At 38.5% G+C, this 288,358-nt stretch overlaps 2 protein-coding genes across 2 annotated transcripts in view; both read right to left on the bottom strand.

Annotated features, from left to right (window-relative positions):
• Nucleotides 1-46,126: 46,126 nt before the first annotated feature.
• LOC150081864 (substance-P receptor-like) lies at nt 46,127-178,297 on the bottom strand. The gene is made up of 5 exons (XM_090380349.1): nt 177,412-178,297; nt 118,988-119,088; nt 50,417-50,507; nt 46,911-46,980; nt 46,127-46,182 (listed from the first exon to the last, which is right to left on the bottom strand). Exons 1-5 carry the CDS (start codon nt 178,201-178,203, stop codon nt 46,127-46,129), a joined length of 1,110 nt encoding a protein of 369 aa, XP_090236475.1. The 5' UTR covers nt 178,204-178,297.
• A 36,970-nt stretch (nt 178,298-215,267) lies between these two features.
• Nucleotides 215,268-288,358, bottom strand: part of LOC150081865 (thioredoxin-related transmembrane protein 1-like) — a 117,176-nt gene continuing 44,085 nt past the window's right edge. The window contains exons 4-8 of the mRNA XM_090379773.1: nt 280,244-280,372; nt 269,070-269,115; nt 252,186-252,287; nt 240,422-240,532; nt 215,268-215,927 (exon numbers count right to left, since the gene is read on the bottom strand). Coding sequence (XP_090235899.1) covers nt 215,823-215,927; nt 240,422-240,532; nt 252,186-252,287; nt 269,070-269,115; nt 280,244-280,372 — 493 coding nt within the window. The 3' untranslated portion in view covers nt 215,268-215,822. The remainder of the gene's footprint in view (nt 215,928-240,421; nt 240,533-252,185; nt 252,288-269,069; nt 269,116-280,243; nt 280,373-288,358) is intronic.

Here is a 288,358-nt window from a genome sequence, read left to right on the forward strand (position 1 = left end):
ACAGAAAAGGCGAAGTCGTTGGAAGTCTCAAAAGAAGGGAGAACGCTACTAGTGATTGATCGCTGGCATCTGGTCGAGTAGCCAAATTTAAAATTCGTCAGTGTTTATATTTTGGAAAAGAAAATTAAATAGTTCAGTAAATATACTCGAAACTTTCGCTAAACGACTCATTTAAATTTAGTTTGGATTGAAAGTACATCAACGTTTTGCATAATATTGGATTTGCAATCACGTAGTCGAGGTTTAGTATTTCTTTCTAATTTGATAAAGATGCTGCACTTTAACTACAGGTTCTTTATCAATCGCAATTCACCAAGAAAGATTTCCAGTTTCAGAGACCACAGTTAAAGGCGTTGCTATTTAAAGAATATCTTGATTAGATAAATAAATCATTTACCGAGAAGAAAGCCGAGCTTTCTTTTATTGAATACACCAGTCAACGACAATCCATTAATTTATTATTGTGACGATGGATGTACCTTTTGCCAGGAGGGAATTCCAAGTCTAGGCGGGTTAATCATTCCAGACAAACTGTTTATCAAGATTAGTCAATTACCAACGTAACATCAGCAACTTTCACTGGGCAGTTTCCTTTTGAGGAATTGCTTTACAAGGCGCGTTTGATTTCACTTAAAACGTTTTACTGATTTTATCAGTGACTAACAAGCGAAAACAAACATCAAGCAAGTTTTATGACGATAACCTTTAAAAATGGACTCTTGCTTCTGAAACTCGAGAAACATTGTGTTGAATAAATTAATGATTTCTCCGATAACAACATAGTTATACAAGCTGACCTACATCGGCGTAAGTTAAAGATTAATAGTTTCGTGATGATTTAATTCAACAAAAAAATTTTGTAAAGTAAGATTATATTCAAAGACATTTGCCAATGCCTCTTATAAAATGTTGAGTTAGTACTGATTGTGCAGTTAAGATACCAACAAAGCCGCCATGCAGTGCTCAAAATATATATTTTTAAATTCGCTAGTTTGTAAAATTTTAAATAACAAAAATTGCTGCAATTCTGAAATGGAATTAGCCATTTTTTATTTGCTACTCCTCTGGTGAGGAAAAAAAAATTATATGAATTACATTAAAATTGAAAAATCCGCAGTAAGGAGGTAAGGGAGTGCAAGTTCCCCTCCCCTTGCCCACATGAGTGCTCCCATGCCCAGAGCTATCCCGGACTGACCAATATCTATGGCATTGGTAATCCAATGTGTACAGCAGAATGAAATGAGAGTTGGTTATAAAAGGTCAAAAATAAGGTTCCTATTTAATTTCCACCGTAAAGCCCCTTAACGATATGCTGTTTTTTTTTTTTTTATAATCTCACCCTCTTTCTTGTCATACCTCTTCTTATTTTGCCAAAAAAAAAAGCGAGGAATTTACAGGCATATTTATTTTTTATACATTTGTATTAAAATAAATTTTAATTGTGCATCCACCATAAAAGTCCATCATTCTATTTTCGACAACAAAAAAGCATTTTCTATCGAGGACAAAGAAAATTTTACACTACCCCTCTAATAATATCCTCTTTCACCAAAATCGATCATTTTTCTGTCGCTTTTTCCCATTTCTGGGACTGTAGCAAGTAATAAAACACAATGGACCCACGAAACTGGCGAGGTTTCCGCCAATTTTCTCTTAAAGCCTCCCATCTTTGTCACAAAGACTATTTTTGCTGTCAGTTGTTCAATAGGTCACTAGAAATAGATCTCTAAAAGTCTATACTCCATTAAATTCAGCAGAAGGCCAACTCAGATCCAGCCTAAACTGATCTATTTATTTTATGATATTTTCACATTTCACTTACTCAACCAACTCTGCTTGAACAATTTCTGAACACGAGGGAAAAAATAACGTTCGCTTGAATCATACGGAAAATATCATAATAAAAAATTGTGATTTGGGAATAAATTATTCTTTGGTATGGTAAGTCCTTGATATGGAAACGGATATTGAGGTTTAAAAAATGCATATATGGCAGGAAGAAATCTCGACGGGGGGGGGGGGGTTATAATACATTGTCAGTGCCTCACGAAAGAAGCAGAACCTGAAAAAAAAAAAAAAAAAAAAAATACGTGATTAGGCTGAATGTACGCTCTAAACAGAATGGCATGTATAGATTTTGGAGATATTCAGGGGACAAAAACCGAGGGCCGAAACATAGACCGACGGAGCTGGGACACGAAAGTCATTGCAAGCGGCTAGTATTAGAGAAATTATACGAGAACAAAAAACTTCCTGTGGGAAGGAGACGTAAACATGTGGAAAAATACCACTTGAACTGGAAGATATGGCCAGCAAATAAGAAAAAAAGGATTTGTTGAGAATTGTCACGATTGGCGGTAAATGAAGGTGGATGGAGTGGAAGAAAAGAGTGACGAAGAAAAATAAAAGGACTCAGAGTTGAGAGAAAGGGGTGAGTCGTGTAAAAGGAAAGTGAGTGAAAGAAGGCCTGAAGAAAGTGGGGAATCGATACGAAGAGAAAGAAACAAAATAAAGGGAGAAAAGTTGAAGAGATGAAAGACAACCGAGTTCCTCAGGAAGATAACTTTCTATGGAAAGGGATACTCAAGGAAGTTTCTTCAGTGAGTATTAAAAAAGCTGAACGTCCCGCTGTAACTGCGCTTATAGCGCAAGTAAGACGACACTAGTCTAAGTTCGAGTAGTGTGAAAGAGGAAGACAGTGGAGAGAGCCAGGCAGTAAATGGGACTCCCATTACTTCGATACTCGGGCTAGCTGTCATAGCCCAAGTATTGAAAGAGAAGCTGAAAGATGCCACAAGGACCCTGAGATTCGAGAAGGAGCCTTTGATGCAGAAGAAGCAAGGGATAACAGAAGTAAGCGCATTATTTAATTGTGATTTGTATAAGTTAAGATAGGAAAGGACTTTTAGCACGATAGAAAGGAATTTGTAATGTAAGAGAATTAATATGAAGCAAAACTTCGAGGATAGATTAGTACTAACTGAACATTAGAGACAGGGTCTTTTACGTTAGTAACGGGCTAGTGTTCCGTGTGCTAGAAGGGTAGGAAAGCGTTAAATAAAAAGGGCAAGGCTATAATAGAATAGATAAGCAGAAAGCAGTCAATTTCTGGTGTAAGAAGGATGGAAGAATGAACAGTGACGTAATATTAAGGAAATTACCTAGAGAAGCACTGGATATAATACCGTAAGGTTAATAATTTTAGTAATGTAGAGAATGAATAACATGCTATGAGTCTGTGGTTGTAACAAAGTTATAGCTAACTAAAGCTAGGTGGACTTTCCGCTAGGTGGCGGAGATGACAGCAGTGTAATATTTGTGCTCCGTCTATTTGTCTATTTTCACTTATTTGTGCTCCGTCTATTTGTCTAATTAATATTTGTGCTCCGTCTATTTGTCTATTTTCACTTACTATTAGTCATTTACTAGATATGATTAATACTGATAGAAAGCGTAGGACTCCCTCCATCTGAATATTCCAACAGAAGAAGAAATTAATGCTCAGGTAAAGTTTTATCAATGATTTTCTGCATGTTTATCACTTGCTATTTCATCTTCGTTCCCCTGCAAGTATCCCTCAAGGTCACACACCCTGCTGTGCTAAAGGATTAGGCACTACCGCCCAGAGCTAATGTCAGAAAGAGCTTTCCTACAACAGCCAACCCTCCCTGGAGGATTAAAGAATTCAGTTGACTATTACAGACTCAGTTTACCCTTCAGCATGGAAAAACAACCATCGGATTCAACGGAACTGACGTGCAGCGTTTGTAAGACCGCAAATAAATACACGATCAAATGTTCACGGTGCAGCATCATAATTGGAAGCTGCTGTTCTCAAGTGGATATAGTGCTTTTAAATCAGAAAAGACGCAAGAAGTTTCTTTGCATAAGTTGTAGGGGTCCACAAATGAAAATGATAGAACAGAACAACTGAATAAAACAACTGAAGCGCCACAATGTATCAGACACTGACTCAGAAAATGAAGACCCCTCCCCACAGCCCGCTAGCAACCACACGGTAACGGAGCGGAACGGGAAACTAAATTACTCCTTAGCTCAAATCTTAGGCTGTAACACATGCCCAGAAGAATGTGAACAGAAGAAAACAAGTGACGACCCCCAGGATATTAGTAACATTTTAGACCACACTATAGAAGCAGGCGGTATTGCATTTCAGAGAGAAGATAAAAACGAAGCGAAGCACAACCAATTAGCCCACGACACACGGAGGAAGGAGACTTACTAGAAGAACTCCTCCCCATTTTCAAAACTCTCCAGGACATGCAAAAGGAAAATCACGAATTAAGAGAACAAAACATGAAACTAATTGCCAGTCAGAAAGAAATGGATAGGAAACTAGACACCATCCTAACACAGCTACAACATATTAACAGACGACATAATCAGACAGCTGACCCTGCTACCTGTCCTAAAGAAGCAAAGAAAGAGCATGATACTCGTCTCAGAACTACCCTCCCAGGCGAAATAAACAGTAGTGCACGAAGCTGATCCCCGCAGAGAACAGATACGCCCTGAAATGGTGGAAAGTACTAAAAACTTCCCGAACAGAAGAAATCCAGACTGCAGAACAGAAAACAGAGCAGAGACAACTGTCGCTAGCACTGCGATACCCGTAAACCAATCCTGCATAGATAAGAATCACTTCTTCAATATAGAGCAATATGCACCGAAACAACCTACCTACACACAGATGGTTACTCTCCCATCAAAATCAGCTGACCAAAGTTCTACTAAAAGAGAACGCCACCCGCTGCTTACCAATCAGCAACATGATGCAACGCGACCAAACGGCGATCCTATGCATAAAATCCCTGTTTCCTCGCCGAGATTACCCACAGGATATCGTCCTTGCCTTGCCGAAAAGTACATCACTTCGGTTCAAACGAGAGGGAAAATATTTGTCGCGAATCAACCCCAATATTACTCCTGGTGTCATCAGAGAAATGTGTGTTGAGGGAATTGGTATCGATGTTGAGGTACGTCAAGTACGAACTAGACACCCTGCCTACTCCTCCTTCACTATCTCTTGCCCCATTAATTGGAAAGCCCAACTTCTGAACAGAAATATGGCCCAGTGGCACCCTCGTTAAAAGATACAGAGAACAATCGACAAGGCCCACTACTAGTGCAGTGAACACCCTAGCAAAACAACAGCAATCAACGAACACCTCGCCAGACTTCAAAGGGGATACAAAAGTCCCCCTTTTTTCTACAAAAGGTTCGCAGCATATCCAATAAAGTCCACACCTTGCAGAGTCTTCTAATAAATTCAGAACACTCATTTATCTGTCTAACAGAAACGTGGCTTCAAAATAATAAGCAGCTGAACGCTCTGGTAGACAATTTAGGCTACAAGTGCATCGGTAGAGGGAGAGAGAGATCAAAAGGGGCGGAGGAGTAATGATGATATATAAAACCGACTTCCAGATTGTGAAAGAACACAGCTCTAATTCTGATAACTTTGAAGCTGTTATCGCCACATTCTCTGGTGAGAAAAGCAAGGTACAGTTTGCCTCATCTACATGCCACCAGAACATACGAGAGAGATCAGAAACGAGTTCTTTACCTGGCTGGTATCAAACTTAGACGTAAATATTGACACAATCATTTTAGGAGATCTGAATATGCCGTTACCGAGGAATAAAGATGCAAAAGCAGAGCTAGACGCCACAGTAGAAGCACTCGGAATGAAACAATTAACAACACCCACGACAAGAGGATTACAGCGCCTGGATTTAATTTATTTTAACGCGCAAGATATTAAACTTAATAGACAACTCCTTACAGTTTTTCCCCCCACCACTCTGCGCTTTCAATGGAGGTTGCTCTTCGAAGACAGACTGACGATCAAAACTGCGGCACACATCAGGGTAATGAATCGAATTTGATATTTTCCACAAAATATATTAAATGCGAGGTCATCTTGCAATGCTTAGCGCGATACAACTTTCAAAGTCTACATAAGATGTCCACTGAAGAAGCCATAGACGAGATTTAGCGGTTACTCTTGAATATCGCCCGTCTAGGAGCAGCGAAAATATTAAAGATCTCAGACAGAGCGAACTCTTAGTTCACTCCAGAAGTTAAAGTTAGGTTTAAAAAGAAGCAAAAGCTATACCGAAAGTGGAAAAGAACTGGACACTCGACTGATCGGACAACGCATAAATGCGAAAGGACAAAGTTCATTCGACTGAAAAGACAAGCATACATTGAGGTTATTAAGGAAAAATTAAAAAAAGGAAAGAGAATAGTTAGCAGGAAAAACAACAAAAAAGAAATGACGGACCAGCTGTTTAGAGAGTGGACAGAAGTCACATTCGGAAAACCTTTGAATGAAAAGCAGAAAAATTGTGAGGAAAACATCCGCGAGATGCAGAAAATGATTGAAAAACTGATGGATCCCACTTGCACTAACCGAACTAGAGCTAGAAACATTACGTGAAATTAATATCAGCAGGAAAAACTTAAAGGAAGCTATTAACTCGCTCCCCAATAAAGCAACGATCGGGCCGGACCAATTCCCGCTATTCATGATAAAAATATGTAGTGCTTACATAATCGACCCGCTCCACCACCTCTTCCAACGAATACTAAGTGACGGGGTTATCCCGAAAACATGGAAGAGATATTACGTAAAACCAGTTCCAAAAATAAACAATCCTAAAACCAGTAAAGATTTCAGGCCCATCGCAATCGGATGCTCTCTGCAAAAAGTTTTTGAGAAAGCAATCCTCAACACCGTCAATCAGCACTGCTTTGGGGACAGGCCAAAATACTTACATTCTGTGTTTCCTCGAAGGTCCACTATTACAAATTTAATCAAGACTACTCCGAATACAGCTAGCCTTAAATAATAAACAACAGTTGGACATCGTTTTCCTGGATGTAGCAGCAGCCTTCGACAACGTCTCAATCCCAGCTATAACAGTAATCCTCAAGGAGTATTTCCTCATTTCAGGAAGCACTTTAAGCATTCTCACTAACACCCTTCAAGAAAGACGATTTGAAGTTTTTTGTAATCTCTAAAGAACAAGAAACTGCACCCCATCTATCAGAGGAAGCAAACAAGGCAATCAGGAAACTAGAAGAATATCTGCATTACATTGGCCTGAAACTTAATGAAAAGAAAACTGCCCAATTGACCTTCACCAACAAAAAGAAAAATGAAATTACGATTCTAGTGAATAATACCAGAGTCCAAAAATCCCCCGCACATGTTGACCTTGGCCTTAAGTGGGATGAAGGATTAAACTTCATACCTCACTTCGAACACATTAGGAAAAAGACATACGCAGCACTCTGGAGCACTAGACAAGAACTCACCGGTATCTCATGATTCAATACATCCTTAGAAGCCCTCATCTCATGATTCAATACATCCTTAAATGCGTTACACCGATTCCGTTGTACGCATTGACTATCTGGTCATCGGCTCCCGAGAACAACATCAAGGCCTTCTTACGAGTAGAATACTGGCTCCTGAGATGGCTAAACAAGATCGCTGGGAAACAGTTTACCATCTCAAGAGCGGTCTTGTCTGCCAATCTGGACATCACACCCTGGAAGTATATCATCACAACTAGAAACATCTTAACTCTGGCAAAGCTACTAACGGAGAGAACAGATGCGCCGAAAGTGGGAAACGTGATCACTCGCCCTCGGATGACACGACCGAGAATAAAGAGGGAAGAACCAAGTCTCAAGTGCCAACTGACTCAATTGGACTCTCTGGGCAGATTTTTCCCAGCAAATACTGTGAATTATTTTAATAATTTAAATATAGATGCAGAGAAACTATGTACAGACAAAATGTATAGGACAGAAATATTTGGTAATGTGTACCGGCAGGTACAAAAATAATAAGAAGACTAATTTAATAATTTATATAATAATATTTAGCATTTAACAACCATTCGCAATTAATCCATTAACACATACTCTGTCTTTTTTCATCTCCAAATATTGTAAATAAGTTCATGTAAATATGCTTGTAAATACTAATATAATGTAACCACACCCTCTAGCCACGTGCTGTCTATGGGTGTCTCGTAAGAGAAATAAACAGATAATAAAGGAGTCTCAGAGTGTTTCGAAAAAAGAAATTTGATAAAGATAACCCTCTGATCCCTGTAATCTTCCGTGAAATGTTATTTGGTTTTTAGGAGTATTAGCAACTAAGGCCATATTGCTCCGGTAATATACGGTGGTCACTCCCTGACCTTCAACATCCTCCGTATTTGGTGGCTCACGGGCTCGAACCCCGGTCTAATCAAGAAGCATGTGCTACGCACTGCTGCTCCTGCCCACCTGGCTACGGAGGCGCCTCCGTGAAATAGATTATAGCAGTCGGACACCAAAAGTGGGTCTTGCAGGAGTGAGGGTCCAGTCCTTCGTCTGGCACAACGTTGGGCTACCGTAAATGAATACTTGAATGAATTCCAACTGATGTTCCCACAAATCCATACCGTGTTGCGCACTTGTTATTCAAACAAAAGGTGGCCTTATTCGATATTAATGATGTAATGTTCCCATTTTTTTTTTTTGGCCAGTGTCTATATCTTGTGTCCAAGCCACTTACCTATGAGATTAGTGATGTTTTTGTTTTAATTTTTAGCACAAGAGATCTTTGAAATTTCCGCTGCTACTATTTCGAATTTTTATACTTTAAATAGCGTAAGTAAACGCTTGATCAAGTCCCGCATCGTCCCCAAGAAAATTCAGAGACTGTTGTTAGTTGGGTATTTTGAAAGACAGATTGATTTTTTGTCTTCGACATAACGGGCGTCTCAACGGATGCTGCACAGTGAGGCGAACTTCACATCGCAAACAAATCGGAGGTTCTTCTTTACTGAGTAAATATGCAAGTGTGCAATTTGTGTCCCAAATAGGCAGTCTGTAGGAATGAAGTCTTCATGTTTGTCTTTCCGGATGATTGATTTTCAGGGTTGGGTTGCTTGTTTATTTTTAATAATACATTACCCATTTGACATTTCTAGACATCTTCTTTCATTACTAGCCTTTTTGAATGACAATTATAATCGGATATATGGCCTGATGCTGACGTTAATTCTGACGTCTTGATCTATTATTTATCACTTTTTGCTGCTTGATCTATTATTTAAAATATCAGCATGTCCAGATATCCAACAGTTTCACTGTTAGTTTCTTTCACCTAAGATATGCTAACCAGGAATAGATTTGAGTTAGCTGTGGGTAGTTGCCAGTATATAAGACTTGGATTGCATAGATCGCACTTAGGGAGTCCGAAAAGAATGCTTTTCGTAAAGGTTTGCTGTACAATATATTCTAAAGCTATTCAAATTGCAGTCAGCTATGCAGCGTACACACTAGATTCGACTGGGCGCTCTTGGGAATAAGTGTCTAAACGAATTACTGCCGTGCCATGCCAACGAGCGTGTCCGATTTCGATCCATCAGTCTCCCCACCCACCACCGAGCCCAATTGAGTTAAATCATTAATTGATGATATTTCTGGCACAAGGGCTACTTAAGTAGTATTGAGTATCAACGAGATGGAAGTTATACGGCGACTGTACATTCGCCATGTACTTTTCTATAAGTAGAAGTATTGCAGTGTGTACACTGCGGAGAATTATTTCCTGTGAGAAGAAAAAGATAATCTAACTGTGACCGATTCGTGCTCTGGCTAAGATGACCTCTTCCTTTCTGTTTACACGGAAACTGTAACTGTGGTTCAGACTTTATTTGAAAGAGCTTGTTATGCGTTTGAACAGTCCATACTGGGAGCAATAAATTTCCTTACTTCTTGAAAACTTAACTTTATTTTCGATCTTATATTTCACAATTTTCTTTTCAGTTTTCCATCTGTCACATGTCCTTGAGTAAGCAGGATGGTTGCCTCTACAGTTATGTCAGGTCATTTCTGTAGCCGAACGATCACTGAGTGTGATCGGAGGACCCACAGTTAGGACAAACTGGGTCCTCTCTGCATGCAGTTTGAGAGTGGCCATAATTCTGGCATTTGTAACATCAAGGAATTAGGAATGTAGGGTCGAATGCCACAAAGAAGATAACCTGCTTTTATGGACGAAGGTAGGTTTGGGGTATTAAAAGTGAGGCTAATATTCCTTGTAGGTGTGAGTGTGTTGTCCTTTCTAGTCACGATTCTCTTCACTGCAATTACATTTTGCTCCTGAAGCTCTTGATTATCTCCTCCTCCGAGACATTCAATAGATTCCAGCTGGATATAAACACTAGATGTATTTAGGGTTGCATGAGGAGAAATATTTACTGGAATTCAAGAAAAGTTTAGTTTTAGTAGTTTCTCAGAATGTCTGCGGTTTATTGTTTCCATTAGAAGGCCCCCCTGATTGCAGTCTCTGGACTAATGTTAGTATTGACAGAATAAAAATTGTATATGAGAAATTGGCACAAATATTTCGTCTTACTTAAGCAAAGTAAAGTCTAATGCACCAATTTTGCTACTAATAATAGGAATAAACCAGGGTAGTTCCATTATATAATATAAGGATTGTTTATTGAACTAGCGGTCCCAGCCAGCTTTCCTGGCAACCCCGCAACCTATATAAAATGCCGTACAAATAATTTGTCTAATACATATAATATGATAATGTAATACATACTGCCACTAGTTTGCTAAAATCCCTGGCATGTGAAGCCGAACTAGGTATCTGTTACTTGCGTACAGATAATCCCGAAAAAGAACAGATCAGCTTGAACCACTACATCACGATATCTTGTAAATGACGTGTAGCTACATGAAGAAAAGAATGAATGAACCAGTTCACATCACTCTAGGATTCTCTCTCTCTCTGATGGTCGCAGCAAGATAACAAAGAAAATATTACACGGGAATCAGCGCATCAAAAGGAGATCCAAGAAAAACGCCAGTTGCAGTTAATGCACTGCATTAAAGTGAGATCCAAAAGAGAACTGTGCACTTTTTTTTAATGGAACTCAGCAGAAATTCCCGCTCTTCACGTTTTTCGTGGTGCCCTCAATAAGGCTGCGCTACCAGCTAATGCACACAGCGGAGACGGAGGGCTTACAAATTCGCTGACAATAAACTCAAAAGGAACGCTTGGTGTCATTTGGCTTTGACAAAGTTAATCTTTGGGGTGATCCGAAATATCAATTTTCGTGTCCTACAATAGTCGTCGCAACTTCAGTGGAAGCTCAATTAGCAGTATAATTAGGAGTTAATTGTACGTATTGAAGAACACTAAGCAGTTCTGTTCTTGTTCTACTCAATTGAAGCGCAGACAGAAACGACGTACTGTGAACAAAATGCATCGACGAATGCCACATCCCTAGACAGTTATCACAATTGTTTCAAATCCTTATATAAACACCGATGGTAGGAATGTCCTTTCTTTTCCACAGTGAGAACAAATTATTTATTTCATATAACAGAGTCCATTCATATGTCCATAATGCAGACATCTGTAGCACATGGTAGTAAAACTGTATGTCTTAAACTTACAACTTTGACAACATCAGAAAATCTATATAAAAGGCTCAAGCAGGTCCCTGATCCTGAAGTTTACATTCAATATCTCTGATCATGTGTGCCAACCCTTGAAAAACAAACACTGCATTCCTTAAAAATCCATACTCCATTAAATTCCGCCCATACAATTCCTTCAATAAATCTTGTTCTGATAAATCTGGATAGACGTTGAATAGAAGATCTACCCGATAGAATCGGGTAGATCTTCTATTCTACCCGATTCTATTCTTCTATTCTACCCGGCGGGTAGATCTACCCGCCGAAAGTCCCAAAAACTCTTCAGTTTAATAATTGATTCCAATAACTTCATATCTCTATTGGTACCAACCTCAATTATCTCCTGCGGAGATGGAGGAAACCCCTGGTGCCGTCTGACACTAAATACACCACCTCCATTATCTCCTGATTGTACTTGCATTCGTTTATTCTACAAACGTTTAATGTGCGCAGCGACGACCGAGCTTACTCCATTAAAATTTTCCTAATTTGGGCACCACAGATATTTTGTACTATTTTCAATTTTCGCTATCCTCGTAGACTGGACAACATCGTTGTGGTTTATTAATATTCTTAACGTTCAAAACCTGAATAGTTCTTACTCCAACCCAGGAGCTGTCATTATGATGCATCTTGAGATCATCATTTCCTAGGTTGACATGACTTATTCCCTTGCAAATGAGTACTTACACCCAACGGCATATCCACATAATCTACAGAAGTAGGTGGCACTCTAGATGGTCTTTCCTTCCTTCTGTGATGTCACCAATCCCTTCACTGATGCAACCGGCCCCGGGCGCCAAGCGATTGTGATCGAGCTTTTTCTGTGCTTAACGTGCGATAGTCAAAAAGTGATTTAGTTATTTTACGTTCCTGTCCTTAATAAATTTATTAAATTACAGCTCCTGTTACAGAAGTACTTGCACAGAGCAAGAAAGGAAAGCCACCTTTCTTTATTTCTCATTTTTTTTTTACTAACACACTACTTTACGCTTGGTCACACCAGGCATTGTTCCTGCGTTCCCGTGGCGTGGCTGGAAACCTTGGCAGAACAGTTCATCTACCTAGGACCAAAATTAGCAAATATGGATCACAATGTGTTTCTGCCTCTAGGGACGATAAGCTCTAGGCCAGAGATGGATACTAAACATGAGGTTTAAAACCAACTCCTCAGCGACAGAGTTTTCTGAATTTCTCATAATGCACTCTCTTACAGATCAGCCTCTCAGTGATGCGTACTTGTAATGAGCAATTTCTTCAAAATAAACTTTGAAATTGGATGCGTATTGTCTAGTAGCGCAGGGAAAAAAAAACCACCCTAATCCCAAGTCATTCATTTCGAACTGAAAGTGACGAAATTGTGAATACAATACAGAAATAGTTAATCGAAAAGAAAAGAAAAAAAGACGTTCTTTCTTATTTCCAAAGGGCACTGATTAAAAGTGATCAGAGAAAAGGAATGCAATCATTCAAGAGAAGGAATGCAATCATTCAAGAGAACCTTATCCGAGATAAAGTTTATAACAGTACTGCCAAAAACTGAAACAGAAATTCTTCGAATATCTTAGCTGGTTGCTGTTAAAGCAAACTAGAGAAACTTCCTTCAAGATTTTTAAGGTGTCTTCTGGCATGCACAATTCAGTAGTTTTTCTTTATTAATAGGATGGAAACAAAGATTAAAGGGAGTTGAGAGCGACACATGACATTTAACATACTGACGGTGGAGTATTTTAGATCGATTTGCTTATAAAAGTGCAGAACGATGATCTTGATTCGTCTTCATAATTAAGCCTTCATAATGAAGTCACATGACAGCAAAAACAGTAGAAATGAAAAATTGGAGTTAGTGGAAAAACATCAGGGATTCTTAAAACTTTTATTCGCCCTACATTAGGGACTATCCCTCCACTGAAGGAATTTTATACGTATTATTATCTTTCATTTTGGCATTATGCCATTTCATTATGGCATAAATTAAATTTTACAGAGCATATAGATTTATCTTTTATTTTTCTCCAAGACAGCTGTTGTCCAAGACACATTTTTCTCCAAGACATCAGCATTGTCGGTATTTAAAGGACCAAAAAGCCATCCTTAATAAAGACTTACATTACACAGAAATAAAACATTACGTAGAAATACAAAGGTGGCTTTTTAGCTACCATTGAAGTATTGTTGTTTTTGGGGCAAGGGCCGTTTAGGCCATCAGTTAAGTGGAAGTTACCCAACCATTGTAATAAGCTTAACTAGTAGTCAGCTTGATTTCCGTTTCAAAGAAAATGGAGTCACTGGTTAAAGAAGTAATGCAGAATTATAGAGCAGTCACAATAGCATGAATTTGTTAAGGGAAATCATGGCTGGCCAGCCTTGGGACATAAAAGTGGATCCTCGGGAGTCAGTTTGTTGGCGTGGGAGTTGAAGAGCGAGTCGTTAGTAGAGTTGGGCAGTTGTTATTGTGGTAGAAGGACCAGTGAGCCAAGCCTACGGAAGAAGTCGATTTCGGCGAAGACAACGCCCAGAGTCGTTCTGATTGACTGAGGAATCGTTTGCTGATTGGGCCAGTGGGACAACTTAAGCTGGTAAGTCGAAATGATACAAGTATGAAAGCATGATGAAATGGTTTCTTTCTAGTTCATATAACTTATATTTTAAATGTAAAACACCTGTTTGTCTATTGATTGCTTGAATATTTTTGGCAAACCTGAAGTGTCATATTATGCCTATATTAATGGAAAGAGTGAAGTGTGCAAGTTATTTCTTGTAATAAATCATGTTATGTTTTGTGTTATAAAAGGTTTCTCTTTTCTCTGCCAAAACCTCTCATTCAACCAGAGCACAATAGAGTTAGTGTTAAAATATGATTAAAAGTTTATTGCGGCGTCCAATAAATTATTTACATAATTGCTCGATGTTAATCACAACGTTAAAGTCCAAACTGTGGGATGGAGATGGGAAATGAACTTGTTTTGAGGGTATGAGACTTTGTCCTACAATGCCACTAGACGATAACAGAAGAGTGGAAGTTGACACCAGACAATACCACTAGGCGAACATGTTAAGTTAAAATAAGATAGCCAAAAAACGTTTTAACTACAGTAAGAACAAAAAGTATGAGTTACGCCTAGTCTAGCTATAGCCCCACGAACGCTAGAGGAGTGCGTGGTGGGTAACAAGTGCCAGTGACTCATGTAACTTTGTAAGAGAGAGATGAAAACTATAGATCTAGCATTTTGATAATGAATACAGAAAATAAGAATGTTTTACCATGAGCCATGCATTACACGTCGGGGAGGGTCTGTACAGGTGGGAAAGGGAATAAAGTTGTCTGATTGGTGTGACCAATACATGATTCTGCAGGAACAACTTCGTGCCTGGTTGGACGAAAATTAAATTTCCATAACTATGTTTAATTTCTTCTTGCTTATTATTTATTTTAACTATATTTGCATCCTTTAAATTATGGCGTTAATTTCTTATGACAGGCTTATAATCCGTAAATGGAACTTGTACAAGTAACCAACCATCAATGGTTAGATGTTTTGATTGTTCTATTATTTTTGGAATTGAATTTGTTGGGTTTTTACTTGTCTTAGGACAGGATGACCGACTGAAATTTTATTTTGTAATACGATCACACTACTGAAAGAATCGAAGAAGATTATGATCGGTTGTTTGAAAAGATTTGATGGTTTTTAAAGCTAGCTTAATTGCATTCATCTCTTCTGTTGTTGTGGGGGGGGGGAGGTTGATGTCGCATAAGCTTCTTTGGCTATAATGCACCTATTCAGTTATTATATGAATAACTGAGAAATTCTTGTAACGTCAGAAAAGACTGAAATCAGAAATGATTAAAGACTCCAATTTGCTTCAGAAAGTTCAAAAATTCAGGAATGTTTGCATTATTACCAATGGCATTCTCTAGAGTTATTGGTTTCCGAAGGTTAACCAATGATAACACAGTTGTATTTTTGTCTCTTTATAGTATGTGCATTCAATGAAAATGTTTCCCACTCGGATTTATAGAACTTAGGTAGACACTGTGGTGGATCATCTCCTGTGAGTAAATGAAGGCGAGTCAAATGATTATGACCTATTCTTGCTCTTGAAAGGACTTTTCTCTTCTTGATGTACTAACACGAATTACAAATTTTAGGATCCTGTTTAAATTGAAAAAGTTTGTTTGAGAGTGCCAGAGTACTGTTCATTCTGTTAGGCATGCATCACGAATGATTTGTGGATAGTCTGATGCTGGAATAGGGATATATTGGTTAAAATCTAAGGTAATTGGATTTTTTGCAGCTACATCGGCCAGTTCATTACCAGAAATTCCAGAATGTGTCGGAATTCAGTAGAAGGTGACCAGTTGATGGTGCTCTTCAATCGGCAGTAATAATCTAATTTCATTTAAAAGAGGGTAAACTTTATCTGAGTAGTGACATAATTCCATAATTGAGCTGAGGGAATGTGCAAATAAATTTTAATGAAGAGCCATAACAGATCTTTTCTAGGGCTAGTTTAATTGCATATAATTCTGCTGAGAAGATACTGAATTCAGGTGAAAGGGGTGCTGAAATAATGGTATTTGGAAATACCGCGGCTGCTCCAACGTTTGAGTTGGATTTAGAGCCATCCGAATAAATTGGAGAACAATCAATATAGCTGTGAGTGTGAACTGCATGAAGTTGTTTCACATGAGGCTTGTAGAATATGCTTTCCCCATTGGCAGAGGCAAGTGGTAGAAGAGCAGGAGTCCATGGTGGTTGAACGCAAATTACTACCTGTTGCACAGACCGAATGGAAACATTCCAAACCTGCATCATTTCAAGAAGGCAAAGACCAGCTGGTTTTACTAAGCTAGGTTTGTTTATGTAGAGGTTTTCTAGTGGCGTATTGAATAGGTATGACTGAATGGGACTTTGTATTTTGACAGTATACTTCATTAACAATGTTTTCTTAAGTAATGTTAGTGTCGGCTCATGAGCGTCAATGTAGAGGCTATGAACTGGCTATGTTCTGAATGCACCAAGTGCAATCCTCAAGGCACTGTGTTGAACTGGATTAAGCCAGAGAAGTGCACTTGCTTTGGCAGAATCATAGGCAGGAGCACCATAATCAAGACGGGATCTGATTAATGCCCTGAATAGCTGCACATGGGGTGCAGATTGCACCTCAGGGAGATGCGATCTGCACCCCATGTTAGGGAGGATAAAAAATTCTAAGTATATTCAACTTTTTTATACAGGAAGTAAATACATTTTAATATGGTCTAAGAATTTTAATTTGTTGTCAAGGATTAATCCTAGGTATCTGATGTTAGTAGTGACAGGGTTGGAGATATTGCAAATTAAGTTCAGGATCCGAATGAAGTTTTCATTGTCTACAAAAATCGATAGCAACTGTTTTCTGCTGAGAGAATCGATAGCCGTTGAGGCTGGTCATTGTTGTATCTTATTTAGTGATATCTGAAGCTGTCTTTCAATAGATCATGTTTTGGGAATGGCAGGAAACGGAAAGGTCATCCGCATAAAGGCGATTCTCAATTGTGTTTGGAAGCTGTTTAGTGATGGAATCTATTCTAAGAGCAAAAAGAATGGTACTCAATACTGATCCCTATGAAACACCTTCCCGAAGGAAAGTTGCAGAGAGTACATATTGGTATTGTACTTGGAACGATCTAGAATGTAGAAAACTCTGAACAAATTTGGGAAGGTTGCCCTGTAAACCGAGAGGTTAAAGATCACTAAGTATGTCATGCCACCATGTGGTGTCAAACGCCTTCTCTATATATATATATATATATATATATATATATATATATATATATATATATATATATATATATATATATATATATATATATATATATATAGAAACCATTACTAGATGTTCGTGTTTAACGAAGGCATTCCATATGGAAAATTCAGCCTTTACCATTAGATACAAGCATGACCTGTTTTTTGTTTTTTTTCGAAAGCCGTGTTGGCTATGGGGCAAAATCCTTGAAACAACTTTTGCAAGGATTTTGCTGAGGCAGCTTGAGAGATATCGGTCTATAGCTATGGGGGTTGGGCGGATCTTTTCCAGGCTTTAGGACACCAAAACAATAGAATGTCAAGAAGCTAGATGAGTATAATTATAAAAAATGAGCAGAAGGAGGCAAAGTTTTGTCATCAAGGTGTTGCGACGTGAAACAAAAGATCCCATATGGGCCGGCAGCACCATTGTGGGCTGTTTTAATGGCATTCAAAAGTTCAGAATATTGGAGGGGTTTGTTATACGGTTGAGTCAAAGTAGTTTGGAAGTTAATAGAATGCTGTTCTTTACTGTTTTTAATTCGCTGGAAAGATGTAGTATAAGGTGATGCTGCTGATATTTCAGCAAAGGTATTTCCCAAAGCATTTGCTATATCCAAGAGACTTGACAGATCTCGCCCATTCCAGAGGATTGGAGATGGTATGGTAGGAAACTTGCCAGATAGCTGTCTAATCTATTTTTTTTTTTTTTTTCAAATTATTTTGCTGTAAGGGTTTCTGTTGATGCTGGACGCAAAGAGAGTTCAGAATTGTTTCTTGGCTTGCCTTTGTATGAAACGTGCTTTTGCCCTTAATTTCTTATAATTTATCAGATTGTTTGTGGTTAGATTTTGCCGAAACAAATTTCAGGCTTTATTTTTTGCTTCTTTTGCTATTGTGCATTCCTCATTCCACCAATAATTATAATGCTTTTGGCCAGGGTGATTGGATAGTGGTATTGTATCTTTGGCCACATTTAGGAGATGTGACATGATGCAATCTGTCACATCATCAATAGGCAGGAGACGGATTTTTTCCCAAAGGATATTGATGACTGGAACTTTACCCAGTTTTTTCGGACAAATTTCCACTTCCTGCAGGGTTGAGCTAGAGGAGTCTGTGCTATTATGTTGCATACAACTGGGAAGTGACACTGCCCATAGGATCGTTAACAACATACCACTATGGTTTGGTTGGGACAGTACTGGAGAACAAATGGAGAGATCTATTGCTGAAGTTGTTCCATTTGGGAGCTGAATGTGAGTGTGAACCAGTATTGAGTAAGACGAGCTTTAGTGCCTCTAAAAAGCTTTCAAGGAGTCGACCCCGTCTATCTAATTTAGAAGCGCCCCATAAGAGGTTGGGCCTATCAAAGTCCTCTAATATACAGAGAGGTGGAGGTATCTGTATGAAGGTCTTCGAGATCTTTTAAAGAGCAAGTATGGTTTGGTTGTAAGTAGATTGAAACTAGTATTATTGCAATATAAAGAGTTATACGAACAGCAACAGCTTCTATTTCAGTTTGAATTGGAATATGTTTAGTCGGGATCTTTGAATTTATTAGGATTGCCACACATGGGCAGAATTAGCTATATTACGATCTGTTCGATAAACGCAATAGTTTTTTTATCAAAGGAGAAATTTGCAAGGTTAGGAAAGTTTCTTGAAGACAAAGGGCAACTGGAGAATATCGATTAATTAGATCATGGATGTCATATGTGTTGCAACAAAAGCCTCTGCAGTTCCATTGTAAAATACAAGGGCATTATTTGTGTTTAATTGATGGAGCTGTATCTGACTGCTTTTTGAAGGCGACTGGCTTATTACGTTCGTTTTTGTTCATCTTTTTTAGAGAAAAAGTGGTCGACCAGTGTCCATTTCTTCTTCAGCATAGCTTTCTAAAATAGGGTCTTCCTGTGTAGATGTGCCATTAGTGTCCATGGTTGTGCCCTGGATATTTTTCATTGCATTTGAGTTTGTAATATTATTATTATTATCTGTTTATTTCCATAAGGAAACCACCCCGGGACGGCAAAGTGCCAGGAGGGTGCTAAGTACATATCAGGGTACGAGATACTACGTGCAGTGGGTTACATATACTGAACACGTAGTCTCGTCCCGAAATATTATATACACATTTTATGTTTAATACATACAGTATTTACACATTTATGATTGTGTACAAACATTATACAGCTCATATATTTACAATTCATTAATAATTCCACATATAACTTACATATTAACATAACTGTTACAGAAGGTATATTTTTACAGTCAACAGATTATTATTGTTCTTAAAGCAGAAAGCTTCACTTTTATTCACAATTCTTTAGTACTTTGCGGCCGATTCATATTTCGGTAAGTCTGTACGAATCCTGGAAGATCTCTTTCCGGTATGTTGCATCCTCACACAGTTTTTCGGCATCTATCTGTAGTGAGTTAAATATTCTCGCTGCATTTGATGGGAAGAATCTTTGCAGGCTACTAAGATTGTTCAGGACTGAACGCAGTGGATTATTTAGTTCTCCGCAACGTCTAGCAGTGGCACGCGGTTTAACTAGAATATTATCCAGGACTGGAGCATCCACTCTGCCTGTGAGCATTTGTGCGAGAGTGTGTATGTTCCTGTTAATTGTCCGCTGCATCCAGGGTGTGATGTTAAGGTTTGAGTAGAGAATGGCCCTTGAGATAGTAAAAGGGTGGCCAGCAACTCTGTTAAGCCATCGCAAGAACCAGTACTCGATCCCAAGGACGGACTTATAATGTGAATCTGGAGCTGAAGACCAGATTTGCGAGGCATACATTGCAATTGGCAGGACACACATTAAAATGTACTTGGTCGCTAGCTGAGGATCCCTAATTCCTACCAGTTCCTGCCTAGTAGCCCATAAAGCGGCGAATATTTTTGTCTTCATATGGGCGAAGTGTTGAGCAAAGGTGAGTCTGTCATCCCACTTAAGACCCAGGTCCAGGTGAGAGTGCACTTTTTCCACACTAGACCCGTTCACAGAGATTGAGATGTCATTTTTATTCTGCTTGTAACTTATGGTCATTTGGGCAGACTTCTGTGCATTAATACGGAGCCCGATGCAATCCAGGTAGCTCTCAAATTCTCGGATTGTGCTATTTGCCATCTGGCAAATACCTTCTGCTGATTCATGGTCTTTGGAAGTGATGAAGAATTTTACATCGTCAGCATATGTTATAAAATTGTAGTACCGTGCAAGAAACGGCTCCAGGACGGCCGCGAAGAGAGTAGCCGAAAGAACTCCCCCTTGAGGCACTCCTTGCGAGATGGTAAAGCAAGATTGTAGCTTTTGGTGCTTAACAATAAGTTTCCTATGTTCTAGCAGGCTGGTTATTATAGTTAACAGATTTCCTCTTACATTAAAATAATTCTTCAAAATCGCAATGAGCGCTGGAATTGAGACGTTGTCGTAGGCTGCGGAGATATCCAAAAAAATAATATCAATTTGCTTTTTCTCATTTAGTGCTTTCTGCACGCGAAAAAGGATTTCGCGTGCAGAAAGGGTTTCGCGTGCAGAGTGCTACCACATCCCATATTCGCGTGCGAATATGGGATGTGGTAGCACTCTTTGGGGAAGGAGATGCTGCTGGTATTGTCACAGGAGTATTTGCCTGATCTAAGAGTTTGGGTTGTTGCTCAGAGAGGATATTTTAGTCCAATCAAAAAGTGATTTATTAATGGGAACTGTGACATCGGTTTGAGTGGAGACATACTTTTTTAGGCATAGGTTACATTTTTGTTTATAGGAGGAACAACTAGTTTTCTTGCTTCTTGGTAACTTAATTTGTTCTCAACCTTATATTTTTTACTATTTTTTCTCAGTTTTCCATTTTTCACGTGTCTTGGAATATGCAGGATGACCACCTTTGCAATTTGGACAGGTCATTTTTGTAGCCATACAGTCACTTTGTATGTGATCTGAGGACTCAGTTAGGGCAGACAGGAACTCTTCTGCATACAGTTTGTTAGTGGCCATACTTTTGGCATTCGTAACATCGTAAAGGGTTGGAAATGTAGAGGCGGATGCGGCAAAGTAAATCTGCTTTTACAGAGGAGGGTACGTTGGGTGTATTGAAGGTGAGAATAATATTTCTGGTTGGAATAAGTTGAGTATCATTTTTAGTCATCATACGTTTTGATTGAATTAGATTTTGTCCCTGCAGCTGTGATTATTTCCTCCTCTGTGACATTTAAAAAGGTCCCAACTGGATATGACACCCTTAGATGAATTTGGGGTTGCATGAGGAGATTTTTACTGGGATGCCGGCAAAGATTGTAAGCTGTAAAAGTTTCTCCGAATGCCTATGGTTCGTAGTTTCCACAAATAAGTCTCCTGATTGCAGTCTTTTAACCGTTTTAGTAGATCCTGCAATACCTTCCAGATGTTTTTGTATTACGAAGGGAGAATTTTCTCATAGGCTGGCCAGGGCTGCTCCATCTGATTAGTCTTTTGTCTCTTGATTGCCATTACCTAAGTCATGATTGGAGTCTGTCAATGTAGGTTTCAGGTCTTGAGCTCAAAGGCTCCAAGAGTGGATAATTATTTTTATCCACGATGGCTCCTTTTGGCCCTGGGGGTTTGTCTTTACCACCCAGGGTACCGGCCCCGCCACATTCATCTCTTATACAATATTTTACGTTCAATCCGAAGTAATACGACGAGTGTGGTGATGGTACAACTCTTACACCAATAGCCGACGCTGTTATGCAGCCATGAAAATTAATTTGATCGGAATGGAAATTAGTTGATATACGAGCTGCAGGTGTTGTCTGGTAGTCTCATTTACTAAGGAGTGTTTTCCCCATAGATGGAAGTAATTATCCCAAGGGAGAATATATATATCATGGATGATTAGGTGTTTCAAACTCGTTAAATACTTAATTGAAATGTATTCCAGTCTTGCATCCGTTCTTGAAATCTGATGATTTCAGTCTGTTCATTTTCGTGTGGTTTGCTTCTTTAACGGTTCTCTAACACTAGGGTTCAAGAGCGTGGGCCAAATGGGATGAGATGGGAAAATCCGTATTTTATCTGAATAATTGAGTGGATTTGGGTTTTATTTGGCGATTAGCAACTTAAGGTTAATGCTTTTTTTTTTTTTTTGATTTGGTAGTTGTTGGCGCATCGGCTTCTGTGGCCATATTGCACCTCCCAAGGTTTTTTTTTTTTTTTGCAGTACTTTGATCCAAGCCCAAGGCGAGAATCGAACCCGCGACCTTTGGGTTGCCGGGAAGGTACTTTACCCACTCGGCTAAGGCTAATGCACCAAAACCAGGACATATAAAAGATAACTTCAGTGACCTAACCAGTTAGGTCACTGTATAATGCTAAAAATACATAAAAACCAATATAAAAAAGGCTAATTTTAAATAAGTAAAATCGGCTTACACATGTTTGTTGTCGAATGAAATCCGCCTGAGTGTATAAGGCTCAAGTAAGATGAATAAAATCAGTAAAATACGAAACAGTCCCGACTATACCGTGGACACTCGGATAAAATATGTCGTATGGTTGAAACTGCGTCACAGTGCTCAAGCATAGAGGAGGCATCTGCCCTCGGCAGGAATAAATGCGTAAGATGAAGGATCCCGTGAAGAACACATTGCAAGAACAACTTCCTCTCTACAGTTCCTGCGCAGACTAGATTGCCAGTGTTTGATTACAGGCTTTGTCTACTACAGCTCGTTCGCGACCTGCCCACTAAGATTGTTGCCATTGGGAAAGTAATCTATAGAGAATTACTTGCCTGTAGTCCTCATAAGGGACTAACAGGTTACGGTTGTCTAACGTTGTTTGATAGCTAACAAAACGTTACACTTAAGACTGGTCCTTGAGAAACTCCCTCCTCTTTGCAAAATGGCAGAGCGAAAGTGGATCCTACACGGATTTCGAATGGCAGGTTTGAAGGAAATGTTTAATAAAAATGTCAATGTATCTCCTAACGACCAATGTCGTAAATACCTTTTGTAATTCTAAATATGCACCCAGTGCCATACACTTTTTCCATATCAAAGAAAACCGATACCTGGTGCCGTTTCAGGAAAGCATCATGAATAGATGTTTCCAGTCAGATTAATCACCTATCACTCATTTTGGATTTGCGGGTCGTTGATAACGGCGGTGATTTATTAAGGGCTCTTCCATCCAGGTTTATAGTTGACAGATTTAAGTTTGATGGAGTAGGGTTCCAGCTGTGAGCTGTTCAGGTTCTCAGTAGAAACATTCAAATCGGCTCGTGAACGTGCATACACTTCTCACAACTACATAAATGTGAGTGATAAGCTCCGGTCCTTTGAAAATAACTTGAATAAGATATTTGTACTATATAATAAAAACGTCCTCTAAACATAAGGCGAATCAATGAGTGGTCACAATTCTTCAGCTTTGTGTTCTTTACCCATCACTATTTTTATCTAGGCACAAAAAAAAAAAAAAAACATGGAAAACGATCTTTATTTTTGTGTATATCATCAGTTAGAAGACCCTATCATTGCAGCCTCCATCTGTATTTTATTTTTAAAATCTTTAAATCCACATAATCACGGGTCTGGTTTCTCCGTACAAGTTTTCTTTAAGTGGTTTTCTGACAACCAAAATTAAAACACAATCGACCTCAATGCGACAGCTGACAAGCATGAACTAGAACAGATTAAACAGCCATAATTCCCTCCTACGTTCTTGTTAGTGGTATTGGGTTTAACGACAGAAGGGCTACTGAGGCCAAATTGTGTATGTTCATGGTTTATTTGCATGTAACATATTGTTAGAGATGTTAAATTATAGGATCCTGTACAGGCCAATATATTTTAAATACATCAGAATATCTTCTTGCTTAATTTCCTATAAATTGGGATAAATCATGTGAGATGTTCAACGTGGAGAGTGATTGAAAAGTGTTTGACCAGATGGTTGTAAGGGACAATTAACCAGAAAATGATTAACCAGAACAGGATTTAGAGAAAACCCACTGAGGTGGGCTTTCTCTAAATAATAGATAGAGATGAATATGATAAGTGTCCAATTCTGAGTCTTGTCAATACCACTTCTTCTCATCTGTTTCGTCGGAAGCCAGAGAGCCACAGCTTTGGATCTTGTTTTATCTGGTAAAGTTTATTGTTGGTGTTACTTTTCGAGATCTGTATCCATTTATCGTAGCACGCTTTGCGTATGACAGTCTGTGTGAGGAACCTGAGGATGTTGTGAGAGAGCGGGTTGAGGATGTTTAGCGGCAAGGTCAACACTTTCATTTCCCGCAATGCCAGAATGGCCAGGGATCCAGCAAAAACTGATTGAGCACGCTGCAGAAGAATAGTTGGGAATGAATATTTCAAGATACGATGGGAAAGATGAAAAATTCTTCCTTATGGAAGAGACAGCACTGAGGGAGTCTAAATTATGGCAGGTGAGATGGAAGTCTGAATAATTTTACTAAGTGCTAACTTGATGGTATATAATTCAGCAGTAAAGACGCTGCAGGCTGATGCTAATGAGGCTGTAACAGTAAGTGAAGAAAAAACTGCAGCAGCACCATACTTGCACTAACTTCGGTTTCTTACAATCAGTACGCAATCTTTAATTTATAACCTATAAAAACCAGTTATCGACTTTAAGTAACGTGCTCAAGAATTGTTTTACACTGTAAATGTTTTCGTGATAGCAATTTTGAAAGCTTCTGGAATGAAAATTGTTATTCAATATATATTTTCAATATTTTACATATATACACACGAGTTTAAAACATATAGCAGTCACGCCGCACACTACAGAAATTTAACTTTTATTTTGGACGTCCGTGCGAATTACTGTCATGCCTTTGAATATATAAGACAAGGCTGAGTATTCTTTCATTATTTTGTGAGAGTGAAGCTGTCGACTGATAGGCTCTCTAATATCTTAATTCTTAACTTGCATTCAGTTGGTTATTTGAATCTCAAGAACCGTTTGAGATCCTCAAATAATGCTAACTGCTCTAGAATAAATTTTAATAGTTATATATAAAAAAGGAAGTGTCGATTGAAAATATAAAAAAAAACACTGAAAGTATAAAAAAGCTTATTGCTACCATTACTGTAGAGTACTGGTCTGCCTCCCCCTCCCTCCACACATAGCAGTTGAACTGATGTCATTCAGAGAGAGAGAGAGAGAGAGAGAGAGAGAGAGAGAGAGAGAGAGAGAGAAGACGTATAAAGTCCAAACCCTCTGCTTATTTTGCCTGAGCGAATTTCATGAAAATTGCTTTCACATGTGATTTCCAATATTCTTCTGCCTTGTCTGTCTGTCATTACGCAGACATCAAATATTGTGAAGCGGGAAGACAGCCACCGAAAAGATCCTTCGTGTCGTTTTGTCAACGATTTCGCTTTGTTTCGCTCTGAATAAACCTTCCCACGCAATTTTATACGTTGAGGTTTTAGGCTAGGGATGCTAAACTCGATAAATATTACTATCAATTGTCCCACCCTTTATACTATAGTAAAAATTTATTTCGTGAATCTTTTAGCAGTCTTAAGTTAATAATGGCTTTGCTGAACGTATCCAATGACCCAAAACGCAAGCTATCAGTTTATAGCGTTATTTAATCAAGGGTAAAGAAAACTATTGTGGCGTAGAATAAAATAGATGGCAAAATATTGCTTTTATTATCAGCACCAGTTCTATTAAGTTATTTTTTGGGTGTTGGATTGAATAATACATAAACCACTGGCGTTTATTGGTTGACCCTCCTGGCGCGCGTTAGTTCATCCTAGCCTGCTCCACTTGACAAAACGACGAGTCGTTCGTACCATGTCAACAATCCACAAATGTGACTGTTTCCTATCCTTACAGCATAAATTTAAGTACAAAGCACGCCAATGGAAGAAATGAAAAACGTCAGACACAGGGAAACGCATTTATAAAGCGCACACATTGAATTGCAAATTTGCAGCTAAATGAGACAGCTGTGCAGGTAAATGGAATTTTAAACAGATTCAATCGAGGCGCGATGGCTGATTTATTAATAATTTTTATTTCCATTTGAAATAACAGTAGAGCATTAGGCGCTTATAAAATGCTAATTGCCATGGCGAATGTGACAACAATAAGCATTTTGGTGCTCCACATCCGGTGAAAAATGTTTTGTTTAATCTTAGCTATTATTTATAGCATGGAAAAATGAAAATCCGTTAAGTGAAAGTTAAAGCTATTTGAATTTCTTAAATTACGTTATCGTAATTGAAAATGCATGATGGCAGGCCAGTAAGCATGTCCTTAATAATGACTAAGTAATTTTCTTCCATTTCAGGATGTAATATTCTATTTCACGACTGACATTCAGATTATAGATTTACGTTTGGTGGGGGGGGGATCATAATTTCGAGTTCATTAGCATTATTCAGCAGTATTAAATTTCATTATGAAAAGTGACAGCTCTCGAAGACAATTGCGTCCGAAGAAGAATATTTCAGTAAATTCGATCCCGCATTCGGCTAATCTTGTTGCAAAACCATCGTAGGCATCATCAAATGGCAGCGAAGTATTCTTTTCGCAGAAAAAAAAAAATATACTGTATATATAATTTAATGACGCGCAATTCAAAATATTTCTAGTCCGATGTGCAAATGCACAGAAGTAAACGAAAAGGAAGAAATTCGCATGCCAGTATCTTGTCTTGAATTAAGTTTAGAAGATGAAAGTTTGCTTTGAAGCAATGTTTATTCTCTTAATTAAAAAATAAGAAGCCCAATTCGTTTGTCTGTTTCACGTTAGAGTTTTTCTGCTCTCATGAGATGGGAGTTATTGGAGTGGCCACCGTGTCAGCCAACTAAATTAGCTGGTGAAATAAAAGGGGTTGTTTAGACAGTTTTGCCTTTCCCATATTCAAACGAAAGCATGCAGATCGATATAGTAAGCATCTCTTCACTGCATTTGGGGTCTGTTGCTAGTTAATACTCTTACGTTCGAAATAAAACGCAGTACGCTACGGGGCACAAGTCTCATCTCTGCGAAATACCACAGGAAAGGAATGTATGAGGTGGACTTTTTTTTTAGCACCGATGAATGGAAGCTGCATTATTATTATTTTCAAGTTTGAAAGTCTTACAAACATGAATCTTATATATTAATGAGGTCTCCTTCTCCCCCAAATGGACAGTAAATAGCTGTTCTTGACTATCCATGTTTTACTTATAATTTAGAATCCATTTTAATTATTCTCACATGTCATTGTCCTAATTAATGTTTATTTGCTGAGATATTTAACCAAGTTGAATGCCTAAAACTTCTACTTTGTCTTTATCGAAGTCCAAGTTACTTTAGGGTTGAAATAGGAGGATGGGATACAGCCTCAATTTCTAATAATTTCAATTCATAATATCAAGTCCTCATTGCAGAATGTTAAAGAAACAAATGCAACTGCAAAATTACACAGAATACGACTGGCAAAAGAGGAATTACCATAGAGTAAGAGTTTTATCCGTAATTTGCATGTTCTATGGCCTATAGCATAATGAAAAATTGGAGTAACCGTCATAGAAACTGTCATAATGATGGGAAAAAACATTTATATAACTGCTTAAAAGGTGGCATTCATTTAAGCAACTTATTATATTTGGTAAAGGAAAACTATGATAGGAAAAACAATCATAACCATCAAATAGTAAGAGCCGAGTATCGAAAAGCATACTTATAAGAGAAAAAAAAAATGAATGCCTCAGTTTAAAAGAGAAATAAAGACTACAAAGAGAGCAATACGCGATGCGCAGACAAAATACGTGGTACCCAATAAAACTGAAGACTTCCAAAATGTAAAATTGCACAATCGCAAAGAATAATACAACCGCCAAGTCGGAATTGTTTCAAAACAAAGGCTGTCGAGACCAAAAAGGTTCTAAGATACATTTAACATCAATATATTAAAGAAAGATAATTATTGAAGTAGAAATTTTCATATAACAGACTATGGAATCTATCTGGAGATAACCAAAATTAAATTTCCATTGAGAAATCTAGTCCATATGGTAGAGAAGTTCAACCGTAATAATTTTATCAGCGTAGAGATTCGCTCGCCTCCCAATGTGCACACCAGTGTCTGCTTACGTTATCCCAGGACTACAGCTAACCATTTGAGGGCTTACAGGTTCAAACAAAACTTGAAAATTTCACACAGTGGATTGAATTCACAAATTGAAGTGAATTAGGCTTAAAACCTACGATTAATCGCAGTTGCTCAATTGACGAAAGTTTGGCATACCAACGGAGAAAATCAAACCAGGTTAAAATTTCACGGTCTACAGAATACTTAAGCTCATCCTAAGAACCCAAAACAATTGCAATTACAGCGGAAAGCATTGGCATCTACCAATAATTTAGCACCAAAAGCTCTCCTGTTAATTAACGCTTAATCCTTAATGACAACTTACTGTTTTGAAGAGATCAACTGAGGATTTCCCCATCTGGAAATGTAATTTCAATAGTCGCATTAAGGATTAACTGTGGCATTTAATGAATTTGATCAGGCTACTGTAATAGCCACTAATGAATAACTTGCCATTAATTTAATATACAAACGAATGCGAACTTCATAGTAGATGGACAGCGTTCTCCAAACTGTGGTATGAGAGCGCTCGTTATTGGAAAATGGATCGTATTTTAATACTGATATTGAGTTCGATGTCAAACAATGATCCTATACGATCTGAATACAGAAAGAAAATAACGAAATAAGCAAGACTAATTAATATGGGAAACATTTAAACGTTGACCAAGCCAATTGACAGGTCTAAAATAATTAGGAATTAATGTTGAAAATTAAATAAATAGAATTAACATTAAGTTAATTGTGATCAAATAACGAACCAAAAACCCTACCCCTTATTTTAATTTGGTTTAACTTGAATTGTTGGACTTATTTGTATCAAATCTGTTTAGTATGATTTGTTTTATGTTATTTTCGCATTTCATGTAGACTCGTCGATTGGCTAGGTCAATTCTGTTCAAATTTATATTCTGTTCACGTTTCCTTATTTAAAACTTCTTCCAGAGGGCGATGGCTAGAGCATAATTTACGATTTTAAATTAAGTTAAGTTATTTCCTTGCTTCGTTCAGATCGTATTGGATTATCCGTTGGCTAAATAGTGACTGAATTATGATCCTTCAGAGTACAGAGCTTGTGATCGCCCCAGGACGAGTGGCTCGTGCAAGTTCCTTGTCTTCATTTAATTCTATTTTTAATGCTTTAGCATTATGTGTAAAGCGCCTGTTTGTCTTCATCATGTTCGGTCTATCCTCATAACTTAACATACTGAATGGATTTCATGAAATATTATTGTCGGGTGTTTCAGACAGGTTTGTCAAGCAATTTCAAATTTCATTAAAATCCGACCAACACAAATCGGAAGTTTCTTTTAGTTCTCTCTCTCTCTCATCAGTTAACTAAATGCATTAATCGTTACTAGCTTATTGTATTAATCAGATGAGAAATGTTAAAACACATTTCAATATTTATTAAAATAGAAGTTATTTTTGAATATATTGTTTAAGAATATATTTATTTTGAATATTTGCGTTTCGTTGGTATTCAAATAAGAGTCAATCTTTCCGATTTAACCGTAATTGTGGAGTTGTGCAGTGTACAAGTATTTTTAATAACAAAATTTATAAATATTAAAATAACAAGATGCCTTAATTGAGATTGCCATAAAAGAAATACAAATTCGTTCCATCTATTTACAAGAAATAACAGACGTATATACAAGTAGGCATTATTTTCCACATTAATTGCCTGGTTAATGAATAATAGCGAAGTTCTACAGTTACACGAATGATATTCACCAGGCAGCACCTATCGCAACACAATGGAGGTCTACGATGAAATCCGTCTCCTACAATGGAAACAAGGTAAGATCGCCCACCTGAGTGAGCAATGAGCATGTGGGTTGTCATGAAGAATCATTCATTCCCTAATACAGCACCGTAGTCTTCTTTCTCTGCAGATAAACTAGATATGAATTAAACTGGACTGAAAGTAGAATATGGCGTATCTTCGGAGTATATTATTTAGCCAATGCATCCATCCACAAAATAGCTGCTTGTCACGTGATGTTAACTATTGATATTGCATGATATCAGCGCTAGATTACAATGTAATGCACTATTAGCGTGCACAAACATTCTTTACTGAAATAAGGTTAATGATTCTGTATCGTACTAATTCTGCAAGAATCCGACAAAAGCAAACGATATTTAAGCAATATGGGCATTAAATATACGAGTAATATCACATTGTGCAAGTAAACCACTGGCTTTTGCCGCACTGGCCGGAAAAAAAAAAAAAAAAAAAAGGAGTAGATAAAAAAACAAATCATTTGCTTCCCTCACACATAACTATCCAGTGGAGGTTTCAATTTTCTCCCATTAAAGACCTATTTATTATGATGCAAACATAAATCAAATTGTAAGAAAGCATCATATCACTGCAAACTCCACTCCTCACACGTTACCTTTGAGCGGAGTGGGGGTGGCAATGATATAGTAAACCCGAGTTCCATTTTCGAAAATTAGCATTCCCTTTATTTGCTCAAGAAAGTTCGGTGGAGTGGATACAATGGATCGATGACAACAAAATGGACAATCTCCCAAAGGTCGGAATGAAATATATATAAATAAATATATATAAATAAAAAAAGGTAAAACTCCAGAACACGGTGCCCCTTTGAAAATCACGTCCAGAAGACGGGGAGAGCAGTGACGTACGGTTCGTAACTCCGCCCACTCACTGCGTTCCCCCTCTTCTCGACAACTCCACGTGGCGAATGTCACGCGACATAACAGTATGGCGGAGCTGAAAAACAAAATTAACGGCAATTTTTTCGGAGAAGCAACCCAAATAGTTATACCTTAAAATAACACACTAATTTCTTTTTCAAAACGAAAAAAAAATAAATAATGAGACGCAGTAAACGACCAATTTTCGGCAAATAACTCCCGAAAGCCGCGTAAAAACCTAACCTAAAAACATAACCATTTTTCACTACATACAAATGAAAGTCAATTAAAAACGTAACTCCCATTCTATTTTTCTTTTTCGTCCAACGACTGGTTTTAATCTTGAATCCTTCCCGAAGTCGCGTGAAAACCTAACCTTTTTTTTGCTAAACAGAAACGAAAGTCAATTAACACGTGCAACGAACAATAAAAATTGTTCCCGTTCCTCATCAGTGGAACGGGATACGAGACGACCACGAGGCAATTATTAGCAAATCAGCAGCTAAGCACCGTACACAATAGAAACCAGCATTCAAAAGAAAGAATACGCAAATTTCGCATTTAGCGCTCTAGTGACGTCCGCGTGAAACGAAGAGGGGATGCAGTCAGTAGGCGGGGTCACAACCTGTCAATCACTGCTTTCCCCCTTTCTGACAGCCAATTACAAGGGGACACCGTATATTGGAGCAAGGCCAAAAAAAAAAAAAAAAAAAAAACGCGAGCACAATTCAAATCTAAAACGTAAAATCAGCAGAGCCAATTCTCACCTATCTCTGTATAACTAAGGACACACAACTTACACATGCTTGGTGCTTGAAGAAGTAGTTTCTCACTCATAAATTAAAAATTAGTGAAGTAGCAAAACTTTAAAGCTAATATGACCTTAATGTGCATTAAGTAACTACACCATGTTAACCTCAAATAACTTTGAGACCAATGTCAGCATCTATTTCCAGCAGTAACCAAGTTCTGGAATCCAGTCAATAGGCTTGCTATCATCTAGAGAAAAATGTTAATTTCTGGATCCAAATACCATTCAATAATTCAGTATAATTACGTATAATCCAATCTTAGGTAGCGGCTATAGAAGCCGTTAATACAAACATATTTAACGTTTTCCTACTGGTGTAGAACCATTGTGGTATCGCAATTAATATCATGCATTTAGTTGTTCTAACACGGAAGAAGAACAAGAAATATTCCTAGCGTAATAAAATTATGCAATTTTAAAAATTGACTTACCAGGCGACAAGCAAAAAATCCTAGACAACCTTCAGCAACTGCTCACGCAACCACAGGACAAAACGACAAATTGCACTAAATGTAACACAGGCAAAACTAAGAACTGTCAGAACTCGAAAAGGCTTCACACAATAATTAAATTTATATTCTTTCCAAAACTTCCTCGCTAAAACGTTAATTAAATACGGTCAGCGAAAAATCGTCCTGGACGTTCAAATACTTCGATACATCAAACAGCATAATAACTGACATCTGGGAAAAGCCACGAGTAAAACGCGTACGCAAAGACAACCTTAGCTATAAAATAGTTTGAGAAATACTGAACAACTAAAAGGAGGTGGGGAGGGAAGTCGAAAGTGAAAGCTAGTAATTAGAGGATTTTGATTTTATTGGCGCATTAGCAACTAACGCTATAGTAATTAAAGGAATGCATATTGAAAAACACAGGGAAAAATGAATTATAGTTAAAATAATGTCAATTGACAAACAATTTATTCGGGTGACAGATTATTGATAATCTGTTATGGCAGCGTGCGATCTTTTATACAATCAGGACTACTTCTGATGTAGATAATCCACCCCGGCATACAGAATATGAAGATATTCTGTATGCCGGGGTGGAAGGAATTGCCTTGATGATTCTGCAATGTGGTCTATTATGCTTAGTTCACATAACAGCCCTTGGATTCGAATACCAAAAGGTCTGTCTGTAGTGATGGCAATTGTTGTTATTGTATTTGAGATTGAATTTTTTTTCTTTGGCGCAAGGGCTCCTTGGGCCATGTTGTGCTTGTTCATGATTTACTTATCACTGATTTCACATGTTATTATGCAGAGACTATTATACAAATTTATACGTCTCAAAGAGTTAAACAGTTCTTCGAATTTGCATCATAAAGTTAATGGATCCTGAAATTTGGATTGGGAACTAAAGCTGGATTTTTGAATGGCTAAATGTTAGGGATATTAAAAGAGATTATCACGCCCACAACTGTGGCTCTTTTTTTATCTGCAGCAGTTTATTATTGATTTCAGTTTGCCCGATTTGGACCACTGTTTCCTATATATTGTTTTAATAATGGATGGATTTGTAGTCAGTATAAGACACTTTCAGTTGACAAGAAGAATCTGTATCGAGATGTTTATCAGTGTCATCCGCACGTTCATTCCCACGGATGCCGACATGACCAGGGATCCAGCAGAAGGTAACCTGGTTGGCTGTTTGATAGTGACCGAATCGCTTTAAGAATGGGATGAAAGGGGGAAAAGTAGATTGGATGACAGTGATTGCACTTTAGAGTCTGTATATATCAGGGATTGCTTGATATGGTGGTTGTTTATGTTATGTAGAGCTAATTCTATTGCAAACAATTCTGCGGTATAGATGCTGCATTCAGTAGGAAGATACACGCTACTGAGAAGGTGGAAAAAATGCTGCAGCAACTACAACTGAATCTGTTTTGGTGACATCGGTATAGATATGTACTTTCTCTGAGTTTTCCAGGGATTGTGCTTTATGTGGTTGCTAAAAGTTGGTGTTTGATAGAAATGATTTTCCCCATCTTATAAAGAAATTATCGCAAAGAGATGAGGACTAAATCCAAGGAATTTCAGGAGTAGCAACATCTTGGAAGATAATCTGGAAGTTAATATCCGAACTGTTCATGGGTTCTTGCAATTGCAGCCCTGTGGGGCGGTTTTCATTAGGTTTATTGTGGTATGATATGGTATGGTATATTGAGGGAAAAACAGATACTGTCAGCTGGGGTGGGATGAAATACTTTACACAATAAAGATTACACAATAAAGATTATTGTGTATTCTTTATTATGTAACTAAATTTAATATACCTTTAAAATTTTTAAAGGAATATTAAATGTAAGCAATCTTTATAGTTACACAATAAAGATTTTCTTTTGAGAAGTTCAGTGTTCATTTGCCTCAATATACAGGCTGTGGACCGAAGATGTTCTGAATACTCCCGCAGCTATCCTAAGGGACTAGGCTGGATGGTATTCAGATGCAATAGAGAACTTTCCCTCGCTGAGTCGTAGACGGGTGATCCATAATTCAAGCGAGATCTTATTAAAGTTCTATACATATGTAGGAGGGAGTTTCTATCGGCACCCCAGCACATAGCGGAGACAACTTTTAGGATGTTCAGTTTTTAAGGCAAGTCGTCCGAAGATAAGCAGTATGAGCAGCAAAATTAAGTTTATTGTCTAAATATAACCCCAATAGACGGAAATTGTTGGTAATAGGAATCAGGCTGTGTTTTAAATATATTTCTGGATCCGGATGTGGTTTTCGATTTGTACAGAAATGAGTTGCGATGGATTTCTTTTCTACTAGGGAACAACCATTACCTATAGCCCATGATTCTATTTTAGCTATGGAAATTTGAAGCTGCCTCTCAATGGTGCTCATAGATTGGGATTGACAAGAGATAATGAGGACGTCAGCAAACATATACGATTCTACTGTATTTGTTACAACAAGTGTCATGTTTGTAATTCTTATTGCAAATAATGTTTCACTGAGTATGGAACCTTGCGGTCCACCCTCCTCTTGTTCAAATAATTTGGATAAATTGTTATTATACATCTAACCTGAAACATTCTGTGGCGTAGAATGTTATCTATAAATTGGCGTAACGTACCTCTCAAGTCGAAAGAATGAAGTTCTTGAAGTACATTATATCGCCAGGTGATATCGAAGGCTTTCTCAATATGAAGATTAATCACGACCAGATGTTGTCCCCTTATGAAGGCATTGCGGATGTTTGCACCTGCTTTTATCAACACATCTAACGTGGACTGATTCTTTTGAAACCCGTACTGATTATCAAGTACTTTTGATTATCAAGATTCTTTTGAAACCCGTACGTTTATCAAGTTGCTAGTTTCCGTTAGACGCCTATGGACCATTTTTCCATGACTTTGCCTAAACAGCTGGTCAGTGAAATCGGTCTTTAGTTATGTAGACAGGTGAGATCCTCTCCTGGCTTCGGGAAGGCTGGTACATTTGAGTAATGCCAGGAGTTTGGGTAAGTATGTTCTAAAAATATTCGATTGAAATATTTTAACTGTGTTCTTTTTGCTCCTTGTAATATTTACTTGTAGAGGATCTGCAATCTCATTATGGATTTAAAATAAACTTTGTGGATTTTCTAAAAAGGGTAGTATAGGCTACTTTTTGAAATTTTAAAGGAATATTAAATTTAAGAATATTATATATTTCATTTAAGGCAGAAGAATACTCTTACCTGGGGTTTTCTTCAGGGACGGCTGCATCCAGGAGAGGTGTAATTCAGAAGGTGTTGAATTTGCAATTATATGGAAGGAGGACGACGGAAAAAGCCAGCTTTTAAGTTTTGGACAAAAGCTGGCTTTTTCCTTCGTAACTTTCTTCTTTCCTTCGTAGCTTTTTCCTTATCAAATGTATTTGGCCTTTATCAACAGGGACATTCTTTCTTACAGTCGAATTCTCTTTAAATGCTTAACAAACGAACTTAAAACAATTAAAAAAAAACACAATCTACAGTATCTTTCAGAAAACGGGAGATAATATCAACTTCTGGATTTCGGCTTGGTTAATTTGCGAAGTTTAGTTGCAGCTGGAAGCGCCATTTTATCGGATTAAATTTGTTTGCCGTAGTAATTGTCATCCCTATTAGTTTTACGCTGAATCAGTCTCCAGTTGTGTAATCAGATATGCGCTTGATGTCTCAAAGGAATCCGACTTCTAAAGAAATTACATCACCTTCTCTGTACCAGAGCACGAAACTGAATAGGAGAAAGCGGACAACTCTGATCGGTTCCTTGATTTTGTTAATGGTTATTTTTGTTTCAGTACATTGGTGAAACAGCAACTGAACCCTAATGAAATTATGACAGTCTTATTGGTATTGGTATCGATGTTTTAGAACACAAGGATAACTGAGGCAAACATTTTTCTGTTATGAGCAAAGTACATAAGTATATATTTAACATTAAGTGGCGATGAGCAATGCGTGCATAAAGGTGGTTGTTGTTGTTATTTGGTTTTTAGGAGCATTAGCAACTAGAGCCATATTGCTCCGGGGATATGCGGTGGTCATTCCCTCACCTTTCCGCATCCTCCGTATTTGGTGGTAACGGGCTCGAACCCCCGTCTAATCAAGAAGCGTGTGCTACTCACTGCTGTTCCTGCCCACCTCGCTACGGAGGCGCCGGTCGAAAAGCGTTGTCAGCTTCAGGAAGGAAATTCGTTTTGCAATTTTTTTTCGTTAAATTCTTTTAATTAATTCTCTTATTTTTAATTGCGTTAAATTGATTTTTAATTATTTTTTAAATTATTTGTTACTCTAATGTAAGTTTTTCCATTTTTTCGTTTTATTTTTTGGAGAGTATCATACGGAAGTGTTCTACGTACTATATTGAGATAAACTTCTCTTATTATTTTACGTATATTGATATTAACGTAAAATGTATTGAGCATTACAGCTCTGGTTCATACTATATAAATAATATATATATGGCACTTTTTTTTTTGGCTACCTGATCTGCTCTCTCATTACCTGTGATACCAGAATGTTCTGGGGGTCCAGCAAAATACCACTAAATGATTTTTACATCGTAAATAGTTTAAATAGGAAAAGGTTTGTTTTATGATGAAATTTGATATCGAAATTTATTGTCCAGTGCAGAGACTGCACTCATGGCTACTTTTATTGAGTACAGTTCTGCCGAATAACTGCTACAGTCAACTGGTAGTGATATGGTAACTGTAAAAGAAGAAAAGACAGCCGGGCACTAACGGCAGAGTCTGTTTTCGAACCATCTCTATATATATTAGGCATATTTGAGCATTGTGAGGGCATGGCCTTTATGTAGTTCTTTACTACTTTAATTTTCCAGGGATTTCGTTCTCCATTGCTGAAAATAGGTATCACAGTGAGGGAGATTTGCAAACCAGGGTGAATCAAGTTAATCGGTCTCTTGAAGTATATTGTCAAATTGAAAGTTACCGGCATGCAATAAATATTTTAGTCGAATACCAGTTGATCTATTTTCAGCCAGTTTGCTGTTGTAGAACGCAGTCCATTCAGGGTTGAGCGTCATTGCGAAGTACCCTCATCACGTACGGGTGTCCACATTGAGGGGATATATCACATTCAGGAATCTTCTATAATTTTCTATACCACTTTCAGGAGTCTTCTTACACGTTTCTAGAATTTTATTGATATTCAACAAATTTCTTAAATATTATTTAAGTTTTTTTTTTTTTTTTTTTATACATAACATAAAATATTTTAATAAAAACCGGTAAACAAGTTGGTCCTATTTTAATATAAGCATTTATTAAAATAGGACCAAGTTGCCCACAAAATTAAGAATGAAATGTGATTCGAAATTTTTAGGTGGGATTTGGTTTGGTTTATAGTTTATTGGCGTATCAGAAACAGGGGCTATAATGTGCCAACAGCGGTAAAAGAACGAAAAACAGTGATAATTACGAAAAAGGCAAAAAGAAGGTAAAATATTTGAGTGACCAGTGAATTTGGTCACGATGTCAAGATATTATAAACTATATAAAAGTAGAAAAAGCACCATAAAAGAATAAACGATATACTGTATATCGTTTAAACGATATATATGACACGGTTGACCCTTGCAGGCGAACTCACTAGCCGATTGATCCCGAAGCAGTCCCAAGACCACCCACCTCGAAGCGGGCTCAATTTTCAGCTACCATAAATTATACTCCTATATAATAATATGGACTATCGAGGGATTGCTACTACTATTAACTCCCATCTGCGCATTAACCTACATAGACATCCAAAATGGCTGAATTTCTATGGGATAAATAACAATCTTACAAAATTTGAACCACTGAAGATACCCGAAAGCTTAAGATATCTATGTATTCTGCACCAGGTAAGCTGCAATCCCATGTCGAACTTCTTAACGGAAGCCGAAATTTTAAAATTCCCTTTGGTTAACATCTACAGAATCGATCCTGGAAGTGGAGTTCAGTAGGTGGAGCTTCAATACCAGTGATTCGTGGGAATAAATATTTACAAAGATTTGATGAAAGGCATTTTATCGCCAAGTAAATTTCACAATTTCGTGGCGACAAAATGGAAAGCCGATGATTATTATTAATTCAGGTATAAACTTCCCCGAAAATCTTGCGCTTTATGCTAATGAACCGTACATCTTGGAGGATGCAGCCATATGGCAGTGATGCATTAAATGGGGAAGCGTCAGCTGTTATCTTAATGAAAGTTGTTCTTCGATAGGAAAACAGTTTGTCACGAGGTGCACATAAATAAATCTAATATAACCGTACAAAGTTCACCTTTCAGACAACATTTTGTAAAGATCAGTTTTAATGATCTTCGCTTTGTGTTGAAGAAATATAGATTGTATCTAAATATAAACAAGTGTTCGTTTCACAGGCTTAGGTTTAAGGTTTTATTGGAGCATTTTATTGGGGCTGTTCAAGAAAACATATTTATAAAATGTTTATAATAAGTTCCGGTGACATTTTATAGAGGTTACTGGGTCAAAAGATTACATGAAGGTAAAAGGGGCTAACACTTGGATTGGTTTGAAGTTTACTGGCGCAAAAGCGGCTGAGGCTATAATGCCCCACAACCACGCCATAAAAATTCAAAAGAATTAAAGAGAAAAAAAAAAGTTTTTAACCTTTCAGAAAGATTAAATTCAAAAATATGTCAGTACACATAAAATGAGATAAAAGGCAATAAACATCAACTAAAACTAAATGTTCAACACTACATATATTTATTAATATTAAGAACTGTTAAAAACATCTGACACGTGGTCATCATCTGATAAAATCTGACTGAGTGTATAGGGCTCAGTCAGATGGCTAAAAGCGTCATAACACGCGCTTTCTGCACTGTTAAAATAAGCATAGTCAAGTAAAATGTGTTGTTTAGTTAAAATGGTGCCACAATACTTGCATTTAGAAGGATCATCTGCCCTCAGCAGAAAAAAAATATGTACGATTAATGTGTCCTATGCAGGCAAAGACAACCTCCTCCCTACGATTCCTGAGCACGGTTAAATTTCAGCAATCATTAGTGTAAATTGCTGATTTGGCTGCGGTGTCAGCTAAGTTATTTCCTCTAATCCAATGTGGCTAGGAATCCAGCAGCAGCAGATGTCATGTTCACGCTCCGAGGGAAAGAATGGATCATCTGTTGAACTCGAGACAGGACTGGATGAGAGTATACGTGTTTGGATGGAATATTGCTTCTAACAAGAACTGTCCCTCTATGGCCTGGCGAGTCAATACTCCTATCTCTTTGAAGATAGCTAGCTTAATTTTTAATGGTAAGATACTTGTGGATTTAAAATTAGTTTCCTATAGGCATATGCTTGCTGGTGCACATCGGTTGATAACATCATGTAAATTTTCTTTTTTATTAACAAAGCCTCTACAGTTCCATTGAAGGATTCTTTCCGTTATGGGAATTTGTTGGTTGTTTTTGTTTCTGATTACGTTTTAGTTGTAGCTTGCTTGTATCAATCTACCTTCGCTTTGTCTTTCTTAGACATGTATAATATCTTCTGTACAGCGGCTCCGGAACATTAGTTCAACTCTGCCATTGTGCTCTGTGAAGATACAAGACTGTAGAATGGCCAGAAACGTGTGTAGCGTTGTGTTTGTGTGTTGTTTAATTGCTTCTGGCCACTTTGCCACCGGGAAGGCCAGGATCTCCTGGAGAGCCTGCCCGATGCCCATCTACACCACCATGTATGTACCTAGTCCCATGGAGGTTGATCATTGCAATCTTTGTCTGCCCTAGGAAAGGTGAAGTCCCGCACCCACTGGAGGTAGTGCTATACTAGTGGGTGCCAGCAAAATCCCGTACCCACAGCTGCCCAAGCTGAGGGTACCAGCAAATAAAAAATAAATAATAATAATAATAAAATAAATAAATAATAAATAAAGAAGAAGGGATGCGTCATGTCCATCACATCTGTCACATGAAGCTCTAAAATTCAGTCATCCGATTCATTCTGTTTATCAACAACGCCATGGATAGGCTTCAGCCTATGGAATGGTTGAACATATGGTATCTAGATCTTAGGTATAGCTTAGCTTAATTTACGACTCCTTGAAATATCAAGAGACATACGGTATCTTAAATGGAAATATCCATCAATATCCACTCCGGTGGTTGAAAGCAGTGGGCGTAGTTTCTTGGTTTCTGTTGTTTTAGTTTTGCTGTTAGAGGTACATTGGCTGGAATGGTAATTGGGGTATTACTAGCTTATTCAATTTTTTGTTGCAAGGGACATTCTTTGAATGTGAAGAGCACGGAACGTGCCCAATTGGCAAAAGATGTATTTGGAACTGTAACAACCATGTGAATACCTGATGACTGAAAATTCCGAGCAACTGTGGCATATGTATGATTTGGCACCGTTTTGATTATTTGTCTTCTCACCTCTGATTATGTAACTTTGTTCTCCACTTTATATTTCTGTATTTTTTCCCTTGCCTACTTTCCATAGTTCACATATTTTGAAGAACGCCAGGTTATTACCCTGATAATTTGGACAATGAGGAGTGGCAGCAGTGCAATCAGATTGCACTGCTGCTACTCCTCATTGTGTAGTGCAATCAGATTGATTGTGCTCCTTTGGTCCACAGTTAGGACATACTGGCTCACCTCGACATGCAGTTTGGGAGTGTCCGTATTACTGACAATTGTAACACCTGATGGAGTTCAGATGGCAATGGAGATAGTCCGCTTTGACATACATTGTGCTGCCACTTTATTAGGTACACCCCTGCTGTGCACATGGTTTGTCCCATGTGCACAGCAGGGGTGTGCAAGTTACTTGACCAGAGTTGTGGATATAAATGCAGAAGAACAATCTTTCTAGTATCAGTTAAGCGTATAAACCGTAGCAAAAATGGGGAAAAGGAGTGATCTAACGGACTTCGGACGTGGCATGGTAGTAGGTGCAAGAATTGCTGGCCAAAGCATCTCTGAAACGGCAGTTCTCCTGAACTTTTCACGCACCACAGTTTCAAGGGTTTTCCAGAATGGTGCAACGAACAGAAAACATCCTCTCAAAGGCACTCCTGTGGAAGAACATCGCTTGTTGATGAGAGAGGTCACAGGAGGATGGCTAAAATTGTGCAAGCAAACAGACGGGCCACAATTTCGCACATCACGTCAGAATACAACCTTAGTGCGCAGAACAAAATATCGCAACGGACCACTAGTAGCACTTTGTCGCGAATGGGCTTCAACAGCCGACGGCCACATCGCGTACCTTTGTTAATAATAATAATCCTGCGGGCACGGCAACACCAGCACTGGAATATCTAAGATTGAAAAGCAGTTGCTTGATCTGACGAGTCGAAGTTCCTGGTGCATCATGTTGATGGAAGGCTCAGAATTTGGCGAAAACAACATGAATCCATGGACCCGTCATGTCTAACGACTACTGTGCAAGGTGGTAGGGGCAGTGTTACGGTGTGGGAAATGTTTTCTTGGCACACGTTAGGTCCATTGATACCCATAGATTTATGTCTGAATGCCACATCGTATTTTTATTATTTTTTTTTTATTTTTGTGTTTTTGTATGGGCGGCTCCTAGAACAGAAGTTCATCTCCGCCTCGTTGCTCTGTTCAGTTTTTATAGACTCTGTAAGGGTAAGGCCGGTGTGTGTCTTAATGCCACATCGTACCTAAACTTCGTTGCTGACCAAATGCATCCGTTCATGTTGACAATTTATCCTCAGTCAGATGGTTACTTCCAGCAGGATAATACGCCGGTGCACAAAGCCCGAATCATTATGGAATGGTTCCAGGAACATGACAATGACTTTTCTTTGCTGCAGTGGCCCGCTGAGTCAGCAGATCTCAATCCTATTGAACATCTTTGGGATGAGCTGGAAAGGGCTGTTCGCTGCAGGCCTACACCTCCGTTGAACCTCAAGGAACTGCGTGACACTCATGTCTGCATGGTACTCCATTCCTGAACGTTTTTAGCATCTAGTTCAATCCATGCCTGGACGAATTCAGGCTGTTTTGAAGGCTAAAGGAGGCCAAAACGCTACTAGGTAGGTGTACCTAATAAAGTGGCAGCACAGTGCATGTTGGTAGAATGGGAGAGCTAAAAGTGAGAATTATGCTCCTAGTCAGAACAAGAATAGCATGTTTCCGAATCATGATTCTCCTTCCTTAGATGATTCTAAGGAAGGAGAATCATGATTTGGAATTCGTTCAATCTATGAGGAGTTTAAAGTGGCATGGGGAGTAATGTTTATTAGATGTACGCCAAAAGTAGTCAACTTTAATAGTTTTGCAGAATGTTTGGATTTCATTGTCTCTACCAGAATATCCCCAGTCTTGAGCTCGATGACTCTAAAGGTGGAAACTCAGTGTTATCCATCTTTGCTCCTCGCAGCCTTGGGAGAGTGAATTTCTTCTCCAGGTTACTAGCCCTGTCAAGGGGAGTTCAAGGGGGAAAAAGCTGGTTTTCCTTACTAAAACCTACTTATAGTTTGTAAGACTACGTTTTCTGTTAATTAAATGGAACGTAAGAAAACTTTTACAACTGAACAAAACTACATTCTTTCAGGAAACGCTCTGGAAATCACTCGGAGATCGCTTGATCACTATAACACTTGGTATTCGGCTCCCTGGAAAGCGGCGCATATTGGAATAGTGTCTGGTTTCCAACAAGGATGACAACTCCATGGGCAGGTTCATCGCCAGTTCTGTCCTTAAGTATGATAGTAATATTATGAAGTGATGGGTTTTTATTTACCTTCGAATGTGTCTCCTTCAAGCAAAAGTAAACTGGCTCGTGCTTTTGTAGGATGGAATTGATGTCATCATTATTTTGCCTGAATCCACGACAATTCCACTGCAGAAATTTAGCCATTATTTTGGCTTTGTCCATCCCTCAGGCTTTCAAAGTGCTGAGGGTTTACTTTTCTCAGTTTTGAATTTATCTGTTTTGGGGAAGTACGGACGCTGCCCTGCGTCCATTTCTTTTTCCGCAAACAGTTCCAAGGCTATGTCATCTGATACCTCATTCTCCTCCACATCCATAATTTCACGGGAACTAGGGAATACTTCAGTCGTCGTCTTCTTTTCTCCAGAAATTTCTTTTGTTACTGTGTAGCCTTACGAGGTACGGATATAGGAGTGGCAGCTAACTGATCTTTCTGTGCAGGTTTTCTTGAATTTAATAGGTAGTATGCGTTGGGAGTGAATGACTGTCGGTGGGATGGTCATTTCGGTTTGAGTTCTAATGATACATCTCACTGCTACCTTCAGAGCGTAGGTAGGTTTGTATTTATAGGTTTCACCGCTTTTATTGCCTCCTGATATATGTTCAGCTCTGCCTTAAGTCTTTGGATTTCTTTTTCTTTTTTCCACTTGCCATGCTCATGAATAAGCAGGGTGTTTGCATTGGCCGTTAATGCAGGTGGGTTTTGTAGCTGAACATGATGTAATTTCGTGGTCCTTTGCAACATATCGAGCACATGCAAGGGCCACAAACAAGCCATTTGCGAGTGTCCATATTTCAGGCACTTAAAACACCTTAAAGGATTTGGGATATATGGACGCATTGGACAGTTGATATAGCCAGCTTTGATTTCATTAAGAGACGTTGCTAAATTGAACGTTAGGAAGTTGTGTTTAGTGGGAAAAACTTTCCCACCTCTAAGCATGAATATTCGTTTCGCAGCTGTCACTCTTTTTTTTATTCTTTTTCTTTAATTCAAAACAGATTTAATCTTCCTACACATTCGTGAGATACCATTCAGCAATGACACCACAAGATCAGTTAACTGTATTTGAGGGGGTGACTGTGATAGGCATTCCTCCGTCGATGTGACTCGGAGGACCTGTTTTGAATGTCTGTCCCTTCTAGTCTCTACAAATACGTCGCCTGAGCGAGCTGTTTGACAGATTTAGAAGAGCATGGCAACCCTTTCGCATAAAAAAGGTGACATTTTTCGTAAAAACTTCTCACTAGTGTAGCGGATTATCAGAAATTGAGGTGTTGGATCTAATAGTTCCTCAGCTCTTTGTCTCTTTGCCAAAGTGGCACTATTGGGTAAACGTCCAAGTTTGCAGATAGGGACCGGTTGGCTTTCCCAGAAGAAATTATTCTATGAGGATTCATGGAGATTTTGTTTGGTTCAGTTCCCGAGCTCTCCACTCACCATGGAGCACAAATTGGACGCCCACTAGCCAGAAAGCAATAAATGCACTCGGCTGTGGCTGTTGTTACTTGCAGGCGAATCCACTAGCAGATTGATCATGGCCGAGCCATCCAGGACCATCCGACTTGTCGAAGCAGGAGGAGCCAAAGTGATGTGTTGAAGCTGGCCCCCTCAACCACCAGGATCCGCCTTTTCGAATTTCCACGGATCGCAGAGCACGGCGAACACGCGGATTCTAATGGTCTCAGCCTGACGTTGAATCCCAGTGATGCTAATTTGGAAGACAAGACCAGTGGCACCATTGGGAGATCCCCTTGCCACGTACTGGTGCCCACGTCGAGGGGCTGGTTATACCTGGATTATAAATATATGCATGTTTCAGTTATAGGCTTTATGTGATGTCATTTATTTGTAATCCTTCGATTCCATGAATTTTACAGTTGGGAATGCATCTTATGTATTATTTGCTGTATAGGGAACTGACAGGCCACGATTATTCGCCGGAATTGCTGATTTGACTGCAATATCAGGAAAAAATTTACACTAATTCCAAACGTGACCAGAGATCCAAAAGAAGCGAAGTAAAATTTACGTTCAGAGAGGATATATTATGCGCTCATACCGAGACCGGAATGTATGAGAACTGTATTTCAACTCTAATAAAAGCTGTAATTCGCACTAATAATCTGCATTTATGCAGATTATTAGTGCAGATTATTCTAACTTGAAGCCCTGCGCTGAATATATGTAGCATTCAGGAAGAATCGTCTCAAATACAACATCCAATATTATAAAGCTAATTTTCGAAAATGAAATACTGCTTTTGTTTTTGCATTTTTATTACTGTGAAAAAAAAACAAGTTTTTCAATATACAGTGATGTAACTTCAGGGATAATTACAGGGTTATTTCATAAACATAAATTTGAAAACAGCATTAGTTAAGTTCTTATTTCTGTCACCACATTATTAGAATTTTATCCGATAACACAGTTTGGTTTTGTCTTATAATATTTTAAAGTTAATTATGAATACTGTCGTTTTTCGTTGATTTCAATTTAATTACAAAGTTCACGAAAAGGAATTTTTGAAAATAAAATGCACACGTATAGATGTGAATTCGTACATCCACTCTTTAAGCATTTTACAGGTACTTGTTTTAAATAGAATTGAAAATCTTAATTATATATGCCAAAGTAAATATCTCCATAACAAGGATTTTGATATTAAATCAGAATTTCAATAAAAATGATACAAAATGAATGTCAAAAAATTTCGATGACATCATTCAACTTTCCTTAACATCTACCTGAATAAACCAAGTTTAAGAGTTCGAAAACATTATTTACAGCGAAGAGGCTACTCGATAAAATACATACTGTATACTTTGAGAGAAATATTGAGACGAAACTCAGTACAATAAGCCTTAAATCTTCCTCCAGAGGCTATAAAAAAATTTACCAACTGATTTAAAACAAGCTCAGAAACCTAAATAAAACTTTTTAATATCTTAAATATTTTGCTAAATTTATTTTTAACAGAAAGACATAAGGAATAAAAAATTATCTCAAATTGACAGCACTACCACGAGTTGCTTCAGTATTGTACTACAAATAAACAACACTCTCAACATCAGAAGATCCCCTCAGGCTGATGATTCTGCTTTACAGATAAATAAGATCGTGCGTGGGATGGTTGTTATCTGTAGCGCATTATCTAGGCAACCCACATTTATAACATCGCAATTTGAGAGATAAAGAAATTATAATTTAAGGGACTTTAATTCTTTTCTAAAAAAATTACATTTTAAGAAAAAACAGGCACATACCTCCGAAATATAATACAAAAATCGTCGCGGTATTTATACAGTAAAAAAATATTATTAACATAAATTATAACATCACGTGCGTGTCATAAATATCGTGTAGAAATAAATAGTTTCCGAAATATTTATAAGGATGAAAAATGTTCGTCAGGTACAGTAGAGATGAACTAGTGTAACGAAAAGAAATAAGTAATATCCAGAACCAAACCATCCACAACATGACTCACACAATGGATAACATGCAGATTAATAAATAATTTAGTTTCTAAGCAGGATATTTTGTTTTCCTCGACTTAAATGAATATTTCGATGATGTTTACGACATAAAACAGCCACTAGGTAGGCTGAATCAACAATGAGAGTAGATGTTCAGAATTTTTTAAAATATGTATTCAAAAAATAAAAGGAACTCGAATCTTTGTACTACATCAGTGAACAACGTTGATCCAATATATTCACGGCACCAAATCCACAAGTCTTGTTGACATCTGACTATCCGATTTCCTCTGATCGGAATCTTGATTACCTTTCTGGTTTCGCCTTTTCTTATTACAGCACCGACGGAAGCGAATCTTGAACTCAGTGTTGAATCTTTCCTGAAAATAATTAATGAATAAATAAACAATAAAATATTATTTTTTTCCGGTGAGGATTAAAAAAAATTAATGATCTAAGATGAATATGCGAAAATTAAATAGATCGGACAGATTTGCTTCAGATTTGAACACATTTATTCTTCAGACACTTCCATAAGATCTCATTCCTGGATGAGTTCAGTGTCTTGTCAGGAGGGGGGGGATAACATTGATCGTCATTACCCCATAGATGTAGCTCGGATTAGCTGTTCTGAATGTTTGTCACTTCTGGTCTCTACAAGAATGTCACCTGAGCGAAGCCGTTTGATAGAATTAGGAAAGCCTGTCGAACCTTTCAAACCCTTCTGGATAAAGATGGGTGACATTTTTCCTAAGTGCTTCTCACTAGTAGAGTGAATTATCAGATAACGAGGTGTTGGACCTGATATAACTTTTGTTTTCTGTCTTTTATCAGATGTGACATTATCTGGGTCGGTGTTTACATTTGCAGATAGGGATCGGTTTGGGGCCCCCAGAAGAAATTACCTTATCAGCGTTCATGCAGATTTTGGTTTTCAGAGTCCGGGCTCCCCACCCACCACGAAGCTCAAAGGGTACGCCCATTACCGGAAGCAATAAATGCGCTAGGGAGTGGGATGCCAAGGCTACTCAGACACTATCCTCGCAATGCCGCCAGCCTGAATCTTGTCCATGAGGGTAGGGGAATGGTATTGACACGGTTGACCTTTGCAGGAGAACCCACTAGCTGATTGATGCTGGCTGAGCCTTCCAGGATCAGCCATGTTATCGAAGCAGGGTCAAAGTGGTATGTTGAAGATGGACGCCTCAACCACTAGGATCCTCCTTTACGATCGTTATTGTTATTGGGTTTTAGGAACATCGCAACTAAGCTATGTTACTGCGTATATATTGTCTGTAAATTGCGTGTGTTCTGAGGTCGATTTTCTGGTTTTTTTGGACAACAAACCCGAGTTTCCTGGAGAAAAAAACCATGCTGTCCTCACCTGAGACCAACTCACTCATCCACGTTGTAAAAAGACGCATAAAAATTCCTCCCGTCATTGACGGGATTCGAACCTAGGTCTTTTCCACCCGGTGTAGGGAGGACACCATCCTACCAAATGTGCTACTCACGAGGACATCCTCCCTTCCGAATTTCCCCGGATCGAAGGGCAGGGAAAACACTCCCGATTCCTATGATGATACCCTGGAACCTAAGCTGTGGGAGTTGGATCCCAGTGATGCTAATCTGGAGTACCAGTAATATCAGTGGGAGGTCCCCTCACCATGTATAGTGCTCTATAGTAGAGGGGTTAAATAACAGCGTGTGTGCGGTGCGGCATAGATTTCATAAGGTGTTTTACTTTGTTCCAATTGCAACCATTCTGCTAGTAAAATATCTCGTAGCTGCGACAAAGTTGAAGGAATATGACTTCGTTGCCGAATAGTTCTCTCCAGCATCTCGCACTCATTCTCAATAGGATTGGAACCAGGTGAATGTGAGAGCAAGGGAAAACAGCGAAAATCCGTGTCTTGTTCTCCGAACCATTCTTGCAAGATTCTGGCACGATGCGCTGTCATATTGTTGTCATCGCCTTCGGAACAAAAGTATAATATTTCGAAATGCAGAATACAAAATTCAGGTGCTCCCTGGGTTGCATTCGACGTTCCACCGGTATCAACGTTTTTGATACCGGTGGACAAACTGAAAACCGGATACCGGTTTTCAGTTTGTCGTTTTTCAGTGTCATCCCAGGAAATGCCGTGTCCATTCAGATCTCCCAGTATATAGAAGGCGGACGGTATTTGAATTACTGTACCTTCTAAATCTTGTAGTAATTTTCGATTTGCTGGTACCTATTTTGTTAAATGAGGTATAATGATAATTGTTAACTATTATTAGGTATTTAGCGGCTATGCGTACTGCAACTGCTTCAATGGTTGTGTTAATCGGGACAATATAAGGTCACGAGAAATAATTAGTATTTCAACACCACCATGAGTATTTGCCTTCTGTTACTCTATCTTATACGGTATTCAGTATAGTTCTTTATTGAGATGGTCTTTAGGTGTGAGATAGGTCTCCTGTAAGCAAAGACACACAGGCTCTGCTGTGCAATGAGATCATACATATCATTGATGTTAGAATGGAATCGCCTGCAGTTCCGTTGGATTATGGTTTACATTATGTGATTTCGGAGAAGTTTCAGACTGTTTCTTCCAAGTTCTTAAAATTTTCGATCTTAGGTTTTCCTTTTTGGGGAAATATGGTTTACTTGTATCGACCTCTTCATTCTCAACAATATCTATTGCTAATTCGTTTTCTTAGCTTGTCGCTTGTCTTCGTTTGTTCGGTGTTGGTTTTTAGTTTACCATGTTAGATTTTCTTGATGAGTTTGTTTTTACAGTACACAGAAATGTCTTTGTTACAGTTTGGACATTTCGGCTGGGTAGTTCTGATTGGTATGTTCCTGAGATCTACATTTTGAGCGGACGGTAACTCCACGGCATGCCATATGTTACTGACCATATTTTTGCCATTTCAAGCAATGGAGAGGATTTGGAATGAATGGTCTCGTGTTGCAATTTAAATATCCTCCCTTGGCCGATGTAGGTGGTTTGGAAGTGGTAAAAACCAGAATGGGATTTCCGGTTGGAGTAACTGTTCCACCTCTGGTTACCATAATTCTCACAGCTATGACACCTTGTTCTTCTAACTTATTTCTAATTTCTTCTTCGAAGACGTTGATAAGGACCAATTGAGAAATTACTCACTTTGATGATTTGGATTCCAGTAAGTGTGTCTTAAGTACAGTATTATGAGGAGACACCATTACTGATATCTCTACAAATGCTGAAATTTAAGCAGTAAAGCGAGTGTTCATATTTGATATCTCCATCAGAATGTCTCTTGATTTAAGCCTTTTGACATTTTTGGTGTTCAGCCACACTTTCTAGACATTTCTGGATGACTATGGAGACCAGTTTCCTAATAGCTGCTCTGTCGTAGACCGAATGAATATTAATGTAGGTGCGTGAAGTGTCACTTATTTTTGTCTTTTGATAACAAAGGTATCATTGACCTGATTTTTCCGATCCAATGGGGCCAGATCTTTGGGATCGATGGTTGTGGTTTGGACTACTCATTTTAGTCTTTGGAAGTAGTTTTTCCTCACAGATTCCGCGCCCCGCCACGGGGAGGCATGAGCGATGCTACCTAGTGTCCAAGTTACTAATCTTGAAGTAGATTAGTAGTTAGGAAATTAGTGTTAAAATGAGAAAAAAGTGTCTTTAATAAGAGCAATACAATATATATATTTATGATTTAACTAATATAATTTAACGTTGTTTCTATTCCAAAAAGAAATTTAATGTTTATAAGAAATTAATCACACTCATTTATACACAATGTAAAATATGTACAAAGAATACTTACATTGTACATGGCGTAGATGAAAGGGTTGTAACAAGAGTTGCTCATAGCCAGCCAATGGCAGCAAAACCAAATGACGTTAATGTACTTATATCTGTAAACATAAAATTAGGAAAACCTTATCGTCCACAATGACTTTTATTTATATACGAAACTTAACATGTACCATGCATCAAATAACACTAAATCTTAAAGACTGCCTGATTTCATATTCTGTTAATGTGATGTTTATGATTTCATCATTTTCTATTATGGTCATGTTTATAGCTTTAATTAAACGCTGAAAAAATATAAATAACTCTAAACATTTCCTCTTTAAGTCATTTAAACTTTCACAATGAAGTAACTTTAGAATGAGTAAGCAGAGGAAGAAGCAATTACAAAGAAAATCTCAAATCATATTCCCAATAGCTAATCCAATTGAACTAGCTGCTATGACTCAGTACGTTGAGGAAACGGTGTTAGAAAGAATAAAACAAAATCTAAGCATTTCGACAAGGAGAGTTGTTCTGCAAGAGCGCATACTGAGTCATGGCAGTGTATAGCAAATTTTACATTGCCAATTACTGTACTCCTACCATATCCAGCGTGTACAAGGTGTCAGCAATACAGACCACCCTCCCTGAGTGAACTTCTGTCAGTGGATGCAAAAACAGTGTTTCCTGAACCCCCGATTTTTAAACATTTTGTTCACTGACGAAACTGGGTTTACTCGTGATGGTATTTTTAATTTTCATAACTGTCACGTTTGGTCCGACGAAAATCCTAATACAATTCACGAGTCACGACATCAGCAACGTTTCCCGTTGAATGTCTGGGCAGGACTACTAGGAGACCATCTAATTGGACCACACATTCTGCCAAACAGGAGAGCTGTACCTTCAGTTCCTGAAGAATCTTCTTCCAGACCTCCTTGATGATGATAATGTTCAACTTCAGTAAAGGCAGAACATGTGGTTTATGCATGATGTTGCACCGGCACATTTTTCTCGAGTTGTGACTCAGTATCTAACTAGAAGGTATGGTAAACGGTGGATAGGTAGAGGTGGGCCCGTAATGTGGCCTCCCAGATTACCAGACTTAAATCCCATGGATTTTTGTATACGGGGTCTGGTAAAAGCTTAGTGTACACTTCTGACATTAACACAGTTGAGGAATTGCAGCGTCAGGTTGAAGGAGCCTTTCAGCAAATCAGAAATGACCCAGGAATGCCTGAGAAGATTCGCAACTCAATACAGAGAAGACTACAAAGCTGCGTAAGGATGCAAGGACAGCATTTTGAACAGCTTTTGTAACATCTGTAAAATCCTGTGGTGTTGAAACCAAAAATTAAAAATGCATTAACTTATGTTTATAAAACCATCCTTAGCCAAAGATTCACAGCTTTTTGCTAAACAAGTGTTCCCATAGTCAGTGGCGGGTCTTAACAGAAAATGTGCATTTTCTCGAAAACGGTTCATTTGCGGTGTGATGTTCACTGGGACTTTTTTGCTTATTTCAGTTTGCAGTTTTCACCTTTAAATTACTGACCATCATCTTTGAAAAACCATGTATAATATCAATTATTTTTATATTATACCTTTATGTTCTTTACTTATGTAAAGGACAAAGCAAAGAGCTCTTTACTTATGTAAACTCTAGAAGGAAGGAGATGAATCAGATTGGTCCACTTGATATCGATGGTTCAACTGTTGGTGACCTGCTCAGGTAGCTAACAAACTTAATGAGTATTTTGCATCTACGTTCACACCTGAGGAGTTATTCAGGGATGGGAATACCAGAGGTGTATTAAACTATGGTAGTAAGTTTATCAGTTATTAAAAGTGTTTTTTTAATAACTGATAGGAAAGTGGAGGAAAAATTGTTGAAGATAAACATAAGAAAGGCACCTTGGGTGGATGGGATCTATCCAGTTATATAAAGGAGACTGCAAAGGAAGTAAACAAACCCTTAGCCATAATTATGAGAGATTCCTTGGACTCGTGGGAGGTAGCCATGGACTTGAGATGTGCAAATGTGACCCAAATTCACAAATGAGGATCAAAAGGTGACAAGTAATTACACACCTGTTAGTTTAACTTCTGTTCCAGGAAAATTAATGGCACTGGTTAAAAAAGCACTGCAGGATCATCTAGACAAGTCTTCAGTTATAGCTCAGACACAGCATGGGTTTGTTGAGTGGAAGCCTTGTCTGACTAATTTGATTGGATACTACGATGTTGTCACAGAGGAACTGGATGGGAAAAATAATTTTGATATCATATACTTGAATATTAGGAAAGCTTTTGATACTGTTGCACATGGAAGACTACTGTACAAATTGTAGCATTATGGCAGTAAGGGCAAAAGGCTGCTATGGATAAAGGGATGGTTGAGTGGAAGACAGAGAGTAGTAATTAATGGACACTGCTCTTCGTGGACTAATGTTATTAGTTGGGTGCCCCAGGCTTCAGTGTTGGGTCCATTGTTGTTTTCTGTATGTATTACATTTGGTACGTCAAGAAGGTACGTCAGGCTTAATGTCTAAGTTTGCAGACGATACGAAGGTTGGCAGGGTTGTTAATGACAATACGCTACTGCAAGAGGATCTAGAGACGTTGAGCAGATGGGCTCAGAGGTGGCAACTGAAGTCTAACATTGACAAATGTAAAACTACTGCATATGGGTACCAGTTACCCCAGAATAACATATCAACTGTGTGGTACTACACTCAAGGTGGTAGAGAATGAAAAGGATCTGGGGGTATTTGTGCAGTCAGATATGCAGTTTTCTGAACAGTGCCGACACTCTGAAAGAGTAGCTCATGGTGTCTTGTCAATGATATAGAGGATTTTTTCTAGCAGAGGTAAGGTGATTATCCCCTTATCTAAGACAATATTTAAAAAAAAAATATTGTATATATCTGTTTAATATAATAATTAGTGGGTGTAAGTGACGATAATTTGTGGAAGTTCTCAACTAGTAATTCATTTGTTGAAACCCACTGGTATTGCACTACATCTGGTGGGTGCGGGACTTGTGCATTCGGCACAAATATATAACGTAAACCCGGGCCTAGAGAAGGGCACCGGGCAACAGCTGTCTTATATTGGCGGTGGTAAAATACCTCGCACATGTTTTTAGGCTAGATTTGTTGAGGTTTTACGCCACAACAGTTGAACTGGGTGGAGATGGGCTTTTGCCTAGAGGCCACCTTTGACTGGGATACACGTACGAAGTGCAACAGGAGGTATAATATAATGTCTTATATAGGTGTAACGAGAATGTTAATGTATATATATATAATAATCATTGTGTGTGTACAAATAAATGGAAATGTATAAGACAATGGTCAGGCTACACCTTGAGTACTGTATACAGGTCTGGAGGCCTCATTTTAAGGATGTAGATGTGGAACGAGTACAGAGGAGGGCAACAAGATTAGTGAATGGAATGAAGGATTGCTCTTACGAAGAAAGGCTTAAGTTTTGCAGATTACAGTGTCTGGAGACTAGGCACCTGCGAGGTGATCTGATTGAGGTGTGTACAAGGCTTTGAATGGTTTGAGCAAGCTCAATACTGATGGGATTCTGCCTGAGGGGAGATACATTCAAATGAGGAAAGACAGTTGTAGAATAAATGTGCGGAAGTTTGCCTTTAGCCAGTGTGTGGTTGATTGCTGGAACAAACTTCCATCTGTCGTTGCAGAAGTTGAGAGTTTAAATAAATTCAAGACAGAACTAGACAAACATTTGGAGCGAATGGTGGTTGAAATGGGAAGGGTTTTTTTTTTCCTCTACTAATGCTTTGATTGAAATTATATACTTTAAACGTAAACGATTCAAATACATCAATCATGAGGGTATTTTCTTTCTACCCCATAGTTTTCTTAACGTGCCATATTTAAGAATACAGTCGCTTGGTTCAAAACCTTAACGAAAGTAAATGTATATTGTACAAGTTATTAAAATAGAAAGGTGCCATTTTTTCTGAGAAAAGCCGTTATGCTTATAGTAGCAGAAAATGAAAACAAAGGGAATATTTAAAAACTGACTCCTATTCGAAGTCGTAATACTGTTTTCCATACGGCGTTTTGTTGCGAGACCTTATTCAAATTCTGGTTCATTACTAAAAGTTTTATACCTTCAATCCTTCTTTATTTTACAAAGGCATCTCCATTTAAACGGAAAGTTTTTATAGTGACAGGCTCACTGCTGAAAAGAAGAATTACGTGAATTTCGTAGAAGGTCCTAGGATTTTGCTTAACGAGCTCTTATATGCCTGTGTGCGCATTCTTCTACCAGCAATTTCAGGGAGTCATTGTGATTACTCGCCCTCAATAACACAACGCAGCATCGGAGAATTCAATAGCAAAATAATGTCATTTCGTTTCACTAGGTCCGTTAATAAAAATATGGCGCAAATCCTCTATATATAAAAATTAGATTCTTTGCCAGCAGCGTTGTGCACTCGATATATTTCTCTTCTCTCACGCAACGTGAAGCATTTTGACACACAAGTGTCTTAAATTTTTCTGCCTCGTTTCTCAGCAACAGGCCACCATAAATCAAATGTGACAACAAAACTCACTTTCTGGAAAAGAAATTTTATTTCTTGAAAATACAGTCCAAAACTTCAGCATCGATTATGTTGTGTGTAAGCTGCTTCCACCTTTTATTTTCCAAACTATACGAAACTCTATCGGTTCAATACTTTAAGATTATAAACCATTACTACAAGGGTTTAGTCAGGTGGTATTAATGATTTTTTTTGGAAGTATTCGATAGTTTAAACAAGCGCACAGCAAGTTCACATTGCTCACGGCTACTTTGAATAAATCAACTCCACGCAGTCTTTTCAGAATGACCTTTTGTAAATATCAGATTAAAGGATTAATTTCCGAAACGCCCATTCCTTCAAGAAGAAATTCAAATAACAAAAACACGGTTTCAATAACTATGAATTCACCATTAACCACAAAACTGCATATTCTGATAATTATTCCGAATACACACTTAAATTTGGTACTTCCACCAAAATAAATGTCCTCTATTAAAAATTACTCCTATTTTCTTTAATATAAGATTTATTCATAATGTATGGGGCTCAGAAATTGTACATACATTACATTGTTAAAATTAACCAGACAACCATAAGATTTCAGAAAAAATGAACCATATATGTATCATTAATAAAGTTTAAATATGTTATTATTATATTTCTCAGTTGATAAGACACCCTTGGGACAGTCATTGAGAAGGGTGCAGGTTACATTCTAACGTGTGAAGCAGAGCCCATGAACAAAAGATAAAGTCCATGAGAGATTCATCCTGAAAGTTGAATACAAAATTTTGCCATATGTGTAATTATGAATTTATAATAGAATATTTCAAATGTTGATATCTTATGTTGACATTCGGAATAATAAGAAGATATGATTAAAAGGAATCAAAAACTAAATGCAGTTTTGAGCTGAGTGGCTGTGTACTAAAGTTGCACGAGACGATAACAGTCGGCAAAGACCTGAAACCTGTAGGCGTTGCCGTTACAGAGTTTTACCTGTTCAGTTTTTAGTTGATCGATGAGTTCTATCGTGTTTCCTTAGTTAAAAAAAGCGACTTAGGCTGTCGAGGTTTTTTTACGCTGATTTGAAGACGATGTCTTGTTTCAGTGTTGCTGGGGACTTCTCGATGCATTCCTGGTGACTGCTCCTGAAATAAACTATCAATGCTGGGAGCGTCTAATCTTCCTGTTAGAAGTTGGGCTAATGTTAAAATGTTTCTTGTGTTAATTGTCTGTTCCAGGGAGGAATACTGAGATTGGAAAGAAGGATGGCTCTAGAGATAGTAAATGGGTGATTCTTTCGAGATCCTGTTCCTGGTAGATGACTTTCATCAACCGGTGAAATACCACCACTTTGCTTATTGGAGGCTTGAAGTGGTGAAACCCATGTTTAGTCTCTAGAGTAAAGTTTCCGGCATCCCTCCCATACTTCTCCTTCAACTCATGCACGGTACTAAGTACTACAGGTTTTGATACCCTTCGTGTTTGGGGTTTTCATAAAAAAAAAAAAAAAAAGCCATCTCAAGAGCCAGTATTCAATACTGAGAAAAGCTTTCAAGTTGTTCTGTGGGGCAGAGGACCAAATCTATGAAGCATACAGTGGGATGGGAAGTTTACATTTTAAGGTATATTTTTAACAAGGTCTGGGTTTCTAATGCTGATTAACTTCTGTTTGGCAGCCCAGAGCACCGCATATGTTTTTGCTTTGATCTAATCAAAGTGTTCGGAGAACGTTAGTCCCTCATCCCATTTTCGGACAAGGTCTACGTGCGATTTAACCTTTCGAAATTCGCGTCCTCTTACCAGAATAGAGATATCGATCCTGCTCTTTTTCTTTGTAATTATCATCTGAGCAGATTTGCTTGGGTTTAAATGCAGTCCAATACAGTTGAGGTAATACTCCAGTTCATTTTTTTTATGTTATTGGCCTGTTGATTTGTTTGCTTAACTTGATGTAGATCTTTAGATTTGACGAAGAATTCCAAGTCATCAGCATATGTAATAAAGTTATCTTTATGGGATGCAAAAAATGGTTCCAGAACTGCAGCAAATAAAAGTGAGGAGAGATTATGAGGCGTCTTTTCTTCTGAATATTACAGAAAATCTTCAGGAGATTATCTTGTATTTTAAAGTAGCAAGATAGAATTTGTTCCAGAGCCATTATCGAGATAACGTCAAAAGCACGGATATATCAAGGAAGTTAATATCGAAGTGTTCCTTATTATTAAGAGCTTTCTGTATCCCGAAAAGGGTGTCAAGGAGATTTGTGACAGTTGATCTTCCAGATAAGATGGACTGCAGGTGCAGAGGACGATGCCCGAAGCAGCGTTGAGTGAGGACTGTGAGAAGGGTCTTCTCGAAAATCTTCAAGAGGGTTCAACTTATGGTTATGGCGTATTTTGGCGTATTTGGCGTCTTTGGCGTATTTTGGTTTCTTTATTTTGGGAATGGGCCTGACTATGTAGCTGTTCCATATACAGGAAAGAGTACCCTTTTGAATTATTTCATTTAAGGTGTGATGCAACACTTCAATAATGTGACGGCTGATAATTTTTGCCATGAAAAGAGGGAAATTATTAGGACCAACAGTTGTTTCATTAGGAAGTTCATTTATGACTTTCATGAGGTTTTCTTTGCTAACTGTGGTGATCACTAGAGGTGTCTTTCTTACTAAGTTTGAGATGGGTTCTTCTTTTACCGTGATTCGGTGGAAGTCAGCTATTCTCTCCCTGTTTTCTTCGGTTGCTAATTGGCTGGGTGAAGGAGGTTGTCCAAATGTCTTCTTGGACCATTCACTAAAGACCGAGTCATGAGACCCTTTTTTCTCTTGTCAACGACGATCCTTTTTCCCCTGTTTGAGCTTTGAAACTACGTAATATGCTTGTCTTTTCAGGTTTATGAAGTGAGCACTCTTTTTTGTACTGAATGTGGCATTAGCCTGTCTTCAGCCACTTACTGTAACGTCTTTGCTTTTTACGAAAGGCATATTTTACCTGTGGATTAAACCAGTTTTTGGATTTCCCAGTTATCCTCATGACCCTCTACGCTCCTTCATAGGCAATTTTAATGAGCTTTAGGGCAAGTAGCCCGAGAGCCTCTTCTGCCGGCTTCCTATAGACCGGCTTAATTCTTGTCATTTATATTCTCGAAGTTCTTTGAGGATAATGTTTGGTTTGATAAACATTTATATCGAAATTTTATTTATATAAAATTTCTATGCGGCCTAAATATTGTTTCCATATAGCATATTTATATAAAATAAACTCAAAATTAACATAACATTAACATTATCAAAGTTAATGAAGTTACAAGTTGTAGGAAATTTGGAAACAAATTTCAAGTCCTATTTAGAGTCTGTGCATTCCTGATTTCAAGATAATTGCTGTTTTTGCCTTTTTCTGGCAAAGATTCTTGTATTACAGATGCATAGGCTTGCATATCTGCTTAGTTATATGTTCATCCGTCGCGTGGAGTTTTAAAATTCCATCATGGATTGGACTATGTCATCATCATCATCAATCTGGACATGAGAGGGATATCCATTCTAGTGTGTTCTATAAACTTTTCAAGTGGGACGATGAAGAATAAACGAGTTTACCCGTGTTTGGAGCTTGCAAAGAGTAGGCAAATAATCATTATTTAGTGGATTATCTAGAACTCACCGCTCCGTATTAGCATATATGATAGGAGACCAGACTAAAAGTCTATTGCAGTTATGGATCCTGTAGGAAATTGGATATAAGTAGGCTCACCAGAGTTCAGCAAGGCAAGCTGATAGATATCAAGCAAAGTTTCTATTAGCTTACCTCTCCTGTCGATTGTCAGTGATCCCCACAGCTGATGACGAGCACTGAAATCCCCGACTAAGCAGAGCGGAGATGGCAGTTGATCTATTAGATTTTCAAGGCCATCTGAGTAAAAAGAGAAATTGGGAGGGAGATATAGAGAAGCTATTGTAAGAGCGATACCAGTTATAATGCCTATTGCCACTACTTCAAAAGGAGTCTGAAAAGAAACATGTCCGGCTGGCACGTTGTTTCTAACAAGAACCGTTGTCTTCCACTTGTTGGATATTCAATACTTCTAACTCAGGTAAAGATAGTATAATTTTTAATGGTATGACACACCAATTTAAATAAGATTCCTGAAGATTATGCCTACTGCAGAATATCGATGGATAAAATCATGTAAACCGCTCTTTGTGTTCCGAAAGCCTCGAAAATTCCATTGATGAAACCTTTCCGTTATGTGATTTTACTGGCTGTTTCTTAGTTGTAGATCACGTGTATCAATCTATTTTTTTTGTTTTCTTTCTTAGGAAAACGAGGCCTGTTACGTCCATCTCATCGGTCGCGTGGAGTTTTAAAATTCCATCATCTGGATCACGCTTTTCATCTATATCCATTCCGGTGGAGAGTGATGGTTGTAGTTCGATGGTTTGTCTTTTTTTTCTTTTTTGTTTTATTGTTGGAGGAACATTGAGGGGAACAGTGATTGTGGAATTACTGGCTGGCCAGTTGTTTGTTGTGAAGGGCACTGTTTGGAAGCAGAGCTCGAGGAACGTGCCCAATTAGCAATTTGCAGGAACCGCTGCATTTGTATGAATGCCTACTGATAGAAAATCTTAAGCAATTATGACATACGTACGTTTTGACTCTGTTTTGATTATTCGTCTTCTCGCCTCTTAGTATATGATTTTGTTCTCTACTTTTTTTCCCATATTTCTGTGAACGCTGGGTGGTTACCTTTAAAATTTGGGCAATTAGAAGTGCTAAGAGTGCAATCATATTGGTTATGCTCCTCTGAGCCATAATTAGGACATATTGCCTCACATCTAAACGAAGTTTACGAGTGACCATATTTTTAGCCCTTGTAACACCTGATCGGGTTTGGAATATACAGTCGGACACAGCAGTCGAGATAGCCTGCTTTGGCAGGTGTTGGAAAGTTGAGATCTAAACGTTAGGATTATGCTCCCTGTCGGGACAAGGCTACCGTCTTTTCGAGTCATGATTCTCCTTGCATGGATGACTCTGTCACGTAGCTCTTGGGCAATTTCCTCCTGTGATACAGTTAATTAGTCCCACTCTTTGAGCAGTTTAGGGTGGCATGGGAAGTACTTTTATTGCGTGTCTGTCAAAGGTTAATATTCTGCATAGCTTAAGTTATGCAGAATATTGAGATTGGACCAGACTGGAATCGAAGATCGCCTTACTGATTTCGGTGAACCTGCTGCAGATTCAATGATCTTTTGCAGAAAGAAATAAGATAATTTACTCCGAGGCTCGTCTGACAGAGGGAGCAAAATGAAGAATACTGATATCTCCCCTTGAGGAGCTGTTTTCCACTGCTTTTCTTGAAAAAAGTCATATTTTGTGTCATTTGTCAGGTTTTGAAATCGATGGCTCTAAAGGTTGTAATAAATTATCTTTGTTGGTTGTTTGTTTGGATTTTATTATCTTTGTTCCTTTCAGCTCTAGGGGAGTGGATTTCTTCCAGATGTTCGGCCCCCGCTAGAGTAATCAAGCAATATAAAAGTCATTGTGTTAATTTAAAACAAGAAGAAAGGTGGTTTTTCTTTCTGAAATTTACAATTCGGCAGAGGCAATTCACTAGAACGTAAACACAACTTTTAAAACTGAAGAAGTTCGGCAGTTTTGGGAAAATGCTCTATAAAAATGTTCAGGGAATCGCTTCATCAGTATAACGATTTGCCCCTGCGGCCTACTTTTTCAATAAACTATAGCAGGGCCATGGTTTATGGAAGCGCAAAGTAATAAAATAAAATAAAATTATGAGAAAATAAGATATTTCTGGTGAGGATTGTTTTTATGATGTTTAGTGACACAAGGGCTACTGAGGATTCATTGAGTCTGTCACTGTTTGTAATATATTATAGCTATTTAATTATATTGATGTGTATAGGCCAATACGCTTCAAGTATATTAAGAGTTCTTCTATGTTGACTTGATTCTGGTGAGGGAACTTCAATGCAGTGGCCAGGAAATTCCGTGCGTTAGCGGATTTTCAATTTTATATTCAGTTAGTTAATTAATATTGGTGCTGATTTTTGTTTTTCTGTTTTGCACAGATATCACACATTTTCAAAGCAACTTCAATGAATATCAGTCAAGGATATTATTAGTAGGTATATTAATTTAAATGCGAGATTTGTTGCAAATTATGCTTCCGTTGTTTGGTCATTTATTAGCTTCTTCTATTATACTTGTATATAGCACTGAATAATCCTCAAAGCACCTAATCTCAAGGCTTGTGTCCGTCATGTCTCTTGAAGAAATGTCACGCTGTTGAATCTGTGTCATTGATCTCAGCTGTTTAGAGAATTGCTTTGAAGTTATGATCACATCCGAAAGAAATGGTCATTTGTTAGACTTGAGGAATTGATAAGATCAGTTTTGTGCAATCACTTACAGTATTTCCGCAATTTTACTCAAAGTAACAGTTTAAATTTTTCTGAAACAATATTTTTCATATCTCAAAGCAGAAAATTATTAGTTTATCATCATTTTTTTTAAAATTTTCCCTTATCTAGCATTCCAACGTAAATAATATACTTGACTAGATGGCCATACTTTATACGCAGAGATAATACGCGATGATTTACTGAAAAAACTATACGATTAATGTAAATGAAGTCATTCGTTATACGGTTATCCCAGTCTGCCATAAATCCTTCGACCCCATCTTTCATTTCATTTATTATTATTAGCCAGCTGTTCCATAGCCTGATCTTAGTTTTGACGATGGCTATAAAGTTCCACTGGGCTGGAACTTTTAAAATTAACAACTGCATCTTCACTTTTTATTACACCAAGTTCTTGCTATACAGGTTATCTATTAGATCATTACAAATGAAAATATGTGGGCGCCAGTGCACATCCCGATTCCTAAATACAAATTAAAAACAACAAATAATAGAAACAAAATTTACGATTATACTTCGGATAAAGAAATGTCAGTAAAACTTTCGATTTATGTTAGTTAATTAAGAGAATAAGCACCTGTTGGGCATTAAATTGCAGCGAGAGTTTGCGTTTTTGACGGTTCTCACCTCTTAATCCGCCCGTTTCGAATACATGGAATTTAAGTGTAAGTTAAAAAAAGTTTAAAACGCCTCAAGGAAAAAGGAGTGCACTTCTCTTTACTTAGGTTGTCATGCATAATTAAAACTGATGTGAACTGAATAACAAGTCTTAACTAAAGACTTCCGTAAAATGTCATCAGTTGGTCATTTCAAGAAAGGAAGGTTGCGTTGTTTTTATATATGGAACTTAATTCCCAGAATGCACAGCCAAACACGTGTTGGAAATTTTAATGTTAGCCGGCGCCATATTGACGAAAGGTTGGTTGGTAATTTTTGATATAATAGGCAACCTGGAATGCAAATTCCGAGTATCCAAGAGAAATCGATCTACCACCCTACAGAACCACACATTATGAAAATCATTTATGCCTATAAAAACACGGGTTGTTAAGGCATCACTTTAATCCCGTTTTTTAGCTTGCTCAGTGGGATAGACACATCTCCAGTACTCAGGATGGCAAGTCATCGTCGTTTAGATGATTCTTTGTGATGGCCGCCGTTGGACGACTTGAAGTCGGGCAGATCGCAGGTGGCACACTGGCTTAATGTGTCACGCAGTGTCGTTTTCGTAATATGGAAGCAGTTACAGAAGACAGAAATCATTACAAGAAGAAGGGCTGGCCAAGGTCACCCGACGGCTACGTCAACCAGAACACACCGTTTTCTGGCTCTAAAATCAAGGTGGAACCCTACGATGTCTTGTCGTCAACTGTCTCATGAGGTTGCTGCGGCCACAGGTGAAAACATTTCCAACTGGACTGTTAAGATGGCTCAATTCATGTGGACTCTACGCAAGGAAGCCAGTAGTTTCAATCCCATTAACCCCAAACCACCGCAGAGCTCGTCAAAACTGGTGCCATGAACATGTGACCTGAGCCCTGACAAATGGGTTACGGTTCTGTTCTCTGATGAGCCGTTTTAGTCTACTAACAGATTCCAGACAGATTCTTACTAACAATTCCTACAAACAGATTTCAGGAGACAACAAGGAATGCGGTACCATCCTTCCAACATCCGAGAAAGAGACACTTATAGTGGAGACGGTGTTCTGGTGTCTGGTGGAATAATGATCAACACCGAAAACCGATCCTCGAATCCTATGTACGACTTTTTACGGGTGCAGTAGGCCCAGATTTTCTTTTCATGCACGAGAACGCTACTGCATACAGAGCTGAACTGGTGGAAGAATATCTTGAAACTGATGATATTCAACTAATGCCGTGGGCAACACGATCACAGACTTGAATCCGATCGGACATGGGTGAGAGGATTTGTGTGTTGCACTGAACGCCTACAGCCAACTGCCTGATCACTTGGTGAGCTATAGTCTGTGCAGGAGGAATAATGGAATTTGTTGCCAGAGAATCTATGACTCCCTTATATGGAGCAGGGTTCATCGCTGTTAGGCCTGTTTAGCCGTTGGAGGGGATCATACACCGTACTGATGTTATGTGACCATATTTTCTAGCATCGTGTATCGATTTCTGTAATGTGGTAATTTTTTGATAATTCTTATACAGCCACTATACATGTCCCTTATACCTGTCCGAAGTTTCTCTTTGTCTCCTCGTTTCATCGATATTCTGTTGTACTCAATCATAACAAATTTTGTCCTGGTTCATGGCAATTTGCTTGAATTACATCACGTTTTTCTGCGTGTTCTGTTAATTTTGTCAGGCAGTGCAGTTTGCGACTTCAATTTAGTTTTGTTAAGGTTATTGCTGAATCTATTCTGGGGTTATGGTTGTGTAACTGTGCATGTTGACTGAGTTTTGTTGTAGAATACTACATCGAAGGCAATTCTATGATAAAAACTATTTGTAGTTTTTTGGTTGACCCAAATTGTCCTGCCTATATAACATGTGCTACAGTCGTATTGATTATTGTTGTTGGGTTTTAGGAGCATCGGCAACTAACGCCATGTTGCTCTGCGTATATTGTCTGTAAATTGTGTGTTCTGAGCTCGATTTTCTGTTTGCTGGACGAAAAATTCGTGTTTCCGGGAGGAAAAAACTAAACTACCCTCTGCTGAGACCGACAGTCGTATTGACATTTGATAAGATATATTGTTTATATCCTGAATATTATATGTTTCTTTATACTTGTTAAATAATTTACCTGGTCTACTGTATGAAGAAAAGATTAGAATTACTGTAAGTCAGTACCAGAAAGTATGTCACGAAGCCTATGTATGGGATTTTGACTTTGATGCATCGTTTATCATTATTATTTAACTGTTTCGAAGTAAGAGATTTATTTATTCTAGTTTTTCTTCTAAAATGGTATTATGTATTAAGTGAATTAGATACTTCTTCTTTTTGGTAAAGTCATTAATTAAATACTGTAATTCTATTTCTAAATCTTCTAGTGCGTAGTATTTTATGGCATTATAAATCGATTTGTACAATAATGATATTTTCACACTGTAGGGGTGATGTGAATAAAAATATATAAATTTACCTGTGTGTTTAAATGATTGGCATTTTGAGTCTCATTTTTTTGTAATTTTCAAACAACTTGTCAACTTGACACCACGGCAAATGTCTCTGTCAGCTCTGAACAGCTGCTAGGCTGAACACAGAATAGCTGATCAGAGCTACCATAGACAGAGATACATATACCGTGGTGGTCCCCGACCTCCATTAGAAGATGGCACACAGAGAAGAAGAATAAGTCAACAATGTGTTTATCATTTTCGCTCTTAATATTATGAAGAAACCATTCACTTAGAGGCAAATGGACTAATAGGTATTTCGCTCAGCATCACTCATTTTTTCTTTCGGTACTTGTTAACCCAAGGTTTTCTTGGGTTAACAAGAACCGAACGATTGGGGATCCAGTGCTTTAATAAATTGTTCGACCAGTCCCAGCTTAATATGAAATAGTGGAAGCAAGACTGTTCGTATTCTCCGGGCTGCATCTCAATTCTGGTAGATCGTTTTATTCTCCTGTACTGCTTATTGCCTTCTCGTGTCTAGTCCTGCATTCCAGAGGCAAAGAAAGCAATATAACTTAGTGAAGTCACCTTGAAAACTAAGAAAGAATCCCAGCATCTTTAATTCTCTTCATACATTCCGTTTACACTGGCCATACTTGATCTTCTGTAATACATGCTTCACGTTTCCGTAATATTCTAGGTATAGCAAAAGGCATACGCTTACGAACCACCACGACATCCCTCTAATGTTGACCCACAATTAACACAGCAAAAGTGAGATGTACACAACTTATTATCATCCCTAATCATTCAAAAATAGCATTTTATGCCCTGCAAAAAAAAACACCAAAGATGCCATGTTTCATTTGCTTCTGATCTATATAAATTATCCAATAGCAGAACAGGTCTGGTGATAATTTAAGCCATCACCAGACTAGTTATCAATAGCCAATAAAAAATTAAACAGTCTAGCTAATACAGTAAATAAAAAAATACCAGAATAAACAATCACCCCGGAAAGCACAGCTGCACAATGTTCTGCGAATAGTACTGGCCTAAGTGCTGCCTGAAATGATGAAGAATCCCCATTGCCAGTGCACCAACTTAATGGCCGAATACAGACACCCACTAAGAAAAAATAAATAACCAAAACAAAAAACAAACTTCATGGGATCCAACAGCAATGATCATCACTCCATCAACGAGACATCGCCCTTATGGAATTTCCTACACATTCCCATAGAAACTATCGTAGTCTGATAAATCGGCAAAACGATCATGGGTGCTCCTATACGGGCAGTAAAAGCAGATACATTTAAGATGTGGTTTTTTTTCTTTGTTTTTATTTATTTCATTAAGTAGTTTGAATTCATTTTTGAAGGGGGAGGCAGAACATGATATGCAGACAGTTACTGGCTCTACAGCATTATCTTTTTCAGTTTGCAACAATTCTTTTACTGTACAATAGTTATACGTCATCATATCATTGTAGCACGTTTAATTTAATTTTTTTCTATATTAATTAACTATTTAGAGCAAATTCATGGTCACGCGTAATCAATGGGCAGCGATGTTGTTGTCTTTCAGGATTGATTTAAAGCTGGATGTCCTTGTTTGTAATCTTATGATCATGATCTGAGAAGCTCAAAGGTCTCGTAAGACAAAATTATAAACTACTTCATTAATCGCAAGCAGTGGCCATAATTTTCCTAGACTATTGTCATTATTGGCTTCTCTGAACACAGATTCACAACCGAATACAGATCAAAGGACTTTTATAACCGAACAGAGATTATCAGGTAAAGTTTTCGACTTAACAAGTCAGTTAGCTTAAATTGGAATCTTTCTCACTAAACGTAAACAACCACAACGTAACAAATTCAGAAAGTTCTCTAAATTATCTTTTCGGGAGTGAGCGCAGCTCTAAACATCTTTCAAAAGGTAATGTCGTTGACGAGTAATATATTCTTACAAGAGATACCAAAATGTCGATAAAAATCCAGGAAGCTATTCCTTGGCAGCAGCTGACTAGTCGTTAACAACGTTGAAATGCCAACCTTTAAGCAATCGCTGCACCCAAGAAAAAGGAAAATATCTCATGGTGTGAGATCCAATAAGTATGGTAGATGCGGCAACGTTGTTATTCCAAGTTTATTTTGGTACTCTTTAACCGAAATGGACTTCTGTGCAGGGTCATTTTGTGCTCCCATTTCTCTAACAGTCTCTCGACGAAGAATTTCAATGTATGACTCTTACTAAGCGTGTTACAATTTGCATACTACATTGAGAAGTGACCTTTATAACTACGTTCCACGGCATCGCAGAATGGTCCAAGATCCGATGATAAATGGTGTATGATGACAACACATATGCAAAGTAGTTATTTTACTTTATCCGGGTGCATACCTCATAGTAAAGCAACACAACTACTTTGCTTTTGTGTTGTTATTATGTCCTCCGTAACAGTACAGAGGTTTCGCAACTTATCACTCGTTTGGAGTGGTCTGGGTTCGATTCCTCGTTAACGAATATAGGAATTTCTAAAGTCTTCCTCAATCGTGGCTGTGATTATACAATCTCAAGCAAAGGGACTACAAATTTTCCTTCGAGTTATGTCGGTTTTTCGGCCCTGAAACATGAAGCTCATCCTATGCACACTTCTAAGGATAAGTCACGCCTGGGAACCTTTAACATAATATTTAATGTTTTTTAACCTGCGTCCTGCCAAGGACAGGTCCAGCATACTTAACCACTTCTCCAAATTTTCCCTATCCTCAGCCCTCTCCATAAGTATCATGCCCTCTCAATTCATCTATCTTTTTGCAATCTGTGTCTCTCTCTCTGATCCTCTTCCCTTCAATCACATCTTTCATTACCTCTTCACCTCACGTGTCCAATATAATTTCTCCTCCCTCTTCAAATTATTTCAGTGAAACCGTTTTTCGCTCGAAATTCTTAAAACCTCATGATTTCTCAGTTTATCAGCCTATCTTATCTTTTCCTTCCTTCTCCACAGCCACATCTCAAACTTTCACTCTTCAAGGTAATAAATTTCGCTTGTCGGATTCTGGAAGCAAAAACAAACCACCTTTGAAGTGTCAGCGTTTTTTTCCTAGAAGTTACATGCATCCATGGTCTACAATTCCTCTCCCGAAGTCAGCTAACTTCGGATGAAAGGGCCTAGCTATTGATGAAAAAAAAGTCTATGATAATATTAAACTTGAATATCCTTTCACAGATTAAATTTCTTTAATCGTTACACTTTGATTAACGTGCAAATGCTATATCATAATTTATATAACGAGCTACTAAACAAAAATAATTACTTTAAAGTATCAAGAAGAAACACGGCGAGAATCTGATTAATATGATTTTCTTATAATTTTCTTCGAAATTTCAGAATTTAAAGAAACTTTCTTCAAAAAGATAATTCATTCTTGAATAATAAGAAAGTTTATAGTCTTCCTATTCTCTACAACACCGTCACCTCCTCTTTTTATAACATGTTATGGAAGAAGTAAAGGATTGACAAACGCAAGAGTTTCTTATCAATGCAGACATAATTATTATTGTATGATAAATAGAGCAGCGTCAGCACCGAAAGAGTATCATTTACCTCCTCCATTCTGCCAATAAGATGAGACACGTTGCAGGCTTACTTGTAGTTGTCTCCTTCGCATACTTCTTTCTGCTACTGTTTCATCTCAGATGTGAAAATCTAAACACTTTTGAGATGAATAGAAGTAATCCAACACGGACTGCCAGTGCTGGAGTATACTCTTTATCTGACAACTTGTTCGTAACCTGCAAATGCCAAGATTGTTGTCACTGGGAGAGTAATGTATTGCGAATTACTTTTCTGTCGTCTTACTGGCAGGCTAGGGTTGATCTGAGGTTGTGGCGACATAGCTGCAGACACTTCAGTATCCTTAATCCCAATGTGGCTTGTAATCCTGCAGAAATGGATGTCAAAATACCGCTCAGAAAGAGAGAGAGAAGCTTCCTGGACCAGGATCAGGTATGGATGAGGATTATATCTCATATACTATAAAGCCCGTAGTATACTTAGAGAATTAGTATACCACGCACCTTTGGTAATTGTGGATTTTAATGTGGTCTAAGGCTAATTCTATAGCATACAACTCAACTGTGTATATAGTAGTAGTAGTGGTACATGATGCAAGAAAGCAAGTGTATGAGCTTATGCAGCATCAGCCAAAAAAAAAAAAAAAAAAAAAATCGCACCATTCCCTCCAAATGCCTGTCCAGTTCCTCCTTAAATTTATTTAACCTATCAACTTCCACAACGACAGATGGAAGTTTGTTCCAGCAATTAACCACCCGCTGGCTAAAGGCAAATTTCCGCACATCTATTCTACATCTGTCCTTTCTTAATTTGAACTTATGTCCCCGTAGGTTGGTAATCTGAACAAGTGGAAGGATCCCATCAGAATTCAGCGTGCTCAACCCATTCAAGGCCTTATAGACCTCAATCAGATCACCGCGCAGGTGCCTAGTCTCCAGCCACTGCAATTTGCAGAACTTAAGCCTCTCTTGGCAAGAGAATCCCTTCATTCCCCTCACCAATCGTGTTGCTCTTCTCTGTACACGCTCAAGCAAATCTACATCCTTCCTAAAATGAGGCCTCCAGACCTGTACGCAGTACTCAAGGCGTGGCCTGACCATTGCCTTATACAGAGGGACAATCACCTCCTTTTCCCTGCTAGCAAAATTCCTATATATCATTGACAAAACCCCATGACCCGCCCTAGCAGCCTGTCTGCACTGCTCAGAAAACTTCATATCTGACTGCACAATTACTCCCAGGTCTTTTTCATTTTCTACCACCTTAAGTGTAGTACCACACAGTTGGTACGTTTCTCTGGGGTTACTTCTACCCATATGCAGTACTTTGCATTTGTCAAGGTTGAACTTCAGTTGCCACTTCTTAGCCCATCTGCCCAAATTATCTAGATCCTGTTGCAGTAGCACACTGACATTACAGTCATTAACAACCCTGCCAACCTTTGTGTCATCTGCAAACTTCGCCATTAAGCCTGATATACCTTCATCAATATCATTGATAAATACATAAAACAACAGTGGACCCAACACCGAACCCTGTGGGACTCCACTAATAACATTAGTCCACGAAGAGCAGCACCCATTGATTACCACCCTCTGTCTTCTCCCACTTAACCATCCTTTTATCCATTGTAGCAACTTACCCTTAATACCATTCTGCTCCAATTTGTACAGTAGTCTTCCATGCGCAACAGTGTCAAAAGCTTTCCTGAAATCCAAGTATATGATATCAAAATTATTTATTGCATCCAGTTGCTTTGTGACCACATCATAATAACCAATCAAATTTGTCAGACAAGACTTTCCCTTAACAAACCCATGCTGTGTTTGAATTATTGCTGCAGTCTTGTCTAGATGATCCTGCAATGCATCTTTAACCAGCGACTCCATTATTTTACCCGGAACAGAAGTTAAACTAACTGGTCTGTAATTACTCGTGTCACCCTTCGATCCACCTTTGTGAATTGGGGACACATTTGCACATCTCCAGTCCGTGGGAACCTCCCCTGAGTCCAAGGATGCTCTCATAATTATGGCTAAAGGTTTGCTTAGTTGCTTTGCCGCCTCCTTTAAAATAACTGGATAGATCCCATCCACCCCAGGTGCCTTTCTTATGTTTAACTTCAACAATTTCTCCTCCACTTTGCTCTCAGTTATTACAAAATCATTAAGCACACTGCTGCAATTTGATAACCTTCTTCCATTTTCAAATTGTAATATTTCCTCACGTGTGAATGTAGATGCAAAATACTCATTCAGTTTGTTTGCTATCTGAGCAGGATCATCAACAGTCGAACCATCGATGTCAAGTGGACCAATCATATTCACCCCTTCCTTTATTAGAGTTTATATAAGTAAAGAAATCCTTGCTGTTTTTCTTAGCATCTTTTGCCAAAGATTTCTCGTAATCCGCCTGCATTTGAGGGGAATCCTCAAATGCATATGCTGCATTTGAGGGGAATCCTCCCAGATATAGCGTTATCTGGGAAGATGACAGCAGCTCCGACAGATGACTGATTTTGAACTATCAATAAAGACAGGCGAGAAGTCAGAGTAATCGGCTCGGTGAGCAGCATATAGTTGTTGGTAGAAAGAAGATAGCGTGATGGTCTTACCACAATTTTTAATGTAGTGGTCGCATGATTGTATGCAAGCATTCCATCATACGACTTGCAGGGTGGAAGTAATTGTGTTGGTGACTGGGCAGCATTGCCTACCATGATATTGAGCTCTCTGAACATCTCTTATACACGGATACCAAATGGACAGTTGGTAGTCTTCGACGCATAAACTCTAATAGGGGATGTTTTAAATGATCCAGTATCAATGCGGATGGTAGACTGGGTTTAGACATCGAAGTATTTTGTTTCTAGCCGATGCATACACTTAGGACTATAATACAAAGTATAATCTTGATAGGACCAGCGCACTATAGGGACGGAGTATAGTGCAACTCTCTTTGTCTCCTTGATGTTGCTAGTATTTTTAAATACATAATAATTGCCTTGTACGAATTTAGTCACTTTTTGGGCTTGATGGATCTGTCAGTTGGCTTCCGAGTTCACGAGGAGCTAGTTTTGTCAGCCTTGGATTTATCTTTCTTGGGGAAGTATGGATGCTGTCCAGTGTCCATTTCTTCCTCCTCAAAGAGTTCTAAGTCTGAGTCGTTATGTACCCCCTTTACCTCTAAATACTTTTATTCTTGGGTGTCAATTTTTTTGACTTTTCTATAATGTTTTGTTACCAGGACATTAGGGGGGTAAGGTTGGTGTGTATTGGAGTAAATAACCCTATTGGCAGAATTGTCTATTAGGTTTGAGTTCAGATGGAACATCTCCCTGCTACCTTCTAAGCATAGGATTCTTTAATGTTGTTTGCAGGTTCCACTGCTTCCTCGCCTCCTGGTATGAGACGTTCAGTTCTTCCTTAAGTGTCTCGCCTCTGGCATGCTCATCAGTATGCAGCGTGCACTCCTTGGCAGTTAATGCAGGTGGCTTTTGCAGTTGAACATTATTTTATTTTGTGGTTCTTTGTACCACGGCGGGCCATTGACTGTCCATATTTCGGGCACTAAAGCCGCCTTAAATGATTTGGAAAATATAGACGTACTGTACAGTTGAGGTAGCCAGCGTATATCGGATTAGGAGACGTTAATGAATTAAAAGTAAGGATTAAGATTCTAGCGGATACTATATTCTCATCCCCACCTACATGTGGACATATGTTGTGTCTTACGTAAAGCGGCCCTTAAATGTTAGTTCAACTCCGCCATGGTTCTCTGTGATGATATACAAAGAATCGTGTATCCATTAAAGATAGTGTAATACCAGTGGATGGTAGTAGTTCCCGTACCCAGGAAGACCAAATACTTAGTTTTTGTATCTGTTGCTCCTTGCTTTTTGTTTTGAACAGATCTCCTACTCAGGCAATTTGAGCAGATTCCATTCCGAGATTACACTTTCGGATAAATTGAGTAAATTTTGGGGTAACTAATCGGCGGATACTAATTCCACCAATATATGTGGATCGCAGCAGTCGTTTTAAGTGTTTGTCACTTATGGTCTCTGCAAAGATATTACACAGGGAAAGTCATTTCACCAATTTAAGTGAACCAGCCAACCCTTCTAATAAAACGGACGATATTTTCCCCCAGTGGGCTACTCACTATTAAAGTGACATATTAGGTACCAAGATGTTGGACGTGATATTTCTTCAGTTCACTGTCTCTTTGCCGAACTGAAATTATCTAGTTCATTGACGGAATTTTCTGATGGAGACTGCATTGGTCCCCAGAAGAAGAATTTAGACTATTAGGATTCATAGAGTTTCATTTCCTGGGCTCCTCAACCACTACGGAGCCGAAGAGAACGCCCACCAACCAGTAAGCAAAAAATTCGCTCGGGAATGGGATTTCAGGTCTACCCAAGTAAAATACCTGCACCGTGACCAGCCTGAATCCTGTTCCTCAGACCATAATTGTTGGCCGTGGCATTGATATAGATCCTTGGCAGGCAGTCCCTTGACCACCTGTCTGGTCGAACCAGGGGCGAAGTGTTGTGCTGGGCCCCTCAACCACGAATATTGTCTTCATCAATTCAACTCTGCTTTTTGGGCAGCGTTTTCCCACATGCACTCGACAATCCATTTCATCCCAGAGGTCCTCCATTGGATTGAGGTCCGTGTTCTGAACTGAGCATATTTATAGTTGTGTCTGGCTTACAGTGCTTGGGTAGGACGTGACCAACTACTATCAAAGGAGCTGTATACGAGTATTAATAGTAGGGCAGCGTACTCGCCGATGCACACAGACAGTTCTAAAACTGACCAGCATGCCAGAAGGCTTACGAGATGTTCAATTATGACGTCCTCCGCAAGCATGACGCGATAATTGGTCACGTCCTTCTTGCGTAGGACATGACTAATTATCAATGTAAGGGGAGGATATCTTGTAAATGTAACCTTACATGATGTAAAATGGTAAATATATAGCATCAAGTGAAGAATTATTATTACGCTATTTTTATAATTAGTGTACCAAATTAATTCATTTAATTTATGGGCCCTGCTTTAATGCCTTTAATGCTGTGATGATACATTTGCAACATTAACCAACCCTGTATTGTAATCATGTAGTCGCAATATCTTTTCTTTCTCTCTCTCTCTCTCTACGCAGTGATAGGAGATAAATTTATTTTTCTAAGTATAACCGAAGCAGATACCACAGTTGAAGGATCAACGGTGGTAACTGCTTTTAAAGATAAGAAAAATCAAAAAACGTTTGGTTCCTTTTCACACCGTTTGCTTGTTAGTCAAGTAGCATCTTCTTCAACAGATTCTTTTCATCCAGGAAAACAACCAACCATAGAATAAGCACGTTTTACAGACACAGTGCTGTAACACTTCAAGTTTCTTTAGTACTTATTCTGAACAGCCCGAATCTCAAAAAACGTTGACTACAGATTTTTCTATGTACAACGTTTTCCTCCTCTTTCATAACCTTGTTATCGGACGAGTTAACACGTTTATTTGGACGTTTTACCTGAGCTTCACGTACTTTTTTTTTCATTTGGAGAGATGGTGCCTAGGGCTGTCAGCCATGTGCTTTACAATTCTATGAGGATTTTAGCACTTACAGGTGATTCGACACTTTCCTTCCATTCACTTGTGGGTAGAGCAGGTTTATGCTTCTTAAAAACGAGATTTCCTTCAAAAAAACATAAAACTTCCACTGCCAATCAAAATCGTTATTGGGAAATAACCATTCTGATTGGGGCGATTTTTTTTTAGACTACGTCTGCCGAATTTGTTTGGCGCATTATCTGCTTCTCAAAAGTTGGCATGTAACCATTAGGAATAAACTTCAGGGAACTTATTTGACTTTCTTATTTCATGGTTTCAAGCTTTTTCGATATGCATGACAGCATGATTCAATCTCAATTATAACTTGAATAAATCTGCAAAAATCACAGAGATGATGTAATTGTTTTTGCTAATGGTTTGCTGACTCTTTCAGAAAACCATTGCAAAAAAAGCTTATAGTTATCAGTGTATTCTAACGGTAAACTTCATACAATCTGTTGTTGGTATGCTTGCTATTTTCAAGATGAAAAAACCAGCGTTTCAGGGTGCCAGGGCAGAGGAAATGTGCACCCAGTTCTCGAGGCTGATTAATTCGGCCAAATTGTGAAGCTAATCGATAAAAAAGTCTTCCCATCTGAATGGAATTCGAAGGTGGAATTGAAATCACTGTGCATGACATTGCGAAATATGTTTTGCATAACAATTCCCTTAATCTCCACTAATTTGGCAATTTCTTCCGCAGTTTTAACGAGTGTTCCCATGGTTTTTCTCAATATTATGTTTAATAAACTTTTTGCGAACAAATGTTCGCATTTAAATGACATACAAAAGCATTAAATTAATTTCGAAGTATCTTGTAATCGGTATGGAAGCAATAATGAAAACCTTTTATCTACTTTTGAGTAATTGGTGATGTGTTTGTTTATAAGGAAGAGAACTACAGAAATGAAAAGTTGTTAAATGGACCTTTTGTTGTATAATTGATAATGCCGCGAAGTTCCCACAAACCTTAATAGCCGCTTCATTTCAACAACAATAATTATTCATCGAACAATATACTCCTCCTTATTTTAAACATGTCGTAATTCATCATCTCGTTGAATTTTACAATGAGTTTTACAGCTTTGTTATAATCGGTGTTCTGCATCTTCCTAGTTCATCAATCATTTAGGTTATCCTTTGCCCGCTTGCATCTTGCTGCGGTAAACAGAACCGATTTTTTTTCTCTCTTTTTTTTTTTTTTTAATTCTACGCTCGCTTCGATGCTTTCTCACATGAAACGTGCATTAAGATGCTCTCCTGGCTACACTTAGCAAACTTTCCACAGTGCACGCTTGCCTTATTTTGATTAGGATTGTTCGTTGCCTCTTCCTGTACAAAGTCGATTGCGCTACACGTTCTACATCAAATGATATAATAATTTGCTTCTCTTTAAATTCTGATGGTTTTCTAATACCCATTACTCAACAGTCATCTTTGGTAAATGAGTTTTATCGTTATTTTTAATTGCGCTTTGTTCCGAACTTTAAGTCAGTTTTCGTTAATAATTTGACCATGTTTTAATAGATTTCCATTTGGCTACAAAAATAGTAACACTGACTACTGAACCTCGGCGAACTCCTTTCTCTTGGAAAAAAAGAAAAAAACAACGATGAACAACCCAAATCTAAAACAAATCTGTAAGAATCCTTTTGGTAAAAAAATTCCTAATAAAAATTGGAAGATGATCTGAAGACCATATAGACCAAGGTCTTTAAAAACACCATATCAACAAATTATGTCATAAGCTTTTTTTCATGTCAAAGAAAATTGACACCATCTACTCACCTTTATGAACCAATCATGAATCGATGTTTCTAATCGGATCATATGATCCAAAGTGAACTGGTTTCTGCGGAAGCCATACTGTGTCTTGTTGAAATACTCATTTGCTTCAAGGAAACATATAAGTCGAACACTGACCGTTTTAACTTACATAAGAACCTGGTAAGAGCAATAGGGCGATAATTTGAAGAATTTTGAGGTCTTTCCCTTTTTGGAGGGAAAGCAAATACTATTCCCCTAATCCAGAATTCGGGAAACTGATCCTCCCAATAATTTGAGTTATAGATAAAACAACAGCTCTAGAGAAGGTAATGGACAGCGTTTTACCATCTCATATTGTAAATCGTCTAGTCGTGCAGCACTCGGCTTTGATGTAACAAGTGCGGTGGTTGTTATAAGGCTCAGCTCTAATTGAAAAAAAAATTTAGTATCTGTTTTTCCAACTTGCTTCGTGAGAGCTAGGTCTAAATGGTAGAGTGCTGTAAATAATAGTTTTGTCTGCAACTGAATACCCATTGTACTCTAATACAGAGAAGAGAAGTGATATATATTTATCCCTCGTTTTCCGAATTTAATGGAGTTCGTTACCTGTGCCAAACAGCACGCTTTTTAGCTCTGATAGTACATAAATCGCACTTTGGCACGAGCACGTTTAAAGGCTATAAGATATTCAGTGGGGAAGTAGCGTTGAAATTTTCACCATGCCTGATTTTATGTCAGCCTTGCTTCTTTACACTTTTCCTTCCACCACGGCTTTGGAGGGGGTTTAAATCGTGAGGATGTGTTTTATCATTGCCATTGCAGTGATAATACACTCTGTGAATTAATTTCGTCATCAATTGATTCTTGTTCGATTTCAGCGGGATAAAATTCAGAAGTTGTGTAAATGTACTCTAATCTTCACGGCAAATTTGTTAGCCAACCATTGTGGATATTACAAGAAAGTGATTAGTACATGAGTATTCTGTTTCACCTCCCAGAAAAGCAGATGAAGTAGGGGAGGGAACAGATGAAGAGTTCCATGAAGAGAACGTGCTGGTAATTATTTAGAAATAGGTGTTGATTCCCACATACAGGGTGATTCACTACCAGTGCGACAAACTTGAAGGAGGTGTAGGGGACCACAAAGACGAATGGGAATCACATATCATTGCAGGATCCGAAATGCCTTCGTCATGCGGTAGAGGACGTTGAACGGGAGGTCGCGTGAACAGCGATCCCGCTGGAAGTCAGCATTTGCGAACCGGTTCCCGAGGCAGTAGGATGGACGAGTATTGAAACGTTGAACTGGCCGACATGCACCTCGCGTATTTATTTATTTATTTATTAAATCTGTTTATTGCCCTGCCAAAGAGCCACCCCCTGGACAGCTAGAAGCTAGGGGGGGTGATATTACACACGGAGGTTAAGACAGGGACATGTGCCTGGCGGTTACATGGGGCCCATGTATGCTTAACCCGACAGGTACAGAACTTAGTGTTTATTATTTTACATAATTAAAAGAATTAAAGGATATTATTTTCTCTAAATTGCTATAAATTACATAAGCATGAGGGAAATATACAAAATATAAAGAAATGAGGCAGTCCTTCACCGGTTGTTACACGTGGTATCTCTTCAATTCTTCAATCTTGAACGTAATAGTGCAGCCAGGCGTCTTTGGAGTAGTAGATTCTAAGTAAGAGAGGACCAGTGATGGCTTCACCTATCTTTAACGGGATGCATTGTGGTGGCATTTTCCTTCTGGTGGCGTCTCATAAGTGTATGTTTGCATATGTGTCCTTTAGCTTCTGACGTCTATATGAATGCTGTTCGCAGAATCTATCCAGGTCGATGGCTAGATTGTTCATCAAATCTACCGTGTTTCCTGGGAACATGCGTCTCAATCCTTTCAGGTTGTTCAAGCTGATTGTGAGTGGGAGCCTTGGGTCCATTGGATTCCTTCCGGCAATGCGTGGAGTTTTTATTAAATCAGTGATGTCAGGGGTGTCGAGTCGTCTTGTGATTAGTCTGGCAAGTGTAAGAAGATTTGCTGCCACAATCTGTTGTTTCCATGCGGTGACTTCCAGATTTATGTAGAACTGAGCCCTAGAAATGGTGTATTGGTTGCCAGTCCACCAGTATGGAGCTGCGGACTGTAACGGGCGCGCCGCTCTGCGCTTGTACCAGGAACGTTCCCGCACAGGCGTGCTCCTCATCATACAATTTTCGCACGTGTGCACAGAAGGTTACGTGAGACTAGTTGTTTCACGAGAGGTACCACGAATCGAGAGTGAACGAGGAGGACGCCAGACAATGAGGAGAATGTCCTACGTCTTGCAGAAGGCAATCCGAGTACGAGTACTCGAGCGATAGGCCAACGATTGGGTATTTCCCAATCCACTGTATGGAGGATTCATGCCATCTGTAATGCGTCCAATCATTGGAGCCTGCGGATTATCCACTCCGGAGGACTTTTGCCACTTGGTTTCTTCAACAAAAACGGTTCGCAAATGCTGACTTCCAGCGGGATCGCTGTTCACACGACCTCCCGTTCAACGTCCTCTACCGCATGACGAAGGCATTTCGGACCCTGCAATGCTATGTGATTCCGATTCGTCTTTGTGCCCCCTACACCTACTGCAAGTTTGTTGCACTGGTAGTGAATCACCCTGTATAAAGTATGACCATAAATGTTGAGCAAGCATACGTTCAACACTACGACCTCGTTCATTAATTTGTGTATTCAACAGCGTATTAGGTCCATTAAAGTCTCCGACAAGTAGGAATGGGAAAGAAAATTGCAAAATAAGTTGTTCAAGATTTGTCTGGGTGATGTTTGTCCCTGGAGGCAAATATATTGAACAGATTGCAAGGAAAAATCCCATTGCTATATGAATTGCTAGCACTTCTCTACTTAGAGTTCAACTGAACACATGTGAAAGAATATGGTTGCCCACAAGGATTGGAACTCCTCAATGGGCCATGCAGAGGCAAAGAACCAGGCAATTCCCCTTCCTTTCCTTCTGGATGGTAGCAAAGACCTTCATAATAGGGTCATCTATTGCCTTAAAATGTTTCCGCCAGACAGAAACAAACATAGGGACTCATGTTTATACAAAAGCTTCTTAAGAACTTCCATATTTTCTAGGAATCTACAATTCCATTGAAGGAATTATCAATTATTGCTTGGATTTAATGCATCGGTTAGTTAGCTTCCGAAGTAATGCGAGTTTTGAATTACCCGCTTTCATCGTGAACGAATCACAGCGCATGCATGGCAAGCACGCAGGATCCTAGCGATGGCGATCTAGAACCTGCACTGCTCGATAAAATTAACAGAACAAAATGTTTTTCATGAATATTTTATTATCAACAATGTCGTTGAAGTCAAATACTTTATATAATATGCATCCTGGCATGAAAATTTCGAGTATCCAACAGAAACCGATCTACCACCTTACAGAGCCGAACATAATGCAAGTTAATCATGCCTATAAAAACACGGGTTGCAACCCGTGTTTTTACAGCCGTTTAATGGCTTACTTTCACAGCCGTTTAATGGCTTGCTCAGTGGGATGGCCATATCTTCGGTACTCAAGATGACAAGTCATCACCGTTTAGATGATTCTTTGAGATGGCGGACCGTTGGACTACTTGAAGCCAAGCAGTTCGCAAGCGGAGGTCGCACGTTGGCCCATGTGTCACGCAGTGCCGTCTCATCACTATGGAAGCAGTTTCAGCAGACAGGAACCATTACAAGAACAGCTGGCCAAGGTCGACCGAGGGCTACATCAACCAGAACACACCGCTATCTGGCTCTAACAGCAAGACAGAACCCTACGATGTCCTGTCATCAACTGTCTCTTGAGGTGCTGCGTCCACAGGTTAAAATATTTCCAACCAGACTGTTAAGAAGGCTCGATTCAATTGGATTCTACGCAAGAAAGCCAGTGGTCTGTATCTCAATAATCCCAAAACACCACAAATCTCGTCGAAAGTGGTACAGTGAACATGACTTGTAACCCTCACAAAAGAGGTACCGTTCTGTTCGCTGATGAGTCGTGTTTCGGCCTACAAAGTTTCTAGATGTTATTTCATCTGGAGACAACGAGGAATACGGTATCATCACTCCAACATCAGAGAAAGAAACACATACGATGGAGGCAGTGCTCTCGTGTGGGGCAGAATAATGATCAACTGCCGCACCCCTCCATGTTTTTGACATAGGTACCGCAACTGAGCAGAGGTAACGAGAACAGATCCTTGAACTCTATGTGGAATTTTTTTAGGGGTGCGGTTGGCCCAGATTTTCTTTTCTGCACATTGAGCTCAAGTAATCGAGAAATATCTTGAAACCGAAGACATCAACGACTACCATGGCCGGCATAATCATCAGCCTTGAATCTATCGAACATGTGGAACATGCCCTTGGGCGTCGCATTGTACGCCTACAGCTCACCAAGTAACCGAAGGTTCGCGCTAGTGGAAGAATGGAATTTGTTGCTAGCTACACAATCTTCAAGACATCCTTATATCACGCATGGTTCACCGCTGTCAGGCGTTTAAGCTGTTGGAGGGATCATACTCCGTACTGATATCATGTGACCATATTTTCGAGCATCATGTATCGACTTCTGTAATGTGACCTTATTGGTAATTCTTATACAACCCCTATATATGTCGCATATACCTACCCGAAGTTTCTCGCTGTTACCAATTTCTTTGTTATTCTATGGTACAACACCATACCAAATTTTGTCTTGCTTCATCTCAAGCTGCACGTGTTACCCCACGTTTTCTACGTGTTCTGTTAACTTTTTTTTGAATAGTATATAACCTGAACAGCGAGAGACAGGCGGAGTTCTCGGCAATAGCATCGAAAGTCCAGTTTCCTTACTAGGGATTACTTTGGACTGCTTTATACTGTTTGACGCTTATTCTGTTTCCGAGTGTCCTCCTCACTTTCTTGACTTTGTCGTATGCCATTAGTGAGGTTGTTCAGAGGCAGGTGCAGGCACTGGGTCTGGTCATGCTAATCTGTAGAGCCAGCACCGCCACTGAAAGACCCCCTCACCTCGTATAGGTGTCCACGTCAAGGGGAATTTACAGGGTTAAATATATTTTAATTGAAGTTGTATATTGTTTGCCTAGTCTTAAGGTAGAATTCTGTTCTTCTTTTATAATGTAATCAAAATGATTTAGTTTGTTGATACTTCCAAAGAGACTAAAAATCAACACTAGTACAGTTCTCTGCCACTCAGAATTTTATTACGTAAAATTTAACATTTTTCATAGGGTAGTGACCGTTAAAAACAGCCCATAGTAAACCTTCAAGGAATATGGAAATTGATATCTGCAGTGATGATTAACTTTCTATTAGAATTTTACTTAAAGAGTAGTTCATAAGGTAGTCCATTATCCTGAACTTTTTCATAACATTTAATATTCAAGGCTGTGTAATTCTATATTATTTTCTCCAGCCAACAAATAATGAGTTCGTTAGAAAACATGTTCGATTAAACCGTATTTGAGATGTTCCATGTCATGTTTTTAATTCCTGTGGCAAATACTGTTGCATTGAGGATGGATCCCTGGGATATTCTCTCCTCTCGTTCAAATAGTTTCGACAAATTGTTCGGATAACTAACTTGATACTTTTTGTTGTAGGAAGGTTTGTATAAATTGGAGTAACTGACCTTTCAAAAACCAAAAGAATAAAGTTATAGAAGGACACCCATATCAACAGGTGATATCGAACGTTTTCTCAATATCGATAAAATCAATAAGGAAACAAATCATGGTGTTGCCTCCTTATTGATTTTGTCGTATCCTCATTAAAGCATTGCGGAGTTTACTTCAGCTTTGATCACACATCTAATGTGGACAGATTATTTCGAAATCTGTGCTAATTGTTGTTTAATAAGTTTTTAGTTTCCAGGAATCACATTAGCAACCTAAGAACCATTATCTAACAGTTTGCCGAAATAACTATTCAGTGAAATCGGCTTGTATTTATGTGAAAAAGTGCGATTGTTCCCTGGCTTCAGGAAGGCTGGGACAATTCAATGATTCCAGCAGTTCGTAAGTATTTAATAAATATATTCGATTGTGGAATTTTAACGATGAACTGTCATTATGTAGTAGACTCCATAGTGTTGATGGTCCAGATGGAGTCTAATATATAATGGATTGAGAGATTTCCACATTGAGAGATTCTAAAAGTTCTGTTCATGTGAATGTCGGATTCTGTCGATAAATTGGGAAATGATTCTGCTAAAGCCTTCGTTATTTCTGTCGGTGAAAACAATTCCTGCCTCTTCCAGTTTAGTATTAAATGTAAAAACTACATATATTTGGCATTAGGTGTTTGAGTTTCCCTCCGGATGAGTCTAGTGTCAGTGTCGTTGTCAATAGTTGAAGCAAAACTGATCCAGGAATCTTTACTTTCTCCCTATTTGTTGGAACTTGGCTTTGATCCTTTTAAAGTTAATGAGATTACCAATTGTAGGAATATTTTTAACAAATTCCGTACACCTAATAATCTCAACGGTATTACATGAATATTCGGTTTTGAAGACCTGTTTGAAATATTCCAATCAATGATGCAGCCTTTTGATCAATAGATTGGGTTGTTTCCAATGTCCGGCGTTTTATTGGTCTTTCAGTTCTGAAAAGATCTTCTAAATTAACAGCAAGAGCAAAGTTGCTAAAAGTGACCCCCGATCCGGCCTGTTTAGCCATCAAATTTCGCAGCACAGCCCTGTTACATTTCCCCTTTTCCAGTTTTATAAGCAAAGCTGCAAATGGTGCTGTCACTATTCCTGAAATTCGAAGTCCTACTGGCTAAATTAGTTGAACTGCTAAAATATTTGTAGTTTTAAATCTTCTAAAAATTGGTAAACTTCATGACTACTGTGCATACTTAAATATTTGTAAAATCGATTCAGTTTTTGTTTATTTTTTGAGAGAGAGAGAGCAAGAAAGAAAGAAGTTTATTCAGCTAAATATCAGAGAAATATAAGATGCAATAAATTTCCTATCGAGTAAATCAATAAAGCAATGCAGTAAAAAGTATTGTATATTGCTATCATTTTAGGAATACGTTCCATAAACAGTCGAGGTTGTGAATATTGATTTCAGTAGCGTTACTTGGAGCTATTTCAGATTATTAAAACAGAGAGCAGACATCGACCAAACTAAAACGAGCTTTATGGTTCTTACGATCGAGAAATCTCTAAAATGTATTATTTTATGTTCGTGACGATACACTACCTTGAAAAGCGAGAAACTGAACTGGATGAAATATTTTGAAAGTAATTGAGAGAATAACCACTTCTAAAAGCATTGGAAGTGTTTCTTTTTCCAGCTTGGGACTACGGCAAACACTTTCTAAATTGATGCTGTAGTTAAGCGAAAACTTACATTAACCGATAGTTTAGTATTTAGATTCCATTAGAGGTTTCCTTACTTGAGAAGCTCTGAAGGCTACGGTACCAAATCTTACCAGCAGAGGATCAATTTCAAGAAGGTAAACAGAATTTTTCACAGAGCTGTCAATCAAGATTTATTTACACGGGGGCAGGTAAGTGAGCCGTGGTGGCTAACGTAGAAAGATCAAGCTGTCAATTTACTAGTAACGAATGAAGTATAAACTACATAAAGTGCAAATAGCTAACTCCAAGTTGGACGAGTCTGTTGGCTTCGAATCTTAGTGGCACCCATAGACCATACTGCGCCTATTAGAGTAATTGGTGCTACACATGACGTAAGGGAAGCACAGAGAAGCGCTTATGCAGTTGATGTACGGGACTCAACCCACTTTAAGACATTAGGTCTGGCAGAGTTATAAAGGTCAGATGGATAATCTAGCCGTGATGTTACTACAGTATGATAAGTGAAGAAGAGAATTGCACTTAGCACCCAGCGATATGGCAGTTAAATACTCTCAGGGTGTTTAAATTTTTCTACTGGTTTATGCAGTCAAGGAAGGTTAATTACTGTCCAGGATGATGCAACGAAATAGGACACAGGAAAAAACAAGGTTTTTGTTTTATGAGAACCCCAAGCAAAATACCTATTAAAACCTATATTACTTAGTACCTAGTATGGGTCGAAAGTTGAGAAGTGGAAAGAAAATACTTGTTGAATTTCGGTAGATTGGAATTTTAAGGAAATACGTGTGAAGGGAGGTTGTTTCAGAAAACGGAAGTTGAATGAATAAACGAGGAAGAAGAAAAGTTGGTTCTGGGAGTTTGAAGTTGGACAGTAAAAGGATTTTGAGTAGTTGCAACACGTGTTCGAATTGCTCTGGAAGAGAGACCGGAAATTATAGAATGGCCAAATCAGAAGAACAGTGCCCATGGAAGTATCTACAGAAAAGGCATGCAGCAGAAACAGAACGCCTATGAGACAGAGTGGAGAGACTCTTTTATAGATGATTTATTAATTAACCTAAATATTCTCTTTTGGATGGAATCTTGAAGCTTGAGAGAGGTTTTGAGGGGCACCGCCCCATATGTGAGAACAATATTCCATGGTATGCCAGATTTGCGATTTGTACGGAATGAACAGCTGTTTGAAAGAGAATTAACGCCGAGACCGAAAGAGAAAATCCAGTTTTTTTAAATACAAAGGAAGCAATATTTGTAATGGGCTTATGCCAAAGAAGATTAGCAGTCAGCGTAATGCCCAAAAGGTCTTGCCTAGAAATCAGTGTCATCTAAGATAAGCATACGAGCAGAAGAATCCTTTCCATGAGATATAAGACAGGACTGAGATTCAGAAAGATTGAAGTCAACTAAGTTATCTTTGCCGTGCTGAAGATTTACCCAGAGATCAGCATTTAATAGTAGCGAATATTGCAGTTTAAGCTGCTTGTGCGAGGCACGGTTTCTCAAACTGGAAGATGGAATGGAAAGTACTACCATCGTCAAAATTACGGATAGGATTTCTGGTCAATGAAATAGTGGCAGTGTTTTGTGGCAGGCGCCACAGGTGGTTTCCCACATCTGCGCCATGGTACTTTGTGAAGAAATACAGAATTTCTGTAAAAGCCAGAAAAAATGTAATGTCTAGTTTGTGTTAGGGTAGCGTTATGTTCTGTTGTTATGTCACTGGCTTCTTGGCCGCAGGACACCGCGTTGCCCGCCACCACCACTGAGAGGGAAGCCAGGCTGCCCATAATATTCTCATAATAGTGTGTTCGAGTCTAACCAGGGATTTCCCCCATCTCCGCATTGTTTTCATTGTGGGTGTGACAGTTCACTGTAAAGGCGGAATTTGCTGGTTCCAGTTACTGTCGAGTCCCTTGCTCAATTCCTCACTTGAGCTGGTATTTCTTCCTGATCCCGTTTGTCTGTTTCCCTTGCACTCAACGTGCTAGTCCACAGGTTCGCCACTTAGGGGCTGTGTCTGCGCACATCATCTTCGCAGGTTGTTGTTTTGCCTACAATGGTGCAGTGCGCCTGTAGCTGTCAGTACAGGTCTGCTTCGTGCCGTCCAGTTCTTGCCATTTGTTAAGTATGCTCAGTTGTTATTCCTGGTTGTCATGTGTAGTGTTCAGTTGCGCACCATTCTCATAATCGAGTAGAGTGTATTTACGTCAAACGGCACCAGGGGTTTCCCCACATCTCCGCGTGCTATACATTGTGGGTAAGTGTAAAGTGTAAAGTGTATTGATGTCTAACGGCACCAGGGATTTCTCCCATCTCCGCGTTGCTTTCATTGTCACTTCAGCTGTACTATAAAGCCGTCTTCCTTCCGATCGTGACATATGCTGCAGGTGCTTGGTTCCACAGAGCTAGATTGGTTAATATGATATGCAAATTGGGCTCTATACAACGGACAATGCTTCTGGCTACCCATAGGGTATGCAGGACAGTATCCACTGCTGCTATACAGGTCTTAGCTGGGACCCTTCCACTGGACTTGTATGTAACCTTCCGTGGCCTGACCTTTAGAATCAACAAGAAAATTCCAACCAAGATCTTAGACATTGAGCTAAACCTGAACACTGACCCTAAGGCAGAGAAAAGACGCTGTTATAATGAGATGATAAATATCTGGCAGACAAGATGGGACACTTCCACCAAGGGAGCAGCTACAAGGAGGTTCCTGCCAGATGTGACTTTCCCCTCCTCTAAGTCGGCACAGAAGTGGCTCTCTCTAACTCTTGAGACATCATTCCTAGTCACTGGGCATGGCTCATTGAACGAGAAGCTCTTCCAACTAGGCCTAATACCCATAGACGTTTGCTACTGCGGGGCCAAGGAGAATTGGTTCCACCTTCTCTACGAGTGCGCTCTCTATGAGGACCTGAGGCAAGACCTAGCAAATACCATCCCTCTCACTGAAAACCAACTGGACATTCTGTTACAGACACCACAGAACCTTGCTGCCTTCCAGAACTTCTCAATGCAAGTATTCACGCGCAGGAAAGCCTCCTACAGAATAACGCAGGCTACGAATGGGGATCCCCAGACAGCAGCTTAAAACTTTTATTTTTAATTTATTTTATTTATTTATTTATTTTATTTTATTATTATTTATTTATTTATTTTTTTTTTTTTTCGTCTCCCCACTCTCCACTAGTGTAGCTTCTCTCTCTCTCACTTTTTTTTTTTTTTTTTTTTTAATTACACCACGGGATTTTTTTTTTTTTTTTTTTTATTATTATTAATTACACCACGGGATTTTTTTTTTTTTTTTTTTATTTTATTTTATTTTTTTTATTTATTAATTACATCACGGGATCTTTTTTTTTTTCTTTTTTTTTTTTTTTTTTTTTTTTTTTTTTTGTTTCACTTCCTCTGGAATGGGCCCCCAGAGGAACCTGGTCCACCTTTTGACAACATCAGGTGAATCAGAGTTTCTTTTGAGACGGTACGTGTTTTATTGGGACTGGCCCACCTTCCCGTGGTGTGGACGAGTACCCAGAATCATCTGTCCAGGTGACTGATGCTTCTGGGTAGCCAAGAGGCCAGAACAGAACAACAGAACACACACATAATACACACAAACCTACGTCATTCACATTCTGGCCCATTTGTAGTGATACTGTACTTCACAGAGATACCAGGCGGAGTTGAACAGACGTTCTAGGAGCCGCCCTTTACAAAACACATGTCCACATGTCCACATGTCATTGTAGGTGTACCAGTTCACTGGGAAGGCCAGAGATTTAAAAGTGTGTGGATTTTGTATATGTGTAATGTTGTGTATCGTTGTTCATCTGGCCGTTTAGCCGCTGGACCCCTACTGAGGCCCAACGTTGTCCACACTTGGCCTCGTGGAGGCAGACCAGGTACACAGAATGAAATTTTACTCTGGCAGGCCCTGCCACCTAGTTTCCTGAGATTTCAGTGGCTAAGGCCAAAAAAAAAAAAAAAAAAAAAAACTCGGTAGGGGTGAACGCTGGAATTAGAAAAGCCAATTGAGGTGTATGCGATTTAATTTGGACGAAGTTAAGTTTTTGCAGTTTGTGTGGGGTTATACGCTGGCGTATTAGGCAGAGTAGGGGGGGAGACTGAAGGCTGGGGGGAAAAGACAGAAGTATGGGGACGATAGAGAAGACGACCCCAGGATTTTCAGTGAGGCAGGCCCAAGCCCCACCAGGAGAAGAATCAGGGTTGGCAGAGGTGGGAGGAGACAAGACTGTCTCCTCCTCCCCACCAGGGGAAAGGGAGTAAAGGTACCAGGCAAGGGAGCCCGGTACTGATCGCCACAGGCATTGACAGTTGTGAGCACGTGCGGGTCCAAACGATCTGAACCGGATCTTCTTTGGTGTTCTTTTTTAATGTGGGCGTCAGATCCCAGTCGCAGGGTCATACATGAATCAAGTCCTGTGTCAGGTTGTATCTGGTTCAGACGTAGGTCTTCCTGGTTGTCAGTTCTCTCGTGAACAAGGCTAAATGATGGTCATGTTCGTGGGTTATTTGGTACAGTTTTCTTGTGTATTCCGGTTTTCTCTAGTCCTGGTTTTGGGATTCATCATCAGCTTCTGGGTGCTGTGCATGGTGGTTTGCTATAAGTGCTCGCCTTCTAGCAAAGAGTTTCTGTGCAAAAATGGTAAGGGCTTTGTATTCTTGTTCCGAGTCGAGAAGATGCTGTTCCATGTTCTGCGGGAAGTAGGTGATAGCAGTGGTGAGCCTGCATCGCAGGTCCTCATACTGGTCGCAGTCATACATGAGATGTTGCCATGTCTCCTCGTGGCCAGAGAGGCAACGGGGATCCTCAGTGATTCGGAAGCTAGATAGTTTTGCATTAAATGGCCCGTGCCCCGTGAGCAGAAAGGTGACGTGGAGTCCTGGTTGAAACCAACTCGGGAGTTTTGGAAAGACTCTGTTAACGCTAGGGAGGAACTTCTTGGTGATTTCACCTTTAGTGGATTCTGTCCACCGATCCTGCCATTCCTGTCGGAGGTGGTCGAGAAGTCTGGTTTTTTCAAGTTTCCTGTTGTTGGCGAGATCCAACGTGAAGTTCAGGATAGTGCATGGTATTTCTTTTGCCATATTATATGTCAGGGCGCATCTGATGATTTCCAAGTCCAGCGGGAGGACTCCGACCAGAATCTGGAGTGCGTGCGTGCTGACTGTGGAGACAGCTCGTGTGATTGTCAGAATTATTGACCGCTGGATGCTGTCCAAGGTTCTTCTATTTACCACTGTGGTTACCTTTTTGCACCAAACTGGTGAAGCATATGTGATGACCGGGATGAAGGTAGATTTGTAGTAGAGGGACAGGGTCCGCTTGTTTAGCCTCCAGTCCCTCCTGGTCACTCTTGCAACCAATGCAGAATATTTCCGTATCTTTTGTTTAATGTACTTTAGATGGGGCTGAAAAGACAGATTTTTGTCAATGTTGATTCCGAGATATTTGATTTCTGTAGCAAGTTTAATTGTGGTGCCTTGGATTTTCACTTGCGGTGGTCTGGCAAGGTCGAGTCTGCCCTTCAGGAGTACCGAGCAGGTCTTACTTGGAGAAATCCGCAGGCAATGGATTGTAGCCCAGTTTTGCAAAATTCCTATCGCGTGGTTGGCTTTTTCTTCGATCTGCGCTCGTGAGTTAGCAGCAACAGTTATTATCAAATCATCGGCGAAAGCCTGGGCGCCGACTTCGCCAATATCAAGGGCCAGGAATTCATCTAAAATCATATTCCATAACAGGGGTCCTAGGACAGAGCCCTGCGGGCACCCCCCTGTGGATTTGTCTAGTTAGCTTCCTATACGGTGCATGTACTTCGATCGTTCTCTGTGTTAGGTAACTCCTGATTGTGTTATACAGGTTTAGGGGCACTCCAGCCCGCCTAAGTCACTGTGGATGTGAAAGAGAACACTGTCAATGCCAGAGGTTTAAAAGTGTATGGATTTTGTATTTGTGTACCGTCACTCATCTGATCATTTAGCCGCTGGGCCCCCTAATGGAACCCAACGTTGCCCCACTCCGCCCCGTGGATGCAGACCAGGTACACCGCCATTATAGTTATTTACTCTGACATAGTAGTAGTAGTGTTAGGGTCGGGCGCCACCTGTGGTTTCCCACATCTGCGCCATATGTACACTGTGAAGAAATACAGAACACTGTAAATGCCAGAAAAAGTGTTGTGTGTTGAATGTGTGGTTTTGTGTTGGGTTCTGTTGTATGTCCTGGCATTTGGCCGCAGGGCCCCTGATGGAACCCCACGTTGCCCGCACACACCACTAGGAGGTAGCCAGGCTGCCCATAGTTCTCTGGCTAGTCTCCGTCAGGGTCGCCTCAGCTTCCTGAGCGGAGACCAAGTTAAAAAAAAAAAAAAAAAAAAAAAATTAATTAAAAGAAAAAATAATAATAAATAATTAATTAATTAAAAAAAAAAAAAAAAAAAAACAGCCATTAGATAGAGTGAGGTAGTACAGGGTGTACAGAAGAGGGGGAATGAAAGTAAGAGTAAGGGGATATAGGCGAAGGCATCCCCAACCAGTCAATGTACACTCAGTCAATCAGGTGAAGGCGAAGAAAGGGGAAGGAATGGGGTCGAAAGTGACTGTACAATTGAGCACAGATAGAATCACCATTTGGCGCCTCTGTCATCGATATCGGGTGGTGTCCAATCCAGGGGTTTAATTCGATCCAATGGTAGCTTTCAAACTTCAATCATCAGATAGTTGTCCGTTTGATGGTGTGGCGGTCAAGTTCATGACTGTCTAGTCTGGATGAAAGTCCATCATGGTCTCAAACCGCCTGTTGTCTTCCTTGGGACTGCTATGGCGCAGGTACAGGAACTGTAGAAAAGGATTTCCTTCGGCTGAAGAGCTCTTGTGCGAAACGCGTAAAAGCTGTATATTCCTCCCTACTATCAAGCAGGTGTGTTTCTTGGTCTTTGGGTATGTAGGTCAAGGTAGTGATGAAGGTGCAGCGAAGATCCTCATACAGGGGGCAGTCATACCTAAGGTGCGACCAACTCTCAGTCCCACCACAGGTGCAAGTGGGATCATCGATGATTCCCAGGGCCGTCAGTTTGCCTTTTAATGATCCATGGCCAGTTAACAGGTATGTAGCATAAAGACCAGGTGAAAACCAGGGGGGAAGCCTGGGGAACACCCTATTAATGTAAGGGAAGAACTTTCTAGTGATTTCGCCTTTGTTGGAAGTAGTCCATCTCGCTTGCCACGCCTGCTGCAGATGCGTGAGGAGACGCTTCTTTTCTGCTGTTCTGTCGTTTGCGGGGTCTGTTGTGAATTCGAGGATGGTCTTGGAATTTGTTTTGGAGAGGTGGAAGAGTAGTCCACAGCGGACCACCTCCAGGTCCAGTGGCATGGCGCCTGCCAGGATTTGCAGAGCATGGGTACTGACAGTGCAGCAGGCACGGGTAGTAGCAAGCAGGATGTTCCTTTGCAGAGAGTCGAGGATTCTTCTACCACTAGCAGTGATTGCTTTCGGGTACCAGATGCCTGCTGCGTACGTTATAATCGGGGTAAATATCACTTTATAGAATAAGGACAGAGTGTGCCTATTGAGTCCCCAGTCCCGTCTGGAGACCCTGGCGACAAGGGCGGTGTAATTACGTATCTTTCTTCTTAGGTATTTAAGATGTGGCTGGAAATTCAGTTTGCTGTCAAGTATAACTCCTAGATACTTGAGATGAGTGGAGAATTTTATGGTCCTGTTGTCGATTTTTATCTGTGGCGGTCTGGCTTCATTGAGACTTCCTTTGAGAAGAATAGAATCTGTTTTGGCGGCAGAGATGGTGAGGTTATGGTGTTTAGCCCAGTCCTGTAGCTTCTGTAGTGCATTATTCGCCAAAATCTCCAGTCGGGCCCTAGAATCGCCGGTAACGGTGATAATAAGATCATCTGCATAGGCTTGAGAGGTGACCTCTCCCAGGTCCATGCCAAGGAATTCATCAAGCACAAGATTCCACAAGAACGGTCCCAAAACCGAGCCCTGTGGGCATCCTCTGTAGACCTGTCTGGTGATTTTCATATATGGAGCATTGACAGTGATTGATCTGTTGGAAAGGTAGCTTTTGATGGAGTTATATAGGTTTACTGGAAGCTTTGATTGACGCAGTCTGCCTAGGACGCTCGGCCACCAAAGTGAGTCGAACGCCCCAGCAAAGTCGACAGCGATGACCAGAAAGTATTTCTTTTGGGTAATTCCTACTGCTTCAAGGAGATTGTGGAGTGCATCTACAGTGGAGTGCCCCGTTTTGAATCCAAATTGTCTGTGAGAAGCCATGTTTGCATTGTTGTAGTGTTTGAGAAGTCTGTAGTAGAGTAGCCTTTCATAGAGTTTACTAAGTACCGACAGGAGAGCGATGGGACGGTAGGAGTTTGGGAGTTCAGGTGGTTTCGTCGGGTTCTTCAGGATCAGTTTTACGTTGGCCGACTTCCAATCTGTTGGGTAGTGACCATCACGTAGACAGGTATTGAATAGATGAAGTATTAATTCGGGGACACACTCCACTGTTTTCTTTATAATCTCAGGCTCCAGCAGGTCCGATCCTGGACATTTCCTATCTTTGATCAGGACCGCAGCAGTTTGTAGTTCTCCTAAGTCAAAGGGAGATTCCTGCTCTTCAGTGTGGTAAGTCTCATTCTCTGCACAGAGGGATTTTTGTTCCTGAGTGATTGGATTTGTTGCTGGTTGTAGGATGGCGTCCAAAATGTTTGTTATGGATTGCTGCCAGGTGGTTGCTTCCGTACCTTGTAATGACTTGGTTGAAGTGGTGACCTCTCCCCTGGGTAGTTTGTTTGTGGTGATCTTGTACACCACTCCCCAGGGGTCGGTATTGCCAGTGGTGGTGACCAGGTCCTGCCACCTAATTTCCTGAGATTTTAATGGCAAGGATCTAAAAAAATAATAAAAATAAAAAAAACGCTATAGATGGGGACAGCCAAAACAAAGGGAGTACTAGTTGGGCGATTTGACGTTATTAAGTTTTTGGGTGTAGGGCTCAAGCAATTTGGAGTTGATTCAGGCGCTAGTTGTAGGTTAGAGAAGGGAGACTGAAGACTGGTGGGGAAAAGATAGAGATGCGGGGTCCATAGAGAAGATGACCCCAAGTCAGTGGACCAGGCCCATGCACCACCAGAGTGAAAAAGAGGGATGGAGAGGGGGAGGACGCCAGGAGTAATCTCCCCCTCCTGCCGAGGAGTGGAAGCAAAGGACCACACTAGGAAGGCCTAATGGCAGCAGCTGAGCTGTGCTGGTGGGTTTTGTCACTTCTGGGACGAAGGAGGGAAGTTTTTTTTCCTCCTGAGAGGACTGTCATATCCAGGAAGTTTCTTACTTTGATCATCAATGGGTGGTGTTTGGGTGTCTAACACGTCTAGCAGTGAAGACAGACTGCGCAAACTTGGTAAAGGTGGCATAGCGCTGGTCGACAATTATAATCAGGTGCTCACAATGCCGAGGATTATCTTGGATTTTATTTGCAAACCTTAGCCGGAACTCGTTATATTCATGGCAATCAAACATTACGTGATCTCACGTTTCTTCAGCCCTGCAGTGACACAGTGGATCATCTTCAATGCCTAGGGATGTTAGCTTCGCTTTAAAGGGTCCGTGGCCTATCAATAGAAATGTAGTATTTCTTTGGACTGATGTGAGGTTCACAGAGGGAATGAACTTTTTATTTATTAATCCTTTGTTGGTGGTGTCCCATGTCTCTTGCCAGGTCCTGTACATAATTTCAGAGATTCTCTTCCTTTCCTGTTTTGGGGTTGTTATCAAGGTTAAGAGTGATGCCTTCTGTTTCCGTGGGAATACCCTTCTTCAACCGTTGATACAGTCCTCTTCTTATTATCTCTAAGTGTAGGGGTATACATCCAGCTAGCACCTGTACGGCACGCCTTTGTTACAGCAAGGAGCATTGAACGCTGTATGAAGTCTAGTTTACGGCGATTTCGGTCGAGGGAGGCCCCAGTACACCATACAGAGGCCCCACAGCAAGCTATTGGGACAAATATGGTATTATAGATGAGGGCCAGAGCCCGGCGCTTAAGGCACGGCTTATACGGATGATCATGGCCGAGTATTTTTTTTTATTTTCTTTGACATATATTTCAAGTGAGGATGGAAATTTCGCTTCATATCTAAGACGATTCCTAAATACTTGATTTCTGGGTATAATCTTATGGAGGTATTGTCAATTTTGATAACCGGTGGTCTTCGTAGTTCAAGCGTTCCCTTGAGCAATATAGATTTTGTTTTCTCTCCCGAGATCTTTAATCGGCGAATGGCTGCCCAATCCTGGAGCTTAGTTAGTGCGCAATTTGTGCGCTTCTCTAGATCAGCTCTTGTGTCACCATACACCACCAAAACCAAATTGTTAGCAAACGCAAGGGGTTGAGTCATCCCCAAGTCCATCCCAAGGAACTTGTCCAGGACGATGGACCAAAAGAAAGACCCCAGGACCGAGCACTGGGGACAGCCTCGGGAGACCTGCGGTGTCTCAGGTACTCCTTGACACAGCTATAAAGGTTGAGTGGTGCTCTGGCTTGTCGGACTCTTCTGAGAATACTTGGCCACCAAAGCCGATCAAATGCTCCAGCAAAGTCAACTGTGATGGCTAGCGCATACTTGGCTTAAGTGCTTGAAGCAGTAGATATTAATTTAAGAATAGCATCTTCAGTGCTGCAACCAGCTTTGAAACAATACTGAAGTGGAGAAATGAGGTTTTCTTTAGAGTAGCATTTTGACAACCTGCTGAGTACAAGCCTTTCCAGAAGTTTGCCGAGGACTGGCAAGAGAGCAATTTGCCTGTAAGATTTTGAGTAAGATTTTCATCGTTGTGAAAACGATGTTTTCACAACGATGAGCAGATGGAAAGCAGTAAGAAGAAAATGACAGTTGGATACCCTTTTTGAGAAAATTACAATGTGAACTACGTTCAGGAATTAAAGTTTTCAAAGTCAACAACTGGCAATATTCTACAGAAATGGAGTCTGGAGATAACACTGAGCCCAAACGTGACCGAGAAAACATAAAATAGACTTACAGGAGCCGTCTTAAGACGGCTGGTTATCTCATCACCTCATCATACGAAAGAAAAAACTTAATTTGCAGCTGAGGTTTTTCTTCCAGCTACCACTGGCCACGAGCCAACTTGAAAGTGTTTCCATGACACGTAGAGAGCTGCATGCCATTTGTTTTTAAGGAAGAGCTGCAGCACATAAGATTTTGAAAACAAAATTAAATACACACCATTGACTGACATGTGTAATGCACCAGTCTGGGCTACAGATCAATGGAAATCGATACTATGGAGTTGAGTCATGCTACATGTTTCTTCCAGTCCGATGGATGTGCTTTGGCATGGAAGAGGTGTAGAGAACGCTTACTAGCTGTGTGCCGACCGGGCTAGCCAGGTTGGTAAAGTGCCTGCCCGGCAACCCAAAGGTCGCGGGTTCGAATCTTGCCTCGGGCTTGGATCAGAGTACTGCAAAAACCTTGGGAGGTGCATTATGGCCACAGAAGCCGATGCGCCAACAACTACCAAAAAAAAAAAAAAAACTAGCTGTGTTTTGTTCCACCTGGAATGTTTGGAGGAGATGCCATGGTGTCGCGATGCTTCTGGTGAAATACAATAGGTCCACTGGTCACAGTTTTTGGAAAGGCACTCAGGTCCCTTGGCACTTATAAATTTTCCTTCTATAATTGTCCACCACCGCCATTGTAATATATTACAATGTAGTTTAATTTGAATTTAATTCAAATGTGAATTTAATTATATTGTAATTAACATAAAAATGACAAGGACAATAAAGAGTTAATTAGCTGTAGTAGTCATACTATAACGGTGATTCCATCTCATGACACTCAAGTTATATATGCATAATAGCTTAAATAAAACAAAATTTGAAACAAACTAATTAACGATATGAAGTAAAACGAAATAAAGCAGATTTAAAAGAACTGATTCGTGCTATCGAACCAATTACACATTACATAAGGCTGTGATATAGTAAAATATAGCATGAGTAAGGCTGTGTATGCGTATTACAAAGAAGATTCCCCCAATAAAAGTCTTCGTCTCTCTCTCTCTCTCTCTCTCTCTCTAATGCACACATACCTTATCTAATTCTCCATATTTTCCTGCTGGAACACACGGTGTGTTCGTGTGTCATTCGCATAGACAGTCGCCATGAATGATGTACCTGATCAGCCACTATGAACAGAGTTTTTGCATTTAGAGTGCGGTATATGAATATGAGGACCCCCAAGAGATTCGGAATAAAATACGAAAACACTATCGCCACTCGACTGTTTCTGTTGGACCAGATTATCGGAATGATTGAAAAAGACAACTTTTTATTTTCCAGTCGTCATTGATCCAATGAAGGTCGATGCTGAAAAGGGTTCGATTGATCGCGTGCTTGGAAACATCGCTGGTCGTCCTCTCGTTAAAGTTCGCAGTCAGTCGTCGCTCCGCTATCTGCTAGCACCAGAAATGAGTCGTAGTTGTCCGCTATTGAGCAGGAGGCTGCTGCTGCCCTGTCCACTATCCTTCCACTCTTGGAAGAATACATTAACCACACAACTCTACGAGCAGTCCTCAAGATTCGCAGCTTCCAGAATACTGTCACCCATGTTGATCAAGTATTTTTGTATTTATCGGAGGGAGCTGTAATCTTTGGACCCCTTTTCTTGGAAAAATGGTAGAAATAACCGCATCGAAACATGAACCACTATTAGATTATTCTGACATCGGTTTTCAAATATTAAAATTAAAGGATGGAATTCAGACTTTAAATATCGAAGAGTGTTAAAAAGCGTAAAATCTGTCTGCCAAAAGAATTCACTAAACTCAATTTTTTTTCCAAAATTCGATCTGTTCTGGTCTGCAGAAAGTTCTTAATGCAAACAAGTTAACCAATTTAACATACAGCTAAGAATAAGTAATTTTACTGTCGATTCACTTCGATTTAGAGTTATCACCGACAGAAGTAGATCAACTACAGAACTAAAACTCGTACTCCATTGTTAATATTATGTCAAATAAATGTTTGCCACTAATTACTGTCTTGTGTCATTTCTGCTTCTTGTGCCTCTGCTACTACTTTCCCGTGGAGTTTCTGGTTATGGGTTCCTATGCAATTCGCATTCCTTTAGATGTTACATACCTCCCCTAAACGTTTGTACCAATATTTTTGGGACACCCTGTATATGAACGAGTTATCTATAAGACATTAATCACTTTATAAGCATATGGGTTTTCTTTTACTGCATGGGTAAAAAAAACTTGAAAAGAGAAAAGGCAAATTCTGCCACAACAATTGGAAATTCATCATGTCCCTTGAGAAATTAAACGTGTTAAATTTATGCATACCCTTTAGGAGTTTATTATACAAGCAAAAAACAAGTTAACTATAACAGCATAAGCTAGATACAAACATGCAATGTAAACGAAATTGTTTCTTTCGCATCAACTTGCAAAAGAAAAAATATATATATATTTTCTGTGTAAGCGCAGTAAATGTCATGTTTGTAAATAAATTCTTCTTTACACAGGGCGTTGAAGCGTGGAAGTGAGTGAAGAAGGCGAACGTTGAGAGAATCAAGCACCATGCAGTCATTGAGAGAGGCACCTTCATTTAAATGGCCTTAGTGATAGTTATGTAAACAAGATCGCGTAATAGTCCTTGAGTGATTTCAGTTAAGTCTGAAAAGGGCGCTGCATATTGGAGCTTGTTATTAATATTTTCATGCTGTGCAATTGCTATGATAGCGGAGACTCATTCAAATCGAGAGAGGGCAGACATACATCTCATGTATGGATTTGCTAGGTGTAATGCAGCCGACGCAAGACTTCTGTATGCAGAAAAACGTCCCAAATTGTCACGTGCCAAATGAAAAGACCTTTGTTATGAAGCCTTGTGGAAACTGGTTCATTCAAGAAACGGGTTTCAGATGGTGGTAGACCCATCAGCAAATCCGACAGAACCTGTATCTTTGGGGTGGGTGAGGAGGTCTATGATGAGGGGCGTTTTATTGTATTTAGGTCCTAATCCATCCTTGAAGTGAATCCCACATCTTATGATAAACTCTGTAGCCAATGTGTTGGCCTCAGGAAAGAGATTTCGATGTTTTCCCTTTTTTTAATCCAGCATAAAACAATTGTAAGATGTAGAACTTACAAATTAAAATATAAATATTTGTTTTGCTAAAATAAATCCAGGAAGGGCGATGGAAAGGATGTATTAAGTTAAAAAGACAGTAAGTTTTAAGATTAGATATTTAGTAAATAAGGTTAAAGTTTGAAGAAACACTGGATTTGGGGATGGGAAAGTTATAGCGTATATGTTAAATAGCGGCTAAATGGAAACAAGTAATTTCGAGTAAATATAGAGAGCAAACAGAGACAGCTGTCAGCACTAGGGAAGGGAGTGCCATTTGCGAACAGGCGTGAAAGGGTTGCTGAGGGCAAGAACAATAGGACCGTGAATTTGGATTACGAAGGAGTCTCTTTTGATCTAAGCCACGGTTAGGAAATAAACAGGAAATGGGTGGACGTCCAGTGTTTGTATCAAAAGAAAACGGTGTCACGGTGGCTCATATTTTGGAAAGTTGGCTATATTTAGCAGAGAAGGTGTGAACACGAAAATGAATGTTTTGGAGGTGACTGACAAACATGAAGAGGTCATACTTCTATGTGAAAAAAAAAAATAACATTTCTAGAGAAGGGTTGATTTGTGCGCTAGGGAGACAGCTGTGGTGGTATATTTTAGCAAATAGGAAAGAATTAAAAATTAAATAGTATGGGGATTGGTTGGAGTCCTTGGGGACGGCGTTTCAAACTTGAGGGAAAGATAAAAGTTCGGAGGAAGTAATTGAGCGAGTGTGCTGACTCTGTATTCTGTGGTCTGAGGGAAGAAAGTCATGAGTTTGAGGGTTAAAGTGGAAGTAAATATTTTGGTGGTCAGAGTTCACATCTCGTGGTAGCAAGATGAAGAAGAAAAAGAAAAAAAAACGCGAGAGAAAGAAAGCCTAGTACATAATCGGGAGGCAGTGGTAAAGTTTAAGATTAAGGTAAACGTGCAAAAAGGGAAAGAAAGCCTGGTGGAAGTAGCGGCCATTCCAGAACGTAAGTCTTTTCCTGTTTTTTTATCGAATCCTGAACTGAAGGACTCCTAACTTAGCTCTGTAAGGAATTGAGTGATAGTCCTTCAAAAAAAAAAAAAAAAAAAACATTCCTGTTGTATTAAGCAAGTTAGTTGCGAAGGTTGAGGCAATTTGTTATGAATGTTAATGATTATGAAATAATGTAATGGTGGTACAGGTGTAATAAAAAGAAAGTAATATTATAAAGGAAATTATATTTATAGGGGTAGTACTATAAGGACGTTTTAACCTATATCATTAATTTAGGCCAGGTGCCAACACAAGATAACATACCAGATGAGGTTTAAAGATAAAGAAATTTTATTAATAGAGAAACCTCAAGAGTAAACAGGGATGACAAAGATGATAACTGGAGAGTAACTAAGGTAGAATTCGAGTGATTTGTAGTGAACATTGAGGTAAGAGGATATCAGTTGCAGTTCACTTCATGTGTTAAAGGCTAGAAACAAATACACAAAAAGAGTAAAATAAGAGTTGAAATGGGTTTTACTGATTGGTACTGTAAAAGAATGATTGAGTAATCATCGAGGATTCATATTTGGTAAGATACAATTGATGTTAATAATTTGTAAATTGAGAATAGTTGATGAGAGAGAGGGGGGGGGTAGTGTGGTTTGGTTTAAATATATGTAAATTGATATTCATGTATGTTATTAATTGTTTCTTAATGTGAATGCCGTATATAATGTTCATTAAAGGTTTGTAAATTTATTGAAAAAAATTGTCTTTAATGTTCTGCTAACACCCACTTTACACACTCTAGAATCCAGAATTTTCTGTGAATTGCAGTCAGATTTGCGTTCTTGTGGACTGTTTGAGAAACCTCAGTAGGGTGGAAGTCAAAACAAAATAGTAACAAAAACATAAGACAAGTAATAACATTTTTTAATTTATTTCCCTCCCCCCTTGCCCACACAGGCAACTACAGTATAGATTACATGCAGTTTGAAGCAAAATATACAATCTCATAACTACAATTGCTGTGGTGTAAAACAAGCAACTGACAAAATCCAATAATGTGAAAATTTCTATTAATATTTCGGTAGAAAGCAATTAAAGCTTATTCTCAGGCTACTTTGTAGATGGAAACCATTAGAAGTGATTCTATTAGAATCGATAACCGTCATCGTACTTTAGATTGTCACTTTGGTCGGTTTTGAGTGTGGATTGCATGGTTTCGTCTCCTACAAATTTCGGTCTTACCTCAGCAAAAAATGAGACAATCTACCAAAGGATGTGCTTCATTTACAGTCCCGATGCAATGATAATTCATGGACTCAAATGAGTGCTTTTAAATTTGCGTTGGACAAATACAGAAACGACCAGACGATTCTGTAAATTCCACCTTAAAAAAATAGTTGCTAACATTTTCAAGCTACCTAAAAGGATAAATTTCTTCCAATCAAACGTCACTAACTGCAAGAAAAAGTTTTTGGACTTAACGGTAAAAGCTTTCAAAACTCAACATTTGAAGCTGCATCAAGATTTTCGAAATACATCAAGGTATGAACCCATCTTTCTCGCCCTCAGCATTCCTTTCAATTCCCCCTGCGGGTTCTTTATTAGTTTTTTGCCACGTTCGCATATATGTACCTAATGTCTTCACCATGTATGTCCGTCTGCAAGTAACAACTCGACTCCTAGTGGACGGATTTTCATGAAATTTTATATTTTTTGTAATTAGTTCTTTTAGAAAATTTGTTGAGCTATAGTGGTGTCCTCAGTCATTGGGAGCAATAGGCATCAGAAGTTTTACATTTAAGAGTGTTGTGGGGTTTAATATCGGCCGAAAGTGTATGAGTAGGGTCGAGTTTTGAACTCCAGGACGAGGTAGATATTCTAAGCTTTAGGAAAGATTCTTGTTACCAGAACTCTGTTGAAGATGGACCTGAATGGTTTGAGGATGAAAGAACACTTTGTTGGTCCACCTCTTGTAGTCACTGGAAGCGAATTTATTGTGCTGCTATTAGTTGCTGCGTAGAGATGGTAATAAATGCAGGATGTCTTGTTGTGATTTGTGGTCAGGTCGCAGAGGAGGGTTTGGCTGTCCTGCAGTCGTTTTGAATCTATTGATAAAAATGTCACACTAGGGTCACCCGGAACATTATTCAAATACCCAAGTGTATTATGTTCGTAAATTGTGTATATCCTTGGTCGATTTGCCTGTTTTGCCGGAAAAGACCTAAGTTTGAGTTTCGGGGGGAAGACTTTGCTATCTACGCCTGAGACCGACTAACTCAGCCACGGGGTGAAAAAAGCCCATAAATGTTCCTCGTGCGATTGACAGGATTCGAACCCAGGCCTTTTCCACCGGTGTGAGAAGGCCGGTGACAATGCCACTGTTCTACCTGCGCAGACGAATCTAGTGATATAATCTTGCCATTGGGTTGGATCCAACTAACTAAGGAAGCTATGGGCTCTAAAGTTGTATTGGATTTTTCCATATTGAAGTTAGGCACAAGGTGTGTGTAATTGCTCTTGATTTGTCCCTCTTAAATTGTGTTCGTACTGTTGAGCAACACTTACGATTGGAGCCGTGTTACTTTTCCAAATCTGGTACAGCTGTTGCTTTAATAGAATAGCCATGTGTACTTCTGGATGTGAGACTCGTGCATGTGATTTCGCTTGTGAAGAGATCCCACCTAAAAATTCGGAATCACGTTTCGTTTTTCTTAATTTTTCAAGGCTTTTATTAAAATAGGACCAATTTGTTTACCAAGTTTTATTAAAATATTTTTTATTATGTATAAAATTCAAAAAATAACTTAAACAACATTTAAAAAAATGTTCAGGATATTCCAAAAGGGTGCAGAAAACTTTGAAATGTTGTAGAACATTGTAGACAAATCCAGAGCATTCTAGAAAGTCGGAGTACTATTTCAGTATTATAAAAGATTGTGATGACTGTGGAGAGTTTTAGAATAATATAAATTCTGAAGTAAGAGCCGTAACATAAAATCGAGCATCCGTTGTTCATAAAGAGCGTTCGGTGTAAGTTTTGAGTGTTTCATGATAAAGATAGCAAGAAATGAGGAACTAATAAGTGTTGAAAAAAAAATGTGCTATTACACTGGTGTTCAAATAAAGCGCATCATCCCTTAAAATTGTAATTGTCGTCCGAATAACGTAAGTATATGGCAATATTTCTTACGGATTGCATCAGATAAGATTGATACGCGTAGATGATGACGTAACATTGCATCAGCTGTTACTTTCAGCTATATAAGCACGCTCTGCAAGAGTTGAAGTCATTTCTTGACTGTGTCAGGATGGCGAGTTACGTGCAGTTGACGCCACGGAGAAAGTGCTATTGTTGCTTTACGTGAGGAAAGAAAGGATGTTCTCCCCATCATATTGCTTACAGAGTGTCTTGTAATCAGTCGACAGTGAGTAGATTTCTTTCGAAACTTAAGAATACTGGTTCTGCTCATTGGCAAAAAGAAACCGGACGAAAACGAGTCTCTACGCCAAAACAGGACGGCGTTTTGAAGCGCTTATGCTTTAAAAACCGTAAAGCTTCTTCGTCTGAGCTTAAAAGAGAATGGGAAGAACATACAGGAGCAGTAGCAAGTGCAATAACAGTCAGAAGACGCTTCTTCAAAAATGGACTTGTAGCCTGCCGTCCTAAAAAGAAGCCCCTCCTCACACAAAAAGGCCCGATTAATTTGGTGTAAGAAGCATGACAAATGGACCCCCGAGCAGTGGAAATCAGTTATTTTCTCGGATGAGAAGAAATTCAACCTGAATGTCTCTGATGGGAGACAAACGATTCATGGTGAAGAATACCATCCAGAATATATGGTGTCTACAGTGAAATTTCCTACCAGCCAAATGATACGGGGGTGCATTTCGTAATACCTGCAGTTTATAAAAGGTTCCGTGAATGCCAATAGATACCTGGCTATATAGGAAGGCAAATTGCTGCCAACCATTAGAGACCATTTCAACCTGCCAAGTAGCTGCATCTTTCAGGACGACTCTGCTCTTTGTCATCAGGAGGCGAAAAGTGTAAATAGGCACTTCTGTAGTTACTTTAGCTTTGGTTGTTTACAACCAAATGTTTACAAATGTAAACACATTACTGTTGAATCTCTATTACAACTCTTAGCTGGCCAGGAAAGTTACCAACTCTTAGCTGGCCAGGTTCAACGCATTACTGTTGACCCTCTATTACAACTCTTAGCTGGCCAGAACGGTCCATTACAACTCTTAGCTGTCCAGGAAACAGCCTGGACCTGAGCCCTAAAGAGAACTATTGGCATCGTGTGGAATCTGCAGTTGCCAGAAACAGACCAAAGACCCTTCGTGAATTTCATAATTCGTGAATTTCATAATTCGTGTTTGGAACCACGAACTATCATTTGATTATCTTCAGAAATTGATCTTGTCAATGCCTCGACGGTGTGTTGCTGTCATCAGAGCCGGAGGCGATTCAACTAAATTAATTTTGTTTTCCATTTAAAATGAACTTAAGCAAATTGAGGGCTTCTGATAACATTTCTGCCATAATTGTCGTGTTTACCAAAACTGTTGTATAAAGGTTGCAAATGCTCATTGTGGTGTAAGGACCCAGCCTTACAATAAATTTAATAAAGTTTTGTTAAATATTGGAAGAATTAATTGTGGCGTATATAGTTAGTTTCAGTCAAGTATCATTTGTTAAGAAACACTGAAATTCGAAGGTTAGTCCAAACACACCCAGTTAGTTAAATCTCGGTTGTAAAGGAATTCCTTAAGCGAGTCAGTAAGAGCAATCATAATGGACCGAAACAAATCCCACTTAAGACAGGAGCATATACACTATAGAAAGGGCGCTGAGTGCGGAAGTGGCCCTATTAATAAATTTCACGGTTCGACCTCTAGCAGGTGTGGGCGACGTAGTAATGGGGGTGAGGTCACAAAGAAAGCCTGAAACTCTCTTAGCTGACCGGAACTTACGTTTAATTTCTAGAAATTACCAGTAATTTCCAGATTATCGGAAGTTCGGTCACACTAGGAAAAGGAAAACACGCCCACGGTAAGGAAGGGAGACGAATAGGATCACGAAGGAAAGGATGGGGAAATCAACGATTGGCCAGGAAGAAAGCGGTGGGAATTTTGAGAGAAAGGAGAGAAGGAAAGAAAAAATTGATACTGGGTTCTTTATTCGGAGAGGAGTTCTTGTGGTGAAGAGAGTGAGAAGAGGAGTCGTGATCTAAGTTGGGCGGTGGAAGCAGTCCTGGGGAGATGGAAGCTGTAGTGGGAGAATTTATTATAAGAAATTACTTTGTGAAAGTCTAGAGTCAGAAGTATCGTTCCCTTGAAGAAGTTAATGCAATCTATGGAGGAAGAATGGTGAAACGCCTTAGAGGCAAAATTTCTCGATTGAGCAGTTGAGTGACTAGTCGACCCGGAAGGTATCCCAGTCCTCGGACGCAACGCAGATGGAGGAAGAAAGGAGATAAGATCCGGTATTATCTTCAGCCGTGCAGTACCCGGTAGAGAAACCCAGGATAGATTACTGTGTTCCCCGGATGATCAACCTTTCGCTTTCCAGTCCTCACCCCAAGCTGATAGGAAGAGAGACCGAGCAGGGAGGAATACCAGACCATTGCGTAAGTGCTAGAATAAGTACTGAGAATATAATTTGTAAAGAGAGGAACTAAGTTAATAATGAAAAGGACTCTAGGAGGACGCTAAAAATTTTAAGAGAGAATGTCAAAGTACTAACTAGATATATATATATATTTGAACGAGTGTAATACTTAAGGAGTGATAATTCAATTTAGTATAGAGATCAGAGTAATGCAATTTAAGAGTAAGTTAACCTGTAGTAGGAAGTAAAAATTTTGTCCTTGAATTATTGTGAATGTTAAATTGCTGTGAGTATGACTTATTTGGGGTAGAAAATGATTAAACAGGTAAACAATTGAATGAGCATCTAGCCCTAATTATGAAATAGTGGATTAATTGAAAGGAAAGGTAACTAAGTAAATTGGTTGGGTATTGTTGACTGTTGACATGTTTGCAAGGAAGGATTCTTGAATGAATATATATGTATTTTCTAATAAGTTGGGAAACGAGCATTTGTGAAATTATAATTTTGTCTGTTCATTGGCTGATGGTGGTTTATGGACTTACATGGACTGTTAAGGAGCAAAGAGACAGATTGTGCGTTGTGAGAGGTAATAAATGCCCGGACCTACTGAAATCTTTGTAGAGCAACATGAAGAGACACAATGATATATATATATATATATATATGTAGATATATATAAGTATTAGGATTTAGTAGTTCTTTTGATAACAAGGTTGACTGTAAATTACAAGATATATACACATTTAAAAATTAGTAAAATAACAAGTGTCAAACTAAATACTGTATTCTGTTAAAGGTTATTGTAATTTTCTTATATATGATATGACAATAAAAAAAAAAAATTTGTATATTCTACATTCTTGTGTGTGTGTCTGTCATTTCTAAACTCAGCCAGTCCAGTGGAAGAATACCTTAAAATATTTGGGGTCCCCGTGAGTCTGGGAATTTTCTGAAATCAATCAAGTCAGGTGTTAAAGTGGGAGGGGTTAAAATAAGGGGATATAAAAAAAAAAAAAAAAAAATTATAACATAATATAATATAATTGTAGGCCCCTTTCAGAATAGGATTTTCAGAAAAATAAAATAACACAAACCCCCCCCCCCCCACAGTGGAATATTTTGAGAGCTCCTGCAAAATATTACTTAGCCTTGCCTTAACTATTAATAATTATCTTTCCTTTATATTTCTATTTGTGATGCTAGTCATTAATGTAACATACCATCGCGAAAAAGAGGTAGAAATGTGAAATTCATAGATGATGCACTTTCTTTGAACACCAGTGTATAACCCTGTATAAAGAAAGTCATTCCATGAGAAGTATTCGCAAAACACCAAGTGGTTCATTTAATGGAGTACAAACTATCGTTCGACCTTTAAGGAGACTGGTAGTTTAAAGGACAAACCATGATCTGGATGACCGCGCGTAACAACGAAACCACAAGGTAGGACAATAACAGTGATTTCTAAATGCAAGACGATTTATTACATCTAAAATCCGAGTTTAGTTCGATAGGAATACAGAAACTCCCATGTCTATATCCACTGTAAAACTTCGTCTTAAACAAGCAGCACGTCATGGTTCGGTATTGGTCCGAAAACCTCTATTAAAACCGGGGAATTGAAAGAAACGGTTGGCTTGGGCTAATAGCCATCAACATCGGAGAGTTGAAGGGTGTAGAAACGTACTGTGGAAGGATGTGAGAGGACCAACTGAAGAAAACAAAATGGTGACACATTGTTCAGTGATATAGTTAAGCACGGTGGTGGTTCCATCATGATCTGAGGTTATTTGATTTTCTGGAGTGGATAACTTCATCAGAATTGAAGGAATTCTAAGATTTTTGGCTCTAAAATCATTCTTGAACATAATGCAATATCCTCTGGACTCTGTGGAATAAATTTTGTATCACAACAATACAATGACCAGAAGCATAGTCTAAGGTGTGCAGGAACTTTCTATCAAATGAACAACAGTAGAGGGGTATTGCAAATCATGGTGTGGCCATCCCAATCACCTGACTTAAATCCAAGATATCATTTATAAGACCATTTAGACGGTCAAGTCAGTAAAGTCTACCGATCTTCACTAAACTTATGGGAAACCTTGCAGATCGCTTGGAATAAATGTTAGTCAAGACAATATTATAAAATTAATCACCAGAATTCCACGTCAGTGTAAGGCAGTTATAAAATCTCGTGGAGAATATTTTGATGAAAAATCAGTATAGTTATTAATATTGATCATTTTTTACTCTTTGTGAGTGTGTAGTGATCCGTCCATATAAGAACTCTGTAGTAAGAAAATAACAAATGTTAGTTAACTTCCTTTCAGTTAGAAGCTCATATTTTTTTTGTTTAATTTAATGTTATGGTGTATCTTGCGGGATATTATATTTTTTTAAATAAAGAGTTTGTAAATTTTGAAATAAATCTAAAGCCTAGTTATGCGATACAACTTTTAATGGTCTGTTAAAGAGTATCTCGAAAGAAAAATCAGATAATACTATACTAAAATTTGATCATCTGCTGTTTACAAACAAAATAGGAAGTCCACAAGCCCCGACTTCGAGGATTTGCTTCTTCAGTATGTCAAAAGGCAAAAGAGATGCCAAAGCCCAGCGAATTAGTCAACTGAGAGCATCTCTGAATATATGACTCTTCCATAGATAGCTCTAAATAGGGCAGTATAAAATGCAGGTCTTAAACTACAACTCTGTACTGGAAAAGAACAGCTTCCACAGACTGAGTGAATAAATCACGTTGTTGACCACATCATAAAGGAGTTTGTTACGTTCAATTTTTGGCTAACTACCAAAGACCACGGTAAGCATATTGCAAAAGCAATCTGTACGAAAACAAAACGTCCTCACAAGGCTCTAATCGATCCATTAAGAAGTGCTGCTAAGAGCGATCACATGATGTTTATAGTCAACTAGATGTAAACTAATTTGCAAACAACTGTTGTCCTGAAAAGTGCTTAGCCATACATCTCAGAGAACCTGAAAATAAAAAAGGCAAGGAGAGAAAAAGACGCGAGAAATTTCATATATTTAAATGCTAAGAAAGTTTTCAAACTACCATAAATTAATTAGACGTTAATTAAATACTAAAAGAAGTTTCGGGCATTTTCTTTTGGTTGCAATTTTAATAGAAAGCATACAGATAAGATATAATTTATGATTATCTCACGTGACATATCTGTAAGCTATACTGAGTGTGAGAGAGAGAGAATGAATCTAAATAAAACCTAATTTCCTTTATGTTATTGCCAGAGTTGCCTAATTAATATCAGTTATCACCTAAATTCGCCACTGGGCTCTGTCGGTTGTTTATTTTTCTCTTTTCGAGACGTAAAATATTAGCTTATTGTCCAAGATGATTCACATATAATTATCTATAAGGATTTCTCCTACTGGTAAATATCATTTTACCAACTTTGTTTTGGTTGAGATAGCCGACCAGATTTGTAATGCACTAGGAACATTCATTCAGTCATTTTTGTTCGATGGTGTTAATTATCTAATTGAGGAAACCCAGATCATTTCATGGACGCTTAGAGATTGAAACGTGCGCCCTTAAAAGCTTCACATTAAGAAACCTTTCTAAACTAGAAACATTAAATATCAGCATTAGGTTGACGAAGTTTAGTGAAATTTCTATTAAATGTAAAAGGTTAATAAAGAATAATAATATTTTCCGAAAACTAGAAAGACTAGTGGAAAACCGAATCATTTCAGTGATGTTAAGCATCCATTCTCGTTAACATTTTCTAGACACGCAATTTTGTAACTTTAAGAATCAGTTTCTACTTAATAGTGTGAATAGCTGTAAAGCTTAATAGACGGTACTCACCTTTGATCGAACTGCTTATTTACATGAAGTCTTATGTGAGTAAGATTCCAGACCGGGGAGAGGTTGGTAGGTAGTTAGCATTAGCATTAGCATTAGTAGAGGCATACGATGCAAGAAAGCAAGCTTATTCAGCATCAGCCCAAAAAAAAAAAAAAACCCTCTCCCATTTCACCCCTCCGTTCGTTCAAAATACCTGTCCAGTTGAGCTTTAAATTTGTTTAGGCTATCAACTTCAACAACAAGTGATGGAAGTCGGTTCCACCAACCAACCACCCGCTGGCCAAAGGCAAATTTCCGCACATCTATCCGACATCCGTCCTTCCTCAATATGAATTTATGCCCTCTGAGGTGATTATTCTGAGAAAGATGAAGAATCCCATTGGCATTGAGCATGCTCAAACCATTCAAGGCCTTATACACCTCTATCAGATCACCTCGCCGGTGCCTAGTCTCCAGACTCTGTAATTTGCAAAACTTAAGCCTTTCTTCGTAAGAGCAACCCTTTGTTCCATTTACTAATCTTGTTGCCCTTCTCTGTACCCGTTCCAGCAGCTCTACATCCTTCTTGAAATGAGGCCTCCAGACCTGTATACAGTACTCAAGATGTGGCCTAACCATTGCCTTATACAAGGGAATAATCACCTCCTTATCCCTGCTAGAAAAATTCCTGTATATCATTGACAAGACACCATGAGCTACTCTTGCAGCTCGTCTGCACTGCTCAGAGAACTTCATATCTCCCTGCACAATTACCCCCAGGTCCTTTTCATTCTCCACCACTGTCAGTGTGGTACCGCAGAGTTGATACGTTGCTCTGGGGTTACTGTTTCCCATATGCAGTACTTTACATTTGTCAAATGTTAAACTTCATTTGCCACCTCTCAGCCCATCTGTTCAACCTTTCCAGATCCTGTTGCAGCAGCATAGCGTCAGTAGTGTCCTTGACGACCCTGCCAACCTTTGTATCATCTGCAAACTTGGACATTAAACTTGATATCCCATCATCAATATCATTCATAAACACCGAAAACAACAACGGACCCAACACTGAACCTTGAGGAACTCCACTAATAACATTAGTCCACGTTGAGCAGTGTCCATTGATTACCACTCTCTGTCTTCTGCCACTCAACCATCCCCTTATCCATAGCAGCAATTTGCCTCCAATACCACACTGCTCCAATTTGTGCAGCAGTCTTCCATGTGCAACAGTATCAAAAGCCTTTCTAAGATCCAAATATATAATATCAAAGTTATTCCCTGCATCCAGTTCTTTTGTGACTACATCATAGTATCCAATCAAATTGGTCAGGCAAGACCTGCCCTTAACAAAACCATGCTGCGTCTGAGCTATAACTGAATTCTTGTCTAGATGATCCTGCAGTGCTTCTTTAACCAGTGCCTCCATTAATTTACCTGGAACAGAAGTTAAACTAACAGGTCTATAATTACTTGTGTCAGCCTTTGATCCTCCTTTGTGAATTGGGGTTACATTTGCACATCTCCAGTCTATGGGTACCTCCCCTGAGTCCAAAGAAGCTCTCATAATTATGGCTAGGGGTTTGCATACTTCCTTTGCTGCCTCCTTTAATATAACTGGATAGATCCCATCCACCCCAGGTGCCTTTTTTATGTTTATCCTCAACAATCTCTCCTCCACTTTCCTCTCAGTTATTACAAAATCATCCAGCTCACTGCCAATGTTTACTTTACCTACATCATTCTCCTTCCTGAATAACTCCTCATGCGTGAATGTAGATGCAAAATACTCGTTTAGATTGTTAGCCACCTGAGCAGGATCCTCAACTGTTGAACCATCAATATCCAGTGGACCAATCTGATTCATCCCTTTCCTTCTCGAGTTCAAGTATGTAAAGAACTCTTTTCTGTTTTTCTTTGCATCCTTTGCCAAGGATTTTTCGTAGTCTGCCTTTGCCTGCCTAATCTCCTTTGTGACTTGGTTACAGACCAACTTATATCTATCATAGGCTTCCATGTCACCCATTAATTTATATGTATCCCATGCATTTTTCTTCTCTGCCACATGTCTCATTAGTTCATCTGACAACCATTTAGGCCTAAACCTTGAACAATATTTCTTAGTTGGTATGTAAAGCCTGGTAGCCTCCAAGATTAGTTCCTTGAATGCTTCCCATTTTGAGTTTGCTGTTGGTAACATCATCAGTTGGTCCCACTGTATAGAATTTAAATACTGTCTCAGACCATCATAGTCGCCTTTACGAAAACAAAAACCCTTCCCTTTACCTCTGATGGTAGTTACCTCCTTGAGTAAATCCCACTTCAACACACTGTGATCACTGCCACCTAGTGGTTAATTTATCTGCAGGTTCTTAATGCATGAAGAGTCACTACTGATAATCAGATCAAGAGTATTGCTCCCTCTTGTTGCCTCACGAACATGCTGGTGTAGAAAACAATCATCCAATAAATCCACAAAAGCCTTGCTAGTGTGCGAGTGACCAACCCACAAATTCCAGTCAATATCTGGGAAATTAAAATCCCCCATTATAAGACTCTCTGATTTACTGGCCCACTCTATTTCCCTGTACAATATCTTATTATACTCATCAGAGTCATTAGGCCTATAGCACACTCCTACTCTCAATTTTGATTTCCCTATGCTTATGTCACACCAAACTGATTCGGCACTGCCCTGTCCATCGATGTCGACTGGCTTCACTTCCTTGGACTTTATGTGTTTCTTAATTAATAGCATAACCCCTCCTCCCCTCCTGTCCTGTCTATCCTTTCTATACACATTGTATTCCCCAAATTCCAGTTCCGCATTACTTATATCTGTGTGACACCACGTCTCTGATATCCCAACAATATCTGCCTTTGATGTTTTGAGCAATACCTCAAATTCATCAAATTTATTTACCAAACTCCTAGCATTGGTGTACACGCAGGTATACATGCACGTGTTTCTATTCTTAGCTACCCTAACACAACCCATGTGTTTACTTGTAACGCAATGACTACCAGCAGTCTCTGAAATATCCTGCATCTTGTTTTTCAGACTTCTGCTCATTTCAATAGAAGCAGTGCAAGAATCACTTCCACCTCTGCCAGTGGCTACTGTTAATCTATTAGTCCTTGTATCCCCCCCAACTAGCAGTTTTCCGACCCACCTAACACTGCCTCGACAGCATCAGCAAAAATTCTTGCACCCTTTCTATTTAAGTGTATCCCATCCCTGTAGAAGCAATCTCTCCTGTTAACAAGTACAGTCCAGGCTGAAAAAAATTCTACCCCTTGAGCCTTGCACAATCCCTCCAGGGCCGAATTGATCGACAAGGCTCTCATCATATACTCCCTCCTATCGTGTCTGGGCAGAATTGCAGACACTTTCAAGTTCAACCCTAATTCACGGCTTTTTTTCAGCAGTGACCTGTACTTGCTAAGTAATTCCGCCGGTCTCCTACTCTTAATATCATTCGTGCCAACGTGTACAACTATATCACCTTTTGTGCCCTTAAAAGATGATATCCGCTCTACAATGTCATCAACCTTTGCCCCTGGCAGACATACCCTGGTCCAATTCCACCTATCCTTTTTACAAAGCATGTTCCCCGTTTCCCTGACAATAGAGTCACCAACAACTACTAGTTCCTGTGGGACCAGCGCATTCTGCCTAGGGGGCTGCTTCTGTGTTGCCTGATGACCAAGTGCAAGCTCTGGCGTTGATGTGGGCAGCTGAGAGCTTGATGGGCCCCTCAATTTATTTCCTTCGAGGGCATCCACCCTGTCCTTCAAGCTCTCATAAAGGCCCATAACAACGCTGAGTTGTCGCCTGATTTCCTTGCACTCCTTACATCGTGCACACACAAAGACATCCCCCTTGGCAGTATCATGTCCCGTACCCAACTGCTCCGCAAACATCAAGCAAACAGTGCATTTTAATAGACTGTGATTCAGAGGGCAACTGGCCCCCTCAGTTCTCCCCTGAACCACAGCACTCCCATTAGCTTGAGCCTTTTGCTTTGCTGCTCTGGTTAGAGTCATGATTCCAATGTAATTCAATAAAATTTAAAACAAAAATTAAATCCTTAAGTTATATTATATATATATATATATATATATATATATATATGGATATATATATTGTTTTTTTTTTTTTTTTTTTTTTTTTTCGGTATCTAGTGTTCCCTTTATACAACTTCCGTATCACGTGTACCACTATAGTTATGTATTAATTATTTGTTACGATTAAGTCGTTATATATATTTATAGAGTTAAAAATACAATTTAATTGACAATAAAGTTTATCAATATTAATAGATTTACTGAATAATTGACAATATTATATTATGCACTATACTACACTAAGCTTATGCTATCGTGTAAAAATGGCGGGAATTCACGAACGAGTATCAAGTATGTATTAATTATTTGTTACGTTTGTACTCTAAGTCGTTATATATATATAGTTAAAAGAACAATTTAATTGCCAATGAAGTTCGACAAGATTAATAGATTTACTGATTAATTTTCACGTAACTATGGCGGCTGTCTATGAACGGTAAACTCGTGTATTTGATACCCTTTCCGATACTAAGTAATACCTACAAATCTCTATCTAAGTTACTTTAACTTTAAGTACCGTAAATAGGAATATAAAGCTACTCTAGAAATAAGGTAATATGTCAATTTAAACTAATAAAGCAGAATATAAATCAGAAAAAACTTCTCTGTTCCAGTAGCGGCAGAAAGGCACGTCCGCACAGGAAACTCTCGTGCTCAAACTGATTTAGGACGACACCATTCTATGACAAGTGCTTCATGTTGGAAGATTTTGTAACTAGATCTTAATTTAATAAGCGTAACGGCCGAATCGAATAGGGGGTTGTGATTGTGAGAATGTACATGTTGTGTAAGTTCGGTGCTGGTTTGATTAGTTCTGAAGCTGTTTTAATGGTAATAAGCACGTGTATTGGAAGTTTTGGTGTAACCGTATTTTGTGGTAGTGCTCCTGGTGTAGCATACGTTACAACCGGGTTGGCATTTAATTAAATATATTATGTTATTGATGTCGCTTATTTAAACTTCATTTCCACCCCAACTTCATGTAAATAAGCAGTTCGATCAAAGGTGAGTACCGTCTATTAAAGCTTTACAGCTATTCACATTATTAATAGAATAGAATCTTTAATTGCAGCATGATATACATACAATTAGTCCTGTCACGGCACCACCATGCCGTGACAGAACCATCGGTTTGTACTAGCCGGTTATGGTTTGCTAGAAGCTGTGCTGAAAACCGGAGATAAGGAGGAGGAATGCGCCAAGAGCAGTGGTCCCAGAAGTTCAGTTCTGTAATTTTACCGGTGGCCATCTTGATGGTGAGCAGCAGCCTTCTTTCTCCGATGTAGGATCGAAGCCTGCGTAGTTGAAGGGCTTCTGCTAACTGCGTTTGATCTGAGAGCTGGGGGAAGGTGGAGTTTGCTGTTGGCCCACTTTAGAAGCCAGACTTCGGCAGAGAATATTCTTTTAAATGTTGGATTCGGCAGCCGAGGCCCGTATCTCTGAAGCATACAGTATTGTCGGGTAAAGGATTGATACGGTGTATCTTTTTACCAGTTGTGGGTCAGTGGTGTGGAGCAGCTGTTGTTTGGCGCCCAGAGTAGTGAATTCAGCCTCGACTGTATGAGATTTACGTGATCGTTGAAAGATAGTTTGGAGTCGAAAACGACGCCCAGATCTTTCTGTGTTTGAACACTTGGAACGGAGGAGCCGTTAAGCACAGGCTCCATCGTTGTTGGTCTGCCTTTTAGTGAATAAATTAATTGTGCCGATTTTAGGGGGTTGAAAGTATTGAGGCAGTCAGCCATGTCCTGCAATTTGCTAGTGATTTGCTGAGTGGTTTCGGCTGCCGAGTTAGATGGCGATATCCTAGTAAGGAGCTTGACATCGTCAGCATATGTGATCATTTGCACTTGATCACAAACGGCACCATGATTACCGAGGCGATTATACCACGGTGCAGGAGGATCCTAATAACAAAACTACGCTTCAACTACCAAAATCAAGAACACCTCACCCTACAGAATGAAGAAACTTACCGAGCTCTGACTCAATTTGCAATGGACTTATTTATCAGGCAGAAAGCGCTACCACCACCTTAGTATCCGAATCAATAGGTCATAACAACCATGACTGCCAATTGTTGCTACGCATCATTGAGCCATGGATGCTAACGCCTTGGACCAACTTGCACAAGACTTGACCAGCAGTGCAATAAAACACAGGGTCCGCACATACCTTGGCAAATTCCTCATCATTGATTTCTGGACAAACTTCTCTCGACCAGATGTGACACATCTCATCAAGAAGAGGCCTAGCATCGATCCCTCGACTTGACCATCAATCTTGGACTCCCGGTTTTGACCACCCCCACTGTTCGTTCTGATGGACTACTGGACCAGCCTTCAGACTGGATGCGACACAGACTCACCAAATGGAGTCCTAATGACGGCACCTGAACTAGACCTTACTGAACATGACCCATCCACCATAGCAGCACTCGCACTGCTGGATTTCCAGCAAGTTGTCGGCTCCAACTGACTGGCTGTGCTAGCTGTACCTACCCTGAACTTGCGGAGTATCTCTCTCTCTCTCTCTCTCTTTTTTTTTTTTTTTTTTTCGGCTTCTTTCTTCTGTTTCCTGCCATCCGTTCTTTTACTCCCCTCCCCCTATTTTTCTCTTACAGAATGTTTTTTTTTTTTTTTTTTTTTTTGTGGGGTGGTGGTTTTCGTCCACCCGCCACCCGACTCCTCTCTCTGGTGAGGCACTGGGCATGCCACACTGTCATCAGGGGCCATCTTCCCTGTTGGCCCCATTCTTCTGTTTCCTACCCTCCAGTCTTCTGCCTTCCTCCCTTACTTTTCTCTTGCACAACTTTTTTTTTTTTATTTAGTGTATATATATATATATATATATATATATTTCCAAGTATAACAAAGCAAATATTAAATGTTATAATAAATATAAATATTATAATAAATATTAAGTAGTAACATAACCAATTAATGCCATCTAGGACGATTAAACATTACATCGGTCTGTATGAATATGAGTTAAGTTAATAATGGTAAGAGTTTTTTTAAAAGTAAAATATGATAAACTAGCTTATCAGGTAAACCTTAAACCATGGCGGGTACCCAACGTGACCTGGAAAAAATCAATCTATGCCATGACATAAGCAATAAATATATATAAAAATACCATTAAAATGTTAGTTATGGCAATAAGATACATTGCAAGGGACTTTTTCGAGGGCTAACCCTTACAATGTATCAACCATAATTAACGAGCTATCCGTTTCTGTAGTCATCGTCCAGCATAACTATGTCCGAATATACGTAAAATAGTATTAAGTTAGAGCCAAATGTATAAATTTTGTAGTAGTTAGAGCCAAAAGTATAAAAATTTGTAGTAAGTTAGAGCCAAATAGTAGTAATAAAATTTGTTAATTAATCCCAAATTTAGCAGTTAACTGGCAAGATGACTGTTAGCCCGACGGATAGCCAAAATATTAAATTAAATTAAAATTATAGAAAGAGCTATAATTATTGTTAGGCATATGTGCGTAGTTGATAGTAAATGCTGCCACGGTAGTCTCATCAAATTAATAAAAATAATAACAGTGTGAGCTATAGCTAACAAAGGCGAACGGAACAAAGGTATAAGAATAGATATAGTACCTCAATCCCCCTCGAATACTCTAATAGTTCATGAGGTATGAAAAAATAGGGATAAGAAAGTGAAAGTTAAACAGCAAAGAAAAAGCAAAATAATTAACATAGGATGTACCTTATAGTAAGGTATCCTGGTTAGAATGATTTAAGCTTAAAATTAGAATGCTTACCACCGTATGGCCAAGGTACTAGAAAACCACATGTATTGGCGCGTGTAGCATATATAACTACCGATCGCAGCCCCCCCCCCCTAGGAAATGTAATAGTTAAGTTAAGTGATAAAATAAGTATAATTACATACAGCGCCCTCTGCTGTTATTTAATATACTGTATAGTATTGCACATAGAAAAGCCGTCAAATAAGTATATCTCGAAGTAATAATAGAAGTTTACAGAATAAGTTCCTACCCATGGAGCAAATATAGGTACAAGTTTTTAATGCGAGTAAGCTATATGTAACTTACTCCATGGGCAGTGCCTACTATTTACATAATTACATATCCAACGAAATTTATCTAAGCCAAAGAAACACCTACGTAAATTTTACAACGGCTATGTTATATTAGCGCCTGTTTAGGACTTTATCTATAATACTCTGTGCGTTAAGATTATAGTTCCCCTTGTTGTTTGCTATCAATATAGCTCTATTATATAGCTCTAGACACATATATCTAGTAATTATGTGGTGTGGGAAGTAATTTTCTAAAAGCTTGGATCTGAATTCAATGAGTGTATCTATAATATAATCTGTCTGGTTACATATGTGTATTCTTCTGATGCTTTGCGCGATTAGGGTATTGCGATGTATCCTTTTTGAGATATTCGAGTTCCAGTTAGTGAGGTCAATAGTATTAAAATGAAAATTTTTGCGTTTATCATACAGTTTAGTGTGTACAGTATTGTTATCTATCCTTATATCCAAGTCAAGGAAGGTAGCAGATTTGGAATTATTAGTGTTGGTGCGTTCTAATGTTAATTCAGGCGGATAATATTTGATTGCTTCCGTATGGAAGTCAGGCATATTAAAAACTATCAAATCGTCAATATATCTGTATAGAACCATATTTTGTTTAAAATTATATTCGAAGTGGTGTAGGTATAAATTTGCCACAATGCATGAGCTACATGCACCCATCGGTATCCCTGTATGTTGCCTATAAAGGTTACTGCCATTAAATATATATTTAATACTTATTCTGTAAACTTCTATTATTACTTCGAGATATACTTATTTGACGGCTTTTCTATGTGTAATACTATACAGTATATTAAATAACAGCAGAGGGCGCTGTATGTAATTATACTTATTTTATCACTTAACTTAACTATTACATTTCCTAGGGGGGGCTGCGATCGGTAGTTATATATGCTACACGCGCCAATACATGTGGTTTTCTAGTACCTTGGCCATACGGTGGTAAGCATTCTAATTTTAAGCTTAAATCATTCTAACCAGGATACCTTACTATAAGGTACATCCTATGTTAATTATTTTGCTTTTTCTTTGCTGTTTAACTTTCACTTTCTTATCCCTATTTTTTCATACCTCATGAACTATTAGAGTATTCGAGGGGGATTGAGGTACTATATCTATTCTTATACCTTTGTTCCGTTCGCCTTTGTTAGCTATAGCTCACACTGTTATTATTTTTATTAATTTGATGAGACTACCGTGGCAGCATTTACTATCAACTACGCACATATGCCTAACAATAATTATAGCTCTTTCTATAATTTTAATTTAATTTAATATTTTGGCTATCCGTCGGGCTAACAGTCATCTTGCCAGTTAACTGCTAAATTTGGGATTAATTAACAAATTTTATTACTACTATTTGGCTCTAACTTACTACAAATTTTTATACTTTTGGCTCTAACTACTACAAAATTTATACATTTGGCTCTAACTTAATACTATTTTACGTATATTCGGACATAGTTATGCTGGACGATGACTACAGAAACGGATAGCTCGTTAATTATGGTTGATACATTGTAAGGGTTAGCCCTCGAAATAGTCCCTTGCAATGTATCTTATTGCCATAACTAACATTTTAATGGTATTTTTATATATATTTATTGCTTATGTCATGGCATAGATTGATTTTTTCCAGGTCACGTTGGGTACCCGCCATGGTTTATGGTTTACCTGATAAGCTAGTTTATCATATTTTACTTTTAAAAAAACTCTTACCATTATTAACTTAAGTCATATATATATATATATATATATATATATATATATATATATATATATATATATATATATATGTGCGTGTGTGTGTATATACATATATTTATATATACACACACACACGCATTCCCCACAGGTCTAAATCTAAAAACATCAAAATTACTGCCCGACCTATTTGGCCTTAGAACAAGTTATCAGCGAACAACCCTACGCTCTGTTAAAATTACAACCGTTGCTCAGGAAACAGCGATCATCTCATTCTCAAATCTGGTCCTAGCCACTGAAATCCCAGGAAAGTAGGTGGCAGAACCCGCCAGAGTACTCTAGCTACAGTGGTACACCCGGTCAGCCTCCCCGTGGCATGGTGTGGTAACGTCGGGTCCCACTAGGGGCTCGGCGGCTAATAGACCGGAGGAACAAAGGGCACAACACAATATACAGCACATGACCCCCACACACTTCAAATCTCTGGCCCCGATACAATGTACACCCGCGGAGATGGGAGAAATCCCAGGAGCCGTTAGACACTAACATACCTTATATACCACGGTGCATTAAGAAGTTCTATAAGTCATCGAAGAATCAGTTTCTAATAACAACTTAACCATGCAAATATGCTCTTTATTCTTTAACTAGAAGAATCATATACGATATAACAGCAACCCAACATTTTGTTAGTTAATGAATAGTAATCTTCATGGATAATGAAGATATAGTTTTAGTAGTGGAAAATTATGCAAGAAAGAAAGTTTTATACATCATCAGCAAAAATCAATAATTTGAAGTAAATGGACATAATTTGTCCAATTACTCTAATAATCTGACTAAACCATCCTTCCTTAAATCTATTCAAAAATACTTAAAAAATAACCAGACGAATTTGTTCAAAGAATCGTTCTCTCTGGCTGCAAGCAAAGTTTTGCACATCTATCCTCCAACTATCCTTCATCAATTTACCTCTCCTTGTGTGGATTGTTCGAGAAGGAGTGACGATGCCATTAGCATATATTTTACTCAATCTATTTAAAGCCTCAAGCATTTCAATCAGGTCTCCTTGTACGTGCCCTAATTTACAAAACTGAGATTACCTACACTTCCCAATGACCATATCACTCGACATTGGTTAAAGTGCCAAGCATTCCATGAAATATTAAAGTGAAGCGTATTAAAATATTCCCATAATTGTTGATTGAGAAAGAGTCAATAAACGGTTTCCTGAAATACACAAACTTATGCCCGCATAATGACGTATTTCTCAATTTGTGAGAATTTAATCATGACGAAATAGTTACAACCACAGTCGACAGAAAACCTATGCCATTATTTTATATGAATATGAGAAAATAGCTTCAATTACTCCGATGTAACTTTAAAGTAATAAAAAGGAAGAAAGCAGATAAAAAATATTCACTAGTTTTAGCACAAGCAGCAAATATTTTAATCTTAAAAAAACGGTATAAAATAACAAGTTAAAATAACCGAAATGTAGTCCATAAAATTTGATTTTGATTTAAATTTGATTATTTGTAGGATTTAAATACACCTAATTACAATATTTTATAATTTTCACTTACTTGTTAATCCTGGGATCGATTTCACTGAGAACATTATATGCCTGGAATGGTAACCAACAGATAGCAAATATGGCTATTACGAACAAAAGCATTTTTATCACCTGTAAAGAAAAAGATAAAAAATATTAACCCATCACATTAAACAAATTTTGGGTAAACGAGCAATAGAGAGCTCATTCTTCATATTAAACATAAAGTATCATCTCTTTAGCGCATGGCCTAATTTGTGGTAAGAAAATTGTTCTTTTGGGTTTAATAATGCGTCTGAATTACATATTTTCTTCGCGGACGGTATACATCAAAATATATAAAATCTCATTGACACACCACAATAAATAATTACTTATAGTGGTGCTGTTAGAGGTTTTATGGCGCAACGGCAAACTAAAGGCCATCATGTGACAAAAATGCTAGAAAGTAACAAGTCAATAACATTTAAGGTCAATACTTGCATTATGTAGGATTTAGCATCAAATGCTCTCGTAGCATTGAATCTTTTTTTTGGGAAATAAAAACAGCACTGATAAGATTTTTCTTATAAATTCCTATCAAAATAGAAGTCATTTGGACTGTCTACCTTGACAGCAATGTGGTTTTCCAATGTGGTATTATAGAAAGGACAATCAACTCTGACAAGTTGGACTGTGAGTTGAGTATGTCAATTCAGACAGAGGGGTGGATCTGAGGCAAAAAGAAGATAAAAGTTAATAAAGCGAGGACCTATTCTTAGTCTTAAAAGCGTGACTGCTTCTTTTCAGTTTCAACGAACCTAGATGGCCAAAGCTGGAGATTCTATTTAATCTGGTGGAGTCTGTTGCCTTCTTGTATTTCCCAGTGGTTTGCCAGTGATTTTTATTTCGACTTTTTTTTACATTGTTTTTGAAGTCAGTGAAAGGAATTTTAAAAGAGGCATCAATCGGTTCCAAAGTGAATTTGGCTGCATGGTCAGCACTTTCATTGCAAGTATGCCAACATGGATAAGCATCCAACAAAATTATGCTACGATCAAAATACATCATGTGTATGTGGCATATGGTTGGTGTGTTAACAGCCTTGTTTATCTTAGTTGTTTTATTAGAGGGTACACTTTCCAAAGTGACCGAGCCCAGTCTGACACATCCATTTGGGGTACCAGTGGTTTTTCTCCCTTGTACAACAGTGGTCACTGGTGTTGACTTTTGTATTACTTAAGCGAAAGTGGATTGGCTGTTATTTTGAACCTGTACTGTTTTTTTCGGGTTCTGGTGTAATGTTCTGTTTGGCTTTGAGTCAATTTTTTTTCATTTTTTCAAAGGAGACAATCTCAGAAGTAGGCAGCGTGTGAACCACTGCAATTGGAGCATTTATAGCCCGCTTTACAGTCCGCGTGAATGTGCTCATGCGAATGCAATCAGCATAATTGGTTAACTTGTGAAAACGTTTTGGAAATGACAAAACGTTTAGTATTTGAAACAACATGTTGGGTTAAGACTGTACAGTTTCATTTGCCAGTTGAGTTACCCTGATTTGATGGATAAGGGAGGTTTGGGCTCTCAAATGTAAGGATTATGTCTAGGTTAGAACTAGCGCATTGTCTCGTTCAATATTATGCGCTTTGCATGGACAATTCACTGGTCCTTTAATCCATTTGTCGACTCTTCTTCTGGGATGCTTATGAGATCCCACTCAACTTCACACCTCTTGGGCGTTTAGAGTAGAATGAGGGGAAACTAATTTATAATCCTCCAACATACGTGATTTTTTGGAGCTGATTGATGTTCATCTGAGATATCAACGAGCGAGTCACCAGATCTTAGATGCTTGGCTGCTTTTAGCCATGTTAGGATCCCTTGATCCTGTAAATTTTTGGGGAGATCATTTTTCTCCTTTTAGTCGTGGAATGATGACTTTTCTTCCAGATTTCTGTTCGTCCTGGAGCAGCGCCACAAGAGTAAGTAAGCAGCTGAGTTAGTTTTTAGCTAGTGCTATTTACAAGAAACAGAAAGGTCAAATTCCCTTCTGGAACTCAGTCCACTTCTCATAGCGAAAAAGAACCATGCTACGTGGCTAAATAGAGAAAACTATATTAAAAAAAAACAAAAAAGAATCACGAACTATAGAGATCGTTTTGAATCTCTTGGTCACAGTAATAATCGTTTTTCATCCTGGGTTTTTCGTGGTGTATCAATGAGATTATATATTTTCAATAAGATTATTATGCTTATTTATGCATCCTTTGCTCGCATGAGTACACCCATATACAATTTTTTCATAACGTCTAGAACATACTTATAGGATCGATTCAGGACCTGAAAACAGTGAGGAAAAGTCAGTTAATGTTCTTCCAACCAGCACATGACAATAAACATAATATCCAGTGCTTCAGTTACAATATACATACTGTATATGGACAGCCAATGAGATAAGTATGAAAAATAAATAAATAAAATAATCGCCGGATTCCTATTGGTCCAATTTCAATGAAATTTGGAAAGGCTCTAAATATTTTTCTAAAAGGCGCCAATATAAAATTTTAGGAAGATCTATCCACTGAGAGTCGAATTGTTAGGTTGAGATGGGGGACTGACATGGTGAAGACAATAAGCGCATTATGCACATATGCTAACGCGCCTAAAACTTTATTATAAACATATATTCGATTCTGAATAATAATAAGATTCTTTATTAACATAAATTTTATACAATAATGATTCCGTACACAGAAATCCAGAGGAATCTTACAATTTGTTGTTTATACAAGTGATTTTGTTTTATATATAAAAAAAAAAAAAAAAAAAAAAAAAATATATATATATATATATGTATATATTATAATAATAATAATAATACAAAATTTGTAACTATATAATAATTAATAGATCAAAGCAAAGATGATAATCAGAATGTAAAATGAATGATGTAGTAATTACAGCGAAAACGGACTACCAGTTGAGCAGAACATGAAATGACATCGGCTAACTAAGATCGGCACTTACACAAATGTCCTTTACAAACAGCAAGATGCCATCGCGATATGCCTTGTCTATAGTCCACAGGTCGATGTCGATGTTGAGCGAGTTGAGTGTCCAGAGTCACATTAGGGAAGTGTCTCCTGAAATTCTGTAACCGCTGGAGCCTTGAGCACAGGGAGGGAGTACTACGGAGATGTCTGCCTGGCAAACGCCAACCAACCGTGTTCCAGATGTTGATGTGATCTTGCTTAGCTGAGCACAGATGAAGGAATGACTTTAATTTTAGCACATGGGGACTATGTGGCGTATATTGCAGGTTGCAACAGAGAGTAGATTTAGATGTTGTGTAGTTAGAGAGAGAGAGATAATCTTTAATGCCCTTCACGGCCAAAAAGCCAGGGGTTTACATTTGTACAACTTCCCGAAACTTCCGGGAAAATAGAACAATTAATTTACAAAAACAGGTAATTTTACAAAAGAAAACATATTTTATACAAAGGAGAGAACTCCTTACGAGAGTTAGGTCTGATTGAGCTGACTTAACATCGAGATAAGAGCACCAGCTCAATCAGACAGGAACAGATGCAAGGTACACATGTCAATGCAGATTAGTCCTACTAGACATAATTTTTTTCCTGTAAGTCCGGTCAATAGCGAATTTGTTCAGGTCGGCGTCAAGTGCCTGGGTTTGCTTGAACATCTGCTGAGGGAGGAACCTGTCCGAGAGATGGAGTCGCGCTGAATGCGAGTAGAGCTCGGGATTGGCCCTAAGGGCAGCAGGGGGGATCCTCCAGCCACAGGTATCCCAGAATGAAGGTGTTGCGATTATGCCTGTTATCATCTTGACTGTTGCTAGGAGGCGTTGGTCTTCGACTAAGGTGGGAAGCCGTGGAATCCCGAGAGAGTTGGCAAGCTGCGTGGTGTGAATCAGAGCTGGAAGGTTGTGCTTCCTGTTGGCCCACTTTAGGAGCCAGAATTCTGTGGCAAAGAGTGGTTTCTTTATTGATGGTGCCGCTGACGCCCAAATTTCAGCAGCATAGAGTAAAGGTGGAAAGATGATTGCTCTTATGTACCTCACGGTTGTCTTTTTATCTCTGATATGAAGGAGATGCTGTTTTGCTATCCACCGGAGTCTTGAAGCACGTGTGAGGAGCATGTCTATGTGGGCGTTGAATCGAAGTTTGGAGTCGAATACAACGCCCAGATCACGATGGCTGGATGCAATTGGGATGAGGATGTTGCCGACCGAAGGCTGGAGAGAAGAAGGAGTTTGCTTCAATGAATACACCATGAATTCGGACTTAGCAGGATTGATCTTGAGCCCGAACTGGCAGAGGTAAGATGTGACTGCAGTGAGAGTGTTGTTAATTTCCGTTTTTACCAGATCAAGGTCTTGACCAGGGATGATGGGAGTCAGTATCTTGATATCATCTGCATAGCTCAGTAGACATCGAGAATGTGCAACCAGTGGGAAGATAATAGATGAGAACAGAAGGCCGGAAAGGACCCCTCCTTGTGGGACTCCTGCGGTGACGGATCTAGTAAGGGTGCGATCTCCTGTATGAAGCTTTATAACTCTGTTATTCAGAAGAGAGGAGAGAAAGCATAATATGTTCCCTGTGATCTGGAAGTGGCATTCCAGGAGAGTGAGTAGTTGGTTTACTTGGACGGCATCAAATGCAGCCTCAATGTCTAAGTAAGTCACAGCTAGTTCGTGCCTTTTCTCGAATGCTGACAAGATAGTATTCGTTGTGGCTAGCAGATTTGTGATCGTTGATCTGTTTGGAAGGGAGTAGTGAATTTGGGCTGGATTACTGGGCATGATCTGCTTGGTGAGGATCGGGAGTAAGGTCTTCTCCAGGAGCTTCAGCAGGCTGGAGGAGTTGGAGATGGGTCGGAAATGTTTAGGTTTCGATGGCGACTGAACTTTGGCTAAAGGTTTGATAAGATAGTTTTCCCATTGCTGTGGGAAAATCTGGTTCGAGAGTAACTGGTTGAAAATAATTAAAAGTGGCTGAATAATGTACGGACTTAGGCATTTGAGCATGAATTGGGGAACTCCATCATCACCAGCGGTTGACGAGGCAGGTAGAGAATTGATGGCGACGATCAGCTGTTGTTTTGTGATCTGAATGGTGCTCAACACTTCTTGCTGGGTGGGCTCTGTTAGTAGAGCCAGATCTGAGTTTGGCATAGGATTACGATTAAATCTTGTGACGAAATCGAGCCACAATTCAGGATCAAATTGCAGAGGAAAATGAAGGTTCACTTTCTTGTATGGACTTTTTCCTTTAGCCAGATCTCGGTTAACATATAATTTGATTGCCTCAGATTTCATGCGATTAAATTGAGCCCGTGCCCTAGAATAAACGATGCGATCATTGACATTTTGCGACTGTTTCCATGTGCGATGGAGCTGTTGCTTCAGCTGGAAACTCATTTTGAGTTCTGAATTCCACCAAAGTCTTGTATATGGACTGATTGTGATTTTTTTAGAGGCGGCATATTTGGCAACCGTGTTGATCCAGTTTGTGAGAATGTTCACAGCTATTTCTGGGTCACAAGTCTCTAAGGCCACCCAGGGAATGAGAGAGGCGGCTCTGATGCACTTATCTACGTCAAGTAAGTTGGGGCTAGTGATGTCAACCTTTTTTGTTGTCCTTCTGGTTTCTAATTTGGGGGCAGGCAGATATGCAGTCACATGTATTGGGACATGATCAGAGTCGAATGACGTTTCTGCAATGTAATCAAGGGTGCAAGGGATAGAGGCTAGAACTAGATCTAAGAGGTTATTCCCCCTGGTTGGAGCTTCATTAATAAGTTGTAGATCAGCACATCTCAAGTGTGCCAGAAGATCCTTTTTCATATTAGATAGCTGAGGAGGTAAATTGAAATCACCACAAACTACGTGAGAGGCTGTGGGATGCAGCTGATTGATTATCCAGTTGGAAACTTCAAGGATGATTTGCGGGGAAGGCGTTGGAGGTATGTACACCACACAGAGGTCAAACGTCACGAAGTTGTATCTTAACGTAACGAGGATTGCTTCATAGTTAGGGGAGTTACTGGATTTATTATCCAATAGCTTGAAAGTGGATTTCTTGTAAAATATTGCGACGCCTCCACCCTTGCGTGCAATCCGAGATGTGAATACGACCCCATAATCAGCTGGGGCAGCTGCTGCTAGGAATTCTTCATCGTCATTGAGCCAGGTTTCGGTGATGGCGAGCAGGTCAAAATATCCGGGGAGCAGAATTTGCTCCATAGTGTCAAGCTTGTTCCTAAGACTACGCACATTCTGATAAAATATGGTGCACGCAGGTACTGTAGGTACTTTGATACGGACAGGTGGTCTCTGACATCGCACGACTCGATTCAGCGGGGTGTGTCTAGGACTGATGAGCACAGGGATCGGCATATTGGTGTTCCGTGTCTGTGGTTCTAGTTGCGGTAACGAGATCTGGGATTGCTATGAATCAGGGTACCATTGGTGGGAGTCCTTTCCATTACTTCTATATCGCTGCCCTTTATGCCCGAGATATGGCATAACAAGAGCTCCAGCAGGCCAGATTTCAGGATTGAAGAGTGCTTCAAAATCTGCATCAGCCACATCGATCTTAAAGGAGGCGTAGGTGGGATATTTTGTGGATAGCTTGGTGACTCTACCATTCATTTTGAAAGCAGCAAGAAGGTGTTCCACATCATCAGCTGTGGTAGCAGGGGAGAGCCTACTAATGAAGACATTACAGATCCGCTTGCTCATCATTCCAGTGTTCGCAATTTGCATCTTGCTGAAGTGCAAATTGGTTCCAATAACCTTAAGATTGGGGCTCAGTTCCTTAACAGTTGGATTACGGGTCAGTGTTTGTTCTTTTGTTCGTTGGCTTGCAATCATTGCATACGTTGTAGTGTCTCTATGGGTCTTTACATTAGATGCAATCGTAGTCCCTGCATAATGGTTACCTCTCACGTTGTTTGAAGCGGATCTACAATTGCGATGTACTTCAGCAGCCAAAGCATTATCCGGTTTTGAGCGCGAGGACCCCATATGTGAGTTTTGTGATCGCGAATAGGTGCGATTTGGCAGATTCTGCTCCTGATGAATTCTTTGGGTCTTCTGTGAGGCAGTATTTCCTGAGTATCCGTTGGCATCTGCTGTGATTTCAATATATACTGGTCTAGTGCTACGTTCAGGGCACACAACTTCAGACTCACATGTTGTAAGAATGGGGGCTGGAGAGGGGTCAAGTGGTAATAAAGATGGGGTGGTTTGGGTAGGAGCTCTCGGTTTCGCGTGAAAGTGTTCGTCCGGAGGCTGCTGCTCATGATGGTTAGTTTGAACAGCAAGATCACAAACCGATTGCTTCAGGTCCTCAAAATTTTTCCGCAACACCTCCAATGTTTTGTGTATGCATTCATTGTGTTCTCGTAGTCGCTTGTTTTCTAGCAGTAGGTCTGCGAGGATATTATGAATTGGCGACAGCTTTATACATAGAGTTGTCTCAATATTTGTGAGGAGCGAGACCAGGAGTGGACTGTGTTCGAGTGATGTTTGATTAATTATTGCGGAGATCTCTGTTGATAGGGTGTTATCCTGTTGGGAGCTACTAGATTTTTGCATGATGAGATCTGAATGGTCATTTTGTTCTTCCTGTAATGAGTCGGGTGTCAATTCCACATGTGCATCTGGCGATGTCAATTTTTCCGTGTCTACCTCAGGTTCGGGTTGGGTCCTGTGCTCAGGTGAATCCGAAATTTGGTTAACGTCGTTAAAAGTTTCACCAGTTGTTCCGAGTGAATGCATATAATTTTCTCCCTTACAGGGGGGACACTGCCAAACTTTCCGTCGCTGCTTTCCGAGCCTCTTTAGGTCCAACGCGAGACATTCGCTTCCGTATGTCTTGAGACAGGAAGTACATTTTATAGCTACGTCCGGAACAATTCCACAAATTACACAGCTTTCATTATTTGGGTGATCTTGCTTTAAAGGCATTTTCAGATTTTAGGCGCAGATAAAAGGATTACGAGTAGTGGGCTGGAAAAGAGTTTACAATTGTGTTTAGTAGTTGCCTTAACTACGTATCGTATTCCAAGTGATACGTTTACCGATCAGATACAAAATAAGTCAAAAATTTGTCTTTCTGGTGCAACCACAAGTTGGCCCACTTCAGCACTCAGAATTCGAGGCCCATAGTTTCCTGAGGCTGGTGGGTGGTGCCGCCGACCAAACCTCCACGGCATAGGAGAGCACACTACAGAAGTAAGTTGTGAGGTACTTCTTGATTATTTTCTTATTGTGCGTTTTGCACAGATCAATTTTCATTCCCCAGAACGCTCTCAGGGCTTTGGAATACTGTGCTTGGATTTGTTTTTTATATGTGAGGTTGGCATCAAGGATTACCCCTAGGAATTTGACGCTGTCTGTGGGAGTCAGGACCTTTCCTGCCAATTCCGGAAGTAGAGAAGATGCAGTATCAGTAGAAGTCATTCGACTTGGCGTAAAGATGAGATAGTTTGACTTCTCTGGATTGACTGACAGGCCAAAACATTTAGCATACTTATAGAATGCATTTAGGTAGCTGCTTACAGATTCAGAGGCGGTTTGTCTTTCTTGTGCATCACCAACATGGCGTTTGCATGGCAAGTAGCAAACAATATCATCAGCATACGATAGGAAGGATGGAATTTGATCCATTAGTGGAACGAATATTGCTGCAAATAACAAGGCTGAGAGACAACCACCTTGTGGGATCCCGATTTCGACGCTTTTAGTGACTGTAATGCCATCACCTTTGAAGTGAAGCATTCTCCTAGATAGCAAATTATTAAGGATCTCGAGCATATTTCCGGATATCCCGTAGAATCTTTCAAGTAAGGCAAGAAGGGGTGTTATCTGGACTGAGTCGAAAGCAGCTTTCATGTCCAGAAAAATGGTGTGAAGATCTTCGTTGTCATTCCAGGCCTGAAGTATTTTCTGTGATAATGACTATAGGCAGGTTACCGTAGATCTATTAGGCATGGCATAATGGGTGTGTTCTGGCCTATGCGCAAAGATTGCGAGTGCTACATCATTATAGATGCACTTCTCGAGGCATTTCAGGAAGGGAGAGGCAATTGATATTGGCCTGAAATCAGCCGGTCTTTTCGCATGAGGCTTTTTCGGAACTGCCACGACTCTGTATGATAACCAGCTTGAAGGTACCTGTGCAAATTTGAGAACTTTGTTGTAGAGTTGAGTGAGCTCTTTGCTGATGAAATAAGAAGCAATTTTTAGACTAAAAAGAGGTATTGCGTCAATTCCTATGGTGGACTTGTCAGGTAGAGAATTTATTATTTTTATTAGTTGTTCTTCGGAAATTTCTGTATTACTAGTAGGTGAAGAAATGTTAAACGCTTCGTTCCAAGGATATGCTTCGGACACACGGTGATCTCGCTTAATACGGAACACATGCTCACACCATTTCTGGACATCAAAAGATAGAGGGGTGCAAGTATGACTAGTGGACCACACACGTTTTCCCCTGGATAGCCGGCCATTCATGAAATTGTCAATAGAAAATTGTTTCCTCTTCTGGAAATCCATCCTTGCTTTGGAAAATTTGGTGTATGACTCTTGTGAAGGTGGTTAAGTAGCTACGGCTGTTTGAATCGAAAAACTGATTATGGAGTTTAATGGTAAAAATAAAAAATAATTAAAGATATAATACAAGAACAAACAAAATTATGTCTGCTTATTCTTATCCATTTAAAACTCCACAACCGAGAACAATAACAGAGAACCAGGCGTTAAGGGCTATGATAGAAGTCAGTTGAAAGTGCCACCGTCCGTACTCTCAAGATACCGAAGATTCAGAATATCACAGTCCGTAGTTGTCAATTACCACTAAAGTCAAAGATCAGCAAGGCACGCAACAGAGGTAATAGATATCAAAATAGTAATTAAATGTATTAAAATAATTTCCATGAGTGCAAGAAAACGATCCATAAATGTCTACGCTTGGCTTTTAAATCTAATGGTAAGTTGCATACATAGATTCTGAAATTTTCGAATTTTCCAATGGGTCTCAGCATTATGATAGAATAACAGTCGCACTACCGAAACTTGCAATAGAGGGCATTGGTTGTAGAGATTTTATTTTCGTACAATAAACCATAAGCGTAATTTTAGAAGATTTGAAAAGATTATTTTAAAATGGGTTTCATTTCATGGAACGAGAGAGATGGTCCAGGAAGGTCACTATAAGAAGGGGGCAGTCATAAATTGTGTATCCTATCCTCTTTTCCACCCGAGGAACACATGCCAACCCCATATTTGAAAAATGTACATGCAAAGAACGGGTATCTGTCAGTGGGTTAGAGGTAAAAATACTGAGGAAGAAACATTTGTTTTCTAGCACTATGGAGAAAGCATCAGGAGAAAATATGTTTTGTTGCTAGATCTTTAGGTTAACTGTCCCATTTTGTTCGTCATATGATAGAAGCTGGTGTAAAAGGATAAATGTGATATCAGTTACTGATTTAAAATAAAGCAAATTTCGATAATATTTCCAAGAATAGGATGATTATTTGATCTACGAAAGTGCCAGAACTTAACACCACTTCACCTGTCATCAATTAACTGCAATTCGCAAGAAGATAAATCGAATCTGTTTCCATTTTACATTCTCAATTCGTGGTGCAAATTGCACCGTAATGCACAATTAGTCTCGTTTAGGAGTTTTAACGAGGTTCTACAGTCATTCAATCTTATAATTGTCGGCGAACTGTTTGCTCGCTGAAAACTTCACGGGTTGGATTCTGTATCCTCCATAACTCCCACTGGAGCTGGACCTTTATTTAGAAATTTGATTTCTTATTAACATTAACTGATTTTAATGGAAGAGAATTGTGTCGTAATTATAGCCATATAACTTAAGATTGCGTGGTTTTTCAATGGTATCGTTAAAAACCAGTAATAACCCATTTTGTGATAACATCGCCATCCTTCAATGAAATTAATAAAATTGGAAATTTAAATTTTCTGAGGAGGCTATTAATCTAAAAGATTCGTCCATGTTTCTGTCTGAAACCAAAAAGCTGTTTCCATTTGTGGATTTCAATTTGTGCGGTTCACTTGGAATACAATGTACCGTTCATTGCTAACTACTAAGCAATATGTCGGCCTGTAATAAAATGGTTGGAATGAAGGTGCAACCTGCTCTTGCTAAGGTGGCCGTACCTAATATAAATGGGAATTTCTATTTCATTTAAAACAGCAATTTTGCACGAAAATTATGATGTGCTCCAGTCACGCAGTTGGCGTGTGAAAAATTGCATTACTGAAGCGAACATCTTTATATGAATTTCGAAATGATTCTAAAGAAAGAATTGTGATCGTTTCTTATCAAAAAGCTTCGTACTATTTAATTATAGTTTAATTAGAGCGAAATGCGTGCATATGACATAAATTGATCTCAAATTTTTAAAGATAGGGAGAAAAAAAGAGGAAAATCAAGACACGTGAAAGTTTGTATGTAAAAAAAAGAAAAGAAAACGGGCTTTATTTTTTTCTCTTTTTTGTCCATCACGCAAATGGTCCTACTACCAGATTGGTTGGGTGGTTACTCTGTCCGGTTACTATTTTTGGTCGAGAAACTATCCTACAGGTGTTCAGGATCGCGGCTTTTTAGTGTTCATCTAAGTGTTGTCTGCGAGGCCTATTGCTGCCAGGTTCTAATAAAGGCTCTTTTGAACCATACCGTGGTTGACACGGAGATCGGGGTGGTCATTACTTGTTCCATATGCCTCATTTATTTGATTTCCTATCTTAAGTCCGTGCACATTCAGAGGGGAAGGAGTTCGGCCATTATGGATAAATTCGCTGCTCCAAAGGTTTCCCAAGAACTTCAAGTGGCTTCTGGTCGGGGTTCTGTTGCCTTCCTTCTCCTCTTGTCCGATTTCCCTGTAGAGGGCTCTATGGTTTCATTAAATTTATGTTATTATTATTTATTTTTTAACCCCTGTACAGTGTTTGCCCTAGGAGGGTTAACGTATTCTTTGTTGCTAGTTTCATTAAATCTCCATAAGCGTCCGTTTTATACTTAATCAATTTGGTCCCATTTTTATTCCCTACAATCGTTTCTATGCATCAACTGTATTAGCATTTTATTAACATTCTCATTATTCACTTAATTGCTGCACATCTCAAGTTTCGTAATTACGAGCCCTAAAAAACCGGTAAGTTAATTAATCTGACTAACATGTTTTTTTGCGGGTTAAAAACAGGTTAAAAAAGTATTGTGATTTATAATTCTGAATATAATCCCGAATATTTAATTTAATAATGGAAAGGGAGGGCGTTCAAACATGATCAGGTCTTCTGAATGGTACATATTTTCGTGTTTCCTTAAAACCGACTTTTCTGCATCTACCAATTAATGCTAACCCACTTTAGTGCGAAATAAGACTGTGTCTAATTGTGTTTATAGTTGTTATTTGCGAGTCAAAGCAACTAAGTCAGTGGGGCGGACTTAGTTGTACGTAGCAATAGTAGTGGCAAATGATGCAAGAAGGCAAGCTTATATACCATCAGCTTTTATAGTGTAAATTGCTTGTATTCTATAGTCGGTGGTCTGTTCATACTAGATAAAGAACCTGATTTTCCAGGAAAATCATGCCGCCTCCCCGAACGAGACTGAATAACTCCTCCACAAGTTGATCATGTCTCGGGGAAATTAAACAAACATCGCACGATTATTAAGTTCTATTCAAAAAAGGTGGAAACAGTGACCTGAAATCCAATGGTTTCGAACGTTGCAGTAGACAGAACCTTGCCTGTCATGGTCTTCAGTGTTTCAACAGCATAAATCATTCCAGAGAGGCCATGATCGTGTGGAAAATAATATGCATAAAGCAAGGCAGTAGTTTAATCAATGCTGTGTGTTAGTGAAGTTCAACGTAAGAATCATAAGAATAACTAGAATAGAAACAAGAGTACTGACATCATAATCCATAAAAACATTGAGTAAATTCAGCGTACATTGGTCCAAAAAGCTGTTGCTAGAACAAAAAAAAACAAGGCGATTTCGCATTTCATTAGTTGTAAATGAAAGATTTCAGGAGCGAAGAAATGACTTTTCGAATTACATATTAACTACCTATGAGAGAAGAGCCGACTGCTTAATTCTCGAAAGGGAAGCTCCAGAAACGTAGACTTTTGCTATGATTTCTGAAAAGAAAATTGGGGGAAAAATACTGAAACAAGTCGTAAGGGTGAAGTAACCAGGCATTTCTTTTCTCCAAAAACGATTTCCATTCAGGAAATCGTTTTACACCTGGTTGAGCAGCAGAAAGATCACTTAGGCGACAAATTAGGATTGAACAATGAGACTAAAAGTGCAGTCCCTAAGTAGTGTTGCAATAGGCTGAAATATTTCTGCGAAACTCGAAAAAATAAAGTTTCTATAGAGCTGGAACAATATTCTAAAGAGAGAAATTACCATTAAAAGACTAATTTTTGAAAATCCACGAAAACCTAATTTCATTTTCTTGTATTTAGTGTAAGATTAATTTATCCATGAACGAACATGTGCATCAAAATTTAAAAAAAATTAAATAAAGCTGAGAATCAGGAAAAGAATATCGTTTTATGATCCAGTGCCAATAAATGTCTAAGGTCAGATACATGTAGCCTTTTAAAATGCTACATGCATCTGGATTTTAATCCAGGACTGTGAAGAAAACTGAAGATGCATTTTTAGCGACTGCCAATATCCACCATTTTCTATGCGCAAAGAATTGTTCAAGCGATACAGACTATTGTAAAAATCATTCTAATTCTTGTAAACGTAGAAGTTAAATATGTGTTGCCCAAACTCAAACATCAAGAGATTGTGCTATAATGCTGCTTCCTTTCTAGCAACGAAAATGGGATTTCTATCCTCTTCACTGGACAGAGAATTTTGCCAATGCATAAACAAGCATCCATTTATAAATATTTGTCTTTGTAAAATATTTTAAGGCGTGCAAGCTAAAAATACGCAAGCATTCTTGATGAATGATTCAAAGATATCAAAAATTCACGAAGCAGTAGAAATTTTGCTTGCATATTTTGTCGTTTGCTTAAGATTACTCAAGAAAGTTCCAGTATTACTTTATCTCAATTAACCACACTTTACGTAATTGACATCTGGACGATAACTGCATATTAAAAATTAACTTTGCTCAATTATGTATCACGCTTAAAGTTCGTACTTAATTTTTCGTCTTTGTTTTTATTCTTTGTATTCGTATTTTTACTGTCCCTCTTTATTCTTCCTTCTTATTTTCTTCTTATATTTTCTTCAACACACAATTTAACGTAATAATTTTCATACTTATGAACAGTAAAATTACAATAAAAGTAAAAACTACATCAAATGAAGTGTTCCTGTTTTGTCTAAAAGATATTCCCAGTACGGTTACGAATATCACAGTCTGCATTCCTCAAAATTATTTTTCTTTTAGGTTCACAATGAGATGACATCAACCTAATGGTAGAAAAATATGTGGAGGAAACACGTGAAGCGGTAATGTGAAGGAAAAAGAATTAACGAATATCTCCAAGATAGTACCTTCTTTTTTCTTACTATGGTATCTCTGGAGTACAAGAGGTATTCTGTCTTAAGTACCATGTCTATAAACAATCTACTTAATCGACGACTTTCTCCACCAGGCCAATTAACTAAACTGAGTGCTCTTTTCCAATACTCGAAGGAACATTGTACCCAAAGTGCTTTTCGCCAAACATGTTCTCTGGACTTCCTAAATAGGCAGGACTGAAATAAGTAGAAGCGTTTTCTCAACGAGAAAGAAAGTTGAAATACAGAACCTCACGCTCTGAATAAAATCGATGTCCATCTATCCAGGAGAGGGTAATTAACGAAAAATACTTCATTTTAAAATATAGCTTCGCTTCGTTGGTTATTTCCATTAAGAACTGACTCAAATTACTAACACGAGTATTCCACGATAAAACTAATTTATTCAAAATCGAAAGATTAATGTCATTACAACGAACAGCATACGAATTGGGATTAAAATATTCGAGGGACTGAATTTGCGACTTAATTTCTGATTTTGTAATAATGGAGAGCAAAGTGGAGGAGAAATTGTTGAAGTTAAATATAAAAAAGGCACCTGGGGCAGATGGATAAATGGTCTGTAGGCCGTGTATGGAGTAAGTATTGTACGGCTTTTTGGGTAGACATGTGGGGGTGCTTTGTCTGCGTCTTCATTTCAATTTATTCCTACGTGTCCTGGAATCCAGTATAACTGCATCTCGTTTCAAGTTGCACTGTGCAGGTCGTAACTGCTGTGGTGGAAGCGCCTGTTAGCATTTTTGCAACGATCAAGAATTCTGGGGGATATTCCACTCGTAAGCATCTCTTGCTTTGCTCTCCTCCCATATTGGGTGATCCACCCTAATACTAGCTACGTGTCTTTGGAGTACTTTGCAGTAACAGCCATGGAGTACTTCCCCGTGTAACGTCACAAAATACATACTGTATTGCTGTTGTTGTTCTCGCTTCAGGACACCAGAGCAGCTATGCAAATTTAAGAAATAAAGCAAGAAAACCTTTATCTTACATTTGGTCATACAACCAAATGACCAACTACAGGTAATTGAAGAGGTCATTTATATTTTCTTTATTTCCAAGTAGTTGAGATAAAGTTAGCAGAGATGGTAAGATTGATTGAAAAGATACTTCGATTGGATTGAAGATAAGAGCGTCCTATTAGGAAATGTCGTAAAGTAACCCTAGTCCAAGCATAAGGGCAGCTCTCCTCTTACTAATAAGTATCTGTATATATAATGAAACTGTGTACATTTCTAAACTTTGCTAGTACTACCGCCTCCTCCCGCCGATTTTGGCCGAAAACTGGAGTCCCATATGTACTGAATCGTCACTGTATTAGATACGCCCACCCTTTTCATGAAATAGATTGTACCTTCATTAACAGAATCATGGGTTCTTCCGTGCAGGATAAAGCATGTAGGTATCTGCGAAGGGATGCTGTATATGTGCAATTCAGTGCGAGAATTCTCAAGATGAAAGATTTAAATGACTTTGAACGTGGCATGATATTTTGCTCCAGAAGCGTCAATATATTATCTTGGAAGCTGCGACACTGCTGGAGTTTTCATGTATGACTTTTATAAAGATTGATCCAATAACCAAATAACATCCAGTCAATTGCTATTCTGCGGTCCGAAATAGCGCATTGGTAGGACAGGCTAATAAAACTTGTGCAGGATAACAGAAAGCCGGCAGTCAGTCAAATAACAATCAATACAAGAATAGTTAACCAAAGAGGAATTTCAGAACGCACAACTGACCGCAACTTCCTACGGATTAAGTAACGCAGTTGACGACAGAACCGGGTTCCACTCCTATCAACAAAACACAAGAACACCAACGATATACAGTGGGACATTGAAAAAAACTTTTCCTACTCCTTAGCAGCCAGAGTTACTGATCTTTCGCGTTGATAGAAGAGCATAGTGAAATTAGCATGAAAAAAAAAATGAAAATTATAATAAAAAACTGCATGAGACCATGGACCCATCCTGCTAGGCATCGATCAAGGTTGGTGGTGGAGATGTAATGGTGTGGGGAGTGTTTTATTGGTGCATATTGAGCCCCCTTGATCATCGTAAGGAGCAAGATTTTGATGCTACTGGTCGTTTGAATAATTATTCAACCAGGCGCATCCCTACATTACTGCAATGTATCCATCTGTGAATGGATTCTTCCAGCAGTATAATGCGAAATGTCACAGAGCTGGAATTATACAGAACTAGTTCTAGGACTATGCAAGTGAATTCAGCATATTGCAGTGCCTTTTGAGTCATAGGATCTCAATCCAATTGAGCATTATGTGATGAAGTGGAACGTCTTCTTCAGCGAAGAGATCCACAACCACCTAATTCACAAGAATTGTGGAAAGCACTTGAATCACCATGGACCAGCATCCCTGTGGCACTCTTTATTCGAATCGGCTATAACGATTAAAGTGGAACCTACTCGCTGCTAGATGAGTATCTAATAAAATGCCCATTCAGTGTATTTATATCAAGTGTTATTCTGCTTATTTTATTACATGCTGTACTGTTGCAGGTTCTCTCAAACATACTATAATAATATACGAGTTTATTTACTTTATCATTTACAAAATTAAACCAATTATTGAACAAATGTACATTAGAGGATTAGCTCTGTTTACAATATATGTAAATTTCCTCTAATGTATAAAAAAAATGTTTGCTGCAAACATTAAGTAGTCGTTAAGAAAGAAACCAGATACAATACATCTTCAGCATCAAATAAAATGTCGGAAAAGGGAAAGATGCAGAAAAATGATGCAGCAAGATAGGAACATTGTTAGAGAGTCAGAAGTAATCAAAGTGAAATCCTGTGAGATCAGAAAATCCTCGTGAGAATAAGGACAACGGTGATTCAGAACAATACAAAATGAGCAGAAGTCTGAAAAACAAGATGCAGGATATTTCAGAGACTGCTGGTAGTCATTGCGTTACAAGTAAACACATGGGTTGTGTTAGGGTAGCTAAGAATAGAAACAGGTGCATGTATACCTGCGTGTACACCAATGCTAGGAGTTTGGTAAATAAATTTGATGAATTTGAGGTATTGCTCAAAACATCAGAGGCAGATATTGTTGGGATATCAGAGACGTGGTGTCACACAGATATAAGGGATGCGGAACTGCAATTTGGGGAATACAATGTATATAGAAAGGATAGACAGGACAGGAGGGGAGGAGGGGTTATGCTATTAATTAAGAAACACATAAGGTCAAAGGAAGTGAAGCCAGTTGACATCGATGGACAGGGCAGTGTCGAGTCAGTTTGGTGTGACATAAGCATAGGGAAATCAAAATTGAGAGTAGGAGTGTGCTATAGGCCTAATGACTCTGATGAGTATAATAATATATTGTACAGGGAAATAGAATGGGCCAGTAAATCAGAGAGTCTTATAATGGGGGATTTTAATTTCCCAGATATTGACTGGAATTTGTGGGTTGGTCACTCGCACACTAGCAAGGCTTTTGTGGATTTATTGGATGATTGTTTTCTACATCAGCATGTTCGTGAGGCAACAAGAGGGAGCAATACTCTTGATCTGATTATCAGTAGTGATTCTTCATGCATTAAGAACCTGCAGATAAATGAACCACTAGGTGGCAGTGATCACAGTGTGTTGAAGTGGGATTTACTCAAGGAGGTAACTACCATCAGAGGTAAAGGGAAGGGTTTTTGTTTTCGTAAAGGCGACTATGATGGTCTGAGACAGTATTTAAATTCTATACAGTGGGATCAACTGATGATGTTACCAACAGCAAACTCAAAATGGGAAGCATTCAAGGAACTAATCTTGGTGGCTACCAGGCTTTACATACCAACTAAGAAATATTGTTCAAGGTTTAGGCCTAAACGGTTGTCAGATGGACTAGTGAGACATGTGGCAGAGAAGAAAAATGCATGGGATACATACAAATTAATGGGTGACATGGAAGCCTATGATAGATATAAGTTGGTCTGTAACCAAGTCACAAAGGAGATTAGGCAGGCAAAGGCAGACTACGAAAATTCCTTGGCAAAGGATGCAAAGAAAAACAGAAAGGAGTTCTTTACATACTTGAACTCGAGAAGAAAAGGGATGAATCAGATTGGTCCACTGGATATTGATGGTTCAACAGTTGAGGATCCTGCTCAGGTGGCTAACAATCTAAACGAGTATTTTGCATCTACATTCACGCATGAGGAGTTATTCAGGAAGGAGAATGATGTAGGTAAAGTAAACATTGGCAGTGAGCTGGATGATTTTGTAATAACTGAGAGGAAAGTGGAGGAGAGATTGTTGAGGATAAACATAAAAAAGGCACCTGGGGTGGATGGGATCTATCCAGTTATATTAAAGGAGGCAGCAAAGGAAGTATGCAAACCCCTAGCCATAATTATGAGAGCTTCTTTGGACTCAGGGGAGGTACCCATAGACTGGAGATGTACAAATGTAACCCCAATTCACAAAGGAGGATCAAAGGCTGACACAAGTAATTATAGACCTGCTAGTTTAACTTCTGTTCCAGGTAAATTAATGGAGGCACTGGTTAAAGAAGCACTGCAGGATCATCTAGTCAAGAATTCAGTTATAGCTCAGACGCAGCATGGTTTTGTTAAGGGCAGGTCTTGCCTGACCAATTTGATTGGATACTATGATGTAGTCACAAAAGAACTGGATGCAGGGAATAACTTTGATATTATATATTTGGATCTTAGAAAGGCTTTTGATACTGTTGAACATGGAAGACTGCTGCACAAATTGGAGCAGTGTGGCATTGGAGGCAAATTGCTGCTATGGATAAGGGGATGGTTGAGTGGCAGAAGACAGAGAGTGGTAATCAATGGACACTGCTCAACGTGGACTAATGTTATTAGTGGAGTTCCTCAAGGTTCAGTGTTGAGTCCATTGTTGTTTTCGGTGTTTATGAATGATATTGATGATGGGATATCAAGTTTAATGTCTAAGTTTGCAGATGATACAAAGGTTGGCAGGGTCGTTAAGGACACTACTGACGCTATGCTGCTGCAACAGGATCTGGAAAGGTTGAACAGATGGGCTGAGAGGTGGCAAATGAAGTTTAACATTGACAAATGTAAAGTACTACATATGGGTAACAGTAACCCCAGAGCAATGTATCAACTCTGCGGTACTACACTGACAGTGGTGGAGAATGAAAAGGACCTGGGGGTAATTGTGCAGGCAGATATGAAGTTCTCTGAGCAGTGCAGACGAGCTGCAAGAGTAGCTCATGGTGTCTTGTCAATGATATACAGGAATTTTTCTAGCAGGGATAAGGAGGTGATTATTCCCTTGTATAAGGCAATGGTTAGGCCACATCTTGAGTACTGTATACAGGTCTGGAGGCCTCATTTCAAGAAGGATGTAGAGCTGCTGGAACGGGTACAGAGAAGGGAAACAAGATTAGTAAATGGAACAAAGGGTTGCTCTTACGAAGAAAGGCTTAAGTTTTGCAAATTACAGAGTCTGGAGACTAGGCACCGGCGAGGTGATCTGATAGAGGTGTATAAGGCTTTGAATGGTTTGAGCATGCTCAATGCCAATGGGATTCTTCATCTTTCTCAGAATAATCACCTCAGAGGGCATAAATTCAAATTGAGGAAGGACGGATGTCGAATAGATGTGCGGAAATTTGCCTTTGGCCAGCGTGTGGTTGGTTGGTGGAACCGACTTCCATCACTTGTTGTTGAAGTTGATAGCCTAAACAAATTTAAAGCTCAACTGGACAGGTATTTCGAACGAACGGAGGGGTGAAATGGGAGAGGGTTTTTTTTTTTTTTTTTTTTTGGCTGATGCTGAATAAGCTTGCTTTCTTGCATCATATGCCTCTACTAATGCTAATGCTAATACGAAACGTATTAGTAAAAGAAAAGGATCGAGGAAATTGCTATTTAATAGGACTGGTTATTCAGAGATTTGTTCTCGTGCAGAAGGTTCTTTTAATAGCAGCTCGGGTCTTTCTTAAACATAATCGGATTCTTATCTAGCTATTTTCACCAATCACAACAGCTGATTGCGATTTTTGGTTGCATTGTTTTGAAGAAAAGCTCCGAGACAACTAAATCCCAATAAAGTGTTTTAAGAAGATCAGAAAGTTTTCTAATCGGTTTGAAGGTAAGTTACTATAACGCCAGTGATTATAAAATTTCCACCTGTGCTTTATACTGCGCATTTTCATGTCCGAAACTAATGCGAGGTGACAGGAAGGTCGAGGGTTGCTAAGAAGTTCTTCGTCCATCCCGAGTTGTGCTTCGTAGTACAGCTCGGATATTCTGTACATGCTCAATACGTTGTGTTCAATAAATTGTAAAGGAAAACCTTGACGAAATTTTCTCAGCAATCGTAATTCAACTGTAAATCCTCCTGGAATACAATACAATGCAATGCAGTTAAGCATTTGGTTAAATAGCACTGAACTTTCTGATTAAAAGAATGATCACTACAAAATCGTACATATAACTAAAACTTAGTGGGTTTATGTTATAGTTATTTGTCTATTCGGTCCTGATAGCCTTGCATCTTAAGATTCAAAAGATATACGACCCATAATAATTGCCACCACATATACATTGACATATCTACTTTTAATCCCCTCCCCCTTTTTTTTTTGTCCGGTGCAGCAAAAACCTATTGTTTCCGCTTGCACTATACGACTAATATCAATTAATTAACTTCTAAACCTTTAACTTATTTTAGCTATTAACTTAACAAGCTTGAAACCTATGACTGAATACAATGCTCACAGAACAGTGGAGGTTAAATGGATGCAATTTTTTGGATATTCTGTGAGCCGTTCAAGGACTCTGTTAAAGTCCTACTAAAAATACTGCATGATTACTCTCTGATCAGGTCTCCCTTAACACAATTGAAGCTCGTCTAAGCTGTTGTTATTTGGTTTTTAGGAGCATTAGCAACTAAAGCCATATTGCTCCAGGGATATGCGGTGGTCAATCCCTGACCTTTCCACATCCTCCGTATTTGGCTCATCTAAGTAATGTGGAAGCACAAATAACTCAAGATAATGAGTTCCAACCTACAATCTCAGCCGAGGGGTTCCTTAGGATGGATTTTCTTCTGTTTTTTCCATATTCACTGCTGCTATCAATCCCTTTCTGTAAAATGCGAATTTTCTTTCGATCCTAAGGTCGTTCATTTGAGCTTCTTTTTCGTGTTAATGGCAACACGCTTAATGCGAACAAGAAGTATTTCCTAGACCTAGGCTCATATTTCAGCAGTGTTGTTGAAATATGAGGCTAGGTCTTCAAGTGGTCTAAGGTGGCATCCTTAGACAACATTACTTGGACCTTGCTTAACGATAACAAGAAGCTTAAGTGTTCTTCAGTATGAAAATACTGGAACTAAAGACTACTGTCGCCCTAAATGGGCATTTAATTCAGATAGTACTACGACACAATGAGCTAAGAATTCTCCTTCACTTTGAAGGTATAAACAAGAAAAATCCTAGGTCCTTGTGTCAAGAGCTAGCTGGGACACAGTTTGAACAACGTAAAGCACTCAGTAGTGAGAATGTCTCAAGTCGCCTTATATGTCTATCGTCTAGGCCTTTGCTCCATCCATTCATCTTACATGATTTCTGTCTGTAGAATATTAGATTCTCAGGTCACAGTTAACTTGTAGACAGGTTTCCCATCTCGAGAAGTATTCTACATAGCTACAGACTGAATTCTCTGGCAACTAACTATAATCAAATTGAACATGTCTGTCCAGCCTGTCAAAGCTTTTCACAGAAATTCGAAGTCAGAAATTCGAAGTCAAGATTCCACAACCCTACTACCAGAAGATCTCATCGTCATGATCAAACCACATTGCAACCCAAGAACAAAATATACGAGTCGTGCCTTAATCGAATGCTCCCTTTCAACGCTGTTGGACTGTTCCTCATCCTGGACATACTGTGGCCGGTTTTGTTGAGAAAAGGCCTAGTTTGAGATGGTGTATTGACCGAATACACTTCCGCCTGGCACCTACCAGGTTGACATTACGCACAAAAGTGCTACCTATTCAGCAAGATATGTGTATGTTATTTTGTTAATTATAATTACAGTAAAACCTCTATTCTACGGATTCCAATTTAATGGACTTTGGGTTAACGCAGAAATAATAAATTGAGTGGCACCAGAGTGCATTATGGGTATGTTAAACACGAGACTGTTTAACATTTACGTTCTCTGAGAAAAGCAATGGATAATACACTTGAGGAACTGCATTTACTAAAATCGCAATACATAAAGAAAGCCTAATAAAAATCACTGGTGAAACTGCACTAATGATGATTCAGCCCTACTGAATGATCAATGCAGCATAATGAGCTACCAGAGATTTTCTTTATCTGAGACTGATGCAATGCATAATAATAAGTCAACGCAAATACTGATGATGGTCCTTTACATTACGCGGAGAAAATTGTCTTTTTCAATGAAACGATTTGGGCTTCATTGCTGTCACAGGGTAAGCTCCCACCTGTAATCAGAACGGTACCGCATATCCTGCGCCTACCCTGTTGAAATATTGAAATCCGTTCTAATGATCATTCAACCTGGTATGCAACAATTAATTTCCTTGCTCCTGTATTTGAAAGTAGATTAACCATCTTCGAAATACTTGGACAGCAAACTCTTGGATGGTTTTGAAATCCGACTCAAATTCCTACCAAAAGTTGTTCACAACCAGGATTCAACGCATGTAGATTCGTTGACCATGCTATTAATTCCTTCCTAAGATTGGAGTACTCGTAAGAGTCATATAATATATGTACTATGCGATTAGGTAGTTTCATTGGATCTTATAGGGAAGATTCACGTGGTAAAAGAGTGATTATTTCGAAAGAAAACATTCCTGAAAATTAATCACACAACGTCATTTCCTAATTATATTAAACTGAAGAATAGATATTTACTTTTCACTTCTATTAATCGCAGAAAAAAGAAACTGAATTGATTTAAGATAAAACGAAAATCGAAAGCATCTGTAATTCAACGCGTACATTAAATTATCTGCTGTAAATGTTATTTGTAAAAGATTAGCCGCCCCGAAGCGAATTAATTTTTAATATCTTTCGGGAATTAATATGCAGTCAGACTCCCATTCCATCAAAAAATTGCACAAAAGATTTCATTTAAATTCAGCTTTTAGTCCGCCATCAAATGGAACTACAATCAACTCTTATTTCTTAAACAGACAAATGGCCTGAAATCTCGTCAGTTAATGAAAACTGTTAGCTTTCAAAGAGTTCTTTCTCAAGGTTTTCACAAGAATCTTTTATAAAGAATTCGGTAATTGCACTGTGGTTTTATGGCACGTATATAGCATTCAATAAAAATATCCATTTTCCGTTAAAAAAAAAACAGCAGGTTGAAAAATACTATTTTATAATATCCTCACGAAAAGGGATGAGTTTTTTTTTTTTCTTTTTAAGTAGCACATTAATTTTGTTGGACAGTAAATAGAAGCAGTTTAATTTGGTGAACTTCAATGCAGTTCATTAAGGTAACTGAAGCTGTCTGCCAAGTGAGGTAATCTTGATAGCCACAATTTGTCAGTTAAAAGAGAAAAAGTGCATCCGTGATTTTTATATCTAAGAAAAAATACCCTTCACGATGTAATTTAAAAAAGTGTTCCCTACTTTCTCTCTTTCTTTTGTTAAATGATTAGCATTAGTAGAGGTATACGATGCAAGAAAGCAAGCTTATGCAGCATCAGCCAAAAAAAAAAAAAAATCCCTCCCTTTTCACCCCTCAATTCGTTCTAAATGCCTATCCAGCTCAGCCTTAAATTTAGTTAGACTATTAGCTTCCACAACAAAATATATGGAAGCCTGTTCCACCAATCAACTACGCGCTGGCTAAAGGCAAATTTCCCCACATCTATTCTACAACTATCTTTCCTCAATTTGAAACTGTACCCCCTCAGGTTCTTAGTCTGAGCAAGAGGAAGAGTCCCATCAGCATTGAGCTTGCTCAACCCATTCAAGGCCTTATACACCTCAATCAGATCACCTCGCAGGTGCCTACTGTCCAAGCGCTGCAATTTGCAGAACTTAAGCCTTCCTTGGTAAGAGCAACCCTTTGTTCCCCTCACCAATCTAGTTGTCCTTCTTTGTACTCGTTCTAGCAACTCTACATCCTGCATAAAATGAGGCCTCCAGACCTGTATACAGTACTCTAGGAGTGGCTTAACCAATGCCTTGTATAACGAGATAATCACCTGTCCCTACTAGTGAAATTCCTATATACCATTGACAAGACTCCATGACCTGCCCTGGCAGCCCGTCTGCACTGCTCAGTGAACTTCATATTTGACTGCACAATTACCCCAAGATTTTTTCACTTTCTACTTCCCTGAGTGTAGTACCACAGAGTTTGTACATTTCTCTTCGGTTATCGCTACCCATATGCAGTACTTTGCATTTGTCAATGTTAAACTTCAGTTGCCACCCCTCAGTCCATTTTCCAAACTTATCTAGATCCAGTTGGAGTAGCATACTGTCGTTAACAACCCTGCAACATTTGTATCATCTGCAAACTTGGACATTAAATCCGATATACCTTAATCAATATCATTGATAAATATATAAAATAACCATGGGTCCAACACCGAACCCTGGGGAACTCCACTAATAACATTTGTCCACGAAGAGCAGTGTCCACTGATTACCACTCTGTCCTCTCCCACTCAACCATCCCTTTATCCATTGTAGCAACTTACTCTTAATGCCATTCTGCTCCAATTTGTACAGCAGTCTTTCATATGCAACAGTATCAAAAGCTTTTCTGAAATCCGAGTATATGATATCAAAATTAATTTTGGCATTCAGTTCCTTTGTGACGACATCATAGTAACCAATAAAATTGGTCAGACAAGACCTCCCTTTGACAAATCCATGCTGTCTTAACTATTACTACAGTCTTGTCTAGATGATCATGCAATGCATCTTTAACCAGTGATTCCATTATTTTCCCCGGAACACAAGTTAAACTAACAGGTATGCAGTTACTTATGTCACCTTTCGAATCCCCTTTGTGAACTGGTGATACATTTGCACACCTCCAGTCCATGGGGACCTACTCTTAGTCCAAGAAAGCTCTGATAATTATAGCTAAAGGTTTGCTTACTTCCTTTAATATAACTGGATAGATCCCATCCACTCCAGGTGCTTTCCTTTAACGTCAACAATTTCTCCTCCGTTATGCTCACAGTTATTACAAAATCACTTAGCTCCCTATTAGCGTTTGATAAACTTCTAGCACTCCCATCATTGAATAACTCCTCATGTGTGAATGTAAATGCAAAATACTCATTCAGTTTATCAGCTACCTGAGCATGATCATCAATAGTCAATCCATCTATGTTAAGTGGTCAAATCTGATTCATCCCTTCTAGAGGTTACATAAGTAAAGAACTCTTTGCTGTTTTTCTTTGCATTCTTTGCCAAAGATTTCTCATAATCTGGCTTCGTCTGCCTAACCTCCTTTGTGACTTGATTACAGACTAGTTTATACCTGCCATAGGCTTCTGTGTCACCTGACACTTTATATGCATCCCATACATTTTTCTTCCCTACCACGAGACTCATTAATTCATCTGACATCCATTTAGACCTAAACCTTGAACAGTATTTCTTAGTCGGAATGAAAAGCCTAATAGCCTCCAAAATTAAGTCCCTGAAGGCTTCTCATTTAGAATTCAACGTTGGTAACATCATCAGTTGATCCCACTGTACAGAATTTAAAAACTGTCTGAGACCACTGTAGTCACCTTTATAAAAGCAAACGCCCTTCCCTTTAGCCTTGATGGTAGGTAATCTTTAAATAATTCCCACTTCAGTACATTGTGATTACTGTCACCCAGTGGTTTTTTTATCTGCAAATTCTTAATGCATGAATAATCACTGCTGATAATCAGATCAAGAGTATTACTCCCTCTGGTTGCCTCTCGCACATGTTGCTGTAGAATACAGTCATCCAATAAATCCACAAAAGTCTTGCTAGTGCGCAAGTGACCAACCCACAAGTTCCAGTCAATATCAGGAAAGTTAAAATCCCCCATTATAAGGCATTCTGATTTACTCGCCCACTATCTCTCTGCACAACTGCTCATTATACTCATCAGATTCATTAGGCCTATAACACACGTCTACTGTCATTTTTACTTTCCCAGTGCTCATTTCACACCAAACAGACTCAACACTGCATTGTCCACCAACATCAGTTGGATGAACTTCCTTAGATGTTATATGTTTCTTAACTAACAGCATAACCCCTCCTCCCTTCCTGTCTTGTCTATCCTTTCCATACACATTGTACTCCCCTGATTCCAATTCTGCACTGCTTATATCTGTGCGACACCACGTCTCTGATATCCCAACAATATCTGCCTTTGATCTTGACTAGCACTTCAAGCTCATCAAATCTATTAAATATACTCCTAGCATTGTTGTACATGAAAGTATACATGCATCTGTTCCTACTCTTGGTGACCCTAACAGCCCACGTATTTACTTATTCCACTGACTCCCAACAGTCCTGGAAATCTCCATCACCTTGCTTTCCAGGCTGCTGTTCATTCTAATCGAAGCAGTGCAAGAATCACTTTTTCCTCTGCCTGCGGCCACTGTTAACCTTTTAGTCTGTGTATCCTCCCAAGCTAGTAGTTTTCCGACCCAGCTAACGCTGCCTCGATAGCATCAGCAAATATTCTTGCACCCTTTCTATTTAAGTGTACCCCATCCCTGTAGAAACAGTCTCTCCTGTCAACAAGCACAGACCAAGTTGAGAAAAATACTACCCCTTGAGCCTTGTATAATCTCTCATAACAGCCAGGCTAATAGCAAAGTTACCGTGCAGTGTTATAGCACTTAACAATAATTACGAAAGTCAATAACTGAGAGTGAATTCAAATTATTTTCACTGCACCCCTGCTTATCACCCTTATCCGATTTGTGTATTATTCCTCTAGAATCGTATGTTCCAGAGGCATTTTGGATTTTTGGGGTCTGAAAAATCCAGGTTACCTGACAAAGGAGAATCCTGCATCCTCCATCTTAAATGGACGAAATGTTGAAGAGGACTACGGAAATTCCATCAGTTATCTACGGGAACCGAATTAGGCCACTCCAAACGAGTGGCAGATGCGATATATTGTGAGGCCAAAAATTATATCAATATGCTCGCTCGCTTCGCCTGCAAAGACTGGGGTCTTAAGGACCTGCCCTCCACCTGTTATTCAGCTGTTTTTGTACCGTTCGTATAACATACGGCGCTGCCGTATGGTTTCATGTTTTGTCCATTATTAGCACTAGGAACCTTATTCTGCAGATACAACACTTGGTGTTATTAAAAATGACTCGGGTTTGTAGAACATCAACAGCAGCACTACAAGTATTAACAGGCTGTATCCCCCTTGACCACCAAGCAGCCTTCACAAGGCTTTCCCAATGCTATCAGAAAAAACAAAGAAACTGAATTCGTGTGGATAAAAACTATTGTCGATGCAGATCCGAAACAAGACCTCCAGCTTACTTGGCAGGAACTTGTTTCCTTCTGGAAAATCCGTTGGGATGATTCCATCAAAGGCAGTACTACCATGATATTTCTACCTAGTGTCTCCTACCTCAACAAAGAAATACTTGGCTGGTTCTTCCGACAGTACATGGGTCTTTCAAAAGAGACTTCAGGACTATGGGCTTGTAAACGACGCCCATTGTGAATTTGGAGAACTGGAGCACTGGCACCATGTAATGTACTTGTGTAACGTCTACCTGGACCTACGTAATCAACTGTTACTGGATCTAAATTTAACCACACTTAGTCCAGAAAGAGGAACCAGTTAAAATCAAAAGAAGCGTTTTTAGCTTTTAGCAGGTATGCCTCAGCTGTCTTCAAAAGGCATTGGTATCATCTCTCCATCCACGTCTGATCCCACAACATATGCGTCCAAACCAGACGTTCCTGAAACCGCTATGATCTCTCCTCGTACCTCCTCTTCCCTCATCACCGGCCACTATCACAACTAAATTAACACCCAACTGGACATCTTCCTCGTAGGAATGACACTGAACTGATAGCAATCAAATTCGCACACTTCCCATTGCACTTACCCAACTTTGAAGACCTCGCTTGTTCTACAAGCTGTCTTCCTTTCCCTGGCCTTCGGTGGGCTCCCAGAGCAGGGGTGACTCCTACTTCTCCCTTCCCACCTCTTCTTTCCGCTGGAGGATGCCTTCTTTCCTCATTCCCCTCCTTTTGCCTAATTTGACTCCACCACTTGAACTATATTCCCCACTCCCTTACCCCCCCCCTTTTTTTTTATTTGGTCTCTGTCCAGAAAGCTCAGGCGACCCTGGCGGAGATCAGCCAGAATATGAGGGCAGCCTAGCTCACCTCCCAGTGATGGTGGTGAGCAACGTAGGGTCCCACTAGAGGACCTACGGCCAAGTAGCCAGAGACACAATATTGCATAAACCATACACTACACTTTTTTTCTGACTTTCCCAGAGTATCAACGAGCACTAGAAACGGCACGGCAAAGGACCACTAATGGATAAGAACTTAATTGATGTCACACTAACCACCAATGACTTACGGACATGCGTCTGGGATTGGGTCAGAATACCGGACTGGACGATAAGTGACCATCGGGTCATCTATTTTCACATTGGGACCAGGCGCCTGCCGACAACTACTAAGGAAAGAGTGACAGAATTAGTAAGGTTTTCCCTAAGAACAGTCGACTGGGGTGCCTTCGACTTCTCCTTCAATAGAGACTTTCCAACACATGACCCTGTCCAATATGAAGAAGCAACACCAGAATAATACAGTGAAGTAATACAAACAGCAATTACCAGAGCCTCGTATAGAGCAACAAGGAAGGAAGTCCCATGCAACAGACCTCATGCATGGTGGAACACGGAACTTATGACACTAAGGAGGGAAGTCCGCCGCGCACGAAAGCAGTATCAGAAGCGACGAACCTGGCCAGCAGCAGACATCGAAAGGCCACAAAGGGAATACTTGAATAAGAAGAATACATACACCAAGGCAACAGCAACTAGAAAGCGAAAAACCTGGGCTACATTCGTAGCCCAGGTTTCTAATTACTACAATTAGAAATTGCTACTAGAATTCTAAATTGTAGTTAGAAGATAAACACGGATCTATTGCAAATGCATAAACTTCATAAGTGTTGAAATACGTTTAAAGTTTCCAATCGACTCGCCAAGTACACCGACTTAAAAGACCAATCAGTGATTAAATGCACAACCTGAATCACCTATCCTCATGAAGTACTCAGACTTTAAATACTACTCAGGGAAGCACCTACCCTCGAATACTGCGCCTTGAAATAGCACTCGCTGAAGAAATGTGGGAAAACTAGGGATGTTTATCTGGCCTATTTGTTCTACTCCTCTTGAATCATTAGTGATTATCTAGCAGCTGCCAAAGCTCGTGCCTGCAGTATCAGGAACCGCATTACACAGCTGTCGTCCACTGCACAAGGAACCGCCTTGCTGTTATCTAATGATCGACAAATGAAACAGCTCACCTCAGGACATCATGTTATAGGAACGGGTCACATCTTGGAATTACAATTTCAGTATGATTTAGCCGAAGGATCAACTCATTAAGCAAGAATCATTCAAGAAAATGTTATAGGAGCTTTCACGGCATGGTTGAAATTGTTTTTAATACGATGTTGCATAGCTCACCTTTTAAGGAAGAAATAGTCACCTCTGCTACTGAAGCAGATATTGGTTTTCACCTCCATAAAGGATACAATAGAAGATGAGTTTTACACGAGTGTCACCTGTAGTCAAATCACCTTTTCCGATTTGATTGCCTCAGCTGACAGAAATATTCAAAATTATCAGTTTGAGTCACGAAAAAACTTCAATTTGCTACATCCGTTTCACTCAAGAAAATTTGATGTACCATTGAGGTACTCAGCTAATTTTATCAGTATTGTTCTTGCTCCATTTGCAGCAGAACTCGTCGTCTCTTGAAAACTTGTACAGCAAAAATTTGGAAAGCACCAAAGTCTGCCCTTGTTTTCAGTAGAAGGGCCTCACATCCAGAAGTCAGTGTTTGCACGGTGGGTGCTCCATCAATCAGTTCCTCTTATAGATCCTGGTATTCGGAGCACCTAAACAGAAGATGTACCCAGTCTTCTCTTCCTCCACAAGAACACGATGAACGTGCTGAAATATCTAAATCATTTAATTTTCCAAAGAAAGAACGAACGTTGAATATAGATTTGGTTGAAACCAACTTGGCATACCCTTCCCAAACGTTTTGATGCTTGGAAGAAACGTTTTGGTTATTAAACCCTTGGTGCAGTTATTCCATCTATTTTGCCACCGATTAATAAGAAGAGTCAACAATTGTTTCCTCTCCTCATTATAACCCTGATCACATCGAATTTCAATTGATATCCGTTCGTATGGCTGTCTATCCCACAGATAGAAGCACATTGATTTTAATACTAAGATCAGATCCAGCGGTAGCCGTCCTATTATCACCTGTAAGGCCTCATTTGGCAGAGTCCTACAAGCCATACTAAGTTGTAACAACATTGTCCATTGAATTGAAAATATTCGCCTAACATTTGCCTTTTGCAACGCACAATCTGGCCAGACATGTGCGCCATAGCTCGTAATTGGCAAGAAGATACGGTCATAAAATAGATTCAATACCTTATCTTTTATCCCCCACTCCTTTCTAGTTACACCGCCAATCATACCAACAAATTTACGAACCTTCTCAGCGATGTAGTTTATGTGTGAGACAAAGCGTAACTGTCTGTCAATCTGAACTCCTAGAAATTTGATAGTTTTAACACACTGTAGACTCATTCGATCTATCCAGCATTGTGGATTTCTCGTAATAAACAGATATCCCTTTAACAACACAGTTTTGTTCTTTTCTGTTGAGATCACAAGTCTGTGCAATTTACACCAGGCACTCAGCTCCGAAAAAATGAAGTGTGATCGTTCCTCTAATTGGAGCCTCCAGTCACCGTCCACCAGCAAAACTAAGTCATCAGCATATGCGATCATAACAACGTTGTTATAGTCGAGTTTTAACCAATCGTTTACAACTAAATTCCACATTAATGGACCAAGGACTGACCCTTGTGGGTAGCCTACTTGACGATGTTACAGCAAATGTGAGACGCAACATTTGGTTTTAACATGACGGGGCGCCTGCCCATTATGGAAGGTGTGCTGGTGACCATTTGAACAGGCGTTTTGGGCGTCGATGGATTAGCCGTGGTGGACCCGTTGCCCGGCTCCCACGCTCACCTGATTTATCGAGCCTTGATTTCTTTTTGTGGAGCCCTCAAATCTATCGTGTATGAAACGCTTGTGGAGCCGGAAATGGATCTCGTGGTAAGACTCGTCTGCGCTGCTGCTACTGTCAAAGAAACTCCAGGTGTATTCGACCATGTCCGCCAATCCATGCTGCGTCGGTGTCATGCATGCATCGCGTCTCATGGTGGAACCTTCGAGCATCTGTTGTAACATCATGAAATGCATCCATCTCGTACTCCATTGTTAATATTATGTCAAATAAATGTTTGCCACTAATTACTGTTTTGTGTCATTTCTGCTTCTTGTGCCTCTGCTACTACTTTCCCGTGATGTTTCCGGTTATGGGTTCCTCTGCGATTCACATTCCTTTAGATGTTATCTACCTCCCCTAAACGTTTGTACCAATATTTTTGAGCCACGCTGTATAATTACCCAATATAATACAAAAAATATCTCTTCAAGTAGAATTTTACTTCCTCTCTCCGATCCAACCAGTCATCTTCTCTTTCCAAGCCTTTAAAAATAACTAATTTAATGTTTAAAAATGAACACAAACTTATCTATCATAGTTGACTAGAGTAGCGCCCTCCACAACCCTGGGATTCTTGGCACACTAAACTTTAGCCCAACCTGTTGAATGCGCGAACAACCTCTAATCTTGTTAATGTTATCATCCCCATCCGCCTCCACCAGGGAACTGCAATCCCTGATATTCCTAATATTCTTCATTCTCACTTCCTTTAACAATGGTCTTATTTCTTTTAGGACTCCTCTTTTCACTTGTTCACTAGTTTTAAAAACTCTTCATTTGCAGCTTTGGCCAGGACATCCTTTGGACCCTTCTTCACTTCCTTAAGTTGCTCTTGCACTGCACTAGCATATGTAACTACATCTCGAGATTTTTCTTCCAACCTTTGCTTTAATGACAGATTTTCCATATACACGTCAACAGCCTTAGTTTCTAACATATTCCACAAATCCAGGATTGTCCACATCGTGGCAGTTGGAACCTTGCTCTGTATATTGAATAAATATACCTTCAGTCTACTTTCAAATTTCCTTTAGATGTTCAAATTCTTGGTACTTTGATCTTTCTTTGCTATGGTCAGTTCTTTTCCTTTTAATTTCTTCTCTGCAGTTGTTGGTGAGTTCATACATTTACTAAAAACTCTATTAGAATAAAAATTGTATAGAGATAAAAATCATCACACAAAAGAAATAAAACTAGCCATGGAAGCCATTAAAGTACAGGCCTTATTCTTTATCAACCTTTTAAATTTAACTTTTAAATGTGGAGGGAGTGTGGTGGTGGTACGGAGTCTGAAGAACAACGTAGAGAAGGTTACGATGTCAGCAAATAGCAATTAAGTAAATTAATTCACTGAAATTTCTATCTAAAAGGTCTCCAGCAACTTATCACTTATTTTTAAAGCTTAAATGTAATTAGCTAACTGAAAGAGAGAATTTGCATATATTGATCACGAAACCTAAATTGTATAAATTAAACGTTTTTGCACCGCATTTATATTTAAGTTCACGATTCTGGATCGTTTGTTTAATTTTGTTCTTACATTTATTCACATCGCATAAGGGGCATCTGTTGGTCCTTAACAGTCAATTATTGAAATGCGTTATTTGGATTCATAAAAGAATTCCCTCCTAAAGAGTTTAATTATGGGTGTTTTATTTTATCATTTCTTATCGTAATTATTGTATAATTCTTTTCTTTGTGATGGTCATATTTTCAATGGAAATCTTACATGTCAGTTCCTTCATAAATGTCTAGAGTTCATATTCAATCTGTCTGGCTAGGCCAGACAGATTGAGTATGACATCAAAATAAGTTCATCTGCTATGCAGACGATTTGAAGCCTTTCACCTCCATCAATCTTGATGATAATCCAGAAGGAATTATCATTAATCGAAAATTACAACACCAACTGTCTAATATTTCAGTTTTCCTTGTTTCTAAATTCAGCATTCTTTCCACTCTAGAACAGTACCATGTAAATTCATCTGGCCATCGAAGGCACCTCAAAGTTACTGGTCGTGTAAATCTTGGCGTAATATTTCACAAGAAACCTAAGTTTTCACTTCCACCTGCAGGTCCTTCTCCATATGTGCTCTCTTCGGTGACCTGCAAATCAATTGTCTTGCATATCAAAGAGCTTCCGGCAACAATGCGATGCACTTCCCACATCATCCATCCAGCACTGATCTGTGGGGCTGAAATCTATGGTTGTTAGCGTGGGTGGACCTCAGCCACGCTAATAATCCTCAAGTCTCTAAGGGTCTGATGAGTATTCGATGCTGAATACGTTCTTTGCAAGTATGAATCGCTTCCATCACTAGGACTACAAGGGAATCGCCTTCTAAAGTACGGCAATATTCAGAAGAAAATCTTTTCTCTCCGGCAACTGACACTGTTTAAACGCTGACCAGAGTTATCTGCATACTCGAGTACTTCTGACTACCGAAAATGTACTACCTACTTCTCAGAAATCTTCCGTTGCCGAAGCCCATCTCATCTCTTTAACAGCTGTTTCATCTACTATCTTCCCGCTAGTGGCACGGATTCAATGATAGGTCCCTTTCTACACATACTTGAGAACTGTGCAGTGTCATGACGACGATTACAAGAACAAGGTCTTGCTTTAAGATTCTTTGGTATCGCCATTGTAATATAATCTTTTCTTTTGTATTCAGTTATATTATCGGATATGATATTCTTTAATTTCTCAATTGTAATTATTGAGAGACAATTGAGAAATTAGAGAATGTCATATCAGATAATTCCACCTATCGGTTGGAAAATATAAGTACGTTTGACAACTTGGTAGAACAGTACAAAAACACTAACTGAATATAGAAGAAAAGATTATATTACAATTGTGAAACTAAAGAATCTTAAAGCAAGAACTAATAATGTACCTACCCTGTTTGGACAAGTTAAGTTGCACAAAACAGAGGGTATACGATTAGACCGATTGTCTCCTACAAAAATTCGGCTTTTGCTTCTCTAGAGTCTTATTTATAAAACCTTTACGTCTTACATTAAAATTCAGTACAAAAAATTCCGATTCACTTTTCAATATATTAAAAGAAAAAAGTGAGATAATGATGATAAATTGTTTTCCCTTGATGTGGTCTCATTATATACTAATTTAGATGTTAAACATTCGCTCGATACGTTGTGGGATTTGATTAACAGTAATTCCATAATGTTAAATAAAACCAAGTTACCTATAATGGAAATATTTCATTTAATCAAATTTCTTATGGAGGCTAGTTATTTTGATTTCCAATCAGACATATATAGACAAATTTTTCGTCTTCCGATGGGACCTAGCCTGAGTGGTTTAGTCGGTGAAATTCATCTCAACAATATAGAGCAATTATGCTTAAATCCGTATATTCCCAGATTAACAATTTTATGGTAAGTATTTGGATGATATCCTTGTTATTTCACATGAAGATACTGTAAATAATCTTATGGATTCCTTTAATAATATACATACGAGACTTAAGTTTATTTTGGAAAAGGAAAAACCAGAAGAGAATTCTATAAATTTTCTCAATTTTGCATTCATCATCAGCCATTTTCAATCCGCTGCAGGATAAAGGCCTCTCCAGCAACTTTCCAGTTCCTTCTGTTTTGTGCAATGGCCATCAATTTACTACCCACAAACTCATGAATTTCATCTATCCATCTCAGCCGTTTTCTTCTAGCTCCTCTTTCCCATTCAGTTATTTCTTAGTCCATCTGTCATCATGTCTTCGAGTTGTGTCCTGCCAAAGATCATTTTAGTTCTTTAGTTTTGATAAGAATGTCCTTTACTTGAGTTTGCTGTCTAATCCATGTTTCTCTTCTTATCTAACAGTCTGATTCCCAATACAATTCGTTCCATCCTTCGCCGTGTACTTCAATTTAGCATTAACAAGGGTCAACGAGGACATACTTTTTAAAATTTACCATAAACCAACAAACACAGGAAAATGTTTGCATTATTCGAGTTATCATTTTTAACTAATTTTATAATACGTACAGATATAGTTCTACACAGGAATATCTGAAGGACGAGCTTAGGGAACTGTCAACAAGATTTTTAAACAGGGGATATACACTAGGCATAATTAGAAGCACTCAACGACAGGCGAAACAAATATCAGAATCGGTTCTACTTAGTAAGAACACCACACACAAATATTTTATTAAATTTCCATTTGTATAACAGTGGTATGAACAGTTTATTAACATTTTTAAAAACACAGAATTTAAAATAGTTGCACACCGATAAATAAACTCCAGACAATATTGAGAGCGAGGAAGACAACCTCAGTCTCTACCATGGAACGAACCAATATAGTCTATAACATTGCTTGCGGGGAATGCAACTCCTTTTTCATTGTTTCTACCCAAAATTATATACGTACTTGATATCGCCTCCCAACCCCTTTCATCCTGACTCTTCGTTACAGTTTTATTCGATTTCCTGTGTGATTTATTCAGTGCCTCACTGTTTTTCGTTGAAAGAACATAAACAGCCACTTGAGCTTCAGTAAGTGAAAATGTCACGTTTTATTAAATGAAACGATGTCCAGATCCTCAAGCTTGGATATGGCATCTCACAAGAATTGGCACTTGTTCCTCTTATGTGTAATTTGTTTACAATAAACGATTTATCATAAAATTTCTAACTAATCAATCATCTTATCTCGCCTGTGCAGACAGTTTAAAGTTCTGCAGGATGATAAGAAGCGTGAACTACACAGGACTGAAGCTCTCTCAAAATATTTAGAAATTCAGTAGCTAAAACCAATTTTATATTAAACATATAAAATTGGTTATCTGTAACTTTTACTGACTGTAGAACGAGAATTATACATCACAGTAGCATACGTGTTCATAACAAACTATTAGGATGCTTGGTGTGAACTTTCAAACTTATTTCAGAGAAAACTAAGGTAGCTGAAGCAGCACCTTCCTGAGATAAAGCTTTCACAAACTGTTTCATTAAACCCAGTTTTATGTGCAAGAAGGACAGTTTTGTGGGTCTATCAGAATACTATAATATCGAATAGTATTCTGAAAATGTATCTACAATTAATATTTCTTTGAAGAAAAATTAATTTCGTTTCCTTAGTTCAAGATGAAGTTAATTTTCAAATGGAAACTTACTGATCTTTGAACTTGGCGATTTCGCAATGGTATTAATGAGTCTAACGGATATTCTTTCTGAAATTAAATCAACAGTTCCAACTCATGACATGCTAGATTCCTCCTCTTCTCATAGAAATGCCATTATGTTCCCTTCGTCGACTTTGCATAAGGCTCGTGTCACGCTATCTTTGTAATTCAAACAAGTGCGTGAAGCATAGAAGACAACTTTAACAATCTGCCTACGTTTGCATACAATTATCAGATGAAACTGTACAATTCAGCTTCCTTTTCCGTATAACGGAGGTTCAGCAACGAATGACATGTGCGCCACGCCTTTCAAATTTTCTTGAATAAATTTTCGGTTTATAATCCAGGACGACAACGTAAGATCGGAGGAGTTCGCAAGATAAACAGAACAGAAGCTCATTCTACCATATGTAATAGTTACGTGGCTTGAACCACGGTAGCTCAAAGCGCGTGTACCGTTGTACCCTCGCACTTGACCACTCGGTTACGAATGCCTCAGTAAATTACAGATCTCAAAATGAAATCAAAGTCCCTTATCAGTTTTAAAAATAATGCGATATCGTACAAGGTGTCCTTAAAATGCCTTTATTATTCGAAAAGTCCATAACCTTTAAAGATGCATATTTGCATTCAAAATTACATATAACTGTGAATATGCATTCACAGTTGCATTTTCCCAATTACAAATAGAAAGTTTTATCTACGCCAATACACTTGAAGGTATGCACCTCTTGTACCTTTGAGGATTTCAAATCTGTGTTCGATCCCTAGCCACACATTACTCAGCATTTCAGGTGAATTCTTGTATTTAAAATCGAGCAGCATTCTACCGTGATGGTTTTTGTAATTATCGTTTGATGGTTAGGAAGGATCTTAGGGATCCTTCCTAACCATCAAACGATAATTACATTGAGCCTGATTTGCAGAAGCAAATTGCGCTTTCTCTTGAACAGTAGCCATTTTGTTCGTGTAACTGGCTATTTATGAAGAAATGAAAAACATTCGTATTATATTAAAAGTTATGGACTTTTCTAATAATAAAGATTTTTTGGACATCCTGTGCTTCATTGAATTGAAAATAACAGCACGTACAAACTATCTTTAAGTAATATGATGTCAAATGTATCTTAGGATGTGCCGATCAGTGTATGATCACAGTGTTTAAAGCAATTTTACAGTGAACAGTAATTGTTGCTTTAGTGGAATATGGCATATCAGAAGCAAGGTACTATTAGTTTGTAGGGTAGCTTTTTGTCACGGCTGTGAAGGCTATACGGATAGCTTTAGTGGGTACCTTATATAGACGTTAGTTCAACAACGCCGTGAACCACTGTGATGTTACACAACTCTGTAAAGGGGGAAGAATGAATATAATGCTATGCTTGTATAGTTTGTTTTGTTATTTTTGGCCACTGTGCTACCAGAAAGATTGCTTTCCAATATACCATCTACACCAGTCGCTGTAGATGACTACCAGACAAGATTCACAAGCGAATCTTGTCTGGTAGTCATCTACAGCGACTTCTTGTTTGGGAGGTTTTTCCAGAAACCAACTAGTCACGTCTCCTGAAGGCAAATTATAGTCGTGTGTAATGATGCTGGGGAGGTCACATACAGAAGCACAACATTTTAGCTGTCTGAAAACACAAAGTTGAATCGGGTTGCTTTTATAATTTCGTTCGAGGAGTAAAAAAGTACCACGAGCAGTGGTAACCGAGGGATCGTGTCCAATAATCATTCTATCAGAGGACATTAGAGTTAACCCAAACCAAATTGAGTTCCATGCGATGTTCTAGGTCTTTTGCGGATGAAAAGTATCAAGCAGTATAGCCAATAATGGTTGAATTACAACAAAAATTGGATATTCGTTATCAATGCGCTGTAGTACTTGTAGTGAAGTACTGAAAATTTTGGAATGTTTCATTGTTGTTCAAAAGCTATGTTCATCTTCAGGAATAAGAGCACCTAAACGAGAAACTGTAAGACAATCAATCATGACCACCAGATGGAAGTACTGAAGGAAGTTTTTTTTGTGAAAAGATTCGCTTTCCTTTTTGAGAACGGATATTTATGTATTGGGCTACTGACGTACTTGGCAGTTTTAAATAAGCACCAATGAGCTGAAAAATCAACGTGTGTCCTATGAAAAAGCTGCCTCTGATAGTTACGATGAAAGTTTTGCTTATTGTGGAAAAATTTCGATAGAATTCAGGAATAGGATAGAATGAGGTTATGCCATCGTTTGAGGAGAGAAATAGCACTACATGGCAAACTAGTGAGTCAGAAAAAAAAATCCAAGATGGAAAGGAATCTGGGGACAGATAGGCCAGTGAGGACATGAAGAATTTTACGAGATCTTTGTTTATGAAAAGTAATAATAAAACTGTCTTGCCCTGAAAGTTGGGAGTTTTTCAGCTTTGTAAGAAGGTACTGTGAATAAAACTTTTGCCAATTGAACCTGGACGTGACTTAAACCGGACGCTACTCTACCGATTGTGACTACTATTATCCCTAACTAGGACTTAGTATCTTGAAGTATTTCCCTGGACTGACTTTCTTACCGGAATTGACCTTCTACTTCCATCTACATGGACTAACCCTGGAACATCTAAGGTAGGATCCCCATGCTAACCCAGCCGCATGCTAGGTAGGATTTCACCTGACGACACTAACCTGGATATCCCCTGGGTAGGATGCTGCTAACTCAGTCCTCTGATTGGGTCGGATCCAATGGTTTAAGATTACTCCAATGCCAACAGACAACCACACCCAGCACCTTCGCTGGGTGGCTTTTCTTCCCTCTTCCTGGATATACCCCTCCTCTTTTTTGCCTAGCGGCAATGTCCCAACGATAACTAGGGGGATGCCTTCTTCCTTTCACTCTTACTTCCCCCTCTTTTTTTTTTTTTTTAACTTGGCTTTCGTCCAAGAACCTCAGGCGACCTGGCGGAGACTAGCCAGAGAATAATGGGCAGACTGGCTTACCTCCTAGAGGTGTGTATGAGTAACGTTGGGGTCCCACCCGGGGACCTAGAGCCAAAACACAACAGAACCCAAATTAATACTTTTTTTTTCTGGCTTTTACAGAATAATGTATACTTCACAAGAGTACTTATGATGCAGTTGTGGGAAACCACAAGTGGCGCCCCTCTCCAAATATTTATGTGTATATATATATATGAATGTGACTTCCAAATCCATCTTCCAAACCAAATTATCATCTCTTCAGATAATGATGTTACTCTAAAGCTTGCAGAACACTTTCCACTGCTGCTCTTCAGGTTCTGACTGGACACATTAATTTGGACCTTACAACTGCTTCTGTTCATAAAGATATTAAGGTTTAACCTGCAGACTGGAACTTAGAATCCGCACTGATTACCTCGAAATTACACTTGAGTTAAATGCTGAGAGGAAGACTGAAGTGGCTACAGGTCCGTAAATTATAAACTTTTTCACTTTGAGTTTGTTACTACGGATCTGTGTACATGCAATGGTATCGAAGATTGGGAGCATATAATTTATCACTGTCCCTTAAACGAAGAACTCCTTCTCCGCTGATTTCTAGTTTTGGATACATCTCCCCTGGGGATGGACAAAGATTCGTAATTGATAAAGATGCCTTTAAAATGCTTCAAAATGTTGCGTCTTTCTTCTTCACAAGAAAAAATCCTCTACATAAATACCAACAAAACAAATAAATGTAGTGGTAATACTACTACTAACAGGCGCCTCCGTAGCCGGGTGGGCAGGAGCAGCAGTGCGTAGCACACTCTTCTTGATTAGACCGGGGTTCGAGCCCGTGACCACCAAATACGGAGGATGCGGAAAGGTCAGGGAACGACCACCGCATATCCCGGAGCAATATAGCCTTGGTTGCTAATGCTCCTAAAACCCAAATAACAACAACTACTACTAACTAAAGAAGCATATCTTCTAAATACAAGTCTTCTACGAATCACTCAGCAATGTGGAATGATTTTCACGTAAATTAATCAGAACAGCTCAAAAGACAAATGGCACCGAATTTCCTGATGCAAGTATACCTGATTACCTGATGCGATCTCCTGAACTTGTCTATCTCAGATTTCACCGATAGTGCATTTGCCTACAAACTGGACTTGGCTGAGTGGGACCTGTGCTCGATAGCGACATTAATTCTAACTACACCCTCTTCCTATCTCTCTATTTATTTTGTTTGCTGTCTTTTAGGGCACACCTCTGGCGTTTTAGAGAGTTCTGTATTCATCACATTTCACCAAGGCTAAGTTCAACTGACGTTTGGTGCCGTCCTACACAAGATAACTATGCATGTCTATACATGTGAACGTGGTTTGTAAGGAAAGATTGAAAGTTTTGAGCAAGTTGAAAAGTCCCGAGTGAAAACGAACTTGAGTATTAACAAAGATTCCTCGAGCCTGGCAGCCCTCTTTGGTAAGTGGAGAAGTGGCTTCATATAAGTTGAGAATTAGCAGTGGGCTAGACAAACCAGTGACGATGTTAATGAAGTTGGATCGCTATCATAAATGAGGTGTCAAATGGCTTCGCGATGTCATCTGATCTCCATGAGATATGTTCGTCATATTAAATTGACGCGGGCAGATCTAAACAACGAGAGGAGTAGCATAAATATGATTCGGATAATGAGGTTAGCATGGTAAGCCATGAAGGGCTAGCAAGCAGCAACGCCTCGTCGATTCTCGTGACATGTGGCACGAAAATGGAAATTAAAGCTAGCAGCAAGACTGCCAAAGTCACTTTCAGATGCGAGCCACATCTCAGCAAGAAAATTATAGTTAGCATTTCTAAGTTGATCCAGGATAATAGGAACCTTCTTGAACATTTATACTTCGTTCTACCTCTGTCCATGGAACTCCATTTAATTTGTTATATATGCTGCTTTAGGCCTAGAAAGATGACGGAATTGTCCAACTATTCCTGAAACAGACTCCATATCAAATTAAAATAATTTCATCTTGTAGTATTAGTACCATTATAGTGGCAGACACATTTCTCTTGAACTGTTGAGAGTAACCTCGATTAAACTATTCTATTTACTTATTTAATGTAATCGTAGTTTAACTGCCATCAAATTGAATATCAAAATATAAATTACACTTTAAAGACTTTGCCTATAGTCCACTGCGTTATTTTTCGTGTAAAGCGACTGGGAATTATTTGCTTCCATTTTAATAATCCTTTGTACTATCATTCTTTTTTCTTTTACAAGGATATTCATCTGTCGATGCCTGAGTTACAATTGGGATTGGCTTGTTATTTTTTATCTTAATTTAATTCGAAAAACCAAGTCCAAGGAACTGAAAAAAAAAATCTGTATTATGGTGAATTTAATCACCATAATATAATGACCTAACATTTTCTTCACTATCTGGAATTGCTTCAATGAATTTCTGGGAATAAACTTTCTCTTATTCAACTTTCCCACTCCACAGCTAACTTTTATACTTGTCACGTTTCATCTCTAGGTGCAAGTCATTAAGAATTCCACAATTTACTTCTTGTAGTCAGTTATCCCAACATTAAGGATGCAGGGACTAATGCCAGTTTAGAATATAACAAAAGTTAAATATATCTCAAAAGAAAGATCTTCTACAGCACATTACTTTTCAAATTACAACGTTACCGCATAATAATAAAATGGATGATGACAAAGCGGAATGCTTTAATGGTCACCACGCGATATTTGGTTATTACTTGTGTGGATATTTTCAAGTACTATGCAATATTCATGTCCTCCTTTCATTAATCTCACTGAAAGCAGTGGGGGATCGCTAGTTTCTCTTCATTGTGTAGTCAACATAAAGCAGTTAATAACGACTTTTGCAGAGGAAATCCTTATTTGTGCATCAAAAAAGATTATCTGTTTCTTTTTTTTGAAAATATATTCGTTAATTACGAATATATTTTAAAAGACGCAGTTCTGTTTGACTTGTTACTCAAGTGTGCAACCAAAAGGATTATTTGCATCTAAAACCAATTACCAGGACTGATGCATTTTTCATCAAACTCAATTTACTCTTAGCTGCGTACATAACTAATAGCCCCTGGCCGTGATGGGACAATTGTAACTTCACTTAAATCTATGTACATTGTATTCATTTAGTTGCAATAAAGATTCTCTCTCTCTCTAATTTTTTTTTCAACTCATATATATTAATGTTTTTTAATCTACGTACGCCTGAAACTTTTAATCTAAATTTAATTCATATAGCAGATACATTAAAGTTGTTAACTTGAGCAACTCCCTTGAAAAGGTGTATCAATATTGACAAGAATGTAATCTATAAATTAATCAATAATAATTAAAGATAAATCTATAATTTATCTTTGATAAATGATCATGCTCTCTCCACCTTAACACTAATTTTATGAGGAAACGTTCCGCGTTTCCCTTCCTCAATTCGAACTGAATTTTTTGATTATCGTGCAAATACGTTGTAGTAATTCACTTCTTGACAATGTCATTTTGTCAATCGCTATTGTGCCATCCTTGGCAAGTTAATGGGCTCCATACATCGCCGGTCTGCCACTATTGTGGATTCGATTCTCGTCGACGGCTGAAGGAAGCACTGACGTACTCTTTTAGTCGAGGCTGTAGTTAGCTGATCACAAGCAGAAAGACTAGTTATTTTCAGCAGATAAAAATCGATGCCAATGAAGCGCTTCCATAGACATAATATACATTGACCACCGAGCGCGTCACTTCGGGTCTCATGGGAGAAGAACTCAATCTCCCAATCCTATTATTCCAAGCTAACACAAGATGGATATGCGATTATTAATCGCTGTTCTTTGTAATATTAAAAAAATTATCTATTTTGCAACCATTCTTCCTCAATTTGAATTTATGTCCTCTCGTGTGCAGTCTCGAACTTTTCAAACAAATTCCTTCTTAGTACTAATGGCAAGAGGTTTAGCAACGAGAGAGAGAATTTTGCTAACTTTGTTTAGCTACCAAACTTTCATATTCAAAAGATTGAGGTAGAAGTAGCATGGGAGGAGGGGTTCCCCGAAAGTATGCGTTCCGTAGGGTTCCTCAGAACCCTAATGAATGCGTCCGCATCGATGCTAAATTAATATCGAAATGTATTGTAGACGGGTGAGCAATGGACGGCGTTGATTAACTCTAATACCTAACCGTCGTTGTTTGGTCCCAACAACCTACTCACCTTGCTTAGATTAGGGCAAGGCTCACATAGCATATGCTTTTTCTACACGCAGAATATAGTGCATTTTTTGTAAACTCAGAGCACCAAAATTCCTGCTAACAGTTTTAAATGAAACTGCCCGTAACAGATTCCTTTCTTCAGTAAGCATATTACCAGTGCAAAATAATAATAATAATAATAAATAAATAACCGGTCTGTAATGTCTGTATTTTTTAGTACATTTGTATATGAGGCCAAGTCGTCTAATCGAATGGGCATCATAAATAACAAATATCAGCTTAAACAAACATTAAAAAGTTCCACTACAGCAATAATCAAATCATCTTAATTCCATGTCTTTTGGGGGGGGGGAAGAATAAGAAAAGTGAGGGAAAAGTAAGAAGATATCAAGAAAATGAAATAAAAATAACCGTTCATTTCATACGTTGCTGGTAAAGCTCGTGAGTGGTTCGCCGAACACGAAAATGACTTCCAGGTGCTACCTCAGCAGCCAAATATGAATCCCACAGAAAATCTCTGGGATTACTTCGATCGACAGATCGGGAGTTTTCATCGGTCACCACGGACTATCGCAGCTATACGGACGACTGCCACAACGCACCTCCTGCAACGATCAGAGGCCTTATGGAGTCCATGCTTCAACGTGCGGCGACAGTTATAGCAGGAAGAGGAGGACATACCCACTCTTAGGTAGATCACAATATTTTCTGTGAACAGCGTATGCTTTCACCTAAGAAACACAGTATTTATTTTTATTTAAATACTGAACTTTATGCAAAGAAATTCTGCACGTAAACGGAGCAGTTGAATGATTTAAATTCCTACTAAAATATCCAGCCGTATCGTACATACTGAAATTGGTTATACGTGAAGATGATGCACGTTTTCTAAAAATGTTATTTGCATGATTGATCTAATGTTCTTAAGCGAAAAATTTAGTGAAGCTACGTATAAATATGGCGAGATTCCTTCATTGTACGAAGCAGATGATGATTTTTACAAGGTTTGTTTAACAAATCACAGCATCGGATTGAACTGCAAGTTGTATATAAAACTTTACAAGAGAATGAATTCATCACATCTAAGATACGAATAAAAGTGTCTTGTTGAGTGCATTAGCTTGAATTTCTTATCTTTTAAGGGAGTACGAAAATTCTTCATTTCTTTTTCTGTTTAGATCTGCTACTGATATGACCTACTTAGCAATGAGATGGATGACATAAGAAATGTAGTTCGTTTTCCTGTCTTCAGAGAAGAATGATAACAAATCTCCGTATGACCGGATTCTTTAAGTAAGATGATACAGAGATGCATTCTGGATCAATAAGAAAAGAAAATGGGCATTACTTTACCTTCATAACGTCCTCTGTAAAAATAGCATCACGGGTTACAGTTTAAAACCATGTTTAACAAACTTAGCTACATTTCTGAGCTTCGAGATCTCTCATGTTAAACAGTCTCCATATTGCTATTAAAAATGTATCTATCATAAGAATATTTAAATAAACTAATTAACTACAATATTGGGCAGCTCCATATTGAAGCCTTCCGATAATCATTCATTATGAACCCGAATGATAGTGTCTGACTGGATCAAATTAGGAATACTGAAATAGAAACTCTAAAAACTCAGCCAATAAAACCGTTCTATAAGAAGACTTTTAAACAGTGTAATTGTCTTAAAGAATTATGACCTTGGTATTAAGTACTCGAATAGCACAATTATATGGCTCTACCTTTAGAAGATTTCTCTTTCATTTTCTGGAGAACTGGCAGAGAAAAATAACATTCTTATACCGAAATTGATACTTTTCTTTAAATACACAAGAGTACAATAAAGACCAAAAGGAAACCTTTGTTGCTATAAAGAAGTGTATGTTCAATTAAAGAGAACTGAAAGAGTGATCATCGCAGATGTAAAGACACAGTCGAGAATCAATAGACAGGCTTTAGACAATATTGTTTTATCGTCTACCATGAACTTAATGCATCCTCGCCCAAGGGCACAAAATACTGTATCGCAAATGATTGCATAACAATCTTCTTCAAAATAAATTTCTTTCGTTATTGGGTAAATAAAGGTTAGTTCGGAATTTAGTTAATTTATTATTTTGATCATATGACGCAAATCCATATGCTTTTATGCTCTTTCACATGTTTATGTAAAAGTGTATTACAGGATAATTTGAATGCTATAAGAGATGATAAACCCAGAATAATTCACGTGGGAAGCTTTCCTCCTCTCTCCACCTAAGCTAGATTAATTACAACCTCGAATGAAGAAGGCTTCAAGAATTTCTCGTTTCCGCCATCCTGGACCTCGTTATAATCAATGAACGCGAATATTTTCCAGTACAAAAAGAAATATTAAGTACGATAAAAGTAAGAAATATGATCAGCACCACTCGATCAGATATGTGGCCTCATTCATCCTATGAAGTAGTACCACACATGCTATCAAGGATCAATCGCGTTTTCCTCTTTTGTAAGAACAGTATCCGACATCACATTCTCTCTGGGCTCAAAACCCTCCCGATATTTTGCAATATCCTTTCGAGGAGTAGCAGTAACACTGGCTATACTTTTCTCATCTTAACGTTACTGTGATATCACGGAATTCCGTCCTGAACAGGCTTACTTCTCTCCTAACAGTTTCAGCACAGCCTTTTCAGAAACCCCTCAAAAGCTGTACAAAAACGGATAAAATTGCAGAAAAGTGTTTTCTTTTATCTCCCAGTAAGTTTGCTCATTTTTGTTGTGATTTATTGCGAATTGTTCACTGTCATTTTAATGCATGCGCTGTTGACCAGTATAATGTTATGCATGTTTTGTTACAATAAAATAACGTTTCGTATTGGTCAAAGCCAAAAATGCCATGGAGCATTAATGTAATTTGTCTGTCAGTGCAGTGTGACTCGGTTTGTGTGTTTAGCTGTAAGAAGAACCTCAGTTTCAGGGTAAATGTCCATCACCGAAGAGATCATCTACGCACTGAAAAAGCTTATTAAATAAATGTGTCTCTCTTCATCGATCTTCATAAGATTCGAACTAGGTCTTTTACAAATGATGAGCTCTCCTAGTGATCATAACCAAATATTGCTACATATTAGGGTTTGTCATAAAGGCTGCATGTAATCTTGAGATAAAGTAGACGGGCATTGGCAAGTACACTGGGAGATGAAGACGTACTTTTCCACGAAATGTCTAGCTCACTAATTGCTGCGTTGGCTTATCTTCTATAATAAACCTCTTGCAATTAAGCAGTTGTAAATTACACTGATCAGTGGCCGCGGAGAGTATAAAGAGAAATCTATTATTTTTTTATCATGTGAAAATTTGCAATGAAATATTTCTCAAAGGGACGAGCTCATTTGTGACTATGGAGTGAAATTCTTGGGCTCAAAGAGACTAATAGAATCTGGTAAACGGACTGAATGGCATTAAAGCTGTATTTTGTATTCAATTTTAATAGGAAATATGCATAAATACGCTTCTAGGTATATAGATGAATATTAACTTTTGTTTATAATTTAGTTAATACATTTAAACCCATTTACGGACATTATTTAGGAGAATCAAGCTTTAAATCATTTTAATCCTACTCTCTCTCTCTCCGATAGAGATTCATCCTTAAATTATACAAAAAGTTAAACAGCATTTCACGATGTACTTACGGTTTCACTGAGAAAGAAATCTCTTAACTAATGAGACTAACCAAGTTAAAAAGTAAGAGATCAGAACCGTGATTTTTATGAATAAAAAAAAAAATTATTTTGGTTTGTTTTTTAGTTTCGATGTTCTCATGGTTTTAAAGTCTGGAATAGCATAAGACAGGTTGAACCTTATTTGTGTTACCGTTTTAAGACAGAGAAGAAAAAAAGCAATTATAAATGTAATGTAATGCAGAAAAATGGAAGGAATTGGCGAATAAAGATAAGTATCCAAAACATGTTCTGTAGATTCCAAATTTCTAACTTATTTTCTGTTACATATACCTCTGTGCCACATGTCTGCAGAACATCCGTTGTAAACAGGACTAATGGCTGTAAATTAAGACTAAAATAAAAACATAACTAATTACTAGACATCTGATCCACGTGCGCAAGAAAAATTGGATATAGAAATGTGCAGATTGCTGTTGGACTGGGATTACCCTATGTTGCGTTCTCTCATTGTCAGTTTAAGGTAGCTTTACTGTATGACTTTGACGTATTACAGTGAAGTGGCATTTCCAGGGTAATAAAAGCTGTTGGGCAACATTATCTGTGTTATGAATGTCAGTCTCTGTAATATATTGACTAGTACAACTCGACTTTCATTTCGCAGTCATCCGCAACTGCTGGTCAGTACCCGAACCGACTAATCTAATAGTTCAAGCTAATGTTAGAAATGTAGCGCACGTTACCCATTATTCCAGTAATGAGGGCGCTAATCGTACATCATGGAATCGACCCTGTTCAGTGATCCTCATAAGACTGCCTCATCACGTGACAATATCATACAACATACCTTACTGCTATCTATAGTATATAATATAGAACGCACTACGAAGAACCACGAGGTCCTGCGCCAATAACACATTAATAAGGGGCAGTTAGCACAATAATTAAATCTCTTAGCTATGCAGTTCCGCCGAACAGAATGGCTAAAAATTTGCGACTTGTAGAACCTGTCCCAAACTTTCAGACTGCTTTAATAGATACGAAGGAATGACCTTTAACATTGAAAGAATAGGGTTGATGGATTGCCTCCAAGACGCAATAAATTAGAATTACTGTTATTAAGACCATAATAGTAAGGGGATATTTTTTCTCTTCCTATTGCGGTAAATCCCACTTTTAACCAAAGAATGTGACACCGGATAAAATTATTCTATACGCTTCGAAATAACTTTTCACTAATAAGTCACCTATATGGGGTATACGCCACAGACACGCCGTACGAATAATATTTTTGAATTAAGCTATTACAGCGTATTAGCTATTGTTTCCGTGTCTCATTTACTGTGGGAATTTTAGTGCTTCAATTTGAATTTGTTATAGATCGATTGCAAAAACTGTTTAGTTTTGGCTAGTAAATGTTTATAAGGTAGGTTTTAGACTAATGAATAAGGTAGTTTCTTTAATGCAATGATTACCATAAGATTTAAGCGTAAGCCAGCTAACAGTAAATCTTTACTAATGCTCTACCCCATCAACTTCGGTTATAATTTTACCCCTACCAGATTCTTCATCGAAGAATTTTATTTGTTCCCCTAAATGCTTGAATTCCCCTGTCCCGAAAACTCCAGTTTTTTCCCCCCAAGAACTTTTTCTAAAGTCTTGAACGGCGACATTGGGTCAGAGGAGTTTATTAGAGAATCAAAATACATCACGACATCAATAAAAAAGGAACGTTGCTACTAGACAAGAATAATGCAATTGTTGGGAAAAAAGATGTAATAGATGCAAATGAAACAGAAATTAAACAAAAAAATAAACGGGAATTAAAGAATGCTGCCGTTAGTTAATTCTTATAAAGATAATGCAGGTTTATCAGAAGAAACCGATAGCAACAACTGTCAAGAGTTCAGACAATGATTTTGCTAATAAAAATGGAATTAGACGTATCGAATGTGGAATTGGCTACATGAAGTTGAGGGTAGTGTACGCAATTTTTGTGGAAGGCAAAGCATTATAAATAAAATCATTTTAAAACAAACATGACTAACGCGTCATCGCCACCTTAAAGCCGTGGCAGCCGTCCCACGTTGATGGAGAAACACCCAAACACACGTTTGTTTTCTTTTAATTTTTGACTTTTAAGAAAATGATGAATAAGCATCATTTTCTTAAAAGATATATTCTTAACACGTGCAGCATCTCTACCACATGTAGCCGAATTCCGTGAATGGATTAAGATTCCCGTGGGAAATGTTTTAGTGGTATAGTCCATGAATGCAAGACGTTCGCTACATATTCTGCTAATACAACTAATTCCACAGAATTAGTAAAAGAGTGCAGTACAAACTTCATAGAGTAAGACAGTTCTTTCAGCTGAAATATTCATTATCACTTTATTTCATCAACTGTTATAGAATTAACCATTTCCATCCAGTTAGTTGTTCAAAATGGAATAAGTTAACAGCAGAATTGAGATAACACAAAAAGTGTGTACTTAAATTATAAAAATACTAATTGAGATTGCGTAAATAAATATATAAAATTAAATTGCGCTGAAAAAATTATTTAAAAATTAAAGAAATTATTGAAAAAATTGTTTAATGGAATGACTGCATTTTAAGTTTATCTTTTATCGATGTATTTAATTAAATCACTATTAAAATTATATTCTGTAAAGTACCCTTTAGCTCTCTAATAGTCACAAGTCATAACATATCACTTCTTAGTCACATATCTTAAATATTTCAGCTAGTATTGTTAATAATTGAGAAGGATTAGTTGATGATAAATTGGAATGACACCCACTTGGTTTGATTTTGTGAATTTCTCTGGGAAACATCTTTCCCCTTGATATTTCATTCCTTTGACAATAGTGCCTTTGTTTTGTAGTGGGCAAGACAATTTGTGTTTGTCCATCACAGAACAAAGGCATTTGCTAGATATCCCTGCTTTCAACTCCAACGCTCAATTAATTCTCACACGTTTAATGTGGAAAACAATACCATAACGGAAGAAGTGATTCACGTAGCATCAGTTCTGCAGTAACTGAGAATTTACTTGATCTCCTGAAGCAATTAAAGCTACATTTTACTGTACGAAGGTGAAGTGTAATTTTGCACTCTGTACTTTAGAGTAGCATCCTCCATGGCAACAAAGCAGGCGATACATTTTCCGCATATCACTCCTTTGGAAAGTCTGGTACTCCTTTGGAAAGTACCTTGTAAATTGGCGCACTATAACTGATATATTCAATGTGTTTAGATGATTCTTTGCGATGGCAGGACATTGGATGATTCTAAGCCGATCAAGGTCACGGGCGGAGTGGCACCTTGGCTTATTGTGTCACGCAATGTCGTCTCGACACTATGGAAGCAGTTTCAGGAGACATTACAAGAAGAGCTGGCCAATGTTGCCGAGAACAAGAACAGACCGCTATCTGGTTCTAACATGAAGATGGAACTCTACGATGTCCTGTCATCAACTGTATCTTGAGGTTGCTGAGACCATAGGGGAAAACTTTTCCAACGGAACTGTTAAGAAGGCTCAATTAAAGTGGGCTCTACGCAGTGAAGTGTGTGGTTTGTATCCAATTAACTCTAAACCACCACAGAGGTCGTCAAAACGAGCGTTATGAACATGTGACTTGGAGCCCTGACAAATGACAGAATCATGTGTACTGTATTCCATTCTCTCATTGCCCGTGTAATATAGTTTTTACTGTATTTCTCTTCCGTTTTGCAGTGAAGTGACCTTTCCTGGGTAATAAATGCTGTTGTACAACATTGTGTTACGAATGTCAGTCTAACTAATATTTTGATTAGTAAAACTCGACTTACATTTCACAAAGTAAACAACTGCTGGTCATTAGTCAAACCTGTAAATCTAACAGTTCAGACTATTCTTAGAAATGCAGTGCACATTACCCATTTTCCAGTTCTGTTCTCTGATTGCTGAACAGAACTGGAAAATGGGTTTTTGCCTACGAACAGATTCTAGACATTATTTCATCTGGAGACAACGAGGAATACGAGACCATCCCTCCAACATCAGAGAAAGGAATATTCACGGCGGAGGTGGTGTTCTCGTCTGGGTCGGAATAATGATGAACGGCCACACTACCCTTCATATTTTTGATAGGGTTACCGTGAAAAGATCCTTGAACCCTGTGTGCGACTTTTTGGGGTTTAGTTCGCTCATATTTTCTTTTTATGCGCAACAACGCCGCTGCACGCAGAGGTCAAATGGTAGAGCAATATTTTGAAACTGGAGATATCCAACGACTGCCGTGGCCAGCGCGATTACCAGACTTCAACCCGATGGAACATGTGTGGAAAGCCTGGACATTCCATTGCATGCCGACAGCCAACTCCTCATTCACTTCATGAGTTGAAGTCAACGCTTGTGGAAGAATGGAGTTTGTTACCACAGAATCTTATAGACACCCCTATTTTGTCGAGCACCTTCTTACGCTTCACTGCTGTCAGGCCTGTTTAGCCGTTCAAGTGAATCATACGCTGCACTGATATCACGTGACCAAATATTTGGGCATCTTATATCGACTTTTGTAATGTGACCTTTTTGGTAATTCTTATACAACCCCTATAAATGGACAGTAAGTTATCATTTCACCAGCACTTATTATATTTAAGCAATAAAATCAGGAAATTTTCTGGTGCTAACATTAGAATTTCAAAGTCTATTGGGACCTGTCACACAAAACTGTTTCTGTATTACAAGGCAGTATTCCTTCGTATAACTATGTACGCTGCAGGAGTCTGGTTCCATAGAGTTAAAATATATAATAGCTAGGTTTAGGGCTAAATTAAAGTTCTATACAGCGCATCATGCTTCTTGGTATTCTAAGAGTGTGTAGAAGTGTCCACGGCCGCGCTGCAGGTGTTGGCCAGAGCACTACCCTTGGATCTACATTTGTTGTATCGTGGTTTTTGCTACTGTATTAAGAGGGAAATTACTCGAGAAATTTTTCGTATAGAGATCAATATTAGCTCTGTCTGTAGAGGCGAAAAGAAAAAGATGTATGAATGAAGTAATCAATTTATGGCAGACAAGATGGGATACCATGCCTACTGGAAAGAGTGACCAACTTGTTTATCCCGAAAGTGATTTTCCTCAATGATAAAAAAAGTTCGCAATTGGTTTACACCTAGTTTACAATCGTTATTTTTGTTAACAAAGCACGGGTCAATGAATGAGAAATTATATGCATTAGGACTAAGTAACACGGACCTTTGTTTTTGAGGGGCCAGGGAAGATTGGTAGCACATACTATATGATTTTCGAATATGACAATGTCTGGACAGCGATATGTGAAATTCTTGACAGTATAGCTCTACGACAAGAAGCTATATTTTTAACAGATCATATAAGTTTCAAATATTTCATCTATTTGCTAAATAAGTGTTTGAACGAAGGAGATGCATGATTTTAGGGATATGTTGTTGATAAAATTCATCTGGCTGGAGGCAGCGATGGGTTTTGAGGCTGCCGTTTTGAATGGTTGCACAATTGGAAGATCCTCTCCCTCTCTCTATTTATTATCCCTCTGAAGTTGACCTCAAAGTTATTTTTTTGTCTCATATTCTGAGACCATTGGTGTCCTATCTACTGGAACTGAACCACCTTCCCGTTGTGTGGACGAGTACCCAGAATCATCTGTCCAGGTGACTGATGCTTCTGGGTAGCCAAGCGGTAAGAACATTACAACAGAAGACACAATGCCTTTACTGGACAAGGGCCACCAGGATTGCCAACCGTTAGTGAGAAGATTCCAGCATTTCTCTTTTTCTTTCTTTGGGTCAGCAGTTGAATCGACAGTAATATTCAGGAAGGTGATAATAGTAAAGACCTTTATAAATGGCATAAAGGTCAGCGGGTAAAGTGCTTGCGATAGCTTGTAGCACAGGTGTGGAGACTGCATGACATGTTCGGAGCAATGCCAAAAGAAAAGACCTTTTTACAATTTCCAACTCCGATTGACTAGAATCGATAAATTGAGTTCATTTTTTCCGTTTTCTGTTATTAATCCTCTTTCGTGACAAAAATGAATATAAATTTCATTTACCAAAATGTGCATGCATGAATAACTTGAACCAGACGCAACTTTATAAAACCCTAAATAAAAATAATATTAGGCCGTTAGATTTCTTAAATTCGTCGGTCCACAAGGTCCAATTTTTACACTCAAATATATTTCCAGATTTTCAATTACGGTAAAATTTAAACTATCGAATTTTCAGGAAAAAAATTCAGCCATTCTTGATGATTTAATTAAAAACGAAACCATGAGACAGGACTCTTGGGGTTCGATACATCTTCACCCTCGTAAAAGTGAACCTTACGATCTACACCACCTAATGAAGAGGTCCAAGTAGCCACATTTTTGTTTTCTTTGAGCGAGGTCCATTGATGGAAATTTAACAATCTGCAATGTAGAAAGAAATATATACAATATATGTATCTTTCCTTCTTTTTTTATTTTTTTGGGTATCCCAATATCCAAAGGAATAACTTTAACTTTTAATTTTAAGCCTTTCGGCGTATAATTGGAGATTTTTCCGAACACTAATGGCAACCACTATTTGACTTGCAGATCATGGTTATTGATGACCACTTTTGGATCATGAATTATAAGAAGGAAAAGTGGAAATTAAATATGCTGTAAATTCAGTTAATTAAATAAAATAATATATATACATTCGGCCTTTTCAGCCTCCTTATACAAAAAAAATTCAAAGCAAGTTCACTTGCTTCAAAATCACGATATTTATTACATTTTGCACTCCCAAGAGTTGGTCATCCTGTCTCAGCGTCCAGTTTATACTATTCATAGCAGACAAAATTTTCATTACTTCAGATGCTAATGAGCTCGAGGGAGTCCACAAACTATCGAGGGAGTTGGATTAAGGAAGGTAAAACAGTTGCATCGATCGACTGCAATTTTAAAGAGGCTTTTCGGTATTTCCCTGAGGCCGAATCTGTGACTGACAAAGAAATCTAAAGTTCTCTTTAAAAAGAATTTTTTCTAAAACAAATTCTTCTACCTTTCAAATCAAATTAAGTCACAAGCAGTACAACCTTTTTTCACCTTATTATGCATTTAAATCCTCGTAAGACGTGGAAATTTAAGTTCGGAGTCATAAATCTAAAATCAATATTTCTAGAAAACTACCAATCATTTTTAAACTGGTCATAGCGTAAGTGTTAAGAAAGGCAAGTACATACATAAATAAGAAAAATAAGTAAGGTATTCATCTAAGTCAAGTCAAGGCACTAAATCTAATAAAATTGTGGAAAATGGCAGCCATAAGGGACAGCAGATATGGCTTAAAAAGAATTTTAATGACATTTATCGCAGTGATTCGTTCATTACACACTTCATTTTCTGCATTCTTTCTTCTGTGGGCTTCACTTGCTCGCAGCATTTATAGGCGGAGTAACACGTTTTGAAAAACTTCCTTCCTGTAGTTCTTCTCTTTGAAAAGCCTTTATGGGTCTACTTGGAAATCTCTGTAGATCTCGATAGTGTTGGACGAAAAAATCGCTGCAGACTCCCCAGCTGCGTGAGCGCGCTACTAAGTGGAGGTGATGGCGTTTTATTCGCACACCTTTGCCTCATGTGGGGCCGAGTCGGCAAATAATCAGCTTTCGGAGAATCGAGTCTCTTGGTCAGCAGTTTCGCGAGCGTGAGAATGTTCTTTGTGATGATTTGTGTCCACGATGCACCCAAGAGCGTATAAAATAGCCCTTGAGATGGAAATGGGTGTGAAGTGACCCTGTTTAACTATCTCAGGACCCGGTACCCTAATCCTAGGAACGTTTTGATAGTGATGTCCGGGACAGAGAACCAAATTTGAGATTCCAGAGAGGGATAGATATGATGTATCTTAAAATTTATTTATTAATAAGGTAGGGGTTCTTAATGCCCACCAGCTCCTGTCAGGAGGTCCATAGTACTACATACGCTTTCTTCTTTACATATCCGAAATGTGGTGTGAAGCATTTATAGGCGAACTTTTTTTTGACCTCGCTTCCATTCACGCCTATTGATATGTGGTTGTTAATTCTCTTGTTGGTGAAAACCATTTGTGTCGTCTTGTGTTCATTTAATCGGAGCCAAATGCAATTGAGATATTTTTCCAACTCAATGATTTTGGAATTTGCTTCATTGTTGCATTATAAAGCTGTCTTTTGATCATTCGAGGTGATAAATTTTCAAATCATCTGCATAAATGACAAATTATTTTTGATTCCGGACCAGGAAAGGATGTAGTGCTACTGCAAAGAGTGTAGCAGAGATGACACCACGTTGCGGGACTCCCCTGTTGACTTGGTCGCTTTGAAAGTTCCATTAATGGAAGTGATTTTGTCTCTCCCTCGGGGCGATCGTTATTATTGCTCAGATGTGCCCAGTTACATGGAAATGTTCCTCTAAGATGATATTAATACCCGAGATGGAAATGCTGTTAAAAGGAGATGCAGCGTCTAAGAAGACAATATCTAATTGCTGTTTGAAGTTAAGGGCATGTTGGTTGTATTGCACTGCCCACTAAGAATAAATAATAATAGTCCTCTCTTTTAGTGAAGCGTTACTTATCCGAGGTAGTGCAATACATGGCAACTCGTTGTGAAGGAGGTGCACAATGAGATACAGATAAAATTATGCCTTTTATACTACTATCGTAGTTTTTTCCGTTTAATAGTAATCTATGGTGTATTTACACCGATAGTATATAGATAATTTATACTCTTGAACATATGATGCCTTGCTGCATTTAGTTTGACTTAAACTTTATTATACTAAACATAATATAAGGGAGAACATAATAGGGCTGACATCTTGCCCAGATGACACAAGGATAAAAACAAACACAAGGATATAAATCAACCTCAGAATATAAGGTTGATTTAAAAATAGAAAAGGCGAGGATGATTGTGACTATGTGGCAGACAAATTGGCGAGTTTCAGAAAAGGGAAGACAAACTTATTTCCGCCGAGTGTTAACATCATAAACTGAAACTAAAGCCCTAACTTCAGTTTGAACTGAATGCCTCTTTTTTTAATAAAGACGCATGGCCTTGCTTATCGTTTGTAGCAGTTGGGCCTGCCGGATCAATGTATGTGTAGGTGGAGCTCTGGAAACATCTGAACATGTAATGCTGTATTGCAATTATGTCGATTTAAGATCAAAACTAGAGGGATCTGTGGGATTCCTGGAGAAGGAGAGACCTTCTCCAGCAAATAAGATCTCCTAGATCTTATTTGCTGACCGCCCATTGTTTACATACTTTTACAATTTTATAAGTGCGGGATTTAAACGGAGCAATATCTTAAAGCCCAATAGTGAAAGCCTGCCTCCAAGTGGTAGGGACGGGACTCACTTGACCGAAATTAGCGGATATTAAAAGGATCAATCGGCTCATTGAGTTTGTGTTTGATTTAGATTATGTTATATTTTATTAATTTTTAATTGCAATTTGGTTCAATAGACCTAGTTTACGTTTCAAATAGTTCTTAACCACGGTTAGACTTCAGCCTAGGGACTGGTTAATTTAATGTATCTAAAATGGAATTTCGTTGATATAACTTGCATTCTCGTATTACTCATTTTAATACATTTGTTTAATAATTGATTTTATGTGTTTTATTAAAAAATAAATATTTTCTTTTAATAGCGGTGCTTGTTAATCACCAATAATAAACACGCACCAAGTCATATCTTTTATTTCTTCGAAAATCCACCCCAAGTTTGCAAACATGTGTTACAACATACGTTTCTAATGCATGTTGCGTTCCCTTACCTCATTTGGATGGCAATTCCAGCTGACGTTCATTCGATCGCAAACACGGTTACATGAGAATATCGTCACACTCGTTGAAGCGTGGGGGGGAGGGGGAGGGGGAAGGGGAGAAATAATCTCTTCATCAGAAGATATCTATCGGTGAAAGCGGCTTATAATAAAGAACTTTTTCCTGGAATCGTTTAAAACAAAACATCACCTTTCACTAGCTTATTCCAAAAAAAATAAATAAAAAAACACAACAAAATGATTTTTACTAACCAAAACAGTGAAATTATTTAAATTCTATCACTTTCTATCGATAATTGTAATTCATTCGCACAACTAGAATGCAATCATCAAAAGAACGTTTATGTAAGCGAGATAAATAACATATTAGGAAGAAATATTAATACACTCGTAATAAATTAAAAGGAATTTTCTAATTGCTATTCAAATTAGAAAATTCCTCAATTTGAATAGGCTATGCAGCCTATTCAAAAAGAGTTATTTCTATTAATTAGCATAATGCGGTATCATAAAAAAGCAGAAGACATTAGTCTTCTGCTTTTTTGTGATAGCCGCAATATTAATTTTATCACTTGAACGTATTAGTTAAACTTTTTTAATTTTTTATGGGTACCTTTCTCACACATGTACGGATTTTCATATCTCAAAAAAAACGTACCTTTTTCTTATTTTTCGAAATTGAAGCGTCCCTCTGTTGCTGCGCATTCCCCGGTGTGGTGGTATTCCTCAATCGCAGTCCCATTCTGCAGTACGCGTAACTGATAATACAAAGTGGTATAAAATACTGAAGGGACACCAGCATGTGATTATAAGTTTTCCATATTTGGAGAGGTACTCCGACATTGTCACAAATAAACTTGGTCTGGTTGGACCCTTCAGAATCGCTAACCACCCGTAAGGCAACAGCATATGGAACGCCAGCTATAGCTGAAAAAGTCCAGATGAAAAGAATAGCGATTTTTGTTCTAAGTTTACTTGTGCGAGCTTTAAGGGGATGCATGACAGCGCGATATCTATCCAGAGCGATAGCGGTCAGAGTAAATATACTCACATTCACTGACAGTACCTGAACGAAAGGACAAAACGCGCACATAAACTTCGGTAACACCCATCGCTGTAGTAGCGCTGCCTGGAACTGAAAAGGTATCGAAAACAGGCCAATGATTATATCAGCGAAGGCTAAATTGGCAATGAAGAAATTGGTCACCGTCTGCATTCGTCTGCTCGTGCCAATTATCCACAGAACGCAACAGTTGCCCACCACATCTACGATGGAGATGGATCCGTAGCAGAAAGAAAGAAGGACAATGATACTAACGGGAACATCGTAAAGCTCGTCTTCGAGAGTGTTGTTGATGGAAGGAAAGTTCAGTGATCTGTTGAATGTTTCGGTAACTTCGTCAAATTCCAAAGTGACAGAAGAACTGAGATCAAAGTGGTCTCCATTCATGCTTTTGCGCTTTTATCGACCGCAAACACGAACTATACCCATAGTTTCTCGCCGTGATAACAAGTCACGAAAGAAAACTTTATGTCGCGCGCATACTGCTGGCACCACGTAACACGCACTAACCTCTGAAGACGGACACCCACAGAATAATGCATCCGCGGCGGGAGAAACGCTGGTGCTGCCGAGTAGCGGCTTAGTATCGAAATCGAAGTGATCGGTGAGACTTTATGGCAAACGTGTCAAGTCCACGACTAAGTGCCATCAAATTTTAAATGTTCATAGCCATACATGGTGGTAGTTAAATAACGTTTCAATTAAAAATCCAGAAATTATCTTAGTTACAAGATTGATACTTTTTTTTTGCACTTTTTTATACGCCGAAATGTTTAGTATATTTCTTTCACCAATGTCACATTCGTTTGCGATACATGCGCAGTACTAGTGTATAATATATCGTTTATTGGCATCATAAGTTCCCCTCAACCTTTATTTTATTTCTCAAGTGAAGTAACTGTAAAGCCCAGATAGTGTGCGTTTGCTTAAATTAGTATAGGGTTATGTTGATACGTCGTTTAGCTGCCAATTTCCCCCAAGGGCCTGCCCTAGTGGATAGTACAGTTGGTAGAATCGCCGTCCTCCCCACACCGGGTGGAAAAGACCTTTCAAAATCGGGTTTTTGTTTATTTTTATTAATATCATTTTATTTCCACATCAGTGGGCACCCATGGATTTTTTAGTTTTCGAGAGTATTTAAATTCTTTTTACAGCTATCAACTCGCGGTGAGTTTAGTTTCGAGAGGATTTCCTCCTCATTAACATCAAGGAGGTCACTCTGAGATGACACGGTTTGATGAATTTAGAGTTCTTGTTGTGGGATTTTCTAGCGCAAGGGCTATATAGGCATATAAGGGCTTTTCTAGCGCAAGGGCCATGGTTGATATCTTAGATTCAAACAAGTTTCTTCAGATATATTATGAAAATGAAAGGTGCTTTATGAAATGCCGCAAAAGGTACGAGTCGGACATCGATATTGACAAAACATTAGAGTATTGTAGAAAACTTTGCATCGAAATGGACGATAAACAGGATGCTCGAGCGAAATGCGAGGAACATGTTCAAAGTGCAATCGCAGAGGATGCTAATAATAGACTTCAAGAGGACAATGATGATATTGAAATGATTTCGCCAAACTCGCTATCCGCTGTGGTACGTCGGCGAGAAAATATCATGACCAGCGACGATTACCGCAAGTTGGTTCAAATGACGAATAGAGAACAACGCGAGTTGATGCTTGAAGTTATACATCGAATAACAGATCGCGCTAACACAATACAGCTTCAAATATTCTTTACTGGTCCAGCAGGCTGTAGCAAGACGTTTATCTTGAAAACTATGATGGAAACTTACAATCGCTTAAGTCAGGTGCACAACTCGCTTAACAACGCGTTCGTCGCCTGCGCGTGGTGGGTGGGTGGCCGTAGCGATCAACGGTAAAAAGGTAAAGTGTAGCCATTATCAACCCACTGCAGGATGGAAGCCTCCTCAACAATTCATGCTACAGTTCATTTGGCGTTCAAAGTTGGTATGACGCGAATACATGGTGGTCTTCCTCGAGAAACTTTACACCTCTATCATAACGCGTTTCAAAAACGTTCAAGCAGTATTCATCAATGAAGTTGGTATGATCGGAGCTGACATTTTGCATACGATCAACGCCAGACTGCAAGAGATCACCGGAGAATTCGATCGAGAGTTTGATGGTTTAGGTATCATATTTTGCTGAGATTTGCGTCATTTGCCGCCAGTGAATGCAAGGCACATATTCAAGTCTCATAAGAATTCCATCGATGGTGCAATTTTGTAGCAGTCTCTCAGTTTCTTTCTACTGGTTCAAGTGATGAAACAGAGTGGTGTTGTATTCTCCGGCATATTAACTAAAATTGGAAAAAGCGAAACGTTAAACGTTGAAGAAAATTAGTTAATCGGAAGTCAATTTAGAACAGGAGACTTTGTCATGGAACAAGTACCAGATGCTATTCGTTTGTTTGGTTTTAAGAACAATGTTGTTCCATATAACGTTTGAGCGTTGGAAGGAAACACCACCATCGATTGTACAGAAAACTCCATCAAATGAGCGTAGCAAAGACCGGAGGTTTGCCATACGTATTGCATCTATCGACTGGAAAACCTTACATGATCACTACAAACATCGATGTTGAAGATGGGTTGGTCAATGGAACGATCGGAACTTCCACGCCGCCCTGGAAGAATCATATATGATGTAGCTACCTCGGTCACAAAGTGCTGCCAGACGGTAACAACTTTAATGCACAGGGAAAACTGCCTGAAAATAAGAGATGCTTTAGCTGAATATGCTTATTAATGAAATTAAGCAAATTAAAGCCATAAGTAGTTGCAAATAAATTCACTGTAGTGAACCAGCCTTCTACCATAGAACCCAACCTTCAAAATGGCAAAAGAGATACACCAAAAGAATACAAGGTACCAGCATATTGTGATGTCAACAAAGTATGAAACAATCCACTAATCAGCTCAACAGCAAAGATGATTTCAGTGAAGATAACTCACCCAAACCTGCATCTAACATCACTGGAGATAGCCACTCAAAGACCGCTCAGGTGGCCCTCTCTACAGTATCGAGCCTAAATAATACCAAACCTAAAATGTTAGAGCAGACAATCCATACTGGAAAGAGTCCATCAATGTAGATGGACTATATCGATGGACTCTTTCAGATTTGCAGAAGTAGTCACCAGCCAAAAAGATGATCATAAAATCCAAAAGATTCCACCATCAAGGCTTACAAACTGCATGCATTCCCTGCCCAAGTCTCATCTCGCCGATCACTGAAAAGAAACCGGGATGATATATTCGACCTATCAGAAAATGGAACGTGGAAGACAAACAGGAAAAACAGATGGCACACAACACTCCACTAAGGGGAATCACTCATATTCATATACAATATCAAAGCGGTCCAGACTCGTGGGCAAATCTTTGTTTCTCGGCTGGAACCAACTACTAAACCAGGCAGCATTAAGGCCATATTTGCAGAACTTCACAGAATAAATATTGATGTGAGGCAGAGAAGAACTAGGTACCCAACATACGCATCTTTCATTCTTACCTGCCACCCAGAGATGATGAGCTGCGTGCTGGATCCAAGGCTATGGCCCCCTGGAACTCTCGTCAAACCCTTCCTAGACCAGACGCCAAGAACCGCGATAAACCACCAAAATCATCATCAAATGCAATAACCATTAAAGCTGCCAAGCCAAAGAAAGGCAGAAGAATTAAAATGAATCTACTGCGAACAAACCTACTATAGGAAACAAACTGTCCACATATAAATCAATCCAACTACCAGCCGTTTATGATATCAATCCCCCAAGGCTGCAAACCTGTCTCTAATATCCCTGTACACATCGCAACGCACAGTAGACCAATGCGGATCCAAAAAAGAGACTTGCCACACGTATGAACTCCGATTGCTATGGCTACCACAATTCGAATTGTCTTTCAAAATGCAAGAAGTATTCGTAACAAGCTAGACACTGTCGAACAGGTTCTACTCTCGAAAACCCTAGATATTCTCTGTATAACTGAAACGTGGCTTGCGAATGGGCAAGACTCCCTTGCCTGTGCGTCTCAGGCTGGTTATCAGATGCTCTGCTCCTCCAGAGTGGATCGTAAAGGAGGGTGAGTCGCAATACTGTACAATACATCTTTTCATTGGTACATTCTGTGGTAACCCAATCCCTTGCATTTGAAATTGCCATGGTGTCCCTGAAGCTCAACACTTACATGACAGACATAGCAACAGTATATATTCCACCAGGCCCAAACACTGATATCATTGAGGATGTAATCCATTTGCTAGTGAATAACCTCCACGCCTCTGCTAAGCACATTGTTTGTGGAAATTTAAATCTTCCACCTACTCTTGCACATCTTAGTTGGACGCTCATTAGCAGTATGGATTCACTGGATTCACTCGTTAGCAGTATGGATTCACGGGATTCACTCGTTATCAGTATGGATTCACGGGATTCACTCGTTAGCAGTATGGATTCACGGGATTCACTCGTTATCAGTATGGATTCACAGCCTTCTCAACTGCCACCCCACGAGAGGATCCAATCTCTTAGATTTGGTATGCTCCTCAGCATCATGTGACCTCGAAGACAATCCTCACAATCTCTTTCAATCCGATCACGAACCCATTGCCATACTCCTGCACCACTTTCTCGTGGTGTGGACGAGTACCCAGAATGAACTGTCCAGGTGACGGATGCTTCCGGGTAGCCAAGCGGCCAGACATAACAACAAAACATGCACACTACTCACACAAACCTACACCAAACACATTTCTGGCCCTTTTAGAGAGTAGCACTGTTTTTGAGAGTAGCACAGTTTTTTGTCTACCGGAAACTCGGGTTTCTCGTCCAACAAAACAGAAAATCGACCTCAGAACACACGCAATTTACAGACAATATACACGGAGCAATATGTTCTTAGTTGCTAATGCTAGTAAAACCCAATAACAACAACCTTCCTGGTCAAGTGTCCACCGGAAACAATTGAGCACACACTGACGCACTGCCCAAAATAGCAATTATTCACATTTCTGTCCGTTTTACAGATTCCTATAATGTCGCAGTGTATCAAGGAAGATTTTAACTAACATTTTGATTCCGCTTTACGTAGGATACTATACATGTCTATTTCCTTAGCAACCACAAAAGGCACTGTGGTTACTATCATCATCCTGTGTGGGGAAAGGGCCTTGATGAAATCCATAAAAGACGTAAGAAACTTTAATGATTTTTTTTCATACTGTTGCCGAATTAGGCAGTCTCCAGCGAAAACAGCAAGGTCTTCCTTCGCAGAAACTCGGGGTTCTTTCATCCAGCAAAACAGGCAAACCGATCAGAGATATCCACGCAATTCATACTGGGGTTTATGAGTTACCGCTGTGATAACCCGCAACTTAAAATGTTCGTTTGAGAGCCCCAGGTTGCACAGTGTTAGAGTTCTTGCTTTCTTATACACCACGAGGAAAAATTAAATTCCCGAGTCGGAGTTGAAAATTATTTCCTGCCGAGATAGAAGGAACCATAATGGATTAAATTCGGATAATACTGTATCCGAATTTTATGTTCTCACACCTGTGAGAACACAGGGTGTTCTCACAGGTGTGAAAACACCCTGTGTAAGGGTCTTCTCACGGGCCGAATGGTATTCTCTGTGCTGAAAAACACGGAATAATTCACGAGAAAAATCCTAATTTCTCCGCCTGAATCAATTAACTAAAGTCCCGACTGAAGACGCGTTTAGAAATTCCTCCGATGTACGACAGCAAATGGCGAAACCACTATATTGTCACCGAGTGGTATGCATTCTATGACTACATATTCTATGGTTGGTTGCATGTTCTTCTATATGAAACCCCTTTGTGACGGATTCGTTGAGCATAATATCTACGATCATGTTCTATGTTCACTTTTGGCGATTTCTTACTATCTACACTGCAGCAGTTCTTATGGAGGTTCTTTGCAGGTGGTTGGCCACATGATCGAGATGGTCATTACCTGTTCCATTTGCCACATATCTTTGAGTTCCTCTTTTAGGTCTGAGTACTTCCTAATCTTTTCCTCGTATGTATTCTGGAGGTTGTTGGTGTTGGACACATCTATGTTGAACAGGAAGGCAGCCATTTCCTTCTTGTCGATGATTGTTATGTCTTGTCCCTTATTATGGCCCGGACCCAGTATAGTCTGTGAGTAAGGGTCTCTAGTACGGCTTGAGGCTCGTACTTGTAATACGGTAACCTTTCTTTGACAAGCTGGTATTTTGTCACTTATTATTAGTTTATTTATCCACAGAAACGCGGCCCACCCCGGGACGGCTATGTACCAAGAGGGTATGCTATTTACAGACTGAGGTACGAAGTACCACATGTACAATTGACTACACGTGCAGTACATGCGGGCTTGATCGGGGATATTTACGGAATTTTGCCTATAAATGAAAGGTTGAAATAATATACGTTTGAAAATTATAAATATAGTCTGAAGTTAAACAAAATAATTTGTAATAAAGCATTATTGGTCAGGTACAAGTGTCCATCACAGATTCATCAGCCGATAGTAGTTCTCAAGGTTTTCTTTTGGTAGCACCCTTATCTTCAGAAAATTATCTAGATGGATGCCCAAAAAACTTATATGGATTGATGCCTAAAACCATCTGTCTACAACTAGTGTTGCAAATACTTGGTTAAAGAGGAAATCACTGCATACAATTGGTTTATTGGGGACAGATTCTTACTTTGAATCCGGTGAAATATTTTTAGGATCAGCTAGTACTGGATCAAGAGACTGGCTGCTAAGTGGGAGGGTGTGCTCAGAAAAGCACCGACTTTCCTTTTTCACGAGTTGCCTTCATATTGTATCACGTTTAAATCAATGGCATCAGTAAAAGGTTAATTTGTCATTTATACAGTTAATGAATGAGACTGCTATGACATCTGTTTCCGATATAACGGATTCCTATCAGACAGCAAGTAATCGTCCCTAAACAAAATTTCCTGACAACAAAAACCTAAAGGATTAAAAGAAAACCTTCCTATTTTTCATCCCGGTTAGTAGACAAACTCATATAGAATACCTCACCGATTTCAAATTAAATAAGTACGGTGTATAATACTTTAAAAATAAAAATATAATATAATATAATTAACTGAATTTAAATACTTTCGGCAGCCTTTATTTCTGCTGAATATAATGGTTCGCCATTCAACTCAAAGAATGTTCAAGGCTTCGATATGGCAGTTGTTTTCCAAGTGGAAGCTCCCAGCCAGCACTTTTGTTGGCACGTTTCACAGAAAGCTAAGATGAAAAATATTGGTCGAAGAAGTGAAAGAGGTATCTCTTTCTTCTGAGGAGTATTTGTGTTAACAAAAGAAAGTGTTTCGAGTTGAGAAGCGCTCTAACAGACAAAAGATATTAAATTCATCGCATCGATTTTTGTAAGATGGAGTAGCGTTGAGCTGATCGTGTTGAATTTCATTATAATTATATCGTGTAAACGCAAATTTAAGTATAATTTAAACTATCTCGAATTATTAAAGTTTTGTTAGGAAGCAACAGAAAAGTTGTATCTTGGTTTTATATAAATGCGAAGATTCGTCTAATTGCGCGGCTAATATTCTACACAGTCAACTACAAAATTACACAGTCAACTACAACTACACCATTATATTTTTAACGTAAAGATCTTTAAATTACTGATTATGCCAGTATATAGGAGAATCTCTTATGAGAAAATATCCCAAACGTTATACTCGACTACTGCCACTAAATGTCATGCAGAAAGATGTTTATAATCACAGAGCGCAAAAGATCGAAATAAATTGAAATCACGATAAATGTCCTCCAAAAAGTATTAGAAATTCATCGTTAATAGCGCACCATACGTTCGCAATTCCACTTAACATTCGTTACAATGGAACGCATTATTATCGGTCAACAGCCCTACATTCTGGATTATCAGAGATCCATTATAATAACAAGCAGGAAGAACGGTAATTGCACAACCGCGCAAATATCAAACAGCGAGGTTCGCCACCGCGAGATAGCAAAGCAAAGAGTAGTGTAGGAAAGGAAGATACGAATAGTTTAATTATTTTTGTTTAAAAAAAAAAAATCGTGTGGGAGCCGTTCGGCAACCTAGCGGAAGGATACATAATTTATAGTTTCGCCTCTGTAATAACATAAACAGATGCTTACCACACAAAGCGTGTGATTATAAACCACTTTCTTTGTGTAGGGCAGTAGCTGATATATGCTTTGCATTAAATAAATAAATATCACCCGGAATATTAATTCAACTACCCGAGTGAATTGCATCTGTTCTCTGATCGATCTGTCTGTTTTGCTGGACGAAAAACCCGAGTTTCAGGGGTGGGGGGAACTTGCTATCTACACCTGATACCGACTAACTCAGCCGCAGAGTGAAAAAGAGCCCACAAAAGTTCCTTTCGTCATTAATGGGATTCGAACCCGGCCGGTTTTGGGTACGACGGTGACGATTTCACTGTGCTATCGCGCAGGCGATATATGTTTTGCATGCTAAGTGCCAAGGTAGCTAATGCCATGAGGCGTCTGTGTACTGCATTTACTGCGTGCATTCTCCGGTCGTTTTCCTTGTTCGCTGCACGGTCCTCTGTGTGAACATGTGGAGATGTGGACATGCGTTGTGTCTTATATAGAGTTGCCCTAAATGTTCGTTCAACTCCGCCTTGTTACTCTGTGATGATACACAAAACTCTGTAAAAAGGCAAGAAATGAATACAGTGATTTGTTAGTGCAGTACGCGTGTGTGTTGTTTAATTGTTTCTGGCCACTTAGCGATCACCAAGAAGGATGCTTCCTAGTACCCGTCCACGCCACGAGGAAGCGGGCCACGACTATGCCTACTGTGGACTAAATTCCGCACCCACAAGCAAAATCATCCTCTTACCTATGCACTCTTACGCCTACTATACTCTAATACATTTGGACTTGTCTATTGCATAATTATGTTTTTAGGGTTGAGGCAACCCAAGAATCTGACTTAGAAAACTTGATTCTTCACCAAAATTAGAGAAAATATGTACCAGTCACATCCAATGGCAGTTACCTAGCTGGCATTCACCTCTGTATTCTACCCTCAATTTGGTGTCTTGTAGTTTGTGTGTGTGTGTTTGTGTGTGTGTGTGTGTGTGGTAGCCCAACTTGTACAAACTTCTATACCCACTTGGATGTACCACACTCACCATTCATTCTAGGGAATTCATCACTTCAGATGTGGTGAATTCTCTAAAATGAACATTGCAAAAACAGCGCATGACAATGTAAATGTAAACTGCAGCCATTACCAATCCATTGCAGGATGGAAGCCTCCTCAACGATTCACGTTGAGGGAAATGGACCATAATCTTCCACGCTGGTCCAATGCAGATTGGCAGATCGACCGTATTTATCAGTCAAGGGATTGAACCCCGGTCTACTCGAGGAGCGTGTGCTACTGCACCACCGCTCCTGACCACTCGTGTACGGAGGTATGCACGAATAAATGGAACTTCATACCCGAACCGTTCGGGTAAGCGCGCTCAGTCAGTTTGTCAAAAAAGGTAAAGGTAGATGTCACTTAAGTCTACGCTTCTTGTTCCAATGAACTGTTTTTTTTCTTACTGAACGTGCCAAGCTGCTTAATTATGAAAAATGAGCGTACGTCAAGATTTATAGCCGCTTAAAAAAGCAAAGTATGAGAACCGTGCAGTCTCCGAACTGGAAACATCTCATCCAAAAAAGTAATCTAACTACGCACACAAAATAATAATGTACCAAAATAATAATGCACAATAAAGAATTGGAAAACAGAAGAAAGAGTAAATGCATTTTACTCTTTCTTGAGTAAATGAAAATTACTCAAAATGATGGTTGCCGATTCCAGTATCTGACCTTTCATAAAACAAAACAAAAAAAAAAAAAAACACGTTTAATTTAAATTCTAAAATTTTACTGTAAACTCTAGAATCTATAAAAATAATACAGTGCGAGTGGTTCGAGGCACCATGCACGAGTGGTCCAATAAATAAATAATAATAATAATAATAATAATAATAACAATAAATAATAATAATAAATAATAATAAATAATAATAACAATAAAAAATAAATAATAATAACAATAAATAATAATAATAATAAATAATAATAATAAATAAATAAATAAATAAATAATAATAATAAATAATAATAACGATAAAAATAAATAATAATAACAATAAACAAATAAATAATAATAATAAATTAATTAATTAATTAAGGAAAATAATAAAATTTCAGAAATTGTCTTCCGATGTAAAATATTACTCACCAAACCCGGTTGAATCACTTCTCAAGAAAACAGCCAACAGAAGATAAAAACCTCAAGAAATTCCAAACTATACGAAAAATATTGTAAGGATGTGGTAGGGAGGGGACGACAGCATACTATAATCTCTCTCAAGTAACAGCATTTCAAACTGCATGATTTAGTCTGTCCAAGGTAGACAAAAACTATTTTGGCTTGATAAATTAAAAACAACGTAATGAAAGACTTGAATATAAAAGACTGCTTTAATAAGCCATTGTAAAATGCTTAAAGTTAAAAAATACTGATAAAAAAATAATATAGTAAAATGCTAAAAATATTAAAGTGCTACGGTGGACACACGTGAAATGAGCTTTGAATATATTGTGAAATGTAATCGTGACAATACCGAGGGACAACAGTTCCCCTAGTGGCAAAACCTGTAGTCACCATTCCTGAATGAATTATTCAGGGAGCCTACTGATGAAATTTAAGAAGTCTACAACTCGACTTCGTCGAGAAATTCGATCCTGTGTTGTCAAGTGGCTTTATAATCACAGTGTATACTGAAAGTATAAACACAGCATTACCAACAGAAAATGATGTGGCAGACTTAGTCCAGTAGAAAGTTAAGATATACAGTGATCACTGAATTGTGACCACCTACCTAATATTGCGTTCAGTCACCGTTCGCACGGATAATTGCCGCTATTTGTCTATGCATTGACTCCACTAGATGTATGAAGACGTCCGTAGGGATCTGCAGCTATCCTGCCTGCAAGACTTCCCATAGCGTTGGAACCGACGGTTGCGTGTCCATACGCCTCACTTCCAGTTCTAAAACATCCCACTGGTGTTCAATTATATTGAGGTCACGTGAATTTGTAGGCTAATCAAGATGGGTAATATCGTCAATGTGCTCCTCGAACCACTTGTGCACAGTGCGAGTGGTTCGAGACACTATGCACGAGTGGTCCAATGACATGACGCATTATCGTCTTGGAAGATCCCGTTTCTGTCAAATAAAAATGCCAACATGGCAGGATGCACATGGCCTCCTATTAGCTGCCGGTAGACCTCATCAATGATCTGCGCGGTAGCACAGTGGTATGGTCACTGTGTTGAGTCACCATTCCTGAATAAGAAAAATTTCGAACCCGGGCCTTTTCCACCCAGAGGGAAAAGGCCCGGGTTCGAAAACAACCCATAAAAGGTCCTCGAGATAACGCGCGGAACTTTTATGGGCTTCTTTCAGTCGTGCTGAGTGAAAGAAGCCCATAAAAGGCAGTCTCAAGAGTAGATAAGTTTTTTCTCACAGAAAAACTTGGGGTTTTTTGTCCAACGAAGCAAGCAAATCGATCAGAGAACACACAACTTATAGACACAATGTACATGGGTAAAAAAATCAAAAAGCACTATTTATTAGGGTAACCAGGAAAGTTATTTTATCTATGCGTGTGTATATTGCGTGTGTTCTTTGGCCGATTTGCCTGATTTCCTGGACGGAAAACCCGGGTTCCGGGAAAAACAACTTGCTATTCGCACCTGAGACCGACAAACTCAGCCACGGAGTGAAGAGAACAAAAAAAAAAAAAAAAAGAACCCCATAAAAGTTCTTTGCGATGACGAAAGGAACTTTTATGGGTTTTTATGGGTCCTCCCCACACCGAGTGGAACGTTCCAGGCCTTTTCCACTCAGTGTGGGGAAGAGGGTGACGATACCACTGTGCTACATGCAGAGACAATACACATGAGTAGTTATCATTTACTCAATTTATTCCTTATGCTTCACCCCTGAACAGCCTTCGTCTAGTAGGGTGCCTATATACAGTTGTACAATATAACTTAGAAAGTAAACATACACAAGCATTAGTTTCTAGAAAATAATACAACGAATAACATCCAACACGAGTAAATAAAGCACATACACTCGTATATACAGTGACACAAGCAAAAGGTAGAGACATATAAACACATACGCATCGTAATATATATATAAGTAACATGCATATACATAATAATTTAAGACATTAATTCTCCTCAGCAGAGGAGCGAAATAGGATTGTTAAAACAGAGATTCCATCCTGAATGGGATAATCAGAAAACTGCTACAGCTGTATGTGACGGTATATGCCCTGTATCTTCTGAGACATGTACGTTTTATCGTCACAGAACTTGTGGGGGTCAATCTTCAGGGTGTTGTGCGTTTGGAGGATGTTAGCCGGAAAAAAAACCTTCGAATGATGGTTAAATTCTGTAGCGAGCTTCGTGTGGGAATCCACAAGTCATTGCAAAAGACGCGGGACAGCCTAGAGCCCGCAACAAGATTGTGGACATTTGGGGCATCAAGCCGATCGGTGAGAAGCTGGCAGAGGTTGCGCAGCTTTCCTGCCATGAGCAACTGATTTCAAAGGGTGCAACCAAGGTTTGCATATATTATAGAACGTGAGATGGTGAAAGGATGACCATTAAAACGGTTCAACTACCTTAAAATCCAGTACTTGATACACATTAATTTTTTGATGTTAGTGAGGGAAGCAGGGGACCAGATCGTTGAAGTATACATGGGAATCGGAACAAGACATGTTTGTATATAATGAATGGCAAGTTTGTGATTGTTTACACCAGTAATATCCTCTTATCGCCCACATTGCTAACAGAGTTTTTGCCTTAGCCTTGGCGAAGTGCCGTAGAAGTTGAAAGTTACTTTCCAGATGACCTAATATAATAGTGTAGTTAGATTAGTTTTTGTTTTTTTATTGCATCTATACAAATATACATAGATACAAACACTTTCTATTTACAACCTTCGAATTCTGCGTAAGAAACAATTTTAATTATACAGCTTCATTTGCAAGCAATAAAAGATATTCTGTGTATGTATGCGTATGTACTTGTTTTGGGTGGCACCTAAATCTTTAGTCGAACTCCACCTTGGAAAATGTGTGTTGAAAAAGTAACTGTGTCTACACTCTACAGCGATCAACACCCGGTTAATGACTGCCCATTTCTAAGCATGAGTAGTTGTGCCTGGTTCTATTATCTAGTGCTGCTGCACCGATTTGTCGTCCAGTGGAAGGAGTGCAATACCAAAGGACAGGAGCCATCAGGCTGCCCAATCCGAGGGAAAAAAATAAATAAAAAATTCAATGTAAAAAAAATTCTATGTACAGTTAATACCATTATATACATTCAATATTATTACTAATTTAAGAAAACAATGTTTGGTTTCTAAGTTAATAGCTGTTTGAAGGTAGAAATATAACATCATGAATATATCAGTCTACTGTCGACTTCTAGAATCAGTAAACAAGGTGCATCTTCTTTTAAACACCTTGTCAGAAAAATATTGGAATGCTGCAAAGTTCTTGGCATCTTGAATTAAAATATTGAGGTTGTCAGTCCTAATAGGTTTGCTGCTCTTAAATAGTTCTTGTCTGAAGTCGTCATAAGCCGGGCAATAAAGCAGAACATGCCTCCAATCTTCTGCTGCCCATTTATCTGCAATTTATCTCGCAGTGAAACATGTCCAGTAATTAAATATGACGTTGTCATTGAAGGATAAAACCATCCCATAACTTTCTTATTTACAGCAAATGTTGAATCTTCAATGAGTTCTGTTTCACTGGATTGCCTTCTGTATTTCCGCTTCTCATTGAATTTTGTCCAAAGATTAATTTTCTCCTGCAGAATGTCCGTGGCCGGATTACTTACAATGTCGAGGATTTCAGTTGCCAAACCTTTCTTTAAGTTAGAAATCATGCCTCGGTATGCCACATAAAGGTCAATCGGAATACAACCTGAGATCACTTTTAATGCATTGATTTATATTGTTCTGCAGCATTTGTGTGTTGCCAATATCATCTTTCTCTGCAATGATAAAAGTTTGGCCTTCACTGTGACGTGAGTAACCCTAGGAAACCATATAGCAGCCGCATGTACTACAATTGGCAAAAATATAGCCTTATAATACAATGCCAAAGTTTTATGCTTTTTACGCTATTCAGCTCTGGAGAGCCTAATCACACTGGCAGTAAACTTGTTAATCTTTTCAGCTAAGTTCTTTACGTGGGGATAAAAGAAAATTTATCATCAATTAAGAGACCAAGATATTTATTTTGAGAAACATAAGGAATTTGGGCATTGTTTATATGAAGTTTAGGAGGCCTGTTATAATCCAGTTTATTATTGAAAATCATAATTTTAGTTTTCGTCTCAGAAATTTTTAATTTGTTCATTCTAGACCGTTCCAGTAAATCATCCAGGATTTCCTTCCCATGGTAGGGTTTCTAGCAAAAGCCTTGACCCGCCTGGTATGCATAGCACTAAATCGTCAGCATATACTATTTTATTGCAAATTTGACTTTCTTTTAGTAACCATTGGTCTAAAATCGAATTCCAGAGGAGAGGCCCAAGAACGAGCCTTGTGGGCATCCTCTGGAAATGAATTTTGAAAATTCTAAACGTTATGAGATGACTTTTATCAGCCTATTTGAAAAATAACATCCATTAACGAACCTTATCTGAGCTTGTTCTGTTGCGTCTTGCTCTGGGTGATCATCAAGGAAAAGTCTCTCTATAATAGCTTCAACCGTGGAGAGCAAATTAGTAGTTAGACTTTCGTTAGAGTAAACAGAACCATATATATTAGGAGTTACAAGTTAAGTTTGTCACGACAAATTTTGTATATTAATCCCCATGGATTAGAATTACCTGTATGGGACACTAGTTTCTTCCATGAGGATCTTTTGGCTTCCACAATAGCTTTGAAATATTCTTTATGTGATTGACAATAGACTTCTTTTAGTCGTCTAACATCTGTTTCTGTTAAGTAACTGTGCCTCTGGAAATTCTTCCTTACATCTATAAGCCGTCTTCTCAAAACAGATAACTGAGGATTCCACCATGGGGTAGAGCCAGGTTTCCAAACTTTCCTTTCAGTGGATACAGTCAAAGCTCTGTAAAGAGTGTTTTTTACAAAGTAGGTATATTCTATTGCAGATAAACTGTTCCTTTGTGCAATTTTATCATCTGAAAATTCTTGTTGAAAGACTTGCTTAAATTTGGTCCAGTTCGTGGTTCTGATAGCGGTTTAAATCCTGAAGGTGACTTGAAGAACCTCCATCCCTAACATTTAATACTAAATCAAAAGTGATAGCACGGTGATCACTATTACATGCATCAGGGCAGACCATCCAGTTTTCTACATGCTACGACGGCGCCTCCGTAGCCAGGAGCAGCAAAGCATAGCACGCGCTTTTTGATTAGACCGGGGTTCGAGCCTGTGACCTCCAAATACGGAGGATGCGGAAAGGTCAGGGAATGACCACCGCATATCCCCGGAGCAATATGGCCTTAGTTGCTAATACTCCTAAAAACCAAATAACAACAATAACAATGCTGAGACAAGCATGGAGAGTAAAGGTAAGGTCTATGTTAGACCGTCCATGAATGTTCCAAAAGGTTGTTGGTGTGGTGGGAAGATTATGCACATTCCAATGGTTAGTCAATATAAATTCTTCAAAACACAGAACCTCTAGTGTCGTTACGTTCGCTAAACTAAAGTTGAAATTTTGCGTTGGAGTCAGTTGAAACCAATATATTTGCACTAGGGAAAGTGCTTAAAATTTCTTCCAAAAGATGCGTTGGTACCTCAATATTATCATTTGGAGCGCAATATAAAAAAACGACACAGAAATCTAAAAATTGGGTAGAAATATGGATGCAGGTAAAAAAGTATGTACAAAAACGAAATATGACTACTACAGTTAGAGCTCCATTAAATACAACAATGGCAGTTTTTGGCTGTTTGGATTCACATGCAACGACTCTAGTTACTAACGGGTATCCAACAACGTGATATAACTTATCCGTTTGTCTATACATCGAGTAGGGCTCCTGAATAGCCAAAATATTTACTTTATCCTGCAAACATGAAGCTCTTAGTTCATCTGCCGCGCAACGTGAACGTTGCGCATTCACCTGCATTATTTTTAGGAAGTACTTGTTGGTAGATCTATTGTTAGATGGTTTATTTGTGTATTATTCATTAACAATTTTCAGTCTTGAAAGTTCAGCTGCCTTCTGATATTCTGGACAGAGTGAATCCCTTACAGAATATGCATTGTCCCTGTTCCTCCCCTTAGAATTTATAAAATTGGGGGGTTGTTCTTTATAGGGGCAATCTGCATATATCCCTCAGCCGCACAATGACCTCAAGATACAGTCTTGTGGGTGCAAAACTGCGTGAGGCGGCCAAATCCCAAGCAACGGAAGCATTTTGTCACTATTTTAAATTTCCTGTATTTATGGGCTGAGATTCCGAAAAAAATTCTATCGTTTTCTAAAATATGTCTAAATAATCTCGGTGAGAAACCTATCACCCAATTTATCACTTTTATCTTTGTACCGGAGCTAAAACGTAACGTCACCTCTTCCTGAATCTATTCAAAAGTAAAGCCATAATTTTTAAGATTTTTCATAAAGATGTCCTCTACTATTTCTTCCTTATTTAAATATCTTGAAATGTCATAAACGAATAGTGTAGGAAATGTCATCTTTGGTTTGTCCGACTGTAGCCCAACATCTTTAAATGTAGAGGATTGTGTTCCACAGGCTTTTCCGTCATATTATGCTCTTGCCTATCAATATACTCGTGAATCCTCGCTATAGCAAGTCAGCACAATATCATGTGAATTCCAGAAAAGCCTGGGTTTCGAATGATCTATCTAGTGGTTCAAATTAGGACAAAATCCTGCGCCCTCAAGTCTCACTCAACATGTCACAGTGAGCGTACTCGCAGCGACAGAATTGCGTTGTGTTTTTCATCCCGAAACAACTCTTAGCTAAAGGCTGGTTCGAAATGCCGCCATAAATGATTCTTAAAAATAATTATTGTTCAGTGAATTGTATGTAATTTAGGAAGAATGATCAGAACGCAAAATATTAACAAACAAAATAAGGTTTATTTAACATATATGTATACAAGTGAGTACAATATAACTGGTAAATAAGTTAGATTAATTGGTATTTAATTGTTAGACAAATTAATTGAATGCAAGCATTATCTTGCTGTTAGCTATATTACAATGTTGTAATATTCTTCATATGGTTTTTCCACTAATTCCTTAGCAAGTGCAAAATAATTAGTGTTTGTCAGAGCATACCACTGTTCAAAATATGAAACAGGTAATTATATTATCTTAATAGTGTAATTAGTAATTGACAATTAAATTAATAAGTCGCATTCTTACTAAGATTGAATACTACGGAAATAATACAATTGTCGGGGTATATTTATATATATGAGGACAGATGTCTTATAAATATAAATGCATTAAAACGTATGCAACTTGTAGGTTCTGCTTTTGTGCAATTTAATACCGTTTGTTATTAAACAATAAGGGTTGTCTTACCCGAAAATATTCTGCAACGCCTCGGGGGGGGGGGAATCTGTATTCAGACATCAATACGATTCTTTTCTCATCTTTTCCTATTAATTATTAATTTACCTCTTCTTCACATAATGACAAAAATCGGCCAAAACTATCACTGATCTTTCTTCAGTCATGTCTTGCACAAAGATCACTGTGTCTGTGTGTCCGTCTCTCTTCCCCTTTTCCAATATATATCTCCGCATCCCCTCAACTGCGCTCCCTAAGAATTGTCTTATTCTCACGAGTCAACTATGTGGGGGGGGGAAGAATTAAATGGATACTGTACCATGCACGGCGTCGTAGTGACAATTAATATCTTTATAAAGGTCTTGTTATGCAAGACCTGCTGTGTCTTGTTCTGTAATTTCTACTCATATACAGTTCACCGTTCTTCGGACCTTTGCATTCGATCAACATTCTTGTCCGCTCAGGAGAACGGGTGACGTCACTGTAGTGTAGTATTACGGCGAGCGCACCCCTGGGGTGTTTGAATTCGAAAGTAAAAGCTTAGCTCAAGTGACGCTATCGTTATATAATTTAGTTGTATAGGCCGTGAAAAATATATCAGGCATTATTAGGCCAAATACCTCTTGAACATAAGTGAAAGGGCTGAAAATGAAAAATATTTTTCACACACCTTCCCCCTACGGATAAGAAATTCTGAGCGCCGAGAATTTCACAAGCTCAAAATTTCTCAAATTTTTTTTTTTTTTTTTTTTTTTAAAAAAAAAACGTGTAACATGAATTCTACCGGTGTAAAAAAAAATGAAGTGACAGACATCTTTCCTCTTACAGAATTCGGATTGTTCTCCGCTATGATAAATGGTACCCCAAACAAAAAGAAATAATGTGTCTACATACACTTTTCAAAATCTTCTGAGTCCTCTAATCCTACCTTGGATGAGCCAACAACTTGGTCTGCAGACCTTAAACAAAATCCCATATTAGCAAGTAAATTTTCACAAGAAGTGTTTATCATATATGCAATGTCTATATTGTTGTAGCAATGTTTATTTTTGTATTAACACAAATTGTTGTAGTATGTTGCACTGAATGTTCTCTACACAACGTCTGAACTGGACGTTTGAAGCACTGGAATACTGATAGGATTGTTCATTGTTGGTCAGGGAAAAATACTGGAACTTCTTCTCAAAGAATTCTTTGGTAACATTTCCTTTATATCACCATTGCTCCACACAATAGTATTACATGCAACAAAAAAAAAAATCAAAGAATCTGTATCTATTCTTTTTAACAAAATTAGTATAATATGACAGTAGATATACTATTCATTATGACAGTTAGCAACTGAGACAACACAAATGTTCAATACATATGACATCCTTTTATAATAAATGTATTTAAAAATATATCAAGTAAACAGCAAAAAAAAATATTCTTCTAACAGGTGAACATTTATTTTACTTATTCTATCATTATTTATTTACCCTTTTTTTTAAAGGAAAATATAGCAAACATCAAACATTAAATGATTATATAATATAAATCCTCACATATAATTAAATTCCTGCAACTAATATACAGAATTTGCAATAAGAACAAAAAAATCAAAGAATACATTGAATAAATATGGCTGCAAGTTCCAACTTATACTTGCAATGTTATAAGACTACAAACTGAACTGTAAAAATTTAGGCAGTTATATCAACTGACCAATTGTATTGTTTTAACTGTTCAGCACCTTCTGATGGTGCAACCATCATCTGTGGAGAATATCTCACTAACTCTCCAGACATAGAGAGAGTTCTTGGGTTCACAAATCCTTAAAGTTTAAGGCCACTGAGTACACTTGTCAGCTGTGAAGACTGCATCATATTCCTTGAGTGATTTCATGGAGATAGTCCTTCACTATTAACTGGAACACCATGTCAGAGCATGAGAAAGACTAAATGTTCACTACAGTTCTGAATGGGAGAACTTTTTTGCATGCCTTCAGAGGAAGGACAACCATCATGCACATAAAACTGAGACATCCTAAAAAAAATATCCTCTAAGCAACTGAGCAAGAAGATAGTAAAATGTTAAGTGGATCTCATTTTCTCTTTTTGTCTTTCTTTTTTTTTTTTCCTGGACAATTTGTTCAACTGAGAGGTTCACAAACTTTATTCATCTTTTCAGATTTGTTTTGACTTGTAGGAGAGGGGGTGAGGTCTCATGCCATTTACCCTTCATCTATAGACTTTCCACTCACTTTTCTTGTACTTGTTCACTTTCCAAAACTGTCACCTCCTTATTTCCTTTCATTTCTTTTTAAAAAATGGGTTTTTCTCTCTATTTTCAAAACAGAAACACACAAGTCACTCATGCCAGATAAACAAGATTCCCATAAAAGGAATTGGTAACCAATCTCTAAACTTGAAAATGAGCTCTGATCTGCTCAATCAGTGCACTATTTTAATCATCAGCTATTTGGATTATCAAAGGCAAGAGCACAAGATTGATACTTCAACAGTTTGCTTACTGTTCCCTTTTCATTATTGCAGTTGATATAGTCTAAATATGCATACCATCCAAACTCTCTTTACATTAATACAATATCATTAACCTTTCTAATGTCATACATGATAAAGTTCCAATTGGTGGATAAATTTCTTTCCAAAAAAAAAAATATTTGTGGAACTAGAACTCTGATTTATATGGTATCAAAACTTTAGCTCCGGATGAGGCTGAGTATTCTTTTTCAAAATGCTACAAGGAAAGATTCTCCTATCTTCATCTAGAAACACAGGTGTTACTATTTATTACACTCTACTCTTCTCTTCGGAGGAACGACAAAACAAGCAGTAACTGGGCGGAACCAGCCGTCCTCAGGCCACTTATTTCATCCGATCTTCAAAAGAAAAAGCCTAAATATATATATAGACATATTTATATTTTTTTCCAGAATCTTTTCTCTTGTAGTGAAATTTTAGTCAGGCAATGAGAGAGAAGAAAACAAAAGAAACTAGGGGGTGCACCCAAAAGGCCCTAGTATCCACTGCAACCTTCCTCTCAAAATTGGCCTATACAATTGCAACATGTTTTGTGGGATGAGGGTGATAATATAGGTTCCATAAGAAAATATTTTCTTCAATGGTCAAATTTGAATAAGAGTTCTAGTATTTATCTTCTTTTACCTTCTCTTTTTTTTTTTTTTTTTTTTTTAAAACAACTCCTGAAAATAACTCTTGTTTTTATTTGAATTCCAGATTCTCTTTCCATGTTCTCTACCTGTATCCTTTAATTCTCTGTGCTCACTACATCATCCCTAACATAACTGCTGATAAACACAATGATAGAGTTTGATGAGAACTAACCTTTCTGTTCCCTTTATAAGTAAAAACTTCATGGGTCTGATACTCTAATTAATCAGAAACTTCATTTAATGTATCTCTTAGCTTATAATCAAATCATCTTCAACCGAATGCAATATTCATCTCATGACACTATGCATCAATTTAGCATGATACTGGAATCATTATTCTTATATAACTTTCCCTCTCCAAGAACTGACTTCTTTTCTTTATAGATGGAGGAAACACAATAACAAACTTTTCCTCATACTGTTTTCTCTTTCTCACAAATTTCAATTTTGCTTCTTTATAGTTTTAATCTCTCCACGCATCTCTTATAAGACCTGCCAAATCAAGGCCTCTGTCATCATTTGGTGTATTTAACCTCGCGGTAAGTGGACTTCCCAACATCCACTGAATAGTCCTATCTAATCCACTGGGTTGATCAGCGTGATCAGCACTTCCATGTTCTTCTGTATTTTGATCAGAAGATTCGCCTCTCTGCATCTCTGTTTCATGAGAGGAGCTTCCATGTTCTGTTCCTACTCTACTGTCAGAAGCTGATTCGTGAATTCTCACTTCATTTTGTGACGGTGGATTGAGGGTTACCACATATGGTGTGTGAGTTACACGACTACGACTGCGCAAATTATAGTCATGTGTCTGTGCTGGCTTATGGGTAGATTCAACTGTCTCTTCAGACTGTTTTCTCACTGATGGCCTATTTTGGTTCTCTTTTGGAGACATCATCATAGGTTCTGAAATAGGTGCAGTTCTGGTTGGCTGCAAATACACAGGTTGGGGGTCTATGGGTGGGATTAAATCACATTCTTCTATTATGGGGTCATCAAAGATCCATGTTTCTTTTGGCACTGTCTCTGTACCAGGTTGATCTTGTATTTCACCATTTTCTGATTCTTCTGACTCTTCTACTCTAAGTTCAGGAAACACTTTTCTATTTACCACCTTTGTCAATCTATCAACATGTACAATCTGCTTGTCCTTTGGCTTATTTATATTCTGTATTTCATAGTTAACCAATGAGGGTTGACTGATTACTCTGTAAGGTCCTGTACTCAATCGAGCCAGTTTCTTCGTCGCACCGACTTTTACCTTGGGAGTAAAAAGGTAAACAAGGTTTCCTACTCGAATATTCTTATCCACAGCTACTGCTGCTCTACGCTGTTCTTGTTTCTGCACTGCTTCTTCTAAATGTTCAGAGACCATTTCATAAGCTCTACGGAGTCGTGCACACATTTCTTCTGAATAGTTCTCTAAGGATGCGTAACTTGGCCTTAATTTTGCATGCCATAAATCTGAAGGTAACACTAAATCTCTGCCATAGATTAAAAAGTTGGGTGTTTCTTGAGTAGAACTGTGAGTTGCAGCATGATATACAGCCACAGCCAATGGAATCATTTCGTCCCAGTCAGTCTGAGTCTGATTTATGACATGGGATAATATGTTCGCTAAGGTACGATTTATACGTTCGACTTTTCCGTTTGCTTGTGCATGGAAGCTAGATGTATGTAGTTGATGAATGCTCATCTTCTCACACACTTGTCGCAATAATGAGGACATGAAATTTGTACCTTGATCTGTGAGTATGTATTTAGGAATTCCATGTCTCGCTATCACATTGTTTATAAATGCTGTGGCTACTTCATCTGCCTTCTGAGTTTTGAGTGGAACTGCTTCAACATAACGCGTGAAATTATCCACTGCTAACAATAAATATTTGTGTCCTCTCAAGGACATAGGAAGTGGTCCTAGGATATCTAATGATACTCGCACCCAAGGTGAATTTTCACTGGGAACTCTCATCAGCGCTGCTTTGGCTTTCGGATTGTATCCTTTTCGTTCCAAACACGATGGACATGACTCAATATAATTCTTAATGTCGCTGTAAATCCCAATCCAGAAAAAATTCTTTCTGAGTTTCTCCAACGTCTTCTGTAGCCCAAGATGGCCGCCAGAAAGAGCGTTCTCGTGGGATGCTTTCAATACTTCTGTCTTTAGGCCAACGGGGACCACTAATTGTTCTGTTGGCTCTTCTCTTGTCGCTCCAGGGTCAGATAAAGTGTAATGATATAGTATTCCCTCTTCAGATAAATAAAAGGTATCTGGGATTTTTGCTGATGCCTGGGGTATTCCTTCCAATTGTTCAATTAACTTTCTTAAAACCGGATCTTCTCTTTGCAGGGTTTTAATTAAAGTTCTGGTTTGTTGCTGAGGCATAACCAGTGATTCTATGGTTACATCAGCCGATATGGGAGCGACTAACTCAGTTGTTCTTGTTACCTTTGACCTTTTTGGTTTTTCCTCTGCTTCTAACACAGGTCGCGAGAGGAAATCTGCATTTGAATGCACTTTACCCGGACGATACACAATTTTATAGTCATACTCTTGTAACAGCATGCTCCATCTCGCTAAGCGGGGCGAAGGATTTTTCAAATTGAGCAAAAAGCTCAATGGTTGGTGGTCCGTTATGAGCGTAAAGTGATTGCCCACTAAAAAAGGTCTAAATTGCATAACTGCAAAGATAATAGCCAATGCTTCCTTTTCTGTTGTACTATAATTTACTTCGGATTTCTTCAATAATCTCGAAGCATAGGCAACTGGTTGTCTTGAATTTTCATCTACTTGCGATTCTAAACATGCGGCAATTGCATAGGACGAGGCATCAGCCGAAAGAACGAAAGATTTAGTGAAATCAGGGTAAACCAATAACGGAGGAGTGGTCAAAATAGTTTTCAGCTGGTCAAAAGCCTGCTGCGTAGAGCAATCCCAAACAAATGGCGTTTCCTTTTTGGTCAGCTGGGTCAATGGACGGGCGATTTCAGCATAATCTGGGATAAATTTCCTATAAAATCCCGCCATTCCCAGAAACGATCGGACTTGTTTGATAGTCCTCGGAATTTTGCAATCTCGGATTGCCGCGACGTTGGCCGGATCCGGACGAATACCGTCACCGCTGACTAAATGACCTAAATATTTCAATTGCTCCTTCAGAAACTCACACTTCTTAGGTTTCAATTTCAGATCATATTCTCTGAGACGCTGAAAGACTTTTCGCAATTTTAGGAGATGTGAATCGAAGTCGGATGAGGCGACAATCAAATCGTCCATGTAAGCAAAAATGGAGTCTTTATGCAAATTTTGTAAGGTCAAGGCCATTGCTCTCACAAAAGAACAGGGCGCGTTCTTTAATCCAAACGCCATTTTTCGGAACTGATATAAGGATTCACCAGTGGTGAAGGCAGTTTTGTGACGATCAGCGGGGTGAACTTCAATTTGGTGGAATCCGCTCTGCATATCAAGCGAAGTAAAGTAGCGCGCTTTCCCTAGAAGCTGAAGAATTTCATTTAAATCCGGGATTGGGTACGAATCCGAAACAGTCTTAGCATTCAGCTTGCGAAAATCTATGCAGAGCCGATATGTGCCATCCTTCTTCTTTACTAAAACTATCGGGGCAGAGTAAGGTGAATTGCTGGGTTCGATAATATTTGATTCCAAAAGATCGTTTACCTGCTTCCGGACTTCATCTTTCAACTTGAAAGGAACCCTATAAGCTGACTGCTTAACCGGTATACTGTCCGTCAATATAATTCTATGTTTATATACCTTTGAATTTCCTAGCTGAGCTGGAGACTTGGCAAAAATGTCTCTATATTCATACAACAAGTCTGACAATTTACGTTTCTGATCACCAGTCAAATGATCAAGATTAAAATCTTTTAAAGTTACAGGAGATGTCTTAATTTCTTCTACTTCCTTACCTGCAAAAGTAACTGGATTAATTTCAACCCTTTCCAAACTAGCAATACCCATCCCCTTTGGAAGATATAAAGGCTCAGTTGACAAATTTGCCACCAGGACTGATACTAATCCATCGGACTGTACTTTGTCCACTGAACAACGGACAGCTAAGTCCTCATGACCAAGGTTATAATTAGGCTCTGTTAACACCAGTTGTTCTGTGGAAACAGCAAGCTGGTTACAATAGGCTGTCAAAACCCTTTCGGACGATCCTGGTAGTACATGTTTACATGTGAGTTTAGCTACCACGGGTTTAGAACTCATAATTCGTTCCTTAACACCTACTTCTCTTAAACAAATATTCAATGGGATTGAGCGAACCATTTTTTTACCTAAGTCAATTATGAACGAAAAACGTCTCAAAACATTCAATCCTAATATAACATTATATTGTCCGGTGAAATTTCCATTAGCTACCAAAACATTATCTTGAAAACATGCATTATCCAGTTTAATGTTTACTGTAATTTCAGTATGGATCGGTACTACATATCCAGAAACACCCGTTACCGTCAAGTTTGGAGTTCTTGGATTTAGAGACTTATCATGTTTAATTTTATTAAATAAGTCTGTATTAATTAAAGTTACGCTAGCGCCTGAGTCTACCAAAAATTTAGCCTCAACATTTTGAACTGATCCCATGATCAACGGCAATTGAGAATCGTTATCTAAGATATAAACTCCATGTTGCACATTTTTGTGGTTGGCATACGATTTAGCTCCTCTATAACAATTTTGACCTGGTAACACATTTCTATGACGCTGATAGTCCCTTCTATTTCCTTCAGACAGCCGTTTATGTCAGAAATACCTATCTCTATCTTGTCTGTAACTTACATTATCTACCTGGTTAATTTGCCTACCAAAAATCGCTTTAGGGTGAGTTTCTCCCTGATTAAACTTATTTCTAGGTATTTCTTTTGTTGCCCCCGTGTAAGAGTTCATATCTGTCCTATTTCGATTATTATAATACATTTGGTTTGCATTTTTCACCCCATTTCCATTAAAATTGCAACTTTGTGTATTAACATAAGGCGTCCGATATTTTGGTAACGCAGTGTATTCACGCGCTCCGCGACTCGGGCACGGACGGTTAGAATAAGTTGGCGTCGGTCGGGAGCTGCTCGGACGACGGCAAGCGGCATAGCGTCTTACTGCCTGTCTTGCTTCGTACGTAGGGTTACAGTATACATGCTTCCCAGCATAGCACGGAGCAGGAACGCGTCTCTCACTTTGGGCGAGTTCATTGCTACTGACACCTGAGGGCATAGCGTCTCTTCGTTCGTCAGACCGCGAACACGTATAACTGGACGCTCTATTATTGTAGGGTGAAAAATATGGATAAGCCGCAGTATCAAAATTTTGACATCGTTCCGTTTCGTAAATTGGCGTTTGTAAATTATTACAAGTCGCGTTACTTACAGCTAAGGCTTTAAACGATTGTTGTAAATCTAGTATTTGATCTTGTAAAGGTTTAATAAATTTTTCGAAATAATTTTCCTGCTGGCTATCGACTTCATTATTAGATTGACAATATATGGCATTAACTGGTTTATGTTTTGTTTCTGTAATAAATTCATTTGCTTCCTCTCGTTTCGAAATAATAATTGCTTGATGGAAAGTGAGGGGGTTTTGTGACAAGACTATCCTTTTAATTTTATTTGAAACACCCCTAAGAAACTGGGCTAACATTGCCTGATCTAAAATCGACTTTGCTTCAGGGGTTTCATTCTGTATCTTAAACGCCTTTCTTGCCAGGTTTTGAATTCGGGCTCCAAAGCTGGTGACATTTTCGTCAGGTTTTTGCACAGTATTAGCGAATTCACTTAAACAAGTGACTATGGGTTCCGTTTTTTCAAAGTGAGCTAAGAAAGCATTTTTGAACACGTTATAATTTTTTTCCTTACGTAATTCAATGGATTGTGCTAGAAATTCCGCGGCCAAAGAACGAAATTTCGCTCGACAAATCGAGATGAGTTCGGAATCACGCCAATATGCTAGTTCCCCTACGCTTTCTAAAGTTTCAAAAAAATATTGGGCAGATGGACCTTCATCTGTACCAAAAAAAGTAGGCACAAGGCCGAGAAAACCTGAGATATTAGCCACATGCAGTCTGTCAGATCCGGGAGGGGATTGTGTTTGTTGCGTATCAAACAATGGGGCAGAAAGGTCGGTTGAAGTTTGTGGGATTTGTTCTTCCATGTTGGATTTATAAGTGTCTATGTTAAATTAGACGACTCTATTAATATTTGAGTAAAATTTGGGGTGGAAAGGTCCCTCCAAAATAGTGTACTTACCTTTACGTAGCTGAAACAGAACTAAACAGTTAGTACTGAGCAATGCTAAAAACAAAATGAGTTTCTAACATATAGCAACTAGAATTTTTTTTTTTGTAATTTGTTATTATTATTTGTTTTGACAAATCAATTAACTACTACTAAATGCTTCTAGTTGTATGTATTACTACTGTGTATGTACTTGAGGACTATGTTATTTGTATTGCTGAAAAAAAAACTAAAATTAATTAAAATGCCTCTAACCATTCTCTGTATACACACAAAATCACTAGTGTTAGACGTTTCCCTTTTATTCTATTACCACATTAATCCCTTATTTGTCTTCTATTCACAGTTACTCTTGTTGTGCTTTGCTCTTCAGTTTACAGTAATCCTCATAACTCACAAGCTTTCATATATATAAAAAAGAGGTTTTTCATCCCGCAAAAGCACATTTCATCCTGGTCACGATTAGCAACCAGTGTTCCACAGGCTTTTCCGTCATATTATGCTCTTGCCTATCAATATACTCGTGAATCCTCGCTATAGCAAGTCAGCACAATATCATGTGAATTCCAGAAAAGCCTGGGTTTCGAATGATCTATCTAGTGGTTCAAATTAGGACAAAATCCTGCGCCCTCAAGTCTCACTCAACATGTCACAGTGAGCGTACTCGCAGCGACAGAATTGCGTTGTGTTTTTCATCCCGAAACAACTCTTAGCTAAAGGCTGGTTCGAAATGCCGCCATAAATGATTCTTAAAAATAATTATTGTTCAGTGAATTGTATGTAATTTAGGAAGAATGATCAGAACGCAAAATATTAACAAACAAAATAAGGTTTATTTAACATATATGTATACAAGTGAGTACAATATAACTGGTAAATAAGTTAGATTAATTGGTATTTAATTGTTAGACAAATTAATTGAATGCAAGCATTATCTTGCTGTTAGCTATATTACAATGTTGTAATATTCTTCATATGGTTTTTCCACTAATTCCTTAGCAAGTGCAAAATAATTAGTGTTTGTCAGAGCATACCACTGTTCAAAATATGAAACAGGTAATTATATTATCTTAATAGTGTAATTAGTAATTGACAATTAAATTAATAAGTCGCATTCTTACTAAGATTGAATACTACGGAAATAATACAATTGTCGGGGTATATTTATATATATGAGGACAGATGTCTTATAAATATAAATGCATTAAAACGTATGCAACTTGTAGGTTCTGCTTTTGTGCAATTTAATACCGTTTGTTATTAAACAATAAGGGTTGTCTTACCCGAAAATATTCTGCAACGCCTCGGGGGGGGGGGGAATCTGTATTCAGACATCAATACGATTCTTTTCTCATCTTTTCCTATTAATTATTAATTTACCTCTTCTTCACATAATGACAAAAATCGGCCAAAACTATCACTGATCTTTCTTCAGTCATGTCTTGCACAAAGATCACTGTGTCTGTGTGTCCGTCTCTCTTCCCCTTTTCCAATATATATCTCCGCATCCCCTCAACTGCGCTCCCTAAGAATTGTCTTATTCTCACGAGTCAACTATGTGGGGGGGGGAAGAATTAAATGGATACTGTACCATGCACGGCGTCGTAGTGACAATTAATATCTTTATAAAGGTCTTGTTATGCAAGACCTGCTGTGTCTTGTTCTGTAATTTCTACTCATATACAGTTCACCGTTCTTCGGACCTTTGCATTCGATCAACATTCTTGTCCGCTCAGGAGAACGGGTGACGTCACTGTAGTGTAGTATTACGGCGAGCGCACCCCTGGGGTGTTTGAATTCGAAAGTAAAAGCTTAGCTCAAGTGACGCTATCGTTATATAATTTAGTTGTATAGGCCGTGAAAAATATATCAGGCATTATTAGGCCAAATACCTCTTGAACATAAGTGAAAGGGCTGAAAATGAAAAATATTTTTCACAATTGTCTAAGCAGCTTTACATCCTCCTTGTTAGATGTTTCAACTAACACACCATTATTTCTCACAAATTTGACGTTTTTAATTTTTATGTTCAGAATGCAGAGATTTGGCTATTACTTCTTTAACCTTCGAATCCGAGGAGTTTAAAGATCGCAACATGCTGAGGGACACTGATTTGTGTTGTAACAGTTTTAGCTTCCATAAATATCCTATCTCTAGAGTCAGTTATATTATAATGCTCCCCTCGTTCCCCTCCAGAATACATTTGCTTCGTTTGTGTCGAGCTGATCCTGTAAAGTTGGCATCAAACCAACATTGCCACTCATGATTTAGTCAAACATATTAGCTCTTACTTGTAATTCCTCTGTTTTGACTTTTAACTTTTCATTTTGAATTATCAATGGCGTGGTAATTGTTTCCATCTCTGCCCAAAAGCTATGGATTATGTCTGAGGTTGCCTTAGTTTCAGCAGCCATAAAATCACTCAAGATTTTATTTTCGTCAAAGCCACCTGCATACTAGCACTGTCTGCAAGGCATTCTGCATCAATCGTAAAAACTGGCTCTGTCTTAGACTTATTAGCATTCACCTTATCCGGACATTTTGTCTTTTATGCCCTTATCCTCAAGAACACCCAGATTAACCTGAGAGGTAGACGCGTTAATTTCAGAATCATTTTGTACAATATTTACACAAGAAGTCGTACTTTCAGCTTCGATATCTTTGTCTCCTGACTCCAAACTCAGTTTTATGAGAAGTGGAGGTAGGTTTAACCCCATCCTGAGTCAAATTAGGTAAATACTGCTGTGTCAGTTGAGTAATGCGATTAGTGAGATCCGTAAGCGTGTTTATCAACACTCCATTGCTCACTTGGCCACTCTTATCGCCATTAGCAAGATTCAAACACGTGCTGCAACCAGTCAACATCATTTTACTGTCCGACTACAAACTGAGAGAACCAACTTTTCTTCTTCTTCGTTTATTCATTTAATTTCTGGGAACAAACTTCGTACGAATTTCCTGAAAATTGCAATCTACAGAAGTTCAGGTCTAATGTCAACAAATATCTTCTTTCATCTTCTGAACCTCAAGCCTATGCACGGTAATGAGTACTATAGGTCCTGATACCTCTCGTGTTTGGGGTTTTCATAATAAAAAAAAAAAACATTCTTTGGGAATGTTGTTGAGTAGGGTAATATACATCAGCAACTTCGACTATAGCGCCCAGTATGTGTTTGTAAATTGCGTGTGTTCTGTGATTTCCTGTTTATTGCACAAACAATCCTAGTTGCGGAGAGAAAGAACAATGCTCTTCTGGGTCCGGCTAACTCAGCCACGTTGCGAAAAAGAGCCATAAAAATTCATCGCATTATTGACGGGATTCGAACTGAAGTATTTTCCTGGCAGTGTGAGGAGAACAGTGATAAGAAAGAGAAGAATATCCTGAGCTGGATATCATCATTCTTCTCTTTATTGGCGATTCCCTTCTACTTCTGACTCTTGCTCTCTCTCTCTCTCTCTCTCTTCCCCCCCCCCTCAGGGTAACTCTTTTTTTTTTTTTTTTTTTTTTTTGTCTGGTGGAGCATAAGCCTCAGGCTTCCTTCACCATATGGCTAATAATAATACCAACGCTGCTACTAAATGGGGCCTTTGAATGTGAGTGATGGGCTTATTTAAGATTAGACTTGGAAAAGCACATTGAGAACAGTGAGCTGGGTGCAATCTTTAGCATCAAGAAAAATTACCTGAAGTTCATCGATTTTGTTAATGTTGCCTTCGGAAGCAGGCGTGGGCTGTCAGTAATATTGTATATAACGCGAATAGTATAGTGTAAATAGTGATTGTAATTTGTAAATATGAGAACATTTTATATGATACAGGTTTTATTTGTAAGGAGTTCAATTTCAATAGTGATTGTATGCTATTAATGAATGAGTGATACAAACATGTTTGGAATCATTGCGTATCGCATTGTTGTTGAGTTATGTTTAAATAGTGGAGAGTTCTGCCTTTATGGGATAGGGGCAGTAACTCATATCACCAGGGCAGACTTGTCAGGTGGTGGCATGAGACTAAGTGAGCAAATAAGGCGTTAGGTAAAAAAAAAAAAAAAAGCGTGGATGGACTTTAGTTCTATATATGCATTCTTTCCAGGAGTATGTTATTAGATTAGATGTTTTGACAGTCGCACACTCGTTCCTTTTATCCCAGATTAAGGATATAAATTCAAATGATTGTTATAAATCACGTTCATAAATAATAAGAACCCATGTTTTTTCAAAGCCATAGCCACGAACTTTTCAATCGCACACCTTGCTGCTTTTCAATTTGCAGAATGAATAAATTTGTATTTAAGAATATACTCACAATTAAATATTCAAGAATAAGAATATATGAAATCTCATTGTAGCAGCTTTTACATTCTTAACATTTAAGAGAAATTAGGGCTATATACCTTGATCTAAGACAGGCCACTTAAGCATCTATATAATCTATTCGGAGGTCCTCTCTTGAAGATAATATACTTTGCTTCTATCTAGAGACTGGAATTTGTGACTAACACCCATTATCTGAAGTATTTGTAAAGTATTCTATCAAAAATAGTGAAAGCAAAAATGTATGTCATTAAGTTTTTCTATTCCAAGTTCATGGTTGACCTAAAAAATGTATTGCAAATTTGAAATTACACTGTTCCGTTTCAAAGGATACGGAAATTGACTACAGGGAAAAAGTTAACTCCAAACAACATCACCAAGTGACAAACAAAAAGACACAAACATATGTAAATGCATGATTTTGCATATCACAACCCACCAAGCACACACTCCATCAAAAGGATGTTGAACTGAGATGTCTATCATTATGGTTGCCTTGGCCAGTGGGATCTACTCAGCTATTTATACCATTTGAATATTCATATTTTTCTCTTAGGACATTTATTCAGCCATGGGATGTGTGCTTGAACTCAATTCCAATTTTTTTCTTTTTTAGTCCCTTCTGGTTAAATGATTGTAGTTAGTATATAGTGTATAGCACTGCTTGTCAAGTAGTACAAGGGACACCGGTGCATTATGACCACAGCTGCCAATGCACCATAAAAAAACAAATCATCATCACTAGGGGACACCAACTGTGTGGTAAACTGTGATGCAGTTCACTATAAAGGCCAGAAACAGTGAAGTTTTAGTATTCTGCAGTGTTGTGTTGGCCTGTTGTTGCTCCGCCATTTAGCTACTGCCCCCCCCCCCCCAGTGGGATCCCATGCTGCCCATTCTTTTCCCTGTGGATGCAGGCCAGGTGTAGTAGGGAGTAAAGAAGTCCCTGGCTGGGCAAACCCTGGATATCCCCTGAGGAAGGAGCCTATCCTCCACAAGGGAAGACTTAAAGAGGAAAAGATTTGCAGTTGTAGTGTTCACCAGGTAAAAAGGTTGGGATGAGAGGTGGGGAAGGGAGACAAGGATTGCAGGGAATTAAAATCATGGGGACAAGATGTCCATTGTGGACATGCAGTGCTTCTTTGTTAGTAATCCCACACTGGACAGATAAGATGAAGCTGGTGTCAGCAAACCCCACTTCATACCTTAGAAGAGGGGCCATGACATCAGTTGGGCAGGAGGGTTTCCCAGTAGGCTGCCCGCACTGCAGTCTCATTTGGGGGAACCTGTTAGTACAACACATACTCTACATGCACACCTGTCACACTTAAATTTACACAATTTTTTTTTTTTTTATATATATGTATTCGGTGGTTGACTAAAAATAATCCAACATATTTATCTCGCACATTTATCATCTTTCTTTCATCGATCAGACATTTCGCCACCGCGTGGTTTACACAGGTGACCTAATATTCACTCAAATTTAAATAACTTAACCTGCAAAAATAACTTTTTTTTTTAAATACATATTCAGGATACAACAGTTAACACCCATAAGCATTCTCATTCATTCCCCATTTTCACACATCTATCCCACTCAAAACAGTACCCCGAAGAGGATAGCACAAGACACACATATTGACATACCTACATTCGCTCTCATACATACATATACAAATCCAACATAGCATAGGAGACACTCGTGCACTCAAAAACATATACACGTAGTTGTATATGTTTTTGAGACACCACATTTAGACGTAGTTGTGCTTATATAATCACACTCATGTGTCTACTTATATTTATAATTTGTATACTCAGGATAATAACAGTAGACAGACAACCCATTTTATGGTTAGACAAAATAATTATATTTATATCTGGAAAAGTGTTACATAAGAGCAATGTTATGCGAGGTACTACCCAAATGTTCCCGAAATTCGAACGTTGTGCAAGAACTACATCTAGTATGGATTTGTGGCGCTAGGTAACATTGCATGCATCCTTTATGTAGCAGTGTGCCACGTGGTGTCGGGCTAGATAGTAACATTTATACTATATAATGAATATTATATAGTATATTTATGAATATTTATGTATAATATTTATACTATATAATATTGGTGTAGATACACCCAAAATTTGAACTACGTATATAGTGTAAAAGGCATTTTTATTAATTGTATCCCATATTGTGGTTGCCTTCACAAGATAGCTGATATTGCACTACTTCAAATAAATAACGACTCTAGCAGAGAAGACAGCTGTCATTTATTTTGTGGATACCACCACTCAGACGATAATTTCGAAGCTATTTGGCTTCATCAGTGAGCAGGCAGGTACCCTGGTAATGCAACTCACTGATGAACCCAAATAGCTTTGAAACGATCGTCTAGGTGGTGTTATCCACTGAAAATAATAGCAGTCTTCTCTACTAGAGAAGCGTTATTTGAAGTAGTGCAATATCAGCTATCTCATTATGAAGGCAACCACGATATGAGATACAATTGAAACGATGCTTTTTACACTACATACATAGTTCAAATTTATGGGTAAACTATGGTGTATCTACACTGATATTATATAGTTAATTACCGAAACCCATAAGAAATTATGCCTTGTGCATTTAATCTTATAATACATAACATTTATACATAAATATTCAATGACTATGCTGCCCGGCAGTTCTTTGGCAGTGTTTCACATAGTTTGCAATTATCACAATGGCTGATGTGAGAGAGCAAACATGCTTGCATCAAGTTTTGTTTCCTTCTTAACAATACAGTAGCAGAAACCCATAAGTTGAAACAAGCTTTAGGTGACAATGCTTTAAGATAGATGCAGACCTACTACTGGTTTAACCATTTTAAAAACAGTTGAATGTCGGTTGATGATGACGATCGCTCTTGGGTATTCATCATCGAGCACCACCCCAGAAAATGTCATAAAAGTTTGGGCGGTGATCTGTGAAGCCTGCAGGTGGACCATCCATGATATTTTTGGCATTGTAGGATTATTGTATGGCACATGCCAGCAGATTTTGTCAGACGAGTTGAACATGAGGATTGTGGCCGAGTTTGTGCCACAGTTACTGAGTGAAGACTAAAAGCAGCATTGCATGGAAATTAGCAGAGATCTTCAAGAACAGGTCAGGAGTGATCAAAACATCCTTTCTGCGGCCGTCACTTGTGATGAGAGTTGGGTCTATGGGTATGACCCAGAAACCAAGCAACAATCATCCCAGTGGAAAGCACATCTTCGCTCCGACCGAAGAAAAACCAAAAAGTGAGGAGCAATGTGAAGTCCATGCTGATGTTTTTTGGACATTCACAGGATTACCCATAAGGAATTCGTCCATCCTGGCCAGACCATCAACACAAAGTTCTACTGCGAAGTCCCGAGGCAGTTAAGGGAAGCTGTCAGGAAGAAATGTCCAGAGGAGTGGCACACAAAGAACTGGATCCTTCATGACAGTTGTCCCCCACTCCCCTTATTCCCCAGAATTAACTCCCTGCAACTTCTTCTTCTTCCCAAGAATGAAAATCAAGCTGAAGGGTCAAAGATTTGACAGCATAGAGAATATTCAAACCAAAACGCAGGCAGTGCTGAACACTATGATGGACTTTCAGGACACATTCAAATCAGGGAGAAGCACTGGGATCTGTGTTTATGCTCTCAAAGGGGACTACTTTGAAGGTGGCAAATAAGAGCCAAGATAAGTCTAATTTATTTTACAAATAAATTTCGGGAACTCTTGGTTAGCACCTCATACATCATACTGATGCAATTTAATTTCTGGCAACCATAAATTCAGCTACATAGGGTGAAACAATTTTATAACAATTTCAATATACTAATATTCAATAAGCAGCATGATCATGGGGCAGTGAATCACTACATTTCAACATGTGGTAAAGGTTTAGGTTCAAATCCCATAAAGAAATGAGTAAGTTCCCCCCCACCCCGCACTTCGTGGCCAAGTTAGTCAGTTTCAGATGTGGGTTTTGTCCTCCCACCCAGAAACCTTAAAACAGCAAAACAAGCATACAATATTACCATTAGTTGAGCATATGATGCAAGAAAGCAAGCTTATAGAGCATCAGCCAAAAAAAAAAAACTCCTTCCCATTTCACTCATCCAGTCACTCCAAATGTTTGTCTAGTTCAGCCTTAAATTTATTTAAGATATCAACTTCTACAACAATAGATGGAAGTCTCTTCCAGCAATCAACTAACTGCTGGCTAAAGGAAAAACCTTCCACACATCTATTCTACAACCATCTTGCCTCAATTTGAATGTATGCCCTCTTGAGGTCTGAGCAAGCAGAAGTATCCTGTGAGCATTGAGCCTGCTCAAACCATTCATGGCCTTATACAACTCAATCAGATCACTCCATAGGTGCCCAGATTCCAGATGCTGCAACTTGCAGTACTCAAGCCTTTCTTCGTAAGCGCACCGCTTTGTTCCTTTCACCAATCTTGTTGCACTTCTCCGTACTCGTTCTAGCAACTCTACATCCTTCCTAAAATGAGGCCTCCAGACCTGTACGCAGTACTCAATGTGTGGCCTGACCATTGCCTTATACAAAGGTAATAGTCACCTCTTCTCTGCTAGCAAAATTCCTGTATATAACTGACAAAACTTCATGACCTGCTCTGGCAGCCCATCTGCACTGCTCAAAGAACTTCATATCCAACTGCACAATTACGGCCAGGTCTTTTTCATTCTCCACGTCCCTGAGTGTAGTACCACACAGTTGGTACCCATATACTGCATATGGGTTACTGCTACCCATATATGCAGTACTTTGCATTTGTCAATATTAAACTTCAGTTGCTATTTCTCTGCCCATCTAACTTTTCTAGATCCTGTTGCAGCAGCATACTGGCTTTACTAACATTAACAACCCTGCCAACCTTTGTATCATCTGCAAACTTGGACATTAAGCCTGATATACCTTCATCAATACCATTAATAAATACAAAAACAACAATGGGCCCAGCACTGAACCCTGGGGGACTCCATTAATAACATTCTCTGCTGTCTCCCACTCAACCATCCCTTTATCCATTGCAGCGATTTGCCCTTAATACATATGGTAGTTACAGACAAAATACATTGATGCTGCACAGCCTTAGCTACTTTGGAAATTGAATTAATGTACATTTTTGAAGAAACAATATTTCATGTTTTCCATTTATGATATTTAATGTTTTGAGTATTATACAAAATGCTTGAAATCGTTTGTATTTTGAACAATGATCAGCAAATAAGCAGAAATGGTTACACTGCTTTTCTCTGAATGCAGAGGTAAGGGTAGCTAAAGACATGGAAAACCATAATATCATGTCTGTAAACTGCATGCATTATGGTCAATTTCAAGGTTGATAATAGTAGAAAGATAACATATATTTTTATGTTATCTGTCTATTATTTTAGAGGTGAAATGCTTGCTGCTAGAAAATGAAAAGGATAGATACCTTTATCAATTTTGTCTTTCCTGACTATCTCACAGCTTCCTATCTTGAAGAGAATATACTTTTCTTCGAAGTAGAGACTGGGATTTGACAGAAAACAATCATCGTTAGCAAAAATACCAAAAGACTTTTTTATTTTCAGGAAAAAAAAAAAAAAAAATACACACAGGTGACAACAGCAGACAATTTTCTGGCTGGCAAAGTTATGTCAGAATACTGATCATAAGAATTCCAAAGTTAATTCAGAAAAGTACCATATATGGCTAGTTACTTTTTAAAATTATTAAAAAAAAGTAATTTCCATTGCAATAAGAATTATTTTTTTTCTAATGACTAACAGCCCAGCATTTCTAAAGAACCCATTGCAAAGATATTTGATCAGAGAAAAACCATTAACTTAAAATACAATAAAAAATACAATAACTGAAATTGTCATTTGTTCTTCTGACACAAAAGATAATAAAAATAAGATTTTATTGATCAGTTTTCACTGGTACACCAATAAATATATACAACTTGAATGAACATCCAAAATTTTAAAATTTTGTTTTAATCATTAGATGGAATACTTTTAAAAATGGAGGAAATAAATTAAAGTGTACTATTAGAGAATACATATTTTAAAGATACCATATTGTGTATTTTAAACATTGTCTGAGGAAATAGCAAAATTGGTTCAGAAACCGAAAATCAAACTGTTTTACAATTTGGAATAATGTGTCCAACAGTGCAACTTTTAATCATTTGAGTTTAAAATATATTGCTTACTGAACTTTTTTTCTGCTAATCCAGTTAGTTCTCACTCTACCTTTGCTCACCGCACTAAGTTCTTGGAAAACTGTCATCTGTAAACATGTTAATTGCTAAAAATATTAGCAGAATTTCACAGAAAAGAGAGTTATAAACATTGTATTACAAAGTTTAGGCTCTTTATTATCATGGAGTAATTAGTGAACCTCAAACAAAAGGATGCCCTTTACAAGAAGCACAACTGCTCAAGTAATGTGAAGATGACTTCTGATACAGAATCTTTCCTTTTTATAGTTTCTTATTCATTTGATGTTTGAGCACATTGTCATTTTGCTTCTGTTTCTTCTGTTCCAATGTTTCTTTTCCTGAGTTCTTCATTCTCCATTACCTCAGAGTCATCCTCAATAATATCCTCTTCTTCTGCAACAAACTAAAAAAAGGAAAAAAATTATAATAACTATGTCAAAATTGAAAATATGAACCAGCATAGCTGCTTATTTTTTTTTTTTTTGGTGTCCAAGCTCACGAAAATTAATTTTTTTTTTCAATCACTATGAAATCAATAATTGTCTAACATAAGAATACACCTAACAAGAAGTTTTCATTTGATATATTAAAAAAAAAAATACTTATACTCTGAATTTATGAACCTAAGTTTTGATATAAAATATTCAAATTTTTTTTAAGTCAACCTGAAATTAAAAGGTAACTAATTCTAAGCATAAATTATAGTTACAAGCTAATTATAATTTATAAAGATGCGAATTCTTCTCATATACATATAAATATCAAAGATCAGTTCAACATATATACTGCGTAAAAAGGATAAGTGGAATAGGTAAATTTTGCAAGGAGCTAAGATTAATCAGATTGTGTAGAGCAATTATCAATATTTCAAGGGTGCAAAAGGTGATATTTATGTATACATGTTGGTATAAACAATATTAAGAATAGGAGATCTGAGGATTTACTACGCTTAGTGATATAGGGTGATGTTGAGGAAAGTCATGATTAGATTTGAAAGTGTCTGCAATTCTGCCCAGATGAGGGCCTTGTCGAGAATGAGGATACGCAGACTAATAGATTCACAGTAGCCACAGATAGAGGTGAAAGTAATTCTTGAACTGTTTCTATTGGGATGACACATAGCAGCTTGAAAAGGGAGGTGTTGGAGATTACAAGGCGTACTGGGAGTTTCCGTGGAATAAGCAAATATGTGGGCTGTGTTATGGTTAAAAAGGCAAAAATAGGTGTGTGTGTGTGTGTGTGTGTGTGTGTGTGTGTGTACACTATAGTAAACAAATAAAATGAATTTGAAGCACTTGTTAAGTCATCAAATGCACACATAGTAGAGGTAGTGGAAGTTTGGTGCCACTTACACATAAGGGATATAGAATTTGCATACAATGTGTACAGCAAGGCCAAGAGGAGTGGGAAGGAGTAATAGTCTTGGTTAAGAAGCACAGAATCTAAGGATATTCACCAAGATGATGGGGGTTGCCAAGGCAACAGTGAATCAGTTTTGTGAGACAAACACTAGAAAAACTAAAAATAACAGCAGGAGTCTGTTAGAAACCACATGATTCCAATGAGTATAGTGATATATTAGCATTAGTAGAGGCATATGATGCAAGAAAGCAAGCTTATGCAGCATCAAACAAAAAAAAAAAAAAAAAAACCCCACTTCCACTTCACCCCTCCGTTCATTCGAAATACTTGTCCAGCTGAGCCTTAAATTTATTTAGGCTATCAACTTCCACGACAAGGGATGGAAGTCTGTTCCACCAACCAACCACCCGCTGGCTAAAGGCAAATTTCCGCACGTCTATCCTACATCTGTCTTTCCTCAATTTGAATTTATGCCCTTTCAGGTGATTATTCTGAGCAAGAGGAAGAATCTCATCAGCATTGAGCATGCTCAAACCATTCAAGGCTTTATACACCTCCATCAGATCACCTCACTGGTGCCTAGTTTCCAGACACTGTAATTTGCAAAACTTAAGCCTTTCTTCATAAGAGTACTCCTTTGTTCCATTCACTAATCTTGATGCCCTCCTCTGTACTCGTTCCAGCAGCTCTACATCCTTCTTGAAATGAGACCTCCAGACCTGTATACAGTACTCAAGGTGTGGCCTGACCATTGCCTTATACAAGGGAATAATCACCTCCTTATCCCTGCTAGAAAAATTCCTGTATATCATTGACAAGACACCATGAGCTACTCTTGCAGCCCGTCTGCACTGCTCAGAGAACTTCATATCTGCCTGCAAAATTACCCTGCCTGGACTGCCTGGCTTACCTCCCATAGGTAGTGGCAGGCAATGTGGGGTCCCACTAGGGGCCCCACTGCAGAAATCCAGATGAACAAAACACAACCCAACAGCACACTTTCACATAGCACACAATTCACACTGTTGGCTTTTACAGAGTTCTGTTTTATTGCACAGAGAAACAAAGGCACAGATGTGGGAAATTACCAGTTGCACCCCAACCCAAACAAAGGGAAGGGCTGTTGTTTTCGTAAAGGCGACTACGATGGTCTGAGACAGTATTTAAATTCTATACAGTGGGACCAACTGAAGATGTTACCAACAGCAAATTCAAAATGGGAAACATTCAAAGAACTTATCTTGAAAACTACTAGGCTTTACATACCAACTAAGAAATATTGTTCAAGGTTTAAGCCTAAATGGATGTCAGATGAACTAATGAGACATATGACAGAGAAGAAAAATGCATGGGATACATATAAATTAACACATGACACAGAAGCCTATGATAGATACAAGTGATCCGTAACCAAGTTACAAAGGAGGTTAGGCAGGCGAAGGCAGATTACGAGAAATCTTTGGCAAGGGATACAAAGAAAAACAGCAAAGAGTTCTTTACTTATGTAAACTCTAGAAGGAAGGGGATGAATCAGATTGGTCCACTTGATATCGATGGGTCAACTGTTGATGATCCTGCTCAGGTAGCTAACAAACTAAATGAATATTTTGCATCGACATTCACACATGAGGAGTTATTCAGCGAGGGGAATGCCAGAGGTGTATTCAACTTTGGCAGTAAGCTAGAGAATCTCGTAATAACTGAGAGTAAAGTGGAGGAGAAATTGTTCAAGATAAACACAAGAAAGGCACCTGGGGTGGATGGGATCTATTCAGTTATATTAAAGGAGGCAGCAAACCCTTAGCCATAATTATGAGAGCTTCCTTGGACTCAGGGGAGGTATCCATGGACTGGAGATGTGCAAATGTGACCCCAATTCACAAAGGAGGATCAAAGGCTGACACAAGTAATTATAGACCTGTGAGTTTAACTTCTGTTCCCGGAAAATTAATGGAGGCACTGGTTAAAGAAGCACTGCAGGATCATCTAGACAAGACTTCAGTTATAGCTCGGACACAGCACGGTTTTGTTAAGGGGAAGTCTTGCCTGACCAATTTGATTGGATACTATGATGCAGTCACAAAAGAACTGTATGCAGGGAATAACTTTGATATTATATACTTGGATCTTAGAAAGGCTTTTGATACTGTTGCACATGGAAGACTGCTGCACAAATTGGAGCAGTGTGGCATTGAAGGCAAATTGCTGCTATGGATAAAGGGCTGGTTGAGGGGGAAAAGACAGAGAGTGGTAATCAATGGACACTGCTCATCGTGGACTAATGTTATTAGTGGAGTCCCTCAGGGTTCAGTATTGGGTCCATTATTGTTTTCTGTATTTATAAATGATATTGATGATGTTATATCAAGCTTAATGTCCAAGTTTGCAGATGATACGAAGGCTGGCAGGGTTGTCAAGCACACTACTGACACTATGCTGCTGCAACAGGATCTGGAAAGGTTGAGCAAATGGGCTGAGAGGTGGCAAATGAAGTTTAACATTGACAAATGTAAAGTACTACATATGGGAAACAGCAACCCCAGAGCAACGTATCAACTCTGTGGTACTACACTGACAGTGGCAGAGAATGAAAGGGACCTGGGGGTGGTTGTGCAGGCAGATATGAAGTTCTGTGAGCAGTGCAGACGGACTGCAAGAGTAGCACATGGTGTATTGTCAATGATATATAGGAATTTTTCTAGCAGGGATAAGGAGGTGATTATTCCCTTGTATAAGGCAATGGTCAGGCCACACCTAGAGTACTGTATACAGGCCTGGAGGCCTCATTTCAAGAAGGATGTAGAGCTGCTGGAACGAGTACAGAGAAGGGCAACAAAATTAGTGAATGGAACAAAGGGGTGCTCTTACGAAGAAAGGCTTAAGTTTTGCAAATTACAGTGTCTGGAGACTAAGCACCAGCGAGGTGATCTGATAGAGGTGTATAAAGCCTTGAATGGTTTGAGCATGCTCAATGCTGATGGGATTCTTCCTCTTGCTCAGAATAATCACCTGAGAGGGCATAAATTCAAATTGAGGAAAGACAGATGTAGGATAGACGTGCGGAAATTTGCCTTTAGCCAGCGGGTGGTTGGTTGGTGGAACAGACTTCCATCCCTTGTCGTGGAAGTTGATAGCCTAAATAAGTTTAAGGCTCAGCTGGACAGGTATTTCGAACGAACAGAGGGGTGAAGTGGAAGTGGTTATTTTTTATTTATTTATTTTTATTTATTTTTTTTTGGCTGATACTGCATAAGCTTGTTTTCTTGCATCAAATGCCTCTGCTAATGCTAATGCTAATATAACCACTGTGCAAGTTAAATGGAAAGGATTTTGCTTTTGTTAGGGTAACTGATATCCTTTCACTGAGATTAAATGATGTTACCAACCACAAGGTCTAAATGACAAGAATCCACTGAAGTAATCATAGAAGCTACTGAGCTTTTTATACCAAAAAACAGATACTGTTCAATAATGGAAGTCAGATAAACTGATGATACCCAAAGTCAGAGAAGAAAACAGAGTGGAATTACTATAAACTGAAAGGGGACACAGAAACCTACACTAAGCAAAAACTAGAGTGCAATCAGTCACTAATGGGGTTATGAAAGCTAAAGCATATTAGAAGTCCTTGGCTACAAATGCAAAGAAATGTAGCAAAGATTCTTTGCTTATGTTAACATTAAAAGAAAGGAAAGAACAATATCAGCCTACTAGATATGAATGGAATAGCTATTTTTCATACTGTTTAGGTTGCTGACAAACAAAATAAATATTTTGAATCAACATTCACATGTGAGGAAGTTTTTTGCAGTGGGAATACCTGAGGTATACCAAGTTATAACTGGGAGCTGAATTCTCCATGAAGGAGATTCTAAGGGTAATTGTAGTCTAGCATGGAGTTATCTGAGGAATGCAAACAGACTCATGGGGTTTTCTCAATGATACATAGGAACTTTGCCAGCAGGACATGATGGTGATTATCCCATTATAAAAGACAATAGTTAGGCCACTTTTTCAAACTTCATAAAAGTTGAAACCTTATTTTAAAAAAGATGTGGATCTCTTGGAAAGGGTGCAGAGAAGAGCAACCATAGTAGTCAAGAGAAGAATTCTGCTTCCCCTATATATATGAATGACCCAACGTCTCTGATATCTCCATGTCTGCATTTGACACCTTGACCAGCACTTCAAATTTATCAAATTTATTTTCTATGCTCCTAGTATTGGTGTACATGCAAGTATACATGCGCCTGTTCTTGCTCTTAGTTACCCTAACACTGCCCAAGTATTTCCTTGTTCCATGATGACCCACAGCAGACCTTGAAATTCCAGTACTTTGCTTTCTGGTCTACTGCATGTGCTAGTAGAAGAACTATAAGAATTGCTTTCACTTCTGTCTGCAGCTATTGTTAATATTTTAGTCTGTGTATCCCTCCAAGCTAGCAGTTTTCTGACCACCTAACACTGCCTCAATAGCAACAGCCAATACTCTTGCATTCTTTCTATTTAAGTATCCCTTCCCTGTAGATGCTCTTGAGATGTGGTGTTACAGATGAATGTTAGAAAGTCATGGACTGATAAGATAAAGAATGATGAGATCATGACACGAATGAAGAAAAAGACAGAAATAACTAACACCATTAAGGAGAGGACACTAAAGTATTTAGGACATTTGATGAGGAATGACAAATTATTATTATTATTAGTAATTTATTTCCAAAGAAATGTCCCTTTACAGCTATCCAGCTAGAGGAAATATAAGATGTTGCAACTGATAATCCAGGGCAAGATCAATAGAAAAAGAAGTCAAGGGAAAGGAAGGAAATCTTGGTTAGCAAACCTCAGAGAGTGGTATGATCAGAGTAACGAGGGTTTGTTTAGGGCTTCTATCTCACATTCGTCCATTGCAAAGATGACAGCCAACCTCTGCAAAGAGATGGCACAGTGAAGAAGATCCCTGTAGAAGTCTCTCCTGGTAATAAACACAGATCATGCTGGGGAAAATTCTACCCACAAGCCTTGCATAATCTCTCCAGGAGAGAATTGATTGACAAGGCTTTCATCATATACTCACTCCTATTGTGTTTGGACAGAATTGCAGACATTTTCAAATTTAACTCTAACTCGCAGCTTTTTCTCAACATTCCTCTGTACATGTTGGACAGACAACTTGTATGGTCGGGATCTGCTAACATACATAAAATCTGAAAAATGCTAACTTATTGTGATTTTATCTTGTAGAGGACCTGTGTCCTCATTTTGAATTTAAAATCAATAGTGTGAATTTAAACCAAATAAAAATAGAGTAATAAATAGAAATATTATAGGAATATTAAATTTTAGAAATATATTTTAAGCCACAAATTCTCTTACCTGAGATTTTTTCTGGAATAACTGCATCCAGGTAAGATGTAATTAGAATAGTATTGAAAGACCTGCCTAGATAAATAAACCTTGTAAGAGGATGAAGGAATAAAAGCAAGCTCTAAAGCCAAGAAAGGCAAATGATTGGAAGTATAAAGGGAGTGAATTCCCAAAGCTTGATGGGGGCTTTTCGTTTATACCATCTTCAAAAGGGAGCAAACACGTGTTGAAGGCTGTATTTATAGCCCGGGCAAGTTCCATTGCCGTATTTCCAAGCGTGGTGGGGGGTTTGAGTAGGCGAAAGGAAGAGGAGAAGGATAGAAGGAAAATTCCCGCCCCCTCGTATTTCACTAATAGTTTGGAAATTTGAAAATTTAGAGATTTAGAAAAGCTTAAAGGTTTCCTGGAGAAAGAATGTAAAAGTTTCCACTTGGAAATCTGGCTGTGTGACTACCTATCCCCATTAGTAGTCCTGGATGGGGGGGATTCCCCCATAATGATTTTTACATGATATTATTGCCCTATACTTGTTAAGTAAGTTCTCAGATCTCCTACCTTTAACGTCAATACCACCATGTACAACATACCCTTGTCCTATTTCACCTATCCTTACACAATATATTTCCCTGACACTAGAGCCACAAACAATAGCTACCTACCATGAGACCAGTGCATTCTGCCTTGGGTATTGCTGTTGTATTGCCTGATGTGTAAATGAAACAGGCCTTCAAGTAAGTCTTCCATAAAGTGCTCTAATTTGCAGAACCAAAGTCTGTTGCAGTAAGGATGGGCAACAGTGGACCATGGTCTTCCAAGGGTACTGATGGCAAAGAGGCCAGATGAACAACAAACCAACATACTCCAACAGCCTTGTCGATCAATTCGGCCCTGGAAAGATTGTTCAAGGCTCAAGGGTTAGAATTTTTTTGAACCTGGTCTGTGCTTGTTAACAGGAGAGAGACTGCTTCTACAGGATTGAGACACACTTAAATAGAAAGGGTGCAAGAATATTTGCTGATGCTATGGAGGCAGAGTTAGGTGGGTCGGAAAACTGCTAGCTTGGGAGGAATACACGGACCAATAGATTAACAGTAGCCGCTGGAAGAGGTGAAAGTGATTCTTGCATTGCTTCTATTCAAATGAAATTGAGCAGCAGCATGGAAAGCAAGACAATGGGGATTTCCAGGACTGTTGGGAGTCACAGTGGAACAAGTAAATACATGGGCTGTGTTAGGGTAATTAACAGTAGAAACAGGTGCAATGCTAGGAGTATAGTTAATAAATTTGATGAGCTTGAAGTGCTAGTCAAGACATCAAAGGCAGATATTGTTGGGATATCAGAGACGTGGTGCCACACAGACATAAGCAGTGCAGAATTGGTGAGGAGTACAATGTGTACAGAAATGGGTACCTCCGTAGTGCATAGCACACGCTTCTTGATTAGACCGGGGTTCGAGCCCGTGACCACCAAATACGGAGGATGTGGAAGGTCAGAGAATGACCACTGCATATTTCCAGTCCAGGTAAAGGGTGGGTGTTGGCATCAGGAAGGGCATCTGGCCATAAAAATTCCATGCCAAAACAAAAAAAAAAAAAAAAAAAAAACATGCTGATCCCATATATATATCAAATTTTTAAATTAAATAAAATAAAACATAAGCCAGTAGTATGGCAAAAACTGTAGAGCGAAAATTAACATAAAATAACCCAAATAAACAAACGAACGAAAGGAAGAATAGATATAAATAGTAGCCCAGAAACCCTTGTATAATTTCGAACTTTAAATCCAATTAACAAAAACTATAAAAAATTTAGGATAATGCCAATTACATTAATTTAGCGGTACCCCCCCCCCCCGGAGAGGTACCAGTTCCAAAAAATGTGAAATATCACCAAAAGAGGGTTAAAGGAACTACCAAACGATAACAAAATCAAAATAAATTAAAATAAAATAGACTGACCATCATGCCCCATATCGACAGAGGACCAAGAGGCCAATAATGGTCATGGAATCGCTGCATTTCAATTGCTATACAAATAGTCGCCATGGTGAAAAGATCGAAGTACCAATTCACCCTCCCTCCTCAGATCGATCCACCAATGCAGAGGATTTGCATGGCGGTGGTCCTTATGCAGCGAAAAATAAATTATAGAACAGACAGCACTCTAGAGCAGAGCCACACCACTGACATACTGTAAGCTGAATCAGCTTATATAGAAGAAAAAAGGAAAATAGATGGCGACACAGGCGTTGATAAATTAGCATATCGACCCGTTACTATTGAATTATATTAAATGTTGACGAAAGTTAAATTATAATAAAATAAATATATAATTAAGCATTCATTAGAGGCAGCTACTTGCAATTCCTCCATATGAAGCCGAATATATATACTATCATTGAATTATATCAAATATTAACATAAGTTAAATTATAATAAAGTGAATAAATAAATAAATAATTAAGCATTCATTAGAGGCAGCGTCATGCAATTCCTCCATATTTTATTATAATTTAACTTTCGTCAACATTTAATATAATTCAATAGTAATGGGTCGATATGCTAATTTAGCAACGCCTGTGTCGCCATCTATTTTCCTTTTTTCTTCTATATAAGCTGATTCAGCTTACAGTATGTCAGTGGTGTGGCTCTGCTCTAGAGTGCTGTCTGTTCTATAATTTATTTTTCGCTGCATAAGGACCACCGCCGTGCAAATACTCTGCATTGGTGGATCGATCGGAGGAGGGAGGGTGAATTGGTACTTCGATCTTTACACCATGGCGACGATTTGTATAGCAATCGAAATGCAGTGATTCCATGACAATTATTGGCCTCTTGGTCCTCTGTCGATATGGGGCATGATGGTCAATCTATTTTATTTTAATTTATTTTGATTTTGTTATCGTTTGGTAGTTCCTTTAACCCTCTTTTGGTGATATTTCACATTTTTTGGAACTGGTACCTCTCGGGGGGGGGGGGGGGGTACCGCTAAATTACTATGTAATTGGCATTATCCTAAATTTTTTATAGTTTTTGTTAATTGGATTTAAAGTTCGAAATTATACAAGGGTTTCTGGGCTACTATTTATATCTATTTTTCCTTTTGTTCGTTTGTTTATTTGGGTTATTTTATGTTAATTTTCGCTCTACAGTTTTTGCCTTACTACTGGCTTATATTTTATTTTATTTTATTTAAAAATTGGATGTATTTCAGCTTCATATGGAGGAATTGCATGACGCTGCCTCTAATGAATGCGTAATTATTTATTTATTTACTTTATTATAATTTAACTTATGTTAATATTTAATATAATTCAATGATAGTATACATATATATATATATATATATATATAAAAAATGGGAGAAAAGGTGAGGGGGAAAAAAAAGTGTAAAGAAAGGTTAGACAGGACGGGAAGGGAAGGGAAGAGGGGTTATGCTGGTAGTTAAGAAATCTAAGGAAAAGCATCAAATTGATGTTGGTGGACAATGCAATGTTGAGTCTGTTTGGTGTGACATAAGCACTGAAAGAGGAAAAATGAGTAGCTGTGTGTTATAAGCCTAATGAATCTGATGAGTATAATGAGCAATTGTGCAGAGAAATAGAGTGGGCTTAGTAGTAGGCTTAGTAGTCTTATAATGGGGGATTTTAACTTCCCAGATACTGACTGTGGGTTGGTCACTCGCACACTAGTAAGACTTTTGTGGATTTATTGGATGATTGTTTTCTACAGCAGCATGTTCAGGAGGCAACTAGAGGGAGTAATACTCTTGATCTGATTATCAGTAGTGATTCTTCATGCATTAAGAATCTGCAGATAAAGGAACCACTAGGTGGCAGTGATCACAGTGTGCTGAAGTGGGATTTACTCAAAGAGGTAACTACCATCAGGGGTAGATGGAAGCGATTTTGCTTTTGTAAAGGTGACTATGGTGCTCTGAGACAGTATTTAAATACTATATGGTGGGCCGAACTGATGACATTACCAACAGTAAATTCAAAATGGAATGCATTAAAAGAATTAATCTTTGAAGCTACTAGGCTTTTCATACGAACAAAGAAATATTGTTCAAGATTTAGGCCTAAATGGATGTCAGATGAACTAATTAGACATATGATAGAGAAGAAAAATGCATGCGATACATATAAATTAACATGTGACACAGAAGCCTATGATAGATATAAACTGGTCTGTAACCAAGTCACAAAGGAGGTTTGGCACGCAAAGGCAGATTACGAGAAATCTTTGGCAAAGGATTCAAAGGAAAACAGCAAAGAGTTCTTTACTTATGTAAACTCTAGAAGGAAGGGGATGAATCAGATTGGTTCACTTAATATCGATGGTTCAACTTTTGATGATCCTGCTCAGGTAGCTAATAAACTAAATGAATATTTTGCATCTATATTCACACATGAGGAGTTATTCAGAGAGGGGAATGCCAGAGGTGTATTAAATTCTGGCAGTAAGCTAGATAATCTTGTAATAACTAAGAGTAAAGTGGAGGAAAAAATTGTTGAAGATAAACTTAAGAAATGCACCTGGGGTGGATGGAATCTATCCAGTTATATTAAAGGAGGCAGCAAAGGAAGTAAGCAAACCCTTAGCCATAATTATGAGGGCTTCTTTTGACTCAGGGGAGGTACCCATGGCCTGGAGATGTGCAAATGTGGCCCCAATCTAGAAAGGAGGATCAAATGGAGACACAGGTAATTACAGACCTGTTAGTTTAACTTCTGTTCCAGGGAAATTAATGCAGGCACTGTTTAAAGAAGCATTGCAAGATCATCCAGACAAGACTTCAGTTATAGCTCGGACAGAACATGCATTTGTTAAGGGGAAGTCTTGTCTGACCAATTTGATTGGATACTATGATGTAGTCACAAAGGAACTGGATGCAAAGAATAACTTTGATATCAAATACTTGAATCTTAGAAAGGCTTTTGATACTGTTGCACATGGAAGACTACTGAACAAATTGGAGCAGTGTGGCATTGGAGGCAAATTGCTGCTATGGATAAAGGGATGGTTGCGTGGGAGAAGACAGAGAGCGCTAATCAAGTGCAATTTGGTTTTTAGGAGCATTAGCAACTAAGGCCATATTGCTCCAGGGATATGCGGTGGTCATTTCTTGACCTTTCTGCATCCTCCGTATTTGGTGGTCACGGGCTCAGACTCCGGTCTAATCAAGAAGCGTGTGCTATGCACTGCTGCTCCTGCCCACCTGGCTATGGAGGCACCCTGGGTCCATTGTTGTTTTCTGTATCCATCAATGATATTGATGACGGTATATCAGGCTTAAAGTTCAAGTTTGAAGACAATACAAAGGTCAGCAGGGTTGTTAATGAGACTAATGACAGTATGCTATTGCAACAGGATCTAGAAAAGTTGAGCAGATGGGCTGAGAGGTGGCAACTGAAGTTTAACATTGACAAATGTAAAGTACTGCATATGGGAAGCAGTAACTCAGAGTAACGTATCAACTGTGTGGTACTACACTGGCAGTGGTAGAGAGTGAAAAGGACCTGGGTGTAACTGTGCATGCAGATGAAGTTTTCTGAGCAGTGCAGACAGTCTGCAAGAGTAGCTCATGGTGTCTTGTCAATGATATACGGGAATTTTTCTAGCAGGGATAAGGAGGTGATTATCCCCTTGTATTTCAGGCCATACCTTGAGTACTGTATACAAGTCTGAAGGGCTTCATTTTAAGAAGGATGTAGAGCTGTTGGAACACGTACAGAGAAGAGCAATGAGATTAGTGAATGGAACAAAGGATTGCTCTTATGAAGAAAGGCTTAAATTTTGCAAATTTCAGTGTCTGGAGACTAGGCACCTGCAATGTGATCTGATCGATGTGTATAAAGGCTTGAATGGTTTGAAGAGGAAGAATCCCTGAATTCTGCTGGGATTCTTCCTCTTGCTAGAGAATAATCACCTGAGAGGGCATAAATTCAAATTGAGGAACGTCAGTTGTGGGATAGATGTGTGGAAGTTTGCCTTTAGCCAGCGGGTGGTTGATTGCTGGAACAAACTTCCATCTGTTGTGGAGGATGATAGCTTAAACAGATTCAAGGCAGAACTAGACAAACATTTGGAATGAATGGAGGGATGAAATGAGAAGGGTGTGTGCGTGCATGTGTGTGTGTGTGTGTGTGTGTGTGTGTGTGTTTTTGGCTGATGCTATATAAGCTTGCTTTCTTGCATCATGTGCCCTTGCTAATGCTAATAGTACACTACACATACCACACTATAATCTACACTTTCTGGACAGGATGGGAGTGAGGGAGGGTTATGCTCTCAGTTAAAGAGCACATAAAATCTAGGCAATTAATCCAGTTGATATGGGTGGCCAGTACAATACTGAGTCAGTCTGGTGGAGCATAACCACTGGGAAGACCAAAATGAGAACAGGAGGGTATTATAGGCTGAATGGCTGTGATCAGTATAACAAATAAACTGTACAGAGAAACAGTGTGAGTCAGTAAACCAGAATGTCTTATTAATGCGGGATTTACACTTTCCAGATATTGATTGTAACTTGTGGATTGGTCACACACACACACACATGCCTTTTTGTGGATTTAACGAAGGGCTGTTTTCTATAGCAGTGCATTAGAGAGGCAACAATAGAGAGCAATAATCTTGATCTGATTATCAGCAGTGATTTTTCATGCATTAAAAATCAGCACATAAATGAACCACTAGGTGGCAGTGTTCACAGTGTATTGACGTAGGATTTACTTAAAGATGCAACTAACTTCATTATCAAACGGAAGGGTTTTGCTTTCATAAAAGAGACTATAGTGGTCTCAGACAGCTTTTAAATTTTATACAGTGGGGTAAACTTATGTTGTTACCAACAAAAAATTCTAATTGGAAAGCATTCAGAGAAATAATCATAGAAGTTATTAGGCTTTTCAGAACAGGGATGAATCACATTGATCCATTTGATATTGATGGTTTAACTATTGATGATCCTGCATGTGTTGCTCACAGGCTGAATAGCTATTTTGCATCTACATTCACACGAGGAATTCTTTAGGGAGGATGCCAGACGTTTTTGAGACTTTTTGAGAAAAAAGAAACAATTTTGTGATAATTGAGAGGGAAGTGGTAGAGAAATTAAACATAAAAAAGGCACCTAGGGTGGATGGGATCTATCCGCTTATATAATGGGAAGCAGCAAAGGGGGCAAGGAAACCTTTAGCCATGTTTATGAGAACATCTTTGGATTCAGGTTAGGTCTATGCAGATTGGAGATGTGTGAATGTATTACCAAATTCTCAAAAGGGGGGATCAAAGCGTGACATGAGTAATTACAGATCTGTTGGCTTAACTTCTGTTGCAGGGAAAATAATGGAGTTACTGGTTAAAGAACTAATGCCAACCATCTAGAGATGGAATGCACTTATAATTCAGTCACAGTATGGGTTTTGTAAGGAGAGATCTTGTCTGACCGATTTGATTGGACACTGATGCAGTGACAAAGGAACTGGATGCAAAAAATAATTTTGATATCATATACTTGGATTTCAGGAAAGCTTTTGTTACAGTTGCACATAAAAATCCCCGATACAAATTGAGACAGTATGGCATTAAGGGAATGCTAGTGCTATGGATAAAGGGATGGTTGAGTGAGAGAAGAGAGAGAGAGAGAGAGAGAGAGAGAGAGAGAGAGAGAGAGAGAATGGTTATCGATGTTTGATTGATTGATTGATTGATTGATTGAGTTTTATTGGCGCATCAGCAACTAAGGCTATAATGCGCCAAAAACTTGTTATAAAAGGTAAAATTTTCGGTGACCTAAAGAATTAGGTCACTAAGTCCGGGTAAAAAAGCAAGTATAAGTTGTAAAAGACAAATATCAGTAAATAACAATAAGATTTTTTTTTTTTTTTTTTTTTTTAAATATTGGTAAAAAGGTTTACTGATTTTAGAAAATTAAAAATAGCAGACACATGGTCATTGTCAGATAAAATCTGACTGAGTGTATGGGGCTCGGTCAGATGGTTAAAAGCGGTAAAACGAGCATTTCTAAAACTGGTACAATCACATAAAATATGTTCAATGGATAAAATGGTGTCACATTGCTCGCACATAGGACAGTCATCTGCCCTCAGCAGAAAAGAATGTGTAAGATGACTGTGTCCTATGCGGAGACGAGCTAGAACAACTTCCTCCTTACGATTCTTGCGCAGACTAGACTGCCACGGTTCAATTACAGGCTTTATACGATATAATTTATTCGCAGTCTGTCTATTCCACGAATCCTGCCATTGGGAATGTATTTTCTCGTCTATTATTTGCCTGTAGTCTGTATAGGGGACTAACAGGCAGCGGTTTTTATTCGGGATTGCTGATTTGGCTGCGGCGTCAGCCAAATCATTTCCCCTAATCCCAATGTGGCTGGGAATCCAGCAGAAGCGGATGTCATATTCGCGTTCATGGAGAACGTGAATCTTCTGCTGAATGCTAGACAGAACTGGATGAGGATTATACCTCACAGATATTAAAGCCTGTAACATGCTAAGAGAGTCAGAATATAAAATGAACCGTTGGTATTGGTATTTACTAATATGATCCAAGGCTAACTCTACAGCGTGCAGCTCTGCAGTAAATATGCTGCATTCAGAGGGAATCTGCTCTGATATAGTGCTGTCTGTGAAGACAGCAGCAGATCCCACATATGATTCCGACTTCGAACCGTCTGTGTAGACTGGCGCGAAGTCAGAATATTCAATTCGGTGTGCTGAATGAAGCTGCAGGTAGACAGATGATGGAGTGTCCGACTTTCCCCAGTTTCTAAGCGACAAGTCGCATGCCGGGACACGAGCATGCCAGGGTGGAAAGGGTTGCTTTGATGTTTGGGCAACCTTGTCTACCTTCATATTAAGTTCTTTGAGTAGATCTTGGAAACGAATACCAAAAGGACGATTGGCAGTCTTTCGAGTATTGTATAAATTTTCCCATCGTGGCTCAAAAACGAATGGCCACGTAGGATGGTCTGGCAGGGATTTCAGTTTTAAGGCGTACTTTAGAGACAACTGCTTACGTCGAAGTGATAACGGTGGTTCATTTGCTTCGACGTATAAGCTCTGGACAGGAGATGTTCGAAATGCTCCAGTAGCGATGCGTATAGCCTGATGATGGACGGGGTCCAGCCACCGCAGGACACTGTCTCGGGCTGAGGAATATACCTGGGACCCATAATCTAGTTTGGATCGCACAAGTGCACGGTAGAGCCGAAGAATGGTACATCGGTCTGCTCCCCAAGATGTAGAGGAGAGCGAGCGGAGAATATTAAGTCCACGTGTGCACTTTGTGCGGAGTTGACGAATATGATCCAAAAAAGTTAGTTTTTTATCGAAAATGAGTCCCAAGAATTTTGTGTTTGCTGCTACTGGGATAGCATTTTGTCCGAGCCTTAATTCGGGTTCAGGATGAAGATTACGCTTGCGACAAAAGTGTACGCAAACGGTCTTCTCCGGCGAGAACCTGAAGCCATTTTTAAGTGCCCAGGAATTCAGACTATCAATGGCTTTCTGCAGTTGTCTTTCAATAACCCTCATGTTGCACGACTGGCAAAAAATGCTAAAGTCATCAACATAGAGGGCACTGTTTACAGTTGGAGGAAGTTGTTCTGTGATGGAATTTATTTTTATGGCAAAAAGCGTGACACTTAGTACTGATCCTTGTGGTACTCCCTCGTCTTGGCTAAAGGAGCGAGAGAGTGAGGATCCCACACGAACTTGGAACGATCGATTGGCCAAAAAGTTTTGAATAAAAACGGGCAGATGCCCTCTTAGGCCTAGGCTATGTAAGTCTTTTAAAATGCCAAATCTCCAAGTTGTGTCATACGCTTTCTCCATGTCAAAGAACACCGACACCAAGTGTTCCCGTTTTAGGAAAGCATCCCGGATGGATGCTTCCATTCTAATAAGATGGTCCAAAGTGGACCGGTTTCTTCGGAAGCCGCACTGGATGTTGGAGAGAAGGTCATTTGTTTCTAGATACCAAATTAAACGAGAATTAACCATTCTCTCCAGGATTTTGCACAGACAGCTAGTCAGAGCAATAGGACGATAATTGGTGGTGACTTTTGGATCCTTTCCTGGCTTAGGAAAGGCAAGAACGATTGCCTTTCGCCAGGAGTCCGGAAACTGCCCTTCAGTAAAGATTCTGTTATACAGAAGGAGCAGACAATCCATAGATTTTGATGAAAGATGTTTAATCATTTCATAATGGATGCCATCTGGTCCAACGGCACTTGCTTTGGAAAGAGCGAGGGCCCTTTTCAGTTCCTGAATAGTGAAATCCCCGTTGTAGGGATAAATGCTCTTAGATTTAAAGTTAAGTGCCTGTTTTTCGATTTTATATTTCAGGACCAGAAACTCTGGGGAATACGAAGATGTTGCAGAGATGTTAAAGAATGTTTCCCCAAGAGCATTGGCTATTGCAGTTGGATCTGCAATAGCGCATCCATTATAATCTAGGATTGAAGAAGGGTGGGATGTATATTTTCCCTTCATTTTCCGGATTTTATCCCAGACTACCTTAGAGTTGGTAGACTGGTTAATAGATGATGTAAAACGGATCCACGATTCCTTTTGACTCTGACGACGGATGTAGCGTGCTTTGGCTCGTGCACGTTTGAAGGCTATAAGGTTGTACGTGGTAGGATATCGGCGAAATATCCCCCACGCTTTGTTTTGAGCCTTTTTTGCTGCTGTGCATTGGGAATTCCACCAAGGTTTGGGAAATGGTGGAAACCGGGCTGATGTTTTTGGGACAGCGTTAGCAGCTGCTTGGACGATGATTTCTGTGGTGTACTTTACTGCGTCATTGATCGGCTCTTGACTGACTGTGCTACGAAATTTGCCTGTTGTTGGAAGGCAGTCCAGTCAGCCTGATCAATCTTCCACCGCGGTAGCCTGAAGGGAAGACATGGTCTCCCACTGTGTAGCAAGGTTATCCCGGGGAAGTGATCACTACCGTATGGATTCTCCTCCACTTCCCAGGTGAGTGAAGGGAGTAGAGAAGGGGAGCAGATAGAAAGATCAATGGCAGAAAAAGTACGGGTAGGCATGTGGAAAAAGGTGTTTGTTCCAGTATTTAGAAGGGAAAGGTCATTGTCATTGAGCATATGCTCTATGACTCGTCCCCTTCCATTGATGTTAGCACTACCCCACAGGGTGTTATGTCCATTAAAATCCCCAAGAAGTAAGAAAGGGGGAGGCAGCTGCGTTAGAAGATCATCAAGGTCTGCCTGGGAGATGTCAGTCCCAGGTGGCAAATAAATAGAGCATACAGTTAATAAGAATCCCACTGAAAGGCGAATTGCAACAGCCTCTATGCTGGTTGTAATTAGCAAGGGCTGCACTGGGGTCTGGTTACCCACCAGGATAGCCACTCCCCCATGTACAGAGCCGTCCGCAATTCTATCCTTTCGAAAAACTGTGATGTTGTGCATGGTGGGATCATCATTTGCCTTTAGATATGTCTCCTGTAAGCAAAAGCAAACTGGCTTGTGCTTTTGCAGGAGGGCCTTGATGTCATCTATATTTCGCCGGAATCCACGACAATTCCATTGTAGGAATTTAGCCATTATTTTGGCTTGGTGGGTCCATCAGGCGGCTTCCGAGGTGCTGAGGGCTTACTTTTGTCAGTCTTGGATTTATCTTTTTTGGGGAAGAATGGACGCTGTCCCGTGTCCATTTCCTCCTCCGCAAAGAGTTCCAAGACTGATTCTTCGGGTACCTCCTTCTGTTCGACCTCCATGTTTTCTTGGGAAGTAGGAGGTACTTCACCTTTCTTATTTTTTTCTTTGGTGATTGCCTTTGTTACTTGAGGAGCATTAGGAGGTACCGATACAGGAGTGGCAGTTGATTGGTCCTTCTGTGCAGGTTTTTGCGGACTTAACAGATAACGCGCGATGGGAGTGAAAGACTCCTTTGGAGGGATGGACATGTCCGTCTGTGTTCCGATGGAACACCTCCCTGCTACCTTCTGGGCGTAGGTAGGCTTGTTGATGTTGAGAGGTTTCACCGCTTTCCTTGCCTCCTGGTACGATATGTTTAGCTCTGCCTTCAGCCGTTGTATTTCTTTTTCTTCTTTCCACCTCTGGCATGCTCTTGAGTAGGCCGGGTGTTCTCCCTCACAGTTAATACAGGTGGGTTTTGGGGCTGAACATGCTGTTGTTTCATGGTCCTTTGCACCGCATCGAGCGCATGCAAGGACTCCACGGCAGGCCATTTGAGAATGTCCATACTTCTGGCATTTGAAACACCGTAAAGGGTTCGGAATGTATGGACGCACTGAACAGTTGATGTATCCAGCTTTAATCTCATCAGGAGGTTTAGGAGTGTTAAAAGTCAGGATAACGCTCCTGGTTTTAACAATTTTTCCATCCCTTCGCGCAGTGATTCTCTTGACGGCAATGACTCCCTGCGGTTTTAATTCGGAGCAGATTTCCTCCTCGTATACGTCGAGAAGGTCCCACTCCGAAATGACACCTCTCGATGAATTGAGTGTTCTGTGTGGTGTCACTGTTATAGGGATTCCTCCAATTGATGTTGTTCGGAGGAGATGTTCAGATTGCCTGTCATTTTTAGTTTCAATTAAAAGGTCTCCAGAACGGAGCCTCTTAACTGATTTGGGAGAACCTGCTAACCCATCTAACCCTTTCTGTATGAAGAAGGGTGACATTTTTCCAATCGGTTTTTCAGTGGTGGAATGCATGATTAGAAATCTTGGGACCGGCCCTGATGATGGTGTTTCAGTTCGCTGTCTCTTTGTTGCAATAGTATTATCTGCCTCTCCGTCTATGTTTTCAGATAGGGACCGGGTTGGGGCCCCTGAAGAAGTAAGTTTATCAGGATTCATGAGTTTTTTTAAGTGGTTCAGTGCCCGGGCTCCCCACCCACCACGGAGCCCAAAGGGACGCCCACTACCCGGCATGCAATAAATGCGCTCGGGAGTGGGACGCCAGGGCTACCCAGACACCATACCCGCACCGCCGCCAGCCTGAATCCTGTCCCTCGGACCATGAGGGTAGGGGCATGGCTTTGACACGGTTGACCCTCGCAGGCGAACCTACTAGCCGATTGATCCTAGCCGGGCCTTCCAGGACCACCCGTCTTGTCGAAGCAGGGGCCAAAGTGGTGTATTGGAGCTGGGCCCCTCAACCACCAGGATCCCCCTTTCCGAATTTCCACGGGTCGCAGCGCACGGCAAACACGCCGGATTCCATTGATGTAAGCCCGGAACCTAGGCTGTGGGCGTTGGATCCCAGTGATGCTAGTCTGGAAGCCCAGCAGCGTCACTGGGAGGTCCCCTCACCACGTACAGGTGCCCACGTCGAGGGGGGTTATCGATGTACACTGCTCTCTGTTGACTAATGTTATTAGTGGAGTTCCACAGGGTTGGGTGCTGAGTCCATTGTTGTTTTCTGTTTTTATTAATGGTGTTGCTGAGGGTATATATCAGACAATGTCTAAGCTTTAGATGATACAAAGGTTGGCAGGATGGTTAATGAACAGTAATGAAGGTATGCTGCTGCAACAAGATGTAGAAATATTAGACAGCAGTGAATGGCATGAAGTTAGCAATTGAAGTTTAACATTGACAATGAAGGGTACTGCACTGGGGTAACAACAATCCCAGAATAACATATCAACTGTATGGTACACTTAGGGTAGTGTAAAATTAAAAGGACTAGGGGTAATTGTACAGTCTGATATGAAGTTATCTGAGCAGTGCAGAGAGGCTGCCAGGGCGGCTCATGGGATCTTGTCAATGGCACACAGGAATTTTGACAACAGGTATAAGGAGGCGATTATCCCAATGTATAAGGCAGTGGTCGGACATCTTCAGTACTGCATATAAGTCTGGAGGCTTCATTTTAGAAAGGATGCAGGACTGCTGGAACAGGAACACAAGGGCAATGATTTTGGTGAGAGGAACAAAGCAGTGCTCTTACCACGAAAGGCTCCAGTTCTGCAAACTGCAGCATCTGGAGACTAGGCACCTGTGAGGTAATCTGACTGAGGTGTTTAAGGCTTTGGGAAGCTTGAGCAGACTCAATGCTGATGGGATTTGTCCTCTTACTCAGGCTATGCACATGAGGGGGGGCATAAATTTAAACTGAGTAAGGAAAGATTGATGTAGAATAGATATGCAGAATTTTGACTTCAGCTGACAGGTAATTCATTGCTGGAACACATTTCTATCTGTTCTATGGAAGTGGATAGTCTCAATAAATTCAAGGAAGAACTAGACAAACTATTGGAAGGGATGGATAGGTGAAATGGGATTTTTTTTTTAAATTTTGCTTTCAGCCAATGGATGGTTTATTGCTGGAACACTTCCATCTGTTCTCATGGAAACAGGTAGTCTGAATACATTCAAGGAAGAACTAGATAAACTATTGGAGTGGAGGGATAAGAGAAATGCGAATTTATTTATTTATTTTTTCGTTGTTGTTGATGCTGAAACTTGTTTCTTGCATCATTTGCCACTATTAATACTAATACTGAAGCTGAAGTGTTTAAGGCTTTAAATGGATTGAAAAAAACTTATGAGGGTATTCTTACATTTTTTCAGATATCAAACACACACGGGACATAAACTTATAAAGTATGACTGAATGATAACCCCAGGGGCTCACATCTGGTGAGTATGGGCTTGGCACACCCAGGATCCTGATCTGGATATCATCATTATTCTTTTTCTTGGCGATTCCCTTCTACTTCTCTCTCTCTCTCTCTCTCTCTCTCTCTCTCTCTCTCTCTCTCTCTCTCTCTCTCTCTCTCTCTCTCTCTCTCTCTCTGGGTAATACAGAAATTTTTTTTTTTGGCTGGTGCAGCATAAATCTCACGCTTCCTTGCACCACATGGCTAAAAATAATAATAATAATATGAAAATTTGCTTTAAGCCGAAGGGGAATTGATTGTTGAAACAAACTACCATCTGGGGTTAGTTTTAATAAATTGAAGTATGTATTATTAGGTAATAGACAGATGAAATAGGCTATGTTTCTCATGAAGATTTACAGATTCTCTGTAGGCTTTCTGAAGCACAGATTAAGCATTCCTTTAACTTTTCTTCAATACAGTGAGTTCAATATTATACATTGTGATCCAGGGATAGAATTTTTTTTTCTTCCATTCTCATGAGAAGATCCCTCTCTCCTCCAAATGTATTTGAACCTAATGTAGGAGTTTGATGTGATTTTGTGCTTAGGTGGTATTCATTTCTGCACTAAATAATTGTTAACTGCAGCAACCAAATGGTGGGGTGCCTCACTAGATGAACTGCCAAGGATGCAATGGGTGTTGCAATTCACTGGTGTTCACATATGTTATTGCACATTTGACACTGTCTCTGTGAAGATCAGCTTTGTCTTGCCATTTAGAAATGAAAACAGCAAATTTAGAAAGTAAAATTAGCCAAAGTTCCTTGAGTTGTTTTTTAATGTGCAGTAATGAATATTTAGAGATAATTTCTGTCAAACATACTCACTTCGTGCCTTGCTCTGTCAGATGAACTGACATTGATATGGTGGGCAGAACAACTGCCCAGTCACAATTAAACATGATTTCTTTTCATTTGCTATTCAGAAAGTACATTACTATGAAACTTATGTACTATTCATAAAGTACATAAGTTTCGTGTTATGAATTAGTTGGAATGCAGGGATTATGTGGTTATTCATCTTATGTGAACTATAATGAGCAAACTAATTACCACATGTAAAGATTAAGCTGCTTTATCATTACAGTTTAATTGAACACACCTCATTGTTTCTCATAGTCTGGCTTACAAATACAATAAACCATCATCTACAACAACTGGGCAAGAACATCCATATTGGTTTTCCATAAACATAACCATTTCTAACATTTCAGGTTTCATTCATCTATCTGTAGGACAATCATACATCACCTTCAAGGTCTCCTTATATCAAATATCAGGCCTGAGCAGGGGAAACTTCACGTAGAGGAAACTTTCCTCAACCAGAATCTTAAAACTAAAAAATGCGGGTGAGGTATCAACAATGTACTTTTCATTTAGAATGATGGCAAATACAACTAACTTTTACCAAATAAGAGTTCCCACCAAAGAATCAATGTCAATGTGGAACTGCACATTGAAGTTCCAGCTTGACCAAAATACCAAATGGATTAAACAGGACAGTATATAGTAAGCCCACAAGATGTATCCTGAACTTAGGTCTTCTTACCATAACTCAACCAAGCTAGAAACATGAGATTGTACAAGAGGTAGTCAAGAGGTTCTGAGAACATGTATATGAAATGTATTAATAATTATTAGAATAGGTTAATTTAATAGTTTGTAAAGGGTTCTCATAATCAATCTTGGCTGGCCTGACCTCATTTGTGACTTGACTGAAGATTAGTTATTATCTACCATAGATTATGAAGATTACTATCTACCATAGGCTTCTGTATCACTTGATAATTTATATGCATCCCATCATACATTTTTCTTCTCTGTCTTATGTCACATTAGTTCATCTGACATCCATTTAGTTAGAACATCTGCATTTAGGTCTGCTCGTACTCAAGAAATCTCAGAATTTCTATCAATGGTAGAACTAGACTATGTTTATGCCTAATTAAATAGAACACTAGCTGTACAGTGCTGGTGCTTGGGGAATATTCAGACCCACAATTCAAAAACTGGCCTGCACACATAAGCTTCATATAATTTGAAAACTCAAATGTGTCCTACTGAAATATCTAATGTATCTAAGGAACAGTATTATCTAATTCCAGTAAATTGTCTAAAAATATAAAGAGAGAATTGGCAGTTAATCAACTTCTCCATTACTTTAGGAAGAGCAGAAGTGCAATGAAATGATAAGTGGATGGGAGGGATTTGTTACCCTTTTTAGAAACTGGTTGGCTATGAGCAAATTTCCAAGCAGAAGGAAAAACATCAGTGGAATAAGAAAGTGTGAAAAGGCAACAAAGAACATGAAGTAACTCAGAAGCAGAAGTCTTGAGAACACATGTAGAAATACCATAAGGACCTGGAGCTTTCTTAGCATCAAAATTATTCAGAATCCTTCTGACAGAAGAACACAGGAAGCATTGAATGGAGTGTACTGGGAATGGTAGGAAGCAGTTTACCAAGATCAAAAATACATGAGTTAGCAGAAAAGTAAGATGCTAGTAAGTCAGCTTTATTTTTGGCTGAAGTGGCAATAGAACCATCTGGTTTTGACAGAAGTCAGAACAGAGACTGTAAAATTCTCAACTAACATTTGGACAGGAAGCAAGTTTTATACTCTTAGCCTGTTCAAAATATAATTTGAACTGATGCTGCTGTCAAAGCTTGACATCAGCACCAGTCCAAACTTCAATTTAAAAAAAAAAGTAATTTCTTTTTAATTGAAGTGAAATTTGTTTTAGTTTATCAACTACATCTGGCAGTGAAACCCATATAGATGAAAATGTGCAGAATTATATAGTATCAAAGTTATCATTAGAAACTAAATTTTCAAATATTATTAAACAAGGCAGAATTATAACGATGAAGAATACATAATTATGAACTTGAAGCCTTCGTTTTTTTTAGTAGTATGTATATTTTTTCAATAGTATACAAATAACATAATTTTTTTTCAGCTATTATTTTTGATATGCACTGTGCAAAAGATTCACAACTATTGCTCTGTATATTCAAAATTATAAGAAAAACATTTTATTCCATATCTACAATATAAATTAATTTAGTGAATGCTTCAGAATGCTAAAGGATTTTCTAGTGATAGTTCCAAAAGAGGAGTCACAAATTCTGACTGCAAGTTAATTAGTTTAGGCATGTGAAGTATTTGGTGGTAGTTTACAATTAATGCAGTAAATGCCACACTGTGCTTTTCACACATCACACAAGATGAACCAGTCTCCAATCAGATGAAAACATATTTGTAGCACACTGCAAAATTTCAAGGATTAAAGTGAAACGGTCCACTTCCTAATAAAGATCCAAAGGGTATTGAATATAAGTGGTAGCAGGTAGACGCTGGTAAAGCAATAGATTCCCTCTTTAGGGACAGGATGAAAATTCACTTAAATGAACTTAAGTATAATACACTGCTTTTCATACATAATTAAATTGTCATTTAAGCAAATTATGAATTACTTACAGTTTCAAGCTCTTCTGTTTTAGTAACATTACTCTCATCATCTTTTTTTGATGGATAAAGAACAGGAATAGGCTTGGCAGGAAATACAAAATCAATCACACAGACAATGATCTAGGAGGTGAAAAAAAAAGGGCTAATTATTTATGAGTATGTGTATGAAGTACACGAGTAACACACACACACACACCTATATATATATACACTGAGTCAGGTTTCATTAGCAACAGCTAACTAATATCTCTCAGGACCAGCTTTTGCCCATAATACAGACAATACATATCTTGGCACGGACTCCACAAGGAGTTGCAGGGTGTCCTGTGGTACTGTTATCCATGCATTATGTAACTTACTGCCCACACATTGACAGGTGGATGGTCATAGCATTAAGTGTCCTTTCCAGTAGATCCCAAACAAAGAGGGCACTCTGGTCACAGAAGAGAACAGTCGGTAGATTTTTTTGTTGCTGTAAAGGGATAAGTATTTTTGATAGTTTTGCCATATTCATCATTAATTAACATACTACATTATGTTTTACAAAGATATTAAATAGGTTTACTAGTTGTTGTTATTTGGTTTTTAGGAGCATTAGCAACTAAGGCCATATTGCTCCGGGGATATGCGGTGGTCATTCCCTGACCTTTTCGCATCCTCCGTATTTGGTGGTCACGGGCTCGAACCCCGGTCTAATCAAGAAGCGTGTGCTGCGCACTGCTGCTCCTGCCCACCTGGCTACGGAGGCGGCAGGTTTACTAGTGTTTTTAGTTTATTTTTGGAAATTACGACTCCCGGTGTTGACACCAATATTGTTGAACTAGCTGCCATATTGTAATTGATAAGAAATAGCGTAACGTATATATATCTCAAACTGATAGCGTAAGGTATAATGTAAAACAAGATAAAGTAATACGAAGCACTGTATTAGGAATCTGTTAGCTTAGTATAGTATTATCAATTAATCAAAAATATTTATTAATCTTATTAAATTTCATTGTTAATTAAACTGTATTTAAACGGAAATCATGACCCAGACTAGAGTTGCGAAAGAAAGATCACAGACTAGCGAGAGTACCATGACTTGGGGGAGAATCTTAAATGCATCACAGTCTCAAAAAATGTGTGAAATGTGAAACGTTTGCTGAACTTTCTAACACAGGACATGATCTAGCCAAGAAGGATGTCTTTGTATATTGTTGTTGTTATGTGGTTTTTAGGAGCATTAGCAACTAAGGCCATATTGCTCCGGGGATAGGCGGTGGTCATTCCCTGACCTTTCTGCATCCTCCGTATTTGGTGGTCATGGGCTCGAACCCCAGTCTAATCAAGAAGCATGTGCTACGCACTGCGGCGCCTCCGTAGCCAGGTGGGAAGGAGCAGCAGTGAGTACCACATGCTTCTTGATTAGACCGGGGTTTGAGCCCGTCACCACCAAATACGGAGGATGCGGAAAGGTCAGGGAATGACCACCACATATTCCAGAGCAATATGGCCTTAGTTGCTAATGCACCTAAAAACCAAAACAACAACAACAGCTGCGCAATGCTCCTGCCCACCTGGCTACGGAGGTGCCGTCTTTGTGTGCGCTAAACGCCTAGATTGTGAAGAAATTAGGCACCAACTCAGCGTTCTGATGGGCGTCTATGAGAGCCGGAGGTGTAGAGTAAATGCCCTCGAAGAAATTAATGAAGGGCCCATTAAGCTCTCAGCTGCCCAACTCAACGACAGAGCTCACTGCTGTGCATCAAGCGCCACAGAGGCAATCTCCAAAGTAGAATGCTCTGGTCCTACAGGAACTAGTTATTGTTCGTGACTCTATTGTCAGGGAGATTGGATATATACTATGCAAGGATAGGTGGAACAAAACCAAGCTATGTCTGCCAGGGACAAAAGTTGATGACGTTGTAGAGCAGATATCATATTTCAAGGGCACAAAAAAAAAAAAAAAAATTTTCTGTTTATACTCCGGGACGACCAAACGGTCAGAGGAGTTTTACAAGATACACAGAATACAAGAAACAGCACCGTATTCAGTAGTCACGGGCTTGAACCCCGGTCACTCAAGGCACGTGTACTTATGCACCCGCGCGCCTGACCACTAGGCTACGGCGGCCTTCAAGGTGATCTTGTTGACCATGTTGGAACTAATGACATTAAGAGTAAGAGATCTGCAGATTTACTGAACAAGTACACGTCAATGTTGAAAAAAAGTCACGAGTTAGGGTTGAATGTAAAAGTGTCTGCAATTCTGCCCAGACACTATAGGAGGGAGTATATGACAAGAGCCTTGTTGATCAATTCTGCCCTGGAGCGACTGCGCAAGGCTCAAGTGGTAGAATTTTTTTCAGCCTGATCTGTACTTATTGACAGGAGAGAGTGCTTCTACAGGGATGGGGTACATTTAAATAGAAAAGGTACAAGAATATTTGTTGATGCTATCGAGGCAGTGTTAGGTGGGTCGGAAAACTGCTAGCTTGGGGGGATCATTCATCATCAGCCATTTTCAATCCATTGCAGGATGAAGGCCTCTCCAGCAACTTTCCAGTTCCTTCTGTTTTGAGCACTGGCCATCCATTTACTACCCACAAACTCATGAATTTCATCTATCCATCTCCACCTTTGTCTTCCAGGTTTTCTTCTAGCCCCTCTTGGATACCATTCTGTTATTTTCTTAGTCCATCTGTCATCATGTCTTCGAGCTATGTGTCCTGCCCAAGACCATTTTAGTTCTTTAGTTTTGATAAGAATGTCCTTTACCTGAGTTTGCTGCCTAATCCATGTGTTTCTCTTCTTATCTAACAGTTTGATTCCCAATATAATTCGTTCCATTCTTCGCTGTGTAGTTCTCAGCTTCTCTTCCATTCTTTTGGTGAGTGCCCAAGTTTCACTTCCATAAGTCATGGTGGGGAGTATACATTGGTTCATTATTTTACGTTTCAGACAAACTGGGATATTGCTCTTCAGTATGTGACTATATTTCCTGAATGCTATCCATCCAAAATTTATTCTTCTCTTCTGGAGGGATTACACAGACTAAAAGGTTAACAGTGGCCGCAGGCAGAGGCAAAAGTGATTCTTGCACTGCTTCTATTAGAATGAGCAGCAGCATGGAAAGAAAGGCAATGGAGATTTCCAGGACTGCTGGGAATCATAGTGGAACAAATAAATACATGGGCTGTTTTAGGGTAACTAAGAGTAGAAACAGGTGCATGTCACCAATGCTAGGAGTATAGTTAATAAATTTGATGAGCTTGAAGTGCTAATCAAGACATCAAAAGGCAGATATCGTTGGGATATCAGAGGCGTGGTGTCACACAGATATAAGCAATGCAGAATTGGAATTTGGGGAATACAATGTGTATAGAAAGGATAGACAGGACAGGATCGGAGAAGGGGTTATGCTGTTAGTTAAGAAACACATAAAAATCTAAGGAAGTTCATCCAACTGATGTTGGTGGACAATGCAATGTTGAATCTGTTTGGTGTGACATAAGCACTGGGGAATGAAAAAAGAGAGTTTGTGTGTGTTTTAGGCCTAATGAATCTGATGAGTATAATGAGAAATTGTGCAGAGAAATAGTGGGCCAGTAAATCAGAATGTCTTATAATGGAGGATTTTAACCTTCCAGATATTGACTGGAATTTGTGGGTGGGTCACGCATACTAGCAAGACTTTTTTGGATTTATTGGATGACTGTTTTCTACAGCAGCATTTCGAGAGGCAAACAGGGAGTAATACTCTTGATCTGATTATCAGCAGTGATTATTGATGCATTAAGAAATTGCAGATAAACAAACCACTGGGTGAGAGTGATCACAATGTACTGATATGGGAATTACTTAAAGATGCAACTACCATCAATGGTAAAGGGAAGGGCTTTTGCTTTCGTAAAGGTGGCTACAGGGGTCTCAGACAGTTTTTAAATTATGTACAGTGGGATCAACGGATGGTGTTCCCAACGTTCAATTCTAAATGGAAAGTCTTCAGGGACTTAATCTTGGAGGCTACTAGGCTTTTCATTCGAAAAATACTGTTCAAGGTTCACACCTAAATGGATATCAGATGAATTAACAAGGCTTGTGGCAGAGAACAAAATTGTATGGGATGCATATAAATTATCGGGTGACACAGAAGCTTATGGCAGATATAAGCTTCTCTGTAATAGAGTCACAAAGGAGGTTAGACAGGTGAAGGCAGATTACGAGAAATCTTTGGCAAAGAATGCAAAGAAAAACAGCAAAGCGTACTTTACTTATGTAAACTTTAGAAGAAAAGGGATGAATCAGATTGGACCACTTAAGATTGATAGGTTGACTATTGATGACAAATGTATCATGCTTGGGTAGCCAATAAAATAAATGAGTATTTCGCATCTACATTCACACGAGGAGTTATTCATTGAGGGGAATTCCAGACGGTTATCAAACTCTAACAAGGAGCTAAGTGATTTTGTAATAAATGAGAGCAAAGTGGAGAAGAAATTGTTGAAGTTAAACATAAGGAAGGCACCTGGGGTGGACAGGTTCTATCCAGTTATATTAAAGGACACAGCAAAGGAAGTAAGCAAACCCATAGTCATAATTATGAGAGCTTCCCTGGACTCGGGAATTCCCCTTGACCACAGGTGATACGTGTGCAAATGTATCCCCAATTCACAAAGGGAGTTCAAAAGGTGACACAAGTAACTATAGACCTGTTAGTTTAACTTGTGTTCCAGGGAAAATAATGGAGTCACTGGTTAAAGCAGCATTGCAGGATCATCTAGAAAAGACTGCAATAATAGTTAAAACACAGTATGGGTTTATTAAAGGGAGGTCTTGTCTGACCAATTGATTGGATACTATGATGTGGTCACAAAAATGAACTGAATTTCAAAAATAATTTTGGTTTCATATACTTGGATTTAAGGAAAGCTTTTGATACTGTTGCACATGGAAGACTGTTGTATAAATTGGAGAGGCATGGAATTAAGGGTAAGTTGCTACAATGGATAAAGGGATGGTTGAGTGGGAGACGACAGAGTCATAATCAATGGACACTGCTCTTCGTGGACAAATGTTATTAGTGGAGTTCCCCGGGGTTCGGTGCTGGGCCCATTGTTATTTTATGTATTCATCAATGATAATGATGAAGGTATATCAGGATTAATGTCCAAGTTTGCAGATGATACAAAGGTTGGCAGGGTTGTTAACGACAGTATGCTACTCCAACTAGATCTAGATAAGTTGGGCAAATGGGCTGAGAAGTGGTAACTGAAGTTTAACATTCGCAAATGCAAGGTACTGCATATGGTTGTCACAGACATTCTCTCAGATATGCCAGACAAGCTGTTCTTGCTACCTGGGAGTCTAAAACGCTGATGGAACTGATATTCGGGTGACACTCAAGTCACGTGGACCCAATTTCGGTGAAGTCCGGACGGTCTATGACAGCCAAATCCTCTGCTTGCACCTTCACGATAGTGGGACTGTTAGTAATCCTGGGTATAACCTTCATGCACAAGTACATGGTGGGTGACCACCCAGGTGTGAACCAACGTAAGCAGAGGTCGAGGTGTGGCGCCCACACCACATGGAGGAACGCCGCCCCTCTATGTTACCAGGCAGTACTAGGTGGTAGATGACTCTCATCAACCGGTGAAATACCACCACTTTACTTATTGGAGGCTTGAAGTGGTGGAACCCATGTTTAGTCTCTAGAGCTAAGTTCCGGCCAACCCTTCCCTATCTCTTCCATCATGCAGTATGATTGATGATTTTTGAGGTTATGATGAATGTCGTGGCGAGATCCAATATTCCTTACATTTCGAGGGTACAGCTATAAAACAGTGTTCGCAGGCTGGCCGCTAGATAGTACACCGGACCAAACCTATTGGTAACTCTCTAGGAGGCTTCCGGATCAGCTAGTGTATAATCTTGCTACCTCTACTCTGCCAGATAGTGACTGGAGGGAGTCCGAGTAGTGTGTATGCGGGGAGCATTGTCGAGGCCACGTTATGTCAAGGATCTGGGTATATTCTTACCCCATGTATGCCATATCCAAAAATTTCATTACTTCATACAGCATGTCCCACCCACTTTTTCTTACTATTGAATACACCATGAATTATCAAAATAATAGAGCAAGCTTATCTGCGAAAAGATCTAAACCTCCCAAGGACTTCCTAATTCATTTCACAAATATACGTGGTCTCAATTCCAATCTCAACAATGTCCATTTCCACTTGCAGTCTTCCAAACCCCATGTACTTTTTCTGACTGAATCTCAGTTATCAGTTGATTCAACTACTGCTCATCTCAGATGTCCAAATTATTTGCTGTATGATTCCTTTCGCCTCAAAGGTGGTACTTGTGCATATGTCCGTTCTGATATTCCCTGTCAGAGACTTGGCAATTTGGAATCTCCTCTCTTTGATCTTCTCTGGCTTAAAATCTCTCTACCTCATTGTGTAAAATTCATCTGTTGTCTCTACCGTTCTCCCAACTCCACTAATCACTTGGAGCCCTTTGACTTCCTCTCTTTGCAACTTGACTTTCTCCAGTCCAACTTTCCTAACAGTGAGGTAATTTTCCTTGGTGATTTTAACGTTCACAACTCCAGCTGGCTTCCGTTTTCTAGTCACACCGACCCAGCAGGTCGAGATGCTGAGGCTTTTGCAATTCCTAATGACCTAGCACAGATTGTTCATTTACCTACAAGAATACCAGACAATCCTAATCATACAGCCAATACGCTTGATCTTTTTCTCACAAACAACCCTTCTAAGTACAAGGTTGAAGTGAGAGGTCCTTTAGGCACTTCAGATCACAACTTGGTGATTGTCTCTTCTCCAATGGAACCTTTATCTCATGGCTATTCCCAACCTCGTATTGTTTGGAATTACAAGAATGCAAAATGGGATGACCTGCGAGACTTCTTTTCCTTGGTCTGATTACTGTTTCAAAACTTCTGATGTCAACGTTTGCTCAGATCGTGTCAGTGAAATTATTCTTGCAGGAATGGAATCCTTTTATCCCACACTCCACTTTAAAATCTCGTCCTTTATCTAAACCTTGGTTTTCCAATAAATGTGCTAAGGTTGTCCAAGAGAAGAACGTTGTATATCGTAATTGGCTTGTTTCTAATTCTTCAGTTTCATTTTCTGCCTACACCAAAGCTTGCAACAATTGTAAAGCAGTTATTAATCAGTCCAAACTAGAGTTTGAACAGGCTAAGAGTAGAAAACTTGCTTCTTGCCCTAATGGTAGCCGAGCATTCTGGTCTCTTGCCAAAGCTATTGGCCGCAACTTTTGCCCATCTCTGCTCCCACCTCTGTCCAAACCAGATGGTTCTGTTCTCACTTCAGCCAAGGATCAAGCTCACCTGCTAGCATCCCATTTTTCTTCCAGCTCATGTATTAATGACCTTGGTAAAACACCTCCCACCATTCCTAACATGCTCCATTCAATGCCTCCTGTGGTCTTCCGTCAAAAGGATATCAGAAGGATTTTGATGAATCTTGATGCTACGAAAGCTCCAGGTCCTGATGGTATTTCTCCACTTGTTCTCAAAACCTGTGCTCCTGAACTTACTCCTATTCTTTGCCGCCTTTTTTCACTTTCTTATTCCAAAGGTGTTTTTCCTTCTGCTTGGAAATTTGCTCATATCCAGCCAGTTCCTAAAAAGGGTGACAAATCCCTCCCATCCAATTACCGTTCCATTGCAATTACTTCTACTCTTTCTAAAGTAATGGAGAAATCAATTAACCGCCAACTTTTAAACTACCTAGAAAACTTCCATCTGATCAACGATCGCCAGTACGGATTCCGTCAGTGTCGATCCACTGGTGATATTCTGGCTTATGTTACCCATTTATGGACTAATTCAATGGAAAGGTTCGGTGAAACACAAGTAGTTGCTCTTGACATCTCAAAGGCTTTTGATCGTGTTTGGCATAAAGGTCTTCTAAACAAGCTTCCATCTTATGGTTTGCCAACCGTTTTTAGTAATTGGTTATCCAGTTTTCTCTCTGATCGCTCACTGAGGGTGATGGTAGATGGCTCTCTGTCTTCTAACTTCTCCACTAATGCTGGTGTCCCCCAAGGTTCAGTTCTTTCCCCCACTCTTTTCCTCTTGTATATCAATGACCTTCTTCCATTGACTGGAAATCCTATCCATAGTTTTGCCGATGATAGCACATTGCATTCAACTTTCCATTTTGAGAAACCTTGTCCAGCTCAATCAGCTTCAAGTTCTCGAACATCTGCTGCCAATTCCTTAAATGCCGATCTTCAGGTAATTCTCCAGTGGGGCAAAGACAACTTAGTTGATTTCAACCCTTCTAAAACTCAATCTTGTCTTATATCTCGCAAAAAGGATTCTTCTGCTCCTATGCTTATCTTTAGTGACACTCCGATTTCTAGGCAAAATGATATATCTCTTTTGGGGATTACCCTGACTTCTAATCTCTCTTGGCACAAGCACATTACAAATATTGCTTCCTCTGCATCTAAAAAACTTGGTTTTCTCTTTCGCTCTCGGCGTTACTTTTCTTCCAAACAGCTGCTCACTCTGTATAAATCGCAAATCCGCCCTGCCATGGAATATTGTTCCCACATCTGGGGTGGTGCCCCCAAAACCTCTCTCAGGCTTCTTGATTCCATTCAGAAGAGGGCAGTTAGGTTAATTAATGATTCATCTCTAACAGAGTCTCTCCACTCGCTTTCTCATAGATGCACTGTTTCTGCTGCATGCCTCTTCTACAGATACTTCCATGGGCACTGTTCTTCTGAATTGGCTTCTATAATTCCCGCTCTCTCTTTCAAAACAGTCCGAACACGTGCTGCCAACATCCATTTACTGTCCAACTTCAAACCCACAGAACCAACTTTTCATCTTCCTCATTTATTCATTCAACTGCCGTTTTCTGGAACAACCTTCCTTCATACGTATTTCCTGAAAACTACAATCTACAGAAGTTCAAGTCCAATATCAACAAATATCTTCTTTCGTCTTCTCAACCTCCAACCCAAGCACGGTACTAAGTACTATAGGTTCTAATACCTCTCGTGTTTGGGGTTCTCATAAAAAAAAAAAAAAAAAAAAAAGTATGGGTAGCAATAACCCAAGAGAAATGTACCAACAGTATGGTGCTACACTCAGGGAAGTGGAAAGTGAAAAAGACTTGGGGGTAATTGTGCAGTCAAATATGAAGTTCGCTGAGCAGTGTAGACAGGCTGCAGGGCAGGTCATGGAGTCTTGTCAATGATATATAGGAATTTTGCTAGCAGAGACAGAGAGGTGATTATCCTATTGTACAAGGCAATGGTCAGGTCCCACCTAGAGTACTGTGTACAGATCTGTAGGCCTCATTTTAGGAAGGATGTAGATTTGCTAAAACAAGTACAAAGAAGGGCAACAAGATTGGTGAGGGGAACAAAGGGGTGCTCTTACCAAGAACGGCTTAAGTTCTGCAAGTTTCAGCACCTGGAGAGAGTAGGCACCTGCGAGGTGGTCTGATTAAGGTGTATAAGGCCTTGAATGGGTTGAGCAAGCTGAATGCTGATGGGATTCTTCCTCTTGCTCAGATTAAGAACCTGAGGGGGCATAGATTCAAATTTAGGAAAGACAGTTGTAGAATAAATGTGCGGAAATTTGCCTTTAGCCAGTGGGTGGTTGATCGGAGGAACAGACTTCCATCTTTTGTTGTGGAAGTTGATTGCCTAAATACACTTAAGGCTGAGCTGGATAGGCATTGGAATGAATGGAGGGTGAAATCGGAGCTTTTCTTTTTTTGGCTGATGCTGCATAAGCTTGCTTTCTTACATCGTATGCCTCTACCAATGCTAATATGCTCAACAAGGATGAGATCAAGTGAGCTGGGTGCCACGGGAGGACAGAGAATTCACTGTCATGTTCCTGAAACCACTTAGCAACCAGCCAGGCCTTGTTAATAGATACTAGTTGTCTGGTATGCTGTCATCATGAAGGGATGTACACTGAAAAGATAGAATTCATAGGATACCTGGTTCCTGGGGAATGCAATACTATCACCCCTCTTGCTAGTGGGCGAACCCACTGCTTGGCAGATATATAGGTACACTGCACTCATGTAGATGGTAATTCAATGTCAGTATGGATAAACATTGTGAGTTAACCAACTTTGAAAGAGGGATGATAGCAGGTGCCCAACGCATGGGTCACTCTATTGTGGAGATAGTACAGAAATTGCAACATCCCCATTCGACAGTATCAAGAGCATATTGGGAATACGTCATTTCCATGTCTCATCATGGACAGCACTTTGGGCAGAGAAAGGTGGTAGATGAACATGGCTGTCAATCTGTCTCACATTGTTTCAGCCAACCAGAGAGCGCAGTGGCACAAATCACTACTGACTTCAACAGGGAAGGTGCCAGAAACATCTCCACCAAAACCATCATTAGTCACAATAGGTTATGCAAGCCACTGACCCACCAAAGTCCACTGCTAACACCATGACAGGGGTCTCTATGCCTCAACTGGGCAAAAGAATATATCAGCACTGGACCTTCGATGACTGGAAATGCGTCTCCTGGTCCGATGAGTCCCGTTCCAGTTATTTGAAGAGGGCCGGGAGGGTATGTATCTGGCAGAAACCAAACAAAGATATGTACCTGTCATCTCAACACAGAACTGTTCAGGCAGGTGGATGGTCAGTAATGACCTGGGGGCATGCTCAACTGGCACACGTTGGCACCTATGGTATATGTCCAGACATCTCTGAAAGGTCCAGGTTACGTGTCCATCCTTGCAGACCACCTGCATACCTTCATGATCATTGTGCACCCACAGTGAAATGGACTCTGTGGGGAGGTACAGGACAATGTGTCTCCCCACTGAGCCAGTTTTTAACTATTTACATGAAACTTCGGATAATTGGGGCAGCAGCTTAATCTTGCCAAAATGCACTAGTCCCGATGTGTCCCAAATAACCGGAATGGACTGTATATATAAAGCGGCTTAACTGCAAGAGGATCTTTCTAGGACAAATGACATGTATAATCGAGAAGAGCCGAGACTCGAGAAATGACGACGATGACATTACGGAGATATGTAAGAAAGTGCTGGCCTTTCGCTTTCTGCTTTATACATATATATATATATATATATATATATTGCAAATGTAATGTATGAAAATAAATATTTTTCTAAAATATATATATATATATATATATATATATTTATTTATAATGTGTGTGTAAGACTGTTAGTATTGATTATTAAAGTTAGTAATTCAGACCGGGAAATCCCAGGATAAAGAAAATTTCCCAGGATAAATCCCGCAGCAAAAATCAACCGCGATCCCGGGATATTGAAATCCTGGGAAACAATCCCTAGACATCAGTCTTTCTTGAATGCTACTCATATACAATGTCTTTATAAATGTTTGTAATTTTATTTGTAACAAATATTTCCCTATACTTGAATTAGTTAATGATTCACAATTATCTGAAATCGTGAATTCAGATGCCTACAAAATTTTTGTAGGCATCTGAAGATAAAATTCATCCCTTAAGTTATATTAGTCACACAGATACAAAATGTGTTGTAAGTTTCATGCACACAAGATCATAAAAGCATACTGTATATAGCACTGTGCTAAAAGAAGAAACTCTAATAGAGTCTTGTATACTATCTATCAATAAAAATGTAATACAGGATTTATTTTTCCTTACTTTCACCACATATTAATTTTTTTAATCTTAAAATGAAAACTTTATATAATTTGAGCCAGGGATAGTTACTTACTAGTCCAAGGACTGCCCCTATTATCACAGTGGCAAGGCCAAATAAAAGGTATGAGGCCCAATATGGTAATCCATATTCTTCAACTAATTTATTATGAATGGTCTGCAGAGGAAAAAATATGATAAATTATGTTTCATAGATATTTCATAGAATAAATCAGCTTAGTGAATCATAATTTTTTTTTTCTAACAAATGGACTGAATATAAAGAACACTAACAACATTAACTGATATTAGGAACAAAAAAATAAAAAAAATGATGGCTTAACATTCTATATATCAAATAATATACATTTCATCTAGAGAAAACGTGGTTGGTCACAGATAAAAGTGCATTTAAAAGAATTTTATTAGGCATTTTTTTTTTTTTTTTACATGAGCAGTTAAGAGAACAGTGTAGCATTTTCAAAATGCATATTAATATATTCTGGCATTCACTTTAAAATGTAGATATTAATATCACATGGACAACACAATAAAATAGAAATGTGATCTGATTGAGGTGTGTAAGGCCTCGAATGGGTTGAGTACGCTGAATTCTGATGGGATCCTTACACTTGTTCAGATTACGAACCTAAGGGGGCATAAATTCAAATTAAGAAAGGACAGATATAGAATAGATGTGCGGAAATTTGCCTTTAGCCAGCGGGTGGTTAATTGCTGGAACAAACTTCCATCTGTTGTTGTGGAAGTTGATAGGTTGAATAAATTTAAGGAGGAACTGGACAGGCATTTGGAGGGAATGGTGTGATTTTTTTTTTTTTTTTTGGCTGATGCTGCATAAGCTCATACACTTGCTTTCTTGCATCACATGCCACTACTACTACTACAACATTTGTGTAATATAAACATTTCTATTTTATTGCGTTTAAAACAGCAATAAACCAGTATGACAGTTTTCAGTTTCATTAAAAATTTCTTTCATTACCAACTTAAATAATTTATGATTTAATTAAAAAATGAAAATTTAAGCTATTGGTAAAGTACAGTTCTGCATAAAGTAATTTTTCCAACAAATATGCTTCTTATATTAAGAATTATGAATAGTCCCTGGCCTTTGACCACAACGGGGCAATTGCAACTTCATTTACTTCTTTGTTCTTTGTATTATTTTAGTCACAATAAAGATATTCTCTCTCTCTCTCTCTCTAATTAACAAACTAAATTCACATCATAAACCATTTCACAAATAGGTTTCTAGACCATATGCATGTGATACATAATAAATTTTTTTTGAGGAATTTGGGAGTTTGTAAAAACTATGTAAATTTACATTTCTCTTTTTTTTCTATAATAACTTAGTAACCAAATATTAGGGCAGAATTATTGTAGAAAATTGGATGAAAAGTTTGTAAAAAAAAAAGAAAGAAAAAAACAAAATTTTTTAAAAAATTTAAAACATCATTATAAATCATAAAAAGCAAAAACTAGCAAGATTTTTTACATTTATATATTCATTATTTGGTTCAGTTAAAAACAGTCAACAGAAATGCAGATTCATTTACTACAGTTAGCAGAATGGTTGAGACTCATGGGGGGGAAAAAAAAAAATTCAAGGTTTGATGGCTTTCAGACCTTCACAAACGGTAAAATTAATGAAAGGAAAGGAAATTTTATACCATTTATCACGAAGTGTGCCTCGACTGTGAATCCCTTTATTGGTGGATAAAAATTTTTGGAACAGGAAGTGATTACAGAAAAATCCAGGTAAGTTTTACCTTCACATGCAATTAAGAAGTTAAGGCCATTCGTGCATTGTCCACAAAATTTCATGTGATATGTAAGCACAGAATTAAATTTTTAAACTTAAAAGATGTATTTTGAAATAGTTACTTATATATGTTATGATTAAAATATTTACTGAAATGTTATTGAAATAAAATTGAAACCACACCTCAATACAGTTAGTAAGTAAATTTAGTACACAAAGTTAATACTAAACTAGAAATGTTTTGAGTTTCCACTGAATCTTATTACAAGGCATAAAAAAAAGGGTAACAAATTCTAGTAACAGAAATACAGAAGTCATCATTGTACATCGTAGTTATGTTCCTAGAACTGCAATGAACAATGGGACTGATCAACCTACACAGTGACTTGCATGTGATATGTATTGCAATAAATATATGTTCCAAAGAAGAAGAAAAAAAATAATAAAAAAATATATGTGGTAAAAAGCACAGATATTCTTTCAGATAAAATTTATCACTCTTAATAAAGTATAAAACTATTACTAAATAGAAAAACAATTGGTGGCAGCTCAAGCCACTCCTCACTCTGCATACATCTTGCCCTCTCTCCACCATTATTCACGTTCTTGAGTCACCAATTGTTGTTCTTCTTAGTATAAATTTCATATCATAGTAGTACAGGCATATGATGCAAAAAAGCAAACTTATGTAGCATCAGCCGAAAAAAAAAAAAAACAAAAAAAAAACACCACTTCACACATCCATCACCTGTAAAAGTTTGTCCAGTTACTCCTTGAATTTATTTACGCTATCAACTTCCACAATGACAGATGGCAGTTTTTTCTAGCAATCAACAACACGCTGGCTAAAGGCAAATTTCTGCACATCTATTATACAACTTCCTCAATTTGAATTTATGCCGCCTCAGGTTTGTAATCTGAGCAAGAGGAAGAAATCCATCAGAATTGAGCCAGCTCAACCCACAGAAGGCCTGATACACCTCAATCAGACCACCTCACAGATGCCAAAGTCTCCAGACGCTACAATTTGCAGAACTTAAGCCTTTCTTGGTAAGAGGAACCCTTCGTTCTCCTCACCAATCTTGTTGCACTTTTCTATACTTGCTCAAGCAACTCTACATCTTTCCTAAAATGAGACACCCAGACCTGTACATAGTACTCAAGGTGTAGCCTGACTATTGCCTTATACAAAGGGATAATCGCCTCCTTTTTCCTACTAGAAAAATTCCTGTATACCATTGACAATACCCCATGACCTGTTCTGGCAGCCTATCTGCAATGCTCAGAAAACTTCATATTTGACTGCACAATTACTACCAGATCTTTTTCATACTCTACCAACCTAAGTGTAGTACCACACAGTTGGTATGCATCTCTGCGGTTACTTCTACCCATATGCGGTACTTTGCATTTGTCAATGTTAAACTTCAGTTGCCACTTCTCAGCTCATCTGCCCAAATTTTCTAGATCCTGTTACAGTAGCACGCTGTCATTAACAACCCTGCCAACCTTTGTATCATCTACAAAATTGGACTTTAAGCCTGATATACCGTCAGCAATATCATTGAAAAATTAAACAACACTGAACCCTGGGGGACTCCATTAATAACATTTGTCCACAAAGTGCAGCATCCATTGATTACCACTCTGTCTTCTCCCACCCAACCACCCTTTTATCTATTGTAGCAATTTCTCCTTAATACCATACTACTCCAATTTGTACAGTAGTCTTCCATGCCCAACATTATCCAAAGCTTTCCTAAGATCCAAGTATATGATATCAAAATTATTTTTTGCATCCAATTCCTTTGTAACGACATCATAGTATCCAATGAAATTTGTCAAACAAGACTTCCCCTTAAAAAACCCATGCTGTGTCTCAATTATTACAGCAGTCTTGTCTAGACAATCCTGCAATACTTATTTAACCAATGACTCAATTAACTACAAAAAGAAGTTAAACTAACAGGTCTAATTACTCATGTCACCCTTTGATCCACTTTTGTGAATTGAGGATACATTTGCACATCTCCAGTGGTGGGGACTTGCCCTGAGTCCAAGGATGTTCTCATAATTATGACTGAGGGGTTTGCTTACTTCCTTTGCCACCTCCTTTAACTGGATAGATCCCTTCCAGACCAGGTGCCTTTCATATGTTTAACTTCAACAATGTCTCCTGTACTTTTCTGCTCTCAGTTACTACTACAAAATCATTAGGCTCTCTAGCATTAGTAGAGGCACACGAAAGCAAGCTTATGCAGCATCAGCCAAAAAAAACAAAAAGCTCCGATTTCATCCCTCTTTGTTCCAAATACCTGTCCAGCTCAGCCTTAAATTTATTTAGGCTGTCAACTTGCACAACAAAAGATGGAAGTCTGTTCCACCAATCAACTACCCCCTGGCTAAAGGCAAACTTCCACACATCTATCCTACAACTGTCTTTCCTCAATTTTAATTTATGCCCTCTGAGGTGATTATCTGAGCAAAAAAAGGTGGCAGAAGACCCTCATCAACCGGTGAAATACCACCACTTTGCTTATTGGAGGCTTGAAATGGTGAAACCCATGTTTAGTTTCTATAGCAAAGTTTCAGGCAGTCCCCCCCCCCCCCACATACTTCTCCTTCAACCCATGCACGGTACTAAGTACTATAGGGTTTGATACCTTTCGTGCTTGGGGTTTTCATATATATAAAAAAAAAAAAAAAAAAAAAGGAAGAATCTCATCAGCATTGAGCATGCTCAAACCATTCAAGGCTTTATATACCTAAATCAGATCACCTCACAGGTGCCTAGTCTCCAAACACTGTAATCTGAAAAATTTAAGCCTTTCTTCACAAGAACCCTTTGTTCCATTCATTAATCTTGTTGCGCTTCTCTGTACTCGTTCCAACAGCTCTACATTCTTCTTAAAATGAGGCCTCCAGACCTGTATACAGTACTCAAGGTGTGGCCTGACCATCACCTTATACAAAGGGTTAGGAGTTCAATAAGCTTCTGTCCTCCTCTTCCCTACAGAATTCCTCATGTGAATGTAGATGCAAAATGCTCATTCAGTTTCTCAGTTATCTGAGCAGAATCATCAACAGTCAAACTATCATTATCAAGTGGACCAACCTGATTCATCCCCTTCCTTCTAGAGTTTATATAAGTAAAGAAGTCCTTGCTGTTTACCTTAGCATCCTTTCCCAAAGATTTCTCGTAATCTGCCTTCACTTGCCGAACCTCCTTTGTGACTTGATTACAGACTAGCTTATAATTACTACAGGCTTATGTGCAGCTTGATAATTTATATGCATCCCATGCATTTTATTTCTCTGCCACGAGTCTCGTTAGTTCAGCTGAAACCTAATCTCTAAATAAACTAAAATGTCACCCGTATGGCAACCTCCTTTTCCTTAAAAAATGAATTGATTTTCAGTTGTTTGATGTGCTTTTCTTTCTCCTTGTAACAGAAAATTGCAATTTTTAAGGTGATCAAACCATCCATGACTAACATTAAAAGCTTTTTCATTTACACTTTTGTCAAATTCTTGCTTTACATGCATATGAAAATTTAGTTCCTTGTCCATAATTATCCTCATACTAATGGACATATGTTGTTGATTCATATCCTCAATCCATATGACCAAAGATTTTTCATTCTTTCCATAACATCAGTTCTTGTTTTTGTTACTTTGGTAGTATGCACAGAAGTTACATTTTGTGCAGCACATCTAAATACCACTACCCTATATATTTTTTTTGTAGGTAGATCTCACTGAACTTGACAGAATGGATAAATCTTGTGATATGTCAATTTGCTACAAACCTATGAATAGTGTTCAACTTTTGCTCCAGCTGAGTCATATTTGTAGCCTTTTTCTTTTCTAACAGAAAATTATCAGTTGCCGCTGCAGGCCATTTAGATATCATAATTCAGGGTATAGGTTTCACATTTATATATATAAACTTCATTAGACAATTTATATTAATTTCGTTAATGATAATAAGAAGTGTATTAAAACAGCTGTAATAATTTTAACTTTTTAAGTTATTCCTGAAAATATTTAAACTGAAAGTAATATTAAGGTTTCAATGAAATTTATAAGAAATTGAGAAATTATCAATAAACACACAAAGCAAACTAATTTAATAGCAATATGACCCAATTTGAGCTACCACAGATTGTGCTGAGAATGGGACAGACAAATTAACAAAACAATAAACAGCAGGGTGCTAAACATGTACAAGAAGACTATCTGTAACAAGATATTTAAATTAAAGAGGTAAAAAATGGCTGAATCAGAGGAGATGCAACCAGAAAACTAAAATTGTATGATATCAATAATTTTGTCTTTTGATATTACGTAGGCTTTTTAGCCTGGAAGCCTTGCAGCTTACTGAAATATAGCATTCAACACCTTAAATACATTGGTATTATCTTCTTACATTCTTTTTCCAAGTTGATTTGCTATTGAAATCAATTTTTGGACATTTATCTACCCTACTTTTATCCATTGATTATTTGAATTATGACTGCAATCCATACTTCTGTTTTTTATTTGTTGCTGTTTTGTAGCTAGGTCACCTCAGGTCTCAGGAGTGGCATAATTCCATTTGGTTGATTTGCAGTTAGCACACTTTAGGGAAAAACTGCTTATATGGATATTCTTTAAGAAGGTGCCCTAAACAGACACCTTTGGGAGCCTATCAGAGGAAGCACCAGGTGCAAGACACTGAAAGCACTTCACGACTGGTGAGAAGTCTCTGTGCATCTCATTTTTGTAGAAAAAAGGAAGGTGAATTCTGCTTCCATCTCATCCTTGTTGAGGTGCTCCTGAAAGTTTTTATAAAACTGTAATTTATTATTTCTTCTTTATAAGAAGAATAAATACTAAACTTCTTTTGTGACTATCAGATCTACAAAGATTTTTAAACCATAGAACCCAAGGCCCAACCTGAAAATTATCATCAGATTGGGGTTTAGTGGTTTGAAATTTAAGCCCCATGCTACCAACATTTTCCCAAGACATCATCTTTTCTAGTCATCTTGTGTCATGGCTTCAATGATTATTCAAAAATCTCCTTGAGGTTGTCAAGCCTGTCACAGACATTCCCAACCCCCAACCTTTTTTGTGCCAGGGCACACTTGGAAAATTATAATTTTTGTACGGCACACAGAGATAAACTGGAGCAGATTTTGGAGTGTCTATAAGGACTTTGTGAAAAAAAGTATTACATTTGTGTTATAATATATATGTAATTATAATAAGAAAAATAAAATATAAATACTATGGAAGATATTAAATATTTAATACTAAATTCATACAAAACTTTAAAATAAAATCTTTTCAATTTTTTTTAATGAGAAACTTGGAGCTTGCTTCTGTGAACATAACATTTTTATATCAGGTTTTATTATTGAAACGGCTACGTGTAACTTCTGATTCAGACTTTTTAATGATGATCTCTTTAAATTCCCGATAGTCACAATAGACAAGAAACTTTGTTCACATAAATAGCTAGTAGCAAATGAAAGAAGAGTGCCAACTGCTTTTTCTCCAATTGAAGGAAACTCCTTTCTTGCCATTAACCAAAATTCGGATAACTTGATTTCTTTAAATTGTACTTGAAGGGTGTGATCGCTTCTTAAATCTAACAGCTCTTTTTCTTTCATTGATAAATGTAATTCTAGAATTTCTAGGGATAATGCAAGTGGATTTCAAATCCAATCATTTTTTTTTTTTTTTTTTTTTTTTACATCAGGTATTTCAAAATAGTGATGAAATTTTTCCTCAAGCAAACACAAATGTTGCTCTACTAATCCCAATAATTCTTCTTTAGGATTTAAATCATAACATCGATTAAACATCCATTAGTGATCTGTTTTTAACCTCATTTTTCCAAATTTGAATTTTTTATTTGCATCTATAAACTTTGTCCGTACACGTTAATGTTTTCATGTGATCCTTGCAATTCTCGATTTAGCTCATTCAGGTGCTCAAAAATATCAGTTAACTAACCTAGTTTTTGTGGACAATAACTATCCTTCATTAAATCTGCAAAGTAAGAATTATTCACAAAAAATTTTTTTCAACTCTTCTCTTAGTTCAAACTCTTCATAAAACTTTTCCTTTGGACAGCCAACATGCTTCAGTGTGAAACAGCAGAGAGTGGTATTCCGATCCCATTTCACCACACAAAGCTGAAAATAGACGTGACTTTGATGACTTGGATTTTATTAAATTCACCATCTTGATAACATCATCTAATGTGGAATTTAGATCCACAAGCAAACTGTTAGTTAAAGAGGTTCTCTGTGAATTACCTGAATTTCTGGATTTTCATAATGAACTCTTGAGGTTAAACCTTTAAATCTTCCGTCATTGCAGCTGCACCATCAGTACACAAGCTTAAGCAATCTTTCCATGATATCTTATTTGTCTCAAAGTGTTAATTTGCCACTTTGAATATTTCGTCTCCAGTAGTGTCATTTAGCAGTTCTTTGCAGAACAAATAATGAATGTTCTTTCAAGCATTTCTCTTCAATGATTCTAACTAGTGCTATTAATTGAGCACAGTTACTAACATCTGTAGATTCATCAATTTGCAATGAAAATTTTTTAGATTCCATAATTCTCTGAATTAATTTTGTTTTTATGTCTTCTGATATGTCTTCAATACATCTACTAATAGTGTTATTCAAAAGTGGAACTTTTTCAATTTCCTTTGCTTCTTTTGCCCCAAGCATAGTGTTAACAATTTCAATGCAGGCTGGTAAAACAAGCAAAACTGTATAAGGCATTTTGGATTTGTCTATCAACTGGGCGACCTTACAACTAGCCTCTTGCATGAGCTTGATTTGATACTGTTCTAATCGAATTCATAAAAGAACTTTGCTTCCAATTTTGCATTTGAAGACGCTTAAAAAAAATTCAATCTTTTTCTGCACATGATGGATGTTTTGTAGCAAGGTGCCAACATAGGTTACTTGGTACGATTGCTTCATTTGATAACACTTCTAGGAAAATAAGATGCATGGGTCAAGGAAGAGAAGAATTATCAGAGCATACAAATTCATATTTGATATATTTCTCATTATATTGCCTAAATACCGGCATGATCTTTTTTTTCTGGACCATTTTGTTTGTCCCGTGAATCTGATGACTTTTTGGCTCTGTTCAAAAAGTTTTCCTTTCTGGGTAGAAAATAAATATCTACAAATATTAAATTTGGTTAAATATAAAAGTACTTAATGAAGCAATTTAATAAATATATTTTGAATATTTATTTGTTTTTAGATATAAACATTGATTTTTATTTCTAAAAGTAAGCAATAACTTATTATATGTATATCTTTTCAGTAGAAAAATGTGAAAGCTGGTCCAAAATAATTCTAAAAAAACCAACAGGCAAAACAAAAAAAAAACAAATAGCAGCAAAAGTAAGTAAAATCTAATCTTTTTGCATTTAAGCAGCGATATTGAACTCTATTTTTATCATAAATAAGAGAAAAAAACATTATCATATTTATTTAATGTGTTCTGCTGATTTTCTGATTATTTTTAAATTATAGAAATTTTTCTTGCATATGAAATAATTATCAAGTTGAAATCTGCTGCATACCAATGGAAACAGTGAAAGGAGCAAACTTTCTGGTCTATAAAGATATGTTTGTTATTTGGTTTTTAGGAGCATTAGCAACTAAGGCCATATTGCTCCGGGGATATGCGGTGGTCATTCCCTGACCTTTCCGCATCCTCGGTATTTGGTGGTCACAGGCTCGAACACGTCTAATCAAGAAGCGTGTGCTACGCACTACTGCTCCTGCCCACCTGGCTAAGGAGGCACCATAAAGATATAAAAAACAACATTTTGGAATTCAAAAGTACACCACCAAGGGTGTCAAAGACTACTACTCAGGATTTCTAAGAGGTACAAGCTAAAGGTTATAATGATTTATGCACAAACATCAAGTCATGATGATGATGATGATGAAGAGGTTGAAGAAATGTACACAGAAACTGAGAGTCTTCTAGACGAGCAGAAAACCCACTACACTATAATTATGAAGGACTTCAATGCTTATGTTGGAAAGAGACAAAACAGTGCAGAAAGGGGAACTGTAGGAAATTTTGGAATTGGTGAAAGATGTGGAATTTTCAGAATTTCAAAGATTGTCAGTAATGAACATTTTTTCAAGAAAAGGGTGAACAGAAAGTGGACATGGAAGAGCCCAAATGGATTAACTAATGAAATAGACTTCATCTTCACTAACAGAAGATATATCATGAATAATGTTACTGTCCTGAACAAGGTGAATGTTGGAAGTGATCAGAGAATGGTAAGATGCACACTTGATATAGATGTAAGAAAAGACAGGAAAAATCTGACTCGAGTAAATAATACGAAGATCTTTGAGATAACAGAAGAGGAGAAAAAACAGTATGTACTGGAACTTAAGAACATGTTTGAGCTTCTGCAGACTGCTCAGGACCAAGATATTGACGAGGAATAATACAACTTTCTGAACGTGATAAAGCCCAAGAAACCTATAAGTAAAAAGAAATCCAAAGAAGAAAAATTAGTCAAGAAACACTTGTCATGATGAACCGAAGATGACAAATGAAGAGCAAGATAAAATTAGAAAGAGACTCAGAGAGTACATAAGATTTAACACAAGAAAAGTAAAACAAGCTTTTTAAGGGGGAACCAAAAGACTTAAATCAGCAGCCAAGAGCAGTAATACAGAAAGACAAATGATACTGAAACTGAGGAATACCGATGGTGTACTTATAAATAGCAGAGAAGGCATAATTCAAATAGCAGAAGACTACTATAAAGAATTATACAAGGAGTGAGGGAATGAAGCCAGCAGTGGGGAAGATGGATTGCAAATTAGTAACACATACAACATAACCGATATCCTTCCCGATGAGGTAGAACATGCATTGAAGAAAATGAAGAATCAGAAAGCCCTAGGAGAAGATGAAGTTACTGTAGAGTTGTTAAAATTGGGAGGAAGAGACATAACACAAAAAGCAAGACTCTTCACAAAATGCATTAGAAAAGGTGTGATGCCTAAGGAATAATCAAAAGTGGAATAATGCAATCATAGTTTTGCTACATAAGAAAAGAGATAAATCAGAAATTGGAAATCATAGACCAATTAGCTTGTTATCCCACATTAAGTTGTTCACAAGGGTCATTACTAACAGATTAGAAAGAATACTTGATGAGAATCAACTGAAAGAGCAAGCTGGCTTTAGGATAGGATTCTCAACTATGGATCACCTTCACATAATATCACAGCTATGTTTTGGGCACTGGAAAGACAAGGCATAGATACCCCATATATTATGAATTTCAAGAAAATATATGAGAACGCTACCTCCTTTATTAGATTAAACAAAGACAGTAGGATATTTAAAATTGAGAAAGGAGTTCGACAAGGAGAGAATATCTCCGAAGTTGTTTACAGCTGCCCTTGAGGAAGCTTTCAGAAGATTAGACTGGTCGCAGAAAGGAGTCAATGTGAATGAAGAGTACCTAAACCATTTACGATTTGCAATTGACATTGTAGTCATAAGCATTATCTCAAAGAATTAGAGGAAAATCTTAGTCAGTTATGCAGAGTTAGTAAGGATTTTGGACTAAAGATGAATAGGGCTAAAACAAAAGAAATGATGAAAAAGTATGCCACAGAAAGGGATATAATGATTGAAGGAGCAGTAATTGAAAAGGTGGAGTCATATACTTATCTGGGACAGGTCATTGGCTGTAATAATGATAAATGGCTGGAAGTCAAAAGAAGAATAAATTTTGGATGGATAGCATTCAGGAAATATAGTCACAAATATAGGAAATATGGTTACAAAGGAACTGGATGCAAAAAATAATTTTTATATCATATACTTCGATTTCAGGAAAGCTTTTGACACTGTTGCACATGGAAGACTACTGTATAAATTGGAGCAGAATGGTATTAACGGTAAGTTGTTACAATGGATAAAATTATCTATTGTAGGCCTAGTGTCAAAGTATGCAGATGATACAAAGGTTGGCACGGTTGTTAATGACAGTAATGGTAGTGTGCTACTGCAACAGGATCTAGAAAATTTGGGCAGATGAGCTGAGAAGTGGCAACTGAAGTTTAACATTGACAAATACAAAGTACTGCATATGGGTAGAAGTAACCCCTGCGAAACGTACCAACTGTGTTGTACTACACTTAAGGTGGCAGAATATGAAAAAGACCTGGGAGTAATTGTGCAGTCAGATATGAAGTTTTCTGAGCAATGCAGACACAGGCTGCCAGGGCAAGTCATGGGGTTTTGTCAATGATATACAGGAATTTTGCTAGCAGGGAAAAGGAGGTGATTGTCCCTCTGTATAAGGCAAGTCAAGCCACGCCTTGAGTACTGCGTACAGGTCTGGAGGCCTCATTTTAGGAAGGATGTAGATTTGCTTGAGCATGTACAGAGAAGGGCAACAAGATTGGTGAGGGGAATGAAAAGATCCTCTTACCAAGAGAGGCTTAAGTTCTGCAAATTGCAGCAGCTGGAGACTAGGCACCTGCGACGTGATCTGATTGAGGTGTATAAGGCAATGGATGGGTTGTTGTTTGGTTTTTAGGAGCATTAGCAACTAAGGCCATATTGCTCCAGGATATGCGGTGGTCATTCTCTGACCTTTCCACATCCTCCGTATTTGGTGGTGATGGGCTCGAACCCCGGTCTAATCAACAAGCGTGTGCTACGCACTGCTGCTCCTTCCCACCTGACTACAGAGGCGCCTCCCAAATGGATGGGTTGAGCATGCTGAATTCTGATGGGATTTTTCCATTTGTTCAGATTACGAACCTAAGAAGGCATAAAAAAAAAAGAGGAAATAAAAAAAAAAAAAAAACATGATTTTTATACTTCAAACAAAGGTTATTGTTATTTTTATTTTTGGTGCAAGGGCTGTTCAGGCCATATTGCGCCTATCAGTGATGTGGAAGATACTCATGATGACTATTTTGCGAACAGTCAGAAACAATTATAACTTTATCCATTTGATAAACGAGAAAAATTCTCTGGGGTTGGTATTGTTACCTATGATATGACAGAGCTTCAAAGATTCTTTAAGATTAGGAAGAAAACTGAATGAGAGTTGCCGGGCATGTGAGTACAAGGTGCATTCAAAAAAGAATGTGCTTCATTGTGAGTTGAGAATTGCAGTGTGTACACTGAGGAGGATCACTGCCTGTGAGGAGAAATATGCGAGTAATGTGACTGGATCAATTCTTGCTCTGGCTAGGATTACTTCTTTCCTTCTATTTTCCCGGAAGCTAGAGTCCCATAACTGTGGATCTGGTTTTATTTGAAAGAGCTTATTATCTGTTTTAGTTTGCCATATAAGTGTCCATTGTTCCTTACATATTCTTTGTATGTTAGATTTGTAGTCAGCCAATGGAATGAGAGAACATGATGAATGTGAATTGGATGGATGTTTGGCAGCATAGTCGCCACATTTATTTCCAGATATTCCAGTGCGGCCTGGGATTCAGCAAAAGATGACTACTAGCTGTCATTCCTGAGTATGTATCAACATACATCTTATAATTTTTATTAAAGGATTCTTTGGTGAAGTGTTTTGTGAGGCTATAAGTGTACTCTGCTAGTCCATATATATTATACTCTTTTTGATGGACAGATGGAGAATATTTTCTAAGGCAAGTTTGATGGTGAATAACTAAGTTGTATAACTGCTACATTCGATGGGAAGTGATACAGAGATGGTGTTAAAAGAGAAAATTGCTGCAGCATCTTTTTTTTTATGTGAACCCCAAACACGAGAGGTATTAGAACCTATAGTACTTAGTACTGTGCTTGGGCTGGAGGTTGAGAAGACGAAAGAAGATATTTGTTGACATTGGACATGAACTTCTGTAGATTGCAATTTTCAGGAAATACGTATGAAGGAAGGTTGTTCCAGAAAACGGCAGTTGAATGAATAAACGAGGAAGATGAAAAGTTGGTCCTGTGAGTTTGAAGTTGGACAGTAAATGGATGTTGGCTGGTGGCGGCACGTGTTTGGACTGTTTTGAAAGAGAGGGCGGGAATTATAGAAGCCAGTTCAGAAGAACAGTGCCCATGGAAGTATCTGTAGAAGAGGCATGCAGCAGACACAGTACGTCTATGAGAAAGCGAGTGGAGAGACACTGTTAGAGATGAATCATTAATTAACTTAACTGCCCTCTTCTGAATGGAATCAAGAAGCCTGAGAGAGGTTTTGGGGGCACCATCCCAGATGTGGGAACAATATTCCATAGCAGGGCGGATTTGCGATTTATACAGAGTGAGCAGCTGATTGGAAGAAAAGTAACGCCGAGAGCGAAAGAGAAAACCAAGTTTTTTAGATGCAGAGGAAGCAATATTTGTAATGTGCTTGTGCCAAGAGAGATTAGAAGTCAGGGTAATCCCCAAAAGAGATATCATTTTGCCTAGAAATCGGAGTGTCACTAAAGATAAGCATAGGAGCAGAAGAATCCTTTTTGCGAGATATAAGACAAGACTGAGTTTTAGAAGGGTTGAAATGAACTAAGTTGTCTTTGCCCCACTGGAGAATTACCTGAAGATTGGCATTTAAGGAATTGGCAGCAGATTTTCGAGAAGTTGAAGCTGATTGAGCAGGACAAGTTTTCTCAAAATGGAAAGTTGAATGCAATGTGCTATCATCGGCAAAACTATGGATAGGATTTGCAGTCAATGGAAGAAGGTCATTGATATACAAAAGGAATAGAGTGGGGGAAAGAACTGAACCTTGGGGGACACCGGCATTAGTGGAGAAGTCAGAAGACAGAGAGCCATCTACCATCACCCTCAGTGAGCAATCGGAGAGAAAACTGGATAACCAATTACTAAAAACAGTTGGCAAACCATAAGATGGAAGCTTGTTTAGAAGACCTTTATGCCAAACACGATCAAAAGCCTTTGAGATGTCAAGAGCAACTACTTGTGTTTCACCGAACCTTTCCATTGAATTAGTCCATAAATGGGTAACATAAGCCAGAATATCACCAGTGGATCGACACTGACGGAATCCATACTGGCGATCGTTGATCAGCGGGAAGGTTTCTAGATAGTTTAAGAATTGGCAGTTAATTGATTTCTCCATTACTTTAGAAAGGGTAGAGGTAATTGCAATGGGACGATAATTGGATGGGAGGGATTTGTCACCCTTTTTGGGAACTGGCAGGATATGAGCAAATTTCCAAGCAGAAGGAAAAACACCTTTGGAATAAGAAAGGGAAAAAAGGCGGCAAAGAATAGGAGTAAGTTCAGGAGCACAGGTTTTGAGAACAAGTGGAGAAATACCATCAGGACCTGGAGCTTTCTTAGCATCAAGATTCATCAAAATCCTTCTGATATCCTTTGACGGAAGACCACAGGAGGCATTGAATGGAGCGTGTTGGGAATGGTGGGAGGTGTTTTACCAAAATCATAAATACATGAGCTGGAAGAAAATGGGATGCTAGCAGGTCAGCTTTATCCTTGGCTGAAGTGACAACAGAACCATCTGGTTTGGACAGAGGTGGGAGCAGAGATGGGCAAAAGTTGCGGCCAATAGCTTTGGCAAGAGCCCAGAATGCTCGGCTACCATTAGGGCAAGAAGCAAATTTTCTACTCTTAGCCTGTTCAAACTCTAGTTTGGACTGATTAATAACTGCTTTACAATTGTTACGAGCTTTGGTGTAGGCAGAAAATGAAACTGAAGAATTAGAAACAAGCCAATTACGATATGCAACATTCTTCTCTTGAACAGCCTTAGCACATTTATTGGAAAACCAAGGTTTAGATAAGGGACGAGATTTTAAAGTGGAGTGTGGGATAAAGGATTCCATTCCTGCAAGAATAATTTCACTGACACGATCTGAGCAAACATTGACATCAGAAGTTTTGAAACAGTAATCCGACCAAGGAAAATAAGTCTCGCAGGTCATCCCATTTTGCATTCTTGTAATGCCAAACAACACAAGGTTGGGAATAGCCATGAGATAAAAGGTTCCATTGGAGAAGAGACAATCACCAAGTTGTGATCTGAAGTGCCTAGAGGACCTCTCACTTCAACCGTGTACTTAGAAGGGTTGTTTGTGAGAAAAAGATCAAGCGTTTTGGCTGTATGATTAGGATTGTCCGGTATTCTTGTAGGCAAATGAACAATCTGTGCTAGGTCATTAGTAATTGCAAAAGCCTCAGCATCTCGACCTGTCAGCATCTACTCCACTATCAGACTTTGATCCATCAGTATATATTTTTGTAAAAAAGAGGATAATTCTCTGTGTGAGGAGTATAGAGTTGTATATTGATATTTGCAAGGGAATGTTTTCCCCAGTTTAGGAAGTAATTGTCGCAGGATGTTTTAATATAGGACCATGGGGGAACTGAACAATTTGGAGGACTTTTTTGAGGTGTACATTCCAAGTTTCTGATAGTGCCTGTAATCTGATACCAGTAGGCTGAACTGCACTGGGTTTATTTCTATAGAACATTTTAAACTGTGGATCACTAAGTATAGGCCAAATGGGATGAGCAGGCATACTTTGAATTTTAGCTACATAATTCAAAAGTAACACCTTTCTTCTGAGACAGAGTGGGCTTCAATATAAAGGCTTTGTACTGGTGATGTTCTATATGTGCCTGTAGCAATCCTGAGGGCAGAATGTTGAATAGGTGCAAGGTATGTTAGCACACTCTCCCTGGCAGAGTCATACACTGGGGCACCATAATCAAGACAAGATCTAATTAGAGTTCTATACAACTGAAGCAGGGTATAGCAGTCTGCTCCACTAACAGAACTTTGATCCATCAGTATATATTTTTTGTAAAAAGAGGATAATTCTCTGTGTGAGCAGTATGGAGTTATATATTGATACCACAAACTTTACAAATAAGCCTGCCAAAATTGAGTCTTCAATATAAATTAAATATGATAACAGAAGCACATGGACCAAAAAACTATTTTTTAAAAGCATATCATTACAAGCTTAACTTATTTAAGTAATTAAGTTTATAATCAGGGTTCTATAATGAAAAACAATCACCAAATTAAAAAGGAGTTAAAAAGATATTTATTTTTCAATTATTTAAAATTACGCAGAATGTTTATCACTCAATTATATGTTCTGACAATGTAATATGATTACTTACCCTAAGTGCCATGGACAGCTTGAAAAAGTAGGATACAACTGACATTCTGAATAATAAATAAAATAAAAATCAGGAATATACTAGCATGCCATATATCTCAAAAGATTACTAAATAGCACAATAAAATAATACATCTATAACTGTAACTTTTGTCACCAGTTAAATGGAAATATGGTTACAAATACTTATGGCTGAAAGACAACCATCTCAAAGGTTTCAGGATTAACTGTATTAAAAAAAATAAATAAGATACTTGTGAAGTGTATGAATTTGATACTTAAAAGTTGTTCCATCCCTGAACTGGTAAACTGCATGCAGTAGCAATGGAAAGGGTAGGGAGTATAACACTACTTTGGTCATAATGAACCAGTGTGGTAATTCTGTTCATATGGTCTGTAGTGCATTATGTATGTACAAGTGTTTGTATTTGCTAGCCAAGTCACACACTCTATAAGCTGAAAAAAAATTGCAGAATAGCTCTTGGGGGCTCTCAATGCCCGATAAGTATAGCACTAACAGCAGACGTTTTTAAGAATTTCTGCAGAGTCCAATGTGATTCGACCTAGATCTAAAAAATGAAATAGAAGGAAGAAAAGAGGAGGAATGGAAAATCTGAGCACACTGAAAAATGTGTAAATACAAGGGAGAGGGCTAGAAGAAAAGGACAATGTTGGACTATAACCACATGGTAACCTAGTATTAATTTTACTTTAATTATTCTGTATTAATGCCATATATGTTTTATTTTTATCTTATCATGAACCCTACATCTTCAGAGACCACTATACTGCCACATACATGAAAAATAAATAGCCCGGCACACAATTAAAGAGGGAATATTATTACAAAGCTTTCAAAAGATAAATTCTCACAAAAGCCCAACTACAGTCAGCTAACAGAATTAAACTACAGCATAGATAAGACAAATAAGACACAAATCACAGAATATGCACCAGCACAGCGAATATGCCTATATACAAAGGGGGAGGGGTTTCACTGCTTCCATTAAAGTGAGCAATTAATGCATTTAATTCTTCAAATTCTAAAGAGCCTAGATTAGACATATTTTCAGATTCAGTTTCCATTTTGAACACGTTGATGGCAAATTTAAACAGAAGGTCAACCATCTCAGAATTAAGTATTAGTAGTTGAAAATAATACAAGAAAACAGGCATTAACAAAAAAAAAAAGCCTTCCCACATCACCCGTCCATTAAATCTAATAATTTATCTAATTGTTCAGCTTACTCAAACCATTCAGAGCTGCACTGCACAAATATCCATGAGGTCTTTTTCATTTTCTACTACTTTCAGTGTGTAGTACCATATAGTAGTAATAGAGGCATGTGAGGCAAGAAAGCAATTGCATGAGCAAAAAAAAAAAAAAAAAAAAAAAAAAATTTTTCACACATCCATTCCCTCTAAAAGAATGTCCAGTTCCTTCTTGAATTTATTAAAGCTATCAACTTCCACAACGACAGATGGAAGTTTTTTCCAGCAATTAACCACCCACTGCCTAAATGCAAATTTCCAGACATCTATTCTACATTTGTCTTTCCTCAATTTGAATTTATGCCCCCTCAGGTTTGTAATCTGAGCAAGGAGAAGAATCCCATCAGAATTCAGCATGCTCGACCCGTTTAAGGCATTATACACCTCAATCAGATCACCCTGCAAGTGCTTAGTCTCCAGCCGCTGCAATTTGCAGACTTAAGCCTTTCTTGGTAAGAGGACTCCTTCGCTCCCCTCACCAATCTTGTTGCCCTTCTCAATACACTTTCAAGCAACTCTACATCCTTCCTAAAATGGGACCTCCAGACTTGTACACAGTACTCAAGCCGTGGCCTGACCACTGCCTTATACAAAGGGATAATCACCTCCTTTTTCCCGCTAGCAAAATTCCTGTATATCATTGACAATACCCCATGACCTGCTCTGGCAGCCTCTCTGCATTGCTCAGAAAACTTCATATTTGACTGCACAATCACTTCCAGGTCTTTTTCATTTTTTACCACCTTAAGTGTAGTTGTTGTTGTTTGTTATTTGGTTTTTAGGAGCATTAGCAACTAAGGCCATATTGCTCTGGGGATATGCGGTGGTCATTCCCTGACCTTTCCGCATCATCCGTATTTGATGGTGACGGGCTCGAACCCCGGTCTAAATCAAGAAGCGTATGCTACGCACTGCTGCTCCTTCCCACCTGGCTACGGAGGCGCCCTTAAGTGTAGTACCACACATTTGGTACATTTCTCTGGGGGTACTTCTACCCATATGCAGTACTTTGCATTAGTCAATGGCGCCTCGGTAGCCAGGTGGGCAGGAGCAGCAGTGCATAGCACACGCTTCTTGATTAGACCGGGGTTCGAGGCCGTGACCACCAAATACGAAGGATGCGGAAAGGTCAGGGAATGGCCACCGCATATCCCTGGAGCAATATGGCCTTAGTTGCTAATGCTCCTAAAAAAAAAACCAAACAACAAACAAACAGCATTTGTCAATGTTAAACTTCAGTTGCCACTTCTCAGCCCATCTGCTCAACTTTTCTAGATCCTGTTGCAGTAGCACACTGCCATTACTGTCATTAACAACCCTGCCAACCTTTGTATCATCTGCAAACTTCAACATCAAGCCTGATATACCTTCATCAATATCACTGATACATATACAAAACAACAATGGGCACAACACCAAACCCTGTGGGACTCCACTAATAACATTAGTCTACGAAGAGCAGTGTCCATTGATTACCACTCTGTCTTCTCCCACTCAACCACCCTTTTATCCATTGTAGCAACTAACCCTTAATACCATACTGCTTCAATTTGTACGGTAACCTTCCATGCACAAGAGTGCCAAAAGCTTTCATGAAATCAAGGTATATGATATCAAAATTGTTTTTTTGCATCTAGTTCCTTTGTAACCACATCATAGTATCCAATCAAATTTGTCAACAGACTTCTGTTACAAGGAAAATAATAGAGTTCTGGTTAAAGAAGTAATTTAGGACCATCTGCACAGGAATACAGTTATATGGCAAGTGCAAATTGAATTTGTTAAGGGCAATCTTGTCTGGCCAATCTGATTGGATACTGTGGCATAGTAACAATGATATACAAGAATTTTGCTAGCAAGGATAAGGATGTGATATCCCCTTATATAAGGCAATGGTTAGGCCACACCTTGAGTATGTATACAGGTCTGGAGACCTCAATTTAGAAAGAATGAGGAGTTGCTAGAACGAGTAGAGTAGGTCAACAAGACTGGTGAGGAGAACAAAGGGTGCTCTTACCAAGAAAGGTTAAAGTTCTGCAAATTGCAGCATCTGGAAATTAGGCACCTGTGAGGTGATATGATTGAGGTGTATAAGGCCTTGAATGGTTTGAGCATGCTCAATGCTGATGGGATTCTTCCTCTTGCTCAGATTACAAACCTGAGGGGGCATAAATTCAAATTGAGGAAAGACAATTGTAGAATAGATGTGTGGAAATTTGCCTTCAGCCAGCAGGTAGTTGATTAATGGAACAAACGTCCATCTGTCATTGTGGAAGTTGATAGCTTAAATAAATTCAAATAAGAAGTGAACAAACTTTTGGAGTAAATGGATGGGTGAAATAGGATGTTCTTTTTTTTTTTTTTTTTTTTTGGCTGATGCTGTATAACCTTGCTTTCTTGCCTCTGCTAATGCCAATATTGGCCTCCCCAAATCCAAGAATGCTCTCATAATTATGTTTGCTCACCTCTTTTGCTACTTCTCTTAATATAACTGGATAGATTCCAACAACCCCAGGGGTGTTTTTTTTTCCATTTAGCTTCAATAATTTTGCTTCCACTCTCCTACTCTCCTCTCAGTTATCACAAAATCATTCAGCTCTATTGAGGTGCTTTTATTAAATTTCATATACTTCTGGCATCTCCATCCCTAAAAGTTCTTCATTTGTGAATGTAGATGCAAAATATCTAATCAGTTTGTAAGCAACCTGACCACAATCATCAAGAGTTAAACTATTCATACCTGGTGGATCAATTGTGATTCATCTCCTTCCTCCTAGTGTTTACATAAGTGACATCATTGCTGATTTTAACTGTATCCTTTGGTAGACTTCTCTAAACTTCTATAATTTCACATAACCTGCCTTTTTCCTTGACTGCATACTAGCTTATAATTACTACAGATTTCTATACCCCCTGATAATTTATATTCCAGTAGTCTCATTAATTCATTTGGCATTCATCCATTTAGATTTTAAATACTTTTTTACCAACTCTAAGAGATACTTGAACACTATCTCTTAGTTGATATAAAAAGCCTAATAGTTTCTACAATTACTTTCCTGAATTCTTGCCTTTTAGCATTTTTAGTTGGTAACATCATCAGTTGATCCTAGTGAATTAGAATTCAATCTGTGTGAAACCACCGTATTCACCTTTATGAAAGCAAAATTCCTCTCCTGACAGCAGTTATATTTTAAGTAGATCCCATCAATATGCTGTGATCACTGCCACCTAGTGATTCTTTTATCTACAGATTCCTAATGCATAAATATTCAGGCTGACAATTACATCAGATCAATTGTACTGCATTCTTTCATGGCATCTCTAAATGCTCGTAAAGCAGTCCTCCAATAAATCCAGAGAAGACTTGCTACTGTGTGAGCAACAAACTCACATTTCTGTCAATATCTGGAAAGCTTAAATATCCTGCTGTAATACATTCTGATTTAATGGCACTCTTTTTGTCTGTATAGCTGTTCAATACATTCATCACAGTCATTTGGCCTAAGCACACTGCTACTTTCATTTTTGTTTTAACAGTGTTTATATGTTCCACTAAACTGACTCAACGTTGCACTGCCCACCCTAAGTAAACTGGGTACACTGCCCCATATTCCATATGCTTCTTTACTAAGAATAAAACTCCTCCCTGCCCTTACTGTCTGTCTTTTTCTGTACACATCGTACACCCCATATTCATATTCTGCATCCATTATGATCTGAGAGTAGCTCTATGTAACTGATATCCCTACAATATTCAAATTTTATGACTCAACCAGTATCTCAAATATGTGCAATATACTTGTAGCATTAGCATATATACAAATATACAGGTTTGTTAAAATTAAAGTATTCCTATGTAGAGCGTCTTGAGCGAGTTCTAAGGCTCGTACTGAAGAGAAATTTGGACAACAGGTACAATAAAGAATGCGCTCGCCATTTATTGGAAAAAAAATTGTTACAAAATTTGTCACTGTAGCGTGCATAACTATCTTAGTTACGATTATGCAAATAACTTACGTTATTTGCATAATCATAAGTTATTGCCACAGTGCCACTACTCAGCTCTACTGTACTATATAAAAGCAGAGCAGTCTCTTCAAAATCATACAGTAGATGTTTGCCTGCACTACAGCAGCAATGCCAACAACACTGCAGGAAAAGGCACTATTAGTGAAGCTGTACTATCAGAACAGCAACAATGCAGCTGCGGCTATCAGAAAATTCCAGCGTCAGAAGGTCATAAGGCATGGACCTATGACTGTTTGTGCTGTCCACAAAATGATTGCAAAATTTGAAGTGACAGTACATCTTGGTGTTCAGCCATGTAGAGGTCGAAAACGAGTGGACTCCTCTCGTGTTGAAGACGTGGCTATGGCTGTCGTGGATTTATCAAGTCAATCTCCATGTTTTTTTTTTTTTTTTTTTTTTATGAAAACCCCAAACACGATAGGTATCAAAACCTATAGTACTTAGTACCGTGCATGGGTTGAAGGAGAAGTATGGGGGAAGGGGGATGCCGGAAACTTTGCTCTAGAGACCAAACATGGGTTTCACCACTTCAAGCCTCCAATAAGCAAAGTGGTGGTATTTCACCGGTTGATGAAAGTCATCTACCACCTACCAGTGGTAGCGCAAGTGTGCCAGCTGTTTCTCATGAAGTGGATATGCCATATTCCACTGTAAGGCTAGCGATGCGTTAGGTGTTGCGGTACCATCCTTACAAGATGCATATGCTACAGCAGCTAAAGCATGGTGATGCAGATATTCGTTTCACATACTTCAGTTTCTGGTGCGAATGACAGTGGATATCACTTGGCCATGGAACATCCTTTGGAGTGATGAAACCTGCTTTGGCTTAAATGGACAAGTGAATACGCACAACTGTCGCATTTGGGCAACAGAAAACCCTCGAATTATTCAAGAGTTCCTGTTACATTGTCCAAAAGTGACAGTGTGGTGTAGATTTACGACCACATTCATGATTGGGCCATATCTTTTTTGAACAGGTAACACCGACTGGACCCTGTACCTATTTCATCACTAGATAGAGATATTATGAAATGTTGGCAAATTTCACAATACCAGAGCTGCAACAATGTGGGTGCCTTCAGGATACCATATTCATGCAAGATGGTGCACCACCCCACATCCACCGTTGTGTCCAAAGATTGCTAAGGCAACACTTTACAGACAAACGGATCATCAGCCATTGTTTACAGACATCTTGGCCACCCCGATCACAGGACCTTACCCCATGCGACTTCTGGTTGTGGGATTTTTTGAAGTACCAGGTGTATCGGGAAGGGATGTCAAACTCTGGCAGATCTGAAGAACAGCATTAGACGTCATGTGCTGGCTATTCCAGTTGACATGTTATGTTCTGCTGTATAAAATGCTGTTCTTCGAATGGAAACTGTTGTTGACCAAAATGGAGGACACATTGAACAATTGTAGTGCTGTTCAAGTGATTTGTATTGCCACAGCATCATATAGTGACAAATTTTGTAACTAATTTTTTTTTCCAATAAATAGCGGGCGCATTCTTTATTGTACCTATTGTCCAAAAAATTTCTCTTCAGTACGAGCCTTAGAACTAGCTCCAGAGCCCTCTACATAGGGATACTTTAATTTTAACAGCCCTGTATATGCATCTATTTTTTTTCTATCAGTAACCTTAATAGCATGTATTTGCTTGACCCACGAGGACCCTCAACAGGCCTTATAATCTCAAACATCCCGATTTCAAGTTGCCAATAAAAGCAGTGCTAGGACTACTTCCTCCTCTGCAAGCAGTGCTGGTAATCTATTATTCTGTACAGACCCTAAGCTATGGTTTTTCCGACCCACCTAACACTGGGTTGAGCATCAGCAAATATTGCTACAACCCATATATTTAAGCATATCCCATCCCTGTAAAAACAATCTCTCCTGCTTCAATTGAAAATAAGACTTTTTTGTAAATCTTGTATAGAATAATGGCTATAAAAGTAACAAAATATCTTACAACAGTGGTCCTGTTAGTAATAATCACAATATTCAATTTAAAAGCCTTCAAAATTTAAAAGCCTTCAAAATTGGTCATTTAATTCACTAAATCAGAATTATATCTCCAAGGAGCAATTTAAAGCTATAAATTCTTTAAAACATTTTTCTGCTGTAGGTGATGGATAAAGCTATAAATTCATTAAAATATTTTTCTGCTGTAGGTGATGGATATCATACCAAGTTTTGAGCCAAGAGTGAGCCCAAAAATTTTAGTTGTGATGGAAAAAGACTGAATCATGATTGTAATTTTTGAAGATAAACCACTGGAGCTATAAAAGAAAACCAAATAAATTACCATATTCAGTGATCTACATCATCCCTAAAGTGAAATCTCCATATCTACAGTACTCAAGATGTGGACTAGCCATGACCTTATACAAAGGGATAATCACCTCCTTATCCTTGCTAGCAAAGTTTCTGTATATCATTGACAAAACCCCATGAGTTGTCCTAGCAGCATGTTCGCACTGCTCAGAGCGCCACATGTCTGACTGCACAATTACCCCCAGGATTTTTTCATTCTCCGCTACCCTGAGTGTAGTACCATATAGTTGATAATCACTTTAGTGGTTACTCCTACCCACATGCAGTACCTTACATTTGACAATGTTAAACTTCAACTGTCATTTCTCGGCCCACCAACCCAATTTTCCTAGATCTTGTTGCTGTTATTTTATTTTTGGTTTTTAGGAGCATTAGCAACTAAGGCCATATTGCTCTGGTGGTATGCAGTGGTCATTCCCTGACCTTTCCGCATCCTCCGTATTTGGTGGTGACGGGCTCGAACCCCGGTGGATCTTGTTGCAGTAACTCACCATTTGCAAACTTAAACATTAATTCTTATATACCTTCATCAATATCATTGATAAATATACAAAACAACAGTGGGCACAATGCCGAAACCTGTGGGACTCCACTAATAACATTAGCCAACGAAAAGCAGTGCACATTGATAACCACTCTGTCTTCTTCCACTTAGCCATCCCTTTATCCATAGGAGTAATTTGTCCTTAATGCCACATTGCTCTAGTATGTATATCAATCCTTTATGTGCAACAGTATTAAAAGCCTTCCTGAAATCCAAGTATATGATGTCAAAATCACAGTTACAGTGCTTATTGTTAGTGGTTACATCCATGCTGTGACACAGATTAGGAGCAAGCTCAGAAGCATAGGTTTTGAGAACAAGTAAGGACATACCATTGTACCTGGAGCTTTCTTGGCATCAAGACTGTTCAAATTTCTTCTAACATCTTTTTGATGGAAGACCGCAGGAGGTACTGAGTGGGCTATACTGGAAATGGTAAGAAGTGGTTTGCCAAGATCATCAATACAAGAGTTAGAAGAAAAATATAATGCTAGCAAGTCAGCTTTATCTTTAGGTAAGGTAGAAATAGAGCCATCTGGTTTTAACAGAAGTTGAGTACAGATAAGCAAAAGTTGTGCTAGCTTTGGAAAGAGACAGAATGCTTGACACTACTGTTTGAACAAGAAGCAAGTTTCTACTCTTAGCCTGTTAAAAATTTTTGATTGATTCATAACTGCTTTTCAATTTTTGCAAAGCTTTTGTTTACACAGGAAATGAACCTAGTGATTTGAATGCATGGTAATTATGATATGCAAATTCTGATCTTGAACAACCTTAGTACATTTATTGGAAAAGCAAGGTTTAGATAAAGGATGGGATTTTAAGGTGGTGTGTGAAATAAAGAATTTCATCCCAGAAAGAACAATTTCACCGACACAATCTGAGCAAACATTGATATCAGAAGGTTTAAAACAATAATCCAAACAAGGAAATAAAGAACAGAAATCTTGCAGATCATCCAATTTCGCATTCACGTAATAAACAGAAGGCTGAGAATGGCCACGAGAGAAAGGCTCCATTGGAGAAGAGTGAATATTATGTTGAGGTATTTTCAGTGAAATAAAAACAATTACAATCAGTCCTCATATAACATGTGTTTACACTACACAAATTCGATCATACACGATTTATAAATAGGGGAACGATATCTTATATAACACGAACCGGATTTGCTTATGCACGATTCGCCTTGGTGTTTACAAGAAATGGCAGTCAAACGCAGAATCACCCCAAACAAATGCAACATGATAGGAATGAAGAGAAGATTCTGAAAATGTATTTGTTTTTTATATCAGTGAAGGGGAAACACATTTCACCATAATAACGTAAAAACCAACACAATTCCAACTATCGGTATAATCGCAAATGCAATTAGATCAAGTTTACTACCAGTTTATAACAGATTCCCCTAGCAGAAACGCAACTGGAAATTGTTTTTATTGTTTTATGGTAGTAACTCCTAAAAATGTGCTTTAGTAAAATGTGAGGTGTTAATAGTGTATCTCTGCCTTTATGGTGTTGTTTATTCAGTTGCTACACGTGCGCACAGCTTTGTTTATATGTATCAAGCATGCCTCATCGTTTTGTAATTGTGCTTTATTCCCTAAAAATGAGTAAAATACTTAAAAGGTGTGAAAAGGAAGCATCCTGGTGAAGACACTGCAGATTCAGAGAGAAAAAGAAAAGCAAGATCGATAAACAGAGGCGGACTGGTTCAAAAATACTTACCCGGGAAAATTTATAGTGGCCTCATACTATGGTTTATGGCCAAAATCACACCGGCCTCCGGCCCACCGGGGTTTCCCCGGTAAAGCTTATGGCCAGTCCGCCTCTGTTGATAGAGAAAAAATATGAAATTGTGAAATGCTTTGAGTGAAATGAAAGACCATGTGATATTGCACATGCTACAGACCTAAATGAGGCAACGCCGAGAATTACAAAGAATGCAGAGAAAATAAAAACAACTTTTATAGCAGGAACAACTCAAAGTGTAATTAAAATCCATTAGATCAAGACACAAAGAATTGGAAGAGATGGAACGGCTGTCATCTGTTTGGATAGAAAATCAAACAAAAATCAAGTTTGCTTATGATAGAAGCAAAAGCATTAGCAATATTTTATTACATAATAGTCGTAATAAAATACTTACGTATTTTATTACGATTAATTGTGTTTGGTAATGTTTTGGTTACAAATGTGTGTTCAATCTTGGGTGGTCAGCACCTAACCCTATTTTTCCCATAGGGCCTGCTGTTTATATTGCACGATTTTGCATTGCACGAGGATTTCTAGGAACACAACTATTGTGCTATACAAGGACTGACTGTACTTTTATATATTATAGTCGATTAACTAGTAACTGGCAACAAATTACTTAAGTTATTTACTTTTCACTTCTTTTCATTACAAAATATGAAAATTCAGATAAAAAAATCAAATGTGCCTGCCATTTAATATGCTGCAAACATTACCTAACTTGTTTATTCTCCGTTTCACATTGTACATAACAATCAAAATATGTTTCCATATGTGCTCCTTAAATTTTGACATAATTCTTTCTGGTTTGAATGCTAGAATGGACATGTAATATGTTTCTGCTATCAGAGAGAAGTTAATGGCAGCATTTTTGATTTTGCCATATCAATAACAAGGCAGCAGGTCAGGTAAACATGGCCGTTTTCAGTACAACTCATAACTTTTAAAAGTGACCACAATTAAGTAGTAAATTAATATGTATATAAAGTATTAGTTGAACAATTAAGATCATTCATATGCACACATTCATTTATTAATATCACATTAATTCCAAGTTTGACATAGCTCAACAATGATAAAATAAAGTATAAATATGGTAACTTTTCAAATTCCTTTACCGCTTTAACTTTTAAAAAGTTCCACATCAGTTCATACACTCACACCTTAATGTCCTTTCAATTTAAGACAGTACATCAATGATATCATTAAAAAATACAAAATATGTAACTTACTGAACTGACTGCGGAGATTTCCAGGAAGAGACAGGTTCAACATGTGTCCATTTCTTATCTTCCACAAAACTGATAAATGATTCCTTATCTCGTGCCCCTCTATACTGACGAAATATTCCATCCTTCACACTAATAAAATAATAATACATGCAGATGTATGTTATATAAATATGTGTGTGTATACACATATACATATATAGTGCTTTTTTTGGGACAGTACGCAGCGGTACGGCATACTGGCACCTTTATTAACAGTGACGTGTGACATTTGGATGCAGTGCACTTCGAAATTTGTAATATTTCATAATTTTTTTTCACATTTACCTACTATTCAAATAAGCTTAAAATTCTTTAACTAAATCTGCATTTTTTACTGTCTGTTGTTAAGATATTTTCTATATAAAACTGTATAGCCATTTTTATAATTCTAAATTACTCAGTCGAGTCTCTGTTTAACGAAGTCCTTTTATAGCGAATTATTTTGAATTCCACTTGGAAGTTACATTTAAAATAGTTTCCATTGAGAAAAGAAAATTTTCATATAGTGAACAGATTAGGAGAGAATTAACTCGGTAGCACTGTTCGCATTTCTGGCCTTCAAGCAATTTAGGCAATTAGTGCTGCTGCACAAATTAAGAGAGCTAAAGCATTATACACTTAGTGGTACCTGGTAAAACCCACAAAGAAGTATGTTACTACTCTGTTGTAAAACCTATCCGGCCACCTGACCCAAGTACAAAGAAGTCACGCTAGTCAAGAGTGAGCAGATCAAGGTGTACTCCCAATGGGATCTGGCCCACCTTCTACTGCAATGGTGTCCAACCTTTGCCTGTACAGGGTCCACATTCAAAAAAATTCAAAGTTAGATTTCTTGTGCTACATTTTCCATATCTTGCTGCATGTAAAAGTAAAATTGAAAATATTCAAAAATTTTATTAAGTACAATACACAATTACATTTCACAATCATTTAATTAGAAAATGTTTTCATAATTAGCAAAATTTAAAATGCTGTTTTAGTTCACTTTCCTCGTGGAAAGTGAACTAAACGTAGGTTGGACACCTCTGTGAATTAACTGTAAGCGGCCCGTTCGAGAATTAGAAACGTGATTTTCTTTTACTCCGACAAATAATCATCTGTTTTGTGGAAGTACGTTATCCACATTTTTCCGTAAATTTTCCCTATCTCTGTTTACATGGTTGCAGTACCTGAATATCCAAATGACACTTTCATTTTGGACAGTTTCAAAAAATAAATAAATAAATAAATAAAAGAAAAATTTCAAATTTAAGAACTAGTGACAATACTGATGATGAGAGATGGAAAACGAACACAACAAAGGTACTAATCCTTCTAAAAATGAATTGTTGGCATTTAGTGAAAGTAAAGTTAGAATATTGTCAATTAAGTTACAGTTAAATGAAAAAGATGAAATTTGTGGATTTTGGGGATACCTAATTGATAAGGTTTTGGAAGAATTTGATGAGTGCTCTGAGTACAATACCAATTTCATCGTGTGAATGTGAACGAGGATTTTCACAAATGAATCTAATCGCCAGCCCAACCAGCACTTTGTTGATGACAAAAACAGTTTCTTCACTACTCTTTCTTAAAATTGTAGGCCCACCGCTGACCCGCTTCAATCCAGCAAAATATTTTGATTCATGGCTGCTTCAGAAATGTCATTCAGCAAGAGGAAGAAAAAACGTCGGCAACCTGCGGCTCGCAAGCCGCATGCAGCTCTTTTAACGCATAACTGCAGTTCTTTAACTTTACAACTCACACGAAGCATAATTTGAAAATGGAGTTAAGAGGACTTAAAAATCAAGGACATGTGAAGTGCAAGACTAAAATGCCTTAAAACTGAAATTGAGTATTTGGGGAGGCAAAAGGTTGCCCTTGCAATTCTACACAAATGGACAGCGATAGATGAGTTTAAAATGCAGACCAAATTGTGTTCAATGCATGGAGTGGCTTACCGGACCCATATATAAATTTGAAAATATTTGCGTTTGGACTTACCTCAGTTTTTGATCCGACATATTTCTTTGAACATTAACAATATTAAAAATAAATCAAGAAACCGTTGTCTTAACAATACGAACATGTTTAATTATGACATACTTGCATGATTAGCATTAGCATATGATGCAAGAAAGCAAGCTTATGCAGCATCAGCCAAAAAAAAAACCCACTTCCATTTAACCCCTCTGTTCGTTCGAAATACCTCTCCAGCTGAGCCTTAAATTTATTTAGGCTATCAACTTCCATAACACGGGATGTAAGCCTGTTCCACCAACCAACTACCCGTTGGCTCAGCTGCACAGGCATTTTGAATGAATGGAGGGGTGAAATGGGAGATTTTTTGGCTGATGCTGCATAAGCTTGCTTTCTTGCATCGTATGCCTCTACTAATGCTAACCCACAAATTCCAGTCAATATCTGGGAAATTAAAATCCCCCATTATAAGACTCTCTGATTTTTACTGGCCCACTATTTCCCTGTACAGTTTCTTATTATATCATCAGACTCATTAGGCCTATACACACACCTACTGTCAATTTTTATCTCCCAATGCTTATGTCACACAAAACTGGCTTGACACTGCACTGTCCAGCGATGTCGACTGGCTTCACTTCCTTGGATTTTGTGTTTCTTAACTAATAACATAACCCCTCCTCCCTTCCTGTCCTGTCTATCTTTTCTGTACACATTGTACTCCCCAAATTCCAGTTCTGCATTCCTTATATTGATGGAATATACCCTATAATCTTAAGGGAGGCGGCAAGTGAGTGCATTGAACCACTGAGGCTAATTATGCGAGCATCACTAGACTCTGGGAAGATTATTCCCTTGGATTGGAAAAGTGCCAATGTATCTCCCATACATAAGGGTGGCTCTAAGAGTGAAGTGGGAAATTATCAACCTGTCAGTCTGACTTCAGTGGTAGGGAAATCATGGAGGCAATGATCAAGGGTGGAATTCAGGATCAATGGATCGAATTGAAATTCTCAAGGATACTCAGCATGGTTTTGTAAAGGGAAAATCATGTTTAACAAATCTGGTTCGCTATTTTGAAAGGGTAACTCACGAGCTGGTTTTAGGGAATAATTTCGACATTGTTTATTTAGATTTCAGCAAAGCTTTTGACTCAGTCCCACATGAGCGGTTGCTTTATAAGCTGGAATAGGTTGGAATTACTGAAAAAATCCTTAGATGGATAGCAGGATGGCTTCAGGGCAGGAGGCAGAGGGTTGTGATAAATGGCTATTCCTCAGATTGGGTTGAGGTAAGAAGTGGGGTTCCCCAAGGATCAGTATTAGGACCACTGCTGTTTTTAATTTTCATAAACGACATCGATGAAGGGATAGAGAGCATGATGTCTAAATTTGCAGATGATGTTAAAATTGGTAGAGTAGTTAATGATCACTGTCAAGCTGAGCTTCTTCAGGGAGACCTAGATTAGACTTCAGGAATGGTCAGAAAAATGGCAGCTACGCTTTAATTCAACAAAGTGTAAGGTATTAACACCTGGGAAACAGTAATCCCAAAATAACTTATTCACTTGGTGGAGTTCAACTAAACCCAGTACTGGAGGAAAGGGACTTGGGTGTTACGATACGGTCAAACATGAAATTCTCTGAGCATTGTAAACAGGTTGCAAGGAAGGCCCATGGTGTCCTATCGATGATCTATCAAACTTTTGCAAGTAGAGATAGAGATGTGATAATCCCATTATATAAGGCTTTTGTTAGACCAAAATTGGAATACTGTGTTCAAGTATGGAGACCGCACCTAAAGAAAGATATCGAGCTTCTTGAAAGGGTGCAAAGACGAGTAACTCGCTTGGTGAGATCGGCAAAAGGGTGTCCATATGAAGAAGGACTTCGAATATGTGGGTTGCAGAGTTTGGAAACCAGACACCTTAGAGGAGATTTGATTGAGGTGTTTAAGGCTGTGAGAGACATCAGTAAAATGAATGAGGACAGAATTTTCAAGGTCATAAATGATGCTAGAACTAGGGGACATAAATTCAAGTTACAGGGGGAAATGTTTAGATTGGACTGCAGGAAGTTTTATTTTAACCAACGAGCTATAAATTACTGGAATAAGTTGCCTACATTGGTGGCAGAGGCTGACAGTTTGGGGAAATTCAAAGGTCATCTGGTAGTACCTTCGGGTCAGGGAAGAACATAGGATGATAGGTTTAATTTCCTTTTCTTTTACTAATTATTATTATTTATTTTATTATTTTTTTTTTTCCCCTTTTTTTGGCCGGTGTAGCATAAGCCATAGGCCTTCTTGCACCATGCGGCCATTAGTAATCCTAATATCTGTGTAACACCACGTATCTCATATCCCAACAATATCTGCCTTTGATGTTTTGAGCAATACCTCAAATTCATTTACCAAACTCCTAGCATTGGTGTACACGTAAGTATACATGCACCTGTTCCTATTCTTAGCTACCCTAACGCAACCCCTGTGTTTACTTGTACCGCAATGACTCCCAGCAGTCTCTGAAATATCCTGCATCTTGTTTTCCAGGCTGCTGCTCATTCCAATAGAAGCAGTGCAAGAATCACTTTCACCTCTGCCAGTTAATCTATTAGTCCTTGTATCCCCCCAAGCTAGCAGTTTTCTGACCCACCTAACACAGCCTCAATAGCATCAGCAAATATTCTTGCACCCTTTCTATTTAAGTGTATCCCAGACCTGTAGAAGCAGGCTCTCCTGTTAACAAGTACAGACCACGCTGAAAAAAATTCTACCCCTTTAGCTTTGCACAATCTTTCCAGGGCCGAATTGATCGACAAGGCTCTCATCATATACTCCCTCCTACCATGTCTGGGCAGAATTGCAGACACTTTCAAATTCAACCCTAATTCACAGCTTTTTTTCAACAGTGACCTGTATTTGTTAAGTAATTCCGCCAGTCTCCTACTCTTGTGTTGGAGACTCACTCAAGAAGTTCATCAGCAAAAGTCACATTAATTTGTAAACTCTCACCTTCCCCCCATCCTCTTAGCTTGAGCTGAGGTGCGGCTCTTCGGATTCTCTCTCTCTCTCTCTCTCTCTCTCTCTCTCTCTCTCTCTCTCTCTCTCTCTGTTTTTTTAATTAGATCAAAAATGGTTCTTCACTCAAAAAAGGTTGCCGACCCTTGGCATAGGGTGTTGGATGAGAACTTAATAAAAATTTGGAATATTCTACAAAACTTTACTATGAAATTATTTTTACTTATGTTACTATTTTTTACTTATTTTACTATTTTTTTTTATATATACTTGAATAATAAATTTATGCTTAATAAACTGTGTTAATATACTTAATTTGTTGTTCTTATTCTAAAAACATTACTACTAAAGTAACAATATCTGGAAAAATTTTTTAGAGTAAGTTTCATATAATTTTAATTTTCAATTTTTCCTGATAGCGATGAATGAGTTGTTTGTTGTTTGTTATTTGGTTTTTAGGAGCATTAGCAACTAAGGCCATATTGCTCCAGGAATACGTGGTGGTCATTCCCTGACCTTTCCGCATCCTCCGTATTTGGTGGTGATGTGATCGAACCCCAGTCTAATCAAGAAGCGTGTGTTATGCACTGCTGCTCCTTCCCACCTGTCTACAGAGGTGCCCGAAGAATGAGTATCAGCACTAATTCTTTTACAAAAAAGCACTATATATATATATATATATATATAGCGAGCAAATAGAATACGTGAACAGAATTTATAAATAACTAAACCATAGAATCTAGGAGCGAGAGAAATACTAAAAATACTAAAAGGAGAAGAGCTGATTAATGCCATCAAGAATAACATGATAAAACATTACATCAGTCTTAATATGTTAAAAGCAAGTAATAGATAAGTTAGTGGCAACAGAACGCTATACTAGCCATTACTGGTCCTTAGTTCAAACCTGGAAAGGATACATATAAATAGAATAGAGTAGAGAAAATAATATAATATAATAGATAAATCATAAAGGTAGAAGATAACATAAATAAGTATGGTATGTTAATTATAGGAGATAGTAACACAATGAAAGGGACTTTTTCAAGGGCTAACCCTTTCAATGTGTCCTCCTATAATTAACTGAGCTATCAGTTTCTGATATCATCTGCCTGTTAAACGTTGCCGAATGGTGATAAAAGATATCATTGGGGTGGAAGGTTTAAGTTAAAGTTAAACAAATAGAATTTTGTGGTAGTTAACAATAGGTGTAAATTTGTGGTAGTTAACAGGCTAGATGACTTTAGCCCGACCGATAGCTAAAACACAACGAAAAGTAGAGGCAATTGAGAACCAATAGCATCATATTAATGGGTGGTAGAGTAGCTAAAGCTAAAAAAGGAGAACGGAAAAAGGGTTTAAGAAAAGGGATAGTACCTCAATCCCCCTCGAATTACTCTAATAGTTCATGAGGTAAGAAGAATAGAAAAAGACAGCACATAGATAAAAGTAGAGGAGAAGCAATATTGCAATTGTACGTCGGATTATACCGGGCGCGTAACTACCCGTCTCTTATAGTAAGAGATCCTGGTATTTCAATAGCATAACATAACATGGCAAATTTGGATAAAATATAAATTAGATAAAATAAAGGAAGCGAAGGAAGACAGGAAAGGCTAGTTCCTAATCACTTACTTACATCGTGGTACTTGGTGCATAGATAGTAGACCTATCTCGATGATGAAACAAGAAAAAAACCACGTTGTAGTGCACGTGTTAATTTATATATGAAGATAATAGTGGATGTCAGCGCCCTCTTACTGACATGTAATTAGTTGTAGATTCATTATAATAGGCCCAAAATAAGCCAAAATAATAATGGCGCGCCCTCTGGTATTGTTAGCGTATAGCATGAAGAGGCGAAAACTAGAATAGGATGAGCGGTTCTCATAAAAAGCCAAAGAGAAAGAAAACGAAAAAGAAAAAGAAAGCGAAAAAGCTGGCTAAGGGGGGAAGCCAAGAATAAATTAGTTACTACCTCAGGAACAAATATAGGTACAACTTTTTCAATGAGTGTAAGCTATATTAATTTTGTTCCTGAGGCAGTGCCTAATAATGTACATATATACAGGCTCTGTAGAAGCCGTCAACCGTAAATAATCCAGTAGGTACTTAAGCACAGATAATGTGGGTGAAACGTTAATTTCGCAAAACACGCGATATAATATAATGGTGGTCAAAACTATTATGGAAAGTATTTAAGGCTATCAACATAGCTGTATGTAAGTTTTTAATAATAAAATGATCCGGGAATCCGTTATCAGATAACTTTTGTCTGAAATCGATAAGCGTGTTGATAATGTTGTTTGCCTTATTGCATATTTTAATTATTAATTAAATTTAATTATTAAATAAATATTAATTAATTTTAATTTAATTAATTAATATATATATATATATATATATATATATATATATATATATATATATATATATATGTATGCACACACACTTAAAGTTCAATGTAGCAGAGTAATTTTAAAATTAACTCATATGCAGACACTATTTTGTAATGTCAATAGAAACTGCTGTAGACTGCTTTCTCCACTTACGACTATTTATGAATTTTATGATTTTTAATTTTTTTAATGAATAATGCTATAAGCATTGCAAAAATAAAATATTCCTGATAGGTTTTTTTTTGTTCATAATTTCTGTGTAGTTGCATGGAATAATCATTTATGTCATCCTTTATAAGCCTGTAACAAACCCACTTACAAATATTCAACATTGATTCATCCCCAACCTGATCAAATACAAATGGGAGCAAGATGCTCAATTGTGTTGCTTTCAAAACAAGATAAAGATAAAACTGACAGTTTAATTACTTGAAATAAAAGCACATTCACCTATGAAAAGTTTAGAATCTATTTATTAGTAAAATAGATTCTAAACTGTTAGATTCTTTCAAGTATACATTCCGTGGATGTTTTCTTCTCTTCTTCAGTAATTGTAATCTTGCTGTATATCATAATAAAAAAAAAATAAAAATCAAAACACCAAACTCCCAATAAAATGCAATTCAAATATTACAGAAACAGCTTTTAGCCCTTGCATGGAATGTAATTTAATATTTTAGAGAAGTCATATATAAATCCA

Source organism: Mastigoproctus giganteus, chromosome 8, assembly GCF_048544385.1.
Source record: "Mastigoproctus giganteus isolate SK-2022 chromosome 8, ASM4854438v1, whole genome shotgun sequence".
NCBI lineage: Eukaryota > Metazoa > Arthropoda > Arachnida > Uropygi > Thelyphonidae > Mastigoproctus > Mastigoproctus giganteus.

Coding starts and splice junctions, on each gene's coding strand:
- LOC150081864 (XM_090380349.1), bottom strand. CDS start 178,203: ATGAATGGAGACCACTTTGATCTCAGTTCTTCTGTCACTTTGGAATTT. Junction 119,089..177,411: donor TTTCGAAAAATAAGAAAAAG/GTACGTTTTTTT, acceptor TTTTCTTTACAG/GTGATAAAAATGCTTTTGTT. Junction 46,183..46,910: donor GAAAAGGCGAAACCAGAAAG/GTAATCAAGATT, acceptor TGATGTTGAGAG/TGTTGTTTATTTGTAGTACA.